Source organism: Podarcis vaucheri (assembly GCF_965113315.1).
Source record: "Podarcis vaucheri genome assembly, chromosome: 16".
In the NCBI taxonomy this organism is placed as follows: domain Eukaryota; kingdom Metazoa; phylum Chordata; class Lepidosauria; order Squamata; family Lacertidae; genus Podarcis; species Podarcis vaucheri.
This window is the reverse complement of record NC_138754.1, coordinates 15,842,847-16,120,765: the sequence shown is the minus strand read 5'-3', so window position 1 is coordinate 16,120,765 and position 277,919 is coordinate 15,842,847. Positions and strand designations below refer to the sequence as shown.

The 277,919-nt window shown below is 49.1% G+C and overlaps 9 protein-coding genes and 2 long non-coding RNA genes across 19 annotated transcripts; 3 read left to right on the top strand and 8 right to left on the bottom strand.

Annotated features, from left to right (window-relative positions):
* Positions 1–1,742: 1,742 nt before the first annotated feature.
* On the bottom strand, positions 1,743–19,067 carry LOC309521597 (inositol-trisphosphate 3-kinase A-like). The gene is made up of 8 exons (XM_082204293.1): positions 18,763–19,067; positions 14,933–15,440; positions 9,765–9,849; positions 8,630–8,843; positions 6,986–7,190; positions 6,310–6,411; positions 4,884–4,955; positions 1,743–2,644 (listed from the first exon to the last, which is right to left on the bottom strand). The coding sequence occupies exons 1-8, from the start codon at positions 19,050–19,052 to the stop codon at positions 2,399–2,401; spliced, it is 1,722 nt and encodes a 573-aa protein (XP_082060419.1). The 5' UTR covers positions 19,053–19,067; the 3' UTR covers positions 1,743–2,398.
* A 1,340-nt stretch (positions 19,068–20,407) lies between these two features.
* Positions 20,408–23,807, bottom strand: LOC309521605 (uncharacterized protein). The gene is made up of 2 exons (XM_082204305.1): positions 23,425–23,807; positions 20,408–21,497 (listed from the first exon to the last, which is right to left on the bottom strand). The coding sequence occupies exons 1-2, from the start codon at positions 23,707–23,709 to the stop codon at positions 20,424–20,426; spliced, it is 1,359 nt and encodes a 452-aa protein (XP_082060431.1). The 5' UTR covers positions 23,710–23,807; the 3' UTR covers positions 20,408–20,423.
* A 1,610-nt stretch (positions 23,808–25,417) lies between these two features.
* LOC309521507 (uncharacterized protein) lies at positions 25,418–28,611 on the bottom strand. Its single transcript, XM_082204063.1, has 2 exons — positions 28,286–28,611; positions 25,418–25,788 (listed from the first exon to the last, which is right to left on the bottom strand). Exons 1-2 carry the CDS (start codon positions 28,562–28,564, stop codon positions 25,441–25,443), a joined length of 627 nt encoding a protein of 208 aa, XP_082060189.1. The 5' UTR covers positions 28,565–28,611; the 3' UTR covers positions 25,418–25,440.
* A 22,462-nt stretch (positions 28,612–51,073) lies between these two features.
* On the bottom strand, positions 51,074–52,313 carry LOC309521638. Its single transcript, XR_014214745.1, has 2 exons — positions 52,094–52,313; positions 51,074–51,578 (listed from the first exon to the last, which is right to left on the bottom strand). It is a non-coding gene; the product is annotated as an uncharacterized lncRNA (long non-coding RNA).
* A 25-nt stretch (positions 52,314–52,338) lies between these two features.
* Positions 52,339–83,850, top strand: EHD1 (EH domain containing 1). Of its 2 annotated transcripts, none has more exons than XM_082204291.1 (6): positions 52,339–52,485; positions 54,839–55,256; positions 63,996–64,093; positions 78,825–79,237; positions 80,185–80,349; positions 81,925–83,850. In XM_082204291.1, the coding sequence occupies exons 1-6, from the start codon at positions 52,344–52,346 to the stop codon at positions 82,447–82,449; spliced, it is 1,761 nt and encodes a 586-aa protein (XP_082060417.1). In that variant the 5' UTR covers positions 52,339–52,343; the 3' UTR covers positions 82,450–83,850. The 2 variants fall into 2 exon arrangements, with proteins under 2 accessions (XP_082060417.1, XP_082060416.1); XM_082204290.1 differs by having other exon boundaries at positions 52,352–52,485; positions 54,836–55,256.
* Positions 83,851–93,527: 9,677 nt separating this feature from the next.
* CDC42BPG (CDC42 binding protein kinase gamma) lies at positions 93,528–150,163 on the top strand. Of its 3 annotated transcripts, none has more exons than XM_082204263.1 (37): positions 93,528–93,717; positions 112,785–112,876; positions 113,456–113,539; positions 113,721–113,816; positions 114,330–114,478; positions 116,504–116,597; positions 117,633–117,833; positions 119,570–119,818; positions 120,877–120,956; positions 121,283–121,389; positions 122,518–122,613; positions 123,286–123,407; positions 124,530–124,772; positions 125,862–125,972; positions 126,624–126,808; positions 127,851–127,941; positions 128,338–128,450; positions 129,994–130,102; positions 130,364–130,512; positions 131,566–131,654; positions 132,473–132,525; positions 133,394–133,495; positions 133,849–133,923; positions 134,500–134,605; positions 134,876–135,009; positions 135,529–135,668; positions 138,571–138,652; positions 140,680–140,896; positions 141,112–141,174; positions 142,456–143,043; positions 144,439–144,536; positions 145,428–145,512; positions 146,609–146,729; positions 147,838–147,955; positions 148,617–148,749; positions 148,890–148,975; positions 149,444–150,163. In XM_082204263.1, exons 1-37 carry the CDS (start codon positions 93,543–93,545, stop codon positions 149,501–149,503), a joined length of 4,896 nt encoding a protein of 1,631 aa, XP_082060389.1. In that variant the 5' UTR covers positions 93,528–93,542; the 3' UTR covers positions 149,504–150,163. The 3 variants fall into 3 exon arrangements, with proteins under 3 accessions (XP_082060389.1, XP_082060388.1, XP_082060387.1); XM_082204262.1 differs by having other exon boundaries at positions 133,391–133,495; positions 149,447–150,163; XM_082204261.1 differs by having other exon boundaries at positions 133,391–133,495.
* Positions 150,164–151,787: 1,624 nt separating this feature from the next.
* On the bottom strand, positions 151,788–170,523 carry SCYL1 (SCY1 like pseudokinase 1). Its single transcript, XM_082203878.1, has 17 exons — positions 169,335–170,523; positions 167,762–167,902; positions 166,085–166,207; positions 165,124–165,344; positions 163,927–164,017; positions 162,845–163,000; positions 161,696–161,854; positions 160,987–161,094; positions 158,312–158,425; positions 157,951–158,106; positions 156,597–156,785; positions 155,249–155,324; positions 154,929–155,114; positions 154,283–154,416; positions 153,367–153,645; positions 152,502–152,568; positions 151,788–152,395 (listed from the first exon to the last, which is right to left on the bottom strand). The coding sequence occupies exons 1-17, from the start codon at positions 169,452–169,454 to the stop codon at positions 152,271–152,273; spliced, it is 2,445 nt and encodes an 814-aa protein (XP_082060004.1). The 5' UTR covers positions 169,455–170,523; the 3' UTR covers positions 151,788–152,270.
* A 10,601-nt stretch (positions 170,524–181,124) lies between these two features.
* PRRC1 (proline rich coiled-coil 1) lies at positions 181,125–193,280 on the bottom strand. 3 transcript variants are annotated; one of them, XM_082204302.1, is made up of 9 exons: positions 193,003–193,280; positions 190,749–190,871; positions 188,927–189,331; positions 186,620–186,786; positions 185,582–185,684; positions 184,262–184,429; positions 183,771–183,870; positions 183,181–183,283; positions 181,125–182,696 (listed from the first exon to the last, which is right to left on the bottom strand). In XM_082204302.1, the coding sequence occupies exons 2-9, from the start codon at positions 190,849–190,851 to the stop codon at positions 182,487–182,489; spliced, it is 1,359 nt and encodes a 452-aa protein (XP_082060428.1). In that variant the 5' UTR covers positions 190,852–190,871; positions 193,003–193,280; the 3' UTR covers positions 181,125–182,486. The 3 variants fall into 3 exon arrangements, with proteins under 3 accessions (XP_082060428.1, XP_082060429.1, XP_082060430.1); XM_082204303.1 differs by lacking the exon at positions 193,003–193,280 and adding an exon at positions 192,561–192,715; XM_082204304.1 differs by lacking the exon at positions 193,003–193,280 and adding an exon at positions 192,353–192,459.
* Positions 193,281–197,390: 4,110 nt separating this feature from the next.
* On the bottom strand, positions 197,391–208,691 carry LOC309521296. The gene is made up of 2 exons (XR_014214610.1): positions 207,629–208,691; positions 197,391–206,431 (listed from the first exon to the last, which is right to left on the bottom strand). It is a non-coding gene; the product is annotated as an uncharacterized lncRNA (long non-coding RNA).
* Positions 208,692–218,552: 9,861 nt separating this feature from the next.
* On the bottom strand, positions 218,553–235,654 carry FRMD8 (FERM domain containing 8). Of its 2 annotated transcripts, none has more exons than XM_082204301.1 (11): positions 235,474–235,654; positions 234,667–234,748; positions 232,800–232,967; positions 229,848–229,949; positions 229,241–229,299; positions 228,306–228,472; positions 226,259–226,483; positions 225,692–225,815; positions 224,050–224,193; positions 222,363–222,567; positions 218,553–220,358 (listed from the first exon to the last, which is right to left on the bottom strand). In XM_082204301.1, the coding sequence occupies exons 2-11, from the start codon at positions 234,746–234,748 to the stop codon at positions 220,240–220,242; spliced, it is 1,395 nt and encodes a 464-aa protein (XP_082060427.1). In that variant the 5' UTR covers positions 235,474–235,654; the 3' UTR covers positions 218,553–220,239. The 2 variants fall into 2 exon arrangements, with proteins under 2 accessions (XP_082060427.1, XP_082060426.1); XM_082204300.1 differs by having other exon boundaries at positions 235,491–235,629.
* A 45-nt stretch (positions 235,655–235,699) lies between these two features.
* SLC25A45 (solute carrier family 25 member 45) lies at positions 235,700–247,997 on the top strand. Of its 3 annotated transcripts, XM_082204341.1 has the most exons (7): positions 235,700–235,766; positions 238,324–238,417; positions 239,213–239,256; positions 240,056–240,127; positions 242,421–242,606; positions 244,861–245,128; positions 246,584–247,997. In XM_082204341.1, the coding sequence occupies exons 2-7, from the start codon at positions 238,381–238,383 to the stop codon at positions 246,850–246,852; spliced, it is 876 nt and encodes a 291-aa protein (XP_082060467.1). In that variant the 5' UTR covers positions 235,700–235,766; positions 238,324–238,380; the 3' UTR covers positions 246,853–247,997. The 3 variants fall into 3 exon arrangements, with proteins under 3 accessions (XP_082060467.1, XP_082060468.1, XP_082060469.1); XM_082204342.1 differs by lacking the exon at positions 239,213–239,256 and having other exon boundaries at positions 235,706–235,766; XM_082204343.1 differs by lacking the exons at positions 235,700–235,766; positions 238,324–238,417; positions 239,213–239,256 and adding exons at positions 236,968–237,051; positions 237,689–237,774.
* Positions 247,998–277,919: the final 29,922 nt, after the last annotated feature.

Here is a 277,919-nt window from a genome sequence, read left to right as displayed (position 1 = left end):
CCCCAGTCTCTCTCCCCCCCCCCTCTTGCTTGGGGCAGCACTCTGCCTCAAATCACTGTTTGCCTGCTGCTGCTGGGCCCCACTCCCTGGGTGGCTATTCCCCCCACCCTCGCTCACCTTGTTAGAAAATGAAAACCATCTCCATAGCAACCAGTCTTGTTGAAGAGCTAGTGGGGGCGAGGGGAGGGAAAGATGATGGGTAGCAGTGAAGAATCGGGGGTGTTAAAATCTGCAGGGCTAAAAGGGGTTGGGATGGGCCCAGTTCCTCTGCCGAACTTGACATTGGCTTCAGAGGCCGGTGGGAGAGGAGGAGATGTCTCTAACGTAGAGGTCCGTTGGCATCAGTCCTGGGAACGGGGTACTGTTTGTGCCCAGTCTCCCTGGTAATGTTGCAAAACACTTCACAGAAGAATGAGGAAAGAGAAGGGGAAGTGGTGCTTGGCTTGAGGCCCCTTCGGCTCTCTTGCATAACCCATCCCAAGGGCTTTCAGTGGCCTGCCTCCAATGCCCCCACAGGGACTAGAATCTTGCTTCCCTTCATGGAAAGAAAAGTACAGAACAGTACCGTAGCGCTGCTCTGTTCTGCCTTGATCAGACCCCGCCTGGAGTCCTGTGTCCGGTTCTGGACACCACAGTTTTAAGGAGGACCAAGCTGGAAGGTGTGCAGAGGATGATCAGGGGCCTGGAAAACCAAGCCTTATGGGAATTGGGGGTGTTTAGTCTGGAGGAGACTCCGAGGGGATAGGATAGCCGTCTTCAAAAATCTGAAGGGTTGCCACACAGAAGGTGGTGCAAGCTTGTTTAGTGCTGCCCCAGAAGGCAGCACCCAGACGTACTGGATTCAAATGACAAGAAAGCAGATTCCAGCTAAACATTAGGATGAACTTTCTGGCTGTTTTGACTGCCTTGGGATGTGGTGGGCTCTCCTTCACTGGAGAATTTTGAACAGAGCTCCGGTGGCCATTTGTCAGGGATCCTGTAGCTGCGGTTCCTGCATTGCAGGGGGTTGAACTAGAAGACCCACAGAATCCCTTCCAACTCTACAATTCTGTGATTCTATGAATTCCACCTTGCCCCAGCCCCAGTCACTGGCAGGTTGGCAGGGAATGTCCAGGCAGTTCCCTAACCGCTCGCTTGTTTGCTTGCTTGCTTGCTTGCTTGCTTGCTTGCTTGCTTGCTTACAGGGGGCAGAGGCTGTGAGGCAGGCCTCTCCATCCTAGAGGTTTGACTGCAATAGAATTTGTTTCTTATGGGGGAAACAGAAGCTTTAGAGTAGCTGGCCGTGGGCTGAGGGCCGAGACTGAATAGGTTGCAGCCCAGAAGCACGCAAAGGGTTTTATTTTTTATTGAGGAGAATAAAAAGTCCAGACTCCTTCCCAGACTCCGCTGGATCCCAGACAGGCCCTACCTGCAGCTCCCACCCATTCTGGCTGAGTGCCAGTGTGCCCCCCCTCAGCCCCACACTGGGCTCAGGACCACTATGGGTTCATGTGGGTTTGGGGGGGGGGGAGAAACAACCCTGCAGGGCAGAATCTGCTCCTTCCTCCACAGAAACCCAGGCTCCGCTACCTGGGTGGCCCCTGACTGCCCAGGTGTGTGCGTCTCAATCTATGTACGCACAGAGAAAAAGATGTTTGCATGTTAAGAGATGCACCTGTGTGCCTGGGAAGGGATGCGCTGGGGTTCCTTCATCCCACCCTGCTCTCACCTGAGCTTTGTGATGTGCCACAAATGGGGCTACCTGGGTGGCCCTTGACTGCCCAGGTGTGTGCGTCTCAATCTATGTACGCACAGAGAAAAAGATGTTTGCATGTTAAGAGATGCACCTGTGTGCCTGGGAAGGGATGCGCTGGGGTTCCTTCATCCCACCCTGCTCTCACCTGAGCTTTGTGATGTGCCACAAATGGGGTGGGGGTGGTCTGAGCTCAAAGCTTCCCTTGACTGTAAGGTTACGGCACCAGCCACTGCCTCCCACCCACTCCAGCCTGGGATCAACTCCTGCCACTGTCCACTTTGGCTGTCTCTGCACCTCCCAGGTGTCCCTCCCAGCCGGAGCAAAGGGAATCGGAGGGAAGACTGGCCCATTCCTATGGCAGTGCCAACCTCGGGAGCATTGCTGCGTTCCTACACACTCCTTCGTTGATCTCTGGGTGTCCCAAGATGTTCCTGGTCTTCCTCCCTGGTCCCAGAAGGCTGTGGCTCCCCTCCCTACTATTTCTCAACAGTGGGAAGGATAGTCCTCCTTTGGGGCAGGCAACAAGTGCGGCAATGTTGCTGGATCCCACCGGGCCCCCGCTCTGCAGTGTGCTTGCCGTTAGTTAATACAGCCTGGGATCTCCCCTCCTTCGGTTGGGTGCCCATCCAGATTCGCCCAACGGAGGATGTCCTCCGGGCAAGCTCAAGGGTTGGCAGGGGGTGCCGGCGCTTGCCCCCGTTCTTCCGCCTTCTGCAGAGTGGCCTGCACGGTGTCAATGAGGTGCTGCAGACCAATCAGGTAGCCGTCCTCGTGGTTCCCAGGGGCCCAGGCCACGCTGTGCTGCAAGGGGAGGTTTTCCGGGGCGGGTAGTGTCTTGCCAAAGTCAATCATCCAGACACTGGCTTGGCCTTTCCGGTCATGGAGGAAGAGCAGGGAGCTCCCAATCACCTGAGAGGTGTAAAAAGTAGTGCTTTTTAGGAACCTCTGGCAGGCAGCTCAGAGGGACAGCAACCGAGCGAGGGTTTTGCCCCTCTGATCTGGCTGACCATTCTGAAAGTCCCAGGATGCCACCTTTAAATCCATTTTCTACAAGATTATCTTGGGCTCTGTTGCCTTCAGGCAGGGTGGGTTTCCTCTGGGCAAAGCACCTTTCCCTTCCCCTCTCAGCTAAGATGAGAGTCAAAAAGCAACAAATTCTGCCCTGTAACAGTCTCTCCTCCTAGAGTTGCAGATTAAAAATTATATACTGTGCATCACAAGATCTCATGCCAGTTCACAGAATAAACTACAAGATAAAAACAAGTAAATAATGCAAGATAAAAACACAAGGAAATAAAACAATTAACCACAAAACTATAGCTCCCTGCTAAAAAGCCTATTCTTCCCTGAAATCAATAGGGCTAAATTAAAATGCTTTAAAAATCAAACTAAATAAAAACAATGGTAAACCAAACAAGTCTGGCTTGAAATCAGCAATAGACTTGAGTACTAGAGTTGCTTCTTTCATAAGATCTTTGTTCAGGTTTTCATCTCAGCCCTTGTTGGTTTGTTGGAGGAGGGGAGGCTGCTCCTTTAGGGTTACCCCCCCCACACACACACACACTACTTCTGCAAACCCAACATCCCCTTGGTGTTTCGGTGGCCTGCCTTGGCCTGATTCCTGCCGGCACTCCCCACATGCGTTTGCGCTGGGAATGTGAGCCAAGAACTCCTCTCATTTTACAAGCCGCAGGGCAGCCCTGGAGGTGCTCAGACTCTTAAGATGTACCTTCCTGGATTGAACGCAACGGCTTTGGCAAGGTGACAGGAAAGGAGGGCGCCAAGGAAGCAGTCGTTCCCTCAGGCTCGGTTTTAGGAGCTGGAAATGTGAAATGCCTGTTCTTGGCAATTGCGGCTAAAGTCGGTTTAAGAGCTACATCTGTGGCAGGGTTGGGGTGCCAAAAGCACCTGAAAAGAGCTTGCTGGATCAGGCCATTTGGGACCCACCATCCTGTTCTCGTAGTGGCCACGCAGACGCACTGATGGGAAACCCACAAGCAGGATTTGAGATCAAGAGCAACTCTCCCCTCCCATGGTCTGCAGCAACTGCGATTCAGAAGCATAGCCTGTGAATTTGGCCAATCCCCTTTTAAAGCCATCACTCCCTCCTGTGGGAGTGAGTTCCATAGTTTAACGCTGTTCTGCGTAAAGAAGGACTTTCTTTGACCTGCCCAGAATCCCCTGACATTCAGCTTCACCTCCTATCCAGGCAGTCTAGTGTTATGTTGCGTGTCACCTTGTCTAATTCCTCTACTCCTCTTTTTAAAGCTGTTTAGGTTGGTGGCTTTCCGGACTCCGGACAAGCAGGGCCTTTTGCTCAGGGGTGATGGGAGTTGTAGTCCGGCTGCGTCTCAGAGGCCACCGGTTCCCCAATCCCACCCTAGAGAGTGCCGGCTGAGGAAGGGGGAAGCGAGAAGCCACAGGAAGGAGAGTGGCCACAGGTCCTGTCCATATCTTCACACTGAGCCGCAAAACACCTAGGTTTTGTCCTACAACTGGGGAGAGTCCCTCGCCTATGGGAGGGGGGATCCTTTTGTCATATTCTGCACCCCCCTTTCTTCTCCAGAGGCTTCCCCCTAGAAGGGTGAAGGGAGGATCCCATAGGCTTAGGATTTGTTGTTAGTATAAGAATAAATGGGAACAATAAAAATAACAATCTATTTTTGGTGTTTGTGAATTTATACCCTGCTTTTCTACATGAGCAGGCACACTCGGAATCAAAAGAGGACCAAAAAAAGAAAAAGAAGAAGAAGCCTAAAAATAAAGTATAACAAACTAGCCCAGTCACAGTTAAAGACAAACCCTCAGGTCCTAAGCCAACAACCGTTTGGAAGTGCAGGAGAGAGACACACTTGCAGGGCCTTTTTCTCCTCTGCCTCCCATTCCTGAGAACCAATGTTTAGAATGGTGGACTAGGACTTAGGGGAGACCAGGGTTCGAATCCCGCCTCAGTCACCACGAAGCTTTGGGCCAGTCCCTGCCTCTCAGCCTAACCTACCTCACAGGGTGGTTGTGGGGATTAAATGGGGGGCGGAAACCATGTATGCCATCATGAGCTCCCGGGAGATAAAGGTGGGATTTAAATAAATACAATGAACAAACAATTTATCCTGCCCACCTTAACCTCCCCCCTCCCTGAGAGCCTCACCTCGTGGGTCTTGAAAAAGGCAGACTCCTCCAGTGCCTGGCGCATGCTCTCCAAGCGGGCTGCGTATGTGCTCTGCAAGGCAAGAGGGAGCATTGAGGCTTTGGATGGGACCCCCCCCATCAAGGCCAAGCCCGCCCCCCAATACACCTGTGCCCCTTGCTAGGAGAGGCAGGTCATGGAAGCCTTGGCTAAACCAACAGGTGGCAGGTGGCATGGAATTCAAGGGCAGAAATAGAACAGGGACCTGTCTTAACTTTAAATGTGTTTCTGCTACATGGGCTGCTTTTTCAGTCCCAGGATAATATTTTCTCATGGGCAAACTTCTTTTTAAGAATATATATATTTTTATTCATACTTATCAAAAGATATGCAAAAGTTCATACCCAATAGTATCTTTTTATAATACACCATAAATATAGTACAGTCGTACCTTGGATCCCTAACACCCTGGAACTCAGATGTTTTGACTCCCAAACACCATAAAGTGATTGTTCCGGTTTGCGAATGTTCTTTTGGAACCTGAACACCTGACGGGGCTTTCGCAGCTTCTGATTGGCTGCAGGAGCTTCCTGCAGCCAATCAGAAGCTGTGATTTGGTTTTCGAACATTTTGGAAGTTGAACGGATTTCCGGAACGGATTCTGTTTGACTTCCAATGTACGACTGTATTCATTTGTTAGCATCCAACTATTCTATTTTCCATAAGCCAATATTTTTCCCATCTTCAAATCCAGATATTACAAGTTTATTTTCTCTTTCACATAAAAAGAGGTTTCCTCATTTAATTTTTATTGGTTTCAATTCATTATACAACACCAAACATTAAGACAACAGAGAAGACAGAGAAGTCTTAATGTTGTCTTAATAAAAAGAGGTTTCCAACGAATGTCAGTAATGATTTTTCTCTCATTGAATATGTTAACTTTGCCATCTCAGTTAAGTCCTTGTGGGCTGACTTCTGAGTGCCACACATGAACAGTAGGCGGGGCTGGGGGCAAAACATGGGAGGGGCAAGAGCTGTGATGCCTACCTTGGTATGGCAGGCTACATTCCCACCACACAGAAGCCAGAGGTTTCAAAACACGGGAGAGACCGGTCCCACACCCCCATCCCGCATGACTGGGCCACAGCTCTCCCAATGCGGAATCTCCATTCCTCTCACTGGAACTCAACTTTAGTGCTATTGAATTATTGGGGGGGGGGGTTGTTGTCGTGTAGTGCTAAACCTGGCAAGTTTATACTTCACTGCTTGAAAAGCACCTGAAGTATGCTGGTGGGCAACATTCCTGTGAATATCTGGCAAAGTTCTGTTTCAGGTTGAGAATGAGTAGTCCAGGTACAGAGGACGGGGTGGGGGGTAGGGGGGCGGGACCCAGTGGCTGAGATTTTGCCCCCTGCTCCCACTGTCTCCCCTCAACCAGTCTCACCAGAACGTCGAGGCGGGCCTTGGTGAACATCAGGAAAGTATCCACAATCTGCTCCTTGGTGCGAGTCTGCTTGAAATCCCTCCGCACAGCTCCCCCCTCGATCTGCGGAGACAGAGATTGGGGTGGGGGAGGTGTTCTCATATTAATAATAATAATAATAATAATAATAATAATAATAATAATTTGAATTCAGCCTGATCTTTAGTTTCCTTTTCTTTCCTTCCTCCCCTTCCCCTTTTATGAAGATTACCCGCTCTGAGACCCCACAGCTAATTCTCCCCCGGCCTCCTTGCTGGCCCAAAGTAGGACCAATTCAGCCAGCTAGCCCTGGTGATTATCTAATGCTTATTTCCCCTAAATTCATTTCTGCATTTTGAATTTTTTTGTTATTCATGTTTTTATAGTGTCTTTTATGCTGCTTTTACAATTAAGTGTTTTAAATTTGTTGTTAGCCGCACTGAGCCTGGTCTTTGAACCGGGGAGGGCGGGGTATACATAAAAATTATTATTATTATTATTATGACCAGCTGGATAGCTCAGCTAGTGTGAGGTGCTGATAATGCCAAGGTTGCAGGTTCAATCCCCGTATGGGACAGCTGCCTATTCCTGCATTTCTGGGCAGGAGTTACTGCCTCCCCGTATCTCTACCTCCTGCTCAGCTGTCGCCACCACTCACCGTGACGCCCTCGATGCGGAAGCCCAGGGAGGCGCTGGAGCTGATCCCCTCTCGCCACTGCATGTACCGCGGCTTGGTGACGCCGCCCTGGCTGTGCTCCTGGGCGGTGGGGGCCTGCGGGTCGACTTTCACCATCTTCTGGTACAGGTCATGCCGTGCCGCTGGCCGCTGCTGCGCCTCCGACAGCTCATCCTCCAGGTACGTCCTGGGCAGAAACAGGAGGTGTTCAAGGAAGGCAGTACTGCTTCCAAAAAAACAGTTGCTGGAAACCACCAGAGGGGAGAGGGTTCTCCTGCTGGGCTCCTGCTTGCGGGCTTCCCCGAATGAACATCTGGCCAGCCAGGAGGCTGGACTGGATCTTCTCATTTTCTTAAGGAGTGGTAGAACAGGACAAGGAGGGGGACTGGCTGCAATGTGGGGGGGGGGGTCAGGGTCAGGGGAAGTGTTTCGTTTGCAGAAGGCCCCAGGGGCAATCCCTGGTGGCATCTCTAGGTAGGGCAGAGAAAAGGCCTTTCCTGAAACCCTGGGGAACCACTGCTGCCAGTCAGTGCAGGCAATACTGAGCTAGATGGGCCCAAGGTTCTGACTCAGTACAAGGCAGATCCCTCTGGGATGTCCGGTTAGTGATTCACCCACACGCTAGCTCTGCAGTCTCCCACATCTGGCTGCTATTATAGGCAAGCCTGCATCACCAAAAAAAATCCCCACTTATACAACTGACAGATGCGAAACACAGACCACTGCTGGGGACCCTGCTACAGCCTCTGATTCTACCTTGCTGATACTGACCTGCATTGCAGGGGGTTGGACTAGATGGCCCTCAGGGTCCCTTAAACTCTATGATTCTATGAGCTTTACCCATTCCTGCCTTGCTAGCCTCTTTCCATCTAACTGACTCCAGCTACAAAAACGGAGGCTGGCAAAGAAGTCAGAAACCATCCTGGTTGCAAGGCCTTCAGGACCTGCTTCACAGGATGCCTCCAGGCTCTTGGGGTGGGGGGGTATTGCTTAGAGGGTTGTTGTTGTTTTTTTTTGTAAGGGTTGAGATTTAATTCTGGTGATGTTTAATTTTGCCATTATTATTATTATTATTATTATTATTATTATTATTATTATTTGCATCTTTCGATCTGATTGTGACTTGTATGGGGATTGTTTTAATTCTGCATCATACATTTCAATGTGTTTTTATTTACTGCTTCTGGCTGCTTTCACGCAGAACGTTTCGGAACCCAAACACCGAAAACTTGGAAGTAAATGCTTCCGTTTCCGAACACACCTCGGAAGTCAAATGCGTGTTTTTCAATTTTCTCAGTGGAATTTGCCGGCCGCCCTTTGCGCCTTGGTTTTCAAACATTTCGGAAGTCGAACGGTCTTTGGGAACAGATTACGTACCATTGTATCTGCATGCTAAAACTCTGCTCAAGGCGACTTACGACTGTGGAAAAGCGCCATGCAAACTGGTCTTTGGTGATGACCTTTGCTCAGTGGGGAAGACGGTCCTGGGATAAATCTTCTTCTCTATCCCAAGGCCACCTTCAGTGCCTGTGGGACGTCTGCCCTCCCCTCACCCCCTCCTGTCTCACCTGAGATGAAGGAGCCTCCTATGCCCACCCCCTTCCCCCAGAAAGGTGCTGCTCTCACCGGGTGCCCATCTTGCAGTCCATGATGCTTGGCATGTCGAGGCCACACAACAGGTCATCCATCTGGATGTAGCGTTCGCCCCCCACCTCCACCACCCCGTGGTAGGCGGGCACGAAGGGGTGCAGAACGTCAGCCATCAGCTCTGCCAGACAGGCGTCTTCCACGGAACTGAACTTCTTCAGAATCTGGCCTCCTTCGCTGGGCTTGAAATTCCCTGGGGGGGGGGGAGAACGAGGATGGTCAGAAGAAACGGAGGGAGGGGAAGGAAGCACAGTAAAAGACCTGCAGTGGCTGGATCGAGCCGAAGAGCACAAGGTGTGTGTGTGTGCGCGCACCATCCATTCCAGCATTATGGCCAGATACACCAACTGGAATCCAGGACCCGAGTGCAACAGCAACACTCCCCTGATTTGTGCTTTTCGGCAAATGGCAATCATAGACACATCTTCTGCAACCCTGGAGGGAGTCCACAATTGCCCCCCGGCTTGCAGAAGAGCAAAAGAAGTGGCCCATCTATTGCACACATCTATTACCATTTGCGCAGCACATCGTTAATCTATGGAACTCACTCCCACAGGAGGCAGCACTGTGACCGCCAGCCTAGATGGCTTTGAAAAAGGACTGGATGATTCATGGAGCAGAGGGGTATCTTCCTCCACAGGCGGAGACAGTAAATGCTTCTGAACACCAGTTGCTGGAAGCCACCGGAGGGGAGAGGGCTCTTGTGTTCGGGTCCTACTTGTGGGTTTCCCACAAGCATCTGGTTGGCCACAGTGAGAACAGGAGGCTGGACTAAAGATGGGCTCTTGGTTTCATCCAGCAGGGCTCTTCTTAGGTTCTTTACCTCCATGAATTTGCCCTGTCCTCTTTTAAACCCATCCAAGTTGGTGAAACTAAAACAAAGTACTTAAGTTTGCCCAAGAGCCCCACAGAAGCCCTGGCTTGTCCTGGGGAGGCAGAAATAAACTGCGGAGAAGGGAAAGGGCTGCCTGCTGCATCCTCGGATCCAGTGGCTTCTTCTAAGCTGCAGTGGGGGAGATCCCCCTGGCCCTAATTCATTTGCAACTGCTGCCTTGGCCACCTCCACTCCTGGACCCGGCTTGCAACACGCCCCCCCCCGGTCCTGTAGTGGTACCTTCGTGGCCGGCCAGCTGGACCCAAGAGCTGCGTCTCCGCAAGGACCAATGCACCATCGTGAAGAAAGTCTTCCAGGACTTGGTCTAGAAAATATACCAAGACAGGGACCGTTACGAGACGATGGGGGAACATAGGAAGTTGCACAGACCCAGGGTGTCAGGCGGGGGGGGGGGCTTTATATTTATTTACTTCTTAATTTACTTCATAAAATGTACGCACCTCTTGATTGTAGAGATCCGCAAAGCGGTTTACGAAAAAAAGATAAAACAGCAAAACGATCACCAAAATTAGCAAGAAGACATCAGAAAACTTAAATAACAATAGGTTAAAATTCACATTAGCTTTCTAAACATCTGGGTAGGTTTGCCTATACAAAAAAAAATTTAGAAGACACCGAAGAGAGTATAGTGAAGGCCCCTTCCTGATCTCCATCAGCAGGGAGTTCCAAAGTGTAGGTCCTGCCTCACTAGAAGATTGAATTCTTACCACTGCAGAACGGGTATTATGTGGCCCCTGTAACAGAGCCAGTTTTGCAGATCGAAGGAGTCGAGTGGGCACATACGGAGTCAGGCAGTCTTGTAGGTAAACTGATCCCAAGTTGCTAAGAGTTTTCTATTACTATTACTATTATTTATTAAATTTGTATACCACTGTTCATCTGAAGATCACAGGGCAGTTAACAATGTAAAAATACAAAATGAAAACACAAAATACAGTAAGGAAAACAAGAACAAAAAGCGAAGCTCAGTTGTTTAGAGCGTGGTGCTGATAATGACAAGGTTGCAGGTTCGATAGCCATAAGACAGAGGTTTTCAACTTTTTTGAGTCCACGCGGCTCCCTTAGCCAACTACATTCTTTTCTGCGGCACCCCTGTGGGGCTCAGGAGCCCAGTTATGTCACCCCTTGACTGCAGAGTGGGCAGCCTCTCACCCTTTTTCAAACACCCTCCCTTGTGTTTAGGGTTCCCTCAGCCTCCTCTCCTCTCCCCTCTCCTTGGGAGTCCTCCAGGCAGCTGCTGCTGCCACCCCTGGTCTCTGAACACCATTCGCCTGGGGAGCTTATAGCCAGGGCTGCAGACAAACAGCTGTGCAAGCCTTTGGGAGGCAGAGACGAGAGAGGGCATGAGAGGAGGGAGGGAAGGAAAGAGGGACAGAGGCCAGAGTTGCCCGTGGCACCCCTGGCCATCATTCAAGGCACCCCAGGGCTGCCTTGAACACTGGTTGAAAACCACTGCTGCATATTCTTGGGGTTGGAGTAGATGATCCTCAGGGCCCCTTCCAACTCTAATCCTGTGGTTCTATACCCCACAACACACAGCTCAGCTGGCAGAGCGCGAGACCCCTAGAAACACACTGAACATGGCCAGTTAGCAAATGAACAACCAGTGCGGCTCTCTGCCCTACCTGTGTTCCTACCTACCCAGAGATGTCAGGGGGCATTGAACCTGGGACCTTCTGCAGGCCAAGGTGCCCTGTCCACTGAGCTACAGTCTCTCCATGACGTAGGATCCTGCCTCACCCCGAGACACCAAGTCAGACCACTTGTTCCTTTAGCTCAGGACTGTTTCTACTGATAGGCAGAGCAACTGTCTGGGGTCTCAGGCAGGGACTGGCTCAGCCCTGCCTGCTAGCAGGGATTGGCCATAGGACTCTCCGTGTGCAAAGGTCCTTCCCCAACATTTGGGGGGTCTGTGCAGCCCACGTCCCCGCAGGTAGCAGCAGTTCAGAAGCCAGGGAGCCTCACATTTCCAGGCTTCGGAAAACGTCCAGGAATCATTTAATTACTTGTTGCATTTCTATCCCAGCTTCCCCCCCCTACGAGGAGCTCAAAGTGGTGTGCATTGTTCTCCCCCTCCCGGCATTCATCCCCGACAACAACCCTGCGAGGTATGTCACTGCTGAGAGGCAGTGACTGAGCCTCGTGGCCAAGCAGGGATTTCACCCCTCCCAGGCCTGAGTCCTTGTTTAATTCCCACAACAACCTGCAAAGTAGGTGTGGCTGGGAGGCAGAAACTGGACCAAGGTTAACTCAGCCTCAGCGAAGCCATGCCATTGGTGGGGGGGGGAGCCTCCATCACACTCCCCTGCCCCACCCCTCAGTTCATTCATCACCACCTGCACCCCCAGAAGCCAACAAGGCTGAACCCTGACGCTGGACCTGCTCAGGACTGGCCCTGAGACGCAGCTCAGGAAACAAGAGAGGCAGAGAAGAGGTTTTTTTCCTGGGACCCAGCAAAGACAAGCCGAGAGAGAGAAGAGGCCTGCCAAGCAGAGGAGGAGGTTTGTCAAGTCTCCCCTCCCCCTTTCTTCTCTCCAGTTCATTCATCAGCATTTCTAACCGCAGCCAGAGGAAACCCGTCTTGGAGGAAGCAGCCGGAGGACTCAGCGTTGAAAAGAGGAAGGGAAAGGCCTTTGTCGGGGGAGAGAGCAATTTGCTTAGCAACGGGGGAAATCTCAGCCGAGCTGCTGCTGCTGTGCAAGGAGAGAGGTGTGCTCCGACTTGCACGGGGCCGGTTGTGCAAGGAGGAAGGGCGCCTGAGCTCGTGGCACGTGCAAACAGCTCGCCTCGCACACCCAACTGCTCTGCACGGCAACCACCACAGAACCCTGCTGAGGCCTCTGCTGCTGTTGCACCAGAAGAGCTTTGTCGACCTGCACAAGAGCAAGCCAGCTGGGCTGGCAGCAGAACCACAACATCCTGCCCGGGGCTGTGAGTTTGTAGAGGACGGTCCTCTACCTTCAACTGGAGGCTCACCCCAGCACAGTCATGCTTTCCGGCCCCCTCCAGCCAGGCCTCCCAGCTTGCACATTTGCTGGGGGCATCCTCGGGTCAGCCTGACTCGGTGGCTCTGACGGGGATTTGACACCCGCCAGAGAGAGGCCCTGATCCTCCTTGCAGCAGAATCCCTGGAAATGCAAGATCTCTGGCCAGGGATCTCTAATGATCCAGGACCACAAAGCAAACGTTCTTTGGGGTCCTCTTGCAAGGGTGCTCCCTTCTTCACACGAACAGACTTAATAAATAAATATTACTCTTCATTCTGCTTATATTCTTCCTTCCTTCCTTCTTTCCTTCCTTCCTTCCTTCCTTCCTTCCTTCCTTCCTTCCTTCCTCCCAAGGTGGGATTCAAGGCGGCTTACAGCGTTTGAACACGTCAGTAATTAAAACACAGCAATAAAGACTAGTTAAAAGCAACCATCAAAATACCAGAAAACATTTAGAACCAGAAATTAAAAAGCAGTTTGTCCTGACAGCAGCCCAGTGATCAGTCAAGCCTGCAACTTAGTTTTCACAGGCCTGTCTGAATAAAATGGTTTTATTCTGCCAGTGGAAGGAAGACAAGGAGGGAGCCAGTCCAACCTCTTCTGAGAGGGAATCCCACAATTTGGGAGCAGCTGGAGAAAAGTCTCTGTCTGTCTCTCTTGGGTCACCACCAACTGATGTTGAAGGGACCAAGAGATGGTGCTCACTCAAGGCTCTCAGCACCTGGGCAGGTTTGTACAGGGAGATGTGACCCTTTAGGCTGCCTGGGCCCAAGCCATATATATAAACAATTTCATAATTCTAAAACTCTCCTTGATGCCACAGCCCTGTTAGCGGGGATAAGTGAGTGAAGTGAGTGAAGCACAGGGGACGGTGCTGCCCCAAATTTGGTACAAGAGTCGGGAAGGTAAAGAGGAGGAGCAGCAAAAGTCCCCTGGATGAGAACCAAGGTGGGGTGGTCTGAGGTGAAAGGTGCCAGGTGTGAAAGATGAGGCCCACATTGCCCATCCCTCCCCTGTGGGGGGAGGGGGTTGTAGGACAGAGGCTGTGAATGCAATCAGGGCGAAAGGCTCCAACCCTATGCTCTGCACCAGCAGAGAGGAAGTTCGCTATGGAACCGCTTTTTCAAGCTGACTGTAGCTCTGACTCATCTGTAGTCGTGCCTGGAAGTCCTGCGACATGCCTTTGTGCTTCATCCTTTTCGTGCCTCCTACACTGTTCCCCCCTCCCTCTTCATATCAGCAATATTATGGATGACGACAACCTTCCTGCATTTTATAGAGCAGCACTGCACTTTGCCTGACCACTATACTAAGATCTTGGGAGGTCACAGTGGGAAATGTTTCCTCATTTTGCAGCATGTGCAGTAGCAATGTGCCCGGGCAGTGATAGCTAGTGGGGAGGTCTGGCAATGAGTTCAGTCAGGTCAGGTTAAGAGAAGCGGCACTGGATGCATCAAGGCCATTGCACAACCCCCTGACCCCCGTCAGCCTTTGGATCTTGGGTGACCAGGCCAGTCAGCACCCACCCACCCTAGTCTGCTGTGCTGTTCTTAAATGCCAGGTTGTTCCTGAAAAGTTGGTTGTTATTATTATTAATATACTCATCTGAGTCTTTGTCCTCCTCCATTATGGCAGATACTTTCCCGCCTTTGGGAACCTTCATATTGCCTTTGGTCATGTCAGTATCTGAGGTCTCCTCTGAAGCCTCAGACAGAGCTCCATCTATTTCTTGCTGAAGATCTAACCTTGCAGGTTTGCTTTTTGGTTCCCCGTATTCCTTGGATCATCCCCTTGCTGAGGCTGTATAATACTTTTTGTTTAGATGTCAATAGGATCCACTCTGCTTCGTTTTTGTCCCGGGGCGACGGGAGACACAGAATTATGCCATTTACAGACCAAGTCTCCCATTTTTTAATTAAGTTTAGAATAAAGCAACCCAGTCAGGGTATAAATAGCAACATTATTATTATTATGGAATAGAATGTCCCAATTTTCATCAGAGAAATGTTGGAGGGTATGCATTAAGCTTTCCAGCTAACTACACAAATCCCAGTAATTATTATTATTATTAGCGACTTCTTCTTTTTTTACAAAAAATAACTTAAAGCAAAATACAATAAAAAATGGCATCTATTTAAACCAGCATAAAACTTAAGGTAAAATCTTACTTTGCCATGGGTTCAGTGGTACAGCCCCTGCTTTGAATGTAGAAGGCCCCAGGCTTAGGGCTGAGAAGGACATTTCCCTCTCAAGTTCTAGAGAGCCACAGCAAGCCAGCCCATTGACTGTTCTGAAATCGCTGGGCCTTGAGGCTGGGCTCTCTGCCTCCTTGGGGGGGGGGGCACGATTCCCCTCCCTCCCCTGCTGCCTTTACCCCAACTGCCCCCTCCCTCACCTCACCTTCCGCAGCACCCGCTTCTTCCCCAGGGGGCTCCTTTCCTCGGCATCGCTGAAGACGTCGTCCGACTCCTGGGAGGACCCTCCCAGCGAGGAGCAGGTCGATGAGCCCGAGACAGAGCGGTCAAAAGGGACGGGGGCTTCCTGGCTTCCAGGAAGGGGCTTCTGGCTGGGCCCCGCTCTGGCAACCTCACAGGGAGGCGTGGCTGGCGGCCCTTGCAGGCCATTGCTGCTGGGGGAGGCACCCAAGGGTGGCGATTGCGCCCTCCCTTGGGGGGGATCCCTTCCCCTGCCGCACACCGAGGCTTCTGATTCTGAGGGGAGCCCCAGAGGCGTATTGGGGGCCTCCCAGTGGTCTGGTTCAGCGGCAGCAGGTGGAGGAGGGATGCATTCCAGGCTGCGATAGCCTTCCATGAGGATGGCCAGGCCCCACTTGAGTTGGCTGGGGAAAGTTGCCTGCTGAGATGAGCTGGAAGTGACGCTACTCAGGCCTGGCTTCATCCACAGCTTTCTGCAAGGAAACAAAGAGTGTGTGTTACTGGAGCAGGGCAAGCTGGAAGGGCAAGAAAAGCAGCTTGCGTGACCATCCAAGTTCTGCTTTGGTCGCCTCGCCTCAAAACGGGTATCGCACAGTAGGAAGAGGTCCAGGAAAGGGCAACAGCATAATCGAGGCGGGGGTGTGTGTGTGTAGCGAGTTTCCTATGCAGTGTTGGGGACTTTTTCGTTCAGAGAAAAGGTGAGTAAGAGTTTGATGAAAGCTTATAAAAAAATTATGCATGGCATGGAGGAAGTGGACCATGGAGAAAAGCTTCTCCCCCATAACAAATCCTGGACATCCATTGAAGCTGAACATTGCAAGAGCTAGGATGGATAAAAGAAAGTCCTTCGCGCAGTGCAAAGTTGAACTATGGAAAATGTGGAAGAGAGGTCTTATCAATTCATGGAAGAGAGGTCTTATCAATGGCTACTAGTTCACTGGCTAGTGAGTTCACAGGCTCCTTCTCTAAGGGCAGCACGTGGGCATTCTGGCAAAGTCCTTTATTGGTGGACACTAGTAGTTTCCAGAGATTTGTGGGAGGGTTTTTTCGGGGGGGGGGGGAGGGATGTATTTCCTGGCAAGTACAGTCATACCTCGAGTTACAGACACTTCAGGTTGCGTTTTTTCGGGTTACGGACCCTGCAGTACCGGAATGGGTTACTTCCAGGTTTTGGGGGTCACGCATGCGCAGAAGTGCCAAATCACAACCCGCGTGTGCACAGACGCGCTACTGCAGGTTGCAAATGTGCATTCCGCACGGATCACGTTCGCAACCCAAGCGTCCACTGTATAGGATTGTTCCTCCCAGCAAAGCTTGAATTACAGGTGGAAAACTATTTAGCTCCTGCTTTTACTATGTCCCACACTTACTAAAATTTTGGGGGGAATGTGGACTATATAAACAAGACACTACAGAAAAAAATTATCAACATTTTCAGAGGTGAATATTCTTTTGAACTATATACCCATTGTATGGAAATTGACAAAGGGACAGCGAAAACAGGAACAGCCCTAATGGTGACCAAGAGACTGTTGTTGATGTACTGGAGGATGAGAGATACAATTCCCCTTAATTGTGGCAATATTGGCAACATATGAACAGAAAGCTTATAGACACAGACTTTCTTTGGATAAATCCAAATGATATTTGGAATGAGTTTACGCAGAATGTATTAGGTTATTGAAAACTATGTGTGTATTAGGACAATAAGATTATACACATCTGTATACTCATGTATGGAAATGTAGCTGAGTATTTTTTCCTCTTTTTCATTCTCATTCAGATTTTTTCTTTTCTTTTCTTTTTGTCCCTCTGTCTTCTTATAAATGAAATGCTTCTATTAAAATATTAATTTTTTAAAAAAACTTGGCTCCCTGGGCTGATATTTGCTGGGAAATTGGGAAGTGGGTTCAGGAAGTAATGCTCATGAGCTTCATTATGGGATATCGGTCTCACCGCACCCCATTTGAGCACCTTTTGGTTTTAAAAAAGCAACATGACTTGCACCATACCACCTTTGAAGATGGGGCTATAGCTGGGAAGTTGAGCCCAGGCTTAAAGGTAAAGGTAAAGGGACCCCTGACCATTAGGTCCAGTCGTGGCCGACTCTGGGGTTGCGGTGCTCATCTCGCTTTATTGGCCAAGGGAGCCGGCGTACAGCTTCCGGGTCATGTGGCCAGCATGACTAAGCCGCTTCTGGCGAACCAGAGCAGCGCACAGAAACGCTGTTTACCTTCCCATCAGAGCGGTACCTATTTATCTACTTGCACTTTGACGTGCTTTCGAATTGCTATGTTGGCAGGAGCAGGGACTGAGCAACGGGAGCTCACCCTGTCGCGGGGATTCGAACTGCCAGCCTTCCGATCGGCAAGTCCTAGGCTCTGTGGTTTAACCCACAGCGCCACCCGTGGCATACAAAACCGATGAGGATGCTAGTCCTCAGTGTTCTGAACAGGGTGCTGATTTAAACTCCTTGCCTGGTTCACATGCAGAAGGGTCCCAGGGTCCATGCCCAACAGCTTCTTCTAGGTAGGGCTGGGAAATTTTCCCTTCCTGAAACCCTGGAGAGCCACTGTCAGTCAGTGCAGACAACACTGGCCTAGATGTACCAAGGGTCTGGCTCAGTCCAAGGCAGCTTCCTCTGTCCTATAGAAATCAGCCCTTCATTCTGGACCATGAGGACCTCAGCCTTGGTTTCTTTTTAGGGAAAGGCCATTTGCTTAGTGGCCATCATCACACACGCATCACATGCAGAATTATCCCAAACTCAATCCCGGGCATAGGATCACAGAAAACTACTTTATACTGTACTAAGTCAGACCATTGTTCCACCTAGGCCAGTGCAGTTGACACTGACTGGCAGCTGCATTCCAGGGTTTCAGCTGGGAGCCCAATCTGGAGACTAAACCCTAAAATACAACAAATAAATACAAAGCTAGGTGGGGAAATGATACCTGATCTTTTTTTGGGGGGGGGGGAGCACAGCCCCCACTTCAGCCCCCTCCTACCGCCCCCATAATAGACTGCACAGAGCTAGATGGGCTGAGCTTTTGATTCAGTATAAAGCAGGCTTCCTGTGTTAACTACATGTCATAGCTGCAGGGTATGTGTGTGTGTGTGGGGGGGCAATATAGACCCCAAAGTGCCCTGCAGCTTTTTGACAGGGGTGGGGACGGGTTCCCTTCTTCTGATCTATCAGTCCCATTATCCATTCCCATTTCCATCAAATTTAAAGTAGGGGAAGGGTGATCAGGGGTCAAGCGCCTCCAGAAGCCACCCGCTCCCCCCCCCGCCCCCTTCTCCTTGGTCCCCCAAACTGGAAGTGCAGTTGTCGCTGGCAGCTACTGGATAGCGAGGCAAAGGCACTCTGCACAGCCTCAGAGGCGCTCTCTTCCTGCTCCAGACACACCTTGGACTTTAGCAATAGATTCTGGTCCCTGAAAGCCTACTCCCGACTCACCCGCCCGCCTATCAGCAAGGGAAATGATGTCACCTAAGGGAAGGGAGACCCCACCCAAGGCACGCTGCTACCCCCCACCCCACCCAAGCTCCATAAAACCTAGTGTAGCTCCCGGAGAACTGAGCGCCCCAAGTCCGGATCGCTAAACTGGGGCAGAGTTGCACCTTCTCCTTCCATAACTGGCAGGCTGGAGGGGGGGTGCTTTCTTTTTCTGCGTTGCCTTCCCCCCAATGGTGGCTTTGGGGGCTCAGTGAGTCTTCCTGGCTAAGCCGCAGCCTCTGCTCTCACCGCTAGACACCACTCCCCTCTTCCTTTGCCCGCTGCCCAGTTCTCACCTGGAGAGCGCGGGATGCGCTACGGGGCGCCCCTCGTAGCCCTTCCCATCCCGGCCCCGCCGCAGATCTGCCTGGCCGGACACGAAGAGGCGGGGAGATAAACGGGGCCGGGTTTGGGGAGCGGGGAGGGGGCGGAGGGATAGCTGACGAAGGCGCCCCCCAGGAGAAAAGCTTGTCTCGTGCTGCCCTCTGCCGGCCACTGGCGAGACTGCACCCCGTCGCGCAGAAGAAGGGGAAAGCGTCGCCTTGGGCATGTGCAGAGTGCCATAGCTTCGCGGCACAGCGGTCATTCTGAGCTGATTTGTTTTCGTTTTTAAAATTGACAGATAAACAAAAAGGTGCAAACATAACAAAGAGAGAGAGAAAACCCCCAAAGATTCAGAGATTTGAACTATCAAGTGTCACGAGCTTGGAAGGACACACGTCAAAAGATCCAGCGCAGCTCCAGAGGGATAATGAAGTGTTAGCTTATACAAACCTCCCTTTACAAATAATACAGTGGTACCTCGGGTTAAGTACTTAATTCGTTCCGGAGGTCCGTTTTTAACCTGAAACTGTTCTTAACCTGAAGCACCACTTTAGCTAATGGGGCCTCCTGCTGCTGCCGCGCCGCCAGAGCACAATTTCTGTTCTCATCCTGAAGCAAAGTTCTTAACCCGAGGTACTATTTCTGGGTTAGCGGAGTCTGTAACCTGAAGCGTATGTAACCCGAGGTAACACTGTAAAGACTTTTGAAAAATAAAAGCACTATCTACCTGCAGGTTCCATCATGATAGAGAATAAAGGTTCTATATGAGCTTAAATGAACCAGACATTGGCAAAAACTGGTGGCGCTGAGAAACCATTTCCCTTGGTATTTGTATAAGATATGAAATCATGTGTGAAAAAGGTAATTCGAGCTCTGCCCTTTAGATAACTTTTAGTTCATGGGACAATTTGCCTCCTGGGAAGAGTTGGTAGGAGCACTAGGCCTGCACTGTTTTGGATTCTGGCTCCTGACAGCCGGGTTAGCCTGAGAGCAACAGGCCTAAGGTTTTGGACTACAGTACAAGTTCCCTCCAATCCTAGCATCATACAGCTGTGCTGCCTGGGACTTGCTGGGAGTTGTGGTCCAAAACATCCGGAGGGCACCAGGCATGGGCATAGCAGTGGGACCGCTGCCCCCCACTAAATCAAGTAATAAATAAAAATACTCAACTAACTGACCAATTGCATCACAGATAGCGCAGTTCTACTTCCCCACCCCTCATAAAGCCTGTTCCTCCCCTAAAATAAATCCTGGCTACACCCACGGCACCAGGTTTGGGGGAAGTTCGGCCTGTTGGACTTAGAAGAGGGAGGCCTGCGTTCAAAACTCTGCTCAGTCGCAAAGCTCACTGGGTATACTTGGGGCACCCTCCCAGGGTTGCTTTGAGATTAACAGGGTGGTTCCTCCTATTCCTGCATTTCAGGGGGCTGGAATAGAGGACCCTTTGGGTCTCTTTCAACTCTGCAATTCTATGAGGGTCATGTAGGCCCTTCGGAGCTCCTGGGATGAAGAACTGCTTTAAAATCAAGGAATCTCCTGGGGATATATGCAGGAGGGTGGCCGTTTCTACCAATGACTCCTCCTGCCTCACAACAGACACACCGACCTGCCACCCTCTCTCTTTCTCTGCACTTTATTTGCGTCCTCTGCTTGCTTTTCTCTTGCGCCCCCGACCCCTGGTGGCTCCTCTGTCTTGGGGGACTTCACAGATGATGAGGTGCATCAAGGTCTCCTTGTCCTCAGCCTGGTCGAGGCCCAGCACCTCCTCAGCCTCCTCAGCTGGGGCACTCGGAGTATCGTTGGCCAAGGGGGTCTCCTCAGCCGCGGGGGTTGGCGTGGGGGTCCGGTGGAGGCGTAGGGCGCTCAGAAGCCTTTCCAGCTCCTGCTCCATGAAGTTCCACAGAGTGCCACCGCCTTGCTCTTCAGGCCTGGAGGACTGGCCTTCCTGCTGAGGTGGAATGGATGGGGTCCCAACCGTTTCATTTATGTTCAGCTGCGTTGGGGCCCTTTTTAGCTTGTTTATGTTATTCTGGGTTGGGGTCCTAGTCACCTCGTTCTGAGAGGGGGTCCAAATTGCTTCCTTCATGTTCATATGGGAGTGGACCCTTCTCAACTCGTTCATGTTCCTCTGGGAGGGGGTCCAAACTGCTTCATTTGCTTTCATCTGGGAGGAAGTCCACATAACCTTGTTCATGTTCATCTGGGATGGGGTCCAAATTGCCTCATGCGTGTTCATCTGGGAGGGGGCCCTGTTCACCTCGTTCATGTTCCTCTGGGAGGGGGTCCAAATTGCCTCGTTTGTGTTCATCTGGGAGGGGTTCCCAATCATTTCATCCACCTGGGATTGGGCCCTCATCCCCTCAGTCATGTTCATCTGGGCTGGAACCCTATTTGCCTCGTTCATCTGGAACAGGGTCCGTACCCCCTCATTTGTGTTCATCTGTGACAGGGTGCTAACTGCCTCGCTTGCGTTCATCTGGGATGGGGCCCGAACCCCCTGGTTTAAGTTCAGTTGGGACGGCGTCCGACTTCCTATGCTTGTGTCCAACTGGGACTTCGTCCGAACCTCCTCCTTTGAGACTTGTCGCTTCAGCCAAGGCTGGTCCTCCTCTTTTGTGTCTTGGCTCTTCAGCCCAGGCAGGGTCGCAAAGCTGACGGACCTTTCACGGTTCATCCCTGGGCTCAGTGTCAGTTTGTCTTGGTGGCCCTGTCCAAAGCAGAAAAGAGGTCACATTTCAGGGCCTTGCAAGGTCAGGCCCCTCTGGTTTCCATTCCTAGCCCCTGACTCCTATCTTGCCTGCAAATATGGCAAGATCAGTGCAGCCTTGATGGTAAAAGCCTCCCTCCTCAGGACCCCCTCTTCAACAAAAGTATTCCTAACTACCCATCCTTTCCCCACCTCCCTTGTTCATCCAAGACACAGGATTCTCTCTGCCTAACCGATCCCTCTGCCTGACCCAAATTCAAAATCAGAAATGGCAATATTGAGAAGATAGTAGGAGGACCTTTTAACCTACAAAGATACTCAACTATTTATTTTAAGGCAGCCATATTTGGACACTTTCAAAGGGAGGTGCCACCATATAATGGCCAAATTACAATTAAAACATTCTCTCCTGAATTGCCGCTATCTGCAGTTGCTTCATTTAATTTCCCTCTGACCTCAGGGCAACTTACAACCCCACCCAATCCTGATGCACAGGCCCAGCTCAGCCATGAGGCAGACTGCTGCCTCAGGCGGCACATACTGAGGGGCAAAAAATGGGCAGAGCTGTGTATGCCTGTTCTGAACCCACTAAGCAAGGCCACATCCACACCACACATTAAAAGCACCATGTTACCACTTTAAATAGTGGTAACAAATAATCAATGGGAACTGTAGTTTGTGAGGTGTGCTGAGAGTTGTTAGGAGGCCCCTGGTTCTCCTCACGGAGCTACAGTTCCCATAATGATTTTAACAACCATTCCCTCTTCACAGGGAACTCTGGGAATTGTAGCTGCTCTGAGAGGGGAATAGGGGTCTCCTAGCAACTCTCAGCACCTTTACAAACTACAGCTCCCAGAATGTTACGGGACTGTTTAAAGTGATAGCTCTTTATATGTCTGGTGTGAACGTGGTCATTGTCTCCTGCCCTCTGGTGCAGTGGAGGAATCGACGTTCGATGGCCAGCTTGGTCAGCTTTTGTTCCTGGAAGAAGGTGGTGGCAGCCATCTTGTCCTTGGCCTCAGGCGGCATCATTTATTGGGCTGGCCCTGTCTTTAGACACACCTGCCAATGGTCATTATACCATTTGTATCTGATCCAATGGGATATCGTAGAAGATGGTCAGAAAGGAACACCCAAAACTTTCAAGGCGGTGGAGCAATTCCCCTACCAGGAAAAGCTACAACATTTGGGTCTTTTGAATTTAGAGAAAAGGAGAGAAAGAGGGAGGAGGATGAGATGGCAGAGGTGTGTAAAAATATGCCTGGTGTAAGGTGATAAGGAGAAAGTTTTTATCCCGCCCTCATAATCCTTGAACTAAGGGCCACCCAGTGAAGCTGAATGTTGGAATATTCAGGACAGACGAAACAAAGTCCTTCTTCACACAGTGCATAGACTTTGGAACTCACTGCCACAAGATGCAGCGATGGCCACCTTCAAAGAGGATTGGGCAAGTTCATTGGGGAGAAGGCTGTGTGGAACCGCCACTGTCAGAGTCAGTATGAATAATACCAGATGCTGGGAACGGCAGGCGGGGAGAGTGCCCTTGCGTTTGGGTCCTGCTTTTGGGTTTGCACGGGGCATCTGGTTGGCCACTGTGAGAACAGGATGCTGGACCAGTTGGTCCCCCTTAGGCCTGATCCAGCTGGGAGGCTCAGCTTAGGTTGTTATGGAACTTCCTGGCACAGAGGCAGTCTATCTGAATTGCTAGGTTCCATGGGGAATTTGGCCACTGTGAGAACTGGGTGCTGGACTGCACAGGCCCCTCGCTTTGGCCTGAGCTACCTACGGGCTGTTCTTGTGTCCAGCAACCTCTGGAGGTCCGCAGAAGTGACCACCTGGCCTCCTGCAACAGAAGGGGCTCCCTTCCGCTTCCTTCTCGCACTGGCAACCTGCCTCCTTCCCGCCCCACCAGCTCCCCGAGGCTCACCATGGCTGCGGGCATCTCTTCACCTGCAGAGGGGATCTGTGGCAACTCCTGGCCTCCCCTTTGGCCCATGTTGTAGGTGACAATGAGGATGCACCAGGCCAGGCCGCAGCCGCTGCCCAGGAGGATGGTCAGGGCCACAAAGTAGCCCTGCCACTCGTAGGTGTCGGCTCGTGGCTTGCGGTAGCGGTGGTGGTGTCCGCAGGCGCTCTGGACGGCAGCGGCCCCTGCGATCATGAAGACCACGGCCAGGAAGGACCACGCCAGGGAGGAGCTTTTGACAGCCATGGCCAAGAGCTTGGGGAAGCCAGAAAGTGGGGCGGGCAGGGAGGCACCGGCTTTGCCTGGTGTTTCATGCAAGCCAGAGGCCCCTCTGGCCCAGCCACCCTCCTGCCCAGAGTCACACAGCTGACCTCCTTTGTGTCATCATCGCCATCGCTGCCTTGGGCTGGAGGAAAGCTGGACTCCTCTTGATTTGATATCTGTTATTGATCAATCTGCAGCAGATGTACCGCCCTGCTTGCTAACAAGGCAAGACCTTGTTGGTTATTCAATCTGCCAATAGATGGGGTCTCCAGTCCTTGCTGAGGTGATCTGAACAAGTCTCCGCATAAATCAGACCCAACAGCATCAGACCCTATTTTCCAGGGACAGTCCCAGATTTACAGAAGACGTTCCAGTTTCTGATTTGATCCCAGAATGTCCTGCTTTGCTTTAGTACATCTCTATTTTGATTGGATAACTGTTGGAGGGTATGGAGTTATATGACACCCCACCCCACCCCACCCCGAGCCACGGAGATAAGTAACTATGCAGCTTGTAGAAGACATCTGAAGTTATAGGGAAGTGCATAGGGAAGTTTTTTTTTAATGTGTAATGTTTTATTATGTTTTTATACATGTTGGAAGCCGCCCACAGTGGCTGGGGCAACCCAGTTTGATGAGTGGGGTATAAATATAAAATAATAATAATAATAATAATAATAATAATAATAATAATAATAATAATAGAATAGGACACCCCTATTTTCATTGGAGAAATGTTGGAGGATATGCAGGATTGTGACTAAGATCCAGGGGACTGGGTTCAAATGTCTCCTCTCTCCATGTTTTATTCCCAATACGGCAATGATAGGCTTAGCTCCTTTGGTGCAGAAGCCAATAATAAAGCTCCTTGGAGAAAATCACGGGATAGAAATGCAATAAATAAAATAAATAATAACATTTGAGTCCTCTTGGCTCCGCTTAGGCTCTGTAGCTAAGCATGACTGCCCATCTTTACTCAAGCTCTGACCTCATAGCACTTTCTCTTCAGCCACATGAAGTCCCACAGCACATCCATGTGCACCCCCGTACACCCATATGTTTCCATGTATATCCCCAAGTAACCCATACAAATATGTAGGGAAAAAAGGTAAAGGACCCCTGGACGGTTAAGGTGACTATGGGGCTGCAGTGCTCATCTCACTTTCAGGCCGAGGGAGCCAGCGTTTGTCCACAGACAGCTTTCTGGGTCATGTGGCCAGCAGGACCAAACAGCTTCTGGTGCAATGGGACACCATAATGGAACCAGAGTGCACAGAAACGCCATTTACCTTCCCCCCACAGCAGTACCTTTTTATCTACTTGCACTTTCAGACTGTTAGGTTGGCAGGAGCTGGGACAGAACAATGGGAGCTCACTCCTTCGTGGGGATTAGAACCGCCGACCTTCTGATCAGCAAGTCCAAGAGGCTCAGTGGTTTAGACCACAGCACAACCCGTATCCCCCATACAAATATGTATACTCACATGCACCCGTGTGCACTCATGTATACCCATGTACACACCCGTGTGCAGGCCATGCACTCATATGCACTCAGGTATACCAGTGTATACCCCCAGGCACTTCCACATAACCCATGTATACCAATATACACACATGTACATGCATGTGCACTCATGTATACTCATATACACCCATGTTCACCCATGTTCCAAGCCAGGCCAACTCAGCTCTCATGTATGTCTTTTTTATATAATTAATATGAAAGTTGCATCTTCCGCCTGCGTCCTCTCTGCTGCGGCCGCCCGGCCCCCTCGGTGTCTGAGATCTCGTAGACAGTGATGCGCAGCTTGTCTTGGCCCCGCTCCGTGTTCTGGGGGCACCTCTCCTCCACCACGATGTCTCCGAGGGCGTTCCGCCGGTTCCTCACCTCGGAGAGGAAGCCTTCCAGTTCTTGCTCCATGCAGGCCAGCTGCCGGGCGTAGGCTTGCTGGGCCTGGCTGCAGACCGGCTTGCGAGACGTGCCCCTGGTCCGGGTGCAAGCCAGCTCCTGAGATGCTGCGAGGTGGTTCTCTTCTCCTTCCCCACAAGCTGCCTGGCCGCCCTGTTTGGGGAAGAGAAGAGGCAACAGACCAGTCAGAACATACACTTGTCCCCAGGGGATTCTTTGATTGTGATTTCTGCATTGCAGGGGGGGGGTCAGGCTGGATGACCTTTGGCGGTCCCTTCCAACTCTACAGTTCTATCATTCTGAGGATAGGGTGGCTAAACACACAGGAGAAAGGTGGGCAGCCTGAAGCCAGCCATGGTGGCCAGCTGCCAACCTCAGCCCAGTTCACGCAGCCCTCGTTTTGGGGTGGGAGAGGGAAAATGGGGGGAAGTGGAAGAGAAGGAAAGGACCCCACTCACTTTTGACTGTGGCCCCACCCACCACAAGCATGCGGGCCCCTATAGAAGGCCCCTGAGAAATGTACCATCAATGGATAAAGGCTCCAAGCCTGGCTGAGAGGCAGATCTTGCCAGCCTTCCGTAAATCTCCAGGTACGAGGGATCCAGCAAACCCTCAGAAGGCTTTTGGCATAGTCTCTCCACCCCAGGATCCTGAGTAAGCCCAGCAAGTCCTGGGATAAGAGGGCAGATCCTCTTGTTATGGCTAAGAATAACTGGCCAAAGAGCAGGAATCTTGGGAGGAACAAGAGGGAAGTTCTTGCAAAAAAAGGAGGACGTGAACAGCGGGATCCCCCTACCCCAGGGTGGAATCTGTGCTGTTTAAATCGTTTATAAATGTTCCAAATTTTGGGATGTGCTTTTATTTAGGGTGCACCTTCGCTTATAAAAATGCCCGCTTTCAGAGAGGAAAAACAATGTGTACAAAAACCACATGTTTTTGAATGAATACAGGTGGGAGAGACATATTCTGCTAAGTATGATAAGGTTGGGGGAGATGAAATAACTTTTGGCACATTTAATACTCCATATACAACACTTAAAATCGGGCCCAAAAATCCACCCACAAATGGTGCATCTGCTACAACATGAGACAGTTGCATTTGCGCCGGCTGAAGTTACTTTACTGTCATCCACGGCAGCCCCATACAGAGAGCATTGCAATAGCCTATTCCAGAGATCACCAATGCATGAGCAGCAGAGGCTAGGGCTGCCTTCTAAAGTAGTCGATTCCCGCTGATTCCTGCCGGTGTGGTGTCACAGTTAGAGTGTCGTGCCAGGACTTGGGAGAATGGGGTTAAGATCCCCACTCAGCCATGGAACTCACTGGGTGTGACCTCGGGGGCCAGTCACTGCCTCTCAGCCTCACCTACCTCTCAGGGGTGTTGTGGGGATAAGATGGTGAGGAGGAGAAGTACGTTTGCCACCTTGAGCGCCTTGGAGGAAAGATGGAAGATGAATGGGGCAGATGGATGGGAAGGTTGGTGTCAAGGACTGGCTAGATGAGGAGTGATGGAAGCCAGCCAGAGCCGTCTTTTCCATAGGGCTTAGTGGTGCATTGCGCCAGGGCGCCGGCCTCTCAGGGGCACACCAGCAAGTGGGGGAGCTGCACGGCTTTGCCGGCAGCCTCCCCTTTCCCTGCAAGCCCGCCAGCGGCGCCCCGCCAACCATAAGGCTGGCAGGCATGCAGCTACCCTCCCAAGCCTCCTCTGGATGAGAGCGATCATCGCAGAGGCTTAGGATGGAAGCTGCGCCCCGCCAACCATATGGCTGGCGGGCACACAGCTTCCCTCCCAAGCCTCTGCAGGGATCGCTCTCCTCTCGAGGAGGCTCAGGAGGGGTGCAATTTCACTCCCAAGCCCTTGCAGGGGTAACTTGGGGGTGCTGGGCGGATTGCACCCCGGCGCTGCACCTGCTAAAGACGGCCCTGAAGCCACCTGACCAAGGTGGAAGGCCACCTTTCCTCCAGGGAGAAAATGTGAGTCCAGGCTCCTGGTGGTGGGAAACCAGCCGCACCTCAAAGGAGGGGAAAAGCTGGGATGTGCTAGATGCTGGGAGCTTGGAAGGTGGGGGGGGGGACAGGCAGGTGCCCCAGCCAACAGGAATCAGATTGTCATCTGCACCGCAGAAACACCCCAACAGATTTTCTGCTGGCAGCCTGCAAGCCCCACAAACTCCCAAATCTACTGTGTGTCACCAAGCAGAAACAGAGAGGGTCCTTTGAGTCTCGCCGTAGACGGAGGAAGAGGCCTGATACAGAAGGTTAGAGAGTGAAGCAGGGAGTTACAAGCCAGTCCGGAAAACTGCTAAGACAGGAGAAACCCATAGAAGTCTCTGTGTGTTCTCTGTTCTGCTTCCTTCATAAAGTAAGTTAACTGGTGTTTCCCAGTCTTTCTCTGTTGTGCAGACAACCTGTTCTCTCTGCCGGCTCCCTCTGGCAGTAGGCAGTGGCGTAGCGTGGGGGGTGCAGGGGGGGGCCAGCCGCACTGGGCGCAACATTTGGGGGTTAGGGTTAGGGGGTGCAAATCCACGGGTTAAGGGGCGCAAATCCACGGGTTAGGGGGCGCAAATTACTTGCCTTGCCCCGGGTGCTGACAACCCACGCTACGCCACTGACAGTAGGTACACAGGAAGACAGGTAGATGTTCCCTCACCTTCCAACGCAGGTCACAGTCCCCCTCTAGCCCCTGGCTGCACCGGTCCTTGCTGGCACATAGGCAATGGATTGCGTAAAAAACAAAAAGCCACGTGGCACAAACACTGCTGAGCAGAGCAATTGTGCCAAGCCAGCTGCCGCCAGTCTCCGAGCTGCTCTCTCGATATCGGACTTGTGCTTCGCAGGGACCCTCGGGACCAGCCCCCTTTGTCCCTCCCAGCAGCACCAGCGCCCAGACTAGGGTCAGGGGCAGCAGAAGCTCCCTCGGGGAAGCCATGGCGCTGATCAGGTGGCTTGTGACTCTGAGGCCAAGTGGAGGCGTTCTGGAATTTCCTTGCCCGCCACACAGCCCCCCATTGTGAGTTCACTAGTCCAGGGTTCTCCTGAACTCCCACTGTCTCCTAGGGTAGCCCGCCCACCCATGCAGAGCCACTGGAGGGCTCAGGCTGGCCGCTGGAGCAGAATCCGGGGGCCCTAAGGCCACCATTGCATGAGCTGGGAGCAGCTCCCCAGTGCCGAGGAGGAGAAGGCGTTCGGCGCATGTCCAGAAGCACTGTTTCTTAATAGAGCCATGTCACGGACTCGTTGGATGAAGAGGAATGGTGGGAGCAACCAGCTTGGGGAACCAGCAAGGGAAGGATATCCTGAGCCTGGGGAGTGGTGGTGTTAGGATATAGTTCCGTTCCACCTTAAAAGGAACAGGCATGACTGTTGTGTGTCACATGCCTGTTTACTTCCAGCACAGGCTTGCTGGGAATTTCCATTTGTATATTGCTTTTGCTATACTGCTATGTGCTTGGACACGAAGGGAAGCAGACATGTTTTTTCCTTTGTTCCTGAACTATGCTGAATAAATGCCTGTAAATAATGCTTACCACATGTCTCTGTCCGCCACTCCATCCTTACCATTGTGAGAAGTTACTCTGCTGATTAGAGCGTGCCAAGTCTCTAAAGGTATCTGAGGCTCGTGTCGCTGATTGAGGCTGTACCGGAGATTGTCCGGCTGCCAGCCAGTGGCTGGAGCCAGCTGGGGGCCTGCCAAATGCCCCCGTCTCCCTGGCAGTATCCCAACAATGAGTGGTCAGAGGGAGAAGACTGGGAAGAGGCAACAGGGCTTAATGAGCTGGGAGAGTCGGTGGCAGAGAGAAGTCCAGAATCAGAGGCAGAAGCTGAAGCTGAAGCAGGAGAGGGGGAGGGGGAGGCCAAGAGGCAGGTTAGGCTGGTGAAGAGTCACGGGTATCTCCCTCCTGCTGTGATAGAATCAGAAGAGGGCTGAAATGGGCAGAGCGGCGACAGGTTACATGCAGACACAGTCTCCAATTGCCTGGAAGAAAGCACTGCAGACAAGAGGACCTTCAGTCTTGCCCAGGCATAGGCAAACTTGGCCCTCCACATGTTTTGGGACTACAATTCCCATCATCCCTGACCACTGGTCCTGCTAGCTAGGGATCATGAGAGTTGTAGGCCAAAAACATCTGGCGGGCCGAGTTTGCCTATGCCTGGTCTTGGCAACTGATTAATGGGGCCAGACCTACCTGCTGTGCTCATTAGGCCTGACACTCAGCCAAGTCTGTGAAAATCGTGTTTTTGCTAATAAAGAGTTAACGCCAACATTGAACGGTGTGATTTACTGCTGGCTCGCTCTTTGGCAATGCACAAGGTGTCTTGATGTTATTTTAAAAATGCTTTGTGTCTCTTGCCCCTTTCTAAAATTTATTTATTGGTGTGTGTTTTTCTTTTTGTAAATCTCCTGAAGAAAAAAATAAAATAACATTGGGATTAAGGGGTTTTCTTGGGGCTTCTGTGCTGTGTCCCATTGGTGTAATGGTGGTGGCACATGCCTCTCTTTGCAGGTGGAAGACAAAAATGGGGGGGGGAGTTTGAGGAGGGTCAGTTGGAGGAGAGTGAGAAATGTCCCTATTTTCATTTGAGAAATGTTAGAGGGCATGGAACTCCCAGACTTTTAGTGGCTGCAGAATAGGCAAACATCCAACAGGTGTAGCTCTGCATGCCATTTCCCATCCATGTCAGGAAAATAAAAAGAGAGAGAGAGCGCTTCAGCTCCTGAATTTCTGCCTGCCAGGAGCTAAGGGACCAAGACTGCTGAGCCCTGCCAGGAAAAAACAGAGCAGAACTTGAAAATGCAGCCTTTGGCTGGGCTCAGGTCACGCCCAACTGCTTGCAGGAGATAAGAGAGGACAGGAGCCTCCCATTCCAGCAGTCAGCAAGGCAGGCACCCAACTGGGCCACCCAGAGCACCCAAGGGCCTGCGGGCAGAAGGCTGAGGTCAGAAGCCCATTCAAAGGCAGGGTCTGTGCTTGCAGGGGTTGGCTCTAAAAACGGAGGGAGGGGGCTGAGGATGGTCCTTCTGCCCCAGATGCTGAGCAAGGCCTGGCTGGGGCTGCCCTCTGCCCAGAGGCCCCCTGCACCCAGAAAAGTCCTCTGCAGCTCAGCTCATCTGCAAGGGACGTCCTGTTGTCACCCTAAGGTAGGTTGTGCTCCTTAGAGAAGGCTGGGAATGTGGCGCAAGAGGCTCAGGGGCGCTTGAAGGCCCCCTGTCCCCACCTGAGATTGGACAGCAGGGCCCCCAGGCCCATGGGGGGGGGGAGGAACGGGAGCCCCACAACGGACCTTCATGCCTGACAGAGAAATGGGACTTTCGGTCCTGGGTGACAGTAGGTGATCGTTGTGCGTGCATGCATGAGTTTGCATAGCCCCAAACAGAGGAGGAGGAATGCGGAAGTTCAGGAGCGTCTTTGACTTGGGGGGGATTACATTTGTGTTCTGAGTTAGCAAGTTCTCCACCAGCCCCTGAGTAGAAGGATGGGAGGAGATATTGGATCCAGTTCAAGTTCAAAGGTGAACTTGCCAGATTTGAACATTCCAGAATGGTCTTTTTTATTTTTATTTTTTTATTGAAGTAAATAAAACAAATCAATACAATAAAAACAAACAAACAAACAAACAAACAAATAAATAAATAAATAAAAGAAGCACAAGAAAGCAGCACAGAACATCTGGGAGAGACTGGATATTAGCTTGGCAAAGTATTTAGGACCCTTACAAAAGCCAGTTTTCATGTTGCCCCAAGGAGAGGTTGTTTGTTGCATACGAGACAAAATTTCAGGGTCCTCCAGGCCTTAGGCCACAAGTAATTTATGATATATTTTTTCCAGCTAATGCTAAACTCCACATATTTTCATAACCAGAGCAAAAGTCGCAAGTCCTGCAAGGTTCTTCATTTGGGGGCAATTGAAGTTTTGGCAGCTGCCCAAACGGCCCCTGAACTGAAATGCAGCCTCCCTTTGAATTTTGCACCTCTCTGAATTTTGCAATGCACTCCTCCAGCCACATAATGTATAGCAAGATGCATTTACTGGGATAAAGTGTGCGCATACGTGCCTGTATTAGTGAAAAGAGCAGGCACCACTGCATTATATTAGGGGAAACCGCTTACAAAAATGTGTACATTTGTCAAATGCAAAGATGGGTTTATCAGGAGAAAATTGCACTAAAATACCATACTTGCAAATTTTAATTGTGTGTGTGTTTTTAATGCAAATTGCTGCAGAAATGTGGAGAAATAAATTTAAGACTGGGGAAATGAACCAATATTGAGAGATGCATCCATCCCACTATAGCTGACCCCCCCTTTTTTGTAGTTATAGAGATTTCTCTTTCATCCCCCCACTTTGTAGCTTATTAGGAGTCAGGATGCTACATTGCCCTCTATGATGATGCTGACGATGGCACGGATCCTGTCAGCAGCAGGTTGGGCTGTGCCAGCCAACAGGGGCCAGCCTGATTCCCTTTTCCCACTCTCCAACAGGGCTGAACGTGAGCAAGGGACAGAGAGCCCTGCGGAAAGGGGAAACCGCCAGCTGGTGTTCCTCTGAGCATGTGCAGAGTGCACCCCCCTTGTTCCACTGGTTCATCCAGGGGGAACTGGAGCGTTCTAGGGGAAAGGGTTTCTCCAGGGGGAGCGTGAGAGTTTAGAGAGGGTGGGGCTGCAGTCTTTAAGCCTGACACTTCCTCTTAATAATACGAACCAGGAATTAACCCCTACCAACCTCTCAGTTCCACGGACGCAGGGGAGGGGGGCATTGACAGGAAAGTGGGAGGGAGCTCCTCCCTGCCTGCTTGGTTCTTGGGGTGGGGCTGGGGAGTGTCCTCTCCAGTGGGTCAGGGTGGAGGAGGCCAGCCCTGAGCTTTGCCAAGGCCCCTTCCTGTGCCCTGTACTTTGCATCCCCGAAGCAATCCTCAAATATTTGCAGCCGCGGTAATCATTAACTGGCCTGGGCATTATGAGCGCCCTGGGAGAGGGGTGGCTGAGCAGTTCTCACCCTGGGCATCCTCAGGGACAGACCTGGGGGCGCACGGTGGGGCTTGAGGACCGCTGAACACAACACAGGCCTGTCAGGTAAGGCCAATGGCCCACCTAGCACATCCCCCTTGTTCTCGCAGCGGCCAGCCAGATGATTATTTTGGGGAAACCTTCAAGCAGGATTCGAACTCAAGAGCCGTCTCCCCTCCCAAAGTTTCCAGCAACTGGGATTCAGAAGTATCGCTGCCTCCCACCGTAAAGACAAAGCCTAGCTGGTAGCTATCGATAGCCATCTTCACTGCTGGCAAAGGTGAGCTTATTTTTTTAGGCTGGGGGGTAACCATTCCTGCTCCATCCACCTGTGTCTCCCCCCCCGGCTCAGGTTATATTCCCCCCCCCGTGCCCGATGCTTTCCAAGGAGGGAGGGAGCTCTGCTTATTTTGGGGGTTCTCCCTTCCTGACCCCCCCTTAAGCAGTGGTGCAATTAGGTCATTTTAGATGGCAGACTTGATGGAATACAGATGTCTAGGGACCTCTGAGGCCTATTTAAATGTGCGTATTCCTTCACCTGCAGTCCCGTGGCTGCTGGGGTGGGGGCGAGCTTCTGATAACACCCCCTCAGGTCAGGTTGAAACCACTGCTGCCAGTCAGTGTAGACAATACTGAGCTAGCTAGACCAAGGCTCTGGCTCTCAGAATAAGGCAGCTTCCTGTGTCCCTTTTGGGGTGTGTGTGTGGCTTCTGCCCCAAAGTCTTGCACTGTCCCCAGGTGCCCTCTTGATTTGGAGGGTGCAGTTGGCATGTTTGTCCTGGACTCTGGGAGCAAGCGGGCATTGCCTGCTTTCAAAGCTATCCTTGGTTGGGGGGCGATGGAGGGGGTGGGGCATTCTCAATTTGCCAAAGGAGAGGCGTTCAGGGCCGGCCCTACCATTGAGCAGGAGGAGGAAGAGGAAAAGACAGCTGCTTCAGGGGGCAGGTGGTGGGCTCAGTGGGGTGTGCTGTGCAGCCGGCTCTGAGCCCCCTAAGCAAGCCTGCTGTCCCCAGGGGGAGTGGAGGACCCTCTCCTTTCCACTCAGCTTCCAGGCTGCTCAGATTCTGCACACTGAGAAGGGAGAGGCACCATTTTGTCCTGATGCTCGGGCAGCAAAAAGTCCTGTGCAGGCCTTGGGGCTCCTCCCGGCAGACTCTGCCCTCTTCCCCCTGCTTGCCTGGTGGCTGGCTCAGTGGTTTTGAGTTATTTTTTATGCCACCTTTTGCCCTCTAAGGCTTACAAGGTATTTCTCTCCACCAGCCCCATGTGAGATAGGCTAGCCTGAAAGAGAGGGGCCCTGATCCACCTAGTGAGCTTCGTGGCTGAGCCAAGGGGGCTTTGACCCTGGATGTCCCTGGACTTATTCACTAGACCACACTGGCTGGTGTGTGTGTGAGAGAGAGTTGTAGTGGTTAAGAAAAAAAGGTGGGGTAGAAATGCAACCAATCCATTAATTAAAACTCTGCACATGGTCAGAAGCACTCTCTTCTTGTAGCCAGGTTTTGGTGCAGGAGGAGGATGACCCAGATGCAGCCAAGGGACCATGAAGATGACCTCTGGTGTGGGAAATGAGCCCCATGGAGCTGTAGGCCCCAGCTGGGAGGACCTTGTGTATAAACTGCTTGGTGTTGGACTGGGTATTGTCAGCATGGCGTGATTTTTAGGGTTTTGATTCCCCCCCCCCAATGTTCCTCTAGATGAATGGTTTCTAAACTTTTTTGGGGCCCTCACCCCCTTAAACTCATCCCCAGTGCTATGCTAAAATTCAAAACAGTAACAATTGATTGTGTATTTATTCAAAATATGTTTTTGGTCTATTTTTATTTTAACTCCTCAAATGTTTTGCTCTCAGTTTTTCTTAGTGATCATTTTATTGTTTCATCTTTGAGGTGTTTCTCTCTTTACAATAAGGCGGTGTATAAATCATATGAACTAACTAAATAACTAAATAAAATCCAATTAAAGCTATGTAGTTTAATTAATTCAACATAATTGATGGACTCGATCTGGTGATACCAGCTTTTCATAATCTGAGAGTCATTTACACCTCCAGCTCCCCCCTGCTGCCCCCTTGCCTCTTAGCATCCCCCTAGGTAATCTCTCCAGCATATGGCACTGCTCAGCCCCTGGCCTAGATCCTGCCCTGCCCTGTCCACTATCTGGTCCTCAGGCTCTCAAAGAGCAGGAGACATGGGGGGAAAGGAAGGTCTTCTTCCTGGGCTCCTTTCTGCTAAATGCCTTCACAAGTCTAAAGGACTTGTAAGGTCCCAGGACACATGGCCAAAAGACAGCTCCATCACAGCCAGGGAAAGATGGAGGGGGGGGGGGACTGCATCCTTGCCAGCATCCACACACCTCCCTCCCCCCACAGAGTTGGAAGCATGTGAAAAATGTGGGGTAAGCTGCGGCACTGCCTCTAGAAGCCCTACTTCACATTCATCGTCACAGCAGAGGTCTTCCCCACCCCCCCGCACTGCTGCCATCCATCCCACTTAGGGCTTTTGCTGCCAAGGTAACCAGGTCTTGAATCACAGAATTGTAGAGCTGGACCATGGGGGTCATCTAAGTCCAGCCCTCTTCAAATGCAGGAATCTTTCACCCAACGTGGGGCTCAAACCCACAAGCTGGAGATTAAGAGTCTGATGGGCTCTTTCCGCGGCAGAGCTCCAATCGCCATCCAGTCCAAAGGCTGGTCCACCGGTCATATCAATGGTTCCCAAATTGGGCCGTAACACCCCCTGGGAGGGGGGGAAATGATGATGATGATAATAATAATAATAAAATTTATACCCAGCCCATCTGGCTGGGTTTCCCCAGCCACTCTGGGCAGCTCCCAACAGAATATTAAGAACACAATTACTGGGGGGGGGGCACTGTAAATGACTTTCAGACTTTGAAAAGCTGGTATCACTGGATCAAGTTGATCAGTTGGGTCAAATTAATTCAACTATAGAGCGTTAACTGGGTTTTTTTAATATTAATTGTGCAGTTAATTGTTTTGAATGCAATGGTGTTATTATCTTCCTTAGCGGGTTATGCAAACCGCTGTTCTGAATGATGCTTTTTAAAGGAGAGCGCAGGGGGCACTGGGAGTGAGTTCATGGGGCCAAGGCAGCCTGAAAAGGCTGATGGTGAAGTGGTCTTCTTCTTTGGCGAACAGTCATAGCAGAGTACGATTGTCTTCCATGAACACAGTGATTTTTAACAGTGAGTCCGTAAGTGACAGTGGAGGCCAAGGTGAGGTGGTAACTGCAGCTGGCCCAATGCCCCACCAAAAAGAAAATGAAAGCAAGGCCCCCACTTTGGCACCTGTGAGTTGGTAGGAAAGTTGCCTTGCTAGGGCAAGGCATGGCAACTTTATTTCTTTATTCATTTGCCTGAAAGCCTTCCCGCCCTGACTGATCATCAGCCCTAGCAGTTGGGCAAAGTTCCACAAAGCCCAGCAGATGAAGGCAGAGGCCTGGGCTGGAGCTCCTTGGCCACCTGCTCCTGGCGGGTCCAGAGTCCCTTCGCTCCAGCTCTTTATGGCACGGCTGTTAGCATTGTGTCCTGTGGGTGCCAAGTGAGCAGGGCAAAGTTCTCCTGGGTGCCAGGGAGCTGCCAAGAAAATGTGCCTGCCTCCCTGGGTTATGTGCCCAGTTTGCTCCTTGCCTCCTGAGATGGAGAAGCTGTGAATTTGGGGGCTGGCTTAGGGCAGGGATGGCTAACATCTGATAGTCCCTCAAAGGCAGCATTTTCCAGCACTGGAGTGAAGGGAGAGAGATCCTGTCATTTACTCTTAAAGAGAAGGCAGGTGATTTATCATAAGAACATAAGAGGTGGCAGCTGAGTCAAGCCAATGTCCCATCTGTATACCTGAAGGAGCGTCTCACCCCCATCGGTCAGGCTGGACACTGAGGTCCAGGTGCCAGGGCCTTCTGGCTGTTCCCTCACTGTAAGAAGTGAAGTTACAGGGAACCAGGCAGAGGGCCTTCTTGGTGGTGGTGCCTTCCCTGTGGAACGCCCTCCCATCAGATGTCAAGGAAATAAACAACTATCTGACTTTTAGAAGACATCTGAAGTCAACCCTGTATCGAGAAGTTTTATATTATGACTGATATTTAGTTGTGTTTTTATATTATGTCAGAAGCTGCCCAGAGTGGCTGGGACAACACAGTCAGACGGACGGGGTATAAATAAAATAATATACCAATACTAAAAAGGTAAAGGGACCCCCGACCATTAGGTCCAGTCGTGGCCGACTCTGGGGTTGCCGCGCTCATCTCGCTTTATTGGTCGAGGGAGCCGGCGTACATCTTCCAGGTCATGTGGCCACTGATACTGGTAATGCTGCTAATACTAATATTTTCAGCATCCTCTTCTCACAGTGCCTGTGGGAAAAGCCCAGAAGCAGAACCTGAGCACAATAGCCCCTCTCCCCACCCTCTGTAGTTTCCAGAAACTGGTTTTCAGAAGCACTGAAAACCAGTGTGGAGAGCCAGTGTGGTGTAGTGGTTAAGAGCGGTAGTCTCGTAATCTGGGGAACCGGGTTCGCGTCTCCGCTCCTCCACATGCAGCTGCTGGGTGACCTTGGGCCAGTCACACTTCTTTGAAGTCTCTCAGCCCCACTCACCTCACAGAGTGTTTGTTGTGGGGGAGGAAGGGAAAGGAGAATGTTAGCCGCTTTGAGACTCCTGAAGGGGAGTGAAAGGCGGGATATCAAATCCAAACTCTTCTTCTTCTGCTGCTGCTGCCTCCATCTGTGGAGGCAGAGCTGAGCCACCCATATTCATTTATTTTTTATTAAAGATTTTAATGGTTTACAAAAGTACATGCCTTGTCTCTTTTTCCAGGTTGTATAGTCTTTCTTACAAATCAGTTGCATGTGTTGTGAGACATTAGTGTTGAGTACAGTATAAGGTTGAGGAGGGGTGGTGAGGCTTATATTCTTTCGTATGGTGTACATGTGGGGTTTTGTGTCGGCGTCAACTGAGTAGGTTCTCTTTTTATTCGTTTATTACATTTCCTTGGTAGTAAGATGTATTAGGGGGCAGGGTGTGGTTGGTTGTCTGTGGTTGTCTGCAGTGAGGTTTGTTTGCATTTGTGAGGGAGGGGGGAGGCTTGTTGGGTCAGGTAAGCCAGATTGATTCGTATGCTGTCTGTGCGTTCTTGTCATTGTCTTGTTGGGCTGTGTATGTGATAAAGGGGAGCCATACTGGGGTGAAGGTGTCCTCTTCTATTTCTCCCCATGTCAGTTTCAGTTTATTGGTTAGCTTTTGCAGCCAGGCCGTTTCCCATACAATTTGATACCATTGGTCCATGTTTACTCCTGGCAGTGTCTAGCTATGAGGCTTCTGGCTGCTGAGAGTAGGTGGGTTATATTTTTATTTTTTTAAAATAAATATTTATTAAAGTTTTCACAATATTACAAAATGAAAAAGAAAAAGGGGAAAATACAAAATAAAAAGGAGTTAAAAACAATTCCAACTTTTTGTCACTTATTTTTCATTTACTTGTTTCCCATACCTCCTCATACCTCCCTTTTTTGTATTCCAGTTCAGTTTATTAGTTCAGCAATTCCTTTCCCTCATTATTTTATCCTGATCTTTAATCTAGATATATTGTAGCATTAAATTTTTACCTGTTAAAAATCCAAATTTTTTTTCATATTCTTTTATACCATTACAGCTAGAAACCACTTAACCTCAATCTGACATCATTCTAACATTCATTAATTTTGCAATATTTCTGTAAATAGTCTTTAAATTTCTTCCAATCTTTTTTCACCGTCTCTTCCCCCTGGTCTCGAATTCTAAGAGTAGGTGGGTTATAAGCTCTCTGTAATGTCACTATGATCTTGGAAGATGTTCAGTAGGGCCAATTCTGGGGTGAGTTCTAATACCTGTTTGCACATCTCTTGTAGGACTGCTGTCCAGAAGGGTTTGTATTTTAGGGCATTGCCACCATATGTGGCGGTACGTGCCTGCGGAGGTGCAGCCTCTCCATACATCTTGGTGAGGTTCCTGGGTGTATCAGCGCCAGTTTCCGTGGTGTTAAGTTCCACCTGTAGGTGAGTTTCAAAGTGAGTTCCCTTCTTTTGGCTGATATGAACTTAAAGGGAGGTTTAGACCACATTCTAGTCATTGGGCGGGGTTAATTTCGTAGCCTATGTCATGCTCCCATTGTTCTTTGATTCTGAGACACCCTTAATAGCTTTATCATTCTCTACAAATTTGTTCACTCCTTTTTAAAAAAGTAATCCAATCTGGTGGCTGCTGCCGCCTCCTGTGGATGGGAGTTCCATGGTTTAACTATGCGCTGCATGAATAACTTTCTTTTATCTGTCTTATATGTAAAAGATCTTCCTGTCTGCTCTTTAGACAAGATCTCTAAGGATCAGACAGCGTGCTTTAGCTCTGTGGGGACAAAGCTGTGAAGGGGGCGGGGGCACTCATTATGGCTTAATCCATTGGTTGTGCTTAGTTGGTGCTGAGATGGAAAGAAGTTCTTACCAGAGAAGAATGGCAGATCAAGTTGATGGATTACGCCAAAATGGCTAAAAAGACCAGAAGAATCAGAGATCAGGAAGACCAGAATTTTAATAGGGAATGGGGAAAATCTTAAAGACCATTGTAAATGGTTAAAATTGTGAGTAGGACTGGAATATCACTTGTAGTTTAATGGTAAATTTTCGACACAATGGAGAGGTAAAAGATTGTGGATTATCATAAAAGATGCAGGAGGAAATGATTAACAATAGGACCCACAAAGGGGAGGAGGGAAGTCCAAGAGATTTCTTGGAATCTTATTTTTATGTTGTATGTTGGATATGTGAGTATAAAATTTTAATCCAAAGAAGACGATGAAGGCGATGTGTTGAATGGACTAATGGGCTAATCCTGGTTCCTCCTTTCCTCCAACAGCTTGTCCGCTGCAGGTACACCCTGGCTCTGTGTTCACTCCTGGGAAAAGGCCAAAGACTTCCCCTCCAGCATGGAAAAGGCAGCTAGTGGAAGCGGCCTGCAGTGCCCCTCACTAGCTGAAAGGAGGTGTGGGGCTCCTGCCCAGACAGGGGAGGGGGTGCCTATCGGCTGTAACAGCAACTCCACGTGGAAGCCTCAAACCATTCCAGTGGGGGGGCTGTTATTTTGGATGGGCACCCAAAAAAGCATCTGGATGCCACTGAGAGACCAGGAGGACAAAGATCTTTTGACCCAGGCGCTTTGAGTATCATGTGCTCAGGGATGGACAGAGTGAGTAACAGGACATTTCGTGGAATTGTATGGCTGGAAAGGACTCTAGTGGTCATCTAGTCATAAGGAGGCGATTCCAGCTGAATGTTAGGAAGAACTTCCTGATGGGAAAGTCTGTTGGGCAGTGGAGTGAACTCCCTCCGAAGGTGGTGGACTCTCCTTAAATGGAGGATTTTAGACAGAGATTGGATAGCCCCAATCTGTCAGCGATTCCTTATCTAGGATTCCTGCATTGCAGGGAGTTGGACTAGATGAACCTTGGGGTTCCCTTCCAATCACAGCATTCTATGATTCTATGATTCTATGATTCTATGATTCTATGATTCTGTTCAGAACAGCAAGCCTTTGATATGGCTTTATTTTCTGCCTTGTGGGTCAGGGCAGTATCCTGACCCCACGCCGCAATGCAGCAGCCCAAGGGCCATTTTGATAGGCAATGCTTTTTAAATTTGACCACTTTAGAAATCCCATTTCCGTACAGGAGGTGGGTGGGTGCATTTATTTCCCTGGCCCCTCTGTTAAACTTCCTTGCTGTCTGTCCTTTGTGAGGCACATGAATTATGGGCAGCCGCCCTGCAAGCCTAGAGCACCGTTTGTTGGAGGAGATAAAGGGGTATTTTTGAGGGCTTGATAAGAAACTGCAAAGCCACGTGGGAGGGTGTTTCACTGAAGAAGTGGGGCTGGTGACATCCAGAAAAGACTTTGACACAAAATAATCCTGTAGATGTTGTTCCTGATTTGTTCCCACAAAATGTGCCTGGAAAGATGCTCATTGAGCATGCACGAAACTTTTGTGGGGTTATATGAGTACAGTGGTACCTCGGGTTACAGACGCTTCAGGTTACAGATGCTTCAGGTTACAGACTCCGCTAACCCAGAAATAGAACCTCGGGTTAAGAACTTTGCTTCAGGATGAGAACAGAAATCGTGCTCCGGTGGCACAGCAGCAGCAGGAGGCCCCATTATGCTAAAGTGGTGCTTCAGGTTAAAACAGTTTCAGGTTAAGAACGGATCTCCAGAGCGAATTAAGTTCTTAACGCGAGGTACCACTGTACTGTATTATCACACATTCCCACCCCATGCTGTTTCCCATCACAACCGCTAGATGGCAATGCTGTATAACAGCCATGTGCAATTTTGGGGCAAAGCAAATCTGGATCAATGCTCATTAACAGCTCAATAACAGCTCATCTGGAGGTCCCCTCAGAAAGGCAGGATGCTGTCAGACCAGGCCAGGCTGTTGCTCCTTCTGGCCCAGTATTGCTTACTCTGCAGGGAGCAGTTCTCCAGTGCCTCAGGCCCCTGCATCACCTGCTACCTCCACCTGGGCTCCTCCATCCTCTGTTCCCTCCATCACGGGAGCAGCTGGTCACTGAACCTGGGACCTTCTGCATGCCAAGCAGCTGCTCTGCCCACTGAGCTGTGGGTGCTGCCAGAGAACACTGGAAACTGCCTTTCATAGAACTGGGCAGCTGGGAGGGATCCCAGGGGTCATCTAGTCAAAGAAGTAGGAGGCCCAGGGTTCACTCTGATTGCTTAGAAATACACAATCGCTTTGAGGTCCTCTCCCCTAGCATGGAAGACGAAGAGCAGACTCCATTTGAGGATCTCTCCCTCATTACAGTCGATCAGGTATATGAAGACGAGCAGCAAAGTCAGTCCTCAGGGAATGTGCAGGCGACCTTGGAACGGACAGCTCACGGAAGAACCCCGACCAAACCCAAGAGGAGGCGTGTAGTGGTGATAGGGGATTCCCTACTGAGGGGAACAGAAGCAGTGATCTGTGGGCCTGACAAGATGTCTCGGGAAGTGTGCTGTCTCCCCGGGGCTAAGATCCAAGATGTAACTGAACGACTGCAAGGAATCATAAAACCCACTGACAAATACCCCTTCCTCTTGGTTCATGTGGGAACCAATGACACTGCAAGCAATAGCCTCCAGAAGATCAAAAGAGACTACGAGGCTCTCGGCAGGAAATTGAAGCAACTAAATGCACAAATTGTCATCTCATCTGTCCTCCCAGTTGAACGACGTGGCCCAGGGAGAGAGGGGAAAATAGTGGAAGTGAACAGCTGGCTTCGCAAATGGTGTAAACAGGAACGGTTTGGATTCTTAGATCACGGACTGCAGTTTCTTGAAGATGGACTTCTGGCAAGTGATGGGCTGCACCTCACAACGGTTGGGAGAAATGTTTTTGCCAAAAATCTCAGAAACCTCATCAGGAGGGCTTTAAACTGACTAATGTGGGGGAGGGAGACAGTGCTCCTGAAGGTAGGAGCCTATCAATTAATGAAGATGATCATCCAAATGTCATAGACCAAATGGAGAAAACAGCACACGGACCTAGTGGTGGGAGGAAAAAATCCTTAAATAAGAGACACGGGGGAATGATTAATGGACTTCAATGTCTGTACACTAATGCGCAAAGCATGGGAAAGAAACAAGATGAGCTTGAGCTCTTGGTACAACAAACTAAATATGACATAATAGGCATCACTGAAACCTGGTGGGATAAGTCCCACGATTGGAATGTAATAATGGGGGGATACAATCTATTTCAGAGAAACAGACCAGACAAGAAAGGAGGAGGAGTGGCGTTATATGTCAGGGATGTGTATACCTGTGAAGAGATCCAAGATTTAGATCCTCAAAGCCAAAGTGAGAGCATTTGGGTCAAAATTAAGGGAGAGAAGAATAACAGAGACCTCATTGTGGGAGTTTACTATAGATCCCCAAGCCAAACGGAGGACATAGATGATGCCTTCCTGGAACAGATGGCCAAGCATGCAAAAGGAAGGGAGATAGTAGTAATGGGGGACTTCAATTACCCGGATATTTGTTGGACGTCAAACTCAGCCAAGAGCATAAGGTCAAACAGATTCCTCACTGGCCTTGCAGACAACTTCATTGTCCAGAAAGTGGGAGAAGCAACAAGAGGAACAGCCATTTTAGATCTGGTCCTAACCAATGTTGATGACCTGGTTAGTGGGGTAGAAGTGGAAGGATCATTAGGCGCGAGTGATCATGCTCTTCTGAAGTTTACTATACAGCGGAAAGGAGCAGCCAAGCATACTAGGACTCAATTTCTTGACTTTAAGAAAGCCGACTTCATAAAACTTAGGGAAGTGCTGGGTGAGATCCCATGGACAACAATACTAAAAGGAAAGGGAGTTCATGATGGCTGGGAGTTTGTTAAGAGGGAGATACTAAAAGCACAACGTCAGGCAATACCAATGAGACGGAAACATGGAAGGTGCCTAAAGAAGCCAGGGTGGCTATCTAAAGAACTTTTAACTGAATTAAGATTAAAAAAGGATGTGTACAAAAAATGGAAAAGGGGGGAAACCACCAAAGAGGAATTCAAACAAATAGCCAGCACATGTAGACACAAAGTCAGAAAAGCTAAAGCACAGAATGAACTCAGGCTTGCTAGAGAGGTTAAAAGCAACAAAAAAGGCTTTTATGGGTATGTTCGTAGCAAAAGGAAGAACAAAGAAACTGTGGGGTCACTCAGAGGAGAAGATGGTGAAATGCAAACAGGGGACACAGAAAGGGCTGAACTACTCAATGCCTTCTTTGCCTCAGTCTTCTCCGATAAAGAAAACAATGCCCGACCTGAAGAATTTGGAGCAAATGATTCAGCAAAGGAAACACAGCCCAGAATAACTAAGGAGATAGTACAAGAATATTTGGCTAGTTTAGATGTATTCAAGTCTCCAGGGCCAGATGAACTGCATCCAAGAGTATTGAAAGAACTGGCAGATGTGATCTCAGAACCACTGGCAGTCATCTTTGAGAATTCCTGGAGAACAGGCGAAGTCCCGGCAGACTGGAGGAGGGCAAATGTTGTCCCTATTTTCAAAAAGGGGAAAAGAGAGGACCCAAATAATTACCGCCCAGTCAGTCTGACATCAATAGCAGGGAAGATTCTGGAGCAGATCATTAAGCAAACAGTCTGTGAGCACCTAGAAAGGAATGCTGTGATCACCAATAGTCAGCATGGATTTCTGAAAAATAAGTCATGTCAGACTAACCTGATCTCGTTTTTTGACAGAATTACAAGCCTGGTAGATGAAGGGAACGCAGTGGATGTAGCCTACCTTGATTTCAGCAAGGCATTTGACAAGGTGCCCCATGATATTCTTGTAAAGAAGCTGGTAAAATGCGGTCTTGACTATGCTACCACTCAGTGGATTTGTAACTGGCTGACTGACCGAACCCAAAGGGTGCTCATCAATGGTTCCTCTTCATCCTGGAGAAGAGTGACTAGTGGGGTGCCACAGGGTTCTGTCTTGGGCCCGGTCTTATTCAACATCTTTATCAACGACTTGGATGATGGACTCAAGGGCATCCTGATCAAATTTGCAGATGACACCAAACTGGGAGGGGTGGCTAACACCCCAGAGGACAGGATCACACTTCAAAACGACCTTGACAGATTAGAGAACTGGGCAAAAATAAACAAGATGAATTTTAACAGGGAGAAATGTAAAGTATTGCACTTGGGCAAAAAAAATGAGAGGCACAAATACAAGATGGGTGACACCTGGCTTGAGAGCAGTACATGTGAAAAGGATCTAGGAGTCTTGGTTGACCACAAACTTGACATGAGCCAACAGTGTGACGCGGCAGCTAAAAAAGCCAATGCAATTCTGGGCTGCATCAATAGGAGTATAGCATCTAGATCAAGGGAAGTAATAGTGCCACTGTATTCTGCTCTGGTCAGACCACACCTGGAGTACTGTGTCCAGTTCTGGGCACCACAATTCAAGAAGGACACTGACAAACTGGAACGTGTCCAGAGGAGGGCAACCAAAATGGTCAAAGGCCTGGAAACGATGCCTTATGAGGAACGGCTAAGGGAGCTGGGCATGTTTAGCCTGGAGAAGAGGAGGTTAAGGGGTGATATGATAGCCATGTTCAAATATATAAAAGGATGTCACATAGAGGAGGGAGAAAGGTTGTTTTCTGCTGCTCCAGAGAAGCGGACACGGAGCAATGGATCCAAACTACAAGAAAGAAGATTCCACCTAAACATTAGGAAGAACTTCCTGACAGTAAGAGCTGTTCGACAGTGGAATTTGCTGCCAAGGAGTGTGGTGGAGTCTCCTACTTTGGAGGTCTTTAAGCAGAGGCTTGACAACCATATGTCAGGAGTGCTCTGATGGTGTTTCCTGCTTGGCAGGGGGTTGGACTCGATGGCCCTTGTGGTCTCTTCCAACTCTATGATTCTATGATTCTATTCTATGATTCTAGTCCAACCCCCTGCAATGATCCATTGATCTCGGCCTTGTCGAAAATGACAGGAGCCAGCTCTCCAGGATTTTATGCTAAGGCCCGTCTGCCCATGAAAAGAGCATGGACAGGAGGTGGTTCCGGCCTTTGCAGGTGCGCCCAAGGTGGGCTTTGTGCCCCATTTCCCCTGATGGGTCAACCAGGAAGAAGTGGTGCTCGGACGATGCTTCCTGCTCCGCGGCAGAACCAGACCGAGGGCACACTACTATGACCTATGAATTGACAGCCAGTCCCCCTCCTGTCTCCTGGCTGTCAGTTTTGTAGGGCACAAGTATGTCCCTCTCCACGCCCTCCCTGCCAAGCGGCCCTTGGCCTGAGAAGGAAGGAAGGAAGAGAAGAAGAAGAAGAAGCAATTGTCAACAAGGGTGGAAGGGGGTAACTAGAAAACCAGAGCTAATGTGGCATGATGGCTAGAGCACAAAGGTTAGGCAAGTGCAATGGGATGGCGAGTTCAAATCCCCACTCAAACCAAGAAGTTCACTGGGTGACCTTGGAACACCTCTCTCTCAGCTGAACCTACCACCTCACAGGTATAGTTACAGGTAGGTAGCCATGTTGGTCTGCCATGGTCGAAACAAAATAAAAAAATTCCTTCCAGTAGCACCTTAGAGACCAACTAAGTTACTTATTGACATGCACACGAAAGCTCATACCAATAACTAACTTAGTTGGCCTCTAAGGTGCTACTGGAAGGATTTTTTTAATTTTGTTTCTACCTCACAGGGTTGTTGTGAGGATAAAATCTGGGTGGGTGGAAAGAGACTCATGCTTGCTGCCCTGAGCAGCTTGGAGGAAGGCACTGGCAAGATATAAATCTAGCAATTAAATAATAAATATGCAAAATTTCAACCCCCACCACCAGGCCTGTTTTCCTAGGTGAGAGTGAACTATATATTTTGCATTTTCCTCCTTTCGTTTTTGAAAATGGGCAGAGTCTCCTTTGGAAAAAGGCAAATTCTGAGGAGCAGGGAGTGACTGAGCCAGGCCCCTTGGGGAGGGTGCCCCACAACTGAGGTACCAGGAATACCCCTCCTCACAAGCCCAACTGCCAAACCTCAGAGGGCAGTGGGGCAGTGACTTTGGGGTCTGGCCTTGATCAATACATACCGGTGGGAACCTATGAGAGGAGAAGATTTAAAAGGTTAGGACCAGCACTTGGGATGGAGCTCAGAAATGGAGCAGCAACTACAGGTGAAATTAAATACCCTGTGCTGCATTGCTGGGGCTGTCAGATGTGTTTGGATCAATGGGAGGTTCTGAACAGACTTCCAGGGCAGCCCCAGGTAGAATGGATTGCAGCAGCCCATCCCGGAAGTTACCGAGGTGTGAATTTCTATGGCCGGCTCTGTACTTATTACAAAGCTGGTAAAAAGCACCCCGGGCTACCATTTCCCACCAAAGCATTGCGCCAGAGTCGCAGTCCTATTTCTGCATGGGGAGCGCAGGCCCCTCCAGAACAAGCTGAGCATTAGGGGCCCAATGGAGGGAGGTAAGTGTGGAGTAGGGAATATGGAAGTCTAGCTGAAAACGGTGTAAACAAGTTGTGATGGATGCAATAATGGAATACTGAATGGTATAGTTTTTGTAAAGGATTTATGATTTGAAAATGAACCATGGAAAGAGAAGAAGGGAAGTCATTGATATATTAAGGATGTTAAATGAGTATTTTAAACTGTAAAACAGAAAATTTAATAAAATATATATGAGAATATGGAAGTTTAACAAAGTTCTGATTTTTCCCATGTTGCATACTTCAGTGCTTTTTTTTAAAAAACAACAACAGCCAGATAATTTTTTCTACTTTTGCTTTGCTGGTGCCCTAAGCACATACTCCGTCTGCCCATTGGAGAATCCAGTGCTAAGGCTGAGCTCCAAACCCTGAATCAGAAGATTCCTCCCCAGCAGGCAGGTCTTCTGTCTTCTCTAGATTAAGTTACAGGCATGTAATCAGCTGCACGCAGTTGGGAATCTGGCTTGCACCGGAGCAACAGCTCCCTGCCGGCTGCTCTGCATCATCACCGAAGCGCCAAGAACATGCAGACGGCAGCTGGCCTGATCCTGGGTGGAGCTGGCCTCTGCGTGCCTCGCAGTTTGGCCCGGCTCCTCGAACCCCACCCATTGGCTCATGCAGACCCATGTTTGTGTGCAGAGCTAGTCTTGAATGCATCATGGTGACTTTCCAGAAGTCAGGAACAAGGGGAGTAGCGGTGGGGCAAGGAGATAGTTTTGGAGCCGGGTTTAATGCACTCTCCCTCCGTCGCCCCCCAACACTTTTGATCAGGGGCTTCCAAACTGTGGTCCCTGGAGTCTGGGAATTGCAGCTTTAGGCGGTTTTGTGTGTGTGTGTTTTGCTTTCCTTCCTTCAAAATTTGCTAAGCCGGTCCAGCTGGGTTTGCTTCCCTCCTGCCGCTCATTTTGCTGAGGGGCTGTCCAAAGGCCTGCCCCACTATCCTGCCCCGATGGCACAGCTGGGGAGATGGAGGCAGTCTGGGACTCTGTCTCCTTTCTCGCTTTGCAGAGAAGTGCGGGGATGAAAGCCCCCATCCCCTGTCCCCGTGCAGGGTTAAAAGCCACCCTGCCCCCATTGTTACAGCCTCATTGTGGCTGATGATTGAGCCCAAGTCAACAGGAAAAGTCCCCAGCCTCTGCTTCCTTCCCTGGCATGGAAACCGGCTTGTTTGGATGGAGGAACCATTGCTGAGAGAGACCCGGGGTGTGCCTGCCTCCTCCTTGGCAAGTGGCCCTCTCTGGCTCTGGAGCAGCTCTCTGGGGCAGGGTGGGGTCTGGGGCCTTCCCAAAGCAGTGGTGGGAATCACAATGACAGACTTCCCATAATGGGCATGTGGTTGGCTGGTGGGGTTGCAAGCATCCCAGACCTTGAGATTTCAGGACAAACCTGAGATCCTGGGGCGGCCCCTGGTGATGTCACAGAGGGAGGCCTGCAGTGATGTCATGGGGCACGCCCTGGAGATGGAGGTTAATTGGGAGAGAAGGGCAGGTTCCCCAGTGTGTTTGTGCTGCAATTTACAGCCAGCTCCTTGTTGGGCTGAAGCTTGCAAGCTGCATGCACAGTCTTCTTAATAATGGTTGTTGTTGTTGTTGTTGTTAACATTACTATTAAAGGCACTCTCGCCCACCTGGAGATCCACAAAACAAATGAAATACCGTGAAGATCCCTGAAACGAGAAGTAATCAACTAGAAATGTTTTTCCCCCTTAAACTTTTTGATTTTTATTATTTAGTTTATTGCTATACGATAATATTTCAAGTCGATTACTTCTCTTTTCAGGGATCTTCACGGTATTTCATTTGTTTTGTGTAATTTCTCGGTTCTGTGACTGTCTTTTTTCACCTGGAGATTCAAGCTTCCCCCCCCCCCCCGTGCCACCAGGAAGGGGCCAGGCAAACAGAGAGACTTCAGGCCTTTCAACCCTGTTGTCCACTGTGATCTATGTACTGCAGAGGTGGACTAGATGAGCCTTGGGGGTTCCCAACTCTACTATTCAAGGAGAGCGGGGTGCAGAACCTTCGGCCTGATCCCACTGGAAGGGCACTTCTGATCACGGGTCCCCCAACCCAGGGATTCCCAGGTGGGTGCACCTCTGGGTGTCTGGGCTAGAGCTGAGCTGCAGGCTGTTCTAGAGACCCACCCCAAGAGAGATGGCATCAGGCGGCCAAGGAGATGACAAAGCCTGTGGCCTAACTCAGCAGCACATGTGGGCCAGAGTGACACATTCTTTCCTCGCCTTTGCTCCATTGGTGGCTGTGCAATGGACATAAGAATGTCGTGATGTCAGGCCAGGCGCCTGGAGTTTCCACAGCCCAAGCGTGGGCCCCTGCTGAGAGAGCGATGGCTTCCTTTTCCTGATCGGAGGCCCTGTTTACTATAGCTTCCTAGCAGGATCAGGCCAGAGCTTCCCTTGCCCTGCCCTAAATCCTCACAGCCAGGCGTTCCTTGAGGACTGTTCTGTGAGGAAAAGCACCCACTCCGTGCTGGATTACGCAGTGGGCAGGCTAACCTCCTGCAGCAGAGCAAAATACAGAACGCGAGGAAATCAGATCCTGTTGTGTTTTGCGCATGACATGCGCATGCCTCTATTTTGATGTGTTTTGTGTCATTCCAAAAAATAAATAAATACAAATATTATACTGTTTGGTATTGTTTTCATTTTGAATTATACAGGAGATAAAGGTACCACAGTCTTTTTAGTGCTCTGGTGCTCTGAAAGGCTCTGTCCTTTTTATGGGGAGAGCGATAGGAAATACTCTCTGAGGAGCCTCCCCCCACCCCACCCCAAAGTGGTCAATGCTCCTCTGTGTCTCCCATCACCTGACCTTGGGCCGGAAAGAATCCCAGCCGCCCTCTGCTTCCAGAAAGGAGGCTTTGGATGCCGGCCCATCCGTTTCGGAGGCTCACATGAGTGCAGCCTCTGGGGCTGGGGAGGAAAACAGCCTCACAGGGGGGCCATTGTGCCCAGCTGATTGAGAAAGGCTCCTCTAAGGATGCTGGGGCAGGCGGGAAGAGAACTGCAGGCTTGCGCCAGGTCTCTTTCTCTCTGCCTCCTCTGCTCCCACACCTGCCTTGGTTTGACTCTGCCAGGCACTTGGGGCGTGGCAAGCCAGCCTCCCCTGGAGATGCAGCTCAGCACATCAGTGTGCAATAAAGCACTGCGGGGTGGGCATTGGGATGAAACCCCTCATGCGCACCAGAAGAGGCCTTTCTGCCCCGCAGGAAATGTGGGAAGCAGGGGAAGATGCACACACACACTCCGGCCAGGCCCTTACCTGACTGTTTTGGCTTCCAAGGGCCTCCTTTACGGAGGAGGCCTCATGCCTCAGTAGGTCATGCAGAAGCGGTGATGCGATAGCCACCTTCAAATATCTGGGCTGCCACATGGAAGATGGAGCAAGCTTGTTTTCTGCTTCTCCCGAGGGAATTACAAGATGGGAGATTCCGACTAAACATTAGGAAGAACTTTGTGGCGGTAGAATGGAAACCCTTGAAAGGTGGACTCTCTCCTTCCTTGGAGATTTAAGTAGAAGTTTGGATGGCCACCTGCCAGGGGTTTTTTAGCTGTGCTTCCTGCACTGCAGGGGGTTGGACTAGATGACCGTTGGGGTCCCAACTTTTCGATTCCGTGGAGGGATAATAGCCCTTCTCTTTTCCACGCCTTGTGGCTCCCTTTATTCCCTTCCCCCTCAACACGTAGCTCTAGAGTTCTGGTGTGCTCTCTACAACCTTCCCTCCCTCCGAACGGAGGACTTTTGCAGTGGAAAATATGAGGCCCACATCGCCTGTGAGGGAAAGGCTTTCCGAAGGATGCCTCGCTCCCTTATTTGGGAGGAAAAATCTTGTCCTTTCATTTTGAGGCTTTTTTCTCCCTTGGCTCAGATTTTGGGAGGAGATTTTTAAATTTTTTTAAAAGAACTGCCTTTAAACCTGACACAGCAGATTGGAATGATCGTATTCCATTTCGTGGCTGATGGAACGAGGGGGAATGAAAGGGAGGGGGAATGAAAGGGAGCCGGGGCAGTTTAGCAAATGTTGGGTGGGGTGGGGCGAAAGGAAAACCAATCAAAATCCTGGATGGGGAACGGAGAAGAGGAGATACTCCCACCCCACCCCCCAGGTGCCACGGAAGTTTTGCGACCCTAAACTGGGTGGGGTGAGATTTGCATTTTTTTCCAAGAGCTTGCAGATTATTCCCAAACTGAAGTTCAGGAAATAGCAGAAAATCTGTAACATTCTTTACTCACATATTTATATATTCCACAAACAGGCTCGTTGAAGACGCTGAGGTTTTGTATTGTCGTGCCACTACAGAAGACCCTTTCGGGCTGAAACACCCCCCCATTTTTACCCAATTTCCCATGAATTCATTATCCTTAGAATATCACAGTTGGCTGGCTTGTGACTGACATTTAATATCTATGTACTCCTCACCGCTAGGCACATTCTGTTTTGTTTGCTGTTACTTTTTGTTGATCCAGATCATGTGGCTTTGCAACTTTTGACTTTAAAAACGGCTCCTTTGGCTTCTAAACTTTCCTTGATCAAAACCACACTGAGCACCATTTGTCAGGATAGTGGAACACGAAGGAGAAGGAGATCTTCAGAAATCCTCGTTTCAACTATCACATTGCAATGCATTCAGCCTCTTTATACCCCAACCCCTGGAAAAAGGTTGCGAGGACTGCACTGGTGTTCAAACTTCAAATGGAGAATTATAAAGCAAACATAAACTCCCACCTTGATCTTTAACTCGGCTGATATATCTCGACAGGTTCATATCTATTCTGCTTGAGTTTTGGACTCCCATGTGAGGCCCTGTCCCAAATGTTTCTGCCAATTTTCATTAGGTGGTTCTATTTGCAACTCAGCTATTGCATGACACTTTATATCTCACCACCTGAAGGGGGGGGGGGTCAGGGCCAGCCCAGGACTCTTAGCTGCTAGAGGCAAAACAGGAAATGTGAAACACAAGAGCTGTGATCTCCGCATGCACACCCAAAAGCCATTCCGCTTTCTCACCCAACAGACAGATCGTGTTGCAGCGAAAGAGAAAGTTGAGTGGATAAGCAGAGCCAAAGGTCTCCCTTCACTTGGCTAACTAATATTGAGTGGGGTGGGGTGGGGGAATCACATAGTACTGTGATATGTCATGGTTTGGACCATGCCAAGAGCCTTGAGCTGGAACGCGGGTGAGCCCGATAAAGGCACGTTCAAGGTTTGGCCTCTCTCGGGATCAGGGCTCTTAAACAATTTACAGTGCTGGGACAAAGGCGCATGAATCATAGAATCACAGAAATGCAGAGCTTGGAAGGAGCCCAACCCCCTGCAATGCAGGAACTGCAGCTAAATGAGTGCATGCAGAGTTTCTACCTTTTCATAAATGACCACGACCTAGGGCTCACCCATGCTTACCTTTGCTTTGCACTTTCTAGGTATAGGTCTGGGCATTCCAGGTCTGGGCCTGAGCGCTTTTTGTTCGTTTCTCCAGGAAAACCCACATTTTGCAGCTGAATCAGAGCAGACGGGCTTTATATACGGATAGGAACCCCTTGAAATTGGCCCGGGGTCTTCCCCAGGAGAGGCAAGAGTCTAATTCTTAGGAATGAGAGGTTCCTCCCCAGCTGCGGACCATTCATTCCAGAACCTGCTGACATCACGGGCGATGCATGAGGCCAGTTCACAAAGAGGGATTCCGGCCAGCCAGAGCCACCGGGCTGTTAAACTGCCGAGGCCGAGGCGGGTTTGCCATGCAGAGGGAATGGAGCGGAGGCAGAAGGACGCTGACATGGACGAAGGGAGCTCAGGTGAGGCTATCACTCGCAAGCCAGAGATGCCCCACATCACCATCAAGGCATCTTTCCCTTTATTATTTCTTTACACATTCCAGACATACAGCTTGAGGCTGATCCCTTATATCTTTTTCTCTTTGCTCAATGGGCATGCGCAGCTTGGTACTACTGAGTCCCAGAACCTCAATTCTGATCAGGGACCCAGATAGCCCAGGGCCTATCCTTCCCAGGGCACCCCAACGTCCTGATTTAAGTCAGTGATTTGTTTTTTTTTTTGTTTTTTTTTTGCCTGCTCTATGGTTTTAGCTGCCTCTGCTTATCAGCTGCTGCATTTGACTGTTTTATAGCTGCTTATGGTGCAATTTGTTTATTTCATGCTTTGTTATCTGCCCTGGCACCTGTATAGATCAGGTATAGGCAACCTCGGCCCTCCAGATGTTTTGGGACTACAACTCCCATCATCCCTAGCTAACAGGACTATATATAACCATATATAAATATTATTTGTACAGTATATCCAACCTTTCCTCCCACGAGCTCAAAGTGGCGGACATGATTCTCCCGCTCTTCATTTAACCCTCACAACAACCCTGCGAGGTGGGTCAGGCTGAGAGGCAGCGACTGGCCCAAGGCCACTTAGTGAGTTTTGTGGCCAAGTGGGGTGCTGAGTCGCAGTCTGACACTCTAACCACTACAGCACATTGTCTCCCAGTGACTCTCAAGGGTCTCAAGCACAGGCATGCATTGCCAGCACTAGCTACATGAGCCTTTTGTTATCTGGAGACACCAGCAGGGTTTGAACCCGGGACCTTTTGCGTGCAAAGCAGATGCTACAATGGTCCTTCCCTCTATGTTAAAACTTGTTACAGCAAAGTAATGCTTTGGTCCTATGAGAACAACTGGGAGGGACAATTTCTTGCTCAGGGAAGCATATGATACAGGAAAGCAGAAAAGGACCTGGAGTTTATCAGATCTGTAGGCTGGGGCATGTTAAGTTTCAGTTTGCTATTTATTTACGGCAGATAAACCACGCACTGACAACCACACCCCCGTTTCTTACAGACCCAAAATATAATACTATTCACCCGACGGCAAAACACAGAAACAAAGCAATATTAAAATAGTAAGCATCCATTCCTTATTCAGGCTGCCAATGACGCTCTAAGAACTGGAAAGTAGGATTTAATTAGGCAATTTAATCTGGGTTTGGGTTTGCACTTTAGCTCACAAAGCAGAGGAACCAGTGATAAAAGCCACGGCTTTATGACCGACTGGAAAAAGCCATTCTGTTTATTGATGCACAGTGCTTGGTTCAGAAAACAACACTGGCCACTTGTTATGAAAATAAGATTACTAATTAAGCTTATCTACTGGGTGGCTAAAGTGCAGTTTCAAATCCGGGTTTAGATAACCAAGCTAAGAGTTGAAACCAGGAGCTGGGAACTAGGAATCAACTTCGGCCTTCTGCTTTGGCAGATAGGGGACCTCGTTTCCCACGTCCCCACATAATATAGGTAAAAGGCCTTTTCAGTGTTGGCTCCCTCTGAGGAATAACCCCCCCCCCCAGTGAGGTTTGCTGACATCTTTTCAGAGGCAGGTAAAGACTTACCTTCCCCCCTGGGCCTTTGATGGACTGAGCTGATTCTGTTTTATTTATCCTATACAAGGGGTATTGTATACTCTTTTATATGATTTTTTCCCCTCTCCCCTCCCTATGGTATAATGTATTAATGTGTATGTTTTTTTAATGCAAGTCGCTGTTAGAGAACACCTGGCTTAATAAGTTTACTTAATTAATTAATATGTGTGTAAAAGGAGGGGGAAACAATGGAGCTATTGAGTAGCCTGCAAAAAGGAAGTACGCTCTGCACATGCTCACGAGCACTCGTTTTATTTTTGAGGAGGCAATTCTTAATTGCTAAGGCTGAATTCAGAGGTGCCCGAGTGCTTCTGAGCATGTGCAAAGTTCCTCCTTCCACCCGCGTTACCTTGCTTTGGTGGTGGCTGAGATGGGCCCATCTTTCCCTTTCGTACCTCTACGCTCAAAAGTTAAAGAGGCGCGCCTCAACTTTTGCCTTCTGCGGCTCTCAGGGCTGCCGGGAAAGGAAAGAGGGCGGGGCAAGCACGTAGGCGAGCGGCCAATCAGGGGTGAGGAGGGGCGTGGCGCTGCCGCCGCTGCTTGATAAGGAGAGCCGCCGAGCGGCGCGTGGCGTCTGCGGTGCGTTGCGCTGCCGTCGGCTATTTTGCCTGCCGCATAAGGCGCTCTTGAACCCGGAGCCGGCCCCGCATATAACGCTCCCTCTTCATTCTTATTTTTTTTTTTAATTTTATTTTTCTCTTCCTTTTCCCCACCCTTCGCCCGCAGTAGGGTTGGGCTCAGCCATGTTCAGCTGGGTGAGCCGCGACGCGCGGCGGCGCAAGGAACCCGAGCTGTTCCGCACCGTCTCGGAGGGTCTGAAGCAACTGTACGCCGGCAAGCTGCTGCCGCTGGAGGAGCACTACCGCTTCCACGACTTCCACTCGCCGGCGCTGGAGCCCGCCGACTGGGAGAGCAAGCCCATGGTGCTGCTGGTGGGCCAGTACAGCACGGGCAAGACCACCTTCATCCGCCACCTGCTGGAGCAGGACTTCCCCGGCATGCGCATCGGGCCCGAGCCCACCACGGACTCCTTCATCGCCGTCATGGGCGGCGAAAGCGAGGGCGTCATCCCGGGCAACGCGCTGGTCGTCGACCCCCGGCGCCCTTTCCGCAAGCTCAACGCCTTCGGCAACGCCTTTCTCAACAGGTACGGGGATGCAGCAGGGGGGCGGGTCCCGGGTTCCCTCCAAGGGCAAGGGGCTTGAATCCCCAGTAGCATCTCCTGGTGTGGCTGAAGAAAGACCCGTTATCTGTAAACCTTGCAGAGCCGCCACGACGCTGATGCAAACGAGACAATAAGGCAGCTTCCTTTCTTTTAAACCGGCTCTTTATTCCGACCCATGAGGACTAGAATCTTTGTTTTTAGGAGCTCAGTAGTAGAATGCACCCTTTGAAAGCAGAAGGTCCACGGTTTAATCCTTGGCATCTGTAGGGTCAGCCTTTCAGACGCGGGAGAGCCACCGCCGGTCAGTGTAGCAAAGGGTGGGCTAGGTGGCAGCTGCTCCTGCTTTCCAGGAAACTCAAGGTAGACTCACTTTGTGTTTTTGCTAGACTCGAAGAGAGTGACTTCCCCGCTTGAGGTTGCCCTGTAGCTGAGCTGGCATATGAACCTGAGTATTTGCCAGTCATATGAATGTTGCTGATTATGGATGAACCTGCTATCTTGCTCCCCCCCCCAAAAAAAAAAAATACGTGGACCACCTAGATGAGAGCAAGATCCAAGAAGCAAGTTCAAATCTCCACTCAGACATGATATAACGCTCGCTAGGGGCAGGGCCAGGGACACGGGTGGCGCTTTGGGTTAAGCCACACAGCCTAGGACTCGCCGATCAGAAGGTCGGTGGCTCGAATCCCCGCGACGGGGTGAGCTCCCGTTGCTCAGTCCCTGCTCCTGCCAACATAGCAGTTCGAAAGCACGTCAAAGTGCAAGTAGATAAATAGGTACCACTCGGGCGGGAAGGTAAACGGCTTTTCCGTGCGCTGCTGTGGTTCGCCAGAAGCGGCTTAGTTATGCTGGTCACATGACCCGGAAGCTGTACGCCGGCTCCCTCGGCCAATAAAGCGAGATGAGCGCCGCAACCCCAGAGTTGGTCACGACTGGATCTAATGGTCAGGGGTCCCTTTACCTTTACCTAGGGGCACGGCCGGCCCTGAGGTTGGGTGGAGTGGAGTGACTGCCTTAGGCGGCTGATGTTACCTAGGTGGGCAGCATCCCTCCTCTTTTGGAGGACAGAGCTGTCTGGGTACGGCTCATTAACCTTCTGCCGCCTGGTGACATCGGGGTGGCATTACCCCATTGCCGGCACTGGAATCCAGTTGATCCCTGGAGATTGGGCTGGGAAACCTTGGGCAAGTCACCTGTTTTTCATCCTAATCAGCCCTGCAGGGTGGTTGTTAATTTGAGGTAATGTTTTACCTTGAACAACTTTGGGAAGAGGTGGGGTGCTGTACCATATCAAATGCAAGCGGGAAATTAAAATTTCCCTAAAGGAAGATGAGCAAGGAAACTTATTTTGTGGTGGGGGGAGTGTTGCAGTGCAGCCTCCTCCGAATAGGTCCACACCATACATTTAGAGCACACCAGGGAATCTTGGGAACTGTAGTTACCTCCTCACAACACACTTATAACAAACTACAGTTCCCAGGATTCTTTGGGGGGGGGGAAGTCACTTGTGTTAAATATGTCCTCTGGCTGTGCTTTCAATACATGGTGTGGATCTACTGTCAATAATCTTGCTCTGCCTTCTTTTCTCTCCCTGGCTCATGCCCAAGTAGTGGATGCGGATCCTGCTGCTCACTTTTTGGAGCTCTGCATCCTGCAGCTGATAAGATCCAAAAGTGCAACCCGCCCAGTTCCACTTTCTTTTCCAGCCTGACTTGGTGCCCTGGCTGTGCCCAGTCAGCCAGCCCTGCTGCCAGCCTGGGCTTTTAGGGCGCTGTCCCTTCCTTCCGCCCTCTCCCATCTGTCTTTGGCAGGCAGATTTAAAGAGCAGCAGAAATCCCCTCTTTGGCTCGCATGCCCAGCCAGTTCCCAGACTGGAGGGGGAAGAGTTATTGAGGCCTGGCAGTGTAGCTCAGGCCCCACCCCCCTCCCAGAGCAGAGGGGCTTTTCAAGCCTTTTCCAAAGGAACAAAACTACAAAAATCACCAAGTAAAAGCCTTTCATTTGATAGTTGTGTGTGCATTCAGTCTGTGGCAAAATTCAGGCACCCCAGGATCTGTTTTGTCAGGTGGGGGTTTAGGCCAGTACTTTTTCTCTCCCCCCACCACCCCGCCCCCAAGCTCCTGTCCTGCTGAGGCATCGCAGAGCTCTTAGAAGTGGGGCTGGCAAGGTTAAAGTTGTGGGCTGGCATTCTGGACCATCTTTTATTTATAGCACCTGTTGTTCTTGCTCACAAGGGATTTTCAGAAGTGAGGGCTGGTCCTTGCCATGGAATCCTGATTTGGGGGAGAAAACAAGGGAGGAAGGGGGTGGAGCCTGTAGCTGGCTGCAGCCCTGAAGAAGAGGACCCCCCTGTCCACGCTACAAAACTTTGTTGCAGATCCCACTAATTTGGTTTTTATTTTTATTCATTTAACTGGATTTGTATACAGCTTAATCATCAAAACCTCCAATCAATTTACGTAAAGTCTAAAATCTGGTAACAAGTACCGGTGAAGCCAGAAGTTAAAAACAAGCTGACCTAAACGTTTTCAAAATATCCATATACATAATTGGATGCAGTTACGTACAGTGGACCCTCGAGTTACGTACCGCTCTGGATACATAACTTTCAGGTTGCGAACGTGGCAAACCCGGAAGTGTATACTGCCAGGTTTTGCCACGCATGCATGCGCAGAAGTGCTCTGTACACCGTGCGCAGAAGCAGCGCCTCCAGTAACGGACTTTTCAGGTTAAGTACAGACCCCTGGAACGAATTTAATTCGTATCCGGAGGGTCTGCTGTATTAAAATGTGTGTCAAATGTACATGTCTGCATAGGTCTGCCTAAGCCAGGTTCTTAGCAGGCACCAAAAATACAGCAAAGATGCCTGACTAATGTCAGTGGATGGGGAGTTCTAAAATTTTGATGCTGTCGCCCTGAAGGATCAGATTCCTTGCCTCCATGGAACAAACGTGCATTTGTAAAAGTCCCAGTTCTGCATTCGAGGGGGTACATTTGTGGGGCAAGGTGATCTTTCAAGTAAGCTGGTCCCACGCTGTTGAGAGAGCCTTGTATACAAAGAATAACCCTTTGAGTTTAGTCCACTAACAAACCAGCAGCTAGTGCACACTTCTGAGCAGGTATGCTTACAGGGTCTGCTCCACTCATCAACCATGCTGCAGCATTCTGTACTAACCACAGTTTCTGGGTCAAGCACAAAGGAGGCCCCACATGAAGTGTATTGCAGCAGTCCAGTCCTAAAGTCACCGCTACTGTGGTCAAGCTTACCTGATCCAGGAATTACCTCCTGTGTTGCTGATAAATTCGTTTCGTTCTAAATTCTTTCCGCCATACAGCAGGGGTGGTGTTAACTTCTAGGTTTTTTTTGCCTCTGATACAACGCTCTTGTGGTGATGGACTTTTCATTCCCTGGACCTTGGCGTCAATCAGGAATTGCCCTGATTTCCAAGGGGAGTGGTCCTCCTGCAGCCCCGATCCCTCTAGTGTGCCCTGGAATTTTGCTCAGGAAGGGTGGGCTGGGAAGATCGAAGCAAGTGTTTGCAAAGTCTGACACTGCCCGTAACAAGAGTTTTGGCCAAGCGGTCTCTTTAAGGGCCCTTTTGAGCCCCGAAGCATCTGAGATCGAATTCCTCACCAGTCACGAGTTAATGCTGCCGAAAGTCTATTTCAGGAGAGCAGGGTCAACACAAAGAGGGATTGTTAGTTCCTGCTGGGTCTCCCTGCGACCTCCGGCAGACTTAGGGGCGGCTTGCAGATTCCCTTGCTAGCAAAACAGTCTGGGAGTTCAGAGGAGGAATTTGGGCCTCCTAGTTAATTTTACACCCTGACAGTGTTTACACTTTTGTTCCACTCCCGCCTGACCTCTGTAGTGTTTAGATTGGTAAGCCAGAAATCTCCCTGCGCAAGGTTGGTGCGCTTTGCAGACTCCGCATGTGGCTTTCAAGTGGAGGCAAGCTAGCTCTGAGCATAGGATGCTTTCTTGCCACAAGCCAAGATAGCTGGTCCATCTGGCTTGCTAGTGGCTGTGCTGCCTGGCGGTGGCGGGTTTGCTGAACAGGTGTCTCAACCCGCACCGTCCAGAAATGTGGGGATTGAACCTTGGACCTGAGCAAAGCTTGTGCCCTTCCAAAAACTGTATGTTTTGAAAAACTACATCCCTAATCTTCGTATGGGGCCAGCTCAGCATTTTGTATCCAGTCCTCCTTGCACCCTGAGAAGTTTGGTTATTCTGTTCAGGTGGCTGGCTGCCAGCTGGATTCTTTTGGGGAATTTTATCTACAGACGGCTTTGCCTGGCTTGCCCTACACGGAATCATGCCGTGGGGAGGACTGTTAAGGCCACATTCACCCCACACATTTAAAGCAGGATTTGCCCATCTTGGCTCTCCATCTGTTTTTGGACTACAGTTCCCACCATCCCTGGCCGCTGGTCCTGCTAGCTAGGGCTGATGGGAGTTGTAGTCCAACAACAGCTGGAGAGGCCCCAAGTTTGGGAGACCCTGGTTTAAAGCATTAGGAATGCCACTTTAAAAAGTCATGGGTTCCTCCCCAAAGAATTATGGGAGCTGCTGTTTGTTAAGGGTGTGGTACTTTTTAGGACACCGCCGATTCCCCTTGCAGAGTTACAGACCCCTGGGAAGATGGATTGGCTGTTAAGCCACTCAAGGAGGCGTCTCCTTACAACTCAGCACCCTGAACAAACTACAGTTCCCATGTTGCTTTGGAGGAAGAAGCCATGATTACTTAAAGTGGTATCGTGGTGCTTTAAATATATGGTTTACTCGTGGCTTAATACCTAACTCCTTTCTCCTTTCACCCTCTGCTGCGCCCAGTGATCTGAGAAGGCTTCTCAGTCAAATGCTGTAGGTGTAGGTTGAATCCACAGTCCTTCTGGAGGCTGGATCATGTTGGCCAAGCAGAGGGGGGCCCAGGACGGGAGGTGCCTTATCTCCAGAGGATCCTTACAAGATTATCTGAGGCAGCTTGCCAGGGTCCTTGACGACGGCTGACCTCCCCGTACCCTTGGCTTAGGACCTCTGTACAGGTGGAGCGCAGGCCGCGCGTTCAGGAGTTGGATTTGTGCACAGCCTTTTGTGGGTTAAGCCGGGGCTGCGCAAGGAGGGACTGATGCAGGGAGGAAGAGGTGGCCTTTGGTCTTTGTTGCCTTCCCTGCTGCTTGCGGGGAGAAGGCGGGAGCAAATTCCAAAGCAGCAGCAGCAGCCCTGCAAATCTGTCTCTGCAATATTCCAAAGCTCATCTTTTCTAGTTGCAGTGCTGAGCACCAATGAGGCAGAGGGTGCCTCTCGCTCCCCTGCTGGGCTGTGCAGGAAAGCATTCTGTGCGGGACTTGACATCTTTCCGCAGGGCCTGCAAGACAGAGCTGTTCCGCCTGGCCTTTGGTTTGGACTCAGTCTGACCCTTATGTTTCCCTCCCCTTATGGTTTCGATCTATGGGCTATTATTAAAATAAGGCTGTATTTTAACATGTATTTTAAATTGTCCCCCCCCCCATTATATTTTCGTTGTAATTTTACTGGTGCTAGCCGCCCTGAGCCCGGCTCTGGCCAGTCAGGGCGAGGTATAAATAAAAATTTATTATTATTATTATTATTCCCACAAGGGCCGGGGGATGGATCAGGCGAGGTCATGGGAGGATGTGTTGAGCATTTCGGGAGAGGGGAAGCGGCCCCATCTCTCTTGGCGAAGGACATGGGAAGCTGCTTTCTTCCGAGTCCAACTATCTCGGTGCTGCCCACACTGACTGGCAGCAATGCCAGGGTTTCAGGCAGGGAGCCTCTCCCAGCCCTCCCTGCAGATGCTGTTGGGAGGACTGAACCCAGGGCCTTCTGCATGCAAGAGCTATGGCCCCTGAGGGGTGCTTTGAGACAGAGGGCAGGGAATGCTCTGGTGGCAAAGTCAGCAGTGACTGAAAGTTCAGGCTACGTACTGGGATGTTCACCCTCTTCCTTCCTCGTAGAATTGTAGAGTCGGAAGAGGCCGTGTGTGTCATCTAGCCCAACCCTCTGCAGTGCAGGGATTTTTCGCCCAACATGGGTCTCGAACCCATGAACCTAATTTTTGACCTTCCTCTTCTGAGAACAGCATAGGCCTCGGTTCCCTGATGCGTTGCTCACTTAGTCTCTGTCCATGTCAAAGATGGCCTTGATGGGAGGAGAACTGTTGTGTATCAGGAGCTGGGATAGCCGGCTGAGACTCTGGCCTAATCCACACTGTACTTTTAAAGCAGTATCAAGTCACTTTAAACAGAAACAGTTTCCCTCAAAGTATCCTGAGAGCTGAAGTTTGTTCAGTGTCCCAAGAATTGGGAGCTACAATTCCCAGGGTGGTTTCCCTCTTTCCATGAAACTCTGGGAATTATAGCTCTTTGGGGAGAATTGGGTTCCCCTAGGAACCCTCCACACCCGTAACAAACGACAGCTCCCAGGAATCTTTGGGGGAAGAAGCCATTGGTTGTTTAAGGTGGTCTGATACCGCTTTAAATTTGGAGTGCAGATGGGACATTCTTTCCAGGTCTAAAGGTGCTGCGTTGGGTTTGGTCTCCAAGATACCCTGGAGACCAAATTGGTGGGGGTGGCAGCGGTGGTGTTCTGGACTTTATAACCAGCTCACAGGCCTGGTCTCTAGCTCAAGGGGAGGGGAGGAACCTGACCGCCTCCCCCTGATGTTGTTAGATTTCCTAGCACCCATTAGCCGCAGCAGCCATCATGAACAACATGTCTAGGAAGATGGTTTGCAGTTGCACAATATATTTTAGCTCGTCTTTGAGTTCCCCATCCCTGGGCGAAAGGAACTTGTCCACCTGAGCCCCGTCGATTACCGCAACTCCTACCCTGCCCAAATCTTCCTGTTGTGTCCTGTGGTCATGCCTTCCTCCTTGTGAAATTGAGAGGAAGCGTTTTTGAAAAGCAGAACGTCTAGCTCTTGACAATCTCAACACAATTCTGGGGTGCAAAACCTGTGTCTCACACAGGGTCCGGGAAGCTTGGGGAAGGGCCTTTGCAGCTCGCTGGGAGGGTGCCCGCTCTGCATGCAGGAAGGACCCAGGTTCAAATCCCACAAGCATCTCTCTGGTCATTGGTAAGAAGAGCGGAGAAGACTCTTCCTGAGAGCTGCTGTCAATGGTCCCAGTAGATGGTTTCAGGCCTGTATTCTTTGTTGACACCCCAGCACCCCCGCTGAAAGTTAAGGATCCAAGTGGATCCACTCTCGGTGGAACAGTAAGCATCCTCTCCTATGTATTTTTAAAAATATATAATGCCATCAGTATTTGCAAGTGTCTGGCTCATTTAAGATTACATAGAACCTTTATTCTCATTAATGAATGAAACTCATGGTGGGGGGAACACTTTTATTTTTAATGAATCTTTATTATGTGTAAAGGGAATATTTGTATGAGTTAATGCTTTATTGTCACCTTGGAGCTGTTTTGTATCTTTGGGCTTTTGTCCTTCCAGACTTTGACGCTTTAAAATCTCTTGATTCTTTGTTATGTTTGCAAAAAATCAATGAAATAAAATGAAAAGTTGTCTCAGTTGCCAGTAAGGAAATACACAAAGATGCAGCCACACGATTTATTGAATCAGAAATAAAACCTAACCAGAGGGGAAAGGTGTGTGGTTCATGATTTCAAAGGGTTTGATGGTCTAAATCAAAACAGTGCATAGGCGCCGACTCCATGGGGCTTGAGGGGGCTTGAGCCCCCTCAAAAAAATTTTTGGGGGGGCTCAGCCCCCCCAATAATCTCGGGCGCCGCCGCCGTCCCCCGCCTCCTCCCCACCTGCTCCCTCGCCAGCCAGCCAGCCGCGCGCCCTAGCCGGAGAGCCCCGGCCGTCCCCCGCGAGAACAGGGGAATCCCCGGGGGCGGGGGCTCCTGCCTCTAGCCCCAGGTTTCCCGCATATCAGCTGTTCCGGAGCTGATAAATAGGCAGCAGCACGCTCTCCCCTATTCGCTCACGAGGGGGCGGCGCCACTTTATTAGCATATTCATGAGCTTATTTGCATATTGATGAGCTTATTTGCATTTCACGAGCTTTCCCGGGCCCCCCCAATATTTTTTATAAGTCCGCGTCCCTGAAACAGTGGCAAGTTCATACTTAAAAGATTAAAACGTAACCTTGGGCTGTACTAAATCCAGACACCTAGACCTGTGGGACCTGACTTTCCTGAGCCACTGTGTTTGTGGATGAAACAAATGAGAAAAAATGGCAAAGCACTTTGGCCCTGGGACAATTTTAGCTCATGCGAGTCCCACCCCCTGCCCCCCAAGAAGGGCGATTTGCCAAGTCTTGAAATACCAATAATTGTCTAGATTATTGAGGTTAAAGGGCTTCCAAAACTTGGTGATTATGCCCTGGGCCACTGTCAGAAGGTTCAAGATCAGTTCCCTGTTGTGGTCTTGATCTGAATCTGCAAACAAGTTCAAGGGAGCCCGGCAAGTGGAGGGGGTGAATTGTTTCTCGAGTTATCTTCCACTCATTCTCGTGGCACCCTTCCCTTCTCTTTGTGGGTGGTGCCACACGAAGGTGGGTGCTGGAGGGTGGGAGGCCCCGCTTTGAAACGTGGCTCAACTCTATGAAGCGGTTAGCTCTGTTGCCCAAAAAGTGTGGCGAGGAGGACAGGCAGGGAGCCACGTCTGCCTCCCTATGCTTGCTTTTTCGGCTGAGACAAATGGCTTAACTCCCCTCTCCTTCCTCCCTCGTAGGTTCATGTGTGCCCAGCTGCCCAACCCGGTCCTGGACAGCATCAGCATAATTGACACCCCTGGAATCCTGTCTGGAGAGAAGCAGCGGATAAGCAGAGGTAACACTTGGGCTGAATCTAGACATATATTTTAAAAAACGCACACTGTGAAAATGCTTTATAAAAAAAGTTTTAAAAAATATATATTGAATTTCCCATTAGCTCACCATCGCCACCTAGGGCCACATTTGGTAATGCACTTAAAACACACTTTGAACGTTATATTTTTCAGCTGTATAGCCGAGTCCTTGGGGGCCGTGTGTGCAAGAACTTGATGTTTCTTTGCTGCGGTTTTTGCAGGGCTCTTCATATGTTTCTATGAGTGTGGTCCCATCTTCTTGGTCAGACAGACCTCATAGCAACAGCCCCACCATCTTACCTAAGTGAGCTTCAGAATATTAGCACCCGTCCAACCTGCTACAGGTGCTTGTTCAAGTCCCAAGACTTGTACGGAAGAGAGCTGAGCATTGCTGGTATACCGAGGGCACTTTGCACAAGAACCTTGGGCGAGCTCACTGAGCGGCTTCATGTAGGTGTTCCTGGGTGGCTGCTGTGGGACACCATGGTGCTAAGACTAGAACCAATTTGCTAAATAGGAGGAGCATGACCTACAGGGGCACAGTTTCCCAATTCCCAGCCCTGTCCAGAAGGATAGCCTCCTCAAAAGTATTGAAAGCAGCTACGCTCCCAGTGATGTTCCTCCATCAGTGTAACATGGGAGGTCCAGAGGGTATCAACATGAGAACAGGACCTTCCCAGTGATGGCTCCCTCCTCGTAGAATGCTCTCCTGGGGGAAGCTTGCCTGGCACCAACCTTACATAAAGGTAAAGGGACCCCTGACCATTAGGTCCAGTCGTGGCCGACTCTGGGGTTGCGGCGCTCATCTCGCTCTATAGGCCAAGGGAGCCGGCGTACAGCTTCCAGGTCATGTGGCCAGCATGACTAAGCCGCTTCTGGCAAACCAGAGTAGCGCACGGAAACGCAGTTTACCTTCCTGCTGGAGCGGTACCTATTTATCTACTTGCACTTTGACGTGCTTTCGAACTGCTAGGTTGGCAGGAGCTGGGACTGAGCAATGGGAGCTCACCCTGTTGCGGGGATTCGAAGTCCTAGGCTCTGTGGTTTAACCCACAGTGCCACCCGCATCCCCAACCTTACATAGCTTCGGGCAAAAACGTTTCTTTTCTGCCAGGCCCTTGGCTTCTAATTTGCTGCAGCCTCCTTGAGTGAGCGGGATGTTTTAATCCTGCCTTTAAAAAGTAGGATTGTCTTCTAGAGTTTTATAATGGTAACCGAATCTGGGTCAGAAAGCTCAATTTGATGTTGCTCTCGATGCCTGGAGCTATGTTGCCTCCTTTCCCAACCAAACTCCTTGCCCGGAAAGGAAGATCTGGGGCTGTCCCAATAAAACAAATGTTCAGGAACAGAGGATAGTTTTTTAAGAGGGGCTGCGTGACCACCTCCCCCATTGGGGGCGGTGGGTTTTCTAACCCTTGGTTGTAGGCGGTGGGTTTAAAATTAGGAGGGTTGCTTCGATGGGGTACATAATCTAGGAGGTTGAATGTACGCCCAGCGTGTTGTGGCTTCTTAAGTGAAATGTTCCGTCCTTGGGAGGGACAGAGAAGGGCCTCTCTCTTCCTCCCCCCTGCCTTTGGCCTATAGCCTGTATCTCCTGGCCAAGTTCAGGCCTCCTTGGAGGAAACTCCCCCCCCCCCAATTCCCCTCGCTGAAGTTTCCAGGCGTAGCTTCAAAATATGTGGCTGGCACGAGAAGGGTGTTCTAGGTGGTGTACATGCCGCGCCAGGAAGGAGCAGCATTCCTGATGCCTGGGGAGTGTCGCTGCCCCCCTCTCCTTGGGCCTGGGGCAAGCGGAGACGGCGTCTCGTGCTGCGCTGATAGCGAAACTCTGCTCCTGCCAAGCAGATGGACGGCGGCTAAAAATAGCTGCCTTCTTCCCAGGCTCCTGTCTTGGGGGCCATCTTCCCTCTGCCTGTCCTACTACGTCTTGAGACACACCCCAGTTTGGCTTCCATCATCTCCTGGCTGTGCTGCGGTCTCCTTTCCAGGTGGGGGGGGGCTATCACCTCTGCTGCCTTTGGGGTTGGGGGCAGAGAAGGGAACCAGGCCTTGCCCCAGAGGAGAGGTTATAGGGAGATGGAGGGGCCCTTTGCTGTCCTGCTGCCCGAATCGGACACAAGTGAAACATGTGTCTTATTGCAGGCCTGGAAATTTGACTTTTCTCCTTGCCCTGCTATCAGGAAGTGCTGCAGATGAGCGATAAGGCTCCACTTGACCCCAGCAAGCGAGAAACCAGGATGTGGTGGTCAATGAGCTTTGGTTTAGCAAATGAGCGCTCACACACATTATTATTTTTTAAAACTATCCTTTAATATATGGAATCTCGCAGTCACCGAGAAACTAGCTCGCAAACTTCATGTGCTCATGAAGAACCTATAAAACGCTTTTATAAAGGTTGGTGGACCTTTGTGTCTTACGCATCAACTAACAACTTACATAACCTGCAAAGAAATAATGGACTACCGGATTTAATATCTATTTAAATTGGTTGTATTAACTGTACTTACCTGTACTGTATGAATATCTCTTCAGTGGCTTCCCAACTTTTTTGGGGTGTGTGGGTGTGTTTCCTTCACTTTTTGTTGTTGTCTGCAAAAAGAAAAATTGTATAATGGTCTAACTCTTGGGAGGCTTAGTTTGCTCAGAATCAAGCAGTCTCAGCCAACTCCTGCCCTTGCGGAGGCAGACCTCTATGCGTGCCTTCTGTGCCCTTTGCCCTCTCTCACAGAGATATGTGGCCAAGCCAGTCTGAGCTCTGCTGGGAGCTGGATTCCCTTCTGGTGCTGGTCTGGCAGGGGCCTCCCAGAGGGTGCTCAGGAGCCGTTCTGCTGAGCGCCGGAGGGCAAAACAATTGTGTGTTGATCCCCTCCGTCACGTTCCACAGGCATAGGGAGACAAGGATATGGCAGTGGTTGGACTGTTGTGCTTCAGGGTATCTTGCGTCCTGATCTCTGCCACCAGCAAGGTGACCAAGTCCCCTGCAGCCCCTGCCTTGCAGAAAGAACGCTGCGGCACGAGGAAGACCAATGTGGCTCTAGGCATTGGCCAATGAGCTTAGAGATGCTTCAGTATTTGCTCTCCTCTCCTCTGCCCTCCTCATTCGTTTTTCCTTTTATAGCTTGTCTAATAGATGGAGAGCCGCCGGCAGGAAGAGGAACTGTTGTATGTTTTGCTGAACGTAAGCTTTTGTGCTTAGCAGCAGCCTTAAGATGAAGTATCTTACAGCCCTTCAGGTACGCAGGCAGAAAGCTGCAGAAAAAGCAGGCTGGCAAGCTCAGTTGGATAGAAGTGTTCAGGAAATGCTAGTGGCATTTCAGAAGCCAGGGAGACAGGATTGATTTTGTCAACCTCTGTCACTATTATACCTGCTGGAGCAAAAGACACCCCCCCCCCATTTATTGCACCTTGTTCCCCTCCCAGTGTCAGGGGGTGGGGATCCAGTTCCCTTTCCAGCACTGGATTTCCAAGACAGGATCATCTGTGAAGCTGACCGGCCTTTGTTGATGCTTTGGGAGTAAACGTGAATGAGTGTATAGGATTAGTTAAATTTATAGCCTTGGTGCTCTGGTTTGTTTTGTAATCTGTTTCAAGGTTCTGCCTGCTTTCCCGCTACCTTTGTTTCCTATTTAAGTTTCTTAATTTGACTCCTGAGCTGTGGGTGGTTGCCAGCCTCCAGGTTTCTGAATCCCCATGTGCCCAGACACCTGGCCTTCAAGCTACTGGGAGTTTGGGATTGGCATTGTAAGCAGACCAGCGCACTCTTCTGTGGGTCTGGGAGAGAGTGTGGACTTCCACTACACTCTGAGCAAACCAGAAAGGTGCAGTTTGGACTCAGGAGTCCTGGGTCATCGGCTCAGAAGCTTTTAAAAAAAGTAATTGCTTTAGCTCATCCTGGCTTCCCTCCCCTCTGGGGTTTCAGGAGTGAAAGGGTGGGTGGCATCGATGCCAGGCTGCTATGTCACAGTTGGGCATCCAAGAGGCTGGGAGAGGCTCTCTGGAGCACCTCTGCTTCATCAGACCTTCCAACTCTACAATTCCACTATTAATCTTATTTATTTTCATATATGCCCCTGTGTTCACTGCCAAGGTAATTTTTATATGCAGTGCTTTGCAGATTCTTAAAATAAGATACTAGTAAACTCGGAAAGCCCCGCATTCCTGGCTGTTTGCTTTGCAAAGTGTCTCTGGGCGTGTGGGGCAGTGGTGGAACTTCTCTTCTGCCCCCTGCCCCAAACACTCGCCCTCCTTCCACCTTCCTGCCTGGAACACGGGAAAGAATGGGGAACAGGGTGTCCGGCTATTGCCTCCCAGGCCACCGCCCCCCCCCCCCATTGCTTTTCCTCATTGCTGCAAGGGAGCCTTTTGCAAAACGGTGGGTGTGGCTGTCCGGTGATGTCAACGCTTTTCGCAGTGACTCACAGGAAGTTGGAATTCTTACTCCTATTGTTTTTCAGGAGGGCTGGGAGGGCCTCACTTTTTCCACACCTCATCCAGGCCAGGAAGTTTAGCCTGCGAGAGGTTTACCTGGAAATGTTTCAGGGAATCCGAAAGGTGGAAAAGCTTTTCTGGGATGGTGATTCAGAGAGTGTGTGTGTATTTAGAGGGGGGAAACCATTTGAGGTATCCCCTTACAAAACCTTCCTTCCTTCCTCCTTCTCCTCAAACGTTCCAAAGGGAGATCTGGAAAAGGGAAGCTCTCTTGCCCTGAGTCAGGGCATTGACTCACCTAACCCAGTGCTATCTGCAGAGACTGGCTGTGCTGGTTCTCTGGGGTTTCAGCGCCAGGCCTTCCCCCACGTGAGTTCAACTGGGGACCCTTTGTTCTACCCGTCTGCTCCGTTTGCCTCCCTCCCTGGCACTGGTGCTTTCTCTCGGCCTGGAATAGCTTAACTTCCCCAAATGACACTTCCATTCTAGGAAGCAAGATGTGCACATCAGCATGGGGAAAGTTCCCCCTTTTCAGATGAATTGGAAATCACAGGGGTTTCTTTATTTGCAAACAAAGGCGATTCTGCTGTGAGGGAAATTTGGCACATTCTGACCTCCCTCTTCCCCTTGCAGCATCTGAGAGCGATAAGTCTGCAGTGTCTGCTTCCCATCTCTCGCCAGCCTCCTTTGGCCGCCCTGAATTCTGCTCCTGGGCTGGCATGACCAACCATTTCTCTCTTGCAGCTGAGCTTTCGAATGCCAATACAGTGGTGCCTCAGGTTACAAATGCTTCAGGTTACAAACTCTGCTAACCTGGAAGAGTTACCTTGAGTTGAGAACTTTGCCCCAGGATGAGAACAGAAATCATGTGCCTGCTGCGTGGCGGCAACAAGAGGCCCCATTAGCGAAAGCACGCCTCTAGTTAAGAACAGTTTCAGGTTAAGAACGGACCTACAGAACGAATTAAGTTCGTAACTGGAGGTACCACTGTACAAGGAACATCTGCTGGGTCAGGCCAATGGCCTACCTGGTCCAGTATCCCACAGTTGCCAGCCAGATGCCTCTTTTGGGAAACTGGCAAGTAGGATCCGAGTGCGAGTTCAGCTCTCCCCTCCTGCGGTAATCAGAAGCAGTGCTGTCTCAGTGTCGGGTTGTGGGGAGAGGGGCAGAGCACAGCTGTAATGGCTAGTAGCCGAGGATAGTCCTCTCCTCCATGAATTTGTCCAGTCCTCTTCTGAAACTATCCAAGCTGGTGCCCGTCAGGGTCTCCTGTGGGAGTGAGTTCCATAGGTTAAATCTGCACTGCACGGAGAAGGACTTTCCTTTTATCAGTCCTAAACCTTGCGATGGCTCGAATTGCAATTGCCGTTTCTTCGTAAACCTCCGGTGGTGGCTGATGCAAGTTCATAGCCTGGCTTTTGGAGCGTGAGGAGAGTGCCTCTGAGCATGCATGAAGTGCACACCCCCTCATTGCCTGCAGTGTACAAGCCAGGGAACCTGAGCTGCAGGGTGGCTTGTTGTGGTAGGAATGTGAGCAGAAGGGTTTGTGAAAGCCTAGTTTGGTATGATATGTGCCACTCCGGGGCAGGGATAGAGGTGGGCGTGGGGAGAGGGAGGCAACATCCCTCTCTGCACTGGAGGGCACCCAGCCCTGGCTTGTGGGAAAGCCTTGGCCCTTGGTGACCTCCTGCCTGGCAGCCCAGTAACCTCGCCTGGAAGCTGCCCTTGGGAAAGTTCCTCTGCAGCTGGTGAGCCACAACTTCCCTTCTCAGTTACAATGAGTGTGTTCCTTCCACTGAATAGCTGATGTAATAAACAAAAACCTGCCCTTATTCCCTTATGGGGGACACAAGAGGCCTTATGGAGTCCTTTGTAGGTTCTCCATCGGTCGGAGAAAATAACAGAGGCCAACCAGAGAATATTGAGAAGCAAAGCAGCTTGTAAGCCTGATCTTTATTGAACTGTTGCAACAGGGTACTCCCCTCACACGCAGGAGAGGAGGAGAACCCAGAACCAAGGTGTGCCTGCCCTTATATAGACATTTTAAATTTCCTGCCCTGGAGCTCAAGACCACCCCTGCATACATCATACATACATCACAGAAGGGGTGTAACCCAAGACCACCCCCCACAAACATCATACCTACATCACAGAAAAGGTGGTCTACAACAGAAATTTGAATGTTGTTGTTTTTCCTGTCTGCCAGGTTATCTGATAATGCCTTATCTGATTGCCTTTCCTGGTAGTCTGGCCATTCCTTTGAGATGGTGATTACCCACTTCCTGAGACAATGGGAAGGTTCTCTCCCCCCCCCCCTCCTCGCAGAGAAAACATTTGGTCAGTTTGGGAGTCAAAATGGTTTCAGGGCAGTCTTCCTGTGCTGCTCCAGACATGTGGTCCCCATATCTTATGTACGTGCTAGATTGGTACATTTATGAACATTTATTATATATATAAAATACCTTAAATTTTTTATTTCACAAAAAAAAGGAAGAAATTCCCCAGCCTCACTTCATGCAGAAATCACCCGGCTGGTGCCTGATGTCTAATTCTCACTGCTGCTGCTCGAAGTTAGCCCTTCGAAGAGTGGACAGAGAAAAGGTTTTTTCCTCCCTCTCTCGTAACACGAGAAGTCGTGGGCACCCAGTCCTGGAAGATTCAGGAAAGGTGATAGCACTTCTTTGCATAGTGCCGAGTTAACCTGTGGAACTCCCTCCCACAGTGATGGCCGCCAACCTAGATGGCTTTAAAAAGGGGACTAGACAAATTCATGGGTCAGAGGGCCCTCTGGCTACTAGCCACAATGGCTCCGCTCGGCTTTCACCGTTGGAGGCAGTGACACTGGGCTTAGATGGGCCATTAGCCTGAAATCCACCAGGTTCTCCTGAAATTCTTGTGAGTTTCAGCCCCCCACTTCCAAGTGATGGTGGGATTTCTCCCTTTTCACTACCCTGATTATCATGAGTTAAAAGCCTCTGCTAGCAGCTATGGGACTCTGATCCGAAGCAACTGAACTGGAAAGGAATGCAGATGCCTTTCTGTGTGAATTGTCGTCTCTGCTGCACCAGGACCTCCATTATTCCAAGTTGTGGATGTGTATGGAGGCGGGGGCTGTCATCATCCTGTCTGCCCTGAGTTGGGGCCTCAAGCAAGAGCCATAGCTGAGTGGCAGGGCACCTGTTCTGCTTGCAGAAGGCTGGGAACCCTACCCGTCCCTGGAACAGTGGGAGAGCTGCCATCAGCCACCCCAGACTCTTAGGTACAATTGGAGCAGCAATGATTCTGAATTCCAGTTTCTGGAAACCACAAGAGGGGAGAGGGCCTTGTGCCAGGGTCCTGCTTGCAGATTTCCCACAAGCTGGCCACCACAAGGACAGAATGATAGACTAGACGGGCCACCAGCCTGATCCAGCAGTGTCGCCTTATGTTCTTACACTTTCCTTTAAGTGCCGTATTTTCTGCTCCATAAGACGCACCAGACCACAAGGCGCACCTAGTTTTTGGAGGAGGAAAACAAGGAAGAAAATATTCTGAATCTCAGAAGCCAGAACAGCAAGAGGGATCACTGCGCAGTGAAAGCAGCAATCCCTCTTGCTGTTCTGGCTTCTGGGATAGCTGCGCAGCCTGCATTCGCTCCATAAGACGCACACATGTTTCCCCTTACTTTTTAGGAGGGGAAAAGTGAGTCTTATAGAGCAAAAAATACGGTATGTCTTAGGGTTAGGAAGTAAAATGTGCAAGTACCCTTCTAGGTGACTTCTGTGAGATGAGGCAGCCTTGCTGCTCCGACCTTTCAGGATTTTTTAGCCAGTGAGCAACATTGGGGTTGTGGCTGACGAGTGAGTTGTTTGGACACCAGGCTATAGAATCTCTAGGGTCCCAAAGAACTGCTGTCTGTCCCCCCGACCCCATCAGTCGCTGTACTCTTTCTGTTTGTCTTGTTCTCCAGTCCTTGGAAAAGGCAAACTATGTAAATTCCAAGCAACCAGCATGCCTCTTTCCTGTGGTGAGTTTGTTTGAGATGAGGTACTTCCTAGAAGTCATTTTCTGCAAGCTCTACTCCAAAATAATTTTGAGTGGACATTAAAAAATTCCACCCCCCTTCCGGTCACTAATGCATAGCTGTCAACGTTCTCCTTTTTTTAAGGGTAATTCCCTTATTCTGAATAGGATTCCTTGCAAGAAAAGGGAAAAGTTGACAGCAATGCACTAATGTAAAATTTGAAAACTTCACAAAGAGGCTTAGCCATGTCTGCTATGTATGAGCGGAAGAGCAGGCACTCATTAAGAATTCACATCACTATTATTAACTTTATTACCCCCAGGCCCCAGGATGGGTTACAACAAATTAAAATTCATAATTATAAACGATTGAAGCAAATCCCACACAGGAATATGGTTAACTTACAGTGCAATTATGTACATGTCCACTCGGATATAACTTTCTTTAACTAAAAACAATAGTCAAGACATCATAACACAGTTAGAACCAGTGATTAAAGTACAGAATGCCCAGTGTCTTGTCTCGTCTGCACCTTAGTTCTACAATGCCCTTCTGAACAGGAAACTCTTAGCCAGTCCAACCTCCCGGGGGGGGGGGGAATCCCTCAATCTGGGAGCAGCTACAGAGAAGGCTCCACCAAATACCACCACCAGGCCTACTTCTTGTGTTGATGGGATCAAGAAGGGGTTCACCCAAGGATCTTGGCACCCAGGCAGGTTCATCCAGAACCGTCTGGGTGAAATTGGACTACAGCTCCCATCATCCCTGGCCATGTTGGCTGGGGCAACAGTATATGGAGGACCACAGATCTTCTCCACCCTATTCTGGGGCTCTCACTGCACCATCTAGGAGAGCTTCCTGTCTGATTTATGAGTTTTGGCTGATTCTCCAGCTACGACCGTTCCTGACCCCTGTAATCCACGCACTGGTAACCTCAAGGCCAGACTACTGCAACACGCTCTGTGGGGCTGCCCTTGGAAGCTCCAAACGGTGCGGAATGTGGTGGCCAGACTGCTGATGGGGGTATCTTTCTGACAACATGCAAAGCCCTTGTTAAAACATCTGCACTGGCTACCCATCTGCTGCTGAGCCAGGTTCAAGGTCCTTGTATTAATTTACGAAGCCTTGAGCAATTTAGGTCCAGAGTACCTAAGAGGTCACTGAGATCATCCACAGAAGCGTTGGTGGCTGGTTCCAGAGTTGGTGAGGCACATTTGACAACAAGAACAAGTAAACAAGCCTTTACTGTCACTGGCTCCAGTGTCGTTCCTCTTCATTCCACCTCCATGTGGAATGTCTGTGGAATGTGGAGTTGTGGAATGCTCTGCCACTAGAGATTCCGCAAGACGCCTTCAGTTTCCTGTATTAAACACCTGCTGAAAACTTTTCTTTTGTGTCAGGCTCATGCAGGCAATTAAGAATGAATGGATCTTTCCATAATCGTTAGCTGATTTTTGATTTTAACTTTGTTGGGTTTATCGTTTGGCCTTTATAGAGATGCAGTAATTGTTGTAAACCATTCTGGTACTTTTTTAAATGAGTATCGGTGTATAGATAAATAAAACAAATGTTTGGGAGCTTCGCACGGTCAGGAAGAGAGATCCAGCTTCTCTTGTTCAGGCTTCTTGTGTGAAGCTCTGTTAGCAAGAGTGAACAGGCTCTGCAAATGCAGCTGCTCATCTCTCCCTCCCAAAGTCTCCCCCCCCCCACTTCCTGTTTTCAACCCATTGTCTGTAAATTGGCTGACTTTGGCATGAGATGAGCAGATAAAAGATTGTCAGGGCAGGAGATCAAGCTGAGCACAGCAGGGCCACAAGCATCTAGCCAGAGCAAGGGGACAATTCCGGGCTTTGGGTTAAAACCCAGAGGCAGGTTCAGGCAAGCCAACAAGGGGAGGGGGGAATTCTTTAGATGTGCTCAGACTTGCAAGGGTGGACCTGAAGCAGGTCTTAGTCTCTTTTTTTCCCCAGTAGGTTGAAAATGGCTTCCGACCCATTTAACAGCAAAAAAGGCCTCTTGAACACCCCAAGGTTATCAAGGCATACCCTCCAACATTTCTCTGATGAAAATTTGTTGTTGTTTAGTCGTTTAGTCGTGTCCGACTCTTCGTGACCCCATGGACCAGAGCATGCCAGGCACTTCTGTCTTCCACTGCCTCCCGCAGTTTGGTCAAACTCATGCTGGTAGCTTCGAGAACACTGTCCAACCATCTCGTCCTCTGTCGTCTCCTTCTCCTTGTGCCCTCCATCTTTCCCAGCATCAGGGTCTTTTCCAGGGAGTCTTCTCTTCTCATGAGGTGGCCAAAGTATTGGAGCCTCAGCTTCAGGATCTGTCCTTCCAGTGGGACATCCTTTTCAATTATTATTATTATTATTATTATTATTATTATTATTATTATTATTATTATTATTGCCATTATTATTACCATTATTATTATTATTTATTAATGTTGCTGTTTATACCTCACCCATCTGACTGGGTTTGCTGCAGCCACTCTGGGCCGCTTCCAACATGAATAAAAACATAATAAAACATTAAACATTAAAAAAAGCTTCCCTATACAGGGCTGCCTTCAGATGGCTCGGGTCAGATAACTCCCTAACCTCCAACATGTCTCCGATGGGAATAGAGACATCCTAAGGAAAAGCGAGACATCTGGATCAAATCAGAAACTGTCATGGCTTCTGTAAATCTGGGACTGTCCCTGGGAAATAGGAATACTTGGAGGGTCTGTCAAGGCTATCGGTGGCTACTAACTACCATGCTGTGCCTCTGTGGTCAGAGGCAGTAAATGCTTCTGAATACTAGTTGCTGGAAAGCACAGGAGGGGAGAAGAGTCTTGTGCTCTTGAGTTCTGTTTGCCAGTTTCCCACTGAGGCATCTGTTTTGGCTGCTGTTAGAACAGGATTCTGGGCTTGATGGGCCGCCATTGGCCTGATCCGGCAGGGCTCGTCTGATGTCTGTTTGGGGGAACCTCTGGCCAGTGTCCTGGGCTGGCCGCGTTTGCATTTCTTGCAGTGTCTCAAATTTTGGGTCCCCAGCTGTTGTTGGACTACAACTCCCATCATCCCTGACCACTGGTCATACCTAGCTAAGGATGATGGGAGTTGTAGTCCAGCAACAGCTGGGGACCCAGGTTTGAGAAACACTGCAACGCTATGGATTGGCTGGTGACTGTCGAATCCCTTGAGGCGGGGAGCCCAACATCACCAGCCCATCTGTGAAGTTAGAGAAATGCAAACTCAGCCAGCCCACAATAGCCAGATTGTGCCTTTCTGAGCTTTGCTGTTCTTCAGCTGTAGAACGGGACTGCATGCTTCAGTGCTGACAAAACATTTCTCTTCCCTTTTTTAAAAAAAAGTTACTCTTGTGATTAGCCATGCAGAAGCCACTTCTTTCAACTGCTCCTTCTCTCAGCCTCAGACCTCCTCGTGTGTAAAGCAGGAGCGTTGACAGGTGGTTGTTTTTTTGATGGGGGTGTTCCTTCAGCTCCACTGGCCAGCTGAGATTTCTGTCTTAGAATGCAGTACGATTGCATCTTATGCAGAGGTTCCGTTCCAATGAAGGTTCGATGTACACATGAACATTGTGTGTACATTGTGAATCCCCCATACTCTATGAGAGCCAGCATGCTGAGCAGGCCTTGCCCCTCCAAGCAAGGCAGAGAGCTAAAAGTTGTTCCCCTAGCTCTTCTCCAAAATCTTCCTCCTATTTTAGTCTTAATGAGATAAGGGGAGGGGTGGCCAATTGTTGTGAAGGTTTTATATAGTTTGAAAACAATTCCCTTGAGGATAATACTGGTTTAAATGGTTAGTTGATGAGGTTGTCATAAGACTGTAGAGATGGAGGGAGCCAAAGGGTAATCTAGTCCAACCCCCTGCAACCAGTGTTAGAAACTCGGGTATATAAGCTGGGCGCCAAATGGCTCCTTAAACCAGGGTTACAGTCGCCAAAGTGGAATGCCTAGCTGCCATTTCGGGTGCAGATGGCTTGAAAGTTGCATCCAGGCACCTGGGCATCTTCATTTGGTCGCAAGTGGCCGATAGCCAGGTGCAAAATGCGCCTGGCGAATTTCAAACGCTGCCTGCAATGCCACGCATTGTCACGTTTTCCCTGCAGCAAACTTAATCACAGCTGCCCCTCTGGAAACAGTATATGCTTGCTGTCTCATGTGTAGTTTCAGGGATGCAGCTGAGACTGGGCTCCATCTTGTTTCCAGCTCTATACACAATCTGTGTGTTTTGAGTCCAAGTGCAGGGAAGTTGGGGGGCCCTGCTTGGAAATGTAAACGGGGGAAACCCCATTGAGCAGAAGTGCCTGTAAGCAGCATTGTGCTTCCTGTTAACCCCTCTGTGCTGGGAAACTGAACTGGCTGTCCCAGTGCACAGGCGGGGGTGTTGTATTGGCTCTGGGGATTCCTCCAAAATGGTAAGAATAGGCCTGGGGGCACAGGTGAAGAAGAGATGTCTACGGTCCTTTATTTTTTATTTTTTTTAAAGCACCATTTAGAAGCAACAGTCAATATTCAACAATCTCTTTTCACACACACACACACACACACACAGAGAGAGAGAGAGAGAGAGAGAGGGAGGGAGTCGTCCCACAAACCTCCCTGTGTCCTCAGAGCCCATAAGCCATGTTCCATCAATATTAAAGGTAAAGGTAAAGGTACCCCTGCCTGAACGGGCCAGTCTTGACAGACTCTGGGGTTTGTGCGCCCATCTCACATCTATTGGCCGGGGGCCAGCGCTGTCCGGGGACACTTCCGGGTCACGTGGCCAGCGTGACATCGCTGCTCTGGCGAGCCAGAGCCGCACACGGAACGCCGTTTACCTTCCCGCTGGTAAGCGGTACCTATTTATCTACTTGCCCCCGGGGGTGCTTTCGAACTGCTAGGTGGGCAGGCGCTGGGACCGAGCAGCGGGAGCGCACCCCGCCGCGGGGATTCGAACCGCCGACCTTTCGATCGGCAAGCCCTAGGCGTTGAGGCTTTAGCCCACAGCGCCACCCGCGTCCCAATCCATCAATATTACATATGTAATAAAACCAAGCCAGACTGATTGAAAAGTGGTGATGGTTTTTGTCTGCATGACTGTCTTGGATGCGGGTTGTCTGTTGGTCCATTGGTCTTAAGTCCCAGCGTTGTGAGGTCCAGATCTCAAAATAAGTCTGCATTTAGTGTCTTCCAATACCTTTCAATAGATAGCAAGCCACGCTGCTGCCTTTATATCTCCAGCCAGGAATTTATATTTTAGCTTGTAGCATTGAAGGTTAAAGGTGGGCCTGCCTTGCCTCTACTGCCTTGTCTCCACTTGGATCAGCTCGCTGAATTGTACACTGCTGCAGATCTCCTTTGGGATCCACCCAGGATGGCAACCCACCTTGCTTTTCAGCTGACCCTTTTTGAATTAACAGGCTGCTTTGGGGGGGGGGTTTAGTCCAAGAAAGCATACAGCTCACAAAAACCAAAATCCAATAGTACAAGCACCGTGTACATGTTTAAAAAACCGAGGCCAATTAAAATAAATAAAAAGGCTGTCCGTGCAAGAACAAGTCTCTGAAACGCAGCCTAGATTAAGGAAAAGGCAGGACAAAATAAATGAGGCTTTTGGAAACACAGCTTAAAATAAATTTGGACACCTAGGAGGGAAGGACAGGCTGGGTCTACATTGACTGACAACTGCGGCTCTCCAGGGGTCAGGCTGGGGGTGTTCGTACCTGGCAATGCTTGTGGGGATTGAACTGGAGGCCTTCTGCATGCAGGTCAGGTGTCCTCTGCCCATGAGCTCCAGGCCCTCCCCTTTCATGCTATAGATCAGTGCTTCCCAACTGGTGCTCTGTGGACCGCAGGGGGTCCACGTAACCCACCCATGGCACCATTGACATAACAAAAACTGCCATACAGATATCGAAAGGTTCGGAAGCAGAAGGTCCATAGCTTGGCTTTTGAAAAACAGGGGTCCGTAGTACTTAGCTAACTGGGAACCACTAGATTGACGTGAGCTTAATCTGCAAATATTTTCCAAGTCCGTTTTGCTGCCCTGCAGATGACTGCATGCAAGACTCAAAACACCCGGACATGTATTAGTCCTGGAAGACAACACTTTATACTTGGTAGTTGTTTCAATAAAATTTGCGTCACCAGTTAGCTCAGCTGGTGTTGATAATGCCAAGGTGTCGCAGTTTCAATCCCTATATGGGTGGCCTGCGTATTCCTGGTTGGGGGCCCTTCCGACTTTGTGATTCTATGCCGCCTTCCTCTCTCTCCCCGCCCCCCACAGGCTACGACTTTGCGGCAGTCCTGGAGTGGTTTGCGGAGCGGGTGGACCGCATCATCCTCCTCTTTGACGCCCACAAGCTAGACATCTCGGACGAGTTCTCCGAGGTGATCAAGGCCCTGAAGAACCACGAGGACAAGATCCGGGTGGTGCTGAACAAGGCGGACCAGATCGAGACGCAGCAGCTGATGCGGGTCTACGGCGCCCTCATGTGGTCGCTGGGCAAGATCATCAACACGCCCGAGGTGGTGCGGGTCTACATTGGCTCCTTCTGGTCCCACCCGCTCCTCATCCCAGACAACCGGAAGCTCTTCGAGGCAGAGGAGCAAGACCTCTTCAAGGACATCCAGTCCCTCCCGCGAAACGCCGCCTTAAGAAAGCTCAACGACCTCATCAAGCGGGCCAGGCTGGCCAAGGTGGGTGCCCGTCCCAGGTGTGTGTGTGGGAGGGGAGCTTTTTCCCTTCCTTCAAGGCCAGGGAGGTGTGTTCTGGCTGCCCAGTGATGGAGGAAGGGTGCCCATCCCAGGTGGCTCCCCAGATTGCAGGGGAGAAAGCTTTCAGTATGTTTCTTAGCACAATTAAAAGTCTCGGTGCTGACCTTTAAAACCCTAAACGGCCTCGGCCCTTTAGGGTGGCACCACCTCCCTTGTCCAGCCCAGACACTGAGGTCCACCTCCGAGGGCCTTCTGGCGGTTCCCTCACTGCAAGAAGTGAGGTTAAAGGGAACCAGGCAGAGGGCCTTCTCGGTAGTGGCGCCCGCCCTTTGGAACGCCCTCCTGTCAGATGTCAAGGAAATAAACAACTATCTGACTTTTAGGCAGCCCTGTATTGGGAAGTTTTTTAACATTTGATGATCTCAGGTGTTTTTATATTTTGTTAGAAGCTGCCCAGAGTGGCTGGAGCCACCCGGTCAGATGGGCAGCGTTTTATTTTAATTTATTCAAGGGCAGAGAGGGCCCATTGGTTCACCCTCATCCAATGTCTTGTTTACGTCAGTGGTCTTCAACTTCTTGAGAGCTGGGACTCCTCTGTAGCAGGATGGGAGCCATTTCCAAGGGCAAAAGTGGGGCCCTTGGTGCTGGAATGGCATGGGCAGGGCAGTCCTTCTGTTGAAGACCAGTTACCTAGCCCAGGTGTGGGGAGCCGGTCTCCCTCCAGATATTGCTGGACTCTAACTCCCATCAGCCTCAGGACACCCGACCCAAAAGCCAGGGGTGATGGGATTTGTTGTCCAGCAATATCTGGAGGGAGACAGGCTCCCCACACCAGGCCTAGTCTCGCCCATCATTTATTTATTTTTGCAGCCGCTTGTGTCACCTGCAGTTGCTGAGTTCTCAGCCTCTGCTCTCCACCCCCCTTGCAGGTCCATGCCTACATCATCAGCTCCTTGAAGAAGGAGATGCCCAACGTCTTCGGGAAGGAGAGCAAGAAGAAGGAGCTGGTGAGCAACCTGGGGGAGATCTACCTGAAGATCGAGAGGGAGCACCAGATCTCGCCAGGGGATTTCCCCAACCTCAGGAAAATGCAGGTATGGAGGGATGCTGACCTGTGTAATGCGTTTGGGGCAGGAGTGGGCGGGACTTGGGTTTGCCTGGAGAGCAAGGAGGTCCTGGAGTCTTGCCGCATGTTTGTGTGTGTTGCAAAAATCGCAATGTACGGGAAGCCAAACGATGCTTCTCTCAATTCCTGCAGCTCCTGTTAACTCTCTCCCCACCCCCACCCCGCGAATCACAAGAGCAGGCCCTGGAAAGAATCAATCGAGGAAAACCGTGAAGCCAGCCAATGCCTCTACATGGCTCCATCCTTGTTTCAGACATTGTGATACATCGCGGTGTTTAGCTGGTGATACATCACGATGCTGAAAATTGGCGGCTAGGCTCTCCTTATGATGCTAGTTGTGATTTTTGCCTGCCAGCTTAAGGACCACAGACCTCCTGCCTCTGAGCACCAGTTGCTATGGGGACGGCAAGTGGGGAGAGTGGTGCTGTTGCGCTCAGGCCCTTGGGACTGATCCTGCAGGTGGGCTCCTCTTCCCCCGCAGTCAAGAGGCGGAGATGCTTCTGAAGACCAGTCGCAGGAAACCACGGGAGGGGAGAGTGTTGCTCTTGCGCAGGTTTCCCATAAAGGTCAGCCACAGTAAGACCAGGAGGCTGGACTAGTGGGGACCCAGCAGCATCCAGTCTGCTTGTTAACATTCCCAGTGGAACCTCCAGATCCAGAGGCAGTCTTTCTGAACTCCCAGGTTCTTAGGGACGTTTGGCCACTATTGAGAACAGAATACTGGGCGGAAAAACTCTGGAAAAGTGATTTGCAGTTCCCAGCATGTTATTCTTTGAAGGAGAACTACTTCAAAATGATTTACAGATGGTATTTAACTCTGAGTAGGCTTGCAAAGATGTTTAAGACTGAATCAGATAAGTGCTGGAGATGCAAAGAGGTTGAGGGAACGTTCTTTCATATGTGTTGGACTTGTAAAAGGGTAAAAGAGTATTGGGAAATGATCCATAATGAATTGAACACAAATGTTTAAAAGTACTTTCCCCCCAAAACAGAGTCCTTTCTTTTGGGGATAATTCAGGCTGAAATTCCCAGGTGTCAAAAAAAGGTCATTTATGTATGCCACTACTGTGGCCTGTGTTTTGTCAGCCCAAAAATGGAAAATGAGGTCTCAACCAAAGAAGAGTGGCAGCTTAAGTTGACAGAATACACACAGCTCGCAGACTTAACATATAGAATAAGAGAACAAGAAGAACATACATTTAGAGATGACTGGAAAACATTTATTGAATATATGGGAAATAACTGTGTACAGCTGAAAACGCTGGCAGCATTAAGATAAATTCAACAGTGTAAATAAGTTATGATGGATGTAATAATGGAATGCTGAATGGTATAGTTTTTGTAAAATATGCAGGGATTTATGATACATAAAATGAACCATGGAAAGAGGAGAAGAGAAATCATTTATATTTTAAGGATGTAAAAAATGAGTACTTTAGATTGTAAAACAGAAAATTTAATAAAAATTATATACAAAAACAAGAACGGAATGCTGGATTTTACTTCATGCTCTTCACATGTGCCCACCTTGTTGTCCCCCCAGGAGCAGCTGCTTACGCAGGACTTCAGCAAGTTCCAGCCGCTGAAGTCGAAGCTGCTGGACGCGGTGGACGACATGCTGGCCAACGACATTGCGCGCCTGATGGTGATGGTGCGGCAGGAGGAGGCTCAGATGCCCACGCAGGTGGTGAAGGGCGGGGCCTTCGAGGGCACCATGAACGGGCCCTTCGGCCACGGCTACGGCGAGGGGGCAGGCGAGGGCATCGACGACCTAGAGTGGGTGGTGAGCAAGGACAAGCCCACGTACGACGAGATCTTCTACACCCTCTCGCCCGTCAACGGCAAGATCACGGGCGCCAGCGCCAAGAAGGAGATGGTCAAGTCCAAGCTGCCCAACACCGTCCTGGGCAAGATCTGGAAGCTGGCGGACGTGGACAAGGATGGGCTGCTGGACGACGAGGAGTTTGCCCTTGCCAACCACCTCATCAAGGTCAAGCTGGAGGGGCACGAGCTGCCCACCGAACTGCCCTCCCACCTGGTGCCGCCCTCCAAGCGCAGGCACGAATGATGCCCCCTCCCTGTCGAGCGGGAGGGGGCCCCCGCCTCTTGACTCTGCCCAGCCTTTGGGTGGGCCGCCTGCCATCACGAACTCGACTTTGAAGTCCCCCGCCCCACGAGAACAAAAGACGCCACCCCAAACCCACAGATGATTTCGTTTTTTAAAAAAATGTTTTAATACATCTGCTATCTTTGAGGCAGTCGTCTTGTGTGGTGCTGGGGAGGGATCTCCTGTCGGTAACCTCTTCTCTAGGCGAGAGCCCGCAGGAGTGGGTGCCAGGTGTGGTGCCAGTCCCAGCACCTGTCTGATGAGGGGCTCACCTGGGCCGAGGCCCACACCTTGGAGCTTTCCACTCCCACAGGTCGTTTTCCCAGTCGACGCTCGAGAGGGTGTCCATAATTTCCTCGCATCCAGTGGTGTTCGGGTCCTGGTTCAGGGCCTCTGGATCATTGCGGGGCCAGCCCCCACTTCTTGGGTGATGCCACCCAGCCTTGGCAACCTCCTCACTGCCCCCCCCACGCTATCACAGTCACTTTCTGAGAACATGCACCACCACCTGTTTTGACACCTCAGACGGACGCATCACTTCCTGCTTTGCCCAAGAGGTGATAGTTGTTTTTTTTGACATCACTTCCCCCTCCTCCCACCCACCCACCCACCCTGTGCCTTTACAAAGTGGTGCTCTAATGGGATTTAATGGGACCAGCTGCTCACATCCCGGTGGCAAAGGGTTGACGCTGCACCAAATGCATCTCCCCTTACCTTCCACCCCACCCTCTGCCATGCTATGCAGGCACTGGGCAAGAAATTGATAGGGAGGTGATGGGGGGTGGCATTGAGTGGAAAGGGGGGGCGGGCTCTCCATATTGCACTGATTTTCTGGCAGGGGTGGGCTCCACAGTGGGCGTGGAGGTCTCCTGGGATGAGCTAGACCCTGCGGTCTGTTTGGCTCAGAAAATCCAGGACTTGTGCATGGAAAAGGATTTGAAGATTTTAAGGTTGTACGTTGTGTCTGAAGAGAAGGGAGGCTTATGATGGTCTTTGTTACCCTCCAGGCCTGCCAAGGAAGGAAGGAAGGAAGGAGATATATAGTTGGGGGGGTTGGCATTACAGCCTCCCCCCCAACCCCAACCCCAACCCCAAAATGACTTCAACCTCTCTCTGTGTGTTTGGGTCGGAGGGATAAATGATTTCGCCCACCCTCTGCCAGAAGGTTGAAGGAAGATGGGCCAGTATCTTAACCCTGTAGATGGAACATGATTGGCTGAGTCTGCCCAGAGCTGCTTATTGGGATTAGATCCTGCTAAGACCTCGGAGGAGGGGGGTCAAAAGTGCAGCTCTGTGTCAGAAGCGGAGGGAGCTGTTGAATGTTCCACCTGCATCCCTTGCATTAAAGTTGATTTTTGGAGATCTGCAGCTGCCTGTTCATTCCCGCCCCCAAACACACACACTTTAGTATTTTAAAAGTTTAATAACCCTGTGCTGCTCCAGTGCCAACAAGACGGGCTGCCGTTGACTACACAGCAAAGCCAGAAACTTCAACCTGGATGAACCTGGAAAGGTGTATTGCTTTCAGTGGGGAAGATTACTGAACCCAGAACCCACCCCTGACCATTCAATGCAAGTCCTGCTTAGCCTGAGGCTCCACAGGACACAGCTCCCTAGAGTTGGCATCTTGTCTGTCTCGGGGGACAGTAGAGGAGTGTGCCTTTGGGGGTGAAGTCAAACCACTGGAAGGTTGCAGCTCCTGCTAGGGCTGTAGAGACCGATATGGGAGAGACATGTTTCATTGCAGCCGGGGCAGATGAAGGCGTCCGGTTTTGCTGCTGCAGATGCACCAGGGTGTTTCTTCTCTTCTGCGCTCCTCCCAGCGGTCATTCCTCCTCTGGTCATTGTGGATGCATGACCCGGATGTCCGTCTCCAGGCACTGCGGTTGTCTGCAAGGGATTCCCATGTGGTGGGGTTTATGTAGCCAGCCGTCCTGTCCCCCTATGCATCCATGCCAACAATTGAATTCTGAGGACAAGGAAGCTTGCATGTTAGGTATCAGGGTGTTGACAAGTGAAAATTATGTTTGTGCGTATTGCAAATGCAGAAAACTCCCGGCTCCGTTTCATTGAGGATTGTATGATATAAATAACAAGTCACCTGTCCGGTTTGTGGGTTTTTATCTCTGAAAAAGAGTGCTTTTTCAGTTAATGTGATGGTTTTCCCTGTTGTCATGGAAATGTTGAAAGATATTCGGAATTTTCACCCTGAAAGTGAAGGTGGCCAAGAGAAAGCAAATAGAGGAAAGGTTTTCCTCCCTCTCTCATAGCACTAAAATATATGGCCCATCCCATGAAGTGAAATGTTGGAAGATTCAGGGCAGATAAAAGAAATTCCTTCTTTATGCAGCAAAGCGTTAACCTGTGGAACTCCCTGCCACAGGAGGCAGGGATGGCCACCATCTTGGATAGCTTTAAAAGAGGATTGGACATGTTCCTGGAAAGGAAAGGGCTATTGATGGCTACTAGCCAGGATGGCTTCTGCTCTTGCCTCCATTGTTGGAGGCAGCAATACCATTTGCTGGAAACCGCAGGAGGGCAGAGGGCTCTTGTGCTCAGGTCCTGCTTGCAGGTTTCCCATAATAGGCATCTGGTTTGCAACTGTGAGAACAGGATTCTGGACTAGATGGGCCTGATCCTGCATGGTTCTGCCCATGTTCTTATTGCTAACTTGAGGTGACTCAAAAAGCTCAAGGCTAGGAATAGCCATTCATTAGCAGGTATTTTCCCCTTCCATCTTCAGCCAGAAGGAAGTGATTGGAAGTATCTGTTCCCAACAAACCACCAGTTGCTGTTCTAGCAAAATCAGGACAAACTGTAGATGGAATCATAGATTTTTTTTTTGGAAGGAATCCTGAGGATCATCTTCTATCCGCGCAACTCCCTGCAATGAAGGAATATGCAGCCGACCCGTACGGGGATCAAATAGGCAAACTTGGCATTATCAGCACCATGTTCTAACCAACCGAGCTATGTAGCTGATTAGTCAGTTTAAAATAGGATTGGCTTTGTGCCAGCCTGAACGGGAAACTGTGGTTTGGAGATGGGTCGTTTAGACAAGCCGTATTTTAAAATAGTTTGTCGTGGTTTGCACAAAACGATTCTCATTTGAAAACAATAGCGGGTACTTCTGCTCTTGTATAAAGTGGGAGATGAATTGATGTAGGCCCCCCCCCAAAAAAAAAACAGCTTAGGTGTTGCATCTAAGCACAGCCACTAAGTTAGATGTGGGGTGGAGGAGGGGGAGTTTTACACTGGTAGCTCTCAAAAGGAGGAGCAGGCCAGGGGGAATGGGGGGGGGGCTAGAAATGCAAAGGAAGAGATTATGGAGAAAGGGGTGTGTCCTTATTGGGGCTGGGGGGGGGAGCAAATTACCCTGTTAACTCACTGGAGACAGTGTGCTGGGAAAAGTGACGCTGGCTGCCCAGAGAGAGAGGGGGAGAGGGAAGTCTCTCTTGTGCCCTTAAAGGACTTTATGATTGGAAGCTGGTCTGATTCCCATCTGGTGCAGTCACCCTCAGGAATGCCGGTGTGCCGCTAGATGAGGCATTCCTTCCCATCCCCATTTAGAAAAGGGTTTCCTGCAGTCCAAGCATTCCAGCTTATCTTTGCCCTGGGTTCATGCCAACATTCTTGTTTACAACTGGTCCCAGGGGCCAAGAAACAGTCTGGAGCAAGTGAGGAGGGGGTGGGTAGGTGGGTGGAGACCCGCAAGGCCCAGTCCCTGGGCCTGCAGAGCAGCTGACTCTTGTCTGTAATGCCACAATAGCTTTGAAGGGGCTGGCTAGGCAGGTGGGGACCCTAGCAGCTGGAAGATTCCTCCTCCGTAAAGCCTTGATCCGTCCCTGCACCAGGATCACAGCTGAGCAGCGAGGGGGCACTTTCTTGGCTGGCAGTGTGTGTGTGGTGCCACCACCCAGCGGCGTAGCGTGAGTTGTCAGCACCCGGGGCAACGCAAGTAATTTGCGCCCCCTAACCCGGGGCAAGGCAAGTAATTTGCGCCCCCCCCTAACCCCTAACCTGTGAGTTGCCGCTGGCACTGCCGCCCAAACGACGCCGCTTGCCCGGAGGAGGAGGGGGGCAGAGAGGCGAGGAAAATGCAACGGCCCAGCAGCTGCAGCAGCACCGGCGGAGGCGGGGCTGTGAGGAGGGGCTGCCTGGCGCGTCCTCCGCGGCGAGCGCTGAGAGCCGCTGCCTGCCGGGCGCCTTCAGCCCGGACGCGCGCACAGCTCGTCGGTTCCGCGAGACATGTGGCTCCGCTACAGCCTGCGCCCGAGGCTCTTCGGCGACTCCGGAGGCAGCGAGCGCCCCCCCCAGATGTTGCGTCTGGTGCGGCCAGCCCCCCTGGCACCCCCCACGCTACGCCACTGCCACCACCCAGTCCTCACCAAAGCCAAGTGCTCTGTGACAGGCGATCAGGGGGCCAGAGGGGATTCCAGTTGCAGTCAGGTGTGGGTGCAGTTTTTCAGAGCTGTAGCTACAGGGGTACTAGCTATGTTTTTTGCCCTGGGTGAAACCTCCAGAGGGGTGCCATTGAGGCTCCCAGCCTGTGACTTTTGTGTACGCAAATGCGCGTGGGGATGAGTGCCAAACTGGGTCTTTGACCCAAGTGAAAATCAGCCTCGTTTCCCCCCTGCAGTTTTTTTGGACTTGAGAGTTTCAGGCATGCAATAATCTGTTCTGGTCACCACCATCTCTCCCCCGCCCTCTTCACTTTCTTCTTCACCCAAAAGTTTGAGCCAAACCTAGATGTTCAAATTATTTCCTCGAAGGAACCAGAGTTCTCTTCCTATTTCCAGTGAGTTCCTTTTTTAGGAAGTGCCAGAGCGCTCTTCCTGTTTTATCCCCACAACTCTGCAAAGTTGGGTAGACAGCCAGTGGCAACTTATCTCTCCCATTTGATCAACCTGAATCAGCGCAGGGTGTACATGCTGGCAAGACTGAATGTATTACTTTCAGCAATACTACAGGGGAGATTTCAGAAAATACCATTTGCGCAGAGACTATGACCCTGTGGACAGAGACAAATAGAATCAGTTGCGCACTGTGCTTTTTTTCTTTAAAAAATGTTTAGGGCTACTCTCATTTTGACTCGAGGAAATCACCATTTTATAGTTCAAATTGGGAAAAATAAATACAGTAAATGGACAAAAGTACAAAGATTCACACAAAAAATTAGGGGTATGCGCCCCCCTGCATCCCCCCAGAAAAAAGCACTTTGTTCTTTTGCCCCTGGTATCAAACAATTTGATCTAAGTTCATTAATCAGTTGGTTGTTAGCAGGGAGTAGCATTCAGATGAATGCAAGGTAGTCTTCCTTACGTTTACTCAGGATGGGGCTAAGATGGAGATAGTAGTCAGGTTTCTGCAACACACGGTGAAGATTCGTGAAGGTTTATGCTGAGTGGTTTTATTGTACCGGACCTTATTGGAGCCTTGTATATATGCCAATAAAGGTTTTGAGAATTTGAAATATGGCTGGGGTCAGATTGTGCCTGGCGCCTTCTGTGTGCCAAGCAGCTTCCCTGCCACTGAGCCACAGCCTCCCCTGTGAAGCCTGGGACCAGGCGAGAGGGGGCAGCAAGAATAGGGCTGGGGCTGAAGAGGAAGAAGCTAGTAGTGCTATGGGAGGGGCTTCTTTTGGCTGCTCTCCCCTCTTAAAATGCAAAAAGATTCCTTCCCAAGTTCCAAGGATAAGTCTGTTCCCTGCAGAGAGAATAATCCTGTGGACGCTTATCTCTTTTTCCCTAAAGGTCACATCATCTCACAGGCCATCTTGAGCATCTGGCAGTATTCTTGAGCCCATCATCTCCTGCCCTGTTTGGAGCAGAGTCCAAGGAAGGAAACTCACAAGAGTCCAAGTCCTGCTTCCTAGCAGTGTGTGTGTGTGTGAGAGAGATAGATAGATAGAGAGTCTTGCTTGCAGGAGCAGAGGTGGGGCACACTTGCAATCTGGGCATGCGCACCCATTTTTGTGGGTGCCTACAAAGGGGAAGCATGAGGCTGCTGCCCTCTGCTGGCTGAAGTCACTGTTTGCATGTCTAAACATAGAACCATAAAACTGCAGAGTTGGAATTGTAGAGTTGGAAAGGGAACCCCAGCGGTCATCTAGTCCAACCCCCTGGAAGGCAGGTATCGCAGCTCAGTGATTCCTATGTTTGTGATGCAGTTCCAGACTGGAGGGGTGTGACTTCATCCAAAGCAGGGTACTTGTGTTGAGACAAACTTCCTCAGTAAAGATAGGAGCGAGGGGTGATATGACTGGGTCTGGGTGCTTTGAAATTTAGCCACTCCCAGTCAGTAACCCCTGCTAGGTCAGGGATGCTGTCCGCATAGCCACATTGGGAATACTTTGTACAGGTCTGGTCTCTCAACCTCAGAAAGGATGTTGCAGAGTTGGAAAATGTTCAGAAAAGGGGAACTTAAAATGATCGGGGTGTGTGTGGAGCAAATCCCCTGTGAGGGAAGCTTGCAGCATTTCGGATTTTTTAGTTCAGATTCAGGAATCAGCAAACTTTTTCAGCAGGGGGCCGGTCCACTGTCCCTCAGACCTTGTGGGGGGCCGGACTATATTTTGGAAAAAAATGAACGAATTCCTATGCCCCACAAATAACCCAGAGATGTGCTTTAAATAAAAGCACACATTCTACTCATGTAAAAATATGCTGGTTCCCGGACCGTCCGCAGGCCGGATTTAGAAGGCGATTGGGCCGGATCCGGCCCCTGGTCCTTAGTTTGCCTACCCATGGTTTAGAGAAAATGCAAGAGGCAGCATGATAAAAGGTTATACTATCATGCATGACATAGAGAAAGTAGACAAGGGAAAAGCTTTTTCTACCTCCCTCCTAAGATGAAGCTGAATGCTGGAAGGTTTGGGACAGATGAAAGGAAGTCCTCCTTAACGCAGCACATGGTTAAACTCTGGAACTCCCTGCCGCAGGAGGCGGAGATGGCCGTCTACCTCGATGGCTTGAACAGAGGATGAAAGAAATTCATGGAGGAGAGGGCTATCGATGGCTACAAGCCGCAATGGTTGTGCTGTGCCTCCCCAGTTGGGGGCAGCAATGCTTCTGAATCCCACTCGCTGGAAACCATGAGAAGGGAGAGTGGCTCTTGTGCTCGGATTCTGCCTGCAGGTTTCCCACGATCATTTGCGTGGCCCCTGTGAGAACAGGATGCTGGACTAAGATGAGCCATTGGCCTGATCCAGCAGGCAGGCTCTTCTTATATCTGTATGCACAGCCTCAGGCTCTAAGGCAGGAGTCAGCAAACTTTTTCAGCTGGGGGCCAGTCCACTGTCCCTTGGACCTTGTGGGGGCCAGACTGTATTTTGAAGGGGGGGGAGAACAAATTCCTATGCCCCACAAATAACCCAGAGATGCATTTTAAATAAAAGGACATATTCTAATACAGTGTTTTTCAACCACTGTTCCGCGGCACAATAGTGTGCCGCGAGATGTTGCCTGGTGTGCCGTGGGAAAAATTAAAAAATGCGAAAGATTTTTTTTTTTTAAAGTCAAATTTTCGATTGGGGCGCCGTCCCCGGAGGGAGGCGGGCGAGTCGGGCGGCGAGAGGCGGGGCGGCAGCGGCGAGGAGAGGCCGCCCAGCGCGGGGCTCTCGCCGTCTGCCTGCCTGGCTGCCTGCGAGCTCGGCGGGCAGCGCCTCCGTCCGCAGCGCCCGCCTCGCGGCTCTCATTCCCTGCCCCTGCCAAAGCTCACCCAGCCAAGCCGCGCTCTCCTTCCTGCCTCGCTTTGCTGCCTCCTCCCCCCCCCACCCCCAAAGCTTGGAGGTTCCCTGGCGCTGGCCCGCAGGTTTGACCCCCTTCTCACACCTGTTCGCGCTCCTTGCACGGAATGGGGCGGATGGGGAGGAACGGGGCTCGCCGCTGCCTCCGCTCGCCCTCCCCCCCTCCACCGGCGGTCCCGCGATTCTTGGCTTTTTGGCGGTTGGCACAGAAGGAAGGCAAGGGGGAGGGGGAAAAAATGAAACTTACACTTTCGTGCGTCCCTCCCGGCGTGACGCTGCGTGCTGACGTCACGGGGCTGTAACGTGCCCCACATAGGCACACATGGTGGTGTGCCTCAAGATTTTTTTCATGAAACAAGTGTGCCTTTGCCCAAAAAAGGTTGGGAAACACTGTTCTAATAATAATAATAATAATAATAATAATAATAATAATAATAATAATAATAATAATATTTATATCCTGCCCTCCCCAGCCGAAGCTGGGCTCAGAGCAGCTAACAACAATAAAAGTAACACAGCATTCTAAAATCAATTCATTTTAAAATCAATTCAAAATCAAATTAATGGCAACCATTGGGCTAGTGTAAAAACATGCTGATTCCCAGACCGTCCGCGGGCCGGATTTAGAAGGCGATTGGGCCGGATCTGGCCTCCAGGCCTTAGTTTACCTACCCATGCTCTAAGGGCCTTTTGTGGCAAGTGGGTACAGAACCGGCTGGCGTTTGTTCTGCTCCCCAAGTGTGAGTATTAACTATTGTTGCTGTTTTTCCCAGCAGAGGGCAGTGCAGCTTCATGCAAGCTGGAAACTCCCCCCCCCCCATAGGACGTTTGGATTGGGCATGTAGACAGGCGCAGGGCAAGGGGGTCGGGTTGATGATTGCGCAGCTGGAAGAGGTTGGATTAGGTGAGCCCCGTGCAGGAGGCACAGCAGCGGCAGTGGTGCTAATGTATGGAACTTGCAGTCCCCCGGTGCTTTAATGTCTTTGGAAAAGGAATTAGATGGATCTAAGTGGGACGTGGGTGGCGCTGTGGGTTAAACCACAGAGCCTAGGACTTGCTGATCAGAAGGTCGGTGGTTCGAATCCCCGCAACGGGGTGAGCTCCCGTTGCTCAGTCCCTGCTCCTGCCAACCTAGCAGTTCGAAAGCACGTCAAAGTGCAAGTAGATAAATAGGTACCGCTCCAGCGCAGTGGCGTAGCGTGGGGGGTGCAGGGGGGGCCGGCTGCACCGGGCGCAACATCTGGGGGTTAGGGTTAGGGGGCACAAATCCACGGGTTAGGGGGCGCAAATTACTTGCCTTGCCCCGGGTGCTGACAACCCACGCTACGCCACTGCTCCAGCGGGAAGGTAAATGGCATTTCCGTGCGCTGCTCTGGTTCGCCAGAAGCGGCTTAGTCATGCTGGCCACATGACCTGGAAGCTGTCTGCGGACAAACACCGGCTCCCTCGGCCTATAGAGCGAGATGAGCACCGCAACCCCACGGTCTAAAGGGTCAGGGGGCCATTTACCTTTACCTTTAAGCAGGCATAAGCAGTCCATGGCTATTAGTCATGGTGGCTATATGCAACTCCAAGGCTTAGGGCGGCAAACCAGTGCCATCTGCTCTCAAAACGGGGGGGGGGGCCTCAGGTGACACCTAGATGCAATTTCTGAATGCCTAGTGCAGATGGCTGATCAGTCTCCATATGCTGCCTTATTGAGCTATGATTTGGAATGAGATAAGCAGGGCACCTGCTTTGCACGCAGGGAGGTCCCAGGTATATCCAGGTAAAAAGATCAGGTAACTGGTGATGGGGAGACCTTATCCAGAGGGAGACCCTGGAGAGTTGCTTCCAGGCAGAGTGAGCAATGCTGGTCCAGATTGTATTTGCAGCCCTGTGCAACAGGTGTTCTCAGGGCTGCTCTTTGCAAGGGGAGAGTTGGTGGCCAATGGGCATCCCTCCAGTGCAGGGCCGGTGCAACCATCTCTGCCTCAGGCAGCAAGATCCACAGGGACAGCAGAGCCCAATGTAGATTTTCATTCCCTCCTTGTTCCCCTTCCTCCCAGGTGGGGATGGAGGTGCCATTTTGTGCACCAAAGGGATGCGGGTGGCGCTGTGGTCTAAACCACTCTTGGACTTGCCGATGGGAAGGTCGGCGGTTCGAATCCACACGACGGGTGAGCTCCTGTTGCTCTGTCCCAGCTTCTGCCAACCTAGCAGTTCGAAAGCTCACCAGTGTGAGTAGATAAATAGGTACCACTCCGGCAGGAAGGTAAACAGCGTTTCTGTGTGCTCTGGCTTGTTGTTTCCGTTGCACCAGAAGCAGTTTAGTCATGCTGGCCACATGACCCAGAAAGCTGTGGACAAACACCGACTCCCTCAGCCTGAAGTGAGATAAGTGCTGCACCTCATAGTCACCATTGACCTGGACTTAATCATCCAGAGATCCTTTACCTTTCCTCTTTTTGCCATTTTATGATTCCCATTAGGTGCCAAAATGACAGTGGCCTGTGATGAACACCTCAGGTGATCTAACAGGAGGGCTGGACCTGACATTCTGTCCCTGCCACCATTACCCTTCCCTCTCAGTTTTAACCCTGTGGGGGGAAAAGCACAGAATCATAGGCTTGTAGAGCTGGGATCCCAAGGGTCATCTAGTCCAACCCCCTGCAATGCAGGAATGTTATTTGTTTACTATTCAAATCCTTTGCGACTGATTCAGTTGGAATTAGAGGAAGTATCACATCTTGCATCCCATCTCACCAGCTATGCATGCAGATGGTCCCAAGAGCTCAACCACAGGGATGGAACTGGGAGCAGAAGGTTCCTAATCTCAGGGTCGTGGGTTCGAGCCCCACGTTGGGCAAGAGATTCCTGCGTGGCAGGAGCTAGACTAAGATGCCCCTCGTGACCCTTACCAACTCTAGGATAGGAGCCTCGCTGCCCCGTGGCCCGGCATCCTGTCTTCACATTGAGCCCCGCGTGGCGTCTCCGCGTTGGGCTGCGAAAGAGCCCACACCTGCAAGCCCGGCGATGCGCTGCTGCCAGCCCGTGCCGGCAACATAGAGTAACCGCAGGGGCGCGTCTGGGGCATCGGCGCCCGGGAGGAGGGTGGCGCTGGTCCCTGCGGGCGCTCCCGCTCCGGCGGCGCCCTCGCCCTCCTCCTCCTCCCGCTCCCAGCTGGGCCAGGTGTCGGGTTGCGCCCATCCCACCAGCATCGGGGCGGGGCGCTCCTCTGGCTGCTCCAGCGTCGGCGGCGGCGGCATTGCTGGCCGGGCTCCCGCGGCGTCCTCGCCTGTCCCGCTCCAGCTCCGCGGCGGCGATCATGTGCAGCCCGGTGGAGCGGCGCCTGGCCGGGCTGCGGGAGGCGCTGCTGGGCGAAGGGGCGGCGGCCGAGCCGGGGCTGGAGGCGCTGCTGGACCTGCTGCTCTGCGTCCACCAGGAGTGCAGCGGCGCCCCCCTGCGGCGGGAGAAGAACGTGCAGCGCTTCCTGGACTGGGGTGAGTGGGCAGCGGCAGGACTCTGGGCCGGAGGGTTCCTGGGCGCGTGCAGAGCGCCTCTCCGGCGCGACGGGTGGCTTGCGGGGCCGGGGCCAGTCAGTTTCTCGGAGTTAAGACTTCTCCCAGGTGGAGAGCAAGGAGCTTGTTTAGCGTGGCGGAGAGGAAGGTCTGAGGCTGAGTTCTGAAGCATGTAAAGTAGTAACATAAAGTACCAGAAGAGGTGAAGGTGGGCCGCGGTTCATGAAGGCGGTCTAGTCCAACCCGCTTTTTGGCTGGCATGTGTCCAACAGGTGCCTCTGCTTGAAGATCTCCAGCCAGGGACAGCCCCACCACCGTCAACCCCTGGCAAGGCCATTGGCTCCCTTGGTGAACCCCTCTTGCTGTCAAGAAGTCTCTCCTAATGTTCAGCCAAAATCTGGTGCCTTGGATCTTAAAGACTATTAGATCAAGGTTTTCTGGGACAGCAGAGATTTAATACCTAGATGCATACCTAGTGTGCACATGGCTTCCCCTCTCTCAAAGGAATTCTGGGAACTGTAGTTTGCTGTGGTTCCATGGCACCTGTATCTCTGTGAGGGGGGGAGCCGCAGTTCCCAGGATTATCTGGGGGAAGGCATGTGTTTTAAGTGGGCCTTAAATGTATGTTGTGCATCTACCACACTGTCCAGTGCTTATCTGACACTCATTCGAGTATCTGAATTGCAGAGGTATCACAACCTGCGAACCCGCCCCAATTAAACACACCATATTTTGTTCAGCTTTACTACCTGGGGCTTGTTTTCTGTACCCCTGACCATCTTCGCTGCCTCCCTCTGGACCTGTTCCAATTTGTCTACATACTGCTGTAGAATGGGTACTTCTCTTTAAGCATGTGCAGAGTGCCTCCCTCCCACTGATTCAACCTGCGGGATTCGGAGAGTAAAAACACCCACAGAATTCTCTGCCAGGAGGGACTGAGAGCTACTGAAGGGACCACCCAAGCCCTCTTCTTTCACCCACTATAGACTAGGGGCCGTCAGCGGGGCTTCTCCCCAGATGTTTTGGATTTTTAACTCCCATCCGCTCCAGAATCCAGTATGGTCAATGGTCAGGGGTGATGGGAGTTGTAGCGTGCATCATTTGGAGAGGGTACCCAGCCTTTGCTGTTGACCGTCATGGCTGTGGGAATAAGGAAACTGGTTGCTTGGGGTGAGTGGTGGACGAACCGGGCTGATGCTTATCACAAGAATGGCAAAGCTTCCTTAGCTACGCAGAACTCATCAACGTGGGAAGCCAGTTTATACTGAATCAGACCATTGGCTCTAGCTAGCTCAGTGCAGTCTACACAGACTGGCAGCAGCTATCCATGACCGCTCCCAACCCTACCTGGAGATGCCAGGAATTGAATCTGGGAGATACCTTTGGGCTTGATTTTGGTGTCTGTGTATCTAGAATGGAACAGGTGAAGCCTCCTTTTGGCTAGTTTCCCCGCTAGGGTTGGCCTGTCCCACCTCCACAACAACCCACAAATTATCCTCCCTGCTTGGGACCACCCACAGTCATGCCCCACGGAGGCCATAGTAGGAAATGAATGGACCGGCTGTGCCCTTGCGTCACAGAGAGGGGAACTGAGTCACAGAGCAGTGTGGCGATGTCACACGCCTCAAGTGATGCGCTGAGAATGTAGCCAAGCCAGAAAGGGACCTTCCTATCTCTTGAGATGCCAGCCTTTGGTGGCTTCTCTATCACAGTCAGGGGCTTATTCCTGCATTTCAGAGGGTTCTGCTGGATGATCCTTCAGGTCCCTTCCAGCACCATGATTCTATGGCTTGGTAAAGGAGGGCAAAGACATGGCAGGGCAAATGCCAGCCATGCCACCTGTGAGCTTTGCATCCTGTCTCTTGCTTGTAAAAAGGACCTTGGTGACAGGTCCAGGGGTGGAAATTCAATCTCTCTGAAACAGCAGGACTCTGTGGTGGGTTTAGGGACATCAGGACCCTTTCATGCCAGGTTAGAATATTTGCTGCTGTGATTGACAGCCTTTCTCTGGGGCATCTGAGGCAAGGAAGGCTCTTTCCCACCTCCACTTTCTTTAACACATTCGCACACTCAGGATTTGCATTATTGCCCAGGTTGGGTGTGGAACCATCAATGTAATGGGCATTCTTTGCCATGCTGATGGGGGTTGTGGTCCAAAACATTTGAGGGCACCAGGTTGGTGAAGCCTGTGTGGTTTTGCTTGATCCTGGGAGATCCTCTTCTCTTCCTCCTCTCATCAACATCCGCGGTGTGTGTGTGTGTGTGTGTTATTCAGCAGTTTATTCCTAACTTCTGAGCATAAAAAGGATAAGCACACCTGTTTTCCGCCACTACCAAGAAGGTCCTCTGTAACTTCACTTCTCGCAGTGAGGGAACTGCCAGGAGGCCCTCGGAGCCAGGCCAAGTTGCTCAGACACAACTCTGGGGGTGTTTCTCTGCTCTATGATACAGCCCTCCTGGATACTTCTGACTTCTGTTTCATTCAGAATAGTGAGGGTGCCCCACTTTCCTGCTTCAACGCAGTCAGGGCAGCTTGGAACGATGGTGTTTGAAAACAAAAAATAAAAACCTGAAACATAGAATTTAACCTAACGGCAGCAAAGGAGGCCGATGCAACTGTCCGAGAAGCCACGAGTGTGGTGTTAAGTCGGCGCCTAAAGGCAGGGCTAGCCCAAGACATTTTGCCACCTGAGGCAAAGGGCAAGATGGTGCCCCTCCTTCCAGAAGCCAACCAGAACACCATTTTGCTTCAACAGTGGTGACGGGACAACCACCTCCACAGTCCCTGAAGGCAGCAGGCTAATTGCTAGCTGGTGGGTGAGCGCCTTGCTTTGCTTTCCATCGCTTTGCTGCTGCCACCTCCCACAACCTCACTTTGCCTAATAGTAGGGCTGGAGCTGCCTAAAGGATGACAAACTTGGCAAGGGAGAGGGATTTCTGACGAGAGAGTCCCATAAACCACGATGCCAACGGACAGACTGCCTTGTCCCACTTGCCACCCTGAGAGCCTCTAAAGGTGTGGCGGGGGGAGGAGCGGATTGGGGCCACCATTGATCTGAAGGCCCTGGGCAGGTTGATACGGGAGAAGACACCCCTTTAGGTAACTTGGTCCCTAAAGTTCTGCAGCTGAATCCACCCCTTTGAGTTGCACCCAACAACAGCCTGGAGGCCAGCTGAGATCTCCGAATGCCAGCTGCTTCTGCTGAGACTGGCAGGCCTTGGTTAACCGCACAGCTGTCTTGTAGCACCTGTTCCTATTGAGGTAAGAGCCAGGATGCAACAAGCAGATGGGCTCCTCTTCAGAGTGGAGCATTTACCCCTTCCTCAGCATCATTTGTTAAGGACACAGGAGGCTGCCTTAGACTGAATGAAACCCAGGCCCTCACACTGGGAAGTGGAACTATAAGCAGAGGTCAGAGAGGGCTTGCCCCACAACTGGCGATGTGAAGGCCTGGGGGGGGAGGGGGGTTGGGGGTGACAGTTCCTGCCCTCCCATGTTTATTGTTTTCCCCCTGAGCCTTCACATCTTTAAACCACACCACCAAATACTGCTTACACCAGTTTGTCCTGTTCTGACTGGCAGCAGTTCTCTTATGTTTTCCATAGAGAGAGAGGTTTTTCCAATTACAGTCATACCTCGGGTTGCGAACGTGAACCCGAAGTGCCGCATTTGTGTCAAAACCCCAAAGTAACCCATTCCAGTACTTCTGGGTTTGGTGCGGTCCACAACCCGAAAACGTGCAACCCGCAGTGTTCGTAACCCGAGGTATGACTGTATCCATTAACACTGGGTTTTAAAGTTGGAAAGAAACATACAGCCTGGAGACTTAGATGGGTCCTTTGTGCCTTGGACATAGGACGTTGGATTTTGGTTCCAGAAATGTGATATTTGCAGTGGCTGTGGACCAGAAACATTTCCCCAACCCTATCAGTGTGCATATGTGTTCAACCCCCCCCCCCAAAATAGCATTAGGCCCCATCCCCATCCCCTTTTCCCAACACCAATGCTGGCACAAAACAATCCCCTTTTGTGACGGTTACAAAAGAGCTGAATTGTATTGTATCAGGAAATATAATTCTATCACATATAAGGACTTAAGAAGAGCTTGGTGAATTCCCCCAAGGACCACCCAGATGCCCATATGGGAAACCCACAAGAAAGCTCTGAGCACAAGACTCCTCTCCCTTCCACTGTTTTCCCGCAAGCATAGCTGCCTTCAAAAGCGGAGGCAGAGCATGGCCATCGTGGCTGGGAGCCTTTGATAGCTGGCTTCTCCTCCACGAATCTGTCCAATCCTCTCTTAAGGCTATCCAAACTGGTGACTCTCACTGCCTCCTGCAGAAGTGAGTTCCGCAGTTCTCTAACGATGCATTTTCTCGCACAGTCTTCTGGCTGGGACCCATGCCGTCTGCTGTTTTGTGTTGCATGGTTTTTATTCACACATTTGTACACAGCCCTGGAATTTTGTGTTGAAGGGGCAGAAGACGAGAGAGAGCAGAAAATCCCAGGTATGACCCCCTCCCCAGGTGTGACACACACCCCAACAGCATCTCCAGGTAGGGCACGGAACAACTGCCTTTCTGAAATCCTGGAGAGAGAGAGAGAGCCTCTGCCAGTCTGTATAGCTGACACTGAGTTAGCTGGGCAAATAGTTTGGCTCTGCATAAGGCAGCTTCCTATAATCCCTAGATAACCTCCCCCACCTCCCCCACCCCCCGCTCCAAAATGGGTTAGTCCTGTTTTGAAGATAGTTCTTCGGGTCCATGGTCACATCTGAGTCTTAGTCAGCCCTGTGGGAGTCCCTCAGAGCAAGCAAGGCTGCTTATCTGGACCTTGCAATATTCAGAAATGCAGCTTGTAAATATCTGCATAACTTTGAAGTCTTCTATGAGCTGTTCGCCGGCCCGGCCCTATCGTTAGACAAAGTAAGGCATGTTCCCCTGTTCCCCAGAGGCATTCCTCTCTCAGAGGACAGTACTGGGTGGGAGTGCCCTCGTGGCCTGTCCTGGAGTGCCTAAAATTGCTGCTTGTCCTCCGGTGTGACAGAGGACAGGAACCCACTGCAGGCATGGAAGTAAGGTTCGTCTCCCAGTCCCGTCGCCTTATGTGTGTGGATTTAGTGGGGGCACCATCTTGCCTTCCTCCAGGCAGCAAAATCCCTCAGGACCGCTCTGGCAATTGCAAACCATAGGGAAAACTGATGGCGGCAGAGCGGTCTGGCTTCAGGCGGCCTCAGTCCTTACACGGGTGTCTGTTCTACCCTCTTTCTCACTCTGAAAGGGTGCAAAGGCTGTCCAGATTGTTATGTGCTGAACTCTGTAGAAGGGGGCAGTTCAAGACAAAGAGGCCCATTGGACTGTCTGCTCAGGGCCAGCCCAAGTTCTTTTGCTGCCTGACGAATGGCATAGTCTCCTCAATTGCACCTGGAATTGGGCTCAGGGCAGGCCATGTGGCATGCAAGCTCTATCCTGCAACACAGGGGTAATGGCTGGGGGTGGAGAGGATGCTCAGGCAGAAGGGCTGGGCGATGCTGATGCTGCCCTCAGTTGCCTCCTTCTGCCCAATGATAGTGCCGGCCCTTCCTCCAAACAGCTTGAAGCCATTCTCCACGAATGTATACCCATACCCTCCAACATTTTTGGCACCTAAATCCGGATGCTCTATTTTTGGTTTCAAGCTCTCACGAGAGCATGAAACTGAAGCCGCTCTTTTTTTTGTCCTGCAAGACCAACAAACGAGTGGCTTTCGTTCCAGTGCTCTGGCACAACCCTGCTGACTTGCACTAGAGTGAGTGTCTTTTGGTCCGGTGCTTCTGGACCAACAAATGGGAAATTCTGGAGTCCAAACAGAAGCCGGGATTGGCTTCTGTGATTCTGGGATTTCCCGCTTTAAATGGGACAGTTGAGGGGTATGCATCTCACCTGAGAAAGCGTGCTTCCCTCTTCTGCCTTTTTGCAACTAGCCAGTCCCAGAGAATTGTGGGAAGGTCTGCAGCCCATGGATGACAGAGCACCTGCCAGGTGTCAGATGGCTCTGGGTTCAATCCCTCCTTGAGGCCCTGGAGACCTGCTGTCAGTCAGAGCAGGCCAGAGTGGGCTAAATGGGACAGTAGTTTGGCTGGCTATGAGGCAGATGTTCTAAGCCTGCTAGTAATTATATGTGCATCAGTGTGGTGTTAGCGGTGAGAGTGTTAGACTAGGAGCTGGGTCCAGGAACACTGAGCAGTTTATAGCTCTTTAGGGTCTCTGTCACGACCAGGCAAGACTCCTCTTTGCAGATGCCATCAGAGATTGAACCCAAGGCTTTCTGCGAGCCAACAGCCACAATGACCCCTTCTCTCACTCATCTTCATTTCATTTCAGTTCACTTTTAATTTGTATACCGCCTTTCTATATTACTATACATGAGGCGATTGGTGCAAGGGCATAAGAAGAGAAGCTTTTTTAGGGGCTATCTTTGGCTGGGTACTCCCCCTAAAAAAAGGTCAACAAGTTCCAACACCTCTTTTTCTAGAAAAAAATACCCTGCATGATAAAACCATAACTTTAAAATAAACAACTTACACTGAATAAAGCAATAATCAAAAATCCATTAGCGTATAACAGTAAACGGTAAAATTAAATACCAGCAAACAATAAGTAAACAGTTTACACGTAACAAGTACAATAAAGAATGACTAAACTATAAGCAATGAAAATAACGGCAAGTCACAATGCATAAAACACCACAAAACCATGTAAATGGATCGAATTGAGAAACAAGGACACACAACTTATAAAATTGTTATTTTTTAAATATCCCTAAACTCCTCCCTTCGTTGTCAAGAGAGGAAGGAACCAGCAGGTTGACGATGTAAAATCTGAAGGCTGTTTTTCCAGCTTCCCCAACAAGTGCCGAAGCCAGTCTGTACCCCCCTTGACATTGTCACAACTCCCAACTTTGCCAATGGTCAGGGATGCTGATGATGGGGGTACTAGTTCGGCAGCATCTGGGGGGGGGCACAGGTTCCCCACAACTGTTATATTGAGGCTAATTCTGCAAGCAGTGGGGATGTGTAGGTCAAGGTGGTGGTAGTGGTGGTAGGGACACTGCCTTTTTCTCGGCGCCTTGTTCCTAACCTCAGTATGTTTTGGGACTGGAGAGGTTGCAGCATTTGGGACTTTTCAGCTTAGGAAACAGGCAAGTAACGGGTGACACAGCTGAAGTATACAGAATTGTGCGTGGCATGGAGAAAACAGACAGAAGTTTTTTCTCTCAGAACACTAGAGCTAGTGAGCATCCAATGTGGCTGAACATTCTTAGACCCAGGACAGATAAAAGACCTTTTTCAGGCCGTGCATGGAACTCACTCCCGCAAGAAACAGTGAAGGCCTCAAACCTAGATGGTTTTAAAAGAGAATTGGACAAATTCATGGAGGAGAGAGGGCTATTGATGGCGACTGGCCATGATGGCTCTGCTCTGCCTCCACAGATGCTTCTGAATACCAGTACAGTCATACCTCATGCTGCGAACGCTGCGGGTTACGCCCTTTCAGGTTGCGTCCTGCGGTGAACCGGAAGTACTGGAAAGGGTTACTTCCAGGTTTTGCTGCTCACGCATGCGCAGACGCGGTGAATTGTGACCTGTGCATGCGCTGTGTTCCTTTCAGGTTGTGAACGGGGCTCCGGAACGGATCCCATTCGCAACCAGAGGTACCACTGTAGCTGGAAACCACCGGAGGGGGAGGAGGGCTCTTGTCTTGCTTGTAGATTTCCCGGTTGACCCCTGTGAGAACAGGACTAAGAGAGCCATTTCCCTGATCCAGCAGGGCTCTTCTGTTCTCATTCTGAGAGCTTTTGGTGCAGGGGGCGGCCGGTGGCCTGCGAGCACTCCAAAAGGTCTGCAACAAGCCATTGTGGTCATCTTTAAAAGCCAGCTCTCCCTTGCCTTCCGGCATCCCCACTCCCCTCCGAAATGGGCTTTCGCTGCTGTCCAGTTGGCCGTGGAACTGCTCCGCAATGCTGCACCTGTTCAGAGGGGGAACTGGCAGCCTCAGGATGTTGACAAGGAGGGGAGCTTCCTTGCAGGCAGGCAGGAAGAGGGGAAAACTTCACGCTTGGGCTTTTTGGGTAGTAGGAGGGGAAATGAAATGTTCCGGTGGCAAGAAACGAAGCCTTGGGAACTGTCTCTCTCAGATAGCAGTAGAAACATGTGGACCTCCAGTGAAGCTGAATGTTGGAAGATTCAGGACAGGCCCAAGAAAGTGCTTTTCCACGCAGCACGTAGTTAAAACTATGGAACTCCTTCCCACTGGAGGCAGTGATGGCCACCAAGCTAGATGGCTTTAAAAGAGGATTGGACAAATTCGTGGAGGAGGGAGCAATCGATGGCTGCTCCATAGCTGGAGGCATCAATGCTTTTGAAGACCATTTGCTGGAGAACCCAGAGGAGGGAAGAGGGCTCTTGTGTTTGGTTCCTGCTTGTGAGTATCCCACAGGCATCTGGTTGGCCGCAGTGAGAACAGGATGCTGGACTAGACGGGCCATGGGCCTGATCCAGCAGGGGTCTTCTTAGGCTCTTCTGCCAAGCGGGAAGGCCAGAGAGGTGTTTCGGCACCGTGTTGAATTTGCCCCATTGGAATGAACTTAGCAGCTCTCATAGGAGAAGGTGGTTCCTGTGGCTTCCTGCCCATAGCATGATTTAACTCAAAGGCAAGGAATAAACCCAACCACCAATACCGCCACCACCACCTTGGTCTTCCCCTAGCTTAATAACCGGGGCCGCAGCCCCCACCCTGCACAGGGGCCTCCCTCCTCTTTGCCTGCAAGGATCCATCTCCTGCCAGGATAACCACTTGAGCGTTCCTTCTGAGCAAGATGTGATGTAACTCTCGCCACCCAACCCCTTTCCCCCTGTGGCTCCTTCTTAACCACGTGAATTGCACTCCGCAACCAGACAGAACCTGTTCTTCAAGTCTGGGTGCTGGGTGGGTGTGTCCTTGATCTTGCAGCGTAGATATTTTTAATCTGGGACCCAAAGTGTGCTCCCTCGGTGACAGTGGTGGCTGTTTGGCAAGGGATGTGCATCCATTCCTGAGGTGGATGGAAGGAGCAGAGGGGTTGCCTGAGGACTTGGTGCAGAAACCAAGGAAGCTGCCAGACCCTTGACCCTCCCAACTAGTTCAGTGTTGCCTACATTGACTGGTGGCGGCAGCAGCTCTCGGGGGGGGGGGTCTTGGCCCAACCCTCCTTGGAAACGCCAAAGACTGAGCCCTGGGCCCTTTTGCTTGCAAAGCATACACTCTGCTCCTTCCCCATAAAGTTGAGCAAGCTGTTAGTCCTCATGGAGTTTGAATAAAGGGCAGATTTTAACAAAATGCAGAAAGCCACCTTCTAGCAAGTCCAAGCACTGCTCCAGGTGCACAGGCTCTCTGGGGTTCTGCAGGGGTCTTCCCAGCCCTTTTGCATGCAGAGCTGGTGCTCCAACTCCTTCCTGGGGTCTGCAGAGACTTCCTGAAGTGACAGCCAGCCTCTTGGGGGGGGGGGGAAGCTGCTTGTGCACTGCATGGCTGGAACAAGCCAGTATCTATGCAACCTGGGCTGTCTATCCACAGAGCTGCCTGCCTGCCCCTCCCATGGGATCTCCTTGCTGCCCCACCAATACTCCCTGAGTGGGTGTAAAAATCAGTGGCATTTCCCCTCTCCACCTGATAGGGAGCTGCTGCTGCTGCTGCTGCTGCTGTCTGGACTGGCTCATGATAGAGGGTGACGCATCATCCGTGGGGGGGGGGGCAGGAGGAATACCAGAACTGTTTGTTGCTCCTGTCGTCAGGGCAACCTGGCCAGGTCTGGCAACCTGGTAGGTAGGTTTTGGATTCCAACCTGTCTGTCAGTCTTCAGGAGGGCTGTTTTTCTTATTTCAGACGGGAGGCTTTTTAAGGTAGCAGCAGCAGCAGCACACCTAGCCAAGGCCCCACAGAAGCCTCTCCCCCCCACCCCCCGCCTCCTTGTGCATGAAGGGTGCACATGCCTGAGGGTGGGTGTGCGCATGTTCACATTCTCTGCGCTGAAATAATCCACTGGGAAAGGGTGGTTCGCATGGCCTGGGTCAGCTGTTGGTCTCTTTGGCACAAGCTGGTCTGCTTCCACTATTTGTGGGTGCGAATGAAGAGGCATCAGCTACACACACACACACCCTGAATGCTTGCAGACATGCTCATCAACCTCTTCTGGCTCTTGAAATTCCACTAAGCACTCCCCTCCCTCCTCTGTGATAAGGCCTGAACCGTTTTTCTTTTTGGTGTTTTCTTGCACACTGGCTGGCAGCAACTCTCAAGGGTTTCAGGTGAGTTTCTTTCCCAGCCCACCTTGGAGCTGCCAGGTATTGAACCTTCTATCTGAGTTTTGCCACGAGTCCAACTCGCAAGCTGCCTTATACCAGGTCCTCAAGCTCCCCATCTTCATATCTGACTGGCTATGGCTCCCCCCCCCTCCTGCCCAGGGTGGTCTCAGGCAGAGAGAGGGCCTTTCCCCTCACCTGCTGCTACCTGCCCCTCTTTTTAAGGGATAGAACCTGGGACCAAATGCTCTGCTATCGAGCGATAGCCTTTCACCACTAAGCACGCTCCTGACAGGGTGAGATCCTGCATTTTCTGATAAATTTTATGGAAGGGGAGCCACCTTGTGGCAAGGCTCTCCCGGGATGTCCCAGCATCTGCTGTCCCCTTTCTTGGAGGGGGGGGGAGCAGGCAGCTAGGCCTGGGAGCAGGCAAATGGGGCAGTGACCCATGGGAAGGGGCTGCCTCTCCTCTCCTCTCTGGCGTGTGGGGTTCAGACCTGGCTCTTGTCCCCACCCTGCTCGCCTTGCGAGGAATGCGGTCCCGCTGGTTCCTCTGGGCGTGCCTAGGCCAGCGCCTGGTTTTCCACTGAGGAACTAAGACTGGAAACTCTTTGGGAGCAGAGGAACACCAGCGGAAGAATTTGCGAAGGAGGCCCTCTCCTCTGGGCCAAGAGAGGGCAGGCAGCAGCTGCTGCCGCTGCCACCATCGCCACACCTCCTCGCCTTGCGAAGGCACCAGCTCTCTACACCCCCTGCTCTCATTCAGAGGCTGTGGGTTCCTAAGGAGAGGTCTGCAGGATCAGGCCAGTGGCCCATCTAAGCTCAGCGGCCAACCAGAGCAAGTCATGCATCCTTTTATCATCTCGCCTCTGACTCACCTTTTCTCCAAACTAAAAAGTCCCAAACACTGTTTTTCATAGGGGACTTGCTTCTTCCACTACATCATTTCGGTTGCCCTTCCTTTAATCTTTACCCATACTGCAGGATCCTTTTTGCGGCAAAGTGGCTGAAACTGTACACTGCATGCCCTTGCCCACATGATTCTCTGAGAGGTCAGCTGACATCCACAGAGATAGAATCAAAGGCTCATCTGGACTAGGTTTTCCCCAACTTGGGTTTCCAGCTGTTTCTTGACTACAACTCCCATCATCCCCAGCTGGCAGGCCAAGTAGTCAGGAATGATGGGAATTGTAGTCCAAAAACAGCTGGAGACCTAAGTTGGGGAAACCCTGATCTAGCTCAAACCCCTGTGTTGTCATTTTCCAGTTGGTGGGTAGAATCATTTCAACCCAACATTGGTGCTGTGTTTCCTGAAACAAATGAAACAGGAATTCCTCTCCAGCTACTTTCACAACTGCAATTCAGTTCTACACAGCCCCATCTCTTCTGATAATAAATGTATGTTCTGGAAGAAGCCAGCTTTCCTCCACCAGATCATGTGACAGGGCTAATAAAGGCGATCAGCAGAAGGACCAGAATGACTGGATGCGCCAGGTGCCACTGGAGGCAAAATTCATTAGAGGGAAGAAGCTCGTTAGTGAAGTTGTGCCAAATTGCAAGCAGAGAACGAGAAGGATCTCGAGGTGTTTTAAGTACATTTACTGTGATTTATCTGCAGTCTTCTCAACGGGCCACCCTGTAACAAAATTCTCCAGGCTGCTCGCGAGAACGGGATTAAATTAAAACAGGCTGAATTGAAACGAGGGTATGATTTTTAATGCATTTTAAACATATCGTGCCAGTTTAGATTCACCAAGGACAGAGAACCTCAGCCCCCTGAAAATCACACAAACACACAATTCCCATTCCCCAGGGAAAACGCTGACTGCCGGACCTTGTCCAAACTTACGGAATCTTAGAATTGTAGAGTTGGAAGGGCACCCAAAGGCCATCCAGTCCAACCCTCTGCAATGCATCACAACTAAAGACTTTACAGTGGTGCCCCGCAAGACGAATGCCTCACGAGACGAAAAACGAAAGGTTTTTTTGTTTTCGAGTTGCTTCGCAAGACGAATTTCCCTATGGGCTTGCTTCGCAAAACGAAGCTTGCCCCGCAAGCTCTGGGGACAGCGGGAAGTGCAGTGCGTCTTCCCCACTGTCCCCGGACCTCTTTTGAAGCAAGGGGCGGCGGGGAGAAGATCGCTTCTCCCCGTTGCCAGCCCCGCAAGCTCCGGGGACAGAGGGGAAGGCGCAGTGCCTTCCCCTCTCTCCCCGGACCCCTTTTGAACCAAGGGGTGGCAAGGGGGAGAAGCGATCTTCTCCTCTCCGCCCCTTGCTTCAAAAGAGGGGACAGAGCGGCGCTTCCCCTCTGTCCCCAGACGGTCTCCATAGGAACGCATTGATTGATTTTCAATGCATTCCTATGGGAAACCATGCTTCGCAAGACGAAAAACTCGCAAGAAGAAAAAACTTGCGGAACGAATTAATTTTGTCTTGCGAGGCACCACTGTATTATTATTATTATTATTATTATTTATTTATTTATTTCTATCTCGCCCTCCCCAGCCGAAGCCGGGCTCAGAGCAGCCAACAACAACAAAAGCAACACAATTCACATAAAAGCTTAAGAGCTGAACATCAGCCCTGCTGGATCAGACCAAAGGGCTCCCATCTAGCCTAGTATCCTGTGCACGCAGACATGCCCCCATGGGACCTCCCCACTGGAGATTCCCAGTGGGATGCATAATTCAGATGCATCCTGAGTTAATTGGAGCTGGGCTTCCACCTTCCTCTGTGCATGCCTCTCCGAAAAGGAGAGCTAGTGGTTAGGGCTGAGGAACCAGACAACCCTCATCAGCCATGCTGGCTGCTCCAACTGCATCTGGAAAGCTACAGGCCTGGATGGGAGCCAGGACTCCTGGGTCTCTCTTCCACAGGGTGCAGCCAGGGAGCCAGGCTCAGCAAATCCAGAAATTCTGCATGCAAGCAGCATCTTTGGGTATGGTGCTTGCCCAGTGGGCATTTTCCTGTCAAGGATTGGGGAGAGCTGCCTGCTTGTGTTTGAGACACTTGTGCCCAAGCTTGCTGCTGCCCGCCTCTCTTCCCTGTCCCTACAGCATAGGAGTGGGCCTTGGGAGTGCAGAGTTTCCAATTATTGTAGAATTGGAAAAGATTCACCTGGTGCGCAGGCTAAGACCCTACCTGCCCGCGGACTGTCTCGCCAGAGTGGTGCATGCTCTGGTTATCTCCTGCTTGGACTACTGCAACGCGCTCTACGTGGGGCTATCTTTGAAGGTGACCCGGAAACTGCAATTAATCCAGAATGTGGCAGCTAGACTGGTGGCTGGAAGCGGCCGCCGGGACCACATAACACCGGTTCTGAGAGATCTGCATTAGCTCCCAGTATGTTTCCGAGCACAATTCAAAGTGTTGGTGCTGACCTTTAAAGCCCTAAACGGCCTCGGTCCAGTATACCTGAAGGAGTGTCTCCCCCCCCCATTGTTCAGCCCGAACACTGAGATCCAGCACCAAGGGCCTTCTGGCGGTTCGGTCATTGCGAGAAGTGAGGTTACAGGGAACCAGACAGAGGGCCTTCTCGGTAGTGGCACCCACCCTGTGGAACACCCTCCCTTCAGATGTGAAGGAAATAAGCAGCTATCCTATCTTTAAAAGACATCTGAAGGCAGCCCTGTTCAGGGAACTTTTTAATATTTAATGCTGTACTGTTTTTAACACTTGATTGGGAGCCGCCCAGAGTGGCTGGGGAAACTCAGCCAGATGGGCGGGGTATAAATAATATATTATTATTATTATTATTATTATTATTGTTGTTGTTGTTGTTGTTGTTGTTGTTGTTGTTTTATTATTATTTTATTTTATTATTATTATTATTATTATTATTATTATTATTATTCAGGAAAGGGCAACCAAAATGATAACAGGCTTGGAGTGGCTCCTCTATGAGGAAAGGTTGCAGCGTTTTGGTTTAGAGAAAAGGCGAGTAAGAGGTGAGATGGTAGAAATTTAGAAAATGATGCATGGCATGGAGAAAATGAACGAAGAAAACTTTTCCTCCCTTTCTCCTAACACTAGAAGTCGTGGACGTCCAGTGAAGCCAAATATTTGAAGATTCAGGACTGGTAAAAGGAAGTACCGTACTTCTTCTTGCAGTGGGGCTGCCTTTGAAGCTGACCCAGAAACTCCAGCGGGTGCAGAATGCCGCGGCGAGGCTCCTTACGGGGTCCTTGCCGCGGGATCACGTTCATCCAGTGCTTTACCAACTGCACTGGCTCCCGAAGGAGTACAGGGTCAGGTTTAAGGTGCTGGTTTTGACCTTTAAAGCCCTATGCGGCCTAGGACCCACGTACCTACGGGACTGCCTCTCCTGGTATGCCCCACGGAGGACCTTAAGGTCCACAAATGACAACATTTTGGAGGTCCCAGGTCGCACGGTGGTTAGATTGGTCTCAGCTAGGGCCAGGGCCTTTTCAGTACTGGCCCCGACTTGGTGGAACGCTCTGTCACAAGAGACTAGGGCCCTGAGGGACATGACATCTTTCCGCAGGGCCTGCAAGACAGAGCTGTTCCCCCTGGCCTTTGGTTTGGACTCAGTCTGACCCTTATGTTTCTCCCCCCTTATGGTCTTGATCTATCGGCTACTTTTAAAATGAGGCTGCATTTTAAATTGCTTTTTAACCTGTATTTTAAATTGGGGTCCCCCCATTATGTTTTTACTGTGATTTTATTGGTGTTAGCCACCCTGAGCCTGGCTCTGGCCAGGGAGGGTGGAATATAAATAAATTATTATTATTATTATTATTATTATTATTATTATTATTATTATTAAACTACAGAACTCGCTGCCACTGGAGGCAGTGCTGGCCACCAACCTGGGTGGCTTTAAAAAAGGATGGGGCAAAATCCCTGCAGGAGGAAAAGGCTATCACTGACTTCTAGCCACAATGGCTAGGCTCTGTCTCTTCTGAAGACCAGTTACTAAAAACTACAGGAGAGGAGAGGGCTGTTGTGCTTGAATCCTGCTTGCAAGTTTCCCACTGGGGCATCTATGGTAGTTGGCCCCTGTGAGAACAGGAGCCTGGTCTGGATGGGCCACTGGCCTGACCTAGCAGCCTCTCCTTAGGTTTTCTTCTCACCCAGCAAAACCCTGCAAATGTTGTTGCTTTTGAGAGACAGAGAGAAAGAGATCCCTTAATGAAATTGGCAGCGCCTGTCACTTTCCACCTGTTCCAAGCCTGAGGCAGATTGTACAGCTTGATTAACTTTATGTACGGGAAAAGGAGTGTGCTGGGCTTATTTTGGCCAGCAAACTTGCCTGCTTTCGGGACCGAGGGTTAGTTTCCCACATTGCCAAATGACGGCTGAAAAACAGTGCCTCTGAGGTTGAGCAGAGTGCAGTCCCGCCATTAAGATCACCCCAACTTTCCCCTATACCTCTGGAATAAGGGGCCAAAGGTCCAATGTTCACCTAGCCCTAGCACATCTCCTGTTTTCTACAAGTTAGGCGCTGGAGGGAAGGGGAGGTTTTTCTGTTAATCATGCACCTCAAGGCTTGGGCAATTCATCAGCTCTTAAGTAGCCTCCTGCTTAATGTCCTCCTGCCAAGAGACCTGGTCGCCTGGGGGGCGAGGTGGGCCTGTGGCTCGCTAGATGTTGCTGGACTCCCAGTTCCTATCAAGGCAATTGTCAAGGGAGATGGGAGTTCAACAATATCTGGAAATTCAGAGGCTCCTCACCCCTGCTGTACATAAGAACATCAGAAGAGACCACTGGATCAGGCCACAGGGGGCCAATCTAGTCCAGCCTCCTGTTCTCACAGCGGCCAAACAGGTGCCCAGGATGGGAAACCCACAAGCAGGATTTGTGTCCTGTAGGCGACAGAAGTTTCTATGGTGCCTGCTGTGCACCTCTGACGGAAGCAGTATACTGGGGAAGGTGGTTTAGTGTGTTCCAGTGTGACTTCTCCTTCCCAGAATGGTTGGGTGTGCAAATTCGGCACCGAGACCAGTTGGTTGTTGCAATGCGCAGGAGCTTTAGAGCCTTCCATGAATCGGCTTGTTCTGGATAGGGGAAAGAGAGAGTCTCCAAACCTAACCCCTGGACCCCCGCTTTTGCTGTCTTCGCTCTGCAGCAATACTTGTTCTGCTTAAAGGGAGAACTGCTTCCCCACTCTGTCCCAAAGCTGAGGCTCCAGATCTGGGCCTGACCCTGGCATTTCATGCTTGGAGCGCAGGAGGCTGGCGGTGCTCCAGCCCTGCTCCGGCGCGCCTTCTCCCAGCTAGTCGCTCTGCCTCCTTCCTTCTCAGAGATGCCTCGGCGGCCCATGCAGGAAGAGACAGGTGCCACCGCGTGCGTAAGGCTGCCAAGGGTGGCATGATGGGGCATGCAGGCATAGGGCCCCACCCTGGGCACCAAAAGGGGCAGGTGAGCAAGTTGGATCACAGCGGCTTTTCACGCCACAGGCAGAGCTTAGCAGCCTCTCTCGGAGTGTTCCTAACAGGGAAAGAGTGTGACGAGCAGGGCTTCAGCTTTGGTAGGAGTGATACCTAGTGGTTAGAGCAGGCATGGCCAAACTTGGCCCTCCAGCTGTTTTGGGACTACAACTCCCATCCTCCCTAGCTAACAGACCCAGCTGTCAGGGATGATGGGAATTGTAGTCCCAAAACAGCTGGCGGGCCAAGTTTGGCCATGCCTGGGTTAGGCAAGGAGGTGTGCGAATCAGCATGCTGGGATTGTGGCCTGCTTTAAAGGCTCTAAAGGGGGTGATGGAAAATGGATCTCGGCTGCCTCCTGTTCCTTGCGCAGCAAAAGACGGAAATCTAGCTTCTGGTTCATACCTTCCCACCAAGAGGGTTCTTGTGATCAGATCTTGCTTGCGGGTTTCTCATTGGGACATCTGATTGGCCACTATGAGAACATGATCCTGGACTAGAAACCGGGATGGCTTCTGTAAATTCGGGAATGTCCCTGGAAAATAGGGACCCTTGAAGGGACTGTTAATGGGATGGGATGAGAAATGTGTGCACCTTTCAGTGCTTGTTGGACTCAAGCTCCCATCATCCCTGACCATTGCCAGGGGATGATGGGAGTTGGAGTCTAATGACATCACGGGCTTCCTGCTGCTGCTGTGAGTTGGCCACACTATCCTGGCCAGCTCTGCCAGGCAATCTCAGAAACGATCCATTCCGCATTTTGCTGCTGTTAATCAGGAACCCACTTGCCCCCCCCCCATGTACTTCAGGGATGGGTCACCTGCGTTCTCCCAGGTCTTTATGAACTCCCATCAGCCTCAGACAGCAGGGCCAGTGGTCAGGAATTATGAGATCTGTAGTCCAATAACATACCCTCCCCCCCAAAACCCTCCACCCCTTAGTTGCGCAACTGCAAAGACTCAGGAAATTGTTCCGTTGTTGTTTTTTGTAATTAAATTACATTGTTTTGCACCAAGCTTAGCTGTATTATAATCCGCTTTGTCAAGGCTGTTTGCTTTGAGAATATAACTAAATAAATAGCGTCCACACACGGATCAAGACACCTGTCTCTTGTTTCTCAACTGTAAAATACACAAAATATTTTCTGCATGCTTAATTCTTTGATGGATGGTGTCATCCGAAAAGTCACTTCAGAGTCGGTTGGCTTCCTTTGACTTGTGTTTAGAGATCTCTGGCATGGCTTCGTTGGAACTGCAGCTTGTGATCACAACAGTGGGGCTACATGCCAGGGTTGTTATAAACCTCCCCCTGCCATGCTCTTGTGCAGTTTTGGAGCTGCTGGATAAAAAAAATGAAGTTATATACGGTACATCACGAAGAACCCTAGCCGGGAGGGCAAGGACCACCTTATTACCATTGCTACTACTCTGGGAGCTGTTTCTGGCTGAAGAGACAAAAATGACTAAATAGACAAAAATAAAAATAGGAATAAAAGCTTTTGCTGGCGTCACTTTGGGTTGCACATAAACCAGACTGGTGCCTGCAGCTTAGGATAAGCTTTGCAAGAGGGTGGCTGTACGAACTGGAGGTTTAGAATTAACAACTAGAGCGAGTCATCTCCTGTTTCCTGAATTCAACAGCTTTGCTGAATTTTGGCTGAGCGTGAAAGCTCTGCAGCTTTGTAAGGGGAAACAAAATTTCAGAATTTGCAAAGCATTTCACTTTCGAATTGCTCATATATCACTGACCTGTCCCAGCTACAGTATTGCAGTGACTGTGCGGAGGAAGAGATTTGGGTCTGAGAAACCAAGCGCAGGTGCTCAGAGGCTATAGGATGAGCAGGAAATGTGTGTGGATGTTGTGTTTTAAAAAACGAAAGGCTCTGTGACAGTGACAGTTTAGGGTCCCATAAAATGTATACACCACTTGATTATTTTTTAAAAAAACCTCGAAGTGGTTTACAAAAGAGATAAAACAATGAAATTGTCAATAAGAAAAATGAACAACAAGAATATAAGACTTTCAAAAAGCTAAAATAACATTAGACTAAAAGCGGAATCGGCTAAACAGCTGGGTGGGCTTGTCCAAATGAAGATATTTTTAGAAGATGCTGAAAAGAGTACTGGAGGGAGGGAGTTCCGAAGTTTAGGTACTGCCACACTAACAGACTGAGTCCTTATAAATGTGGAACAGGCAGGTATTATGTGGAACAGTGCTAGTGTGCATGAGGGCCGGTTTTTGAGAGAGTCTTCATGTACTCATCTTTTTCTTCTTTAATTACGGCCAATGGATACCCCAGTAAAACCAGGGGGGCCCTTCCTGTCTCTTATTCTTCTTCCAGCCTCCCCTTTCGCCACCAAGGCCAAGCAGCTGCGCTTGCGAAGGGATGACTTTGAGATCCTGAAGGTGATCGGACGAGGGGCTTTTGGCGAGGTGAGTGCCAGTGGCGGGCGCTGTCTTTGAGGGGGACATAAAAACACCCGCCCTGCGAGGATGGGCATTTGGACCAGGGCTGCCCTCACTCCCTGCTACAGAATTTTAAAGGATGAGACCATACCCTCCCCTTCCCTGTCTGAAGCTTTTGCTGGAATAAATTTGATCCAGGACAATTCTTTGCAAGTTTACGCAGGTGTAAGTCCCATGGGCATATTCCTTATGGGCAAATGCCTGGGATAGTGGCCCTTCATTCTTTTAAGTTCAGAAAGGGCAGGTTCTGAATTGATCTGCAAAGGAATGCATCCTTTTTCCAAAATCCCAGGCGTTATGAGACCCTCAGCCCCACCCCACAGGGTCTGGGGGAGGCAGAGGTATATTTCTGAGCCTAGAGGTCCAATCTAATCTTACTGGCTATCGCCCAGCCACACTGGCAAAGATGGGCCAGAGGTTTTTGCACCAGTGTACTCTATCATGGACAATTGGCTGTGCTTTAATGATGACCCAAAGTCTGCCACCAGAGTAGGCTGGGGAGAAAATGGGTGACGGTCTAAGTGTTGTTGTCCCCCTCTGCACCAGGTGGCGGTTGTGAGAATGAAACAGACAGAGGAGGTTTATGCCATGAAGATTCTACACAAATGGGAAATGTTGAAGAGAGCAGAGGTATGTGCCCCCGTCATGTGCCAGGCCCTGTCTGAGAAGCAGAAGACGTTTCTTTCAAGGCTGATGAGTACAGAGCCTTTGGGGGGGGCATTTAGCACAAGAGTGGGGAGCCAGAAACGAAAAATAAAATGAATTCCCTTTAGATCTTAGCTCCTTTCTCTCTGCCTTTTCCTCCCTGCAGACGGCTTGCTTCCGGGAGGAGAGAGATGTGCTGGTCCGCGGGGACAGGCAATGGATCACCACCTTGCACTTTGCCTTCCAGGACGATCACTACCTGGTGAGCCTCATTGCACAATGCAGTGCTGGGGGAGAAATGGGAGGTGGGAGAGACTTTTCTATCGGAAGGCATCATGCCATCTTCCTCACCTTGGTGACCTCAAGGTGTTTTGGGTTGCAAGGGTCATTGCCCCTGATTATTGGCCCTGGCTGGCTGGGGCTTCCCAAAACACCTGGAGGGGACACCAGGTTGGCTAACACTGCTCTCGGGTCTTAGAATTATAGCAGAGGGTACCCCCAAAGGTCATCCAGCCCAGTCCCCTGCAATGCAAGAATCACAACTAAACTGAAGAGTTCCTGGCAGGTGGCCATCCAACCTTTGTTTCGTCTTGGGCAGAGAGGAGATTTCCCCCAGCCCCTCCTCTCTGGTAAACTGGAGATGGCGGAGATTTGAACCCAGGACCTTCCTCGTTTGAAGGCAACAGAGAGTCAGTGGATGTGTGAGCCCTGCTGAGTCCTACCCCCCAGCCCACTGTTCTTTCGTTCTTCTGTAATTCACTCCTCCTTTCTGCAGTACCTAGTGATGGATTACTACGCAGGAGGGGACCTCCTCACCCTCCTCAGCAAGTTTGAGGACCGCCTGCCTGAGGACATGGCTTGCTTCTACCTGGCTGAGATGGTCCTGGCTATCCACTCCCTCCACCAGCTCCAATACGTTCACAGGTAAGTTCGTCTGCCTGGCTCTGGAACTGGCAGGGAAACGCCCTCCTGCCTCAGCTTCCTCACTCCCAAAATGGGGAAGAGTGGCATCTGGTTTCCCTACTAACCCCAAGTGGAAGCAGAAGATATTGGCATGCAGGCAGAGTTTCCTCTTCTCTCCCTTTTATCTGTTTCCAGATTAAGATCTTTAGAGGCCCTAAACACTTAAAATATTTTGGTGGCCCCATATATATCTAATTCAAAATACAGTGGTACCCCGCAAGACGAACGCCTCACGAGACGAAAAACTCGCAAAACGAAAGGTTTTTTCGTTTTCGAGTTGCCTCGCAAGACGAATTTCCCTATGGGCTTGCTTCGCAAAACGAAGCTTGCCCCGGGGGACAGCGGGTCTTCTCTTTTGAAGCAAGGGGCGGCGGGGAGAAGCGATCTTCTCCCTGCAGCCCCAGGTCCGGGGACAGTGGGAACCGCTTCCCGCTGCCCCCGGACCTCTTTTGAAGCAAGGGGCTGCGGGGAGATCGCTTCTCCCCACCGCCCCTTGCTTCAAAAGAGGTCCGGGGACAGCGGGAAGCGCTTCCCGCTGCCCCCCGGACCTCTTTTGAAGCAAGGGGCTGCGGGGAGATCGCTTCTCCCGGTGCTCCGAAGCCGGGTGGGGGGGCGGGAACACCTGCCCCAGCCACCCCGCTTTGGAACGCTGCTCCGAAGCGGGGTGGGGGGCGGGAACACCTGCCCCAGCCGCCGGGCTCCGGAGCGCTGCTGCGAAGCCGGGCGGGGGGGCGGGAACACCTGCCCCAGCCGCCGGGCTCCGGAGCGCTGCTGCGAAGCCGGGCGGGGGGTGGGTGGGAACACCTGCCCCAGCCGCCGGGCTCCGGAGCGCTGCTGCGAAGCCGGGCGGGGGGGCGGGAACACCTGCCCCAGCCACCCCGCTTCGGAACGCTGCTCCGAAGCAGGGTGGGGGGGCGGGAACACCTGCCCCAGCCGCCGGGCTTCAGAGCGCTGCTGCGAAGCCGGGCGGGGGGGGGGCGGGAACACCTGCCCCAGCCACCCCGCTTCGGAACGCTGCTCCGAAGTGGGGTGGGGGGGCGGGAACACCTGCCCCAGCCGCCGGGCTTCGTAGCGCTGCTGCGAAGCCGGGCGGGGGGGGGCGGGAACACCTTCTGAAGGCGGGCGGGGGGCGAAAGTCTTTGTCCCCCCTGCCTGTCTTCCCAGGTGCTTTTAAATCGCCCCGGACAGCGGAGAAGTCCTCCACTGTCCCGGGGCGATTTTAAAATGCCGCCCGCCAGCATTTTAAGATCGCCCGGACAGCGGAGAAGTCCTCCGCTGTCCCGGGGTTTTTTAAAATGCTGGGGGTGGGAAGAAAAGCCCTTGCCCCCCCCCCAGCCTGGTCTGAAGGCGGTTTCCCTAGGAACGCATTAATTGATTTTCAATGCATTCCTATGGGAAACCGTGCATCGCAAGACGAAGAGACTTGCGGAACGAATTAATTTCGTCTTGCGAGGCACCACTGTATGAACAATCATAAAATTTTATTTTTTGAAATGAAATAAAACCTGCAGTAAGGTGGATACTTTTGTATACTTTCACTTTACTTATATTTGAGATTTTTTTTCTCCTTTTTCTAATTGCAAAATCTTTGATCAGATCCTCAGACTACTCTTACGTCACACATCTTCTTGTATGGTTAGTTGAGATAAGGCATCCAGTCTTCCTTGTTGCAGTTGTTTTGTTGGGACTTTTAACTGAGAAAACGAACACCTAGCTGAGCTATTTGTGACTATCAACGTTAAAAATCCTGCAATGGGAAATTTCTTCCCTCGATGCCCTAAGCACGTGCTTATTTTGCTTAATGGTTAATCCAGCCGTGGCTTTCATCCCAGCCTGCCAGACTCTCCTTCCTCTGGAAGACAGAAGTGGGACTCTTGGGGTCCCTCTGGCCCACAGACCCTCAATGAGTCCCAGTTTCAGGCCCCGTCCCTTCTGGCCACTGACCCCCGGGACTCTTGCTCACCACTGTGGCTCCCCCCTCTGCAGGGACATCAAGCCGGACAACATCCTCATTGACACCAACGGGCACATTCGTCTGGCCGACTTTGGCTCCTGCCTGCGCCTGCATTCAGATGGCATGGTGAGTGTCGGGGAGGGGGGCCTGAGAATCACTAGGGCTGCCTCTGGCCCTGACCCTCCTGCTTGGGTGCAGCCTGTGATGAATGGTCCTTGGGGTGTGGTGACCCTCAAACCCCCAATCTAGAGGAGGTTGATTTACGATATGATACAATACGATAATCTTTATTGTCATTGTCCCATGCAAAACAACGTAATTGAAAAAATCTACATCAGACATTCAAAAACCAACAAGCCTGCTATCCCAGCTATCCCAGCCTGGTTAACCCCCTAAAAACTCTGATACCCCATAATTAAATACAATATACTCCCACAGAGACTACCTTACACTGCATTTAAAACCAAAATCACATTTGGATAAAAACTGTTTCTCAGGCGGCTAGTCCTAGTCCTAGTCTTTATAACCCTGTACCTCCCAGAAGGCAGAAGCTGAAAGAGTTTTATTTATATCCCAGCTTTTTCTCCAAGGAGCTCAAGGTGGGGCACACCCTTCTCCTCATTTAATCTCCACAACAACATCCCTGTGAGGGACTGAGGTCAAGGTCACGCCCAGTGGGCTTCATGGCTGAGTGAGGGGATTCGAACCTTGGTCTCTCCCAGGTCCTAGTCCAGGGGGCAGCAAACTTTTTCAGCAGGGGGCCAGTCCACTGTCCCTCAGACCTTGTGGGGGGCCGGACTATATTTTTTTTTTGGGGGGGAAATGAACGAATTCCTATGCCCCACAAATAACCGAGAGATGCGTTTTAAATAAAAGCACACATTCTACTCATGTAAAAACACCAGGCAGGCCCCACAAATAACCCAGAGGTGCATTTTAAATAAAAGGACACCTTCTACTCATGTAAAAACACGCTGATTCCTGGACCGTCTGCGGGCTGGATTTAGAAGGTGATTGGGCCGGATCCAGCCCCTGAGCCTTAGTTTGCCTACCCATGTCCTAGTCCGACCTTCCAACCACTACATCGCACTGCCCATCGGGGAACGATGCAGCTGAGCTGGAGTCCAGATTCTCTCCCTTCTCTGCCCCCTCAACCCCCAGGTGGAGTCTCCTGTGGCTGTGGGGACCCCTGATTACATCTCCCCAGAGATCCTGCAGGCCATGGAGGACACTAAAGGGAAATACGGCCCCGAGTGTGACTGGTGGTCCCTGGGGGTCTGCATGTACGAGCTGCTTTTCGGGGAGACCCCGTTCTATGCCGAGTCCTTGGTCGAGACCTACGGCAAGATCATGAACCACGAGGTGAGTGGGGCAGAGCAAGGTCAGGATGGGGGTAGGGGAGGCAGCTGTGGGGCAGCAGAGCAAACGGGAGAATTTGTGGTGGGCCTGTTTTCCTAATGCCTTCTGTGGGTAATCTTTGGATACGGCTGGGGAGGGGGAGGAGGGCTGCCGAGGTGAAATGCCACTTTGGTTCAGGGGCACCATCAGGTGGGGGGGGGTGGAGAGACTATAGGGCAGAGACCTTGGGCTTTACTTAGCAGAATTGGCTGGACAGACCCAAACCACAGGCAGGTGGGTTTATGAGGTTTAGAAGGAAGCAAATTTATTTATTTATTTACTTACCTACTTACCTACCTACCACCTTTACCCCTCACCCACCGTGAAGCTCAAAAGTGTGGTGCATGTGGTTCTCCTCCTCCTCATTTAACCCCCACAACAACCCTGCGAGGTAGATTAGGCTGAGAGGCAGTGGCTGAGTTCAAGCTCATCCCCCAGTGAGCTTCATGGTGGCAAGAGTAGGAATTTGGGCTCTGGTGTCTCTCCCAGGTCTTAGTCTGACCCTCTAAACCAGCCTTTCTCAACTTGTGAGTCCACAGATGTTGTTGAACTACAACTCCCATCACCCCTAGCTAGCAAAGCCAGAGCTCAGGGATGATGGGAGTTGTAGTCCAACAACATCTGGGGACCCACAGGTTGAGAACCACTGCTTGAACACTCAGCCACATGGTCTCTCTGTTTTATTTTTATTTCCTCTGAGGAGCTCAAGGCGGTATACTTAGTTCTCCTCTATCCCATTTAATCCCCACAACAACAACAACAACAACAACAGCCTTATAAGGTAGGTTAGGGTTGAGAGGCAGTGACTGGCCCCAAGGGCACACCTAGTGAGCCTCATGGCTGAGTGGGGATTCAAACCAGGGCCTAGGCCAACACTCAAACCGCTACACCACATGTTATTGCTCTCTCAAGACTGGGGGGGGGGGGTGCAAGACCAAAAGATCTGGCATGGAAAATGACTCCCTTACCCCCTGTTTCTCTCCTCTGGCTCAATCTTTGCTTATGCTCCTGAGGGAGCATAGGTATTCCTCTCCTTTTATTAAGTTTGTACACTGTCCTTCCTCCCAAAGGAGTGTGGTGAAGTCAACATCAAAATGTTAAAAGGATACAATTCAGAATACAGTGGTACCTCAGGTTAAGAACTTAATTCGTTCCAGAGGTCCGTTCTTAACCTGAAACTGTTCTTAACCTGAAGCACCACTTTAGCTAATGGGGCCTCCCACTGCCCCGCCGCTGCACGATTTCTGTTCTCATCCTGAAGCAAAGTTCTTAACCCAAGGTACTATTTCTGGGTTAGCGGCGTCTGTAACCTGAAGTGTCTGTAACCTGAAGCGTATGTAACCCAAGGTACCACTGTAAAACAAAACTCTTAATCTCAGGGTTATGGGTTCGAGGCCCATGTTGGACAAAAGATTCCTGCATTATAGGGGGTAGGACTAGATGACCCTCATGCCCCCTTCCAACTCTATGATTCTCTGAAAAACCTATTTCAAACATTCAAAAACACTGGATAAAGACATAAGAAGAGCCCTGGAGGATCAGGACAGTGGCCTACCTAGTTCAGTATGCAGATTTATTTTAAGTTCCCATCAATCTCTACCTCAGGGCTTTTTGATATGCCCTCCTTGCCCCCACAAGCGTGGAGGATGCCTGTTACCTGCTGCGCCCCCTGATTCCCCCTTGGCATCTCTCACACTCAGGACCACCTGCAGTTTCCGACGGACATCACCGACGTCTCGGAGAGTGCCAAGGACCTCATCCGAGGGCTGCTGTGCCGGCAGGAGCTGCGCCTGGGCCAGAAAGGCATTGAGGATTTCAAGCGCCACCCCTTCTTCAAAGGCATCGACTGGGACAACATCCGCAAAAGTCCCCCGCCCTACTTGCCCGAGGTGGCCAGCCCGGCCGACACATCCAACTTCGACGTCGATGATGACATGATCAAGGAGTCGGTATGGGAGGAGCTTGTCTCACTTTCAGGGCTGTTCTAATACAGTGGTACCTCGGCTTAAGAACTTAATTCATTCCGGAGGTCCGTTCTTAACCTGAAACCGTTCTTAACCTGAGTTACCACTTTAGCTAATGGGGCCTCCCGCTGCCGCCACGCGATTTCTCTTCCCATCCTGAAGCAAAGTTCTTAACCCGAGGTACTATTTTTGGGTTAGTGGAGTCTGTAACCTGAAGCGTCTGTAACCTGAAGCGTCTGTAACTCGAGGTACCACTGTATAGATGTTATACGTGGGGCTGCCTCTGAAGGCAGTTTGGAAACTTCAGCTGGGTCAGAGTTCAACAGCCAGGTTGCTCACCCAGGGTAAGACTGTCTGAGCATATAACACCAATCCTGGCCCAACTGCACTGGTCACCTGTTAATTTCTGGGCCCAATTCAACATTGCTGGTTTTTCCTATAAAGTCCTCTGTGGTTTAGGACCCCAATACCTCAAGGACCACCTCTCCACATAGAAACAGACCCAGACCCTGCAATCGTCATCTGAGGCCCTTCTTCATGTGCCCCCTCCACCAGAGGTCCAGAGGGTGGCGACATGAGAACAGGGTCTTTTCAGTGGTGGCTTCTTATTTGTGGAATGCTCTCCCAGGGAGGCTCATCTGACGCCATCATTGCATATCTTTAGGTGCCAGGCATTCCTCTTCAAGCAGGACTTTGGCTGTCAATGGTCTATAACCTTTTAAAGTGTGTTGGTTTTAATATTTTCCCTGCGCTTGTTGTTTTGTTTTTGGGAAAACGCCTGTGGCGAGAGGAGGCATCTAAATAATAATAATAATAATAATAATAATAATAATAATAATAATAATGGCAATGTGCAAGGGGTGGGGTGACTGCTAATCATTTCACAGCCATAACAGTGCCACCCATTCCCAAGAGGGGAGGTGCAGCACATTCAGGAAAATTCCAAGGTTTGCAGAAGTATTGCTACTGTTGGTGTGTGTGTGTGTGCCCCTTGAAGTTCCTTCTAACCCTGCGATTCTATCAATTTTTCCCTTCCTTCCTAGGAGACACTTCCGCCTGTATCCCACGCTGCCTTCTCTGGCCACCACCTGCCTTTTGTGGGATTTACCTTCACTTCTGGGAGGTATGTGGAGTCTCCATTTTATTCTCACACACTTCAGTATATGCGGTGGGATTTGGGGCTGCGGGTGGTGGGTGGGATCTGACAGAGAAAGTGGCTTGAGCTTCCCCTTTGTATCTGAGAGAGGATTTGAACCCTGGATTTGAGCACCCCCAGCTCAGCCTTCTAACTGCTGCTCCTCAATCTCAGCTTTGGCAAATGTGAAGCCTTGCCAATTTGTTTCACTCACCCTCGTTGGTTGTTTGCCCGAGGCTTGCTATGTTCATGCAAATGTATGCAAAACAGACAAGGGCCCTGGCCCTGCAACCTCCTCTCGTTATCCCCTGCAGCCTCCTCTCTGAGCGGCACCCGGCCTCCCCCTCCAGCACTGCCCGCCTAGAGAAGAGAATCCGTCACCTGGAACGGGAGAAAATGGAGCTGGCCCGGAAACTGCAAGGTATTTATTTGCCATATGCCACATCTGTCTGTCTGTCTGTCTGTCTGTCTGTCTGTCTGTCTGTCTGTCACATTTCTAGGAGTTGTAGTTTGGTAAGGGTGCTGAGAGTCGGTAGGAGACTGCTCATTCCCCTCCCAGAACCACAATTCCCAGAGGGGTTTAACAACCAATCCCTCACCCCAGGGAACTCTGGGAATTGTAGCTCTGTGAGGGGAATGGCAAGGTTTCCTCACAACTCCCAGCACCCTAAAAAACCACAGCTCCTAGACTTCTTTGGGGATGGGGGAACCATGGTTGTTTAAAGTGGTGCTCATGTGCCTTAAGCATACTGTGCAGTTGGGGGTCTAAATTTCAAGTCTAGTTTGGCCCTGAATAATGCCTTCAAAATAACCGTCAACTGACTCAGGAAGGACCTGTCTCTCACTGACAGTGAACCACAATGGCTCTAAAAGCCAAGATGGAGATCTGGACTACAACTCCCATTGTGCTTGGCCATTAGCCATGCCGGCTGGGGTTGTTGGGAGCTGGAGTCCTGCCACATCTGGAGGGCAGAGGTCCCCCATTCCTGCTCTGTGGGGCTCAGAGGCTTGGGGGCAGGCAGTGGGGAGGGACCTATCCTGCTCACGGGCTTCCCTTTGCTGAAACAATTTTGAAATTTTGGATGCAGAAAGGGGAGGTTTGGGGGGGTCCGAGAAGTGAGGTTTATGAAAAAAAAGGATATGAAATTATACATGTTTGTTTGTCTTTTTATTTGTTTGTATTGTGTATAAAAAATTGTAAAACCAATAAAATTTATATATATATATATATATATATATATATATATATATATATATATATATGCTTTCGTAGATTTTCACGGGTACAGGAATGCAGGTTTTGGTGTCTTCGGGTGTCTTCCCGTGTAAGAGTCGGGGTGTCTGTGCGACGTTTCGACGAGGTCTCACTCGTCATCTTCAGGCTGGTGCTTTCGGCTTCTTGTTACTGGAACAGATGTGAAGGCTTCTTGTTCCAGTATATAAAAAAATATCCTGCTCACGGGCTTCCCTTCGGAGCATCTGGATGCTGGGCTAGGCAGACCGTGGAGCTTATATTGTGTTTTTTCGCCCTTATGTCACCCCTGTGCAGATTCTCTGGCAAAATCCCCTTCCAAGACTCTGGCCAAGGACTCTGAGTTCAGGAGCCTCCAGAACGAGATGGCGGCTTTGCAGAAGCAGTTGGCAGGTACCTGGGCGCTGGTGGGGCTTCGGGAGAGGCAAGGCCTTCTCCTCCTATTCCTCCCTGAGCTCTTAAGGGCGCAGGGGGCAGCCTGCCCTGTCTTTATGCAGAGGGAAATGACCCTTTCAGGTGCAGAATTATTATTTTTACTACTACTACTACTACTACTACTACTATTAATAATTGTAGCCTGGTTTAGGGAAGTCTTTAATATTTAATGCTGTATTGTTTTTAACACTTGATTAGAAGCTGCCCAGAGTGGCTGAGGAAACTCAGCCAGATGGGTAGGGTATAAATAAATTATTATTATTATTATTATTATTATTATTATTATTATTATTATACCCCACCCATCCAACTGGGTTGCCGCAGCCACTCTGGGCAGCTTCCAACATGATAAAAACACAACAAAACGTCAAACAATAAAAACTTCCCAATACAGGGCTGCCTTCAGATGTCTTCGGGAAGACATTTGCCCCATTTGGTAGGATCGCAGAATTGTAGCGTTGGATGGGAACCCGGGGGTCATCTAGTCCAACCCCCTGCAATGCAAGAACCACAGCCAATGGATCCTTGGCGCTGTGGAGGAGACAGGCTCAGAAGGTCACTGGTGCCGGCAGCTGGAAGGGAAGGGGGATCTCTAGATTGCATCTGGGGCTCATGTACCTTCCCTTCCAGAGAATCGGTTGGAGAGCGACAAGGTTCAAAGGCAGCAGCTTGACCGGGTGGAATCGAGACAGGTGAAGACCCTGGAGGAACGTGTGAGGATTCTGGAGGAGGAGAAGAATGAAGCACTACAGGTACCGTATACCACCTCGGTCCACTGTGGGGGATTTGGACCATCCCATCATAGCGTTGTGGTAGTTTTTGGCCAAGGAAAAGCATTGTCTGTTCTGCCAAAGAGAGCCCAGGAGCTCCTAGCCTTCAGATTCTGCAAGGGGGGGGGGCTCTAATAAGGACCTCAATGGGGTGTGGAGCCAAAATGAAGGACAAGGGGAAACTATCAGCATCCTCCGGGGAGCCCCAATGTTTGTTGAGGAGAACCAAACATGTGAAAAAACACTAGGGACACCCAGGAGAACTCAAAAACGATTGAGCGTTCTTGATGGGATGTTAGAAGGATGGAAAATGGAGTGGGGAGTGGGGAGTCAAAAGGAAGGAATGGGTGGCCGGTCGGCCTGTTGAACAGGAACCATTCACCTTAGCGGGCAAGGGTATTCTGCAATGTTTTGTTGCAGGTTTCACTTCTTACAAAACGCCCCTCCATCCTGACTCTTCACCTGGAGAGATGCAATTTACATTGTTCCCATTTTCGCAGCTGGCAAATCAAGGCTGATTTGCATGTTCACTAAAACGGGGTCATTTTAATAGGGTTTCATGGCAAACGCTTTAGCTATGGGAGGAGAATGAGGGGATTCCACATCATAAGCAATAGTTGCTTGGGGGGCAGGAATCTTAAAAATGAGGACTAGAAACAGTCCTCCTTTTTTGCTTTACACTAAAGCGTGTTCATTTTCGAGCTTCTGAACATTTTGAAGAATCTGGCTGATTATGTTCCAGGAAGCTAGAGCCCCAGATGCAGCCCCCTTCTGCAGGGAAGGCTCCCTCTCTTGGAGGCTTGAGCATGTGGGTCCAACTTCTACAGCGCCTTTATTTTGTTTTTATTTATATATTTCCTTTATATAACCCACCTTTTCTGCAAGGATCTCAGGCTGGTGCCCATGATTCTTTCCCTCCTCATTTAATCCTCACGACACCCCTGTGAAATAGTAGGTCAGGCTGAGAGGCAATGACTGGCCACCAAGGACACCCCCAGTGAGCTTCATGATGGCTGGGTGGAGATTCGAACCCTGGTCACTCCCAGGTCCTGGTCCAACACTCTAACCACTACACCACCGCTGTCTCTTTTTTTTGGGGGGCAGGATCTGGCCAAGGCCCAGGAGCAGCTCCAAGCTCAGGCCTGGGAGCTGCAGGAAGAACAGCTGCAGCACAAGGAGACCTCTGAGGAGCTGCAGAGTGCTGAGGCCAAGTGCGGGGAACTGCGAGCCCAGCTGCTGAGACACTCCCGGCAGCTGCGGGAGCGGCAGGAGGAGACAGAGGCAGCCTCGCGGAGGGTGGAGGGGCTGCGCAAGGAGCTGGCTCGCTCGGAGAGCGGGCGCAAAGAGGTACCCCCACATTTTATTTCGTCGTTCGTTCCTTGCGTTTATATTCCTCCTTTCCTCCCCAAGGAGCACCAGGTAGCGTACGCAATTCTCCCCCTCCTCGAATAATCTCCACCACAACCCTGCGAGGTAGATTAGGCCGATGGGAGTTGTAGTCCAAAATACCTGGGAGAAGACCATTTGTGATTCTTAGATCCTGCATTTATTTTTATTTGGGGGCCTGATTCAGCAGCTAGGCTCTTCTTACGGATAGCTCAGTTTGGTTAGAGCGTGGTGCTTGCAGCGCCAAGGTTGCAAGTTCGATCCCTGTAAGGGAAAGCTGTATATTCCTGCATTGCTGGGGATTGGACTAGATGGGTCTCTCCCAACTCAATGATGATGATAATAATAGTAATAGTAATAGTAATAGTAATAATAATAATAATAATAATAATAATAATAATAATAATAATAGTGATAAAACATTAGACATTAAAAACTTCCCGGAACAAGGCTGCCTTCAGATGTCTTCTAAAAGTCAGATACAGTGGTACCTCAGGTTAAGTACTTAATTCGTTCCGGAGGTCCATTCTTAACCTGAAACTGTTCTTAACCTGAAGCACCACTTTAGCTAATGGGGCCTCCTGCTGCCACCGCGCCACCGGAGCACGATTTCTGTTCTCATCCTGAAGCAAAGTTCTTAACCTGAAGCACTATTTCTGGGTTAGCAGAGTCTGTAACCTGAAGTGTATGTAACCTGAAGCGTATGTAACCTGAGGTACCACTGTAGTTGTTTATTTCCTTGACATCTGATGGGAGGGTGTTCCACAGGGCGGGCGCCACTACCGAGAAAGCCCTTTGCCTGGTTCCCTGTAACCTCACTATGATTCTTTAGGGCCATTTCCATAGATGCTAGATGTTCTTAGGACATATATCGCACGGATGCATGAAGGAAACTCTCAAGGAAGCCACTTCCTGGGCCTCTGTAGCCTCAGAAGCTGCTTGGGGATGGGGAGTAGGGCAGTAAAGACCCCAGAAATCTGAGCCCCCAGACCTTCTTCCCCCACCACAGTCAGGTGGCATCTACAATCAAGTGCTTCTTCCCTTTTGTAGCTGGAGGCTCGGATTGAGGGTCTCATGAACGAAGTCTCCAAGCAGCGGAAGGGGAGAGAGAGGGCCGAGCAGCAGCTGAGGAGGCTGAAGGAGGAGCAGGAGGAGCTGAGGGTAAATACAGCTTGGCAAAGTGGGGGAAGTGGGGAGGGAGGTGCCCCACTGTAAAGAGGGTCATCATGCCAGGGGGGCATGGCAAAAGGCGGAGGGATGGGTCTGTTCCTGGCTTGTGCCAGTTTTGCAGGTAGGGGCAGTAGAGGCCCAGTATTGCCAACACTGACTGGCAGCAGCAGCAGCAGCTCTGCAGGGTTTTGGGCAGAGGACATTCCCAGCCCTCTCTGCAAACGCCAGAGGTGGTTGAACCTGAGACCTTCTGCATGCAACAAGCAATCCCATCCCTTCTGATGGCCCTTTCCACTCTTTATTCCATCTCATTTTCACTCTGTCCTCTCTTGTTTCCAATGCACTGCAAATTCCCACCCACCTCCAAATCACCTAAATTCAAGCTTTGGGAATATGCATTTCAACCTAAAGGGTGCATTTTTGAACACGTTCTATGCAACAACAACAAAAAAAAAAGTGCATTGGCATATGTGTTTTGGTACTTTTTTTTGAGCCAAGAACTGTGCTGCAAAATTTGGAGAAGTGCAAAAAAAACCCCAGATATAAAAAAACCCCTGCATATCTTTGCATTCCTCTGGGGAAAGAGGTCCAGGTAGGTTTGCATCTGCCCTCCTCTCCGAACGACTTTGCTGCCCCCTGCAGGTGAAACAGAACGCGTCCTTCTTCCTGGCCTCTGGCTCCAGGCGATCAGGAAGTGTTTCCTATACCACAAAGGAGGAGGTGAAAGGCCTGCGGGAGGCGCTGCAGACCAGGGAAAGGCAGCAGGAGGCCTTCCGAGCTGAGATTGCCCAACTCCAGGAGCAGCTGGAGAAAGCCAAGGCTGAACGGTGAGGAGAGGCAGGGATCCGCTTGGAAGTGGGGTGGCGAAAGGAAAATGGAGTGCAGTGGGTTGGTCAGAACAAAGGAATAGGAAAACTAGAATGGCATCTATTTTGTTAGGCCACAGGCTACAGCAGAATAAAACAGCAAAACATAACCCAGTATAAACTTACAGAAGGCTGCAGAAATCACACTTGAAATCAGAACATTCCTGCATTGCAGGGGGTTGGAGTAGATGGCCTTTGGGGACACCTTTCAACTCTGTGATTCTCTGAACATTAATAATAATACTACTAATGATAATAATATTTTTTTATTTATGCCCCACCCTTCCCAGTTCAAAAAACCGAGCTCAGGGCAGCTAACAACAAATTTAAAACACTTAATTGATACAACAAAAAACAGCATAAAACACAATATAAAATGTGATGCATAAAAGATATACATGCATTCTGTGTCCCTGAAATAAACAAAGCTTTGCTTTAAAAACTAATAAACATTACTAAGAGGAAGAGAATATAAAAATCTGACAGGTGGCATCAGTAGATTTTGTCAGGATGCAGTCGTACTCTTGTGCCTTTATACCACAATGCCATCTTCACCGGCCAAAGAAACATGATCCTGGCATTTCCATTCTCTGCAAATGGCGTAGGGGGGACAGGTGATCCAGTGGTAAATGGGAACTATGGGCTGGATCCAGACTAAGTTCTCTTTGCATTTAGTTCCCATGGGAACTAGTGGGGCAGCTTAAGTCAGCCTTCCCGAACCTGGTTCTCTCCAGATATTTTGAACTACTGCTTCCATTAGCCCCATCTGAATGATGGGAGTAGTAGTCCAAAACAGCCTGGCTGGCTGGGGTGGATGGGAGTTGTAGTCCAAACATGCAGGGGGAGCGCTGGGCTAGGGAAATCTGGATCCAACCCAAAGAGACCACATTCTTAGGTTCACTCCCCAGCTCTCAGTTTGGAAAAGTTGACTCCCCATCTCTTCTCCTTCTCTCTCTCTCTCTCTCTCTCTCTCTCTCTCTCTCTGATTGCCTTTCCTTCCTAGTTGGGGAAATCTGGATCCAAAGGACTGGCGCAAAGAACCACACAGTTTGCTGCCCAGGGAAGGTGTCAGTGCCCTGCATTTTGGAGACCAGGTATGCATACATTTACCTGTGACTCTTGGCTTTGTGGCCAGGGATGCAGCCTCTAGATTGTGGCTTCTGCAGGCGGCTTCTCCAGAGCCACACACTTCTCAGGTGCGATCCCAAAAAGTCAGGAAGTCCCCAGTCATCGCTTAAAATAATGCTGAAAGCATGAAGTCCTCCAAGTCCTTGATTCTGTGCTTTTAAATACTTGTCACCTGGATATGAGATCTCCAAGATCCTCAAACACAACAGTCATATAAGCCTCTTTCTTTATCTCTCTCTTTTTTACTGCAAAGTTCTCTGCAGGCTTATTCCTGCAGAAGTCACTCAACCCCACCTGGCAGAGGGAAGAGGGAAGCTTGTCTTCTTCACATCTGTCTTTGCTTTTTTCCTTTCCTGCAACAGGTGGATTCACTCGGCGCCGATAGCCCCCAACAGGATCAAGAACAGTGCTCTTCAGAGACCCACAAGTTAGCCTTTGCCAACTGGGAGATGCAGATCACGGACATCTTGCGGTGGTGAGTTACCAGCTGTGCACCTTCTCTGTGTAAGGCCTGTCACACGGAGCAGTGATGAAGAAGACAGGGGTGCACCTGAGCATAAGCAGAGTGGGTCCCCCTCCCATAGTCTCTGGTGATTCACCACAGCCTGCTCCCAGATTCAATGGGGAAGGCATAGCTTTCAGGCTTGAGCTGCAACACCTTTGTTTTGGCAAATTTAACCACTGCTTGTCCTCCGCAGTAGAGGCAGGGCATAACCTGTAGCCCAGGCATAGCCAAACTCGACCCTCCAGATGTTTTGGGACCACTGGTCCTGTTAGCTAGGGATGATGGGAGTTGTAGTTCCAGATGTAGTTCCAAAACATCTGGAGGGCCAAGTTGGCCTATGCCTGCAGTAGCCACTGATAGCCATGCCCTCCATGAAGTGGTCTAACCCTCTTTTAAAGCCACCTAGTTTGCTGGCCATCACTGTGTCTTGTGGGAGGGAGTTCCATAGTTTAACTCTGTGCTGCATGAAGAAGGGCTTTTTTCAGTGTTATAAAAAAAAGACTGAATAAGATAAGTGCTGGAGATGCAAAGAAGTGAAGGGAACATTGTTTCATGTGTGGTGGACCTGTATAGCGGTAAAAGAGTATTGGGAAATGATCCATAATAAATTGAAAAAAATGTTTTAAAGTACTTTCCCAAAAAAATCAGAGTCCTTTCTGTTGGGGATAATTCAGACTGAAATTCCCAGGTGTCAAAAAAGGTTATTTATGTATGCTACTACAGTGGTGCCTCGCAAGACGAAATTAATCCATTCCGCGAGTCTCTTCGTCTTGCGGTTTTTTCGTCTTGCGAAGTACGGCTATTAGCGGCTTAGCGGCTATTAACGGCTTAGCGGCTATTAACGGCCTAGCGGCTTAGCGGCTATTAACGGCTTAGCGGCTTTAAGAAAAAGGAAACAAACTCGCAAGAACTCGCAAGACGTTTCGTCTTGCGAAGCAAGCCCATAGGGAAATTCATCTTGCGGAACGACTCAAAAAACGGAAAACTCTTTCGTCTTGCGCGTTTTTCGTCTTGCGAGGCATTCGTCTTTGCGAGGTACCACTGTACTGCAGCCCGTGTTTTGTTAGCCCCAAAATGGAAAACAAGCGAGGTCCCAACCAAAGAAGAGTGGCAGCTTAAATTGGTAGAATACACACAGCTTGTAGACTTAACATATAGAATAAGAGAACAGGAAGAACATACGTTTAGAGAAGATTGGAAAACATTTATTTGAATATATGGGAAATAATTGGGTACAGCTGAAAACGCTGGCAGCATTAAGATAAATTCAACAGTGTAAATAAGCTTTGATGGGTGCAATAACGAAATACTGAATGGTATAGTTTTTGTAAAATATGCAGGGATTTATGATATGTAAAATGAACCATGCAAAGAGAAGGGAAGTCATTTCTAAAGGATGTAAAAATGAGTATTTTAAATTGGAAAACAGAAAATTCAATAAGAATTATATACAAAAAAGAAGGGCCTTTTTCATCTGTCTTGAACTCTGTGTGCCTCTTTGCCTGCATCTCAGGGTGAGTGATGAGAAGGAGTCGAGGGGCTACCTCCAGGCCATGGCGACCCACATGATGGAGGAAGTGGAAGCACTGAAGCAGACGGGAGCACAGAGCCCCAAAACTCCGGTAAGAGAGCCTGTCTCAGAGCCGTGGATGCCTTGAGAAACTGGGGAGGGGGGCTCTTTCCCCCTCTGCCTGTCTCCCCCTTTGCAACCCACATTCTGGTTGCCCCAGTGAGAAGAAGTCCTTGCCCCCAGAGGCTCAGGATGCCCAGAGGCTCAGGATGGGGGCCTCTTCCCCCTTCCCCCTCTTCACACCCCACATTCCAAGAGCTCCGACAGTCCCAGGATCTCTGCTGACATTTCCCCCTGCTGCCTCCTGCTCCAGGACACCCTCTGGAAGGCGCGGCGGCTGCAGAAAGTGGAGGCGTCTGCCAAGTTGGAGCTGCAGTCGGCCCTGGAGGCCGAGATCCGGGCCAAGGGAGGTGTCCAGGAGGAGCTGGATAAGCTGAAGGTCTCGCACTTGGCGGTTGAACGGTGAGCAGGCGGCAGTGGTGGTGGCGGCAGGTGGTGCACAGGCAAGAGTAGGGTTGGATCCTGCACCGTAAGGTTTCAGGGCCCAAAGCTGTGTCAGGGACTGGCAGAATGGGAGGCACCAGCTGGGAAACCCCCAAGGGAACCCCCGGAGGAGGAAGAGTCGGAGCCAGGGGATTGGTGGTGGGACACCAAGGAGAGATCAGAGGGAGAAGATTGGGAGCAGGGGCTGGATGCCAAAGGGGCAACAGGCTTTAGTGAGCAGGAAGAGCAGCTCAGACTCCGAAGCTGAAGCAGAGGATAGGGGAGTCAAGAGGCTGCTCAAGAATCTGGGGACTCTCCCTCTCCTACTGCAGCAGGCTCCCCCCACCCTCCTCTCTGAAAACTCGCAGAGCAGAACAGAGGTCAGAGGTTGCAGACGCAGTTTGAGACTGCTTGGGAAACATCTGGGAGAGGAGGAGCCTTAGGAAAGGTGGAAGGCAGGGACATTCAGTCCTGGTGACTGCTCCGTAGGGGCAAGAACTACCGGGAAAAATTGCTGGATTGAATGTCGTTTCCTTGAATAGAGAGTTAACTTCAGTGACAGCCTTGCGTCTTTTGAAATGGCCCATGTCTGACTCCAGCCCTGATGACTTGAGAACTGGGCATCTGATGATGTCCCCAGAAAGTGTCTGTGCATTAATTTTCAGAGATGGAGGTTAACTGGGAGAGGAGGAGCTGCAGTGGAAGAGGGCAGACTCCCTCCCCAAGAGTCTGTGCAATAATTTGCAGAGACGGGGGTTAATTGGGATTAACCTTTGACGCGAAGAGAGAGGCCTAGGGAAGCTAGAAATTCTGCACCCCATGTTTTTACAAAGGCAAGATAGAGTTTTGGGGCACTTTGCAAATCCTCCCCCTACCAGCTGGCAAAGAAAAAGCCCTTGATGGGTCCATGGCACAACCCCGTCTCCTCTAAATGTTATACCTGGAGTGAAGGGAAGCCCCTCTTACCGGAGGCTGAATTTCCTTATATGCCATAAAGTCATATTTATCTTTTCCTCTATCTGTGTCCCAAAGCCAGTTGCAGGAGGCAGAGAAGCAGAACCGGGCTCTGCGCCTGGAGCTGGAGAAAGCCAAGGGAGAGCTGAAAGGACGGTCCCAGGAAGGTGAGCTTCAGGCTGGGTTGTGGATGGCCACAGCCCCACCACAGCCCCCACAATGGCATATCCCAACAGTGGGGCAAGAGGTGGGCCTTTGCAGAATGTAGGGGGCCGGTCTCTCCGTTGCTCAGGCCCGAGGGTGCTGTAGTCGTAAGGATGCTGGACTAAAACCTGGGAGAGACCTGGGTTCAAATCCCCCTGCTCAACCACAAATCTCCCTGGGCGAGCTCACTCACTGCCTCTTAGCGTAACCTACCTCACAGGGTTGTTGTTTGGGGGATTAAATGAGGTCTAGGCCTCCAAGAGCTTCTAAAGAAGGGGGAAGTTTTCAGAAGGAGGGGACAGGGCAGTGAGCACGCCATGTTTGCATTCAGTCCGTAGGGTTAGGTGTCTTGTGTTGTACTGTTAAATACCCACAAACCCTGGGGGATTCTTGGCATTCAGAGGTCCCAGGGTCAATCCCCAACATCTCCAGGTAGATCTGGGAGATGCTGCTGCCACTTTGTGCAGACAACACTGGGCTAGATGGAGCCATGTTTCTGTTCAAACCAGGCCTTTATTCAGATCCATGAGAGCTGGGACCTTGCTTCCCTTTTAGTGGAACACCCTTGCTTGGAGGGGGGTAGAGAATCTTCCTTGCCTGCAAGAGGCCGCAGGTTCAGTCTCCACCATCTCCTAGCCTGAGACCCTGGAGAGCCTCTGCTGCCAGTCAGTGTAGACAGTATTGAGCTAGATGGACTCAGGTTCCTGTGCCAGCCAGTGACAACTGTGGTTAAGAACAGGGCCCATTCCCAGAGTGTGTCCTTTCTCTTCTCTCCTGACAGGCATCAAACACCAAGGACCTCTGATTCCGTTCCTCTCCTTCCGAAGTGCCAGCGTAAGTCTTTTTGTGAAACAAATATAGTCTTCTGTATAAAAGGTGACTCTCAGTTTATGCAGGGGATAAACGTTCTGGGGATCGCTCATAAAGCCCAAGCCACAGATTCTCAGTGGAAGGGTTTCATTAAATAATATGTTTGAATGTTGAATGTCTACGTCTAGAGACAATGGATAAAGCAAACACCATTAGATACACTGCTGGCTAAGTGTTTAATGGTTTTTGCATTTGTGGTTTTAAAAAAACCAATAAATGGCAGGTGGGATTGCCAAAGTCTTTTTTCTCCAGACACCCGCTCCCTTTCCACCCCCTTTTTATTTTTAAAAAATGCACACAAGTTTAATACACATAAGTTGTGAGCTATACTTGTATCTGATGTCAGTTGGAGAAACCAAGAGGCAGGATCTCTGGGCTCAGAAGAGAAGTGGAATTCGAATTGTACTCCTTCATAAGAAGGCAGGAAGAGCCTGCCTGCTGGATCAGTCCAAGAGGTCTGTATCCTGCAGCATCCTGTTCTCACAGTGGCCAGCCAGATATACATAGATGCCTGTGGGAAACCCGCAAGCAGGATTCAAGCACAAGAGCAACTCTCCCCACTTGTGATTCCCAGCAATTGGCCATGACAAAGTTTTTGCTGCCTCTGACCGTGGTGGCAAAGTATAGCCGTTGTGCTTAGTAGCCATGGATGGTCTTACATTCCATAAAGAGGAGCTGGTTTTCCACTGTGAGAACAAGATGGAACGTTGGCCGGGCCCAGCAGAGCTGCTCTTATGTCCTTAGGGCTTCTGGGGAGGTTTGTGTGTTAGCAAAAATCTGAATTGTGTCCAGTTAAACGCTCTGCTACCTGTGTTACCCTCTTTGCCAGAAGGATGCTATCGTTTTTGGGGGTGCCCCAGATTCCCAGGAGGCTCGGAAGGCCACCGAAGAGGTCCAGCTGCACCCCGAAGGGCGGAGGAGCCTGCGGTCCAGCGTGAGTAGCCCTTTTGGCCATCCCAAAACAGGCCAGCTCTGGAGTGGCGAGGCTGCGATTTTCCTCTTGGGTGGCTTTAAGAAATGATTAGACAAATTCATGAAGGAGTCGGTGGCCATCCCTGACTCCTGCGGGAGTAAGTTTCACAGTTTAACGATGTGCTTCGTGAAGAAGGACTGTATTTTGTCTGTCCTGAATCTTCCACTTGGCTATGCACAGGTTTGAGTGTTACGCATTGTGCTGACAGTGGTGAGGAGATGGGTGTTGGGAGGTTTGAATTAGCCAGGAGACCTTCAAAGACATAGGCATGATGATCTCTCCCTACTGTTTCCTCTTCTCCCCTCTCTCCAAAGGTGCCACATTCAATGTCTTCCACCCAATCCATTGCGGGTTCTTCAGAGAGCAGTAACAGTTCTGGATCCTTGAAGGTAGTGACAAGCACTTGGCCTAAATATATTTCCCTCCCTTGTTTCTGGACTGAACCCCGCTTCTGAGGGGGCTGCCCTTTTTCCTCCCCAGGCCTTTCCAAACTGAGCTCTGGATGGTGTAGCAGGAGGGTGCTTAGTGGGGAGGGAAAGGCCTTTTGTTCGTTAAGTTGAATAGCTTTAATACAGTGGTACCTCCGGTTGCGAACAGGATCCATTCTGGGGGTCCGGCCACATCCCGAGGAATTCGCAACTGGAGGACCGCTTCTGTGCATGGCGTGGTTTAGTGTTTCTGCGCATGTGTGCGGCGCATAGAGACCCAGAAAAATACTTCTGGGTTTGCCGCTTTAACAACCCGAAGTTTACGTTGCCCAAGGGTAACGTAAGCTGAGGGTCCACTGTAGGCTGATCTATCTTTGGAATAAAAACCCAAAAGAAACCTGTTTGCTCTGGTCCCTGCACTTTTAAGGAGGGGATGTGTATGTGTGTCTATGTACTTTTAAAAAGATTGAAAGTTGCCTGGAGCTAAATAACATGTCTAATCCTTCCTGCGCCCCCTTCTCTGCTCCATTTCCCCAGCCCAAATCGCACAGCTTCAAAACCCACAGCTTTTCCACACCCACCAAGTGTATGCGTTGCACATCCCTCCTGGTGGGGCTGGTCCGGCAGGGCTTGACTTGCGAAGGTGAGTGGCATCTTGTTAGGTGGAGTGAGAAGGGGGTCCAGGTCAGGGGAGGTCCCCAGGTTCGGTCTCTAGGTAGGGATGTGAAACACCCCTTCCCTGCCTGAAGAGTTGTGACCCAGCCTGGGTGCTGTAGAATAGGAGAGGGTTCAAGGTGGGGCGTAGGGTCCTGTTGATTCATTTTTTCTTTAATTCATAAAATTCATACATCATTGCAGTGGCTCAGTGGGGCCTGTTGGCTGCCTACTTACGCTTCCTCCTCCATTTTCCCAGCCTGTAACTTCGTCTGCCACGTATCCTGTGCTGGAGGGGCCTCCATCTGCCCCCTACCCCCTGAACAGCTCCAGAAAACCTTGGGGGTCAACCCAACAAGTGGAACAGGGACGGCATTTGAGGGGTTCCTGTCGGTAAGAGGTTGAGTCTCCCCCGAGTCTGAGAGAGCATGAAGCAGTCCATGTGGACAGGGTGGCTGTCTCCAGTTCAGGGATCTGATTGGGCACATTCTGCCAAATACACACCAAGAGCCCAACGTTGACTGCAATGTTGAAAAGTGGGAGAAAATGGAAGTGGATGCTGGAAAATGGAGACACTGCAGGAGCCCAGCCTCCTTGAGGATGAAAATTGCTCCCCTTCTGACCATCAAATTGATCATTGGATGAGTGGGAAGGGGGAATAACCTTCCTCAACTGATTTGCTAGGAAGAGGGAAGGGCTGGGTGCCTGGGGGTGGGTCCTGCGAGATAGTGGGATGACTGGACCAGGCTTTTGGCCACACACCCTTCTGGCATGCTGCCCCCAGTGATTTGGCCAATGGTGGTCAAAAAAGATTTGCCACCCTTGGTATAGGCGATGCTGGAAGGGGAATGGGACAGACTCCTTGCAGCTGAAATAATGTTCTCTGATTGTACCACCTTCGCTCCCCAAAAGGTGCCCAAGCCTTCCGGGGTAAAGAAAGGCTGGCAGAGGGCTTTCGCCATCGTCAGCGATTTCAAGATCTTCCTGTTTGATGTGCCAGAGGGGAAGGCAGCACAATGCGACGTGAGCATCATGCACGTTACAGACATGAGGTAAGCAGGTACACCTTGCGCAGGAAGTGGTGCTGTGGGCGGCCGTGGGGTGGAGGTCTGACAGAGCCTTAGTATTTTCCGGGAATCCTAAATGAAGAAGGAAACCACCCATTATCTCTAGGGGTGCCCAAGGAAAGATCAAACAGTTCCATTCCCCCCTTCTTTTTGTTTGTTTTGATTCCACTGGTTTTCAGTGGGATACGCAGCCGGGGTTGTGCCGAGAATTCCATGCTTTCCACCCAAATGCCCTCTGCTTCGTTTGGCAGAACTGCCACTGCTACAGGTGCCACATAAAAAGACCCCTTCCCCATTTGTAAGAACTTGAATCTTTTGGTGGGGCAGCACCTGCACTTTGGAACTCCCTGCTGATTGACGTTAGAGAGGCATCCTCGCTGTGCTCTTTTCAGCGCCTTCTAAAAACAGTGCTGTTTAGACAAGATGTTTAGAAAGTGGGTGCAAGATTTAACTTTTTGAAAGTCTGAAATTATTGCTGTTAACTTTTCTTACCGAGAATATTATTGCTCTGTCTGTGTTGTAAACTGCTTCAAGGCTTTTCTTAAAAACAGTGTATATACATTTAATGAAATAAAAAAAATAAAATAAATACAGGCATTCCTCTAATCCCTGAAGAGAATTAGACATGCCAAATGTCATAACCAAGGATGCCAGGTGATATTGGGGGTGTGGTGGGGAGACACACCTTAGCTGGTGCCAGCACACCATGCAAATTTTAGGAGAATTCAACCCAGGAATTGCCATTTTCAGAGGCAGGCCTAGGTAGTCCTTAATTCTCCCTTGTCACCTGGGTGAGGGAAATAGCCCAAAATGAAAGAGAGAGCAATGGGGATTCCTCCTCCATCGCCAAAATTATCTCATCCACTAGGATGGGGTGGGACGAGGAGAGCCGTGGCCCCCCAGAGGTTGTTGCACTCCCATCTTACCTGACTGTTGGCCATGTTGGTTGTGGCTGATGGGAATTGTAGTCCAAGAACATCTGGAGGGCCCTGGGTTCCCCATGGCTGCCCTGAGGTAGCTTGCTGTGGTAGTGGTCCTGCAGATAACACAAGGCTCCCGGACTTCCGGGTTAGCGCCATCGCCGAATGGCGGACTCCCTCCGAGCTCCGGAGGGAGTCAGCCCGGCAGGGGCTGGGTCCTACCGCGCCGGCGACGCGGGGACCCTTAGAAACCACGGGAACGGATCCCGTGGACATGGTGACTCGGCTGGCACCGTTATCGCTCTCCCGGCTCGTGAAGGAGCCTTTTTAAAGGCTACGGATCGGGCGCCGGGGAGTAGCGTGGTGCTTTGAGTCCTCCGCTTCCCCTGCCGGGCGCAGCCGCATGCCATTCGGCGGAGAGCGCTGGCTTCTTCCAAAGGAAATTCGGACAATTGATCAACAACCCGTGAGTAATTGGGCAACCGGGTTTAAAAGGAGGAAAAAAGAAAATTTTTTCCGGATTTGGCACGAGCGGGAGGGGATCCAAAAAAGGAAGTCAGTCCCCTCCCTGATTGTAAACATGCTAAAACAAGGACTGAGAAACCAAGATCGATTCAGAAGCTTATTGATGATAAAAATTACCAACTCCACGATGTGAATTATAAGAACTGTGCTGGAGGAGAGGAGTCGAGGGTGAGGAGGAAAAAAGCAACCCCCCCCCTGGGAACCGGGGCGATTCGGACAGCCTGGCGAAGAGAGATGGAGATTTTGACAGCTGTCAAAGGAGCTGTCAAAACTGGAAAATATAAAGAGGACTTTGCTACAAGTTCTTTGCTGGTTAATTTTGTTACAATTTGATACAAATATGGATATAAACTGTCGGGGAAAAGAAACAACAAATTGACTTTTGGATTAGAGGATACAAAGTTATTGTAATCCCTCTAGAGGGGATTCGGGACATTACAAGTGTCGTATGTGGAAAACTACTCTGGGATGTGCAAAGGTCTTATCTCCTGGGAAAGCTGCAGAACTGAAATATTATTTTGTCTACAGAGGTGACTATAAAACAATAGAATTTTCTATTGAAGCAAGAAAGGAACTGGACGTAAGTCTGTGTCCCTGAAAAACAAACCTCTGTAGAGACATTAAATTTTGGAACAAGAATGTTTTGACAGCTGAACAAGACAGAAACCTGAGAAACCAAGAAATAAAAGAGTAGATGACTGAATACGACACGGAAAGAATAATGGGAGGAGCAACAAAAGATTAAAGAAAATTAAAGGCCTCTATTAGATTGGATTTTTGAAGTTAAACATCATTAAAACAACCAAATTCGAAGAAACCAGCATGATGGACTGAGATAAATTTGGCTGTGGACTTAAGATCTCCAGGCCGACAACATACAGACAAATGGACATGGGGAATCAAAACCGGGGAAGGGAGGGGGAACCTTAGAATCCAAAGGCTTTGTAACCAACTTTTTGAATTTCTTTATATTTTCTATCTTATATTCTTTATAACTTTGATATTTTACGTTTCTGTTTTTTCTTTTTTCTTAGAAAGGGGGAACTCGTGGAAGGAATGAGAGCGGATCTTGGGGGAAAATTTTGTTCTATTATAAGACGAGGAGTGATGTTAAGATGGTGTAAATTTAAATTGGTTTATGAGTAAAATATATTAGGTTTAATTGGGGATGAGAACTTGTGGAACCAACTTAGATAAAGGGGAATACAATCGGGAGGGGAAGGAGGAAGTCCCAGAAAGAAGGTTATGAAAAGAAGGCTCTAAATTAGTTTCTCTTTTTCTTTCTTTCCTTTATCTTTCTTATTTTCTTATTCTGTTATTATTGGAAATTTTAATAAATATGATTATAAAAAAAAAAAACAGATAACACAAGGCTCCCCTTCAGCCTCCACTCAGGGGAGAGAGGGATGTCTCTAAGGCTCCTGTTTTTCTTTTGGCAACAGGGATGAACAGTTCTCCGTGGCTCCAGTCCTGGCAGCAGACGTCATCCATGCCAGCAGCAAAGACGTGCCCTGCATATTCCGGGTAAGGAAGAAGAGAGGAATGGAGAGAGGAGCCCCCATTTCTCAGAAGACATTTTTCAGATAAAATTTCTGAGGTGTCTCTTTTCCCCTAGAAAAAAAGGCCATTCTCTTCTGAATATTCTCCAACAAAAGTTTTTTGTGGCAGTTTCCATTCCTCTCTGCCAATCTCCTCACCCCAGCCACCTTTCACACAACCTTTACTAACCTGGCGCCCTCTAGATGTGCTGTACTACAACTCCCATCAACCCCAGACACCACAGTGAGTTGTGCTCATTAGGGACAATCAGAGTTGTAGTCCAAATTATCTGGAAGGCAGCAGGCTGGTGAGATTCCCTTTAGAATAACATGAGATCCGGGGCCTTGGGGAGGATACAGAATGGCGGCCGGACTGCCATACGATGGCTACTCCTGACCCTCACAGCAGCAGCAGCAGCAAGAAACAAACAAAATCTTAGGGGGGGGGGGGGAGAGGTTGTGCTACAACGCACAGGGAGCCCACCCCTAAGAAACCCCAAGAGAATTTTTCTGTCCCCTGAATAAATTTGGTGAAATGATCTCCCCAGTTTACCTGACCACAAAGAGGGTGGGTGATATTATGCACGACCACAATCTGAGGGGTGAGAGACTTTCGCGGTTCCAGGGCTTGGTTTCCTTGAAATGAGGGTCAGCGAAGATGGTGGTGTCTACATCTCTACAACTTGAGCATAGGATGGAGGGGCTCACGGTGTCAACACCCCAAGAGATCTTGCTTCTCCCTCAGTCGCAGCTTTGGATCCAGCACAGAGCAAGCAGGTCTCTGTGTCTCCAGCTTCCAGCCTGCTTTTCCAGCTCGGCTCACATTCACCGCACTGGCTGTTGTTCTCCTCCCTAGCAGCTAGATGGGTTGGGTGGGTGGAGGAGACCCAGGCACAGGCTTGGAGGGCACCATCACTTGGCTGCATCTCTTGCAACCTGCTCATTCTTTTGGGATGCTGATGAGGACACTTAAGTGGCCAGCTAAGGCCACTGTCTTATCAAAAATCACAGAATTGTAGAGTTGGAAGGGACCCCTGAGAGTCATCTAGTCCAACCCCCGGCAATGCAGGAATCTCAGCTAAAGCATCCACAACAGGTGACCTCCCAACCTCTGCTTAAAAACCTCCAAGGAAGCAGAGTCCACAACCTTGTGAGGGAAACTGTTCCACTGTCGAACAGCTCTTGCTGTCAGAAAGTTTTTCCCAGATTTTTAGCTGGAATCTCCTTTCTTGCTGATGCCTGACTTGTTCAGCAACCGCCTCCATTTCCTACTAACCCTCCCTGGGGACCACAAGAATCGAAAGGGACACAGGCCATCATCCAGACTGACCCCCCCCAACAAAAAAAAAAACCCGCAGCGCTATAAAACAGAATAAGTAAAAATCTCTTTTTTATTTTTTATCAATTTTTTATTGATTTTAACAGATATAACATATAAAACATACAAAAGAAACGACATTACAATACTAAAAGAAAAAATAAATAAAAACACATATTCCTTCTGAAGTTCTTTTTAAATTCCATTATTAACTGACTTCCTCGAATCCCCCCTAACTGAATTTCATTGTATCACCTCGTAACTGTTCTCCAAAATCATCTTTCTACTACTATTTACTCCTTCAATTTACTATCTTCATCTCTTTTCTTATTGACTTAAATCCATATTACTATACAACATTCTTATTCTAATCCTAGGCCTATTTGATACTTTCAAGTAGCTTCTAATTATCTTATATTACAATATTTAGCTAGACAGAATAAGTAAAAATCTCAATACAACTAGCAACATGATGCAGAGCAGGGGAGGAAGAGATCTGGGTCCTAGCAGGGAGCTGGGGACCCTGAAAGCCATGTAGTCAAGGCAAGGATTCCTCCATCTGGGTACCCCTGAGGCCAGCTCCCCTTTGCTTCGCCTCCTCCTCTTCCTGGCAACCTTTGGATGACCTGGAGTTTCCTCTGGGCTCGGATTGCCCCTCAGGGGCCAGAACGACTTACCTGTGCCTCCATCCTCAGGTGACGGCCTCTCAGCTGAGCTCCCCGCACACAACCAGCTCGATGCTGTTCCTGGCTGACAGCGAAGGGGAGATGAGGAAGTGGGTGGAGGTTCTGGCGGAGCTTCACCGCATCCTGCGGGAGAACCATCACCACGACCGCACCGTCTACATCCTCAAGGAGGCCTACGACAACACCCTGCCCTTCATCCCCCATGCCCTGTCGGCAGCCATCATAGGTACGCAGGGAAGAGAGCAGGCCTGCTTTCGGAGGGAGGGAGAGGGTGCTGGAGGCAAAGCACCCTAAACTTCAGCCGTTGGGGCTGAGCAAGGCTTGGGCAGGGCCCTCAGCTCTCCTATCGATGAGATGCCTGATCTGCCTGAGGGCAGAATTTTTGAATCTCTAACCGAGAGAAGGAAGTGTGTTTCTAATGTCATCTGTCCCCTTTTGCAGACAGAGAGCGGATTGCTTTGGGTACAGAAGACGGCCTGTTTTTGATTCACCTCCGGACAAATGGTTTAGTATTGCTTCGAATTACATAGTGCTGTAATATTTTGGGTGCCTGGGGACTCTAAAGCAGGCTTCATCAACCTCGGCCCTCCAGATGTTTCAAGACTACAATTCCCATCATCCCTGACCACTGGTCCTGCTAGCTAGGGATCATGGGAGTTGTAGGCCAAAAACATCTGGAGGGCCGAGGTTGAGGAAGCCTGCTCTAAAGGTTTTAAACTCCTCTGGAAACTGTAGCACTGTGAGGGGAATAGGGGTCTCTCAGCACTCTGAAACAAACCACAGTTCCCAGGATCCTTTGGGGGGGACTGTTTAACCTATTAAGATCGATATCCCTCTTGCCTAGTCTACAACTGCACCAAACTGCTCCTTCCCTCATCCAGTTAATTTTTTGCTTGCTGATGGCTCCTGATCTGATTTCTCTCTGATACAAACCTTGTGTCATCACTCCACCTCTATACTTTACTCAGTCACAGTTTCAGTTTTCTATTCTCCTTTTACCGATCTATATATCTTATCGGCTTTCCCCACCTTATTTTTTTAAAAAAAACCAATACAGTATGGTCGCGTCTTATGTGCATTTAACTTGCGCAATTTCAACCACATGCAGTCAAAGGCAGGCTGGTTGAAATCGCACGACTTAAACACAAGCAAATTTAATGGGGAGCAAGAATCTCTCCAGGTCTGGGATGCTCCCGCGGGATGGCAGGAACTTGGACAGCCCCACAAGATCTTGCAAGAGCATCCAAGGACCTCCCAGGCCAGTGCACAGAGACGGCCTTGTTTCCTAAGCAAGGCAGAGAGCTCAAAAGCTTTTTGCACTGAGGAAACCTGGCGCAAAAATAGGATTTATGTTCACTGCCTTGCTTAGGAAACAAGGCCCACTCTGGGAGCCATTTCTGGGAGCCCTGGGATGCTCATGTGGTGGTACTGTTCCAAAGACTTGAGTATAATAATAATAATAATAATAATAATAATAATTTATTATTTCTTCCCCAGCCATTCTGGGCGGCTTCCAACAAAACATCAAAATACTGTAATGCATCAAACATTAAAAGATTCCCTTTTAATGTGTTTTTGCATCTGTGCAAAACCCTTGGATTCAAACCCCCATGTAAGATGTAAACATATTTAGGGGAGGAGGCATTACTGTTCACTTCTGGCCTGTGTCCACCCCCGGTCACCTGCCATTTCCTCCCCTCCCTCTGCAAATTCACAGTTCCTGTCCTTAGCTGGTAACGGAGTTGTGCCTCTTCTTTCCCTGCCCCAAATTCCCCCCCACTCCAGATGTGCTTCAGGTTGGGGACTGCCGCCGGGTGCAGCTGCTCCTGGTCTCTCCCAAGGCCCAGCTGCTCTCCGTCCTCTGCGGCAAGAACCACAGCCTCCGCATCTTCTCCTGGGCGGAGCTGGAGACCCCGGAGGCCATGGGGACCAAAGTGGTGGAGGCCAAGGGCTGCCAGGCGGTGGCTGTGGGGCTCGTCTGCCGCGGGACCACCCCAGTCCTCTGCGTGGCCTGCAAGCGGCAGGTCCTCTGCTTCCAGCTGACAGCCACGCGGCCCCCCCACCGGCGCATCAAGGAGATCCAGGCACCCGGCTACGTTCAGTGCTTGGACATCCTGGGCGACCGGCTGTGCGTTGGGTGCCCCTCCAGCTTCTCCCTCTACCCTCTGCTCAATGAGGGACCCCCCGTGAGCCTGCCCCACCCCGAGGACCGCCGGGCAGCCGCCGTGACCCACATGGAAGCGCTGAAGGCCGTGGAGGTCAGCCTGAGCGAGCTGATCCTCTGCTTCAGTGGCTTTGGCCTCTACGTGGATGGGCAGGGGCGCAGGAGCCGCCCCCAGGAGCTGATGTGGCCCGCGCCTCCCCTCAATTGCTGTAAGTGCCCCTTTTGGTTGGGGTTGGGGGGTCTAGATTATTTAAATATACTCGTGGTTTATACTCATGTTCCTCACTCTGCAGCCAAAAAGAGGCAAGAGGCTTTTGTTCTAAAAGGACACGACACACAAGGAAAAGGGACAGGGAGGGTAGAGGAGGGGAAACCAAACCCAGGCACCAATAAAAACAGTTGTTCTTCTAATGACCAGCTGGCACAGCTCAGGTCAGAGAGGCCTGGTGGAGCTGGGCATTTGGCAAAGCTGATGGATTGAGTCTGCTGCTTCCCAGTCTTTCCCACTGAGGCAGCCTAAGGAATGGCTGCCCCCAGGTGGCAGCGGAGGGAGGAGGCCTGGTGGTTGGCAGAGAGACAGACTCTCAGGGCTTACCCACCCTTACTTTTTTGCCCCACTCTTTCCAGGCACTGGTCTGCTCTTAAAAGCCCCATGCCTATAAACACACGAGCAGGATTTGAACTATGAACAACCGAAGGGATTGAAAATTACAATAGCTTTGTTAAGGTTTAAGAGATAGAAGACGGGGTGTAGCAGAGGCAGAGAAACAGAAACACCATGGAAAAGGGGGTGGGAAGTTGGGGGGACATAATAAAAACTTTAGGAAAAAAGCTCTCTGTCTGAGCTTTCACTGTGAAAAACTACACTTTTAGTGCTTAATCGGAGCAAATGTCAATTTGGGTTTCCTGCAGACTACAGTTTGCTCTGATTGAGCTTTAAAGAGCGGGGTTTTGCAAGAAAAGCTCTGGAGCGAAAAAGAAGGGTGCTCAGATATGGAGCTTTAAGGCGTGTGCCTGGAGAGAGCGAAGGGCAGATAAGAAAGAGCAGAGGACAGATAAGTGTGGACAAATCCTTAGTGAAGAAGCCAGGCCATTGGTCCATCTATCCCAGTGCAGTCCACTCAGACTAGCCGGCGTTTCCCATCCCCTGCCACTGACCTGATCCTTGGAAGTGGCGATGCCACTGGGGGTTTCTGGCAGGTAAAGTGGGTGCTCCATCACTCAGTCAATGTCCCACCCACTAATAAAGAGTGTACCAGTGGTGTTGGGTTTTGGAGTTTTTTGTTTCTGTCTTATAATAGATACAAGATTATAATCTCTAGCTGTGGCGTGCAGCCTGTGTTTTCTTGGGGGGAGGAAATCAGTGGAAATGTTAATGTTTTTAAAATTAAATAAAGAGTGCATCAACCCAGGCAAGACTTGAACCCAAATCCAGAGACAGGTACTTGTATTTGCCAGGCTGAATGATGCAGCCAGAGGGTTGTGGGTCCATACGTGTCTGCCCCACCCCAAGCACCCACTGGACTGCAGCACTGGGTGAATGAGGGGAGATGTGCACCCCAGCCCGACAATCTGGTCTTCATGTCCTTGTTTCCCCCTCCCAGGTTACAATGCTCCGTACCTGTCAGTATTCAGTGAGAACGCAGTTGATGTGTTTGACGTCAGGAAAGCTGAGTGGATTCAGACGGTGTCTCTGAAAAAGGTTTGTGGGGGTTTCTTCTGGGAGGTTTTTTGGTCTTAATCCCTCACCCGTAGGGTTTACCCTCCCCACTCCCCAAATCGCTTGACTTCATTTAACTGTTTATCACATCCTTACAGCCAATCTCAGGGGCTGAGATTGGTGGAGGGGGTCCTTCACCCTCAGAGGTTTGGCGTCTCAGCAGCCTGGGACAGGGCCTTCTCTGTGGCAGCCCCTAAACTGGGGGACTCCCTCCGCACTCCCTCCCTCCATACCTTCATTATACAGCTTTTGGCAATGCTGAAGACGCACCTTTCCTCCCGGCTTTTGACACTTGAGATACATATTTTTAGGACTCATATCTGTGATTTTACATTGTTTTGAACTGTTTTTAATATTGGGTTTTAATTACTGTAACCTGCCCTGGGTCCTTGGGGTGCAAGGCGGGTGATGATGATGACGATGATAAACTAATGTTTTGTTCGCAAGTGTTTTTAATTGATTGATGGTCTTTGGATCAATTGACCTGGCCAGTCAAACGACTTAACAGTGTGACCCAATGCATGTCTACTCCGAAGTAAGATGCACTGAGATCCATGGGCCTTACTCCCAGGGTTGCAGCTGTCCTCTTACCTATTTTGCATATGCGTGCTAAAAACAGGATTGCTTTGGTCAGGAATAACTGATGAGCTACAGGGTCCTCTGGTGGGTGGGTGTGCTGGTATGGGTCAAGGGCTTCATCTCGGGGGGGGGGGGAGGCTGTCAGCATCATCCTAAGCTTTGCAGAATTGCCTTCTCATTTTGCAGGGAAGGGGGTTCTGCCCCAGGGAAGGTTGGCAAGTACCCCATCTGGAACAAAACCTTTTCTCTGGAAATTTCATATTTCAGAAAAGTGTCCCTTTCTCTGGTTCCCAGGTACGAGCACTGAATCCTGAGGGCTCCCTTTGCACTTTTGGCAGCGAGAAAGTCCACCTGACGTACCTCAGAAACAAGGCAGCTGGTAAGTGGGGGGAGGGGAGCAAGGGGATAGGTGAGGGACACACACACACACACACACACACACACACACACACACACACACACACCCCAAGGTGGCCCAGGGCTCATGTTGCTTCCAGGCAACTTTTCAGTCCTGATGTGTTAGCAGGGAAGTTATATGACATTGTCCGAAAACAATTATCACCTCACACTTTCCAGGGCATCCCACTTTGTGGGGTGGGAGAACTGAAAATAATACCAATATATCTCACATCTGGCAACCAATGCACCCCTTTGGTTGCAGATAGTACATGGGTAGACAAGTCTAAAAAGCCTGGGACACAAATTTTCACAGCCCTCTAGCAGCTATGGTGGCACATTTACCAGAAGTAATGCATTTAGCGTTAACTCTGTAAGTGTGTAATGGGACCACAGAGCCTAGGACTTGCCAATCAGAAGGTTGGTGGTTCGAATCCCCGTGACGGGGTGAGCTCCCATTGCTTGGTCCCTGCTCCTGCCAACCTAGCAGTTCGAAAGCACGTCAAAGTGCAAGTAGATAAATAGGTACCACTCTGGCGGGAAGGTAAACGGAGTTTCCGTGCACTGCTCTGGTTCGCCAGAAGCAGCTTAGTCATGCTGGCCACATGACCCGGAAGCTGTACACCGGCTCCCTCGGCCAATAAAGCAAGATAAGCACCGCAACCCCAGAGTCGGTCATGACCGGACCTAAGGTTCAGGGGTCCCTTTACCTTTACCTTACCTGGAAGTGTGTACTCAATTCTGACCAAACTGAGCCTCATAGCATAAAATGTACATCAGTATGACACCACCACCACCTCAAGTATGATAGAGCCATAGAATTGTAGAGTTGGAAGGGACCCCAAGAGGCATCTAGTCCAGCCCCCTGCAATGCAGGAATCTCAACTAAAGCATCCATGGCAGATGGCCATTCAGCCTCTGCTTAGAAACCTCCAAGGAAGGAGAGTCCACCACCTCTCATGGGAGTCTGTTCCCCTGTCAAACAGCTCTTACTCTCAGAAAGTTCATCCTGATGCTTCGTCGGAATCTCCTTTCTTGTAACTTTGAAGCCACTGATTTCTCCTCCCTACTGCCTCCAGATCAGGATGAGTTTGAAATCCCCCAGCCGACGGACAACAGCCGGCGGCACCTCGTGAGGACCAGGCACAAGCGCCGCTTCTCCTTCCGGATCTCTGAGGAAGAGCGGCAACACCAGAGGAGGTGAGGCGCATGGTGGCCGTCTTGTCGGTGGGGTCTCTGTCACTGCTGCTATTGCGTTCGGGGCTCAGAGGACATGCAGACATTTTCAGAAGCTGGCTGCAAGGGGTTCTCTCCTCCAGGGCGGAGACGCTTGGAAGGACGCGTGTGTGTGAGGTTGGTGGGGTTGTTTCAGGGACCTTGGCATGTGGCAAGTGGGGATGTGCGGCCTGTACATGAGAACAAAGTGGAAGACTCCCAACGAAAGATCCAACAGTCCACGCTCTTGGGCTCTTTCTCATCTGTTAAAAGGGTTTTGTTTTATGCCAGGCTTTAAAATGCTTGTCTTATTGTCTCACAAAGCTGCTTTATGCTTAATTATCGCAGTGTTTTTGGCATGTGGGTTTTGGCATGTGCTTCTTTTAAAAACATTGCTGTGTTGTGGAATGAGCGTAAGAGATCAGAAGAGCCCGTCTAGTCCAGCATCCTGTTCCAACCAAGTGGGAAACCCACAAGCAGGATCCGAACCCAAGAGCAGCTCTCCTTTCCTGTGTTTTTCCAGCAGTTGGAATTCAGAAATATTACCGCCTCCAACTGTGGAGGCAGAGGATAGCCATGGAGGCTAGTATATTATGCACCACTTAATTGTAAAAAAAACCCAACAACATCAAAGCCATTTACAAAAGAGATAAGGCAATGAATTAGCAGTAAGAAAAATGAGCAATCATAATTTAAGACATTTGAAGAGTTAAAACAACCATTTTATTTTTTTATATAGCCTTTATCCTCCCCCATGAATCTGGCCAGTCCAAGTTGGTGGACATTGCTGCCTCCTGTGGGAGTGAGTTCCATAGTTGTAACTATGCAGTGCATGAAGAAGAACTGGGTTAGGAATCCGCCTTATGCCGTGTCAGGCCATTTGTGCATCTAGCCCAGTACTGTTGACACTGACTGGCAGCAGTTTTCCAGGATTTAAGGCAGGAGTCTTTCCCAGCCCTGCCTGAAGGTGCTGCAGGAGATTGAACTGTGGCCCTTTCCCTGAGTAGAGTTGCTTCTGCCCCTGGATGGTTTGGGTTGCCCTTTTCCAGCCCTACAACCCTCCCCCTCCTGCTAGCCTTCTCGTCTCTTGCAGGGAGATGATGCGCGACCCAACCCTCCGCTCCAAGCTCATCTCCGGCCCCAGCAACTTCAACCACCTGGTCCACGTCGGGCCGGGCGAGAAGCACCACCAGCTGCAGGACCTGCACGTGGTGAGTTGTGTGGCGGCGGACTCAGAAGACGCTTCCTTGCTGCAGGGGTTGTCCGAGGAGAAAAGGGCAGCCTCTGGTTTTAAGGGCATAAGGAGGGAGGGCCTGCTGGATCAGGCCTATGGCTCATCTAAAACCAGCATCCAGTTCTCATTGAAGCCAACCAGTGGGAAACAGGATTCCAAACACAACAGCAACTTTTCCCTCCTGTGGCTTCTATTGAGAAGCATCGCTGCCTCCAACTGTGGCAGCAGAGCAGCGCCTTTGTGGCTAGTAGCTGTCAATAGCCCTCCAAGAATTTGTCCCATCCTCTTTTAAAGCCATCCAAGATGGTGGCCCTCCCTGCCTCCGGCGGGAGCAAATTCCAGTTTAACTCTGCGCTTTCTTTTCTCTTGTCCCAATTCTTCCAACATTCAGTTTCATGAGATGCCTATGAGTTTTAGCATTATGAGAGAGGGAGAAATATTTCTCCTCTATCTGCTTTCTCCATGCCAGGTGTAGTTTTATGAACTTCTGTCATTCTTCAGCACTGAGATCTGGTCCTTCTCCATTGAAAACGACAGGTCCCAGCATCCTTGGGTCCTCCAACCCATTTGCGCTTATTCGCCCCCCACCCCCACCCCTTCTCCCTCAAGTATGATCCTTTCACGGCCTTTGTTTCCAGGCCCAGGAAGAGAAGAGGCGAGAGGCTCAAGTCCGGATGCGCTGCAGCAGCCTCTCCGAGACCCGGCGTCCCTCAGCTGCAGGCGGCACTAGCAGGACCCCGGGAGCCGCTGGTCCTTCCTTCTCCTCCTCCTGTAAGAGGGGCCATGGCAAAGGGGAGGCGGGGACCTCATCCAGGGCCACAGGGGCCCAGTGGCACCCAAGCAAGTGGGTTTTTTGGGGGGGTGCAGCTGCCGATTCCTCAGCTGAGCTGCCCACCCTCTTGTCCCCGCAGTAAAGCACAAGTCTGGCAGCTCCATGTCTGATGACTCCTCCGCTGCTGCTCCGAGCTTTGGCGTGGGCAGTGCCACGCTGGCAGAGGTAAGGCATCCCTGTGCAAAAGGGAGGAAACTGGGGCCTGGATTCCTGTTCTGCCCTTTTGCATTCCCCTCTCCCATCCCTATTCTGCACCAATCCTTGCCTCTTTTCTCCCAAGAACCATAGAGCCCTGTTTAGTGAAGTTTTTAATATTTAATGCTGTACTGTTTTTAACACTTGATTGGGAGCCGCCTGGAGTGGCTGGGGAAACTCAGCCAGATGGGTGGGGTATAAATAAATAAATAAATAAATAAATAAATAAATAAATAAATAAATAAATAATTGTTGTTGGAAGGGACACAAAGGCTCATTTAGTTCACCCTGCTGCAGCACAGGAATCAAATGTTCAGTGGGTAAAGTCCCCCCCCTACACAGGCCCTTGCTAATAGGATGCCCACCCTATAAACGCAGGGCTTTCGCACTCCGCTGTTTCACACCCACACCCCACCCATGTGCCTTCTCCTCTTCTAGCAGATCTTGGATAAAACGCAGAGCCTCCCTCCGTGCCCAGGAAGCACCAGTTCCACATGATGGGAGGCATCACTGCCCGGCTGCAGACCTGCCTTGGACGGCTCTGGCTCCCTTGACTCTGGCCACCAAAATGTGCCTCCCTGTCTGGACTCGAAGGGCAAAGCACCGCCTGGCAGATGCCCAGAGGCAGCGGGAGACTGCCAGCCCTTGTGAAGCGGCCTGGATCGCAGCACTTCAACCTTCGAAGGTGGACCGGGGCTGGAATGGGGGCCAGCCAACCTCCATGAGGATGCAGCAAGAACTTCTCCCACCCCACATCTCAGGGAACACGGCCGGCCACGCCCAGCTGCCTCAGCACCTCTGCTCCTGCCCCCAACTGCCCCACCAGCTCTCTCTTCTCCACATGCACCTGAACCCCCCTCCCCCCCACTGCAAAAGCAGCAACGGGACCAGAACCGCCTCCCTCCAGCCTTGATGGAAACATTTTTAAAAGAGTCCCTAAAGTTTACTTTTTACAAAATCTACGCTACTTTCAGCCATATTCTAAGTAAAGCCTGAGACCATCGTGCCAGCAGCAGGGTGGTGGTGGTGGCAAGACAAACGGGTGCCCTTTGAGGGCCAACCTGCCAGATGTGCAGCCTGGTAGGGAGCAGAGGGACCCTCTCAGGGAATGGCAAAATCTCAGCCAGAAAGAAAATGCATTAAAGAGTTAAAAAGACAGTGCCGCTGGCAGGTTTTCTCAGGGGTGGGGTGTCACTGGATAAAGGGGGAGAGGGGATAAAAGGTTTGATGCCACGTTGCTCCTCCATCAGTCTGGTTGGCATGAAGCGTGTATGAACAAGCACAGAGGCGGATGGCTTTTTCACCTTCACTGGAGCTGCTATGGTGCGCTAATCAAATTAAAGCCATGGTTCGGCTTAGCACAACATGCAAACCTCAGCTGGTGGTTTGTTTCACTCCCAACCGTAAGCTGGAACCAAGGTATGTTCCTTGCTTGCAGCTCGTTGGTAGCAAGGCCAGCTCCAGCACAACCAGCTCTGCAGGGACTCTGAAGTCAAACCAGGGCTCTCCTCTGATTAGCAGGGGGGCAATGGCAGAAGAACATGAGGAGCAGCAAAATGGGTGCTGTCTCTCCTACGCTCCCCACTTGTTGGCGCTTGCCGAATACTTGCAGAAGTATTGTGGCTTGGCTTAGCAGTCCATCTGGGCCAGCATCTTGTTCTCACCGTGGCCAACCAGATGCCCGTGGGAAACAGGATTCAAACACAACAGCCCCCTCCCCTCCTGTGGTTTCCAGCAACTGCTCTTCAGAAGTATTTCTGCCTCTGACTGTGGAGGCAGGGCAGAACAGGCTTAGGAGCCATCAAAAGTCCTCTCCTGTCTAATCCTCTTTTTTCAGCCATCCACGTTTGCCATCCCTGCCTCCTGTGGAGAGGCACAGTTCCAGAGTTTAACTATACGCTGTGTGCAGGACCACTTTCTTTCGTCTGTCCTGAATCTTCCAGCTTCACTGGATGGGCACAATTTTCTAGCATTACGAGACGGGCAGGGACATATTTATCTGTGCCATACATAATTTTATAAACTTCTATCGCAAAAGTCCCCAGTGCTGCAAACCTTTCTTCACAGGTGAGTTGCTCCATCCCCTTGGATCATCCCCCTTATGGGTGCACCAGATGTGTGTGTGTATCCCTTACTATTTCTGTATCCTGGGGAGCAGAAAGGCACACTCTGCCTGTGTCCCCTCCAGCCATTGTTTGGATTCCCATGAACCCTGATGACTGGCTGAGCTGGCTGGGGAAGAGGGGAGTTGCATGCCCCATCTCTGGGGGAGCCCAGGCACCCCACCCCTACCCTTAAGCTGCAAAAGTAGGGGTGATAAGAGTCTGCTGGATCAGGCCAGCATCCTGTTTCCCACCAGATACCTGTGGGAAACCCACAAGAAGGATTTAAGCAAAAGAGCCCTCCTGTTTTTCCAGCAACAGGTATTCAGAAGCAGCACAGTGGTACTTCGTGTTACAGACGCTTCAGGTTATAGACTGCTAACCCAGAAATAGTACAGCGGGTTAAGAACTTTGCTTCAGGATGAGAACAGAAATTGTGCTCTGGTGGCGCAGCAGCAGCAGGAGGCCCGATTAGCTAAAGTGGTGCTTCAGGTTAAGAACAGTTTCAGGTTAAGAACGGTCCTCCAGAACGAATTAAGTTCTTAACCCGAGGTACCACTGTACTGCGACATTCAGTACAGCCATCATGGCTAATAGCAGACGCAGGCAGGCCTCTGCTGTCCCGCAGGTGCAGCCTCAGCCTGCCGGCATAGCTTCCAAAGCTGGCTGGCATGGAAGGCTTTTTTACATTATCGGTAAAGAGTTAATTTATTTGTCGGCTTCTGCATAAACCAATGAAACAGGCAAGAATCACATTTCACACACACATACAAACATACATCCCGTGCTGGAACACCAGCCGCTGTACAGAATAGCTACTCTATGGAGACAGAGAGAGAGAGAGACTGTCTCCCCCCACTGGGTAACTTCTCCCCGCCCCCAGGTGAGGGCATTTGGAATTCAAGGTGTCTCCGTCACTGGAGGGGGAAGACTCAGTGAACTGGAAACGCTTCTTGGCAAGCGATGATGGAGGTAGCAAACTCCCCCCCCCCAAAAAAAACCCCACCAGGCTCTGCATCTTCTCCCTCTCCCCCTGCCCAGAAAAAAAACAACCTAGGGGAAGGAAGAGATTTGGAGACATGCCAGAAACAGCCCTTCTTCTGCCCTCCCCCACCGGCAGCCTGCTACCCCCCCTAATAAAAAAGTAAAAGGGACGGGGTGTGTCAGTCCAGCTTCCTGGCCCCCAGCTTCATGGGTCCCTTGGCCGCCTTCCGCTCTGCTCGCCGGGCCTCCATCTCCTGCTTCCTCTCCTCTCGCTTTTTCCTTGCTAGTTCAGCCTTGCTGGGCCCTGAAAAAGCACAAAGAGAGCCCCCCCTGAGTCTGGGTCACAGGCTGGCCTCTCCATCAGCTCCAGGGAAGCTACAAGGGAAGGGGGGCAGGAAGGGATGACTTGCCTTGCTCTGACTCCAGCGCCTCCCAATTGTCTTGGAGGTCCCAGTCGCCCAGCGCCTCCACGTTCCTCTAGACAGAGGAGAAAGAGTCAAGGGGAATATAGAGATAGAGACCCTGGAAGGGGCAGCTCCTTCCCCACCCGTTAAGATATTTAGACAGTTACCAGCCAGACTAAAGCCCCATCTGCACAATACCTTTGAAGCAGTCTCTTACCGCTCTGAATTCTAGGAGTTGCAGTTTGTTAAAGGTGATGAAGGTTGTTAGGATGCCTGCTATCCACCTCACAGAACTACAATTCCCAGAGTTCCCTGGGAAGAGGGGCTGATGACTAAACCACTCTGGGAATTGTAACTCGACAGCAGTGGCCCTCCAGGGTCTCCGGTAGGAATCTTTTCCCCAGGCCCTACCTGATGGTATTGGGGACTGGGCAAGAGGTTTTCTGCGTGCTACTGCATGTCCTCTTAGCCCTGAGCTCCAGCCCTTCCCCTGAAGAGAGGAAGATCATAGAGCTGTAAACTGGAAGGGACCCCAAGGGCCTCTAGCCCCACACCCTGCAATGTGGGAATTGCAGCTAAATAATCCTTGACCGCCGGCTGCCCAACCTCTGCTTAAATGCCTCTGGTGTCCAGAGGTGCCTGCCACCTAGTCTGGCGAGGCACGATGCATGTTTTGAACTTTTCTAAATAGATTAAATGTTGCAACCCACTCCAGGGCCTTGAGGGGATGGGCAGCTCTCTAGGGAACCCAATTTCCTTCTGCACACAAAGCACTATCCCTGTGCCTGAGTGAAGTCCCTTCCCCAAAAGTTGTGACTTGGAGCCTGGACTAGTAAAAGCAAGCTCTTGAGGTAGGAAGCTGGTCTCTTACCTGCCTGTCCACTGCCGGCTTCTCCGCAAGAGAGGAAAACGGGTCTGGCTTGTCTGCGCTGCCAAGGCTCTCCCAGTTGTAATCGCTGGCCAGTTTGGTCCCATCTGGCGGGGCCGTGGCAGACCTCTGGCCCAGGCCGGGGGCCAAGTCCCCCTCGCAGGCGCCGCCCCAACCCCCATCTGCAGTGGGGCGCTGTGTCTTTTTTTGGCTCCAGGAAGGCTCCAGGTCCCAGGCAGAGGCACTCCAGTCAGTCTCTGCCTTCCCGGCGGTGGAGGTGGTCTGGGAATAAGGCGACAAGGACAAACCCCTGCTGTTAAAATGGAATAGGAGTTTTTCTTTAAAACGGGGAGGTTTCTAGTCCACATGACCGCCGAGACAGGAATGGTGTTTCCATGGCAAGCTTAGAAGCCAGAAAGCACCCAAACCCAGAGATTTGGGAGTGGGCTATACCACACCCCAGGGTTGTCTTCTTCCCACACCAAATATCTCCTCCTATGCAATGGCCCAAAGGCCATGCCTGCTGGGCTCCAGCTGCCCCTCCAACCTGTGGAAAGCAGAAAGGGCCCCACTGCAGGTGTACCACCCTCCCTCCAGTCTTCTTGGCTGCCCAGGTTGGTTCCCGTCATGGAATCATAGAATTGTGGAGCAGGAAGGGATCCTAAGGGTCATCTAGTCCAACCCCCTGCAATGCAGGAATCACACCTGGGCTGGCTTGCCTCTTTGGAGAAGAAAATAAAAGGGAGGCTCCCTCAACTGAGCCCCGGAGCCCGTGCAAGGCTGAAGAGCCCAGCAGCACTGTTGCCATGGCAAATGAGCTCTGCAGAGACAGGTAGGAATATTCGCCCATGCCACCACCTGATAGCCCTGGTGTGTGTGACCCCGGCCCCCGCCTGCCTCCACTTTCTCTCCCTCTTACCTCCAGACTGCCCCAATCCTCATCATCCCATCGGTCTGCTGCACTTTCCTCCTCCTCTGTCGCATCCTCCTCCAGGTCCCAATGGCTGGATGATGCAGGGGCTGCCCCTTCTGGGATAGAGGGCTGGCCTGCTCCTTAAAAAAAGAAGTAGCCAAGCATCTGTATCTGGCTAGCGGAAGAAGGCACTGGGCTAGCAGAATTGCTGTGGCAAATAAAGACCCACAGAACGGGCCTCGTTTGTTCGTTTGCATTTCTACCCCACCTTTTTCTCCAAAGGGCTCTAGGTGGCGAACAGGGTTCTCCCCTCTTCCTCATTTAATATCCACAACAGCCCTGTGAGGTAGGCCAACACTGACTGAGCTAAGGTCGCCTAGTGAGCTTCATGATGTCTGGGTGGGGATTTGATCCCTGGTCTGTCCCTAGCCCCAGTCCTCATTTAATTCCCTCAACAACAACCCCATGAGGTAGGCTAGGCTGAGAGGCAGCCACTTTTCCGAGGTCACACCCAGTGAGTGGGGATTTGAACTCTGGTCTCTCCCAAGTCCTAGTCCAAGACTCTAACCACTACACCCCACAGCCTCTGCTGCCCCGAGACAAGACACCTTCTGTGCCGATACCCCCATTAACTTTCCCTGCCTCCACTGACCTGATTTGGGGGGCTCTGGTGTGCTGGCAGGGGCTCCCTCAGGCGCCTGCTCGGCCACGGGCACCCCCCCGGCATTGGTCCGGATCAGCTTCGACGTGAGAGACGAGACCCCCGTCACGGCCCAGCCAGCCCAGCTGGCAGCTGCACTCGCCCCTGGGCCAGCCGAGGCAGCCTGGACGTCCTTCTCTGCAGGGAGGGTGCAAAATGGTCAATTCAGTGCTGTCTGCTTCAACATGAGGGGAGAGGCAAATGCTGCTCCTTCTCCTCCCCACACACTTGTCCCCATTCCACCCACCCCGCCATCACAGAGGGCGGCTCACCAAGCTCAGAGAGCTGAGACGGGTCTTCAGAAACGGTTTCCAGTTTGGTGATGAAGCTCCGCATCGCCTTGAAGGCCTGAGAGAGAGAAAGGGGTCACCTGTAAAACACTCACCTGGATGCGAAGACGTCAGGCTCAAGTGCACCGTGCAACACACAGCAAATGCTAACAGCATAAGGACATTGGAGCCTGCTGGATGAGGCCAGGCTTTAACATTATAAGAACGGTATTAGATATATTGTTCTAAAACATCACAGGGCATACTGGCAAATTAAAAACATTCCTTACCTTTACAAAGCAGTTTCCCTATTGCTGGTTCCTGGTTGCTTTGCAGCGCCCTCTGGCGCCCCATTTTAATAATGCATTATTAACATTACAGTGCTACCTTGGTTCTCCAGCGGCTTAGTTGATGAACAAATCGGCTCCCAAACGCCACAAACCCGGAAGTAAGTGTTCCGGTTTGCAAACGTTTTTCAGAAACCGAACGTCCAACGCGGCTTCCACTTGAGTGCAGGAAGCTCCTGCAGCCAACTGGAAGCCACACCTTGGTTTTCGAACCGTTTTGGGAGTCAAACGGAGTTCTGGAACGGATTAAGTTCGAGAACCAAGGTTCCACTGTACAAGAACAACAGAATGTGTCCATCACGTTATGAAAATCATTCCTTCACCCTTCCTTCACGTTACGAACCATGAGTATAGATCCACCCCTTTTCTCACAGTGGCCGACCAGGTGCCCATGGAAAACCTGCCAAGAGGACCTGAGCCCCATAAGGAAAGCTTGCAGGATCAGGCCAATGGGCCACCTACTCCAAGCAGCCTGTTCTTGCAGTAGAGAAAAGCCTTCATAGCTGGTAGCTACTGGCAGACTTCTCCTCCATGAAGCCCATTCATAAATTCATAATATAAGCAACTGAGTAATTCTACTGTCAGATTAAAATAGCATTTTAACCATAATGCACAAAATATTATTATTAAGCACAATATAAAGTATATGCAAATCTGCTTCACTATAAAATAAAACATATCCCTGAATTGCAGGCAGAAGTCTTGAACCAGGCAAGCAAAAATCATACAGAATTCCCATCTAGCCCAACCTCCTGCAATGCAAAGTCGCTGGTGGACAAATTCTGGAGGTGCTGGGGGGAGGGGGGAGAGTTGTGCATGGAAAGTCATAGTTTGGTGGCAAATTGTGGTGGTGGGCAGAGACACCTGGGAAAGCAAAATCAGTGGGGTGGTTTTTTAGGGCTACAGAAAAGACCGTGGACCTCAAAGGGAGGCACAAGGATACCCAGTGCCTCCCCCAAAAGGGGTTTCACTCAGCACCCCTCCTCCCTGGTCCCGCAGCTCACCTGGTCCCGGACGGTTTTCTCTGGGTCCACCGTCAGCGTACAGAGGACGGGCAAGATTTTGAAGGCACAGTCTTTCATAGAGTAGAAGTTGTGGGTGGCTGCAAAGCCCAGGACCCCAGCAGCGCGAGAGGGGGCAAAGGGGTCCTTGGTGGCCCGACTGAAGGCCGAGATCAGGACGCTCTGCCTCGTCTGCAAATAAAAGGGTCATAGAATCACAGAACTGTAGTCGGAAGGGACCACAGGGGTCATCTAGTCCAACCCTCTGCGACGCAGGAATTACAACACAGCACAACCCGTCCATCTTCTTCCATCTCCCCTGGAAGACACCAGGGTTCAAATCCCCACTTGGCCATGAAGCTCACTGGGTGACCTTTGGGGCCAGTCCCTGCCTCCCAGCCTAACCTACCTGACAGGGTGATTGTTTGGGGGGATTAAATGAGAACTGGGACCTGGGAGACCATGGTTCAAATCCCCACTTGGCCATGAGGCTTACTGAGTGACATTGGGCCAGTCCCTGCCTCCCAGCCTAACCTACCTTGCAGGGTTGTCGTTTGGGGGATTACCGTATTTTTTGCTCTATAAGACGCACCAGACCATAAGACGCACCTAGTTTTTGGAGGAGGAAAACAAGAAAAAAAATATTCTGAATCCCAGAAGCCAGAACAGCAAGAGGGATTGTTGCTTTTGCTGCACAGTGATCCCTCTTGCTGTTCTGGCTTCTAGATTAGCCACGCAAAGCCTCTTCAGGGCAGGAGGAACATTCCTCCCGCTGCCCTGAGGAGGTTTCGTGTGGCTATCCCAGAAGCCAGAAGAGCAAGAGGGATCACTGTGCAGCGAAAGCAACAATCGCTCTTGCTGTTCTGGCTTCTGGGATAGCTGCGCAGCCAGCATTCGCTCCATAAGATGCACACAGATTTCCCCTTACTTTTTAGGAGGGAAAAAATGTGTATTATAGAGCAAAAAATACAATAAATGGTGGGGAACCAAATGCGTCACCTTGGGAGGAAAGGTGGGCTATAAATGCAATAAACGAATACAGTGGTACCTCAGGTTACATACGCTTCAGGTTACATACACTTCAGGTTACACACTCCGCTAACCCAGAAATAGTGCTTCAGGTTAAGAACTTTGCTTCAGGATAAGAACAGAAATCGGGCTCTGGCGGCGTGGCAGCGGCAGGAGGCCCCATTAGCTAAAGTGGTGCTTCAGGTTAAGAACAGTTTCAGGTTAAGAACAGACCTCTGGAACAAATTAAGTACTTAACCTGAGGTATCACTGTAATGAAATAGGCATCTCTCCCCACACCTGCTGCTCCAGAAAGCCCTCCCCACACCCACGAGGCATCTCCACTCACACTTGCGCTGAGGTAGGGCCCGATCTTGCCGAGGCACACGGTGGTGTTGCAACGGATGGGGCCCTGTTCGTCCCGGGCCTGTAGGCGGGCAAAGTGCTTCATGAGCTCCACGTTGAGGTTGTTCTCATTCAGCTTGGGAGCCAGCAGCAGCATAGACTGCCAGCGGGGAGAGAGGAAAGGGAGAGGTCAAGGGTCAGCCATGTCCTGGCTCGTAGCCATCAATGGCCCTCTCTTCCAAGATAGGTACGTCTGATCCTCTTTTAAAGCCCTCTAAGTCGGGGGCCATCATTGCCTCCTGCGGAAGCGGGTTAAACTAAAGAGCCTCTCGCATCCTGGCTCTCAACATCCCACGGCCCCTCACCTTCACCGTCTGCTCACGAATGGCCGGGTTGGTGTCCAGGAAGCCGTGGACCACGTGGGGGAAGATCTGGGTGTTGACCGTGGGCTCATTCAGGTACTGGATGAAGTGCTCCATCTGGCAGATTAGAGGGGCACATGCAGAGAGAGTGGGGGGAAGCACAGTCAGAAAAGGACTTGCTGGGTGAAAGAGGCCTGCTTCTCAGGACCCAGACCACCACCCACAATGCCCTTCCTCACATGCTTTCAAACCCAGGTCGTCCCTGCTGAAGATTCAGATCCAGGACTCGGAACTCATAAGGAAGGGGGAAAGGGATCCTAACAGGGGGCATTGGGGGGGGTTAATTAAAGATTTTCTTGGTTTACAAAAGTATGTGCAATGTCTCTCTCTTTTTTTTATTCAAGTAACATTTTTTACAGATCAGTTTCATTTGTTGAGACATTAGGAAGAAAATGGGGAAAGAGATGGAGGGGGGAAGGTGAGTGGGGGTGGGGTCGGGTGGCGATGTTTCTGGTGGGGTCGGGTGGCGATGTGTGAGGGGGGGTGTTTTAGATCAGGTTAGCCATATTGATTTGTATGTTGTTGTTGGATTTTTGTCATTGTCTTGCAGGGCTGTGTATGTGATAAAGGGGAGCCATACTGGGGTGAAGGTGTCTTCTCCTATTTGTCCCTGTGTCAGTTTCAGTTTATTGGTTAATTTTTCTAGTAAGGCTGTTTCCCATACTATTTGGTACCGTTGGGCCATGCTTACTCCTGACAGGTCTCTCCAGTGTCTGGTTATGATGTTTCTGGCTAACATGGGGCATTTTATCATACTGAGAGCTGGGAAGCAGAGCTCCCTCCATCGGCTCTGCTGTGACAGGCCAGCCCCATTAGGCCTCTACTCCCCTCCCCTGTCACCGGAGGAAACCATTCCACTAGACAGCCTCAGTGGGAGAGGTGGGAAGAAGCCTCACTTCATCAGCTTTGCTGGGAACCATCTCCTGCCCCTGAAATGGGCCAACTGGTCATTGTGGGAACAACCATTCAGAAATTGGTGTCTGAGTTTTGATTCTGATTTTCCTCTGCTCTCCATGTCGTAGTTTTTAAAGATTGTAAGCCTGTGGGTAGGGACTTGTCTTGTTTCGATTGTTTGTGAGCTGCTGTAGGAGCCTTTTGGGCTGAAGAGCAGGGTATAAAAATGCCCTAAATAAATATTATGTAATGCATCGGCCCCCCTTCATGGATCACTGCCTTGCCGTGGCGAAGGGGCTTGAAGAACTCAGAGAAGCTATGAACTATGCCAAGCAGGGCACCCAAGATGAACAGGTCATAGTGGAGAGTTTTGACCAAATGTGATCCACCTGGAGTAGGAACCGGCAAGCCACTCCAGTATCCCTGCCAAGAAAACTCCATGGACAAAGACAACAGGCATATAAAAGTTATGACGCTGGAAGATGAGCCCCTCAGGTCGGAAGGTGTCCAACATGCTACTGGGGAAGAGCGGAGGACAAGTACAAGTAGATCCAGAGCTGATGAAGCGGCTGGGCCAAAGCCGAAAGGACGCTCAGTTGCGGATATGCATGGAAGCGAAAGGAAAGTCCAATGCTGTAAAGAAAAATATTGTATAGGAACCTGGAATGTAAGAACCATGAACCTGGGTAAGTTGGATGTGGTCAAAAACAGATCGTGAAGCTGAGGCTCCAATACTTTGGCCACCTCATGAGAAGAGAAGACTCCCTGGAAAAGACCCTGATGTTGGGAAAGATGGAGGGCACAAGGAGAAGGGGACGACAGAGAATGAGATGGTTGGATGGTGTTCTTGAAGCTACCAGCATGAGTCTGATCAAACTGCGGGAGGCAGTGGAGGACAGAAGTGCCTGGCGTGCTCTGGTCCATGGGGTCACGAAGAGTCGGACACGACTAAACGACTAAACAACAACAACAACAATGCATCGGCCAACATTCCGGTGGGAGATTGAGGAAGACTAGTCTAATCCAACCCTCTACTCCATGATTCAGCCATCCTGCGCTATCCTGGCCCCCCTCCAGATGTTGCTGGACTACAACTCCCATCAGTGTGCTGGCTGAGGATGATGGGAGTTGTAGTCCAGCCACATCTGGCGGACGCCCGGATGGTGAATGCTGTCTTAGCCTGCAATGCTATACACCAGGAGTTCCCCATTAGCTAATTACTGAGGATCCATTATTTTTCAAAAGCCAAGCCATGGACCCCCTACTTTTGAAATTTTTTATACTATGGTAGTTACCCCTGCAAAGCAATATTTTGAACAAAATGTGCGGTAGCCTCTAATAAGCAAAGGGTTTTAGTTATACTAAAAAGCAACAGACCATAAATTACCATGCAAAAATGACAAAAAATTAGTTGGGGGAGAGGCGAGGGATGGGGCTGCAAAGCCCCTGAGTGAGTTCTGAGGACCCTCAGGGGTCCCCAGACCCCTAACTGGGAACCACTGTTATACACACTTACCTGGGAAAACATCCCACTGAACTCAGCAGGACTTTCATTCAGGTAGACCTGGCTAGGAGTGCATCGTTACGCTCTGAGCTCAGGAGTCTGGGTGATGACAAGCTCATATGCTTTTTTCTAATGGGATTAACACCCCTCCTAAGCTGGGTGCAACACCTCCCCCCACCCCCCCATGGCAGTCTGTTGTGCACCCCCCAGGCCCTTATACCTGTTGCAACAGCCGGATCCTCATTGCCCGGTCTGGAGAGGAGAACATCTTCACAATGACGGGAATGATTTTTTGCTGGTATTCCTGGGCGTTCAAGAATTTCCCCACCTGCAGTGACAAAACAAAACAAAAACCAAAAATCCATATACTATTAGGTAACATGGACACCTAAAACAAACATGTATTGTTCTGTGCCTCAGTTCTAACTGGCAGATCAGTTGGGGTTGGACTAGATGCCCTTTGGTGGCCCCTTCCAACCCCATAAATCTAGGATTCTATGATCAGTCAGCTAAGGCTGCAATTCCATACTCATTCCGGAATAAGCCCCACCAAACTCAATGGGACTTACTTGTGGGTTTGTGTTACAGCAATTAGCACCCCCGGTGCTTAAAAGGCAGACCTGATGTGGCTGTTAATTATGAAAATGCAATTTATAGCCCTGTTATTATTATGAGTGTTATAATTCATATTTGTTATAATTACCTTCTACAACATTAAACTGGGAGTGATGGGAGTTGTAGTCTGAAACTCAGGTGAGCAGAGGCCTAGCAGGTGTTCTGCTACTGAGCCACACTCCCTTCTCCCTTCCTTGCCTCCTCAGATGCTACAGCTATTCCCTGTTTCACTGAGGGAGTCTGTGTTAAGACAGGGGACGCTTCCTCTGGGCTCACACAGAGTGCGCCTGTCCCCGGTCCAGGGGGCCGCTCACCTTGAAGAGTGGAATGAGGATGACAGCCCCAGCGCTGCCAAACTCAAACGCCGTCAGCAGTTGCGGGAGGACCTTGTGGCGGCAGAAATCCTCAGGGAAGGAGTCCAGGTTCACGCTGAGCTCCTGGAAGAACTTCTGCCGTTCCGCGGGCTCCTTAATCTGGGGAGAGGATAAAAGAAGTCACCAGCTCACAGCCACGACCTGGCTGAGGCCTGGGCGTCCCCTTGTTTGCATGAGACTAATGGGGCTGTTGCTCCCCCTCTGGAAACAGGAGGCCAGCTCAGCTCTTTTGGCAGCGCTGACTGGCAGCAGTTACCCAGGGCAGGTCAAGGCTTTGCAAGCTGCTGTCCTCGGATTCCTGTTTTTAACTGCGCTCCATCACTAATAAATAATAATAATAATAATAATAATAATAATAATAATAATAATAATATCTTTATTGTCATTGCCCCCTTCGGGGACAAGGAAATTACTTGACTGCTCCATAAAAACACTAATTAAACAGTTACAGATAGGTAGCCGTGTTGGTCTGTCATAGTCAAAATAAAAAAATTCCTTCCAGTGGCACCTTAAAGACCAACTAAGTTAGTTCTTGGTATGAGCTTTCGTGTGCATGCAGAGTGTATCTGAAGAAGTGTGCATGCACACGAAAGCTCATACCAAGAACTAACTTAGTTGGTCTTTAAGGTGCCACTGGAAGGAATTTTTTTTATTTTGACTAATTAAACAATACAGTATAATACAGCAAGGGAGATTAGATGACTTTCAAAGTCCGGGCTTCCCATTCAGGGCCGAGATCGCTCTGGAGAAGAAGCTGTTCTTAAGACGGCTCGTTCTTGTCTTCATCGTCCTGTATCTCCGTCCCTACGGCAGGAGCTCGAAGAGACAGTGACCAGGATGCGATGGATCTTTTACTATGTCCAGTGCCTTCCTATGGCACCTTGTGGCATAAATCTGCTCTAAGGTGGAGAGTGGGCAGCCAACAATGCTCTCTGCTGCCTTAACAACCCTGCACAACCCCATCCTGTCCTGGGTAGTACAGCTTCCGTACCACACACATAAGCTGTGGCTCAGACGTAACAGAAGATCAAAGGACACCCGCACTTTGCCCCTGCAGGGCAAAAAGCCAGGATTCGCCCTCCCACTCACCTGGATCTCCTCCAGGAAGAGGTTGGTCTCCACAAAGCTGTTGTCCATGAAGCCCCCCGGCCCCTGGCAGTTCTGCAGGAACTTGGCCGGGTTGGGCCGCAGCTTGGGGTTAGCACCCACCAGCTCGCAATAATGGGGGACCAAAGACTTGGGGATCTGGAAGACAAGGGGGGAGAGGCAGCAAGGGAGAAGAGTCATGACGTCCGTGAAAGGCAAGAGAAGCAGGAGCTGGGAGAGAGCGGGGCAGTCCTGGCCTTCTGCACACTCCCCCCTTGCAACCTTCCTACTATGGTCCTACAGCCAGTTAGGAAGATAAGACCTGTCAAATGTGGCCGCTCACAGCCTTAGGAACTCCCTTGCTAGAGAAGCCAGACTGGCTCCCTAATTGTTGCCCCGTTAGAATTCTTGTCCTAACAAGCTGGCTGATTTTAAAGGAAAGGGCTGGTATTGTGATGTTTTTATTGCAATTATCTGAGATAGATAGATAGATAGATAGATAGATAGATAGATAGATGATAGATAGATAGATAGATGGATAGATAGCTATAGATGATAATTAGATAGATAGATTAGATAGATAGATAGATGATAGATAGATAGATAGATAGATGATAGATAGAGAGAGATAGATGCTAGATAGATAGATATAGATAGATAGATGATAGATAGATAGATGATAGATATAGATGAGATTAGATAGATGATAGATAGATAAATAGATAGATGATAGAGATAGACAGATATAGTTAGATAGATGATAGTTTAGATAGACAGACAGACAGATAGATAGATAGATAGATAGATAGATAGATAGATAGATGACAGAGATAGACAGATAGATAGATAGATGATAGATAGATATAGATTTAATTTTATCAATGCTTAATTGCTTTTTAAAGATTGGTGTTTTTTTTCTAGCAACATCGGGAGAGCCACGGGTCCCCCATTGCTCCTCTAAAGCCTAAGGTCTTCAGGAGCCTGAGATTGTTCCACCAGCTCCAGCAGCCGTCCAGTGGCACGTGATTCCACCCTGCTAACCTACAAGGCTGCTGTTTTTTTCCAGGACAGAGAGGGACACACACCTTGCCAAGAGACCGGAGGGAAGATGGCCGAGGCAGGGGGCCATTGAAGACCTCCCAGATGAGGCAGCCAAGGCGCCACATGTCAGCTGACCTGTCACAACACAGAAAGGGGTGGTTGAGCGTGTTTGATTAAAGCCTCCCCCCCAAAAGAAAAAACTGGAGCTCTGACTGACAAATAGGTACATGAGCACCCATGCACTTCTGCCTTATTTTGGCCACTGCTAATCCCTTTCCAAGTAGCCCACCACACTTTGCCATCTGAAAACAGAAATTCTGTATTTTTTTAAAGTCTGACTGACGCCCATAACTTATTGACAGTCCAAGGAGAAACAAATATTCCTAACTTGCCTTGATTCCAGTGAGGCAGCTGCCTTGATATGCTATGGCAAGCTCAGGAGAGTCCTGAGGAACCTGAGAGCCAGAGTGGTTAGAGTATCTGGCTAGGACCTGGAAGAGACCTGGGTTCAAATCCCCCACTCTGTACTAAAAGCTCACTGGGTGTGACTTTGGGCCAGTCACAACCTCACAGGGTTGTCGTGGGGATTAGAGGAGGAGCAGGAGAACCAAATATGCCACCCAGAGCTCCTTGGAGAAAAATTTGGAATAGAAATCCAATAAAATAATCTTTATTCAGCTTCCATCTTGATTTGCTTGCTCAAAACTTGCAGGGTGTTTTGGCTCCAAGGGCTTACAGGCAGTCCATATTTTGCGGGAGGGAACTCAAGCACATACCAAAACTTTAGGTTTGAACAGTTAAGGTCTTGACTGAGCCACAACCCTGACTGAAAGCTGTCTTCTTAAGAGACAGGGATCCCTTGCTTTCATTTTTTTATTTCATGCATATCCCGCTCAAGCTTCTCAGGGTCACCCAGAGGCTCATGGCATGAGGGGACTGATAAATTTAACAAGCAAATTTAACAAGGCACTTCCTTTCTTCCCTCATTTTATTCTCACAACAAGCCTGCCAGGGAGATCACGCCAAGAGACAGCGAGTGCTACAAGGTCACCCGGAGAGATTCAGGGCTGAGCAGTGGGATTCGAACCTGGATCTCCCCAGTCCAACATTCTAACCACCACACCTTACCGGCAGAGGTGAACGGAAACCTCACTGCTTGCATTTTAGAGGCTGGACCAAACTAGAATGGGGTTGGCTGCTTTTTAAAAGAAAGGGTGGGGAGGGAAGCCAAGCAAGCTCACCATTTTTCTCCAACGCTCTTGCTGCTGTCTGCTAACTCAGGAGGGTCGTACTTCTCCAGCTCGGGGACCCCTTTCCTCGGCACGGCAGCATCCCCCTGAGCTGAGCACATGTAGTCCAAACCGCCCAGCTTCCACTCGCCAGCACGGTCCACAAAGATGGCCGCCGGACAGACGTGGTTGTGGATGAGGTGGCAGTCATTGACCAAGAAGCTGAGGGCTTTCTAGGAAGGCCGTCGGCCCCAGGAAGGAAGCAGGTGGTTAGCAGGACAGAGCTCTCCACCCTGGTCCCCATCAACTTCCCCACAAAGCTTTGTTTTTATTATACTCTTCAAAAGCATCAGCCTTCACCAATCCGGTGGCCTCCATGAGAACGTAAGGAGAGCCTGACGCATCAGGCCAAGAGGCCAGCATCCTGTTTTCAGAGTGCCTGTGGAGAACCTGCAAGCAGGATTCGACCACAAGAGCTCTCTCCCCTCCTGCGATTTTCCGCAATTGGTATTTAGAAGCGTTGCTGCCTCTGATCGTGGAGGACACAGCCATCATGGCTGGCAGCCATTGATAGTCATCCCCTCCATGATTTTGTCCAATCTTCCTTTTCAAGCCACTCAAGCCGGTGGCCATTCCTGCCTCCTGCGGAAGTGAGTTCCATAGTGCTGTGGGAAGAAGGACTTTCTCTTATCCATCCCAAATCCTCCAACATCCAGTTTCATGGGATGCCCACATGGCCTAGAGTGGCCATCAAGGCTTCTGGAGGAAGTGAATTCCAGATGTTTTTGGACTACCCCTCCCATCAACCCCAGTCTGCATGGGTGATGGTAAGGGGCATGGGAGTTGTAGTCCAGCAACATGGGGAGGGCCACAGTCCCGCTCCACTCAAAGCAGCAGGTGTTTTCCCCGTATGCAGGGTCCTGGGCCCAGGGACAGCAAGCAGTCCTCTCCCAAGACACCCCACACATCTCACCACAATCTGATGGAGGCCCCACGAGATCTCCAGCTCGCTCAGCTCTCGCCCTTCGCCTCTGGACTCCAGGTAGGCCGGAAGCGGCATCACTGGCTCCGTCACCACGTGCAAGCATTTTTCCGTCTGCCAAAACAAAGACACGTCACCATGTTAGGAGTAACGTCTACCTTAAGAACCCAGAAAGCTGCCTCATTGCACATCTGACTCTGGTTGCTCCAGCTCAATACAATCCACAAGCAGCAGCTTCTCACAGGACCACTGAACCACAGCCCCCTCCCTTTCACGCTCCTCACTAGGACCCTCACTTTCTTTTGCCAGAACTGAGTCACAGAATCACAGCACTGTAGAGTTGGAAGGGAACCCCCAAGGTTCATCTAGTCCAATGCCCTGAAACGCAGGAATCCCAACTAAAGAATCCCAGGCAAGGTGGCCACCCAACCTCCAATGAAGGAGAGTCCGCCACCTTCTGAGGTTCCACCATCTAAGAGGGAAAGAAACCCAGTGGCTGGAGTGAATATGTGTTTTCCACCCATAGGGCATCTCCTAATTCTTTCTCCAGCTTTTAAAAGAAATCTACAAACAGCCTGGGCTTCCTTTATTTCTGCTTTTTATACCTACAAAAAAGCCTCTGTGTGTTTTGCATAAAGATGCAGACAGATCTGGGTAAGATGAGTGGGCTATAAATAATAAAATTATTGTTGTTGCTGTTATTGTTATATTACAATTTTTATTTTATTTGTGATTTTCAGTTAAAAACATTTCAAGAGTTTTACAGTCATTTTAACATTTCAAAACTTACTTACTTCTCTTTGTGTGGTTCCTTACATTTCTATTTATCATTTCCTGCCTATTCTAAATTAACTTAACTTATTCTTTTATCCATCTACTTTAACTATTTACTCTAATGAAACTGCAGGCTGTTGCAATAATCCTGCCAACGTCCTTATCTGTTTACAATGTATTTGTACATATTCTATAAACCATTTCCATTCTTTTATAAATAAATAAAAAGTTTGTTCTCTTGATGTCTTATTTTCCCCGGTAAGTTTTGCCATTTCTGCATAGCACATGAGGTTTTGTATCCAATCTTCTTTGATTCTATTCTATTCTATTCTATTCTATTCTATTCTATTCTATTCTATTCTATTGCCCGAAACCTCCACAGTACATTCCTACCTCCTCGGCCACATTCCATCTTAATTAGGGCAGCTAAATGCAAACCCTGTAGCTCCAACCTGTTTCCCACCTCCTCCGCAAACTGATGGACTACGACTCCCATCAGTCCCAGCAAGAAAGCTAGGAAGGTTTGAATTGAGGGCCCAGTGTCATCTGCAGGGCTCTCACAGGCTCCCGAACCCCGAACCAGCCTGATGAAGAGTTCTGGAGGACCTGAAACCTTGGAGGTCAGGTCTGCCGCCTCCTCAGCAGGCCTACTCCACGTAACCTTGACAGCAGCCTCTTGGAGAATAGGAGGTGCTGCTGGTCTGCCCCCAGCCTTGTTCCCCAGATGTTCGTTCCCCCCTTGTTCCTGATGGAGACCTTCCCTGATCAGTCACTCCTTCCCTGGCTGACGGGATGCCGTTTTGGGCCTCACCTCAGGTGCCAAAATGTCTTAGGCCTGCCTTGCACTCCACAAACAAAAAAAAAACCCTTTAGCAACTCCCCTCAATATACTACCTCTAACCCGTCAATGTAGGACAGGATATTGGGGTGCCGTAGGGTTTTGAGGTGTTTGAAGGCCGCCTTGGCAATCTGAGTCTGTTCTTCGTTGCCGGGTTTCACATCGTACACAAACAGAGACACTGGTTCCCCCGTGGCCTGTCAGAAAGAAAGAAAGAAAAGGACGTTGAGCTCTCTTTGCAGCTGCTGAGGAGCAAGGAGACCTTTTGCTTTTTGAAGTGGAACAGGGGTTCCCACCACTTCCCAGGCTTCAAAGCCAGGGTGCAAAGTACCAAAGCTTGACCCTATGATTGTAAGCACCCAAGGCACTAAGCCCCCAAAGTGGCCTCCTGAGAGCAGAACCGTAGAATTTCAGAGGTGGAAGAGACCCAAACGGTCAATGGGTCCATGCAGGAATCATAGCTAAATACAGTAAATATTGTGATACAGGAACTTGCCCCGCGTTCTTCAATAGAAAAAACACAAATTAAATAGCCATTTCACAACACCCAAAGTCACTTGCCTGAGGCAGACACCTCACACTCTAAGGCTGGACCTGGAGCGGCAGGATCGGACCAGCAATGGTGACGGCAGCTCCCTCTGGGGTGGAGCAGCTCCCAAGTTGGCGGAGGAGAACAATTCCCTGAATGCGGGGAGGGCGCAGACTGCCTTGGACTGGGTCAAAACATCTAGCCCAGTCTTCCCCATCAGCAGCTCCCTGACATTCCTAACTGGAGGCTCAACCTCTGACCCTTCTGCGTGCCATAGCACCTTAAAGGTAAAGGGACCCCTGACCATTAGGTCCATCGTGACCGACTCTGGGGTTGTGGCGCTCATCTCGCTTTATTAGCCAAGGGAGCAGGCGTACAGCTTCCGGGTCACATGGCCAGCATGACTAAGCCGCTTCTGGCGAACCAGAGCAGCGCACGGAAACGCCGTTTACCTTCCCGCCCGAGTGGTACCTATTTCTCTACTTGCACTTTGACATGCTTTCGAACTGCTAGGTTGGCAGGAGCTGGGACTGAGCAACAGGAGCTCACCCCGTCATGGGGATTCGATCGGCAAGTTTTAGGCTCTGTGGTTTAACTCACAGCGCCACCCGCGTCCTTAGGGTGCTGCTATATCTTAGCTTGACAACAACCCTGTGAGGTAGGTTGAGCTGAAGTAAAGAGACAGAGACTGGCTTGGAGTTACTAAGTGAAATTCTTGGCCTCCTATGCACTGTGGCCCTCCCCACAGAAGACCTCCGCGTGGGGCTGAAGAGATCACTTTTCCCGCTCACAAAAAGTGGGAGAAGGGTGCTTCTCCCATCTCCCTCCTCCATTTCAGCAGCACAGATGCGGCCTCCCGTCTTTTTAAGGGCACCCCAACATTGCATCTCCCACCCTGCATGCACTGGAGAACTGGGGAAGACTTGTCACCCGCACCCTCAATCCAGATCAGGCTCTGCCCGGGGCAATGGGGTCGGCAACTCCAATGAAGTGGGGAGGGGAGAAAAACCCTTTCCCATCTCTCTGTCTCTCCCGGTTGGACTCCGGCCTGCGCCCCCTCCTCCCCGCGCGTGCGCACAGAGAAAGGCGAGCGGGCAGACCTTCCTCCTGCCGCGGTGCAGCAGCCAGGATCCCCCCGGCAAGGGCAGCGGCGGCGCCTCCGGAGGCGAGACGACCTCGAAGGGGAAGTCCCGGATCGGGTCCCGGGAGAAGAACCACATGGCGGCTCCCCGGCTGGAGGTCGGGGACGGGGACCCCGGTGGGCGGCGGCAGCGGCAGCAGCGGAGGCGGCTCCGCGGACGTCACCAGCCCCGCCAGCTAGGCAGGCGCTGTTTTCCTCGGCCGGCCGGGAGGCTGGCTTAGCCCCGGATCCTCTTCGCAGCCCCGGAAGTGCTTGGAGAGAGGGCGCGCCCGAGCATGCACAGAGCGCCGGCGGAGGAGGAGGAGGAGAGGGGCCCCGAGACGCGAGGGCTTCTCGCGGCGCTGCACTCACACGTGCAAGGATGGGGAGAGGGAGGCGCACCGCTGGCCAAAAAGCGGCGGCCCGTACTGCGGCGGGAAAGGGGAACGCGCTGCATTCACACGAGATGCGCCAACACCCAGATCTTGGACGCGCTTACCCGAGGGCCCTGGAAGCATAGAACTTTGGAGTCGGAAGGGACTCCAAGAGTCATCTAGTAGTCCACCCACTGCAACCTCCCATTGAATTCATTGGAAATTACCACCCATATACAGTACCCCATTCCTTGGGATATAATTTTTTTAGTTGGGGAGAGAATCCGCTCGATTGGGGAGGAGGGTCATTTCCTATCAACCCCAAATCCCTGTTTCAAACACTGATTGCTGACCGTCCACCTACTCCAACTTTGAAAGCGCGCTCCACACATGCTCAGAAGCAGCGTCACCCGGAGTGATGGCTTCATGCATCCAACACGTTGCGCTTCCTATGACTCTCCGCTCAGATGTTTCCCCTGCAGGTGGAGAAGAAAGAGAAGGGGCTCCCAGACCCCTGACATCTCTCCTCCCCACCCCTTGGATGCAGTAAGGAGCCTCCAGCTTCAGGGGCAACAAACCCCAAAATACAGACATTTTGCTGCCCAGGGTGGACAAGATGCCCTCCAATTTTCCATATCCACAAAACAACTGGGTTGGTAGTTGAAACTGACTTCAGTGTTGCCCAAGGGGGAGTGTCCTCTATGCACCTCAGGGCCACAGGTTAGTTATGGGGGTGCAGGACAGGTCGCGTGGCACCCACAACTCTGCCCTTCCAACAGCAGCAGGTAGCTAAAGAAGTGGAGGAGGTCAGGATAAAGGGGGTGTGGGAGCTGCTGCTGCCCGCTCACTTTGTCTAAGGATATGGGTGGGGTATAAATAATAAATTATTATTATTAGCCAGAATATCAGCTGCTGGAGGGGGAAGAAAGCAAGAAGTTCAAGACCTCCCAAGTCTCTTTCTTGCTTTGAGGAGATGTGAGCAGCCCAATGCAAAGGGTAGAACATAGAAAGAGCCTCATCTAGTCCAGCATCTGCTTCTTATTTCAGCTATTTTGTTATTAATGGTTTCTCTATTTTCCTTATTACAGGAATCAGACAGTGATGGGTCAAAAAAATAAAAGAAAATGATAATACAAATTTATAAACAAGCCAGACCATACTTTAAGCTGAAGGCACTTCATTATTCTTATATACAATAAAACCATGCAAAATACCGTAGAATGAAAAATTTCCATTAATGCAGTTTGTCACACTATATGATACCAACAAAATGCATTATTGTGCTTGTCCTGAATCTACTTTATAAGGAATTTTTTAATTCCTTTCCCCCCAATCATGTTATGATCATGTTATAAGCATTACTGTTTTGTTATGTTTTAAACTGGAAAGTTTTATATGTTTGCATTTATTGTATAGTATTTGAATTAGGTACTATACAGTAATATTCTCAAGTAAAGCTGTGACATCATGATAGGTCAACAGGTCATTAAGGCTGCATACACCTGGCCGGCTTAAAATGCATAGAATCCCAGAACTGCAGCGATGGAAGGAGTTATCTATCTAGAGTTATCTAGCCCAACCCCTCCTGCCATGCTGGAATGGCAGGTAAATCACAGCTAGGTCCTTTTTCAATTTGGATTGAAGCTAGTTTGTGGGGGAACACATTGAAATGCAATGTTTAATTTAAAACTACATGATAAATACAGGATAGATGTGGATTGTGGCTAAAGTCGGGCATATACACGTCTCAAACCAGCAGTGGGTATTGTGCTTGGTGCAGTCAGTGTAAACAGAAATGTGTGTAAAGCTAAAGGCACCCCTGACCATTAGGTCCAGTCATGGCCAACTCTGGGGTTGCGGTGCTCATCTTGCTTTATTGGCCAAGGGAGCCGGCGTACAGCTTCTGGGTCATGTGGCCAGCATGACTAAGCCGCTTCTGGCGAACCAGGGCAGCACACCGAAACGCCATTTACCTTCCCGCCGGAGTGGTACCTGTTTATCTACTTGCACTTTTGACATGCTTTTGAACTGCTAGGTTGGCAGGAGCAGGGACCAAGCAACAGGAGCTCACCCTGTCATGGGGATTCGAACCGCTGACCTTCTGATCGGCAAGCCCTAGGCTCTGTGGTTTAACCCACAGCGCCACCCATGTCCCTTATATGCGTCGGGCATATACACCACTTCTCAAACCAGCAGTGGGAATTGTGCTTGGTGCAGTCAGTGTAAACAGAAATTAAGCGTAGGAGGCTTAATTCTGGAGCTGAGCCTTTTCTGCAGTTCTCTCATTGGCCACCAGGAGGCCATAAAGACACCACAGAATTTCTGCCTCTGTCTTCCGGGATGTTTTTACCTTTCCCCAAACACGGTAGATCAATTGCAGCAAAACAGGATGTGACTTGGAAGGTGTGACTTGGAAGAGGGTTGGCCTTAGGCAGGATGAAAAGGCACTGCCCTTACCAGCTCCAGGCCGCCTGCTGCCACGTCATTTCAGCCCTGGAGGCCGGTGGCCGAATGCAGCAGGATCCCCCCAGCTCCACATCACCACCCAACATCCTGCTGCTGGTGAATTTTAGCCGCCTCCTTTTCGGAATGCTTTGAGCTCCACCCAGCTGCCTACAAAGCGCCAGGACAAAGAAAATAAAGTCCTTGTGCTCGCAGTGCATGGTTAAACTATGGAACTCGCTGCCACAGGAAGCAGTGATGGTCAGAAACTTGGGACAGCTTTAAAAGACTGAACAAATTAATGGAGGAGAAAGTTGTTGTTCATGTAAATATATTACCTACCCTTCACACTTAACTAGGGTGGAAGGCTCACAGAATATGCAGTACTGTATAGTAACTTTTGAGCAAACACCCCCTAGGCTTCCCCTGTGTGTGCTTTGCGGGTGGGGGTGGGGGTCGTCACTTTAACAACACGGTAACCAAGAAGTGCCCTTGATTCTCAGGAATTTTGGAAGAAATCGCTCATTTCCCCACCCAAACCTTGCAGAAAAGTCGCGTTGAAAACAAAACACACACCCACATTGGTTGAGGAACTATATTTTGTGCTATTGTGACCACTAGGTGGCGGAAGGAGCAGGCGCACTTGAGTGAGTGAGGCTGTCCCTGGGTATAATTACTGGCCTCCGCCGGAGGTCTAGGACAGTTGCCGGGAGCGTCAAGGAGAGATGATGGGTTAGGATTAGCGCAGTTTAAGTAGTTTATAAACAGGAAAAGATATTTAGGTATTCTTAAGCAGTATCAGGAGAGGCAGTTGTTTTAAATAAAAAAAAGAAACAAGCAACTGAATATTAATAAAAGAGGTAGGAACAGATAATTGTTTTAAAGATTATGGGCTTTTCAAAAGTCTCCAAAGAAAACAGATAAACAAAACTGCAAACTAAAACGCATTAGGACAGGAAATAATTTTGATTAAAAAGAAAATGGAAAGCAAACAGAAGTCAGAAGAAGAACTAAACCTTTAAAAAACAGGGGAAACGGTTAATTGTTGGCAGATTATGGGCTTTTAAAAGTCTCAAAAGAAAAGGCAGGTAAACAAAACTTAACTGAAAACTAAGAAAAATATAAAGATGAAGATTTTAAAAGAAAATCAAGAAAAAGAAAATATTTGAGGATAGAAATAAAAGAAGATAGACGGGGGAGCTATATTTACATTTCAAACTAATTGAGGACTAGTTTTGAATGTAAAAGTAGATGGCTCTGAAGGACTAAAATAAGCATCTGATACACCAGCCTTAAAATGGGTTGGCATCTGGCACCTAATTCTGAAGTTAGGAAGAGTCGTTCCAGCAGCCAGTGCAAATTGGTGAAGCTAGAAAAGATACCGAAAGCATTGAGAAAAAAAGCAAGAAAACTCCTGAGGGAAGAGCCTTACTTAGCTTTAGATCAAGAATGAAGGAGCAAATATGCGGTGAAGACGGTGAACTTCTCGGTAGTTGGTAACCTAATGGGAAGGCTCTGTAATCTTAGTTTTCCTTGTCAAGGGCTGTTTTGTGGGGTGCGGGGAGCAGGGGTGTTGGTGTTGTAGGTTTCTCTCTTTGCAGGCATAATTGCGCCCGTTGTCTGTTGCCGAGAAGCTATTGCTGAGAAGCTAACAGGCAGTCTGCACGTGCTGCTTTGTTTCCATCCCACCGGTTCCTGAGGTTAGCGTTTTTTCCATCCAGCCCCGAGAATGGTTAGCTAGCATCTGCAACCCTCCCCAGAATGAGCGAGTCGAGAACCTGGTGGACAGACAGAACACTGCAGGTAGCAGCAGCAAAAGCACCCACAGAAAAAGGGGTGAGAGAAACCTGCCTGTTGGACTCCTGTTGCGGGCCTCCCGTCGAGGGAGGAGGGTAGGCACCCAAATCTTGTTTAGTTTTTGTCCCTTCAGGTGTGTTTGTGAATGTAGATCTAGAGGATTCCCAATGTTCCAGTCTTGATAATTAACTTAAAGCAAAAAAAGGAAGGAAGCCTGTTGAGAATGATTCCAGTGTGGGGGGAAAACAGGAGCCTTTTTGAGGAACATCCTGCTGATGGCAGCGCTTAGAAAAAGAGGTGGCCACCTCTTGGCACCTGGGAAGGAGCAGCAGCCACTGGAGAGGAGCTTTTGCTTAGAGCAATGTACAGTCGAGGATCCTGCCGGGGTCAAATTGCATGTTTTCTCTTTGGAAAGTGCTAAGTATACAACCTTCTTGACAATCAATCATGCTAGCCTTGATGGGGGGAGTGGGGAATGCACTGGGGAGAGGGATAAACACCCGCTTCATTCTAGCCTCTTTGCAGGTACTGTAGCGTCCCCAGGTGGCTTGGTTTAGAACTGTAGTCCTGCAGTATTGTGGCAAGGTCACCACCCCAGAGGCTGGAGCTCTCTTTGCCTAGGAAGAAAGGACAGTGCTTAAAGTTGGCGTTTGTGCTGGAGCCCTGGTCGTTCAGCCACTCCTTTCGGAAGAGCTGGGAACTTGAAAGCTAAGTTTTCCTTAGGGGGCTAAAAAGCAGAGAATTCTCCAGCGTCAGTGTATCATGTGGAAGGGGCTGTCTGGTTGGACGGGGGCGGGGCGGGTTTTAGGGAGGGCATGGGGGGTGATAACTTGTTCTCGGATTCTTTTCCCAGGATAATCGTAACGTTAGGCCTGGAAAAAAAATATTATTAAGCTTCTAGACTGGCAAGTACTTCTTGAAATATTCAGAAAAGACTTTCCTTCCAAGTAACGGCCAATACTCATGGAAAGGTCTCTGTGAATCCCTTGGGTCCAAAATGAACAGAGCTGCTTCTCTTGCATTCCCTCTAAAGGGCAGGAGAAGAAAACAACTTGCAGATATGGAGGGTCTTTGCGGGGGAGACCTGCTTAGCTAAGAGTTGGCAGGGGTGGGGTTGAACTCTTCATGCCTTTAGTGGTTTGTGGTTTTCTTTTGGCATTTTTTGCAGGTGCTTAATATGTCTTAATGCCACTGTAGAGGCTTCAGGGAGAAAGAAGGAGCTTAATGATCCTGGTGTGGGATTCCTTCTGATGGTAGCTTGTATAATTTTTCCAAGTAAGATTCTGCTTTTGATTGCTTTGCTTTGTGTATGAGTTCCAAGTCTAGGAATTATTTGCATTGATGAACATTCTTGCGTAATGAATTCTGTAACATACTGAAAACAATTCAACGTTAACAATGACAAGACTTAAACAGCTCATGTAAGCAGATTAATGATTAAGTCATACCATTAAAACGGAAAAAAAGATTGTCTAATGCTCATAGTTCGATATGTGTCTTTGTCTTCTACGGGCAGTGGGGGGGCTTGGTAGGGAAACATTTCTTGTCTAGCCCTTTTTCAGATCCGTCTTCAGAATACTAGCCTCAAAGAGCCTGAGAAATGCAAGGCCTCATAAGCAGAGGGAGCAGCTTCTTGGTGGAGGATAAGTAAAGGCAGAACCATCCTATGCTATTACTCCTTTGATTGATGGAAAAAGTCCCAGATGTTAAACAAGTGAAAGTCCAGTGCCAACCAAGGGGGGAAAACCCACAAGGTCATAAGCAATGAAGCAGGCAGATTTGAAGTGTGTGGATTGAGTGTGAAATGCCATGATGATATTCTGTGAAATTCCCAAAATCAATGCAATGAGGAGGAGGAGGAGTTGGCATTAAAGCAGTGAGAGAGATCCCATTTCTTCAGTGTGGGAGCAAAATTGAAAAAGAATCTTCAGGGGAGCGGCAAATAAGCTTCCTACCAAAGTGTGATGCCCATTATTTGATACGCAATATTGCTAAATCTTAATGGAATTGGAAGAGAGAATAATGCGATGTTGAAATATTCCTAAATCTAAATGGAAACGAAGAGAGAATAATGCAAAGCCACGCTAGTGTTGGATCAAACGTGTGTTGGAGAGGAGAGGAGGCGCCTTGTGCTGTTGTCCTTCTTTACCTCAGACAGGTGCTCAGCAGTCCTAAGGAGAGGAAATGTGCTTCGTTCCATCGGGGAGCTGTATAAGCGAGCAGGCATCTGTTACAGATAAGTTTTACCTATTCTGCCAGAATTGCATGTCAGAAAGGTGGGTGGCTTCATCTTTCCAAGTTGTGGTAGGTGCCGGAGTCATTTGGATCAGCCCTACTGGCTGCTTGCTAACCACGCTTCTTGCTGGGTTGCCTATGGCCCCCAGTTGCCCTCAAAGGGGGAGCTACAGCTCTACTAATCTGATGATCATGCTTTCTGTTATTTCCTGGGTGTCTGGGCCTCGCCTTGCCCACTTGATAGGAGCAGACCACTATAGGTGGTGCATCCCTGCCCTTTAGAGGGTGTATTCAATGCCAGTCCAATCACAGAAGCATGCAGCAGAGAGCAAAGTAATGGTAGCATTCAAAGCACTTGTGCAAGACCTCCTAGAGGTGGCACATTAATACACTTGCAATAAAATGACCAAAGTACTCCAAGAATAGGAAGTTGTCATCTTTGTTCTTAAATAAACCATGCTGCTGTTGATGTTGCTGTTGTTTGTGAATCGCTCTCGGGTTGTTTGGTGGGGGTAGGGGGGCATTCTTGTTGTTCTTTCAGACTCTTTCTCCGTGAACACCCCCGTCTTTATTGGACAAGCACAGAAATTGAACGGAAGACTGGTTCTCTAAATCAGGCAGGAAATCTTTGCAGCCTATTTTTCCTCCTTTCCCCATTCCACTGAGGCAGATGGTAGATCCAGGCACTTGGCATACAGAGATCTTTAACTAAGGAATGTGATCTGACCAAGGGAGGAGTTCTAAAATGCTTAAAACTAGACCAGTGGGGGAAAACACTTAGCGGTTTGGGGTAAGTAAATGCCTAAGTTCACATCTTGCAGCTGAAGAAGCTGTGTTCTTCCCAGAACTTGAGCCTTGGCAAATTTACCAGGCAAAAATCCAGACACAGGAGGAGGACAGAATTAGTACAAGTGTGTACGTCTGTGTACTTTAAACCAAAGATTAACACTTGTTGGTCTTGCCTAGCATTGCCTATGTAGAAACTTGCATGCCCCTTTGATATGCTTGCCATCCATCTCCTGTAGTGCTAGCGCTGTCATCTCTTTCCAGTTAACAACATGCAGGGCTCGGCTGAGGGGGGGGTGATATGGGGGCAACTGTTTCAGTGTCTTGTTTCAGAGGCTTCATCTCATAATGCCTAGACCCTAACGCACCATTTGTGAAGCTGCTCAGGATGATGACTCTCTCCTGTTGCCACATTCTCTGTGCGCATGTGAAGGCCTTTGCAGTGAGTTGACTGACGCTTGTACACTTAACAGCTGTTCTGACTTGATCACCTTGGGGGTGGCGGGAGGGGCTCACATTGTCCCAGCTCTTCTTTTTTGCAGACTTCACAGAGAGAAGCGTGTCTGAAGCAGATCTGTTCAGTTGGCAAGTAATAAATGATGGCAGTGTGCTTGATCTGCTTGCGTAGAGAATATGAATCTGCCTCCTTTCCCTTGTGTGGAGTAGTGATTGTTGAAGGAGAAATAAATCGCTGAGTGACAAAATGCCTGTGGTTTGAAAGGAGCTCTTGAATCCGATGTCCAGTAAAAACCCTGCCGTGGAAACGCTCGTTGTATGACTGAGAGACACGTGCATTTTGACTGTGCTGCTTTAGGTAACCTGCTGTTTTGTTCTTCTTTGGCTGCTGGGGAGGGGGCAAGGGTACTGAAGCCTTTAAGTCTCTTCCAGATGCATCTTCACATCTCACAGACACCAGAAATAAAACCCTTCCAACCCAACAAACCATCAAGAAGCGAACATCACATTCCACCAGTTAGTGGTCGTATTTTCTGTGCAATGCTTTTGTGTGGGTCTCTCCTTTTTCAGTTTCCTCACAGTTTTGAGCAACAGCACACAACACCCCAATAAAGCCAGCTCTCCTCGAGGAGCCACAGAAGTCATGGCAGTAAGAAACAGTTGTGGTCAAAGCACTTTTGTATGGGGTGAGTGGGAGGGGGCTGGTGACAAACCAGTGTCTCTAGATTGCTTTTCACAGACCAGTAGAAGGAACTGCCAGACACAAGAATTCACACTTCAATGGACAAAAGAACAGGTGAACCACATTTTCTCTCTTTTCACAGCAGGAATCATGAAGCCAGAATGTTAAGAGACTGGGAAGTTTTTAATGCATCTTCCCGTTCTGCCTCTAGGTTCAGCTTCATGCTGAAACCCCAATCACAATGGGAGTAAATACTGTATGTAAATTCCATCCTTAACGGATGCTTGAAGCAATGGTGGGTTGAGACCCGATAAGCTTTAACAGCCGAAAGGGATCCCCACTGGAAGAGGAGCTTCATGCTCCGAAGCCTCTCCAGACACCTTGTAATGCATAGTTGGAGTGGAGGCAGAACTAATGGCAAAGAATTGAAGAACCTCCTGAGAAGACTGGCTTGCCCAGTGTCATTGGCAGGATGGGGCCCTTTGTGATAACTCTGCAATGGGCTGGCAGAATTGCCACCAGACTATAAGGTGTCTGTGGCCATGGTGGTGCTAACACGGAATCATGGCCATCTTTGAGTTTTTTAAGTCAGTGACTTGACAAGTGCTTTAAGAGGTTTTGTGGGGGGTGGGATTATGCCGCAACCCGCTTTTCTGCTAAGAATCTTCCAGGAACAGCTATTGCGCACATAACTCAGCCAACACAAAGCATTGACTCCATACTAAAGCTTGGATCCTCTCCAGTACTTCTGTTCTCAAGGTAATCCCTTAAAATACCAATTTCAAAACCAGAGCTAGCAATCGGCTTGTTTGGCCAGTAACTTCTCACTCCAAAGCTAACATCGCAGTTGAAGGAAGGTAACTACTGAAACCCTTGACGTTATCCGAGAGCAAAATACTGATGATATGACAGGCACAGACTCTGAACAAGTAAACCTCTTAATGCTGTATGATAAAAGCAGTAACCAGCGGTTGTACGTGTTGTGATCGTGGGACATAATGGGTGGGTGCCATGTGCTTGGCTAGGCAGCAGATTTCCAGTTGTGATCCACAGAGTGGCATTGGGGAGGGTGTTGCAACTCTTGTGCTAAGACTCTTTCAGGTCGCAATAAGGGAGTAGTCAGAAGCGGAAGCTTTATGAAGCAGATTCCTTCAAATCTCCAAATCTCTCTTAAGGTTTTTCTTTTCCTGAGAGAACAATCTTGTGTTTTCTCAGGTTTTGCTTTTCACCTTGCTGCATTACAAAAAAAAAAAAAGCAAAAGACACTGGTGGTCGGCACTCCTGGTTTCCAGGATGGGGTTCAAGTCCCTGCGGTGTCCTTGCTTGCTTCCAATGCAACTCCTATATGTTTCACCTCTTCTGTCCTTTCTGTGCTTTAGCAAAGATTATAGGATGTGATTTTGCTGATAGATTTCCTATAAGGACATTGCATATGATTTAAACACAGTAAGAATTATATTAGGCAATTGCTCCCATTTCATTAACTCACTTATTTGTGTGTGTGGTGCTGGCAAAATTGTCATGCTCACTTCTGTTTTTGATAATAGGTAGGGATTCTTCCTCTCTTTAGATCAAGGTGTATAAGTATGGTAGGATATGCTGCCTGCTTGAGTTGTGATTTTGCGGTCTGAAACATTTATGTATAATAAACCAAGCTTTCTTTCTTAACCGTGTCTCAAGAGTCTCCACCCCCATCATTCTGCCCAGACGCAGAGGTCCAGCACCGAGAGCCTTCTGGAGGTTCCCACCCTGCGGGAAGCAAACCTACAGGGAGCCAGGCAAAGGTCCTTCTCAGTAGTGGCACCTGCCCTGTGGAACACCCTCCCATCAGATGTCAAGGAAATAAACAACTATCTGACTTTTAGAAGACATCTGAAGGCAGTCCTGTTTAGGGAAGCTTTTAATATTTGATGAATTATTGTATTGTATTGTATGCTCCTTGGGAGAAAGGCGATGGCAAACCTAGACAACATCTTTAAAAGCAGAGACATCACCTTGCCAACAAAGGTCCGTATAGTAAAAGCCATGGTTTTCCCAGTAGTGATGTATGGAAGTGAGAGCTGGACCATAAAGAAGGCTGATCGCCGAAGAATCGATGCTTTTGAATTATGGTGAGAGTCCCATGGACTGCAAGAAGATCAAACCTCTCCATTCTGAAGGAAATTAGCCCTGAGCGCTCACTGGAAGGACAGATCGTGAAGCTGAGGCTCCAATACTTTGGCCACCTCATGAGAAGAGAAGACTCCCTGGAAAAGACCCTGATGTTGGGAAAGATGGAGGGCACAAGGAGAAGGGGACGACAGAGAATGAGATGGTTGGATGGTGTTCTTGAAGCTACCAGCATGAGTTTGATCAAACTGCGGGAGGCAGTGGAGGACAGAAGTGCCTGGCGTGCTCTGGTCCATGGGGTCACGAAGAGTCGGACACGACTAAACGACTAAACAACAACAACAACAACAACTATTTTGCTGGAAGCCACCCAGAGTGGCGGGGTATAAATAATAAATTGTTGTTGTTGTTAATTTGTTCATCTCTAAACACTACTGACTTGCCTGCCTGGCATTTAAAAGGTCTTTAGGATCGCCAGCCCAGAATAAGATAAAGTATCGGGTGTCAGTTTTATTTAGGCAAGAATAGGGGCAAACACATTCATGAACTTACACATATTACAACCCCAGCAAAAGACCCCAAACCCTCTGTTGGTGTGTGCAAATGTATGAATACACGTTGGACACATATGTGGGTTTAGACACATACTGTTACAGTTCCATTTCAAGTCCAGAGAAGAGCCATCCAATGGTGTTATTTTCCTTTATTGAGCTTTTATTAATGCCCTTGAATTTTCTGATGTATGGGAAGCCAGGCTATAAAGTCTATAAACATTAAAAATGTGGAGACGATCAAGATAATGATGGATAGGAAAGAGAAAACAAATTCAAGTGCCAGCTTGGCCAATGGACAGAGATAATATAAACCTAAATAAAAATCTCAGACTTGATTGAACATGAAACATTTAATGCTTTTATACATCCCTCATAAGATTTTCCAAGAGGGTACATAAGGAATGGAATTTTTGGTGCTTGTGAAGAAAAAGATGTACTCATTCTCTCTCTAGTTGAGTTTTCCCTGTTGCATTGATAACACAAAATAAATATAGCAAGATTTTCTCTCCCTATATACCCACTAACTCACCAAAAACACTTTGTTCTGTCAGAATCAAACTATGGCCATACTCATGCTTTTGGAAAGGTCCAGTGATGAATGAAGTATTAAAACCTTTTGAAGAAGAATAATTAAAATCCTACAGGAGCAACATCTAATTCTGATTTTACATGGCAAGCCAAAATATATTAACTGGAAAAACTACAGATTTTTCACTGGATAAAAATATAATAAACTAGCTAACTAGTCTATATAAAAGTGTCTTTTGAAAGCATCTACAAAAGATAAAGACTAAGTAGAAATTGAGAAACTTTTATTTTAAGGCAGAAAGAGTGTTTTTTTAAAAAAAAGTTATCAAAATACTCTGTGCAGTTTATAAATATGCACAATTTTGAGCATACAATCTGGGGCAGCATTTGCGATGGAGGTAAACAGATTGCTCAGTAATGGCCCATAGCTTAAGATGCATTGTAAAAGTTAACCGATAGCAGCCTTGTACCTATTTATGCAGCAAAAGGCACTTAGCTAGGTGATTTCTAATATTTTTCTTTGCTGTGAAATATAACCAAGAAAATAGGTTTCATTTGTCTGCTTCTTGACCCCCTGGTGTTAAGAAGGATGACTGCAAAGAGGAACTTTACAGCTTCCTCTTTGAAACCCTAACCAAATCTGACCACACCTGCAACACATATGCCCGTGACTCTGGCCTTGGATTCCAAACCTATCCTAGGTGCTGTGAATGACTAACATGCCTCTTAAATAAAGTCCAAAATGCCTGTCAAACACCCATTTGGTTCAAGGGTGGGGGACATGTTGGAGAGGGGTCTCCAGTTGTTTCTGGACTGCAACTCCCATCATCCCTGACTACTGGCCATGCTGTCTGCCGGGGCTGATGGGAGTTTGGAGTCCAACAGCATCAGGATTCCCATCTCTGATTTAGTGTTTGAAATGAAATACATTTTAATGCTTTCTGACCTTGCTCTATAAATATGCCTACTGGTTCTGGGAGCCATTTTATTATGTGACTAAGAATGCCTCGTTTCCATTATCGAAAGAGTACCACTTTTAAAACAAAATTACATTTTATATGTAGATTACAAAACTGAGGGGCGTCAACAGAGGGCTATGGAACAGATGCAACCATTTCTTTTCAACACCAGTTTTTAAGGAATGCGTCGCGTTCAGAGTCTGTTTCCTCTCAAATGCTCCTGGGTGGTAAACGCTGCTTGTACATCCCTGCAATAGCTTTGGCTGTGCTGTAGATCATCTGTCGACGGGACATGCCGGTGAATGCAGAGTGCCAATCCGTTCTGTTGACGTGCAGTAATTGCTTCTCTATCACTTCCCCCACTGTCACCAACAAACCTGACCATCTTAGGTTATAATCCTGAGGAGTTAGACTTTGAGCCTGTGAAATAATTTAAATCGGGAGTGAGTACAGGAGAAAAGGAGAAGCACCCAGGCAAGTTCAATCTCCTCCAGAGCTATATCGCCATAGTTCAAAGTTCATTCAAAAACATAAATAATGCTGCTGGCATTTGACTTAACAAGTGTAACAGTCAAAGTTCTATAGCAGCTAGAAGTTCTATAGAATTTAAAGTGCTGCTAGTGAAATTTGTTATGAAAAGAACCTCTGGTTTAACAGGCTAAGGGACAACAGGAACACTTTATTTTCTCCTTTTCAGGAACAAATTAGCCAAACTTTAAGATAGAAAAAGGGACACGACAAGGCTGCCCAATTTCCCCACTGCTTTTTATATCAGTCCTGGAGGTTTTGTTAAATATGATTAGAAGGGACCAGTTGGTTAAAGGTATACAAGTCGGAGCTAGACAGTACAAATTATACCTGCTGCGTTGGAAAAGGATTCAGCCCCTTAGAGATTAAAACTTACCTGTTGTACATATTCCAAAGGCACTGGCGTTGCTTGTGTAAATGTTTCGAGGTGAATGCCATGGACGGGATCTTCGACAATTAGGCAGCCAATATCAAACCACCTGTTACAGTGACAAAAAGTTTATTATCAAATCATATTAAATACGAATTCCGCGTATTAACTGTCTAGAGAGCTTAGTAGTTTTGAAAGGCAAGCAGCCAAGGCACCTCCACTAACACTTTCCCTTTGGAAACAATTTTTAGTTTTCCCAGCCAAAAGCTAACAAGGAAGAACTAGCTTTTGTTCCAGAATTTATAGTCACGTTCCAAACTCTAAGGAAGTTAATTACAAAATGTCAGAGGTCTGTTCCGGCAGGGTTTTGCTTGCTAAACATTGCAGGATCTGGCCACGCTTGAAAGTGAATTATTTAATTATGGGTTATGCAAACTATGCCCAGTTTTAAGCACTAGGGACAAGAGGGTGAATTATACCAAGCAACTGCAACAGGCAGACAACTCTTATTCCAGCTCCTGTTTAGAGTATCAACAAGTCCTGTGGATATGATACTAATTGACTTTTATCTTGAGTAACATGTTAAATGGCCTTACTTGTCAGGAAGCAATTCCGCAATGAAATTTTCCACAGACACGGCAGGCTGCTTCTCATGAATGACTCCTGTCCTGCGCAAGCTGTCAATCCTTTCTTGAGCTCCCTAAAGGACAAGGAAAAGAAGCAGTCAATACAGCTCTCATTCAGTACTTACTGCTTGCGATGAACCTTAGCCAAAAGCAAAATCAAAGATCTGAAGTAAACCAACTGCAAATATTCAAGTTTACAGAAGGGAAATGGGACGCTCAACTGCAATCTCAGTGTGTCTTTGGTTCCTTAGTGACCAAGTCCTTATTTTGTGCTTTTATAAAAATGGGTTATGCTTTGTTTCATTTTTGTAGATTATAAAATGTGTGTGTGTGAAAAAGAAAACATTGCCAAAGAGTTATTAGGTGCTACATTGTTGTGTATGAAACAAGTGAAGGCACATTTTAAATGATTTTTTAAAATATCACAAAAGTGATACAAATCTCCAGGAAACGACGGCGACTCGCCTTCAATCCAGCTGCGTAGCCAACTGGCTGTGGCGCAATGTTGGACTGCCCAGATTCTCCTGTAACTGTGGCCATTCCAAACACTTCCTGAAAAGCTTCTCTTACAGCAGCAACCTTGACTTCTTTAGTAGAAGTGACAACAATGTCCAGTTCTCCCCCAGATTCTATAACAAAAAAACATTAAAACATAATCCTATACAGGCAGATACATTCAGACCATGGGGTGGGGTAGGAGAGAACTTGTGTTTGCCAGTCAGGATCCCTCCCTTTTCTTGGCAAAGCAATTATCTGGAGATGGACCAGGGTGCATATTTATTGTCATCTTTCACACACGTGTCTCAAGGCAACGCACTATATATATTTAAAATGGCACAGAAAACAGCAGACGGCAGCAACTAGCTTAAAAAAAACTATACAATGCAGACACTCATAGCAGACACACACACACACACCAGTCTAGGTGTTGACCGAACAAAAATGTCTTCAATTCTTTTCTGGAAGGTGCAGATAGCAGGCACATATCAGGACAGCTGCAGCCATACTAAAAGCCCTGCATCACGCTCTGCTATGGTTTAGTGAGATGTGAATAAGTGGCTTCCATATGGGGTTACCCACTCCCCCACCTCCTGCATGGCCAAGAGTCTGGAAGCTTCCACAATGCTGTTTGTCAGGTCATCTAGACCAATTGTTAATCCTCATTATGGTTACCTTCAAACAAACCAACTTCAAACCATGGCTTCAGGAAGCCAACTTGTTTAAACTAACCATAGTTAAGACGATGACTGTTCTAGGTCTGAATGACATGCCAAGCTGTAGTTAACTGAAAGTGGAAGCAAAATATTCCCCTCCACTTCTTCTCCCAACCATGTGTGAGAAAGAGGGGTGAGTGGGGGAGCACATAAGGCTGGGAGGAGGCCAGCTAGACTCTTTCACTTCTCACAAAACCAAATGCAGCCATTGGCTGCTACAACCACTTGTCCCGCAACTAGATACCCAATACTATCAAATTAGCGGCCGTTGTAACTTCCTTTATGAGTTCACTGTTCGAAACACACCGGGAGCAGCATCAGTGAAGATTGTATTGCTATGAAGATGCACTTGGCAAATCTGCAAAATGCCTCCACTGGCTGTGTGGCCTGATGTTTGCAGGAGGAGCTAAGATTGTGATCCATCAATTAGAAACAGAAAGAGACAATGTCTCATCAACCAACAACCCCAAAAGAGAGGCTTTGCTGCAGCCTGGGTTTGTGAGGGCCCTGAGTAGGATGAGTTGCATGCTGCCCCCCCCCCCAGGCCCACAGGCTTTCTCCACTTACTGATATAGGGAGCCATGCCAGGATCCAGAGTTGTGATCATTGTCTCCATTGAGTGCTTGGTTTTATCCAGCACGGACTTCACCACAGGATTCCCTGCCACACCCTGCAGGGAAAAGGCACAACTCATTCAGCTCATTTTGCTCTCAAGGCTATGCCTGATTCAGCCATTTGCTTCTTGCAGATGTTGTATTTCAGACCCTCCAAAGTGTCCCTAATTTCCAGGGACAGTCCCAGATTTACAGAAGCTGTCCCAGTTTCTGATTTGATCCAGAAATGTCCTACTTTCCCTTAGGACATCCCTGCTTTCATCAGAGAAATGTTAAGAGGGGACATCTCTATTTTCATCAGAGAAATGTTGGAGGGCGTGTCATTTTTTACTTTGAGGGTGGCTCTGGGATTGCTATTGAGGTGAAGAGCGGCTTGTCAATATCTTATACATGTAAATATATTACGCCAGCTCAGGGAATGCAAAACACAAGCAGAGAGAGTGAGGGCACGCATACTGGCCCCACTCTCAATATCTCTCTGTGCCCCAACACCATGTGCTCAAACTCAGAACAGTCTAAAAACTACAGTGGTACCTTGGTTTGCATACGTCTTGGTTTGCATACGTTTTGATTACAAACACGTCAAACCCGGAAGTATGTGTCCCGGTTTGCAAGCTTTTTTTGGATTACAACTCTTTTTTTTTTTTTTAATGACAATTTTTTGGGGGAAGCCCTGTTGGCGAAAGCGCGTCTTGGGTTACAACCTGTTTTGGTTTACAAACAGACCTCCAGAACGGATTATGGTTGTAAACCAAGGTACCATTCTGTTCTCATGGCTACAACCCCAGCCTAATATATATATATATTTAACTCCCCCCCTCCCCTCCTGCTCTGTGTAGCATCTTGCCTGATAAAAGGATCTGGAGAACTCAAAAACCTGCCTCAGTTCTGTAATATCTGCTTGGTCACAAAGAAATTATTGTCTGACTGTGTGGTTTGGAGGCTTTTCTTATGGACCAGCAGCACAGCTACCTTTGCTTTTCAGCCTTACTTTGATAAAGCCCCAGAGTCCTCCTCCAGCAGATGCGTCACTCTGCACGACAGCTCCCCGGGGGTCTTCGTGTTCCTCTGGGAAAGTAATTGAAGAGCCTGCTCCAAAGCCAGGTGCTAGTGGGGGTGGCCCACAGGGCTGCTGTGATGCCGGGCCGGTGAAGACACCTGAAAACCAACAGCAAGGAAATGTTTTGCATAACCCACTATCAATCAATCAATCAATCAATCAATCAATCAGTTTATTACAGTCATAGACCAGCAGTCAGAGAATAGAATATTAAGTGGATAAAAAACAAAATTGATAATTAAAACAGATAAAAACTAAAAAATAAATAAAAAAAATTCAGTTAAAACAACTGTAAGAGCGTAAAAGCTAAAAGACTCGCAGCTAAAACAACTGTAAGAGGCTGCAGAGTAGAAGCCTCTAAAATAGAGGACACTCACAGTATTAGAAACTGATGTGCAAATATGGTTAAAACAGACAATTAAAACAATGTACAACAATAAATTTAGACACACTGGGCAACAATAAACTATCCCAGGGAGTTGACTCAGAGTCACCCATGCAACCAGGTTTGGGGATTTTCATGCCGGACTATTTTGAGTTGGGCGATGGTCTGCGTCTACAGATTTGCACACAGAATCTGGCGACCATCCAGGTCTTCTTCTGGTCTTTGCCTAACAGCAAAAGGTCAATTTTTTTCTTTTGCGGGAGGTTGGCGAGCCTCACCAGTAGGGGATCAATGAACTTACTGCGTGCCTCTTCGTAAAAGGGACATTTAAAGAACAAGAATTCTGGGCTTCCTATCTCTCCCAATGGACATTATTTCATTATTGCTTTGCATAACCCACTATGGTTCACAACTGTAGTAACCTGCCTTTTATTCAACAATTAAAACAATACTGCACATCTTCAGTTTTCTAGGAAAAAAACAGTTTAAAGACACAATTTGAGTTTGGAGGTAACTGTATAATGGAAGAGACTGCCACATTCTGACCACGTAAAACTAGTGGCGCTTTCAACCCTCATACAGGCCTGTCTCCAACCTCCATCGTGGCAAGCAAGAGGCATTACCACAGTTCAATAACACCTTCCTTTTTATTATAATATTTATTAAGTTTTCCAATTTAATAATCCAATAAAAACCACATTAGAACATTCCAAATTACAATACAATAAAAAAGCCAAATATAAATGTCGAATTTTATATCTTTGGGTGACTTCCCATGCTGTGAATTTCAGGAAATGCTGATAATCTAATATCACATTGCTTTTCTTAATTAATCAACAAGCCATTACGATGTTATCAATAGCACCTTCCAGCCTGGCTAAAGTACCTGAGGAGAACTGGTGTGAGAGGAGGGAGGGGGAAATGTGGGCTGGGGAACATCCTAAGGGCTGTATATATCCCACAGCCTAGAAGTCAACCTCACACTTGCAATACAGTGTTTGTGGGTTTAAAAAGTGGCTGAAAACAGCTTGGGACCAGGTTAGATCTGTAAGACCAGGTAAGACACTGGTCTTACAGATGGGGCCATTCTGACCATACCGTGACCTACGTAGCTCCATCTGATGTGCGTGTGGAGAGGGAGTGTTCTCTGTTGTGGAGCCTGTAATGTGGAACACTCTCCCCAATGAGAACAGGTGAGCAACAACTGTTGGGTGTTTTCACAGTCAACTGAAGACACAGGCTTGCTTTGACCCTTACTACTGGTCTCTGGAGGCGGGAGGTAGTGGAAGACAGAAGTGCCTGGTCCATGGGGTCACGAAGAGTCGGACACGACTAAACGACTAAACAACAACTAGTTTCTGGTGTTTTATTGTGTTTTAAATATTCTGTTGGGAGCTGCCCAGAGTGGCTGGGGAAACTCAGCCAGATGGGAAGGGTATTAATAATAATAATAATAATAATAATAATAATAATAATAATAATAATATATAAATCAGTGATGATTTTACTGATGTTATTGACAATTGTTTTTCTTGGACATTGTTATGTTTTATCACTATGTGAATCGCTTTGGTTTTCTATAATTGAAAAGCAGTGTAAAGAACATTTAATAAGTAGCATTTAAAAATAAAAGGGAGGAGGGAAGGCAAACCACATGAGCATGGCCTACATAGATATGCATTTCCTGGTCAAGGTCCATGCAAGGTGGGGCAAGGATGCAGGAGCCAGTCCCAAGCCATTTGGAACCAGCCAGCATTTCCTGGGAGAGAATCAGTACTGGTTTCCTTGGTAAAACAACAAGCAATATAGATAAACTCTTGTTTTAAAAAGCCAAGTGAAAATGCTATGATTACCGGTAACTGAAGGTGCAGAAAACGAGGGCATCAGGGGCGTCTGTGGTGCTCGTCCCGCATGGCCTTTGGTGATGTCGTGTGTCGATGCCATAGAAAACCCTGATATGGGAGGACCAGTGGGAGGGGCAGAAAGCACAGGGCCAGGAGTTGAACTCAGGGGTGGAGGGGATGAGAACTGGGGACGGGGGCTGCTGAAAGGGGACGAGGCGACTGGTGGTGTCACCATGGGTGGCCTCGAGGTCCCAAGGGAGGCACCCGCTGAAAGGGCCATGGGAGGCGCGAAAGGCAAAGGCACCGGGGATGTCGTCATGGATGGAAGAGAGGAGCCTGCAGATGGCAAAGGCGAGGAAAATGGTGCTTGGGAAGGAGGAAAAGAGGAGGGGGGAGGGAGGGAAGGAGTTAAGGCTGAGGGTGAGAGAGAGGAAAAGGAGAAGGCAAGTTTTAGTAGAGGGGCTTTTTTAAACTTTTAGAATGATACAAACAAAAGATCTGCAACAGAATAATAGAACTAAAACATATTATATTCGTAGCAGATTAGCAAATAACTTATATAGCCCAACAGCTAAGAAGTCAAAGATTAACCATGTGACACAATGCATAGCCAGCTCTTCCTGTGAAAGCAAAGGTTTATTACTGAGCTGCAAATATCAAGCATTTTCAACCAACGAAGTTATAATTTAGAGATCAAACAGCATATGTTTTAAAATGCATTTGAAGCAGGTCATTGGATTGAAATGTTAACATGAATTTAAATGACACTTTAAGCTCAAATGAAAACCCTCCCCAATTAATTAGTGTGGCTGGCAGCAAGCAAAGGCTCCAGACCCTTGAAGTTAGCACAGCTCCTCTTTTCCTTCTAAAAGGTCTTTTCTAAGCTTGGTCCACTTTTTGAACTAAACTACCACTCTGACTTTGATCTGCCAAGACATGGCACGTAAGATAGCACTTGGCTGAGAGCAGCATCTCATGCGTGCACTTTCCAAATTGCGGGTGTATCTTGAATTCTGCTTTCTGGCCATGGGTGGATGCGTACCAGTGCTTCCATTCCTGTCAATGGTGTATGCTGGGTTCATATGCACATGTGGGCATGCATGTTGGTTCAGACATACACCTCATAACGCAAGGTGCTTTGATGTCCCAAGATTGGCCCATAAACCGGCTATTCCCCCCGTATCCTAAAATGAATGTCTGATACCCCTGCACAATTTCATAAGCAAATATAATTCTTAGCATCTGCTCAAACTCTTTGTGTCAGCTAAGGAGCTGTTGGGAGGGGCAAATAATAAAGTATAAAGCTGTCTGCCACCTACACGTGTATTTATATAGTCACAGCTTTCTTGACTTATTGTTGTATTCCTCCCTGGGACCAGCTAGTGAAAGGTGAGTTAGAAATACTAAAAATAAGCAACAAATTAAATACTTTAAAAATAGTGTGGAAAAGTTTGTTGGGCTGGGTCCAGATTTCTCCTGAGCAGAGTTCCCCTCATGGGATGCTCGGATGCTCACCTGGAAGTGGGAGGACAGATTACTTCTGCCAATCTCTTCTTCCCTTGCAGCCCCCTAAAATGCTGCTCTGAATGTTTGCAAGACACTCCAGAAAAGACTGAAAGGTAGGACTGCAAAAGAGGCTAGCAAAAAAACCCTCCACCCCCACGTCCAGCAGGACCCTCCACTGGATCCAAGTCCCTTCCAGAAGAGAAGGAGCCCTTCGCCAAACAGAAGCAACTGCAACCTTTCCTTTTACTGACTCAGAACTACTAAATTTAAAAGGAAAAACCCCCATGTGAACAAACAAGACTAGTCACTGATGATACACTTATACCTAATGAGACTGGGGCAGTGGTGGTGGGTGCAGGCCCTGCCCCCGCTGTGCTCAGAGGGGGCGTTCCAGGTGGAGTCGTCTCTATCCCACTCTCTTCCATCATTTTCCTTCAGCAACACAGAGCTGGAAAGAAAGAGAAAATGGGTTGAAATGAAACAAACAGCTGCTGCACAGTGGCGTAGCGTGGGGGGTGCAGGGGGTGCCGGCCGCACCGGGCGCAATATCTGGGGGGGCGCGCTCGCACTCACAGCTCTCTGCCCCTACCTGGCTCACTCACTCTCTCTCACTGCAGTGCTGGCTGTGCGAATCCGATCCGAGCCGCTGGGTCGCCGCCCACTGTGGAGGGGGTGGGTGCCAGGCGTGCGGTGCAGAGAGAGAGCGAGGGACTATCTGGGGGAGGGACAGTGCAGCGGCCGCCCAGCACAGCGCTGAGCGCGGGAGAGAACCACACCAGACCAGACCAGGCAGCAGCAAGAAGAAGCTGGCACCGGCGGCAGGTTAGGGGTTAGGGGGCGCAAATTACTTGCCTTGCCCCGGGTTAGGGGGCGCAAATTACTTGCCTTGCCCCAGGTTCTGACAACCCACGCTACGCCGCTGCTGCTGCATCGTGTACATCTAGTACTGGCTGCTTAAAACTGCCAATTTACAGGACCAGCAGTAGGCCAAACCTCTGTCAGTACTTAAAATATGTCAGTACTCAAAGTCTGACTCAGAGGTGTCTGAACTTCCAGTGTGTTCAGACACACAGAAGAACAACAGCTGGTGCAATTTTTCCAACCTGGTGCCTGATAATTAGGATTTAAAGTGTTGGTGCATGGACAACAATAAAAGTTATAATACACATAGTCGAGCAGCTTCTCAGCAAAATTCTGAAGGGGTTATTCTGAAGATAAGTTTGTGTGACCCTTGAGCCAAGGAGATAAGTAATTATACAACCTTTAGAAGACACCTGAAGGCAGTCTCGTATAAGAATGTTGTTTAATGTTTTATTGTGTTTTTATGTATGTTGGAAGCTGCCCAGAGTGACTGGGGCAACCCAGTCAGAGGGGTAGACCATTAATAATAATAATAATAATAATAATTATTATTATTATTATTATTTAAAGGTGAAGGTAAAGGGACCCCTGACCATTAGGTCCAGTCATGACCAACTCTGGGGTTGTGGCGCTCATCTTGCTTTACTGGCCGTGGGAGCCAGCGTACAGCTTCCCGGTCATGTGACCAGCATGACTAAGCCGCTTGTGGCGAACCAGAGCAGCGCACGGAAACGCTGTTTACCTACCCGCCAGAGCGGTACCTATTTATCTACTTATACTTTGACGTGTTTTCGAACTGCTAGGTTGGCAGGAGCAAGGAGCGAGCAACAGGAGCTCACCCCGTCGTGGGGATTCGAACCGCCAACCTTCTGATCGGCAAGTCCTAGGCTCTGTGCCACCCGCGTCCCAATTATTATTATTTAGGATGTCCCTATTTTCATCAGAGAAATGTTGGAGGGTATAGGGTATGGTGTCTGGGGGAAGAAGAGAGGAATATTTAGTCCAGGCATCTTTCATCAGCCTAGCCTACCTCACAGAGCTGTTGTGATAACCTGGGGCAAAATTCACCTTCTGTTAGCCTAATTTACCTCACAGGGCTGTTGTGAGGATGGAATTGGGAGGATGGGGTGCCCACCCCGAGCACCCAACCACCCATTTGGGTCAGGTATGAATTCTAGGCCTTCTACTGTCTAACAACCAACCACCACTGCTGGCGGGGGGGGGGGGAGGGTGAGCCAGCAAAGAAGTGAGAAGCAATCTCCCCCACCCTTCCCACCTTGGCTCCCTTTGTACAAGCGCGGGGAAGTGGAGGCTCCAGACGTTGAGACTACAACTCCCATCATCCTCATCGTCCGTGACAACTGTCCAAGCTGGAGCCGATGGGAGTTGCAATTCAACAGCAGGGCCCGTCTGTCCCCCACCCCACCACCCTTGGTCCTTTGTATACTGCTGAAGGAGGCGGGGGGAGGGTTTAAAGGCCGCGTTTAAAGAACTACACTTCCCGCCATGCACCGGGGGCCGCTTGCCTTGCGCACGCGCGCACCGGCATCTGTTCTGCCACGTCTTTGCTCACTAACTGAGAAGCTCTTCTTCTCCGTTCTACGACCCTCCTTCTCCTCCCTCGTCCCGTCGCCCTTGCTCGCGTGGCCGTTACAGGCAACGGCCGCAGCAATCGTATCACTAATAGTAGTAGTAATAAAAACAAAAACAAAACCCACCTAAGAGTAAAAGCACCTCAGTCCCTCACGCGTACGCTTCCGCCCGCCAGCCCTTTTTTCCTCGCCTCACTGAAGCGGTGGCGGGTAGGGAGGAAAGGGGTCGCCGCCGCGGCCTCCCACAGCCCGCCCGAGGGGGAAGCTCTTCTTCGCTCTCCCGGCTCCGGGGACTCAAAATGGCGGGAGGCGGGACCGGGGAGGCGGCGGCTTCAGCAGCAGCCGCAACAGCAACCACCTCCCCACTCCTCCTCCTCTTCCTCCTGGGGACCTGCCACGTTCGCTGCGGCAGCGGGGAGGAGCAGCCGCGGGGCGGGAAAGGCTCGCGCCGCCTCCGCTTCTCTCCGCCACGGCGAACCTCGCTGGAGGCTTGGTTGCCTTCAGCGCACCTGCTGGTTTCACGGGTTTTTTTTTAATTAGTTGGTATTATTACTACTACTATTATTATTATTATTATTATGAGCCAGTTTTCCAAATTCAGTTATCTCCTTTAATAGTTCTAATATACCAAATCTATAGGTTTTTTCAGGGTTAAGACAAAAGCTTTTGTTTTATAATTTCGTTTGCCCACTTTTCTTCCCCTATTTTTGTCATTTAGCGGTTTAGGGGGGAATGTCATGGGACAGAGACCCAAACTTTGTACCCTGCTCAGTTATGAGAAATATTAAAATCATTGCTTTTGAGTTTGCGGAAGGGGGGGGGAGCCTTATAGTAAGATAGTTTTTAATTACTGGCCTAGCCAGTCTTGCTTAAGGGTAAAGGGACCCCTGACCATTAGGTCCAGTCGTGGCCGACTCTGGGGTTGCAGCGCTTATCTCGCTTTATTGGCCAAGAGAGCCGTACAGCTTCCAGGTCATGTGGCCAGCATGACTAAACGAGAGCAGCGCACGGAAACTCCGTTTACCTTCCTGCCGGAGCAGTACCTATTTATCTACTTGCACTTTGATGTGCTTTCAAACTGCTAGGTGGGCAGGAGCTGGGACCGAGCAACGTGAGCTCACCCTGTCGCAGGGATTCGAACCGCCTACCTTCTGATCGGCAAGCCCTAGGCTCTGTGGTTTAACCCACAGCACCACCCGTGTCCCTAGCCAGTCATGCTTAGGGTTGCCCTATTTCAAAAAGTAAAATATTCCTAGTGTGCACAAATTTGGGAAGCCTAACCCAAAAATAGTGCTTTTAAGCTTTTGGAGCTGTTTCCCCTGTTTTTTCCCATCGTGTTGCCATACATCTGGGTTTTCCCCAGACTTTTGATTTCCGCCTGGACACTGTTTCCAACTGCCGATTGCTGCCTATGTCCTGGAAATTCCAGACGTATGGCAACCCTAGACTTGCCTGCAGAATACAGAAGGGTGTTTCTGGCAGATGGCATAAAATCCAGTTTAAAAAGAACACGACACTAAAATGTGGACTAGAATAAATAGCACTGTATGCAGTTAACCTGAGACTAAGGCCCATTTAACTCAGTGAACTTGTTTTTAGTTGGTGTGTGTAGGATAGCACTATTAAAATCCTTCAAAAGGCCGGCAAAGAGGCTTTAGTGCTGCCTTCTAAATGGGCTTTGAAGCCCCATTTGTTTTGAGTTTGTTTTACTCAACTACAGTGTAATAAAGCTTCCTCCAGATCTTTTGGACTACAGCTTGCATCAACATAGCATGCTGGTTGGGGCAGGAGAAAATTGTAGTCCAAATATCTGAAGCGCACTAGGTTGGAAAAGGCTAGTATATTCATTCACAAGCTTCACCCAAAAAGTACTAGGAATTGTAGTTTCTTAAGGGTGCTGGGAAATGTAGCTCTGTGAGCAGCAAATGAAAGCTCCTAGGACACTTTGAAGGAAGTTGTGTGCTTTAAATGTACAGTGTGCACACAGCCGCTGTGGTAAGTTCCACCGACTGAGTTCAGTGGGGCTTAACCCCTGGTAACTGAGTAATGGGATCACACTGCATTTTTTTATTTACGATATTTAATTTATGCTGTTCAGTAATGCAAGTTCTGTTGCCATTTTACAATAAGTGTTTAAAAAACAAGCATTTGCATTGTTCTGCATTATTGAGAGCATAAACATGAAATCTAAAAAAATCCAAGAATAAAATGAGCAACAGGAGATAACAGCAAGACCCATGGCAACACCAAAACAGTTTCCAGAGCTGCAAGACTCCCCCAAAATCGAAATACAGTGGTACCTTGGTTCTTGAACGTAATCTCTGTTCCGGAAGACTTCGAGTTCCGAAATGTTTGAAAACCGAGGCGCAAAGGGCTGTCAGCAAATTTAAATGAGAAAATGGAAAAACACGCAGCGGAAGCCATTCGACTTTTGAGGCGCATTCGAAAATGGAAGCATTTACTTCCGGGTTTTCAGCGTTCGGGTTCCAAAACATTCATCGACGGAGACGTTCAGAAACCAAGGTACCGCTGTATTTTATGTAAATCTGGGGGAGAGGGAGCCAAAAATTCTGCAAGAGAGGCACCAGCAGAGCCTTCTCTGGAGATCTGTGTTTAACTTCTTAAAACTACCTCACAGGGTTGTTGGGATTAAATGAGGGGGAGAGCCATATAAGCCACATAGAGCTCCATAGAGAAAGTGGGATATAAATTCAATAAAATAATCACAGTCATGTTAGATTGAAGACCTTGAAGCTGCTCGAGTAAATAAATAAAAAAGACTGACCCCTCTGGACAGCATGGGGGGGGGCAGGAATTGGGGCATGAAGGAAGGACAGGCCAGCACGCAAGTGGGCAGACAGGTAGCTGGCTGTTCATGCAAGCATTCCCAGCATAATCTTGCTTATTCGCATGTGCTCTCTTGGATGCTGCTGACTTGCCTGCGCTGTTCTACTGAGTGTTGTAGCTGTGGGGACTGGCCCAAATATGGTCAGTGGATGGGTTGGCTGGTTGCCAGCAGGACTGCAGATACTGACTCCTTACTCAGATGCTAAGCATGCATGCAGACAGCTGGTATCTAATAACCGAAGCAGGATCCCAGAATGTTGGAAGCAATTGATGCCAGTTAATTGGTTTAGTTTTATTACTCACTTGCTTCATGGGGTCCAAATGACTTATTTTTCAAAAAACCAAAAAGTTAGGCACCAGGTGAAAATGTTTCTCTTCCACCAGGCCTTGGGCTGATCAACATTCTATGGCCTTCTAAATATGGCTTTGAGAACAGGGTTATTGGTTTGTTTTGCTTCCATTTTTGTTTTAGTATGCATTTTGTGTTTTCCTGTTATATTTTTATGTTGTGAACCACCCAGTGATCTTCAGATGAATGGCAGTTAACAAATTAAAAAAAGAAAAAATCAAAAGAAAAAAATGTATTACTATAAAAACCACACACAAAAACCCACAGAATGTGCTTGCACTGCCTGAATATTTTTCAGATGTCCTAAATGTTTCCCACCTCAGAAAAAGACATTTATTCTATTTTTGTAGGTTATGACTAAAATGTTGTGATGTTCTTTGGTGGTTATATGGTTATGTTGACCTAAGCATTAATAAACACATTTAAAATACAAAAGATTTATGGGATAGATTTAACTTGGTTTAGGACTACTCACAAGCAATAGATAGGGCATGGTTGGCAAACAGCCTATAAAAGGTGTGGGTAGGGGCCAACAGTTGCCCCACCCTCCTCACATCTGGTGGGCCTAAATCAGTGCTTCCTAATCTTTTCCCTCACAGACTGCTTGAAAATTGCTGGGGGTCTTGGCCAACCATGTAAATACAGTATTTGCTCGCCTGTTGCAGTTGTGGTGTGCCAGATCTGCATGGTTTTAAACTATTTCCATTGTCTCTTTTATTTCTTCTAAATCTTATTTTATTGCATTACTGTTCAAATGCCATAGAAGCCAAACTCTTACTACAGCAAAATGAAATAAAAGCTATTTTAAAATTAATGCATTTACAGTGATGGATGTGCTCTCCCCTCCCTCCCCCTCATCTTCAATCTCACAACTTCAAACATGCCACAGAGCACCTGAATGAGCTAGAGTTCAGGAACCCATGGCCTAAAAGGGTTTATGCTACTTAGCCTCCTTCCCATTTTCTGTACTTATTAAGAGTTGATTATGGGTTTGATCTCAAGACTTTTTGGTCTGGCTGTTGGACTCTTCCCAGCAAAGGAAGGTAGGGAGGTTTGGGATGGTGATGTGCAATTAGCATTTTTGTTGGTAACGTGTGAATACTCTATCCCACTCCAAAACATGAAATCTAAACAGTACAATTTCTAGAGGGAACCATGCTGGCCAAGGCTCTTCTAAATCATGGGGATATGGAGCTGGAACTATTCAGAGTCCCAAACAGAACATAGGACTGAACAGAACACATGAATCAATTAATTAAAAGGAAAATTTGTTGTATAACACTAGGTGATGCATTTCATCACAAAAATGACAAGACGATTTTAAGAATTTATTCCAATTTTATTTCAAAGCGGTAACACATTATGTCACAGGCACGTACACACAAGGCACATTTCAAATGTGTGGTGAAAACTAAAGGACAGCCTGAAGCAGATACTTGGACACCAACCCCCAATTTCCATCTGGCCCACTGTAACCAAAGCAACCAAAGACACTAAATTTTCCTCCCACACCAAACAATGCAAAGACATTAACAGGTCTGCATAGCACAGTTGGTTAGAGCATAGTACTAATAATGATAAGGTTGAAAGTTTGATCCCTGTATGGGACAGCTGCATATTCCTGCATGGGGGGTGCGAGTTGGACTAGATGATCCTCAGGGTCGCTTCCAACTCTAGCATTCATTTTGTCTGCTGTAAGGCCACTCATCTTATTTGTCATTTGCAGCTGGAACACCCATGCTGGCCTGTTAGGATAAATGAGTTAGCAGTTACTCTGGAAGCCTATGTTCATGGCTATTCCTCAATAACCTTATGCCACCTTATCCTCTCTGCAAGCTAAATATCCCCAACTCCCATAAGGTTTGGTTTCAAGATCATCTTGGTCACCCTTCTGGGCACATGTTCCAGCTTGCCAATATTGATCTTAAACTGTGGTATCCAGAACTGGACACAAGACTCCAGGTAGGGTCTGACTAAGGTAGAATAGAATCCCTTGATCTAGACACTACGTTTGTTGGTGCAGTCAAGAACTGCATTAGCTTTTTGTAGCTACATCACACTGTTGAATCATGTTAAGCATGTGGTCTATTAAGACACAGATCCTTTTCATGTGTACTCCCTGTCAAGCCAGTTGTATCCCATACTGTATTCCAGCCTAATTATAGAACCCTAAAATTTTGTAATTACTGAAATTATTTCAGTTGAAATTGTTTATGTTAAGTTTTGGTCCTGTTGCTCAATCTGTTATGAATCAGGATTCAATTTTCTCTTATCTTCTGAGATATTAGCTACCCTACTTTGGTGTCATATTCAAATTTGATAGGCATCCCCTATATTGCTTCATCCAAGTCATTTATAAAGATGTTGAACATCAGCCCACAAAAGAACCCTGCAGACCCTACTTGTCATTTTCTTCCAGGATAGCAAGGAACCATTTGGTGAGCACACTTTGGGTATGCTCAGTCAACCCAGCTACAAAACCACCTAACAGTAACATTTTCTAGCCCACGTTACCAGTTTCTCTGCAAGAATATTGTGGGGGGACTAGTAAACTATTATTCAGGCACTGTTAGAACCAGTGTTTTTTTCTGGGGGTACTCAAGGGTATACTGTACTGGCACCTCCTTTTTCTAGAGAAGTACCGTTTAAAACTGTGGCATATAACAACTTCATGGCGAGTACCGACACTTTTTCTTAAAGAAAAGCACAGGTTAGAACTGCATACCAATCTCTGCATAAATTTCCCATTTAAGGAAACTTTGCCACTCCCCCTACCAGATGCTCCCAGTAGCATCTGGAATTCAAATAGACCAGATGCATGTGGAATCTTCTTAAACAGAATCAGTCTTCATCTTACCAGTGGATGGAAAGTTAGGTTGAGTACGGTCCACATGATACAGCCTACCAAGACATTAGGGAATTAGGGAAGCAGCTTCACAGCAAAAGCCAAGCTGCATCAGTTGTTAGGTTTCAAATCCTAGTTATCACTGATCAAACCTCAGTAAAATCATACAACATTTAGGCTTTAAAGGATGGAATGCAATTAAGGCAGTGAAGGAAAAGAAAGAGATGAAGCATATAAGAGTTGCATTGGAAGCAAGCAAGGACACCGCAGGGACTTGAACCCCATCCTGGAAACCAGGAGTGCCGACCACCAGTGTCTTTTGCTTTTTTTTTTTTTTGTAATGCAGCAAGGTGAAAAGCAAAACCTGAGAAAACACAAGATTGTTCTCTCAGGAAAAGAAAAACCTTAAGAGAGATTTGGAGATTTGAAGGAATCTGCTTCATAAAGCTTCCGCTTCTGACTACTCCCTTATTGCGACCTGAAAGAGTCTTAGCACAAGAGTTGCAACACCCTCCCCAATGCCACTCTGTGGATCACAACTGGAAATCTGCTGCCTAGCCAAGCACATGGTACCCACCCATTATGTCCCACGATCACAACACGTACAACCGCTGGTTACTGCTTTTATCATACAGCATTTAGATGTTTACTTGTTCAGAGTCTGTGCCTGTCATATCATCAGTATTTTGCTCTCGGATAACGTCAAGGGTTTCAGTAGTTACCTTCCTTCAACTGCGATGTTAGTTTGGAGTGAGAAGTTACTGGCCAAACAAGCCGATTGCTAGCTCTGGTTTTGAAATTGGTATTTTAAGGGATTACCTTGAGAACAGAAGTACTGGAGAGGATCCAAGCTTTAGTATGGAGTCAATGCTTTGTGTTGGCTGAGTTATGTGCGCAATAGCTGTTCCTGGAAGATTCTTAGCAGAAAAGCGGGTTGCGGCATAATCCCACCCCCCACAAAACCTCTTAAAGCACTTGTCAAGTCACTGACTTAAAAAACTCAAAGATGGCCATGATTCAGTGTTAGCACCACCATGGCCACAGACACCTTCTAGTCTGGTGGCAATTCTGCCAGCCCATTGCAGAGTTATCACAAAGGGCCCCATCCTGCCAATGACACTGGGCAAGCCAGTTTTTTCTCAGGAGGTTCTTCAATTCTTTGCCATTAGTTCTGCCTCCACTCCAACTATGCATTACAAGGTGTCTGGAGAGGCTTCGGAGCATGAAGCTCCTCTTTCAGTGGGGATCCCTTTCGGCTGTTAAAGCTTATCGGGTCTCAACCCACCATTGCCTCAAGCATCCGTTAAGGATGGAATTTACATACATTATTTACTCCCATTGTGATTAGGGTTTCAGCATAAAGCTGAACCTAGAGGCAGAACGGGAAGATGCATTAAAAACTTCCCAGTCTCTTAACATTCTGGCTTCATGATTCCTGCTGTGAAAAGAGAGAAAATGTGGTTCACCTGTTCTTTTGTCCATTGAAGTGTGAATTCTTGTGTCTGGCAGTTCCTTCTACTGGTCTGTGAAAAGCAATCTAGAGACACTGGTTTGTCACCAGCCCCCTCCCACTCACCCCATACAAAAGTGCTTTGACCACAACTGTTTCTTACTGCCATGACTTCTGTGGCTCCTCGAGGAGAGCTGGCTTTATTGGGGTGTTGTGTGCTGTTGCTCAAAACTGTGAGGAAACTGAAAAAGGAGAGACCCACACAAAAGCATTGCACAGAAAATACGACCACTAACTGGTGAAATGTGATGTTCGCTTCTTGATGGTTTGTTGGGTTTTATTTCTGGTGTCTGTGAGATGTGAAGACGCATCTGGAAGAGACTTAAAGGCTTCAGTACCCTCGCCCCCTCCCCCAGCAGCCAAAGAAGAACAAAACAGCAGGTTACCTAAAGCAGCACAGTCAAAATGCATGTGTCTCTCAGTCATACAACGAGCGTTTACACGGCAGGGTTTTTACTGGACATCGGATTCAAGAGCTCCTTTCAAACCACAGGCATTTTGTCACTCAGCGATTTATTTCTCCTTCAACAATCACTACTCCACACAAGGGAAAGGAGGCAGATTCATATTCTCTACGCAAGCAGATCAAGCACACTGCCATCATTTATTACTTGCCAACTGAACAGATCTGCTTCAGACACGCTTCTCTCTGTGAAGTCTGCAAAAAAGAAGAGCTGGGACAATGTGAGCCCCTCCCGCCACCCCCAAGGTGATCAAGTCAGAACAGCTGTTAAGTGTACGAGCGTCAGTCAACTCACTGCAAAGGCCTTCACATGCGCACAGAGAATGTGGCAACAGGAGAGAGTCATCATCCTGAGCAGCTTCACAAATGGTGCGTTAGGGTCTAGGCATTATGAGATGAAGCCTCTGAAACAAGACACTGAAACAGTTGCCCCCATATCACCCCCCTCAGCCCAGCCCTGCATGTTGTTAACTGGAAAGAGATGACAGCGCTAGCACTACAGGAGATGGATGGCAAGCATATCAAAGGGGCATGCAAGTTTCTACATAGGCAATGCTAGGCAAGACCAACAAGTGTTAATCTTTGGTTTAAAGTACACAGACGTACACACTTGTACTAATTCTGTCCTCCTCCTGTGTCTGGATTTTTGCCTGGTAAAATTGCCAAGGCTCAAGTTCTGGGAAGAACACAGCTTCTTCAGCTGCAAGATGTGAACTTAGGCATTTACTTACCCCAAACCGCTAAGTGTTTTCCCCCACTGGTCTACTTTTAAGCATTTTAGAACTCCTCCCTTGGTCAGATCACATTCCTTAGTTACAAGACCTCTGTATGCCAAGTGCCTGGATCTACCATCTGCCTCAGTGGAATGGGGAAAGGAGGAAAAATAGGCTGCAAAGATTTCCTGCCTGATTTAGAGAACCAGTCTTCCGTTCAATTTCTGTGCTTGTCCAATAAAGACGGGGGTGTTCACGGAGAAAGAGTCTGAAAGAACAACAAGAATGCCCCCCTACCCCCACCAAACAACCCGAGAGCGATTCACAAACAACAGCAACATCAACAGCAGCATGGTTTATTTTAGAACAAAGACGACAACTTCCTATTCTTGGAGTACTTTGGTCATTTTATTGCAAGTGTATTAATGTGCCACCTCTAGGAGGTCTTGCACAAGTGCTTTGAATGCTACCATTACTTTGCTCTCTGCTGCATGCTTCTGTGATTGGACTGGCATTGAATACACCCTCTAAAGGGCAGGGATGCACCACCTATAGTGGTCTGCTCCTATCAAGTGGGCAAGGCGAGGCCCAGACACCCAGGAAATAACAGAAAGCATGATCATCAGATTAGTAGAGCTGTAGCTCCCCCTTTGAGGGCAACTGGGGGCCATAGGCAACCCAGCAAGAAGCGTGGTTAGCAAGCAGCCAGTAGGGCTGATCCAAATGACTCCGGCACCTACCACAACTTGGAAAGATGAAGCCACCCACCTTTCTGACATGCAATTCTGGCAGAATAGGTAAAACTTATCTGTAACAGATGCCTGCTCGCTTATACAGCTCCCCGATGGAACGAAGCACATTTCCTCTCCTTAGGAGTGCTGAGCACCTGTCTGAGGTAAAGAAGGACAACAGCACAAGGCGCCTCCTCTCCTCTCCAACACACGTTTGATCCAACACTAGCGTGGCTTTGCATTATTCTCTCTTCGTTTCCATTTAGATTTAGGAATATTTCAACATCGCATTATTCTCTCTTCCAATTCCATTAAGATTTAGCAATATTGCGTATCAAATAATGGGCATCACACTTTGGTAGGAAGCTTATTTGCCGCTCCCCTGAAGATTCTTTTTCAATTTTGCTCCCACACTGAAGAAATGGGATCTCTCTCACTGCTTTAATGCCAACTCCTCCTCCTCCTCATTGCATTGATTTTGGGAATTTCACAGAATATCATCATGGCATTTCACACTCAATCCACACACTTCAAATCTGCCTGCTTCCTTGCTTATGACCTTGTGGGTTTTCCCCCCTTGGTTGGCACTGGACTTTCACTTGTTTAACATCTGGGACTTTTTCCATCAATCAAAGGAGTAATAGCATAGGATGGTTCTGCCTTTACTTATCCTCCACCAAGAAGCTGCTCCCTCTGCTTATGAGGCCTTGCATTTCTCAGGCTCCTTGAGGCTAGTATTCTGAAGACGGATCTGAAAAAGGGCTAGACAAGAAATGTTTCCCTACCAAGCCCCCCCACTGCCCGTAGAAGACAAAGACACATATCGAACTATGAGCATTAGACAATCTTTTTTCCGTTTTAATGGTATGACTTAATCATTAATCTGCTTACATGAGCTGTTTAAGTCTTGTCATTGTTAACGTTGAATTGTTTTCAGTATGTTACAGAATTCATTACGCAAGAATGTTCATCAATGCAAATAATTCCTAGACTTGGAACTCATACACAAGACAAAGCAATCAAAAGCAGAATCTTACTTGGAAAAATTATACAAGCTACCATCAGAAGGAATCCCACACCAGGATCATTAAGCTCCTCCTTTCTCCCTGAAGCCTCTACAGTGGCATTAAGACATATTAAGCACCTGCAAAAAATGCCAAAAGAAAACCACAAACCACTAAAGGCATGAAGAGTTCAACCCCACCCCTGCCAACTCTTAGCTAAGCAGGTCTCCCCCGCAAAGACCCTCCGTATCTGCAAGTTGTTTTCTTCTCCTGCCCTTTAGAGGGAATGCAAGAGAAGCAGCTCTGTTCATTTTGGACCCAAGGGATTCACAGAGACCTTTCCATGAGTATTGGCCGTTACTTGGAAGGAAAGTCTTTTCTGAATATTTCAAGAAGTACTTGCCGGTCTAGAAGCTTAATAATCTTTTTTTTTTCCAGGCCTAACGTTACGATTATCCTGGGAAAAGAATCCGAGAACAAGTTATCATCCCCCATGCCCTCCCTAAAACCCGCCCCGCCCCCGTCCAACCAGACAGCCCCTTCCACATGAAACACTGACGCTGAAGAATTCTCTGCTTTTTAGCCCCCTAAGGAAAACTTAGCTTTCAAGTTCCCAGCTCTTCCGAAAGGAGTGGCTGAACGACCAGGGCTGCAGCACAAACGCCAACTTTAAGCACTGTCCTTTCTTCCTAGGCAAAGAGAGCTCCAGCCTCTGGGGTGGTGACCTTGCCACAATACTGCAGGACTACAGTTCTAAACCAAGCCACCTGGGGACGCTACAGTACCTGCAAAGAGGCTAGAATGAAGCGGGTGTTTATCCCTCTCCCCAGTGCATTCCCCACTCCCCCCATCAAGGCTAGCATGATTGATTGTCAAGAAGGTTGTATACTTAGCACTTTCCAAAGAGAAAACATGCAATTTGACCCCGGCAGGATCCTCGACTGGACATTGCTCTAAGCAAAAGCTCCTCTCCAGTGGCTGCTGCTCCTTCCCAGGTGCCAAGAGGTGGCCACCTCTTTTTCTAAGCGCTGCCATCAGCAGGATGTTCCTCAAAAAGGCTCCTGTTTTTTCCCCACACTGGAATCATTCTCAACAGGCTTCCTTCCTTTTTTTGCTTTAAGTTAATTATCAATACTGGAACATTGGGAATCCTCTAGATCTACATTCACAAACACACCTGAAGGGACAAAAACTAAACAAGATTTGGGTGCCTACCCTCCTCCCTCGACGGGAGGCCCGCAACAGGAGTCCAACAGGCAGGTTTCTCTCACCCCTTTTTCTGTGGGTGCTTTTGCTGCTGCTACCTGCAGTGTTCTGTCTGTCCACCAGGTTCTCGACTCGCTCATTCTGGGGAGGGTTGCAGATGCTAGCTAACCATTCTCAGGGCTGGATGGAAAAAACGCTAACCTCAGGAACCGGTGGGACGGAAACGAAGCACGTGCAGACTGCCTGTTAGCTTCTCAGCAATAGCTTCTCGGCAACAGACAACGGGCGCAATTATGCCTGCAAAGAGAGAAACCTACAACACCAACACCCCTGCTCCCCGCACCCCACAAAACAGCCCTTGACAAGGAAAACTAAGATTACAGAGCCTTCCCATTAGGTTACCAACTACCGAGAAGTTCACCGTCTTCACCGCATATTTGCTCCTTCATTCTTGATCTAAAGCTAAGTAAGGCTCTTCCCTCAGGAGTTTTCTTGCTTTTTTTCTCAATGCTTTCGGTATCTTTTCTAGCTTCACCAATTTGCACTGGCTGCTGGAATGACTCTTCCTAACTTCAGAATTAGGTGCCAGATGCCAACCCATTTTAAGGCTGGTGTACCAGATACTTATTTTAGTCCTTCGACACCTTATATTTTAAGGAAATCCTTCCCACTGCATCCCTTTGAAAAAGAACATCTTTCACAAAGTCCTTGAGGAGAAGCCGCCACAAAATGGCTGCAAACAATTACAAATCTCTGTCCTTTTCATCTCCTCCTTCCTCTTTGCTATCCTTTTCAGACACAGTTCTTACAGATTTTGCTCCTTTTCCTTCCCTCCCTTTTCTCTCTTCCTGGATCCTCTTCTAAGTTGCCTTCTACCCTTCTATCTTCTATGGCTCCTTCCTCTCTTCCAAGTCTTCCCAGTCTTGGTTTTTCTACCTTCAGCAACAAAAGCTTAACCCTTTCTTTAGATGGAAAGGCCTCTCTAGTTGCCTTTTAAAACAAAAGCCTGCCATCTTCTCTTCATTTTGCACTCTGCTTGAAGCAGACTTCAGAGCCATCTACTTTTACATTCAAAACTAGTCCTCATTTAGTTTGAAATGTAAATATAGCTCCCCCCTCTATCTTCTTTTATTTCTATCTTCAAATATTTTCTTTTTCTTGATTTTCTTTAAAATCTTCATCTTTATATTTTTCTTAGTTTTCAGTTAAGTTTTGTTTACCTGCCTTTTCTTTTGGGACTTTTAAAAGCCCATAATCTGCCAACAATTAACAATTTCCCTTATTTTTTAGAGGTTTAGTTCCTTCTTCAGTCTTCTCTTTGCTTTCCATTCTCTTTTTAATTAAATTATTGCCTGTCCTAATGATTTTTAGGATCAGATGCCTTATTAACTCCAATCTTTTTAATAAAAAATATAAACTATAGTTAATATTTTAGTAGCATAAAATTCTCATTTTACTATGAAAAATATTAGTTATAGTTTAAAAAGCAACTCATCTATGTTATTATTTTCCTTTTTAAACCCATTTTCTCTTCTCCCAATCACCAGAATAAGTCCTATCTGCCTGGCGCTCCCTACACCTCTGACAAGAGAGGGGCGGAGACCTGTATTTATAGCCAGGGACAGTCTCACTCACTTGTGTTGGCTGCTCCTTCCGCTGGCCAACAGTCATAATAAGCACAAAACATAGTTCCTGGCACCATTAAACAGAATGGATATAATGTGCTCCTTTTAAATGTGTGTTCTCTGAAAAGCTGTGGTGTTAAATTAGCATTTCCTTGCAAAATTAATACTTTACAGAAATAATTAATTACACTTCTTACTGCTCCTTTCTTCATCCTTTTGTTAAGGTGGCCTTCCTGTCAGTGCCAGCTCAACCCAGGTGATTCTGTAAATTAAGAAACTAGGGTTGCCCAAGTTGGTCTGTTACCATGTATGTACCGTAATTGTATACTGGAGTGAGAAGCAGTCCCATTGCCTTTCTGCATTCATCCCTAACCTAGCTACAAAATGTCAAACTGACTTCCTCTCTGCAACAAGTTTGCAAGACTATATTAACCTTTTTGAATTAGTTTTCACAACCTAGCTTTGCTGGGTTTTGTCTATCTAGCCTTTGTTTCAAGAGCACAAGCCAGGCTGCATGGCCACATCCATGTTTCAAGACCCAAAACAACCCTGTGGAGCTGGGCCAAGAGGCAGTGTCGGTTTTGTGGAGTGGTGATTTGAACCCAGGTCTCCCTGAGAGACCTGGTGATCACAACCACTGCATCACTAAAGTGCCTAACACAAAGATGTAATGAGATTTTTAAAATGTATATAATAAATGAGTATTAGAGATACAGGAACAACAGGAAAGGCAGGATGCCCACATATACAGGCCTCCACCACCAGAGAATTTTCCATTGTATGCACAACATATGGAGGGCAGACTTTAAAAGTCTCCTCCTCTTGGCATTTGACGCCTCATGAATCCTAAGTGTGTTTACTCAGCAGTAAGTGCAACTGCCTTCTATGGGGCAGAGGCCCATGGCAAATAAGGACAATGGAAGAGCCTGTTGGATTGGGCTAAGGGCCGATCTGAACATAAATGTGCCTAAAATGGAGAGGCTTTGTTGTGCAGTGGTTAGAGTGTCAGGGAGACCTGGTTCAAATCTGCATTTGGCCATGAGGAAGTCCATAATGTCAAGTTTTAATCTACCTCACAGGGTTGCTGTGAGGAAAATGGAGAGGGGGAGAAGCATTTTTCTCTTTTTAATGTAAATTTAAAAGTCAGCGTGGTGTGGTTATAGAGTGTCATCAGCCAAGTCCTGGGAGACCAGGGTTCATATACATGCTTTGGCCATGAAGCTCTGTGTGTGTGTGTGATCCTTGGCGCCAGTCACTCTCAGCCTCACCTACCTCACAGGGTTGTTGTGAGGACAAAATAGGCTTGGAGGTGAGATTATAAAAGTCAAAACAAAGACATAGAAAGGGAAGAACCGCATACACCTTGCTTTGCTCCTAATAAACGTGCTTAATGCGTGTGGCCACACCAACAGGTTTTATCTCTCAGCTGCTGTTACAGATTTATAGAATGATTTTAAACCTCAGTTCACTAAGAGGAGGGTGTAAAAGGTGGGCTGAGGGCATCAAACCAGGGAAGAGCCGACATGGTTGTTTCGGCTCCATATTGCTGTAATGAGGATTCAGTATCAGTGTCGACGAGGAGCAAGAAAACAAACGAAAAATAACGACGAGCAACGTTATCACGCCCTCAAAATGGCCGCCGTGTTGACATTCAGCTTCGCTGAGGCGAATTCAGAGGGGTGGGGGTGGGGCCGGGACACACGCAGCGCGGAGTGATACCAAACGTGAGGCAACGAGGCGGTGGAAAAACACCGTCCGGCTGTGTCGCAGCAACCTCCGCTCTTACTGTCGATGGGAGGGGGAGTTTAGCAGGCCGGCTCGATCTGGTTCAAACCGGTTTCAGGCGGTCTACGTGACGTCTGCTGTGTGCCGCAGTGACTCACTGCGCGTGTGCGAGGCTGAGGCGCCCTTCTTCCCCCTCCCCCTCCCGTCTTCTCCCTTTTTTGGTTTTCCAAACTTGCAAAAGTGACACTGAGATTGGGGAATTTGTTTGTTAAGGAAAGAAAGGGATTATCATTCAGTCAGGAACACTAGTTAGTGGGGTGCATTTCTTATTCGTTTATATCCCACTTCCTCAGCTTTATCCTTTCTCTGTCTAAACTACCTCAGGGTAGTTTTGAACCTGACATCTCCCTCTGGTCCTACAAAATCCCACATCAACGGGAAAATATTCCATCACCCATCCTGTGCAATATACACATTGACTACCTCAATGAGAAGAACAGAGGCAATGTGAAATAGTGGTTAGAGCGTTGGGCTAGGCTGGGTTCAAAATCTGCACTCAGCTATGAAACTCTGTAGGTGACCAGTCACCTTTCGATCTACAACAACCATGAGAGGTAGTTTTAAGTAAAAAACAGATGATGGGGATACCACACCTAGCTGGCATATTGAACTCCTTAGACAAAAGGTAGTAACCACATTAATATCCAGGTACATGCAATATGCAGTCACCAAAACAAGTTTTAAGATCAACACCCAAACACATAAGGAAGAGGGCAGAACTAGCAATATAAGGCACTGTTGTTAAACTGAGTGGAGATTTGAATCTGGGCCTCTCCTGTTTCAACACACTAACCATTGCCCTATACTGCCTCTTGAGTAAGAAGGATCAAATAAAACATGAGAGCTGCCTTCCACCAGGTCAAGGTATAGTCCATCTAGCTCTGTGCTCCTCTTGACTGGTATCAGTTCTCCAGGGTTTTAGGCAGAGCTGATCCTTTTAACTGGAAAGGGCCAGGGATTGAGCCTGGACCCTCTGCCTGCAAAGTGGGCTCTGAGGCCTAACTCTGAGGCTTTTTGTATAAAATACTCAATACTTTTTTTACTTGCCTTCATGGAAGGGTTTTCCGTTTTTACTGTAGGCTTGTTGGATCATTTTTACTGCATTGCAGCAGCAAATGAAACAAAAGGGCTGTGTCATCTGCCACCTTAGTAGTTTTTTTTAAATCTTTAGGCTGGAAGTTCTCTGCTAGGTTTAAAAACCAAAACAACTAATATGGTGTGTTCTGGTTTGTTTGTTTTTAACAACTTCTATTATTTTATAAGGAAAGAAACTACAGTTGTGCCTTCTGATACCAAACACATGATTCAGTGCCTGTCAGTTTGGAAACAAAAGAGGCCGACACAAAAATGGACAATGGTTTCTGCATACTCAGCGAAGTTCCTTAATAACTCAGGAGAGTAGTGGTTTGTAATTTTGAATAAAAATAAAATGAATGTGTGTGAGGGGGTACTCTCAACATGACCCAAAGACTCGTGAACTTGGGCCCAGCCTTTGCTTCTGGTAAGGACAGAAAATATTGAAACACTTGGATGTGCCTCAACTTGTCTTCACGAAGGGCCCCACTGTTGTCCTTCCTGATTCAAGTTGTGCCTTATGCCAGTTTCATACCCCAATTGAGCTATAACAATAACACATCTCAAAAGTAACATGTGGGATCTTTAGCTTGAGTCTTTTGAATACAGAGCTGGAGGGACCTGGATTTCGTGCTGCAACTCTTCCTAAGACCCGGGATTTCTAACCTAACAACAATTGCCCTTTGCTATGGATACTTCTGTAACTGAGTAAACTTTACACAGTTACCTATGCTATCAATTGGAGCAAGTATATTAAAAAGGAACAATTATACTGTATTAAAAAGGAACAATATTTTCCTGAATCAAATATTTGGAAATGAGACTAATAAAAAAAATTAAAAATTAAAAATTTAAAAATGTTAATAAACCTAAACTTAGTTAAGTAACCTTTTATTGATTTATTTCATGGATTTATGAAATTCCTGCCTGAAACCTGGAGAGCCTTTGCCAGTCAGGGTAGACAGTACTGCTTTAGATGGACCAATGGTCTGACTCAGGACAAGGCAACTTTATTTGTTTCTATGTTTCCAAAATGGTGGCAACTGCAAATGCTTGTAGCAACATTTTTTGTGGAGGGCGGGGAGCATTGTTTCAGGCTGCTCTAACTGAAAACCAAAACCTGACAAGAGTGTTGTTGTTGTTGTTTCTGTTCTCTGAGCCAGAATGGGGGTGTTGGTTTTACAAGGCCCAAGCTGAATGGCTGCCTGCCTTCAACAGAGCAGTTGCATCAAGTTATGCAACCTTATTTGGAGCTTCTCTTGGCCCCATCCTGCTTCTTCCTTATTGCAGTCAGCACAAAGCTCCCTTTGGAAGGGCATGGAGAATGACACGGCCTCCCCACCTCCACCACTTTCTTCCTCCAGAGCTCAGTGGAATTTTCCCAGAGCAGAGCTGGGAGGGGGGCGGATGCCACTCTTTTGTTCTCTTTTCGTGTTTTTTCCCCCTGACTCACTCCTCTTTGGATTGGATGTGCATGTTGCCATGCCAACCAGCTGCTGCCAGGATTGGCCAGCACTCTGTTGCAAGGCCAATAAATGTACTTTCCTCCCCTCATTTTATTCTTGGCGATAGTGTGTCATGGTGCTGGCTGCCAGGGGGATCTGCGCATAGCAGGAAGTTATGCAACTTCTTGCCTTTTTTTCACTTCTAGAAAGGCCTCTTCATGCAGAGTTTCCAGGTGGGGAGCCGAGCTCATCTCTTTCACCAAAGGAGCTTTGTGACGCCTTTATGATGGCACATTGGTTGTCTGCGAAAGCTGATGCCGCAAGCAGTTTGCTTGTCCTGAATATGCCACATGCTAGCTTTTATAAACATACATGGGTATTGCTTCAATCCAGGGATGCCACATCTTTGCAAATGGGAGGGGAAATGTTGTGGGCACACACACCACAAACACACACATGCTTGCAGCACAGCCACACAAACATGCACTCATTGTCCTGTCCTCTGACCAACAACAAGACTTGAAAAAAAGATTTTCTCTTATCACAGCTTTGACACCGCTGCAAATTGCCCTTTCACTGCAATCATATTGCAGCACTGGAACTCCACCCCACCTCCACAAAAATTGCCTCCTGCACTGCAAGTAAGTCTGGCCATCTTTCAAGGCTAATTTCATCAAGGCTCCAGGACCCTTTGAGTATCAGATAAGACCTTTGTAATCCCATGTGCACCCATGAGCTCCAGAATAGCCCTCTCCCTTCTGGCTGTATGTGTTGCAAAGGGACTGGAGGCATGTTCAGAATTCTTTGTGGCGTGGCAAACCACCATCCTGGTTGTGGGCAATGACAGCCTTGGAAAAGAGAGAAAACCAGCAGCAAGAACCCACTCTCTAGCCCCTCAGCTTAATCTCCCACTAACAAATGCAAAAAATAAAAAAGTAAAAATAAAAATTAGAAGAGATTGATAGCAAACGGGCTGAGGATAAATAACCAAGGACAACATAAAGGAAGAAAAATAAAATAAAACCCTTTTCTACCACGCAGACTATGGAGGCAGGGCTCAAAATGCAGGCATACTTTTCAGTAATGCTGCCTGCACAGGCTGTTTGCAAAGGGACTAAGGAGGGTGACATCTAGTGGTTGGATTGCATTGCTGTTTCAAGAAGGCAGCAGCCCAAGGCTGAGGGACTCTGGTTGTCAACAGGCGTGACAAAGAGGTCAATGCAAGAGGTGGAAAAAAAGGACACTTCTCAATCTCATGCCAAAGGAGGAAGAGGAAGGCACTTCCAGCAGCGAAGTGCTTGAAAGATGAGTCACTGTGCCTAAAATGGTTCCTTCTCTTCCTCAGGAGGTAAACTTGCTCTTGTGGCTGTGAGTCAGATGCCTGCCCAGGGACAGGAAGAGAGCCTGTTTTGTTAGATGACACAGGCAATCCAAGTTTACCAACAGATCTTTACTTTGAGGAGGAAGAATATTCATATTTTCAATCTTGCAGGTAGTCATGTTTAAGGCAGTGGTGGCCAGCCTTTTGGGGATTCAAGGCCACACTCCCTTTGGAGAAAGAGGCAGAGGGTGATGATGGGTGGGGGGTAAAGCAAAAAGCGAGTGAGACACCCCTTTTCTCTCTCGTGCGGCCCTTCATTCATCACCCCTTCATCCAGCACCCTTTCATATTATCTCTCTCATGCAGACATGCCCATTCACACAAACACCCATCCTCTCTCCTCTTCAGCTACTATTGATTTATTTCCTCTTTTCCTCTCTGGGCCAAATCAAAGCAAGCAGCTGGTCACATGAGGTGCTCCAGGCTGCAGGTTGCCCGTCTGTGGTTGAAGGGGTATTTTTGTTCAATTCATTACATTTATAACCCCACCTTCCCTCCATAACGCTGAAAGTGGCATACATAGTGCTCTCCCCTCACAAAAACCTTGTGAAGTAGATTAGAGTCAGAGACTATGCCTGAGACAAGGTCACCCAGGGAACTTCATGGCTGAGGAGGGATTTGAACCCTAGTCACATGGGTCCTAGTCCAGCACTCTTAACCACTACACCACACTGACCACCTCCAGAGTAGCTGTGAGCCTTGTAATCTCAGCATCAATTTATGCAACAATTATTATCACTATTAATTCCACCTTAATCCTGATCTTGCTCCCAGGGAGTTCAAGGCAGTGTACATAGTTCTATGAGCAGAGCTACAATTCCCAGAGTTCCCTGGGAAAGAGATTGAATGTTAAAACACTCTGGAGATTGTAGATCTGTGAGCAAATTAGGGACCTCCTAACAACTCTCAGCGACGGGGTGAGCTCCCGTTGCTCTGTCCCAGCTCCAGCCAACCTAGCAGTTCAAAAGCACGTCAAAGTGCAAGTAGATAAATAGGTACCACTCCAGCAGGAAGGTAAACGGTGTTTCCGTGCGCTGCTCTGGTTTGCCAGAAGCGCCTTAGTCATGCTGGCCACATGACCCAGAAGATGTACGCCAGCTCCCTCAGCCAGTAAAGTGAGATGAGCACCTCAACCCCAGAGTCAGTTCCGACTGGACCTAATGGTCAGGGGTCCCTTTACCTTTAACAACTCTCAGCACCCTGAACAAACTGCACTACCCAGGATTATTTGGGGGGGGGAAGCATGCTTTTTAAAAAGTGGTATGACACTGCTTTAAACATATAGTGTGGACTAGCTTGGCCCATCAAGCCCTACCCTGTTGGCACACCCCATAGTGGGGATATTTTTATCCCAATTTCTGGATTACAAATTGCTTTTCTATATATGCTTCTAGAATAGTGGCTTTTACTGTTAAGTTTTATGGAAAGTGATTCATACAAGAAATTAAGAGTAGAGAAAAAGCTCAGAGTAAGTATTGGGAGCAAGAGCCACTGCTGAGTTTTTCTTTCATTAAAATAAAACTAAATGGCCATAAAACTAAATGTGTCTATCTTCATATAAATTAGCCAATGCTTATTTGAGCCATGGGCCTGTGCTTGCAGGAAATGCCTCCTGGGGCGGGTATGAGGGAGAGGAACAGCTTGGGATCTGACATCTGCTTCCTCTCCCCATAAGCCAGGAGGACACATGTGGAGAGGTGAGACTCTGGGCCATCATTAGCAGAGAGGCAGAGTGTCCAAATGAGGCACTTCCCACTGAGACATCCTTGTGAGAGTGTCGTCAGGGAGGTAATGGAGGGCTGTCCGCTCTTGTCATCCTGATGATTCAGCACAGCAGTGTCTGCAGGAAGACAGAAGCAGAGCATCATCCCTCCCCACGCAAAGACTATTTGCTGCAGCCAAATGAGCTAATAGCAGCCAACGACACCAACCTCAGAAGACAAGCAGGAAGAAAACCAGGTTGTGAGGAGATGCAAAGTTTACAAAATAAAACACAATGCAACTTGCGATTTGGCTCTTTCCTCTTGTGTGCTTGTTTTAGCTAGCTAGACAGGAATATAACCAAAACAAAACATGTATGTATGTAACAGTGTATTTAACAGACAAAAGCAGGTGTTTGCATTTTGCCAATTCAAGCATTTCAGTGTCTTTAATGAGATGTAGATTTGGAGGATATCTTTAGAAAAGCAAATCTCTGTATAAGTTCCAATGCGTTTGGGTGGCTTTCTCATCCATTCTTCACGGCACATAAAGGAAATGAATAGATGCCAAAAACATATAAAAAGATGGTGGATTATTGTTTCTGGCCACTTTTACTTGGCAGGTTAGTTTTTCAACTAAGCCACTTCAACATACCAGGAGTTGACTGACAATCTTGTGGCTGTTCACCAGTGCCTGGAATTTTCCATTCGTGTTGCCACTAACAATAACAAAACCAATTACCGGTATTTATGACACATCTGGCTATTCACTCCTCAATAATGCTAATGAAAGGGATTACTCAATTGTTATATTACATATTTTTCCTATTTCCTTGAAAGGTGTTCTTGTTTCTTAAACGTATGAAAGCATTGGCTTATGGAGGAAGAAAAGGGGCAGGCAGTTTTCCAACCAAAGGGGCTTAACTCTTTGCACCACCAACTCCTCCATGCAAACTGGCAACCTCCTCTTACAAACTTGAGCAGAGGAGACTAGTACCAGGAGCATGCACAGTGTACCTGCCTCACCAGTGAAGAACCTCTGTATTTGATAAGGTGCTATTTAATAAGGTGTTCTCTGGCCAGTGAAACATGTTTGTGAGTGTGGGCAGCTGCCGACTGAGTCCCTAATTCCTAGAATGGCAGGAATCGAAACCAAGAGGGATGTTCCTACATTCTTCCCTTTCACCCACTTTCTCTTCCCCCTGAAGGGCTCCTGTGCTTTTAATAGGAGGAAGTTGCACGGGTGCAGCCTTCGACATTCCTTAATCCCCATGCTAGGAAAAGCTTCACCTGCTGACTTTATGGCTGTCACACAGCTGCCAAGAGCAATGATAGATGATGACGTGGTAAATGAGAAATAGTTTCTGCAATGCTAAGAGCTCCCATTGCAGATCAACAGAAGTCTGACAGTAATTTGTAGAAGGGCCCAGTAAGATGTGGAAGGGAATATTTCGGTATTTTTTCCACACAAACGGTGTATATTGTACACCCTGAACCTTCGTAAGGGCAGAGCTTTTACACAATTGGCACAATTCTCTCCCACGGCATTTGGGTGATGTCAGACATAGCATGAAACAATTTGCTATTTTAATAGCTTGCAAGTAGCTCCTGGTCCAGTCATTTTATTATTATCAGAAGCAGAGTTATTGCAAGACCTTTGAAGGTTGACCTTTCAGACACAAGTAGTACTTTTGCCAAGGGGAAAGGCTGTGGCTCAGTGGGAGAGCATTGGCTTTGCATGCAGAAGGCCTCAAGTTCAATCCCTGGCATCTGCCGGTAGGACTGGAAGAGAACCCTGTCTGAAATTCTGGAGAGCTGCTGCCAGTCAGTGTAGGTAATACTTAGCTAGATGAACCAATGGTCTAACTTCTTGTGATCGTATTGGTGAAAACCACAGCACTGCCCACTCACTCCCAATCCATGGCTTATGCGAAATGATTATGCCAACTCTTCTTTTCTCACCCGCCTCCTGGGCCATTTCCTTCTCTATAGCTCAATGAATCTCAGACACCCAAATAGAACAAGAAGATTCTGAGACATACAGGGATGTCACAAGTGCATTTATGATTCATGAAGCAGACCATGTGCTAAATATACCCCACACAGTTTATTTATGTCTTGAAAGCATTTATTAGCCAGCTGTCAGCAAAAGATTTCAAGGGTTAACAAAGTAACTTACAGCATAAAAATAGAATGTGAAAACCAACAAGCAAGAATATGGTGAATTAAAGAGTCAGGCTAGAAACATGTCTGGGCGGATAGGAAGGTGCTTCTTTGGGGTGGGGCAAAGCTGGGGTGCCACCACAGGAAATGCCTATTTATTAAGCATACTTCTGCTTAAGAGGATATTTGGAGAAGGGACTCTATAGAACATCTAAAAAGACACAGGCAGGCTGATATTGGGAATAGGGCCCCCCTCAGGTATTTGGGTCCCAAGCCTTTCAAAGTTAGCACCAGCATTTTAAGTTGTTTTTGGAAAGCTATCCAAGCCTGCAGGAGTCGTTAAATATAGCAGCAACCCGTTTGAGACCAGAGCTCTGTTTTCTTCAGTTGGGGAGACTCTTACTTGCCACTGCAGCAACTGCCCTTGATTTATTGACAGTGATCTATGGGGTTACATCTTAGCAGTCTGAAAAATATATTTTATGTTTGATGACACAGTGCTAAATAAAATCCCCACACTGCTTTAAGAAGTAGCTCCCATAACCATCCAGATTATAACCAACATTCAAAAATACCTTGACCACCACTATGTTTGATTCACTTTAAAAAGTCCCCTAAAATCAGGAATGAAAAAAACTTATTCAGTCAATGTTCCACTTTTGATTTTATCGTAGAAATAAATCAAGGTTGATAAAGATGTTCTTTTTAAAAAGAAGACAGAATATTTATATACAGTATAAATAACAAGATTAGATAACAAGTAGATTTTTGCTGTGGAAAAGATTTTCACTTGGAATGGTTAATGCCATAAAATATACTCTATGGTGCAGGTGCCACCATTTATTGGCTGATCAGGGCAGTGTACTAGGCTCCTCCCTTTCATCCTCACAACAATCCTGTGAGGTAGCTTGGGGGGGCAGAGAGAGAGAGAGAGACTGGTCCAGCATCACCGAAAGAGCTACAATTGTTGGGGTGTGAGTTTGAGCTCATAGCAACTCTGTGAGGTAGGCTAGGCCGAGAGTGTTTGGGCCAAAGTTCTCATAAGAATGTAAGCACATGAGAAAAGCCTGCTGGACCAGACCAATGGCCCACCTAGTCCATCATCCTCTTTTCAGAGTGGCCAGCCAGATGCCTCTTCTGGGAAACCCGCAAGCAGAATTCCAGTGCAAGATCCCTCCCCCCTCCTGCAGTTTCCAGCGGCTGGTATTCGGAAGCATCACTGCCACCAACCGTGGAGGTAGAGCTGCAGAGCTCCAGGGCTGAGTGGAGATTTGAGCCTGTTCCTCCCTCTAAAATCGCTGCGTTGCTCATTTCTCCAGAATGTGTCCTGTGCACACTGTGGCCTTTACGAGAATTCTTGCCGAACATAATGCAGTTGTCATTTGTCCGTCACATCTCCTCTGCTAACCAACACACACACACAGACACACCCCTGCCTCTGCGCAAGGTCGACATCTAAGCTCTGCATTGCAACCACAGCGGGGTGTGGCAAGGGGGCTGAGCAAAGGCCAGCCTGAGATTTTCCATTGCCTCTTCCCAAGCAGCCGACCAGCAGGGCAAACAACACCTAAAGCCAGTAATTAACTTATGCGCTGACTAGGAATGATTTCAAAGGTGCTGAAGTGTATCTAATAATAACAAAAACAGATTTCTTAGACGGAGTGAACTAAACAGAGCTCTTTCCCCCTAATTTTATACTCCCCCATCATTTTATACCTATAATCATATTACCTTAGGGGTCATCTCTAGTCCAACTCCCTGCAATGCAGGAATCTCAACTAACACATCCATGACTATCCAACCTACTTGCAATGTCTTTTCTTATGATTATTGGAAACAAGTCCAATACTTGTGACCAATAAAATATGTTTAACATAATAATTGTAGTTAATAATAATAATGCTGCTGCTAAGGATATCAGTGGTTAGGATGGCAGACTAGGAGCTGGGAGAGACTAAGGTTCAAATCCTCACTCAGCTATGAAGCTCACTTGGGCCAGTCTAACCCAAGTCACAGGGTTATAGTTGCGGGAATTAAATGAGGAGGGAGAGCAATGTGTGCCACCTTGCGCTTCTTGGGAGAGGAACGTGGGAGATAACTGTAAGAGTAAGAAACTGTGGTGGAGCAGAAGAGGGGAAAGTCTTCATTCGAATCCTTTCACCCTCATCAGGGATGCCTGTGCTCAAATGCACACACACAAGACAGCCACTTGCTCCTCGCCCCCTGTTCAGTTGCCCCCCACTTCCTCTGGCCTCAGCATTAGGAAAACTGTTACGAAAATGAAATACAAGGAGATTCCTAGGCTTAAAGTAGGCCTGGCACTAAATGCTTAAATATAAACCTTTGCTCAAATGCCAGGCAGACGACGTGAGCCCCATGTAGGGCAAGAGAGGAGAAGGCAAGAAAAACGTGGGAACCCTGAGAATAGCCTGGGCTGGAGAGTTATTTTAGAGGGCGTACTTCTAGGAAGAACATGGAGGGTAGGAATGTGCAGCTGTTGGGAATGCGGAGCAGTGGCGGCCCCTGGTGGGGTTGGAACATGAGCAGTAAATTATACAAATGGCATTCCTGGCCAAGCGTTTGGAAGCATGCTGAGCACGCCCAGTAGGAGCAACTGAAGCCTCGTTTCTGCCCTCTCTTGGAGTAGTTTCCCTCCCCTCCCCACCCCAGCCCATAGAGAGAAAAAGGTCAGAGCATCTTTTATTGTGATATGTTTGATGCAAGCACTGCAACGCTGCAGTTTTAGCAGGAACAGAGGATGTTCAGCCTATCCCCGATACTTTGGACATGCTCAGAATAAAAAAAAGTGATGTTTTAAAACAATACAGCGCATACTCAGATCCACCATCTTTATTGCAACAAACAAATGATCCTTTATACAAAGTTAGTGAGTTAACACACACTGAAAATAAAGATTAGTGTAAAACACGTTGCATAGTATTTCTTTGGAAGCTAAAAAAAAGGCACTTTCCCCAAACTTTGCTTGCAAGATGAGGTTTCTCCTACCGTGCATTCTGTGGCTAGGCCAATGCCCAGGTCCCTACGAGCAAGTTACAAACAGCAGTGGTGGCCTTAGAGGCACAGCATGGAGAGAGATGCTGGCAGAGGGGGGAGCAATCACAGCTGCAAAGACATCCCTCACGGATGCTCTGCAGGCTTAGGGAGAAGGAAAATGGTGAGGAGATCTGTGCAACACCAGCTCCCATCAGCACTGACCACTGGCTCAACATCTGCAGGGCCACAAGTTTCCCAGTCCCTGAACTGGCAAAGCTAGGGCTTTTCTAGATGTAATGACATCCACCCTCTGCCACAAAAAAGTTCTTTGGGTTCAAAGTTGCTTGCAGCAGTTCAATATAGTTTTTTTCTCCCAAGTGCAGAAGTGAATGTACAACCTCAAACAGGGTACGTATGTTTAAAGTTAATAGATGCACTAAACACCACTCATTTCTTGCCCAATTCTGGGAGGCTTCCAGACGTGTCGATGGGGTATGTGTACACACATCACAATCCAGCTGTGCCCTATCTGAAAATGCAATAGTGCCTTTCTAAACACCCAAATATAAAATGGAAATATGGCACATTTCTCCCCTAGAGTTCACATCTCTCAGAGCACACCTTTGTTTTGAATATTCCCAGCCTGCTAAGGTAAAATGCTTAATAACATTCCCTGTTACAATTCTGGAGTGAAATTAAATTTTCTGCAAAAGGCAAAAAGAAATAAAATGTGTGGAGCCCTCGTGTTGCATAAATCCTTCCTTGCAGCAGTACCAACATATGGCTATGTTCAGGCTACTTCAAGGAAATTGGAACCTATTTTTTGGGAGTGGGGCATTTACGATGAATGAAGAAGTTGTTCAGATGTGCAGACAAAAACCCCCTTCAGAATGCCAACATTGGGGGCTGTAGCTGGGTGTGGGGAGGTGTAGCTAGTACAGAGCTCACTCACCAGAGCTGCATCTCAGGCAGACAAACTCTTCTGCAAATAAACATGCTCTGACTTGAATCTGAAACGGTGTCTCCCAGCCCTGCTTCCTTCAAATGTTTCCCCCCTATAGCTCCCCAGTCACCAGGCTCTCTGTAAGGAACAGGAGAAATGTAGCGGGGCTTGAAGTAAATGAATGAAACAAGTATCTTGTCTGCAAAAAAGAGTGTTTCTGAAGATGCAACTGCTGGAATAAGAGGCAGGTCAAGGCAAGCAGATATCTGATGCAAGATTAGAGCTCAGCTTTCCCTCTGACAGTGGTCCCCAATGTTCTTCCTCCTTGCCCTGAACCTCATATGCGCAGCAGAACCAAATTTGGAGAAAAAGCAGAGCAGGAGGCAGGACTCAGCTGCCTGGATCCTCTGCTGCACACTGAGAACAAACTCAGAAATGGGGAGAAAAGTTACTTGAGATGTATTGTGGGTGTGGGATTTTGGAGGGGGGAGAGTTTGGCTTCAATCCCAGAAGGTGGTTAGAATGCCGACAGCTCAGCTGCCCCCCAAGTCGATTGGTCCCAATAATGCTACCCGCTGAAGGCAGTCAGCCCTGCTCCAGATTCTCTGCCCCCCGGACAGCCAAGTAGGAGGTGGGGGCGTTGGACAACTGGCGGCCAAAGAATGAGGTAGTCCGGCGGGGTTTCACCCTCTTGATTTCTTTCCCTGGGGAGAGAAGCAGAAACTGTTCAACAACAGCAAGGCAGTCCAGTCCAGGTCCAGCAGTGCAGAGATAACAATGGTTCCTACCCCAAGAGGAACCTTGCCGGGGGGGGGGGGGATTGTTAAAAATATATATGTCCCTCTAGTCCAGCATCACGTTTTCCTCAAGCAGAGCAGTGAGGCGACAACCCTCTTCAGTGTTCCTTATCCCAAGGACTCAGCAATCTGAGGTAGACTGTCCCTATGCTTGGAGGCTCTGTTTCTCTGGTACGGCCAACAGTCATCAAATCAGGGGTTTAATCTGACAATTGGATAGATCAGGGGTGGGGAACTGGTACATCTAGCCCAGCACCCTGACCCTGGGAAGCCCAAGAAGCAGGACATGAGTCCAACAGGCCCCCCCCTCCTGCTCTTTGCAATTCCAAGCCACTGGCACCTAGGGGTGGGGTGGGGGCTTCTGGTCCTGGAGGCTGTCTACAGCTCTATAAATTTGCCTCATCCCCGTTTAAAGCCATCCAAGTTGGTGGGCCGTCGCTGCTTCTTGTGGGAGTGAGTTCCATAGTTTAACAATGCATTTTGGTTTTTATTTTATTTATTTCCATGCCATATTGCGTTACAAACTATGAACTTTGTGTAGAAGTGCTGGGTCCAGGCAAAGTCTCCTACCCCTCCCTTACTTTTCACAGTACTCTACTAGAATGAGAAAGAAGGAGAAAAACCCTCTCTAGTCACCTCTTCCATATCATGCATGGTTTTAAACACCTCTTATCATGTTCCCACCTGACTTTTTTTTCTAAGCTAAAGGGCCCCAAGCGCTGTCCACCTGAGCCCCTGTGGTGTAGTGCCTAGTGTGTCAAACTAGGACCTGGGAGTCCAGAGCTCAAATCTCCACTTGGCCATACAGCTTACAGGGTGTCCCTGCCTCTCTCAGTTTAGCCTACCTTGTGGTGGGGATTAGATGAGGAGGGGAGAACCCTCTGTGCCACCTTGAGCTTCTTGCAGAATAAGGTGGGCTATAAAAGCTATAAATGGGAAAGATTGAGGGCACAAGGAGAAGGGGACGACAGAGGACGAGATGGCTGGACACTGTTCTCGAAGCTACGAACATAAGTTTGACCAAACTGTGGGAGGCCATGAAAGATAGGAGTGCCTGGCGTGCCCTGGTCCAGGGGGTCACGAAGAGTTGGACACAACTAAATGACAACAATAAATGCAACAAAAGAAAATTGCAAGGGCAGCTGCTCCAGCTGTTCAATCAATTTTGTCACCCCTTTCCCTCTCAGCACTTTGTGACGAGGCAACTGGAACTCCACACAGAGCTCCAAAAGGGACACAACAGAGGCTTGTGTGTAAGCATTGTGATATTCGCCAGTTTCGTTTTTTTGATCCTTTTCATAACGCTGTTGTTGGGCTCCAACTCCCAGCACCCCCAGTCAGTGGGGCAATTGGTGAGGGATGCTGGAAGCTGTGGTTCTGCAACGTCTGCCCCCTGAGATATATTTGTCAGACACCTGGGGAGGGGTTTTTTGGGGGAGTCAAAAGACGGCATCAAAATAATGTGGTACAGTTGTACCTTGGAAGTCAAATGGAATCCATTCCAGAAGTCTGTTCGACTTCCAAAACCAAATTATGGCTTCTGATTGGCTGCCAGGAGCTCCTGCAGCCAATCAGAAGCCGTGGAAGCCCCGTCGGACATTTGTGTTCCAAAAGAACATTTGCAAACAGGAACAATCACTTCCAGGTTTGCAGCGTTCGGGAGCCAAAATGTCTGAGTTCCAGGGCGTTTGACAACCAAGGTACATCTGTACCTGGAAGGCCACAGGCTCTCTCTGCAGCTGTTTCCCACAGTGGTCAACCGCAATCTACCTCTGGGAAGCCAAAAGACCTCACCAAAAATTACTTAACATCCCCCCACCCCTAGCACAGGCTGCATTGTCTCCCACCCTCTCCACCACACAACCTTCCGCATCTGGCACCCACCCCAGCTCCTCGCTTTTGCCAACTTACCATCCTCAACATAGTCTATGGTCGAAAGATGCTGGATCCGGCTGCAGAGGACGCTGTTCTGCCGCTGGAGCTTGGGGTGCCGCCTGTCAGTTGGGGGGCTCTGGGATGCAGAGGAGGAGGATGCAGCGCTGGGGTCCAGAGTTCCCCCCTCGGCAGCCGTGTTCAGCTCAATGCAATACTCTATCAGGCCACTCATAAGTTCAGCCTGGAGGGAAGGAAGGAGCAGCAGCAGCTAACTGCAGCGGTTAAGAGTGCTGGGCTAGGGCCTGGGAGACCTGAGTTCAAATCCCCACTTGGTCATTATTGTTAGCATTGAATTATATAGTGCCATCAACATGCATGGCTCTGCGCACAATTAAAACAGGAAGTCCTACCCGCAAAGCTCACATGAAGCACACTGGATGACCTTAGGCCAGTCACTATTTGAAGTTAGTAAAGTAAAGGTACCCTTGCCCGTACGGGCCAGTCTTGACAGACTCTAGGGTTGTGCGCTCATCTCACTCTAGAGGCCGGGAGCCAGCGCTGTCCGAAGACACTTCTGGGTCACGTGGCCAGCGTGACGAAGCTGCTCTGGCGAGCCGGCACCAGCGCAGCACACGGAAACGCCGTTTACCTTCCCGCTATAAAGCGGTACCTGTTTATCTACTTGCACTTAGGTGGGCAGGAGCTGGGACCGAAAGACGGGAGCTCACCCCGCCGCGGGGATTCGAACCACCGACCATACGATTGGCAAGTCCTAGGCACTGAGGTTTTACCCATAGCGCCACCCGCGTCCTTTGAAGTTAGTAATATTACATAATTATTTATATTTCCTCTTGGCTTTATCTTCCTCGCAGGGTTGTTGTGAGGAGGACAAGGTGGGGGCTATGCCACCTTGAACTCCTTGGAGGAAAGGCAGAAAAAAAAGTAAAAAAGGTAAAGGTAAAGGGACCCCTGACAATTAGGTCCAGTTGTGACTGATTCTGGGGTTGCGGCGTTCATCTCGCTTTATTGGCCGAGGGAGCCGGCGTACAGCTTCCGGGTGGTCAGCATGACTAAGCCGCTTCTGGCAAACCAGAGCAGCACACGGAAACGCTGTTTACCTTCCTGCTGGAATGGTACCTATTTATCTACTTGCACTTTGATGTGCTTTTGAACTGCTAGGTTGGCAGGAGCAGGGACTGAGCAACGGGAGCTCACGGGGATTCGAACCGCTGACCTTCTGATAGGCAAGTCCTAGGCTCTGTGGCACCCAATACATTTAAAAACACAGCTACTTTTCTTATGACAGTCTTGGGGCACCTTATATTCTTACAAGCTGGGCCCCAAGACGAGGCATCTCTTAGCCTGGAAGAGATGGGCTGAGTTCTCCATGCAAAGTGAGAATTGTTTCTGCGGCCAGACATTTTGTGGAGGATCATTGCTGGACAGCCAGCACGTCATTTATTTTGTTTCGTTGTGTTAAAAGCTAAGAATATTTTTAAAAGTGTTGCTCTTCCAAATATGGGTTTGGTGCTTGCCAGTTATTCATGCACGCATGAGCACAGCAATGCTTCTGAATACCAGCTGCTGGGAAGCACAGGAGGGGAGATGGGTCTTGTGTTCGAATCCCGCTTGCAGGTTTCCCAGAAAAGGCATCTGATTGGCCACTGTGAGAAGAGGATGTGAGCCACTGGCCTGGTCCTGCAGACCCTTCTTAGGTTCTTACCTGCTTGGAGTAGACCTTCAGGAGTTTGTTGACGGGCGTGCCCTCGTTCTCCCCATCAAACTCCAGCCAAAGGATGTGCTCTTCCTCGTTGGGGAAAGTGTGGTCCCAGGACAGCTCCTGGAAGGCCAGGCCAAGCAAGATGTGCTGCCGGGAAACAGGGGGTGGGTGAACAGAAAAGACGGATAGTGTGCAAGGGGTGCAAGAATGTGTGTATGTGTCCCTGTGGAACACCCTCCCTTCAGATGTCAAATAGATAAAGAATTACACAACTTTTAGAAGACATCTGAAGGCAGCCCTGTATTGGGAGGTTTTTTTAATGCTTGATGTTTTCATTATCTTTTTAGATATGCTGTAAGGCGCCCAGAGTGCTTGGGGAAACCCAGCCAGATGGGTGGGGTATAAAAAATAAAATTAGCATTAATTAGTATTATTATTGGCTCATACGCTGCCCCAAGACTGGGCACCTGGACTCTTTCAGAACTGGAAAAAGACCCCCACCACACATCGCTTATTGAAAAGGTTATCTCTTTAAACTGAAAGTATCTAAAGTATTTTATTCCTTATACAAATATTGAGGCACCACACATCTGCTCAGTGATACCAGCACATACAAACATCTGGCTCCTTTAAGATTAAGCAGAACCTTTTATTTGAATGATGATGGAACTCACAGGACGGAGAATACTTAAAAAACAAAGAACCCAAGTCTTCTGTTTCTTGTAAAGGAGCTTTTGTATGAGTTAATACTATATGATTCTGTAATGAATATAGGGGTTGCTCGTGCGTAAGTTGCCGTCACTCCTGGCTATGTTGCCTTGTTAAACCTTTTCTGTCTGGACAGCCCTTCACTTCGTGGCTGCCTCGGTCACTAGCAGAATCCGTCAGTGGGCGTTTCTTAAACCTTTTCCAGCATAAAAGCTGTTTGACCCCAAGTCTCCTCCTACTCTCCCTGCGCGGAAGTCTTCTGCGCAGGGAGGGTGTGGGTAGTGGAGGACCCGTGCTCTCCCCGCTGGTCTCCGGCGAGGAGTCTTGGAGCCCCCTCGCCGATTCCCCCATCTGCCCCCCTTTATCCCTGGTGTTACGCTGATTTCCTTCCCCAGCTGATGAGCTGTCTCTCTCCCTGCTGGGCCCTTCTCCAGCATCGCTTGAGAGCCTCGCCTCCGCCTCTGGCTCCGATGTCAGTTCCCTGACAGATTCCTTTGGGAGGGAAGTGTTGGACCTTTGTGCCTTTGACCTTCCAGGCTGTGATGCTTCATGGTTTAGATCTCCAAATTGTTGCTTTATTTCTTTTCATTTGCCCTCCCCCTTTTTTTGGTTAATAAATAAATAAATAAGAAAGGGAAGGGAAGGGCCCCAAGACACCACTTCTTCCTCTGCCGACAAGTCCCTCACCCCTTCTCCATATTGCAAATTCTGCAAAACAGCCCAGTCCACGAGGCCAGAAGGGGCTCTGGAGCCTGGAGAGCTGCAGAGGGCTTAGTCCAGGTCCTGAGAGAAAGAGCGCAGGCCCCAGTGGGAGGAGGGCTCGCTCACCCCTAGAATCATAGAACTGTAAAGTTCACAGAATCGTAGAGATGGAAGAGACCCCCCTCAAGGGTCGTCTTGCCTAACCCGCTGCAAAGCAGGAATCTTTTGAGTTTACCTTCTCCTTGCTGTCGATGATGGAGACGCCCTCCAGGCTGATGGCAACCACTACCGCCTTGCGCCCTCCCCGATGCAGCAGGCCCTGGGCGGGCTTGTCAATTTCCCCATAGAAAAAGGCACACCTGGAAGGGAGGGAAAGAAACACAAGGAGAGAATTGCAAGTGGGAAATCTCAAGTGCAGACAGGACGGCGTATGTGATAAGGTCCTGCTTGCTCTAGAACTTCCCACTGGGACATCTGGGTTAGCCACTGTGGGAATGGGATGCTAGACTAGACAGGCCTCCCTTGACATGATCCAGCAGCTAGGCTCTTCTTATGCCCTTGTGGAACCTCCAGGTCCAAAGGCAGTCTATCTGGATTCATTGGTTCTTAGGGGTATTTGGCTTCCGCAAGAACAGGATGCTGTTCAGAAGGCAGAGAGCGCGCAGACAGCCCATGAACATGGCAGCCAGCAAGGCCAGGGCACCCTGACAGAAACCACCCTGTGATGTGCCATGCTGGCATCCAGGTTGCCCATTCTGCATCCCCACTCCCATCCCCACAACCACCAAGCCACCGGACTTACCCATAATGAGGCAGTTCGTGGCACTTCTGCAGGTAGGAGTGGTAAAGCTTGCGCAGGGCAGCCCGGTCCTCGCAGGCCTCCTCCTCTTCGGGCAACTCCCGGAAAGCTCGCAGAAGGCCCTGTTCGTCGGCAGGCGAGTGGGCACTGCCTCGCTTCCACAGGGCCGAGAGGAGTCTGTGGCCTCTTCGGCAAAGGTGGGAAGGCAGGAAAGAGTCCAGCCTCTCTCTGAGAGGGGAGGAAAAAGCTCATTCAGCACAGGGTAAGGTTACAGCTCCCTCTGCCCCCCACAATGCTCTGTGGGGTGCAGGTTACAGCCCTACAGGGTTTTCCTCATGAGGGGCCACTCTAAACCAGTGTTTCTATAAACTCATTCCTAGTGCCCCCCACCCCATATAACAATTAATTTTGGCTGGCTTGCCCAAGCCACTCTAGGCTGATTCCAACACATATAAAAACATAACAAAACATCCAGCATTAAAACCCTTTTTTGATACAGGGCTGCCTATAAAAAGCATTGTTCACAATAGCAGTTTGCATGACCCACTAAGGAAGTTGTAGTCCACGGGGAACGGAGGGCACTTCACCAGCTAACCCTGTTCTTGGCTGCCAGGTCAACAAGGATGGTCCACATAGCTTCGCTATGAAATTACAAGCAAGTAGCTACTTCAAAAGGTGCTGGAGAAAGTCGCATTTTCTTCAGACATACATGCTAAGATTTTTGGTCATGTTAGGCGACAGACAAAAAGAGGTTCCTGCCTCCCAAAGGATTTGTGTTTGAATCAGCCAACGGGGGACGCAATTCATTAGGCAATGAAAATGTCCCTTAAATGATGGGCCGGAGGCAAAAATTCTTGAGACACGTTTCTTTTGAATTAACAGCCTGTTCTGATCAAGAAATCACCGGCTTCTTAATTAGATTTTTACCCTTTTGGGACCTACAGAACAGAGTGAAAAAACTGGAAAGGATCAGAGCAAGTCAGCAGAGGGGACTTCTAAGCAGACAACAGATCTTTTTAGACAAGTATAATTAGAGATTTTAATTAAAAATGGATTAAATTTTTAATTATGATTATTTTGTTCTCAATTGCACCTTGCGTAATGAAGATTATATAGTGGAATAGTTTCACCTGGAAGTTGTCAAGGCCACTAGGGCTAGCTCACTAAAATTGACGACCGACCTCTTCTTCTCAGAAAAGTGTGACTGCATACACAACATACATTTAAGCCACATGACTCCCCCCAAAGAATCCTGGGAATTGTAGTTTGTCAAGCATGCTGAGAACTGAAGTTCTGAGGAGGGCGAACTACAGTTCCCATTCTTCTCCTCTTTTGGGGGGGAGGGGGGAATGTGCATTAAATGTGCTTTCAACATATGGTGTGCATGCAGTCTTTCGCATGCTATTGCATCCTTCACTGGCCCCCTATCACCTACTCCCAGCCCCCCGGCTTTATCGCCCTCCACTTGGGGACAGGGTGTGAGCTATCTTCCTTCAACTTGCATTTGGTTCCATCTAACTCTAGGATTCCATTGCTGTGGTTGGAAAGTCTCCCCACACCTTTCCTCTTCCCTCCACACCAGCTCACTGGTGTTTGCCACCTCCTCCCTTTTCTTGCCAAAACATTTTTATTGATTCTCCAAATTCTACCAGCCACAAATTAAAACACATTTAATACTCCCCCCCAAAAAAAAAATTGTTTTCCAATTCTTGATGTGCCCAAAGTTTCCTCTAGTTGCTGCTGTGTTTTTTCTAGTTAACATTCCATTCCGTACAATTAATCTTCTATTACAATAGTTTTTTATTGTTGTTTTAAAACTTATTATCCTTAACCATCAGCTTTCCACTTGTCAATTCACACACATACAACATTTTAGCATTTGCAAATATTACCACCTCCTTTTATATCTGGGCCATTTTTGATGCCTCAAGAGCCTTCGGAGACCCTCTTATTTGCCTTCCCCAGCCCCACCTTGCACAGGCACCCAATCCCCCCCCCATTAAGGGCTGAGCACCCCACAGATCTCAGCCCCACAGCTGTGTCCACTTACTTCAAGAAACTGGCTGTGTGCTGCTCCGGATCGTAGCGCCCCAAGTTCACCCGGCAAACCAAGGCTCCCAGCACCTCGCAGTCCGCCAGGTCACAAGGGTACCGCCCTTCCAGGATGTTGTACTTGGCTTCTTCGTACAAGAGCCGCAGGACATCTTCATCCTGGATCTTGGGACAAGGAGACAAGAAATGAGGATGGGCACACAGACAGCAAGCAGGTTCAAAAGCCAAACAGGGGAAGGGGCAGAGAATGTAAGAAGAGGCTGCTGGATCAGGCCCATCTGGGCCAACATCCTGTTCTCACAGTGGCCAAGCAAATGCCTCAAAGGGGAAATCCTCAAGGAGGACTCGAGAACATGGAGCAACACTCTCCCCTCCTGGGGTTTCTAGCAACTGGTATTCAGTGCTGAGGATTCCATTCCACCTTTTTGCTGCAGACATGGGATTGTTGCGTGTCGCGTGTCTGTTTACATTCCAGCACAGACTGCTGACGTAAGCGGAACTTCCGCTCTGTGTAGCTGTTGTTTGTTCTCTCTCTCCGAGAAGATGGCAAGGAAAGACAACATGTTTCTTTGTCCTGATTTTTGTTTAATAAATGCATAGTTTAGTATGTATCTACAGCCTCAAGCCTCTTCTGTTGCGTAGTATACACTGCTGAGCAAAGTGTGCTCAAGTCTGCAAGCTGATGTATGTCAGAGCAGAGGTCGATGAATCTTCGCAGTGGCAAGGCTGAGAGGGAGACGTTCCAGCTGGGGCTGAGCCAGCTGGCCTTTCAACCCCTAGATGCTAAGATTCAGAAGCATTGCTGCTTCCAATTGTAAAGGCCATAACAGAGTCAACAGACCTCTCCTTTGTGAATCTGTCGTACTGTGCAATGGCACTACCTAGAGAGTAAAGAAAACTATGCAATTAGAGGATACCATTGGGAGAACTCACCTGGGCCTCCTTCCTCTTTGGGAAAAAGATGTTCCTTCGGAATTGCAGTGACGGCTCATCTGATGAGGAGAAAGAGAACCTAAGAACTGTCCTGCGGGATGAAGCCAGTGGCAGCAGCAGCAGCAACTCTCCCCCTCCCATGGTTTCCAGAAACCTGGGATTCAAAAGCACTGCTGCCTCCAGCCGTAGAAGGCAGAGCATAATCCTGCCCTCCACGAATTTGTCTAATTAAAAGAAGCAGGGGACCAGTTGCAGCTCAAGAACGCGGCTATATGGGGCACGTCAAAAGCAAAACAGCCTCTCCTGCAGGCCCAGAAAGCTGAGAGTTGTGAGAACCCTGCAGTGCAGGCTGCTTCCAGGGGAAGCCATACCTGCCCATGGCATTGCCAGGCAGGCAGCCACAGAAGGGACTCCATCCCACATCCCCAACAGCCTCCAGAACTACTGTGCGGATTGGTGCCGGCTTGCCCACTAGGCGTCCCTCCCCATCTCGAAAGGGAGGCTGCAACCAGCAGGCCCCCAAACTCTCTGCCCAGTTGCAGCAGAAGGGTAGGAGAAGGCCAGCAGTTTGGGGGGCCGGAGGAGGGAACTTTGCTCACATCCACACCTTCGAAGATCTCATCCTTGGAGCAGCTGGTGAAGCGGAAGAGGAGGTCTTGCCACTGGCGGCAGACCTTGTAGGGCTGGTGTTTGGGCTTCAGCTGCAGTTCTGCCAAGATGAGAGAGAGAGAGAGAAAAAAAAAGATGACAGAGAGTGACGGCATTCAGCAGGCTCCCCAGAGACTGACCCCTCCAGCCAAAGGGAAGGCTAAAGGCTAAAGCATTAATTTCCAAAGCCCTGAACAACTTTTGTTCAGGATGCATCAGAGACCACTTGGACCCTTCCATCTCAGATCACTTAAGATCATTTGCAAGCGCAGCACTGGATCGCTCCCAGAGCTGGCAAAGCTCACTTGATAACAAGAGGAAAGACAGTGTCATCAGCCCATTCCATTACCCACATTTGGAGAAAGTGTTTCATGCGCTTCCTATTTTGTCTCAGTGTGTTGGGCCCAATTCTATGGAACTCCCTGCCACTAGAAATCAAGCAGGCACCATCCCTGCTAAGTTTAAGACACCTGGCTAAAACAACTGAACATTCCAGTAAGCCTTTTGCACTGTATATGCTGCTCATATGTTTTCATCTCTGTTGCTTAAGCTGAGTTCTAAATTTTGTATATTGTGTGTTTTTATTTTGTAAACTATTTTGAGGCACTGATGCAGTTAGCTGTGACTCCTACACTGCAGAAACTCAGCTATACAGTGGTACCCCGCAAGACGAACGCCTCGCAAGACGGAAAACCCGCTAGACGAAAGGATTTTCCGTTTCGGAGGCGCTTCACAAAACGAATTTCCCTATGGGCTTGCTTCGCAAGACGACAGCCCATAGGGAAATCTCAGGGACAGCGGGGAAGCGCAGCGCGTCTTCCCCACTGTCCTCGGACCTCCTCCCACCACCGGCTTCGGAACGAAGCTCCGATGCCGGGCGTCGGGGGGGGGGAACGCCTCCTCCCGCCGCGCTGCATCGGAACGAAGCTCCGATGCCGGGCGGGGGAGGGGGAAAGCCTCCTCCCGCCGTGCGGCATCGGAACGAAGCTCCGATGCCGGGCGGCGGCGGGGGGGGGGACGCCTCCTCCCGCCGCGCGGCATCGGAACGAAGCTCCGATGCCGGGCGGGGGAGGGGGAACGCCTCCTCCCGCCGCGCGGCATCGGAACAAAGCTCCGATGCCGGGCGGGGGAGGGGGAACGCCTCCTCCCGCCGCGCGGCATCGGAACGAAGCTCCGACGCCGGGCGGGGGAGGGGGAACGCCTCCTCCCGCCGCGCGGCATCGGAACGAAGCTCCGACGCCGGGCGGGGGAGGGGGAACGCCTCCTCCCGCCGCGCGGCATCGGAACGAAGCTCCGATGCCGGGCGGCGGGGGGGGGAACGCCTCCTCCCGCCGCGCGGCATCGGAACGAAGCTCCGATGCCGGGTGGGGGAGGGGAAAAGCCTCCTCCCGCCGCGCGGCATCGGAACGAAGCTCCGATGCCGGGGGGGGGGGACACCTTCTCCCGCCACCCGGCATCGGATGGCTTTCCTGAAGAGTTGGGGTGGGAGGAGGGTTTTCCTTCCCACCGCCAACATTCAGAATGCTGTTCTGAATGTTGGCGGTGGGGAGGAAAAACCCTCCTCCCACGCAAGCCCCGGGAACAGAGGGAAAGCGCTGCGCACCTTCCCCTCTGTTCCCGTACCTGTCCTGAAGGCTTGCGGTGTGGAGAAAAGCCCTTCTCCGCACCGCCAGCCTGGCAAGCGGTTTCCCCAGGAACGCATTAATTGATTTTCAATGCATTCCTATGGGAAACCGTGCTTCGCAAGACGAAAAACTCGCAAGAAGAAAAAACTTGCGGAACGAATTAATTTCGTCTTGCGAGGCACCACTGTATAACCCAATCACCAAATGGTTACCACAATGGAATGTTCAGATGCCATTTCCCCCTTGGTGGAGCTTATGATGATGATTTTCTTTTCATTTCTATTTTAAACAATGAATCTCAAAGCAGTCGCAACACATTAAAACATAAAACAATCCAAAATAAAACAAATGCAAGCACCAAGGAAAATATTTTAGATCCTTCTCCAAGTGACATTTTGCTTTCCCAGTCGCCAACCTGGCATCTAGAGAGCTCCATTTGGTCACAATTGGACCCGCACCTGTTGCAAGAATGAGCCTGGTGCCTGGCTAATTTCAAAAACTGGGGGTTGGACTGGATGACCCTTTGGGGTCCCTTCCAACTCTGCAATTCTATGATTCTAGGAACAGGAGGGCTATTTTTTTTTTAGAAAAATAATCAAACATGAGAAGAGCCCTTCTGCAGCTAGATCAGGCCGGAGGGGGCCCATCTAGTCCAGCGTCCTGTTCTCACAGTGGACAACCGGATGCCCCAACAGGGAGCCCCAAAGCAGGACCTGGAATTTGATTTGTATGGTGCTAATTACGCTAGCAACACATTTTACACAGCAATGCATTTGAAACAAGGGAAAGGGTGTGTGGGTTTTTGGAGGGAAGTTCCAAAGAAAAATATCCATCAAGGGTTGCCACATCGCTGAAGTTAGGTCAGCAAGTTTATGACCTAAGTCCAGATGTGGGCTTAGGCGGAGAGAACGGCAGATTGCTCAAAGCAACCTCAGGGGCTCCTGCCACAAGCAACTTTCAAACCTGGGACTTGCTTGACTCACACCTTAGTCATCCACTCAGGTTGCTGCATGAGCTCTCAAAAGCAGATTTGCGGCTTACATCCCACAATCAGTTTGTGAAGTGCCAGGAATCAGCAGATCACCCATGGGAAAGGCACTCTGCACATGCTCAGGTGCACCTTCTTCTGGGGTTAAGGAACATGAGAAGGTGGGTGCGAGAGGAAGGCACTTTGCACATGCTCAGGCACCCCTCACCGCTAGCTGGCATAACAACAGATTCTCCAGGGGTGCTAGGAGCAGCGACAGAGTTAAGGGCTCATTTAGAAAGGAGCCGCGGAGCCTTACCAAGAAATGGGGAGACCAGCCACAGAGAAAATAGCTCCAGGGCCCCCTCAGGCAACCTCAGGCTTTCCAAGATAATCCGATGGAGCTCGTGGGCCGTGATTGACGGCAGGTTGTCCACTGTTAGCCGGACCACCGTGTCATCGATCAGGTACACCAGGACGTCCAGGTCTGGGACAAGAGGAGGAGGAGGATTGGGACATGAACACATTTCTTGCAACTGAGAAGAGGTCACAGGAGATCCAGATTCCCGCTAAACTCCCACCCCGTTTTGTGTGCAAATGACGCAGGAGCCCCCAAAACCAACAATCTCCTTCAATATTCAGATGAAGAAACCAGACGCAGTCAGGCATCTAAACCAGACTGCTTTACCACACTTGGTCGCTTTGATTTGTCACATAATACCTGCTCTGTATTTGTTAAAAGATATTTTAGTGTGGCAGCACCTGAACTTTGGAACTCCCTGCCGAATGACATCATTGTATTCTTTTCGGCACCTGCCGAGAACATTTTAAGTAAATGAGGAGAGCCTGCTGGATCAGGCCAAAGGGAGCCCATGTAGTACAGCATCCGCTTCTTACAACGGCAAACCAGGTGCCCTAATGGGAAACCGGCAAGCAGGACTTGAACGCAAAAGCCCCCCTCCCCTCCTGTGGTTTTAGGCAACTGCTTTACAGAAGCATTACTGTCTCCATTTTTATTTTTTTTAGGCAAACCTACCCAGGTATGTAGAAGCTTGATGTGTAATGTTTTTAGCTTATTGCCAATTTTAATTATTATTTGAATGTTTCAAATAGCTGTCTTTTAAAATGTCAGGTAATGCTAAATAATAAAAAATAATAAACAATACTGGCAAGTACTTGCCAATCATTTTTAATGATTTCCATGCAATTTTACACACATTGTAACTACCAAGCAAAACTAAATTATATTACTTTAACCAAAATATCTTTTGAATTCCCAAGTCAAAGTGTTGGTGCTGACCTTTAAAGCCCTAAACAGCCTCGGTCCAGTATACAGTGGTACCTTGCAAGATGAATGCCTCGCAAGACAAAAAACGCGCAAGACGGAAGAGTTTTCCGTTTTTTGAGTCGTTCCGCAAGACGAATTTCCCTATGGGCTTGCTTCGCAAGACGAAACATCTTGCGAGTTCTTGCGAGTTTGTTTCCTTTTTCTTAAAGACGCTAAGCCGCTAATAGCCATGCTTCGCAAGACGAAAAAACCGCAAGACGAAGAGACTCGCAGAACGGATTAATTTCGTCTTGCGAGGCACCACTGTACCTGAAGGAGCGTCTCCACCCCCATCGTTTAGCCCGGACACTGAGGTCCAGCTCCAAGGGCCTTCTGGCGGTTCCCTCACTGCGAGAAGCCAAGTTACAGGGAACCACGCAGAGGGACTTCTTGGTAGTGGCACCTGCCCTGTGGAACGCTCTCCCACCAGATGTCAAAGAGAGAAACAACTACCAGACTTTTAGAAGACACCTGAAGGCATTTAATGTTTAATAGGGTATTGTATTTTAATCTGTTGGAAGCCGCCCAGAGTGGCTGGGGAAACCCAGCCAGATGGGCGGGGTATAAATAATAAATTATTATTATTATAAGTCATGTTACAACTTTTTAGGTCACCTCATTTTGGGAATTTGAAAGCTGAAGAATTCGACATGCCCTACTTTCCACCACCCACGGAACAATGTGGCCTGTCAAGCCAAAGGCAGGACCTTGAAGATCTTGAGGGTTTATCCCAGAACCACGAACCCCAACCCTGCTCAGGCCTGTTCCCTTCCAGCATCTGGTGTATGAGGGTCGAGAACCCCCCTGCGATGCCCCCCTTTCCAGGCCCTTTCTTCTGCCCCTCCCCCTTCTCACTCACTTCGGGGTCCTGCGGAAGAGATGCTGCTCCGCTGGGAGTGGTCCTCTGTGCTTTGGGGTACACCGAGCCGGTCCCCCTCCATCTGCAGAGACAAAGCAGGTGCACATATGAAATGTGAGGAATTGGGTGCGGGTTCAAATCCCAGCTGCAGGATATACTTGAGGAGAGGAAGTTGATTTGTAGTGGGTTGAAGGTGCCATACACCATGTCTGGTAAACCAAGCAGCAAGTTTGCAGTTGCGATGCTACACTGACTGGCTTCCAGGGTTTCAGGCTGGGGACATTTCCAGCTCCACCTACTCACCTGTGCCTTATACTGGTCCATCTAGCTCAAAGCTGTTTGCACTGACAGGCAGCAGCGGCTCTCCAGCGTTTTTCAGGCTGGAATTGGCGCAGTTAAAAAGACACCCCCATCCCCGACTGTGGATGCAGCGCAGGTTTTGATGTCCTGCGGCCCTGCTACCTGTGTAAGGAGGAGGTCAGAAGGCTGCACAAGGGCATTGCGCCCTTTCCCTTTGTTTCACCACGCCACCCCATCCCGACCAACTTTCTCCCGTCTCCAGCAAGTGAGATTGCACTCCTCTCGGGGCAGGGTCCTAGGAAATTCTCCGCCCTGCTCCGCTGGACCCAGAGGGCGGAGGGGCGTGGCTAGGCGCTGCGCTACCCAGGTGAGCCGGGGAGGGGGTGCTGGAGCCTTGCCCAGGTGGGTGGGGGCCAAGTGAGATGGGGAGGGGGCGCACTCAGAGCAGAGGGGGGAGAGAAAGTCCCTAGGGGACGGCAGCCGGGGCGGGGGGAGCGCGCTGCCTACCTGCCCCCCAGTCTCACCTGTGTCCTCCTTTTCCTTCCTGCTTTCGTTGCAAGGAGGAAAGTTCTGCAGTTCTAACAGGGGACCCACCCCCGTTGCGTCTGGCGTCACTCCTTCCGAGCTCGCCTATTGGCTGCTCCTGCCAGCCCAGGAATTTCACCGGGCGGGGAGGAGGAGAGGGAAACTGCGCACGCGCAAGAGCGCGCGGCGGGGTTTCCCCACCCCCAATTGTGGGGACGTCACGGCGGGAGGCTGGCTCGGGTGATTTGTGACGCGCTTGTAATCGGGGGATTACGGTAGGTAACTGGGGAACGGGCAGCCGTTTGAGCGCCGCGTGGAGAGAAGAGCTTTCCAAGACGGGGCTCCAGCTGCAGCAGCATTTGCCCTCTCTTTAAGAGTCTCTGCCCATCGAGCTCAAATAATTTTTCCGTTCCTTGGCCTCCACACCCCCCGCCCGTTTATCATTGACCGTGTGAAGCGAGGAACACTTCCGATTTTGCGCGTGTGTGTATCCCCTGTTCCAGATATTCCATAAGGCTCTCCCTTAGAATGGAGCACGTGGGCAATCAGGATTCGAACCCTATCCCCTCCTGTGATTTCCAGCAGAGCATAGCCTCTCCGTGAATTTGTCCAGTCCTCTTTTAAAGCCATCTAAGTTGGTGGCCATCACTGTCTCATGCGGGAGCGAGTTCCACACTTCAACTATGTGCTGCATAAATAAGTCATTTCTTTTATCTATCCTGATCCTTCCAACATTCAGCTTCGTTGGATTCCCATGAATTCCAGTGTTATGAGAGAGGAGGCAAAACTTCTCTGTACAGTATCCACTTTCCGCAGCCCATGCATGATATAATAAACTTCTGTCTCTTTACTCGCCTTGTCTCTGAACTAAAAATGCCCAGACGCTGCAACCTTTCTTCACAGGGGGTTATTCCATCCCCTTGATCACTTTGGTTTCCCTTTCCTGGACCTTTTGCAATTCTACAATATCCTTTTTGAGGTGAGATGACTCAAAATTTGGGTCACACCAGAGATTTGTATAATCACATCTTTATGTCTGCAGTTTTATTTTCCGTTCCTATCCTCATGATTGGATTGAACTGACCTTCAAATCACACTGAGTGCACAATTAATTTTTATTTTTCCTTAAAAAAAAAAGTATTTCAATTCAACTTCTCTTGGCTACCGGCAAAACTTTCAGACGTTTTTACTGCCTGTAAAATTAACACAGCGTAGCCTTTTCTCAAAAGCTCAATTTACTGAATGTAAGTCAAGCGCGCCAGATCAGATCTTTCGTCAATCTCGGGGCAAAGGTGTGTTCCTAGTTACGATGGTGCTTGGAAGATTGGAAGCATCCAGCGAAAAGAGTGGCAAACTTAGCGAGTCGGATCCGATCCCGGTCTAAAGGTTAACAGCAGTGAATATTTAATCCTGGGAAGGAAGAGAAGCCACAAGGAGACAAGGGATTCTTTCTTTGCTGGGGTGGGGGGCGGGTTTTCAGCCTCTGCAAGGGGGATCCGGCCTTTGGAGCTGAGAGCAGCAACTGCGGGGGCGGGGCGGGGACAGGATCCCAGCGCCTAGGTGAGTCAAAGGACAGAAGTGGTAGACGGAAAAGAATCACGATTCCTGGAGAATGCAGGAGGGGGGGGGCGGCTCTTGTACTGCTTGCAGGTTTCCCCACAAGCATTTATTTGGCCACTGTGGGAACAGGATCATTGGCCCTGATCCAGCAGACTCTTCTTATGTCCTCGAGCTAAGAGCTAATGAGAAACCTACTGAGTAACACGCAAGAGTTAATAAGGCAACTGGTTTATTCATCAAGATTCTTACTCTTACACTTCAGTTTTTATCCCATCCTTCCTCCATAGAGATTCCCCTCCCCAAAAATGATTTAAAAAATAATAATGCAGCAATCCTGTAAGGCAGTTAGGCTGCAAGACAGCAGTTTCCAGCAACTGGTATTTGGAAGTACAGTGGTACCTTGGGTTAAGTACTTAATTCGTTCCGGAGGTCCGTTCTTAACCTGAAACTGTTCTTAACCTGAAGCACCACGTTAGCTAATGGGGCCTCCTGCTGCTGCCGCGCCGCCAGAGCACGATTTCTGTTCTCATCCTGAAGCAAAGTTCTTAACCTGAGGTACTATTTCTGGGTTAGCGAAGTCTGTAACCTGAAGCGTCTGTAACCCGAGGTACCACTGTATTTCTGCCTTCAACTGCAGAGGCAGAGCATAGCCATGGTGGCTAGGAGCCCTCTCCTCCTCCATGAATTTGTCCCATCCTCTTTTGAAGTGGCCATCTTGTGGGAGTGAGTTCCACAGATTAACTACGCTCTATGTGAAGGAAGGCTCTATTTTATCTGTCCCTGCCTGAACCTCCCAGCATTCATTGGATGCCCACAACCTCCAGTGTTATGAGAAAAGGAGAAAACCTTTTCTCTGCCCCCTTTTCTACATGCTGTGAATCATTTTACAAATCGTGCCATCTCCTGCTTGCCTTTTCCCCAAACAAGAGAGTCCCAAATGCCGCAGCCTTATTTCGTAGGGGAATGGCTCCATCCCCTTGATGGTTTGGGCTGCCATTTTCTGTTCTCCCCCCACTCCCAGCTCTACAATATCCTTCTTAGTGTGGGGTGACCGAAAGAGTGTGAAGAGGTTGTCCTCCCCACTTCTGTTGCTGCTGTGGGGCTGTTGCAGGAGCCATGCCTCTGGCTCCCAGCACAGCACCCTGGTCAGTTCAGCCCAGATTGCATGGTTAATGGTCCATCTCAAGTGGGTGGGTGGGAGAACGTGTGTCCCTGTGGTGTGCATTTGGTTAAAGATTAAGACAACTCAACCAGTGCATTCCCTTTGACCAGATTTTGGCCCCCACCCCATCCCTCTGCGATGCACCCAGACTTCCAGAAGCTTTTCCGATGTCCGGTGCAGAATTTGCTGCAGGATGGATTTCTGGTAAGATCCGAACTCCTTCTTCCCTTTACACACACACACAAAACACACATTGAGGTGGGGGGCTTTGTTGTAGGGACACATCCCTATTTCAGCATGGAAGACCGTATGATCCAGTGGGGTGGTATGTGTGTGTGTGTAGAAGAATAGAATCATAGTTATAGGGTTGAAAGAGTTCTCATCTAGTCTAACCTGCTGCAATGTCGGAATATGTGGGTGGCCCATATGGGGATCGAACCCGCGACCTTGGCGTTATCAGCGCCACACTTTAACCGACGGAGCTGTTGCAGAAGTGGCTGGAATGTCAGACGAAAGACCCAAGATTGGCAGCATCGATCCAACCCCACAATGCTCCCCGGCTGGCCTTGATCCAGTCCCCCTCTGAGCCTGAGCCGCCTCACAGGGTTGCTAGGAGGGGGAACTCCCCCCCCCCATATACATACGCTGCCCTAAACTCACTTAGAAAAAGAGTGGGGTAAAAATGCAATGACTAAGTGAAAGAAAATAGGATCGGGTTGGGAGAGGACAAGAGAAGTTGTCTTTTGCTGCTCCCAGCTTCTCACAACTTGGCCCTTGTTTCCTCACCGCAACCCTTTGAAGCAAGCCGTTTTTCATTTCTGGTTTGCAGACAAGGGAAATGAAACCGAGAGTGACTTAGCTTTCCATGGCTGCTCACAGACTTTTTTTCAGAAGCAACACGTCAACCCTGCCCCTCTCTCTCCCCAAGCCAGCCTAGCGCCTTTTCACCCTAACAGCGACCCCACTAATTCCCCCTTTTTAATTTTTATTTTGCTACAGGGGCAGCAGGGCTGGTTCTGGGGCACCCAATCGACACAGTGAAGGTGATTTCTTTGGGGGGAGGGGGCTGGAAATGCTTAAGGCAGGGGTGGGGTGGGGAGGACTTCCAGCTTTGAGGGAGGCCTGAAGGAGACGGGTCTCAGATGGGGGGGGGGGAGAAAGAGATGGTAGCCAGAAGTGTTGGGGAGGTGCATGCCCAAAGAGGTCGGCTGCTTTTGAGGCTCTGTGCTAGCTGCAACTGTTGCATAGCATGCAACGGGCACTGAATCCACACGGGGCTCTGGACAGAGCAGCATGCTGGGTTGTGGCAGAGAACCTCATCGCCAACAAAGTTCTTTTCTCCCCAGAGGGATTGATGGCCAGTGGAGTTTTGTGAGGAAGCAGAAACTGGCGTGTTCACTGGGGTTGTGAGACCCTGGCTTAGTTGTCGAGTTCACGTGTCACATGGACAAGGTCCCAGACTCAGCCTCTCCAGTTACCAGTGGATAGGAAAGAGCCTTCCAGGGCTGCCTTATACTGAGCCAGACCATTGGTTAATCTAGTTCAGTATTGGCTACTTTATGGGCTACTTTTAAAATGAGGCTGCTTTTTAAAATTGCATTTTAACCTGTATTTTAAATTGGTTCCCCCCACCCATTATTTTTTACTGTAATTTTACTGATGTTAGCCACCCTGAGCCCGGCTCTGGCTGGGGAGGGCGAGGTATAAATAAAATTTATTATTATTATTATTGCCTGCACTGACAGGCAGCAGTGGCTGCCTAGGGTTTCAGGTAGTGGACATTCCCAGAGACTCTGGGGCTGCTAATTTGGCCCTGAGTCGGGGGCTTTTCTTCTGTTCCAGGTGCGGTTGCAGACACAGGCCAGATACCAGAACGTTTTGGACTGTGTGGTCAGGACGTACCGTGAGGAAACGGTGAGCCTCTTTCTGTTGTGTGTGCAGTGCAGACTTCACCTCTGAGCTTTCGCCTCCTTTTAAAACCCAGCCTAATCTTAAACCGCTAGATTTAGACCAAGGTCTTTTGTAACAGCATAATTTTAGAATGCAAATTTAACCCCCAAAAATCACTTATTACGAAGAAGGAAATATGATCTGCCCAGTTCTGTGGAACTCTCTGCCACTAGAGATTTAGCAGGCACCTTCCATGCCAACTTTTAAATGTGTGCTGAAAACATTTCTATTCCTCCAGTCCTATCCAGGCAATTAAGAACACATTATTCTACAATGATTATTTGATGTATCTTTTTAACTTTTTAATGCTTTTTTCTTGCATGGTTTTATGTTTGTATTGTTGTAAACTGCTTTGATATATTTTTATGACACAGAGGCATATGACTATTTTTATAGACAAGTACATATAAATATTTTGCTTTTTAATATTAATATTTAATATTTTCCCCAAATGCCCAATTTTTCCACTTGGAAATAATCTCCACCCCCCCCCCCAGGAATAAATTCCTAAGCTGGTCTATTTCTTTGCCATTATAGTGTTGCCTCTTGACTCTACAGCCCCATTCCTGATCCTTGCCTATCTAATTTCTTGGGAGAAATCATCACAGGGGCCTGCCCCACAGATCGCCTGGGAGGGGTGACTTTGCCAGAAGAGAGGGTGGGAGGCAAGGCATCACCGGAAGAGAAAGACAAGAGAGGACACAGGCTTTTACAAAATTTGCAGCTGCTAATTGATATGTATAGATGCAGATTGAGAAATAATTGCTATAATTTTGAATACAAGTGCAGCATATCTCACCATAATGGAGGGGAATCTGCTGCCACCAGGAGACCTCCGTGCCTGGAAACTTTGCCCTTGAAACTGATTTGGACTGGACGACCTTTGCATTAGAAGAAAAGGAAAGTAGGGCATATGTGATTGTACTCAGCTAAATTCCAAAACTAGCAGACCCATGGAAATCACTGCACCTGTGTTAGTGCTGCCCATTCATTTATGTAGGTCTGGTCTTATATGTGACTAACATTAGGTGCAACTTCTAGGTACCCAAAACATTGCTACTCCCCATGAATTGCAGGCAGCGGCTGAGGAAGGGGTGTTGTGTTCCCAGGTGTCACCACTGAGGGTGGTGACAAAATGCTGGGCAGCACTCATCACGGAGCCTGCAGTGCGTCCGAGCCACGCATCTCTCCCAGGAGACACGCGGTGGCTTGGGCGCGTGCAGGCTCCGCATTGCCCAAACGGTCTGCCTGCTGCCTCACCCCCAGCTGTAGGGCGGCTGAGTGGGAGGAGGAAGGCAAACTCCAGAGGCCCTGTGGGTTCGTCCCGCTCCTGGGTGTGCTGCCCCAGGTGCCCAAGCGGCTTCCTCCGCCACTGGTTGCAGGCTCCCTTTAGGGTGTTCATACCCTACAAAATGTCCCTGATGAAAATAGGGATGTCCTACCATACCATCCAATGTTTCTCTTATGAAAAATGGGGCGTCCAACTCCTAAGGAGAAGCAGGACATTCCGGTATGAAATCAGAAGCTGCGAGGGCTTCTGTAAATCCGAGACTGTCACTGGAAAATAGGGACACCTGGAGGGTCTGGGTGTTGGAGATTTGGAGGACAACCTGACAGTGTATCCTGACTCACTTTGACCAAAGGCTCAAGCTGGGACTGACTGCTGATCTCCTCCTCCTCCAGTGAGAGCCCCTCCAACCAGGGCTAGTTGGATCCCAGTTGCCATAAGCTACTCAGCCCTTGCTGATAAGTTCACCCAAAAGGGGAGAGGTTTGATTGGGGAGTGGGGAGTCAGAAGGAACCACTGTGCAGGGCTTTTTACCCCCTGCTCTCTGGCTCTCTGGGGACGCGGGTGGCGCTGTGGGTTAAACCACAGAGCCTAGGGCTTGCCGATCAGAAGGTCGGCGGTTCGAATCCCCGCGGCCAGAAGCGGCTTAGTCATGCTGGCCACATGACCTGGAAGCTGTACGCCGGCTCCCTCAGCCAATAAAGCGAGATGAGTGCCGCAACTCCAGAGTCGGTAACGACTGGACCTAATGGTCAGGGGTCCCTTTACCTTTTTTTACTCTGGCTAAATCCCCAGTTTATTTATCTGTAGCCCACCTTTTTCTCTTCAAGGTGGCATACATGGTCCCCCGCAGCCAGCCTCTGGAGCCACCCCCAGCTCATAGAAGCATAGGGCTGTTGGGTTGGAAGGGACCCTAAGCATCATCTAGACCCCCCCCGCAGGGCTCACCTGCCCGCTTCTCCCTTGCAGATCCTTGGCTTCTTCAAAGGCATGAGCTTCCCGCTGCTCAGCGTGGCCATGGTGAACTCTGTTGCGTTTGGGGCCTACAGCAACTTCCTGCTCTACCTGTGCGGCACCCACCACCGCGATCGCAGCGCCAACCCCCCCAGCTACACCCATGTCTACGCGGCTGGATGCTTCTCAGGACTGGTGCAGGTAAGGAGCAGGTAGCCCCACCTGACTTGAGCGTATGAGCGTGGTTTTGGGATCTGCATGACTTCATGCCCAAGTCCCAATCAAGGAAAGTCATAGCACCGCTCTGTTCTGCCTTGGTCAGACCCCACCTGGAGCCCTGTGTCCAGTTCTGGGCACCACAGTTTTAAGAAGGATATTGGCAAGCTGGAAGGTGTGCAGCAAAAATCATCCAGGGTCTGCAAACCAAGCCTTATGAGGAACGGTGGAGGGAGTTGAAGATCTTTAGCCTGGAGAAGAGGAGATTGAGAAGAGATATTTTTTCTATCTTGAAATATCACACAGAAGGTGGGTTCAAATTGCAAGAAATATCAGGGAGAGCTTTCAGATAGCAAGAGCCGTTCGAGAGTGGAATGGACTCCATCGGAAGGTGGTATAGATGCAAATTGGGAAATAATTGCTATAATTTTGAATACAAGTGCAACATATCTCACCATAATGGGGTGGGGGGCAGATCTGCTGCCACCAGGAGACCTCTGTGCCTGGAAACTTTGCCCTTGAAACTGATTTGGACTGGAAAACCTTTGCATTTGAAGGAAAGGAAAGTAGGGCATATCAGCTAAATTCTACTACTAGTAGACCCATGGAAATCACTGGACCTGTGTTAGTGATGCCCATTCATTTAAGTGGGTCTACTCTTGAGTGCTACTAACATTAGGACTCTCCTTTATTGGAAGTTTTTAAACAGAGGTTGGATGGTCTTCTGTCAGCTATTCTTTAGCTGGGATTCCTGCATTTCAGGGGGCTGGACTAAATGCCCCCTTAGGGTTCCAGCTCTACAGGCCTATGATTCTAAAACATCCTCCTTCCATGTTTTTCCCTGTTCAGCCGCACAATTTCCCCATTACGATGCTGTTCAGTTGGTTATGAGCTGTATCAATTGCTCAAGCCATTTCCTTCTCTGGAGGCTGCCCCTCCTCTCTAGGAATTAATCTTTTTTTATTTTTATTTTTCATTCTAATTTTACACATTTTATTTGATGCATGTATCAAGCCATATGAAAGCTGAAGCATATGGTCCACATAAAAGCCACCTTTCCGTAAGATAAAATACGTCGTGCGATAGGCAGAATATTAACCTCCTTGTGGGAATTTACTCTTCAAATTGGTCATAACCCAAGACAAAGAGTTCTTTCTCAAAACGACTACTGGGCTCCATGTCTAACTGACATGCTCAGGTGCATTTAAAGTTTTAGAGAAGGTCATAAATATAAGAGATAAAATAGCACCCCATAATTTCCCCAGACATTGCTGAGGTATCTGCTTACAGGTCCAGTGACAAGCATAAACTGGATCCATCTGGCAATCTGGGGCTACAAAACCATATCGGAGACTAAATCTGGAACAGAATTAAAAAGACAAGGGTTCTTGGGGTTTGGAGAACTGTTTCCCAAAATGCTTGAGCTCTGTATCACATCTGCCACCAACTCTCTTCCATTTTTGGCACAGGATCAGCAGTTACTATTTCTGACTTCATAGATCTTATCTAATTTCAGAGGTGTTAAAGAGGCCACTGCAGTGCTGTTTTTATACAATTCTCTTTAAGCACTTCCAAATCCAAAAGAGAAAGGACAAACTTCTGGAGAAACTTGTCTTTGTAGATCCTCGATAATATTTTGCACCTTGCAGTGTCACACAACTATGTGTATTAAGATTTATACCCACATGCCATTTTTGTCAGTTGGTTAATTTTGCTTCCTTTTCTCATTATACATATTTAATTTTAATAGCAATCAAAGAATTTTAACAACACATTCATATAACAATAGGATCTTAGAATGGTAGAGTTGGAAGGGACTCCAAGGGCCATCTAGTCCAAACCCCTGCAATGCAGGAATCTCAACGTGTTGTCCCCCATCCAATTTGAAGTCATACCGGACCCTGCTTAGCTTTGCAAACGTACTAGCAGTTGTATTGCTGCACCATGATAATGAGCCTTTCATAGTTTCCCGTAGGATGTATGGATGGGGGTGGAAGTGTGTGCCTTGGACCAGCCTTGGACTAAATTTTGTGGAAAGTGCCCCCCCTTCCTGTTCCACTGCAGCCCATTTCCTTTCTCCCCCCCTGTTCATTCATTCATAATTTTATTTCTTTGCCACCTTTCCGTAGCTCAAGCCATGCCCAAATGTAAAAAATACACATAAATGCAAACATAACAAAAGTAGTGATAGACAGTAAATAAACTGTTCTCTCCCCCTCCATTCCCTGTGTTGACGCAGGCTGTGGTCCTGGCCCCCGTGGATCTAGTCAAAGTTCGGCTGCAGAACCAGACCCACCCATACGGACGCAGAGACCGGCCGGGGGCCCCCCAGCCACAGTACAGGGGTCCAGTGCACTGCGCTGCCAGCTTACTTCGGGAGGAAGGCCCCCGTGGCCTGTTCCGTGGGGTTACGGCGCTGGTGCTTCGCGACACCCCCACCATGGGCATGTACTTCCTGATTTACGCAGTGTTCTGCAGGGCGTTGACTGCAGACGCACAGGAGCCAGGTGAGATACAAAGAGCGCTGGGGGGACCCGGTGGGTGAGCCACCTCTGCACATCCCCTAAGGCTCTCAGGGAACCTGTTCCTCTGGAATATCGGAGAAAGCTGGAGCCGGAGGGGAACAAGGAGTGTTTGTGAGTGTGTTTTAGTCTGGCGAAAAGGCAAGTAAAAGGCGCCATGACTGTTGGGATGTGTCCAAGGGAACGGGGGCAATTCGCAGGCCCCCAGCTGGCTCTAGCCCACCGGCCGGCAGCCGGGTGAACTCCGGTCCTTTGGAACAGCATCAAACAGCGACTCACAGCTTCAGAAGCCTTCAGAAACTTGAGCACGCCTTAACCAGCAGAGTGAATAACATGCAACAGAAGTGGCGGACAGAGGCATATGTAAAGCATATTTACAAGCAGTTTATTCAGCATAGTTCAGGACAAAGAAAACATGTCTGCTCTCTTTCATGTCCAAGAGCAGGAAGCTTAAGGCGAAAGCTATACACAAATGGAAGTTCCCAGCAAACTGTGCTGGAACGTAAACAGACATGTGGCATACAACAATCATGTCTGTTCCTTTTAAGGTGGAATGGAACCTCAATGATAGAAAATTATAAAAATATGTATGGCATGGAGAAAGCTGGGAGAGAAAACTTTTCCTCCCTCTCTCATAACAACTGGGAACATCCAGCAAAGCTGAATGTTGGACAGTTCAGGACGGGATGAAAGGGACAACGTTTTCACGCAGCGCATAATTGAACTACGGAACTCCCTGCCACAGGAGGCAGTGATGGCTACCAACTTCGGTGGCTTCATAGGAGGATTAGAAAGAAATCATGGAGGAAGGGGAGGCTATCGATGGCTACTAGCTGGGATGGCTATACTCTGCTGCCACAGTCAGAGGCAGAAATGCTTCTGAATACCAGTTGCTGGAAGCCTCAGGGAGGGAGGGAGGGAGAGGGCTCTTGTGTTCGGGTCCTGCTTGGGGCATTCCCATTGGGGCATCTGGCTGGCTGCTTTGAGACCAGGACGCTGGACTACATGGACCCAGCAGCCAGGCTTTTCCTATGTTCTTATGGAACCTCCAGGTTCACAGGCAGTTGATCTAGATTCCTAGATTATTATTATAGATTCCTTGATTCTCAGGGGTATTTGGCCCACTGTGGACTAGAGGGGCTAGCAGGTTTGTCTTATGTGTGTGAGGACTGTGAGCTCAGTTCAGCTCCAGGGCTCCACACAAACTGCTGGGCTCTCCAGTCCCTTAATTTCAAGTCCGCATCTTGACCGCCTGGCTACACGCAGTGAATCTCGGGATTTTCGTACAAAACAAAATAGTTCCTTCCGGCCTGACATCTGCTGCCCTCCCTGTTTTAGGGGGCATTATCCCTCCCTCCTGCTTCCTCCTCCACAAGAGAGGCCCCCAACCCATGCTGTGCTCTTTGCCTGCCTCCCCCCACCCCACCCCACCCCTTGCAGGCTCTGCCACAGTTCTGCTTGCCGGTGGCTGCGCTGGGACGGTTTCCTGGGCTTTGGCGACCCCGATGGATGTGGTGAAGGCTCGTTTGCAAATGGACGGGGTGAAGCAAGTGGCGTATCGAGGCATCCTGGACTGCATCCTCACCAGTGCCCGGCAGGAGGGCCCGCGGGTGTTCCTAAAAGGGCTGGCCCTGAACAGCCTCCGCGCTTTCCCAGTCAACGCCATCACCTTCCTGAGCTACGAGACTCTCCTGAAGGTTCTCGGCTGAACCCCCGTTGCATCCTCAGGAGGGGCTGGTGTTGCCCCCCTTCCTCATCTTATTCAGGGCTTTCGCACCAGCATCTTGCAGCCCAGAGACTCGGGGCAGGCTGGGTGGGCCCTGGTCCCAAAGAAAGCTCAAAGACATTGACCACCTCCGGGCAAACCATACAGCAGTTTAGACTCCTGGGCACATCTGGCACATTTTATCAAGTGCTGTGGGCACCGCTGCCTCTGCTCACTGCTATTCCCCCTCCTGTGGAAAAACAGAGAGAGAGGAAGTGGGTGCACTCGGAGTCATAGAATGGTAGAGTTGGAAGGGACCCCCGAGGGGCATCTAGTCCACCCTCCCTGCAATGCACGAATCGCAGCTAAAGAAGGCCATCCAACCTCTGTTTAAAAAACCTCCAGCGAAGGAGAGTCCACCACCTTCTGAGGGAGTCTTTCCCCTTTTTGGGCGGCTCTTCCAGTCAGAAAGTTCTTCCCGATGTTTAGATGGAATCTCCTTTCTTGTCGTTTTGAATCCATTGGTTCGGACCCTACCCTCTGGAGCGGCATAAAACAGTCTTGCCCCGTCATGATACAGCCCTTTAGATAGTTGGATATGGTTCTCATACCATCTCCCAGTCTCCTCCTGGCTTAGCCTCCTCAACTCCCTCAACATAGGAGCCTGTAGCACCACTCTTGAACCTTGAAAAGCACGTAGAGCTGAAAGGGGAAGTGGGAAGGAGAGCCACTCTTTCCCACTTCCTCCTTCAACTCTATGTACATTTCAGGGAGAAAAACACACGAGGGTGGGGGCTCAGTCTCAACCTTGCCAACCCACTGCCCCCTCAAATCTGTAGCACTAGGTTATTAATGGGCGGTCTACCTACCTGGATTTTTTTTAAAAGATCACAGCAGTCATGTAGCCAGCAGCCTTATCCAGTATGGTATAGAGGTTCAGACTTGGGACTTGGGAGACAAGGGTTCAAATCCCCACTCGGCCACAAAGCTCACTGGGTGGTGACCTGGGGCCAGTCACTGCCCCTCTGCCTAACCTACCTCACAGGGTGGTGGTTGTTGAGGAAGAGGAGAACCATGTATGCCACCTTGAGCTCCTTGGAGAAACTGGCAGGATATAAATGCAATGAAATAAACAAATAAAATATCCCAGAGTGGCCCGTTCTGCCTTGCTAAAACACAGGAATTCCTTCATCACCGGAAAAGAGGACACAGCTTTGCCATGACATTTGGATAGATGTAAATGAACGAATAACCTCTCTAAATTACGATGGAAAGACAACCCATCTCACCAATAGTGGGCAACAAGACTTGGGGGTCAGGTAGCCTGGGGTTGCCTCTGTTTGGTCTGTTTATATTGACTGGTAGTGGCTCTGTAGGATTTTGGACAGCATTTCATAGGAAACCACAGGATGGGTAAGGGTTTGGGCTGACGTCATGTGTGCCCCTCTTCCCAAACCTGCATGCGGAGTGGGAAAGAGGGTCTGGATGCAGCTAGTGATTATCGGCCACCGCCGGCTTCCTATTGAAACTGGGAGGGAGCTCAGTGGGAGCGGAAGGACAATGAGGGCGACTGGACTGAGGGCAAAGGTCCAATGCCATAAATTCAAACACACTGCACCTCCTCAAATCATTCTTAAATCCCACCAGGCACCTTGTTGCTGCATCACCAGAGGTATTTGAAAGCTTAGGAAATGCTGAGCAGAGCAAAAAGCCTGTGGAAAAGAAGCCAATTTTCTTTACAGGGGAAAAAAAAGTTTTTTAGGCTACATTCAGATGGGCAGCTACAGCTACAAATAATTTCTCTTCTGCTGTCAGCTGCAAGTTGAATTGCAATTGATTTCCCACACTATTGGGGTCTACTCTATACTTTTTCTTGGGATACATCCTTGCCATGTTCTTCCATCCTTACTGGTGGACATGATAAGGAAGCATGTTGGCTCAGAGGCAGAGCATCTCTGCCTTGCATACAGAAGCCTCCAGGTTCAAACCCTGCTGGCATCTTCAGATAGGGCCGAGAGACACTCTCTGAAATCCCAGAAAGCAGCTGCCAGTCAGTGCAGACAGTACTGAGCTAGATGGACCAAGCTAGATGGACTCTGTCTCAGGCAGCTTAGCAGCTGTGGGCTAGGAAGAAGACAATCCAGTTTACCTGAGCAGCAGCCGTTAAAAACAAAAAACCTTAGCAACCCTTTTCAGAAAATTCAGTTATTTAATTAGCAGTAATGCACTTGTTTTAAGTTTGATTGCCCAATTACCACTCCTGAAATGATGTGGGGAGAGGGGGAAAGTGTGAACATTTGCTTTTGTACTGAAAGTGTAGATCAGAAGCATTTAATGAGGCAGTGAAAATCCACAGTGTTAAAATGGCGGTGACTGGAAAGGCAGCAGGGCTGTGTTTTTGCAAAATAACTTTTAAGTAGTGTTACAGTGCTATAACACTCGTTTAGGAATTATTTTGCTACTTGAAAACAACAACACATCTCCGAAAATTGTTTCTTAGTACAAATTAAAAGATTGTGGTTTTTTAATGGGCATGATAAAATTGGCTCCCAACAACTAGGTGTGCTGACCTGACCCGCCCACCCCCTGTCCATCAGAAACAGTATTTCTGTCGTGTCAAGATTCAACCTAAAACTGTTAGCCAGCCATACTCCAACCACCTCCAGAAATTCACACAGGACATTCACTGCCTTCACCAGTTCTGATTTAAATGAGAGGTAGAGCTGGGTATCATCTGCAAACTGGTGAGCACCTGTGTTAACAGCTGTGTGTATCCAGAAATCTCTTTGCTAACCTTGTAGGATCAGTTGCCATCTCCACCAAACTGATCAATGAGTTTGAAAAACTCTGGTTCTCAGAACTGAGATGCTTAGCAACTGGTTTCTGCTCTCCTTTGGTCAAATTTTTAGGTGTGTGGTTTCTAAAACATGCTTAGGTCAGTTGTAGTTTTAGCTATGTATTGGATACAACTTTTTGGACATAGCTTGCATGGTGAAATGCTGCAGCAGGAGGCTTGCTGACAGCAAATTTGGTTTTTAAGGGTAATTAAAGGTTTTCGTAACATAGATTGACATATGACAAGCTGCTTTTAATACTCAGAATGTTATTAAAATGTGACACCAGAGGGCTCTGCAAAGCAGCCAGCAACCAGCAGTAGGGAGACAGCCGTTTTGACAGAAAAAAACAGGGGTAAGAAGTGCTTAAAAAAAAATACAAGTACTGTATGTCCTGTGATGTTTTAGAACAATATATCTAATATTGTTCTAATACAGGGGTCAGCAAACTTACCACGCCTCGGGCTGGTGTCTCCAGCGCCGATTGTGTGGTGGGCCGGAGGAGCGCGTGCCCATGTTATTTCCGGCGCACTTCTGGGTCGGAGGAGCACCGGAAATAGCTTGTGTGCATGTGCATGGCCCTCCTCTGACCCGGATGTGCACCAGAAATAACGCGCATGCGCAAATAACACTTGCGCATGTGCACAAGCTATTTCCGGTGCTCCTCTGACCCGGACGTGGGCAGCCGCACAGCACAGCGCTGGTAAGAGCGGGTGGCAGCAGCGGGCGGCGGGGGTCGCCACGGGTCGGATAAACGAGTCCCTCAGGCCTTATCCGGCCTGCGGTCCTTAGTTTGGGGACCCCTGTGCTAATAGCATTAAACAGGTCAGTGTAGGAACTTCTGGGTCAGCACCATCGGTGAATGGCGGAGTTCCTCCGATTGGAGGAACGGGCTCCGTGGAAATTGGGTCTTCCCGCCGCGGCGAAGGTGGGGACCCGCTAGAAATCCCAGGTGGAGGAAGCCTGGGAACATGGGGTTCGGCAGGGACCAGGAGCGCCCCACGCACCGGGAACCCCATTTTGGGGCTCCGGAGTGAAGTGGGGTGAGCGGCACGGTGCTGCGAACTGATTGCTATTTTTACGGAGTGAAGCCGCACAGCCATTGCCGGAGAGCGCTGACTTTTTCCTGTGGACAATTGGATTTAAAACAAGTATCCGTGAGTAGAAACGGAAAATTGGATCAAGAAATATCTTAATTTGGCACCGAAGCGGGAAGGTTCAAAACAGGAAGTCCGCCTTCCGCTTTCTGTATATAGACTAAAGCAAAAACTTTGTAAGCTAAAGCCTGGAAAGCCGTTAAAAAAGTCTAAATTTCCTTCATCTATAATTACTGAAACCCCCTTGGAAGTAGGAGAAAAGGAGGGAGAACTTTGTTTAACCCCTGCAGGAGAGGGAGTGAAGAAGGATAAGTTTCCACCGTCTCTAACCTGGAAACGGGGTGTCAGAGACAGAAATAGTTGGAGAGGTTCATTGACTGTGAATGGAATACTTTGACAGATAGCTAAAGAAGAGAAATAAACTGATTCCAATGTTGCCTTTTGCATTCTAAAGAAACAAAATATCTGAAAAATGAAAGTAATTTTCCTTTGTTGGACTTGCCTTAAAAAAAATGGATACAAATAGAAATTGTCTCCCCTAGAGGGAGCTTGTTAAATTGTTGCTGCAGTCTACATGAGGACTCAACAGCTGTGAGATTAAGATCGTGGGACTAGTCTTTTCAGACCTTGACTAAAGATGAGCTGGGAGGAAGACTGGGTGCTTGCTTTATGCAAGACAAATGCCTTGCTGGAACAGATGCACGAGAAGATGGATTTGTTGAATGAGAAAATGGACTTGATGACTGTTGTGGTTAACAACTCTGGACAAACAGGGAACATTGATACAGAAACCATTCAGGGACCAACTCATGAACCTGTACTGACTGGGCAAGTGCAGAAAATAATGGAGGAGGATGCGGTTGCACCTCAAATAATACAAATGGAGAAACCCGAGGTCCTACAGGAGCATAAGCCGCTGCCATTGAAGATAGAAGTTGGATGGGGCCAGGGGGAGTCTGGAGCCGAGGAGGTTCCTAATTTTGGAGAGATCTTGAAATATGTTTTTAAATACTTTTTGGATTACACTGATGACTGTGGGGAGTGGGACTGTGGGGAATGGGTGGGTTTGATGAAGGTAGATGGAGACAATTTTGGGTTGGAACCCCCCAGAGACCTACTCCTCAATGAGAACGGAAAAAAATTAAGAAAGAGACCAACAAATGACAAGGAAAAGGGCAAGTATAAACAAGAAGAAGAAGATCTGCAGAAGGGACATGGAAGAGACTTAAGGGCCTCGGACATTAGACTTCCAGGTTGATGGACTAGATGGAATGGACAGTAAGGACTGACACGACCCGAGACCAGGAAGAAGAGACGTTGGATGAAGACTGGAAGAAAATCTATAAAGAAAATTTTTATTTGGGGAATTAGCCTAAAATAAATGAATATTAGGGAAAATGTTGGAATGAAACTATATGACTCTAGCAGAAATGATATCAGGAGCTATGTATATTTGAGCATTAAGATTCAAGCTTTAAGGTATTTTAGGGTAAGATAAGGTTAAATAAATCAAGGTAATTTAAATAACAGAATATGGGGAAAGATGGGAAGGATTTGTTGAGTTAACTATTAGGTTAAAATGTTAAGATAAATTATTTAACAAAAATTGAGAAAGATGGAAATAATTTGCTGAAATAACTAATTAAACTAGAATACAAAAAGGGAGGTGTGAGGAGGTCAATGAAACAAGCAAATGGAAGTTAAAGATATGTAATTTGGGATTTGTGTTTTTTATTCTTTTTTGTTTTTTGTTGCATTGCTGTATTGGTTTTTATGTTTTGTGTTTTTTTCTTCTTCTTTATGTATTGTAGTGTCCCCCCCTCTTTTTTCTATTATTCTGAAACTATTAATAAATATTATTATTTCTTAAAAAAATAAACAGGTCAGTGTAGATCCAACCGTGGAGTGTCTTGCTAAAGGTAACAATCGATCGCTTTCTTCGACTGCCCGGTGAAAGTTAGGAGATGCTGGGTGGAAGTCTACCACAAATGGAACATGCCTGTCCTTTGTTTATCGATGCCTTGATGACGGAGGTTTTATCTAGGTAGGGTGGAAGCCCAGTGGATGTTGCAATCGATGCGATGCGCTGGATGTCCTCTGTGAGGTGTTCTTTAAGTGCAGAGATTTTTCTTTGGCATTTTTCTTTGTTGTTCCAAGTATGATTGATTCTGAGAGCCAAGCTGTAGGACGCTCGTATTTAAGGTCCCAATTACAGTCTCCAAGGTAATCCCCCACACAGGCTGAGATCTTAAGAGATGGGCTGCTTGGAAATCCCAGGGTGCCTTCGGTGTGCGACAATCAGTGAAAGCAGACAAGACTCACATCAATTCAGCTGCTGGAAGCAAAACACCCCAGTTGCGCTCAGGTGAGGAGTGCATGGAAACAGGGGTGCAATTATAGGGGACACCTGCTGGAACAGGTACGCATGTGACAAACTGCCCCCCCTCCAAATGTGCTTCCACATCAAGGGGGACTGTTAATGGATACAGCGGGTTATTTTTACTTCATGGACTCCCTGTAGTCAAAGGAAATGCAGACTAAATGTAAACCAAGTACATATGAGTCGCCTCACCGTGAATGTTGTAGGGTTGGAAAAGGTTCAGAAAAAGGGCACCCAAAATGATCAAGGGAGATGGAGCAATTCTCTTACGTGGTTGCAGCGTTTGGAACTTCATCGTGTAGAGAAAAGGCAAGTAAACGATGAGTTAATAGAAGTTTTATAACATTATGCATGGCAGGGAAAGGTTTTTCTCATAATGCTAGAACTCGTGAGCATTCAATGAAGCTTAATGCTGGAAGATTCAGGACAGGTATGTGTTTCTTCACACAGCACATAGTTAACCTCTGGAACTCACCCCCACAGGAAGCGGCAACGGCCACCAACTTGGATTGCTTCAAAAGAGGATTGGACAAATTCATGGCCACTACTAGGCATGATGGCTCTGTTCTGCCTCTACAGTGGGAGGCAGCAATGCTTCTGAACAACCAGTTTCTGGAACCCGCAGGACGGGAAAGGGTTATTGGGCTTGAATCCTGCTACCCAGCCTATGCCAAAGTTTTGTACTATTTCACGCCACAAATCTCTCTTGCCCCCTCCCAAGGCAAAGAGTGAAAGTAGCATTAATTCTGGTGTTTGAGCAATAGTTTGCTCAGTTATGATTTTAATCTCCTGTGTCAGGTGTTTTTTCCCCCTTCACTTTTGAAAGTTGGGAACCCTGTGACCTCATTCACTTTGGTCTTATGGCATCGCTGTGCCGCACGTCTTGGGTCTTAGGCACAAGAATGCAGAGGCACAGATGCCTTCACACTGTGGGCATGAAGACTCAAAAAGAGGTTCTGCTTTCATTTCCACTCCTACAGGAGGGTTGCTGCTGATTCCCTCGGGCACTATTTAGTACTGAAGGAAAGCTTCCCTGCAAGAGAGCAAGGAGTGTGTGTGTGTGTGCGCGCGCGCGTTTGGGGTGCCTTTCATTTCCTCGGCTCTTACACACAGGCATTTGCCAATCTCTCAAGATTTCTGCAAGGAGGGTGTCTGGGTGAGAAATTAGTTTTTCTGTTTACACAGGCCCTTGGCGGTGCCCTGGAAAGCACAACGGACAGACATTCAAAATGAAATGAGAAAGCATCTCTGTGCTAAACACGTTTTTGTTTTTTAAAATGTCCTTAAACCAGATTAACCTTTACTCCTATTGATGCGGATCCAAGGCCAGACTTTGAAAAGAAGGAAATAATTTCACCTTCGCCTCTCTGCCTGTGCCTACCTGCTTACAACAGAGAAGGATTACCAGAGCCCAGGAGATCCAATTTTGAACAGCACCTCCCCACTACACAAACCTCCCAACAAATTTCTTCTTTGCTAGGAGGCACCAATCATTTGGAGGGCAAAAGAAAAACACCCAGGAACCACCCAAAAACCTCCCTGGTGTGCAATTTGCCTTTAGTCTGCCCCTCACCTAGTTTCTCAGGCTGGGAGCAAACTTACACCGCAATTCTCTACTCAGCAGTAAACTCACTGGTACTTGTAGGAGGTGAACCAGTTAACACTCTGGGTTCTTTCCTACTCTACAATCCTACGATTTTAAGTGTGCATAAGATTGCAGCCTTAAAATGTTTTTTGTTTTTTTTTAAGGCTGCAGGTGGTTTGAGGTGTTTGTGTGGCTGCTCTTGTGAAGTGTACCATATTGACCTGAATATAAGCCTCACTTTCCCCCCAAATTCCGACCATGAAAAGTTAAAGTGCTGCTTATATTCGTGACCTTACAGTGTGCAGCCACTGTTATGTGGGGCAACCAGTGCCAGGAGCGTGGCACAGTGGCACGTGTGGCTCCCCCTCGCCCAGTATGCAGCCAGGAGCAGCGAGGAATGGAGCGGCTTATATTTCGGTATTTCCCCCTCCTCCAATTTTAAAGGTGCAGCTTATATTCAGGCCAATACGGTATTACCCCAGCACTGTGCAGAGTACTGCGCAGCATTAATTTCACAAAAAGTATATACTGTAGACAGAACCTCAGGGTAGTTCGCAAAAAATAAAACAGATGTAAAAATTGTCAGTAAAAGCCAGATTTTAAAAGGGGTGAGGAACAAACCCAATAATTAAAATGTACAATAAAGTAAAACTACATGTTGACTCCTAGATGTAGTGTTTTAAGCAGATATCAAAATGAGTACAGTGGAGACACCTGTCTGATGTCCATAGGCTTGGAGTTCCAAAGTGTAGGCGCTGCCACACTAAAATATTGTTTTCTTGAAGGTGTTGAATGAATGTTAGGTGGTCAAGTCGGCACATATGGAGTAAGGTCATCCCACAAGTAAACTGGTCCCAAGCTGTTTGGGGCTTTGTATACTAATACAGTGGTATCTCGGGTTACATACGCTTCAGGTTACATATGCTTCAGGTTACAGACTCCGCTAACCCAGAAATAGTGCTTCGGGTTAAGAACTTTGCTTCAGGATGAGAACAGAAATTGTGCTCTGGCGGCGCGGCAGCAGCAGTAGGCCCCATTAGCTAAAGTGGTGGTGCTTCAGGTTAAGAACAGTTTCAGGTTAAGTACGGACCTCTGGAACGAATTAAGTACTTAACCCGAGGTACCACTGTAGTAACATTTTGAACTGTGCCCAGTAACAGATCAGCAACTGGGCTGACACTAAAGATCACCTAGTTCAAGCCCCCAACAATGTGGGAAACCCACCACCGTCAGCCCAACCTTGGCTTATAAATGGAGGAGGGCCCACTCATTCCATGGTTCAAACTGCTCAGACCACCAGGAAGCACTTACTATATGTTTCACCCCAATCCCTTTTTTTCATAATTTGGACCCCTTGGTAGCATCTGGAGCAGCAGGAAACAAATTTGCTCCATGATCTCTCTGTAACAGCTGTGCAAATCTTTTTCGGATCAGAACATTTTGGAGAGAATCCCACAGTTTAGCTGTATGCTGGGTGAACAAGGACTGGTTTTGTTTCAAATCTTCCAAGATTCGATCAATGTCTCTTTGACTGAGGGAGAAAACACCCCCTTTTCCACTTTCTCCGTACCAGGCAGAACCACCTCTTGCCTTTACTCTAAACTATGAAGCAAAGAACTGAAGAAGAGACCTGCTGGATCCGTCCAAGTCCTGCCTCCTGTTTTTGCAGTGGCCACCCAGAAGCTGATGAGAAGTCCACAAACAGAACCTGAGAGTGCTCTCTCCCCAATTAAAAATCCCAGCAAAAGGCATTCAAAAACATCCTTTCTCCAACACTGCATACAGAACACAGCCACCCTGACCAGCAGCCAGTGATAGCTTTCTCCTCCACGAATTTGTCTAAACCAAGGGTCAGCAACCTTTTTCAGCCGTGGGCCGGTCCACCGTCCCTCAGACCATGTGGGGGGCCGGACTATATTTTGGGGGGGGAAATGAACGAGTTCCTATGCCCCACAAATAACCAAGAGGTGCATTTTAAATAAAAGCACACATTCCACTCATGTAAAAACACGCTGATTCCCGGACAGTGCAGGGCGGTAGCTCAGTGGCAGAGTGTCTGCTTTTGCGTGCAGAAGGTCCCAGGTTCAATGGCATCTCCAGGTAGGTCTGGGGATCTCCTGAAGAGCTGCTGCCAGCCCATAATACAATAGTGAGCCAGGTGGACTCTTAGTATAAGGCAGCTTCCTGCATCAACACTCAGCTTCACTGGGCAGCTTGTCCGGATGTGCTTCTTGCAGCTCTGACGACGCCGTGGACCCCAAACTGCTTGCTGGGCATGTCTTGCTTTGGATGGAAGAGGCAAAACGCTTTGGGATTTAGAGGCTCCGGTGAAGCACACTGTGGGGTGTTGTGCCTGCATCACCAGAAGCGCTCCTTCCCCATCAGATGGCGATAGAGGACTGCAGCTGGAACTGTTTATGGGCTAAACCCCGGCCTTGCAGGGGCTGCTGGGAGTTGTAGTCCAACAACCTCTGAGCGGAACCAGGTTGGCGAAGCCTGCTCTAGGGTCTCTGCCTTTCTCCACATCTGCCACCAGGAGGTGCTTTCAGGTGCTCTGCTGCTGAGCACTGGCCCCTCCTCCCCAGCGGTGTTAGAAGCTGCCTTAGTTCAGGCCAGTCTCATTGTTCTCCCTAAGCTCAGTACTGTCTACTCTGACTGGCAGCAGCACCTCTCCAGGGTCTCAGGCCGACTCCTTATCCATCACCTGCTCCCTGTTCTAGAGATGCTGCCTGGGAGTGAATTGTGGCGTGTTGAATTTTTCAACTTTCAAATTCCAAAAAGGAGGGCTGCTAAAAAGCTGTAACATGACTTGGGAATCCAAAATATATTTTGATTAAATTGATATACAGTGGGACCTCTAGTTACAAACTTAATTCGTTCCGGAGGTCCATTCGGTAATTCAGTTTTGTTTGGTAGGTAAGATGTTGGTAAAACATGGAAATAATTAAACATGATTGCCAAGTACTTGCAGTTATGTTATAGATTATATATTATTTTATTATTTAGCATTGACCAACATTGTCAGAAGTTAAAACTAAAATTATTTGGTTTTCCGTATAAGCAGTTTTATGTGCTTATTCATCAAACGTAGACTTACCAAGCTAAACATTGTCCAGTCACAAAAATAATGGCAGGTTTGAATTCCTCACATCCAAAAGCATATTTTTAAGACTCCTCACTGAAGAAATTTTCAAAAATTAAGTTTCACCCCCCTAAACTGACATGCAAAGTGAGTGCTTGACCCCTCAGCCACCACAAACCTGTGTCTTCATTCCCACATTATTCCCACTTCTGGCAAATGCAGAAGACCCACCTCTTTATCCTGGGTGCTGACACTTGAGGTGTATATATTTTTTAGGACTCAACTTCTTTTTGTAAGTTGCTTGAAACTCTTTTTTGTGTTTTAATACTGATGATGTGCTTTAACTATAAGGACCTTGGGCTGAAGGGTGGATAATAAATTGTAATCATCATCATCTTGGGAGGGACTTCTGAGCCAGCCCCCCACCCCCTAAGGCTCCCAGGCTTCCACAATTCTATGCTTTTACAAAGAAACAAGACCTGCCTGTGAAATATTATTTCATTTCCATTTCACCCAGCCCATCATTTCAAGGTGGATCTAAAAGGCTTCAGGCAGTGGTGCGGTGAGGGAATCAGAGCTATAGAGTTGGAAGGGGTCCGAGGGTCATCTAGCCCAACCCCTGAAGTTCTGGCTCTAGACTTGATGGTCTTACTCTCTGGGTGCAGGGTGGGTGGAGCTCTTTAGAGAGTGACCTGTGTATTGCTTCAGTGACCTTAAAACGTGGCGAAACCAGCCCTGTGCTGCCCTTGCTGCGTTTGGGGAGGCCTCCTGCTCATTCTTCTGATCCCCAACCTTTGCCTGAAAGTCCTGCCTTGATGGTACCTCTGGCTTCAGAGGATGCTCTCTTCCAAGTCCAGAATTTGCTGGTAAGAATTGGCAGGTAAGGTGATAATCTTTGTAGCAGGAACCCCCACCCCACCCCAATCATTCAGTTTGTACAAACTTCACACACTCACACTCACACACTACATATGCCACACTTCTGTTATAAATTCATAGAAAAATCAACCATACATCAGATTTGCACTGTTCCATTTTTGTTTTACTCCATATGACAAGGACTATCAAAGGGGGGTGGCTTGGTTCTGGTCAGCCATAATCCCTTCACCATCCCAGCACATCCACAGGAGCCCTGCCCAGTTGCTATGCCAACCCTGATGGTCCTAGACAGAAGACCATCAAGATCACAAAGAACTTGCTTATGGGAGTGGATTCAGCATGGACTGAAACAAAGGACAATGATCAGATCTTCCCTCTGGGGGCAGGAAACTGCCAACTCCCCTTTGTCTCCTGGAAGTGACTTGTGGACAGGGGGAAAGGAGGAACCAGCCAGGTGACAGGACACTCAGGTTACCACCACAACTCCTCCCTCAACCCCTCCTTTCTGTAATGTATGCATGATGTTTCTGGGGGTGGGCTTGACCTAGAGGATGGGAATTTCAAAAGTTTTTATAAGGTCTTGCACACCATCTTTCTGGGTCTTTCCTCTCTCCTGCAAGTGAGGGGAACACCCTGTTGCAACAGTTCAATAAAGGCCAAGCCTACAGGCTGCTGTTTTGCTCCAAGTTATCCTGGTTGGTGTCTTTGTTTTTGTCCAAGGGAGCCCTCGGATTTTTCCGGTAACATCTTAGACTTTTTGTCCACTTCAAGGCTTCTCCCCACAGCTGCTTCTGACATGCCCTCCAACATTTCTCTGATGAAAATAGGGACATCCTATTCAACAACAACAACTTTACTATTTATACCCCACCAATCTGACTGGGGTGCCCCAGCCAGTCTGAGCAGCTTCCAACATATATAAAAACATAATAAAACATATACAAGGCTGCTTTCAGATGGCTCAGTGGTCGGATAACTCCACACCCTCTAGCATTTGTCTGATAAAAATAGGGGCATCCTATTTTTCTGGGATCAAATGAGAAACCAGGACAGCTTCTGTAAATCCAGGACTGTCCGTGGAAAATAGGGGCGCTTGGAGGGTCTGTTCTGAGAGGCTAAGCCGCTGCCTGACAGTCCTTCAACCCACAAGGCAAGATTATGCAGTGGGTTCAGAGTGCCCTTTATGGAGAGCCCAGGAAGTTCTTCTGAGCTGAAATCTCCCCTATTCAAGGAGAGAGGGGGGCTGGGGGGCTTTGCAAGATGAGGGCCGTCTCGGGAGACCAGGAGAGAAAGATGCAGTCAAAGCCTCAGTGGCTCCAGGATCCAAGTCAGGGCCTTAACTACTTCCACTTCCGTTCTGACTGAAGGTAAAAATGCTTCCAAGTCCCTTCAAGAGAGAAAGTGGGTCAAATGCTGGAGTGCTGCAGTGAGAGAGAAGCCGTTTGGTTCAGTTGAATTCCCCACAACTCTCTCTTGGCTGCGCAAGAAGGAAAACCCGAGAGGCAGCCCCCTCCCCTCACCAACGCCCTCCCAATGGAACCATAGAATTGGGGAGTTGCAAGGGACCCCGATACGCGTTTTGACGCTGCTTTGATTCAATCGCTTTTGAACCATAACATTTTAATGTGTTTTTTAGCTGTTTTATCTTCTATTGTATTTTTATTTTTCTGAGCCACCTCGAGCCCCAGTTCTGCGGGTGGAAATAAATAAACAAACAATACATAAATAAAAATGCCTCATCTGGCTGCAGTCGGGTTCTCCTGGTGGGCTTCTTGTCTAGTCTGGCCCAAGGCATTTTGCCGCCTGAGGTGGAACAGCAAATGCCCCCAGAAGGTCCCAGGCTCAATCTCTGGCAGCATCTCCAGGCAGGCCTGGGAAAGGCCCCTGAGCCTGAAATCCCAGAGAGCTGCTGCCAGTCAGTGTAGACAATACTGAGCTAGGAGAAGCAATGGCTTGACTTGGTATAAGGCAGCCCCATGTGTCCTTAAGCGAGAGACAGAGAAAGCCCAGGGCAGGTCCAGTTGTTTAGCACCTGCGGCAGAAAATCCCTCAGCTTGCCCTCACTAACAACCTGTTGTCCATTAAAGATGTGCAGAACCAGCTGCCTAAGGCGGTTTCCCCACTCGGTCCAATGGTAGGGCTGGCTCTGATCGATTGGCAGTGCCTCTGCAGCGGAGAGAAGGGTCATTTCCCATTGCCTGCAACTATCCAATCCTTTTAAAGTGGTGATGCCCTCCAGGATGGCGCTTGAGGCCTTCTGCACTCGAAGCATGTGTCCTGCCTCAGAGCTGGGCCCCCTCCCTTTGAGACACAGGTCGTTTGGCAGTGACCCAACGCAGAGCTTCCACAAACTGTTGCCACACTGAAAAATCAGCCACTGCTGCAGCTGCGCATCTGAATAGATCTTGAAGTAGCGAAGCAAATGTATGCTTTTTGCCCAACTGCCATGACAGGTACAGGCTGGCAGCTCCAGAGAAAGGCCTTGGATGGGCATGGCTGTGGCATCTCCATGGCGGTGGATTACGAACAGCCCCTCTGCCATGCCTGCCTTCCTCCCCCCACCCCAACTGCATGACGGAGGCTGCCGAGTGCCTGTCAACCATTTAATTATAAACCTCCCCTCGGATCTGTTGCATGAGGGTGTTGTTTAAACACTGTTGACAGCTTGGCAGATCTTTTACTTCTGAAGCTCAAGAGGGGGAAGGGAGGGAGTGGGGAAGCAGGCATCAAAGGGGAATCTCGAAAATGCCTTGAGACACATTATTGCTCCCCCAGCCAAGAGGATCCCTCTGCAATGGAAACAGAAGAAGATCAAATGGTTCCCTTCCTTCAGATTCAAGCCCCATTCATGCTGAAGGGGAAACTGAGGCACAAGGAAGAAGAAGATGGCGTTTGAGGCGGAGTGGGGGGGGCACACCCAACACAACATGCCACCAGTTAATTTTCTACCAGGTCTCTGAACTCTCCTTTGCAAACAAGCCCCCCACCTCCCACAGATGCCTCTCCCCCCCCCTTGAAGAATCACATTCAATCACTACATGGCAAGAGAAGCAAACAGACATCGCTGCCTGGAGAATTGTTATTTGCAAAGGAGTGGGGTGGGGTGCACTCAGACGCTCTGACAGCTCACGAAAGCTGAGTCTCCAGAAGACACGGCCTACTTGAAAAGCTTCCTGCTCAGTCCTGAGGTCTAGAAACTTACTTGGTTTGGTTTTTAGTGAAAGCTGAGGGCCTTTGGAGTCTGTAAAGGTAAAGGGACCCCTGACCATTAGGTCCAGTCGTGACTGACTGGGGTTGCGGCGCTCATCTTGCTTTATTGGCCGAGGGAGCCGGCGTACAGCTTCTGGGTCGTGTGGCCAGCATGACTAAGCCGCTTCAGTGCACGGAAACGCCGTTTACCTTCCCGCCGGAGCAGGGACCGAGCAATGGAAGCTCACCCCGTAGCGGGGATTTGAACCACCATAAAAAAAGCCACCCTGGAGACAGCCTACTTCCTCAACCATCATCCAGCTGTTTTGGACCGCAACTCCCAACAGCCCTGGCCAGCTGTAGTCCAAAACATCTGGAGAGCACTGGGTTGGGGGGAGAGTGGGGACCATGGGGTTGGACTAGATGACACTCAGGGTCCCTTCCAACTCTACAGTTCTATGATTCCTGACCCTCCAAGGGTCCCTATTTTCCAGGGACATCCCTGATTTAGAGAAGCCGTCCCGATTTCTGATTTGATCCTGAAATGTCCCACTTTTCCTTAGGCAAGGAGTTATCTGACCCTCAAGCTGTCTGAAGGCAGTTCATAGGGAAGTTTAAACAAAAAAGTTTAATGGTTTATTACGTTTTTTATATATGTTGGAAGCTGCCTAGAGTGACTGGGGCAACCCGGTAAGATGTGTGGGGTATAAATAAAGAAAGAAAATAATCATTACAGAATGGGATGTCCCTATTTTCATCAGAGAAATGTTGGAGGGTATGTGATTCTATGATTCTGTCTTGGGACAGATGGGCGTTTGGTCTGACTCATTTGTAGCACAAAAATGTCATTTCCCTCAGTCCAGAATTATTCCTGCTCTTCCTCAACAGGCCACTTTCCATCTGGATTGATTACAGATCCTGCCACCCACAAGGGTGATCTCACATGATTTCATGCCAAGATCTTGCCCTGAAAAAACTGCTTCTCCCCTTGAAAAAAGAGCTTTTTCGGGGACACAATCTTGCTCGGTGCCCCAAAAACACACATCTTCGGGCGCTGTGCGAACACAGCCCTGAAAAAGTGCATTTTTGGGGCCCCATGATCTTGTGCAGGTCATGTGACTCGTGCAGGAGCACAGCGAGAAGTTGCTTATCCCGGCTTGGTGACACAAGATGTTGGAGGGCATGAGATGGGCCACTGGCTTGTTCTTAGTCCAACCCAGCTCTCCAACCATGATGCCACGTTGGCACTCTGCTGGGCACCGAGTCTTTCTGTGGGCACTCATTCTTGCAAGCTGCGTGCTACCCGGTCCTACCTTCCTTTGTCTCTCACCACCACACCTCAGATCCCGCTCAGCATTGATCCTCAGCCAGGCGCCTCACGAGTCCTGGTGCCCGGCCTTGGCCCCTGCTGCTCAATCGCAGAATGGCACCTCCTCACGCTCCAAGCGCCTTCATCCCAGAGCCGTCCCCTCTGCCAAGGAGCAGCCGCCAAGACCAGGGAGCTGCATTTCACACTCTGTATTAGGCCAAGTGCTCGTTCAGCCGCATCATTCCACAGGCCTGGCGCAGACGAAGGCATGGACGCCATTTGCCACTCATCCCAGTGCACCAGGGGCCTTGTGGAGCCTTGGCCGTGGAGCTGAGCACCATCCTTTGCCAAGCTCAGGGTCATGTCAGCCGGTGGGAGAGTAAGCGGGAGTCTTGGGGCTCAAGCCCAAGGGTTAGTGCGTTGGACTATGACCTGGGAGAGCAGGGTTTGAATCGCCACTCAGCCATGAGGCTGGGCCAGTCACTGCCTCTCAGCCTAGGCTACCTTGCAGGGTTCTTGTTGTGGCTATTAAATGAGCAGGGGGAAAGCTATGTATGCCACCTGGAGGGTCCTTGGAGAAAAAGGTGGGCTTTAAATGTAAGGCGCTGTGGGTTAAACCACAGAGCCTAGGATTTGCCGATCAGAAGGTCGGCTGTTCGAATCCCCGCTATGGGGTGAACTCCCGTTGCTCAGTCCCTGCTCCTGCCAACCTAGCAGTTCGAAAGCATGTCAAAGTGCAAGTAGATAAATAGGTACCACTCCGGTGGGAAGGTAAATGGTGTTTCCTTGCGCTGCTCTGGTTCGCCAGAAGCGGCTTAGTCATGCTGGCCACATGACCCAGAAGCTGTATGCCGGCTCCCTCGGCCAGTAAAGCAAGATGAGCACCGCAACCCCAGAGTCGGCCATGACTGGACCTAATGGTCAGGGGTCCCTTTACCTTTATTATCTGGCTGAAGGCTGAGGGGTGGGTGACAGATGGCAGACCCCAGCTCCAGCTATGTCCCAGCCCTGCCCTCTCAGGTAGAGACAGTGGCAGCTCTAACTCTGGCCTCTTCCTCCAGGGCTGAGGCTGGCACCCAACCTTCGTGGGCCGCTGCCAGGGCCCCACTGCCTCAGCAGGCCACCTCCGGGCCCTCCTGTGAAGCGATGTTTTTATTTTCATGGTGCTTGGCCACTGCTTTCATTTCCCCCAATGCCTCAGGTGACGCTGCAGAATGAAGTTTTAAATGGCAAGGAAACCTGACTGCTCAGGTCACAAAATAATCTCTGCAGTGAATGAGGGAAACTACGAAGGGGCACTTTGCCCTGGCAACCCTTCCCGCCCCAGGGAAAAAATATCATTTCATTTGATAAAATTAATATACCACTTGATTGTAGACCTTGAAGAGGTTTGCAAAAAGAAAATGAAATCGGCAGCTTCACTTGCCCCCCACCCCACTGCGTAGAGCCCTGCGCCTTCTCGATATTTTAATCTTCACAACAACCCTGTGAGGCAGATCACCATGGGCTTTATGCCCTAGTGGGGATTAGAACTCAGGTCTTCCCTAGGCCAGCCCAGACTCCTATCCCAATGTGGTGTAGTGGTTAAGAGCAGTGGACTTGTAATCTGGTGAACCGGATTCGCTTCCCTGCTCCTCCACATGCAGCTGCTGGGTGACCTTGGGCCAGTCACACTTCTCTGAAGTCTCTCAGCCTCACTCACCTCACAAAGTGTTTGTTGTCGGAGAGGAAGGGAAAGAAGATTGTTAGCCGCTTTGAGACTCCTTCGGGTAGTGATAAAGTGGGATATCAAATCCCAACTCTTCTTCTTCTTCTTCCCCACAAAAGTGTGTCTGGCACCTTCACTATACAGCAAATGCTGAAGCTGTCCTTCTTTACCCCGGCCTTTGACCCCTGAGATGTATGTTTTCAGGACCCACTTCATTCCTGGGGCTGCAGTTGGTTTAAACTGTGTTTAATTTGGAATTTCATATAGTTGTAAGCTGCCTTGGGACCTCCTGGTGAAGGGCAGGCAATAAATTTAACAATAATAAATAATGCTCCAACCGCTTAACCGTACTGCCTCACATTGGTTGGTGGTGCCACAGTCTAGCCTCCATTCAGCTTCATGCTGGAGACAGATCTGAACACCCCCTCACTATGAGTTGATTTGCATGCTAATGGCTTCCTGGTTGTCTGCTTTTAATTCCCCCCTCACCTCAGAATATTTTTGGGTGGGCTGATGACTGCATTTTCAAGGACCAACCCCCCCCCCCAGCCAGTCCGATAGATTTCTCTAAATGCTGCTGTTTGGTCTCAGATTACCCTCCCCAGCACTGCCCCCCCCCTTGCTGCAGTTTTCCCCGTCTCCATGAATACCTAATGCTGGTGGAATTCTATGCAAAGCACCAGAATAAATAGAAAATTAATTTACATAATAAATCCTGCTCCCTTTTTTATTTTATTTTAGTCTCTTCTTTTGGCCTACTCCTGACTGGGAGCCCCCCCCCCCCCGGAAGACGGATGCATGTTTATTTTGTTTGGGGAGGAGGCAAATGGGGATGCTTTTTTATTTTTGTTTTGCTGAGACATGCAGAAGATCCCCCCCCACCCCAAAAAAATTGCACTGCAGAAAGGAAGCACACATACCATGGCAATGTGCAGAAGGGAAGCAGCCCAGACAACTGGGTTAAAATTGGCTTCCTGAGATCACAGCTGGGGCTGCACAGACATCTCTTACCTGAGGGCAGAAGGGAGGGGGCAGGAGGAGAGAGAGGGAAGAGGCCAAGCCTGGCTCTGAGGACTCCCCCCCTGCCCCCCCACCCCAGAAGGATGCTCACCTGACCCTTTTAGGTCTCATGGGAGCCTGTCTTTTTTATCTGGATATTTTCCTCTGCGTGTCTGTAAAAGCAGCTCTCTCTGTGTGTGATTTTCAGCAGAAAAAATACTACAGAATCATAGAAGTGTAGCATTGGAACAGACCCCCCAAGGGTCATCTAGCCCAACCCCCCTGCACTGCAAGAATCACAACTAAAGAATCCCTGACAGATGGTCGTCCAACCTCTGTTTAAGGAGAGTCCTCCACCTTCCCTAAGGGGGAGAATTAAAAAGCCCCTCTTTCTCTTCAAACTGCAGCTACCATGGCTACATTTTTTAACCTAAGCCCCTAGGAAGCTGCCTTATGCCGAGTGAGACTTTTGGTCTCAGCATAAGGCAGTGAAGACAACTCAGTGTTGTCTACACTGACTGGCAGCAGCTCTTCAAGTCAGGGTTTGGGGATTGAATCTGGGACCTTCTGGACACTGTAGCCCTCCTGTTAAAAACAAGAACAGTTCTCTCTGAAAAAGGATCCTGGAACACATTAGCCCTCACCCTGGCCTCAGAATTTGCATTTAGTGTGCTTCTGAGTCGCAGGTGTGCTTTTGAGCATGTGAAGAGTGTTCCCCCTCTAACCTCCCCACTCAGAAAGCGAGGTTTCAATGCAGGCTTGAGTGGCCCTGCCATTTCCGCATAGAAGGCACCCAGGAGATTTGCCACACCCCCCCCCCCCGCACCAGTGCCAGGGGAGAGTGTGAGGAAGAAGGAACCCAGGAGTCCGGGCTCCCTCTCCTCCCCCTCCGAGGTCTCAGCCAAGCTGGAGGCAGAATCCCTGGAAATCAGGCAGGATTTACAACTGGCCCCATCAGATGTCAGGAAGATGATGGCATGTTGACAGCTTCCGTCACCATCTTGCCTGATTGACAGCAGATGGCAGCTTCTCAGTCAGCTGTATTTACACATGGAGGTCGCTTTGTGCAACTCGAACATCTGGGCTCCCGACTGCCCCAGCCCCCAGTGCTTTGCAGGTCATTAAGGCACAGAGATGTTTGAGGCCTGTGTGTTGCCCACTCCCTGATGCAACGGGGACAGCTGCTGGTCCCCAATGGCTGATCTGGGGGTCCTGAACAAGGTTTCCAAGGAAAGGCAGGATGTTCGCCACCTGTCAGGGATGCTCTTAAACAGTAGCATGTCTGTGTGGGGTAGATTTATTATTAAGTATTATTATTAAACCCCCTTTCCCCTTCCACCTCTGAGCTCCTATGATTTTACTCCTGTGCAGCAGCTCCAAAGGGTCAGGGGGAAATGCAACTCACCCCCTTAACAGCTACTTCCAGCCCGCCGCCAGACTGCTGGGTGCGAACCCTGTTTCTCCCCCATTCAGAGGTGTGACGTTTTATTAATGTGCCTTGCTGCAGATGGAAGCGCAGCATTTAGCACCTCCTGCTGGCAGTGCAAGGAAATAATAATGATGATGATGATGATGTCATCACCATGTTAATTGTATTTCTATGCCACCTTTCCCTCCAAGGAGCTCCAGGTGGCATACATGGTTCTCTTTCTCCCCATTTAATCCCCACAACAACCCTGTGAGGCAGGACAGGTTCAAGGTCACCCAGTTTCATGGCCAAGTGAGGGATTTGAACCCATCTCCCAGGTCCCAGGCTGGCACTCTAACCAAACTACACTACCACTGGCTTTCACAATGTGCCTTAAAACTTGAGCAGTCTCGCTCCCCCAGGCAAGGGGGATATTTTTTTTGTGTCTCATTAATTGCATGAGGGTTGCTTGCAATGGAAATGGGTGGAGGGCAATCACACCTTTCTGCCCCAATTTTAAAGGCCCCCTCATTGGCCTAGCAAAATCCTACCCCCTTATGGCCTCTTTGTTATAAAAAGGCTTTTGAGCCCAGCACAACCCTTCTCCTGTGACATAGAGACAGAGGGGCTCTCAGACCACCAATTCGTCCAGCTCAGTTATCAGACTCTTAGGTTTCAGACAACACCTTCCTTAGAGATGCTGAACCTGTGAATGCAAAGCACTTGCTCCGCCTAGGAACTACAGTCCCTTCTCTCATTCACAAAGAGGTGCTCTTTGCACATGGTCAGAGGCCCTCCATTGCCATGCCACATCTATGGCTGGAAAAGGCGATGTGGGCCCCGGGGTTGGGTAACTGATTTCTCCCTGCACACTCCTTTCCTCTTCTGATATTTCTTCCCACCACCACCAACTTGCCGATCTCTCTCTCTCTAAGCACAAGCCGCCAGGCCCAGAAACCTCTCCTGGGGAAATTAGAATTCCAGGCTGCCAGAGCCCTTGTTAATTCTGGTGTTGCACTTGGATCCAGACAGCTGGTTCCAGGAGAGCTTATTCTTCAGCCGGCCCTGAATTGCCTGCGTGCCGTTATCTGAAGCGCCTTCTGGGGCTTCTGCATGCACCGGCGTCGTTGCTCTCTTCCCACAGGAGCCCCCAAGAGCTAAAAAAAACCCAAACAAACTTGGGGGAGAAACCTGGAGCGGAAGGAGCCCAATGCCCCACCCAAAAGAACTTGCTTGGGGTGGACTCCTCTGTTCTGGTGCAGCCAGGCAGGAGACATGCCCCAATGCTGTGGGTCAGCTCCATCTTAAATCTGCCCAGGTGAGAAGGAAGAGGCCATTTTGCATGGAAAGGCAGCAGCGCTGTGGCAGAGCACAGGATTTGCACTCAGAAGGTGTAAGGATCTGTCTCTGGTCTGGGAAAGATCCTACAACTGTTCTCTTTTGAGAACTGTTAAGACTGGGATAACATTTAGGGGGAGGGCTCAGCTCAGCAGTAGAGTCCAGGCCAACAGTCCTGGTTTCAATCCCCAACAGCATCTCCACACAGGGCTGAAAGAGGCTCAGGCGCTGTTTCCAACTTTGTTGGCTCTCACATACCCTCCAACAGTTCTCCAATGAAAATAGGGATGGTCCACTCCTTAATGATAATTTGACTATTTCTACCCCACACATCTTACTGGGTTGCCCCAGCCACTCTGGGCAGCTCCCAACATATATGAAAACATAATAAAACTTTAAAAAAACCCTTCCCTATACAGGATTGCCTTCTGACAGCTTGGGGGTTGAATAACTGCATATCCTCCAACATTTCTCCAGTGAAAATAGGGACATCCTAAGGAAAAGTGGGACATTCCAGGATCAAATCAGAAACCGGGATGGCTTCTCTAAATCAGGGATGTCCCTGGAAAATAGGGACACTTGGAGGGTCTGCTCTCACCATTACAGCACCCCCATTTAGGGCTAGGAAAGAGCCAATACTGATCCAGGTGGATTGACAGGTCTGATCTGATAGCCAATGCTGGATTACCAAACAGGCAGAGTAGGCACTGTCCTATGGGCCCCATGCCTTTGAGGGACCCCGTGATCACGGATCAAAATAATATTAATTTGATCTTGAAAGAAAATTACATAAACATATTAGGAGATAATTTGAGAGGACCTGCTTCCAAGATTTTGACAGCCTAGGGGCCTCCACAGGGTTTAATCCGGCACTGCTGATAGCTTCCAGGACTCCACCTCATTCTGAGCTTGAGAAGCTCCCTGCTAGAAGATCAGGTGCAGCAGCAGGAGTCCAACTGCATGAGAGTTTCTGTCTCCTGCCCATACCAGCTGGATGCCCCAGGTGAGCAGCGGGGCCATGGAGACACCCCCATCCCTGGCCTCCAGTGCAGTTCTTCCAGAGGCTGGCACCCAGGAGTCACCAGCTTCTGGGCTCCTGGCTGGGAAAGGGCCTCCAGAGAGAGGAAGAAGAGGCCTTTGCGTTCCTTTGCTGGAGCTGACTTGGGGGTCCGGGGGGGGGGGGATGCAGAGGCCTGGGCAATAGAGACACCACCACCAGGTGCATAATCACTTCATTACATTGTCAGATGTTTGCAGCTACTCACGTCTCTCTTCTTAGGGAAAAAATTAATGCATTTCAAAACAATCAAATTACTCCCATTAGGAAATTAAAAAGGGGGGAGTGGGGGAGAGGAAGGCAGGAGTGTTTTAAAGGTAAAGGAAGAGAACGTAATCAAACGAGGCTCAGCAAAGACGGAGCTTAGAGAAGTTTTCCCTCCACAAGTGAGCGACTTCCAAGCTGCCTTTATCCCCTGCGTCTCTTTGATGTGGGAATTAATGACCATTGTTTCTGCGGTGTGCGGATGTATGCTTGCTCTCTCTCTCTCTTTCTCTGTGTGCACACTGCTGCCTGAGCATTGCATCCTGTTAACTGGAAATGTTTTAACCCTTTCTGGTGGAAAAAAATAGTCACGGTGGGAGACCCAGTCTTTTTGGAGTGTTCCATCCTGCAAAGATGCCAAAACCAAGAAGCACTTCAGAGCTAAGCCCTGGGATTGTTTCCACCGTCAGATGTCGGCTCCGGGATTTATGGTGCAATTGCAGTACCTCTGAGCATCATCATCATGGCCAAGGCTACCCAGTGAGTCCCACAGCTGGGTGGGGAATTGAGCCATCTCAGCCTCACAACTCCTGGCACTTAGTCTGTTTCTATGGCACTCCAAGAACCAAGGTTGAAGAGTGGCTCATAAATGTTTATTGAATAAATAAAATGAACCATTAAGTCGAATCCACCCTAAGGTTTGGGCCCCCCTCCCCATGGACCCATTTCTGAAGGCAACATATTTTTCCACTGACAAGGTCTTTTCCTGGAGGGTCTCCTTGTGGCCTCGTTCCACTGGTGGGTCCTTCGTTGACACCTGAAACATATCTGTGGCGTAAGCTGCCTTGCTGGTGCCTCTTCTTCTTACCCATTCAGTAAGCATCTCCCCAGCAATGCAGCCTTGAGCCTTGCTTTTTTGCTTGCAGAAGAGTCCTGTGTTAGTCAAAAGCTTGCTTCTCTCCTTTCAAGTGACCAGACGCCAAAGAAAAACAAGGCTGAATGCCAGCAAGTGCTGTTTCCCCCACCTCTGGCAGGACAAGTTGCAGCGCTTGCTTTTCCTTGCACTTGTGCAACATCTGGGCAGGTGGAGGCTGCTTGTGTCTTGTTCTGCGGGGTCAGCACAGCTCCTGCAAGGGCCTGGCAATCTTGGGCACAACCTGTTGCTGTTACTGTATTTCTACACAGAAGCACAACTGCACCCGGTGATCCAGTTGAGCTGCCCAGCCGTTGCTCTTTCAGGAGGAGCCATTAGCTCTCCGCAATGTTGGGAATATCGAGCGTCTCCTGCGTCTTCCTCCTGGCAGATGCTCTACACAACATCAGGTGTGTTGTAGCTGCTGGGGAGGGGAGCCATTTGAAGCTCAAGACAGCTGCACACGGCCCCCCTCGCTCTGGTGGTGTGTGGATCCAGAGGGAAACAACAGGAGCATTTTCTGTGAGGATGGGGCCAGAGGCAGAGAGCACTCCCTCATGCTCCCCTCTGGCATAATACTGGAGCTTCTTCCAGAGGGGAGGCTTTGAGCACTAAGACATCCTGGTTCTCCCACTGGAAGCTCCAAGCAGAATTGTGGATGCCTTTCCAGGCTGCAAGGGGAGGGGGGTGGGGCGGCTTTTCCTGCATGTTCATCCTGCTCTCTTCCATCCACACCAGTCCAAGATGAAAGGAAGTATTTTAACAAGTGGGATAAATCACGTTGCTGAAATGGGGATGTTGGAAAGGTTTCCCCACCAATTGAAATTTTCAAAATGGCATTATAGCATTGTAGCACGGCACCAATCTTTTGTTTAAGCAGCAGTATTTTTTTAAAAAAAAAGCATAGCTGGAAAAGAGTTTTATCATTAATTAAAAGATTATTTTTAAAAAACAATAATAAAAAACAACGTTGCCCACTATAACGTTAAAGTGATTCTGCACTGAGGCCGCATTAGGTTTAGCTGCTCGATAGTAGGGATGGGCGAGGAAGTCAATTCAGTTTAAGCTGAATTGATCAAATATGCACTTTCCAAAGCTATACGAGAACCAGAGAAAGAGTCAACCTTTGACATTCACACTTAACCAAATTCTGCGATGAAGTTTCTCCAAGTAATTGTTACAAAAATGCCTATATCAGGTAAAAAGTGTGCATACGAATGAATATATTGGTGAAAATTGCATACAAAAAAACCATTGGTAGACTCTCCTTCATTGGAGGTTTCTAAACAGAGGTTGGATGACCACCTGTCAAGGATTCTGTAGCTGTGATTATTGCATTGCAGGGAGGGTTGGACTAGATGACCCTTGGAGGTCCCTTCCAACTCTACACTTGTATGATTCTATGATTGTAGTAGGAGAAAGTGCTTGCAAACATGTGTCTATTACTCACTGTATTAATTAGGATAAATTTGCTCTAAAACGCTAAAGAATTTCAAAAAGAAATTCCTCAAATGGCTACAGAAATGTGGAGAACTGAATTTAAGACTGGAAAACTGAAACACCGAGGGAAGCAAAATTGCCGGGTCTTCCCACCCTGACTCGCTAGTTCACTGCTCATCTCAAAGGCTCCCCCCCCCCTTTTGAAAGGACACAGAACAGTCATGCAAAGGCCTTCAGACCCTGTGGAAAACCCATATTTCTGAAAGAAAAAAGCAGGCAGCCTTTCTGCAGTAAGAATAAAAGATGTTCTAGACACCCTGGGGAAACACTGGAAGGGTACAGGTGGATGACAAAGCTGCAAGAGCACCGCCCCCCGGGTAAAATATGAGTGAATGAGGCCTGGTGGTTCCACCCTGAACGTCTTTTGTGAAGGCAAGGCAGAGGAAACGAAGTTAAACATGGAGCAAAATGAAAGGAAATTAAGCACAGTGCCAAAGTGCAAGGCTGCTTGGGGGGTGTGCCTTTAGGCTGGATCAGGCCCCCCTCCTCCCTTACTGCGGTCTAATCGGCCTCAAGGCCAAAATTTGGAATCAACTGTCTCCCATTAAAATCCACGGGCTCACTTGACTGCCCCTTGTGCCGTGTGTTTCAATGGGCGCAGGGGTCTTTGGGAGGCACCCCTCCCTCCTTGCCCATCACTCTCCCGCTTTGTCTTCAGCAATGGCTTATGCTCTGCCTCCACAGTTAGAGGCAGCAGTGCTGGAAACCACAGGAAGGGAGAGGGCTGCTCTCGTGCTCAAATCCTGCTTGAATATTGCTTCAGCAGGACGCTGGACTAGAGGGGCTGTTGCCTTCATCCAGCAGGCTCTTCTGATCATCCTTTGAATCACCCCCCCTCCCCAATTTCAGAAAGCGGCAGGGATTATGAGGTCTGCTGCCAACTAAAGATGGCCTTCAGCATCAGTGGCCACAGGTGGGCCTGAGAATGGCAGTCCAACCATTGACCCTTTCCTTACATCTCCTTGCCTTGCTGAGGAACCTTGCAGAGAAGTCCATGGAGGGGGGCAACCTGTAGGGTAAACCTAGATCAGGCACCCCCTACCTGCGGCCCTCCAGATGTTTTGGCCTACAACTCCCATGATCCCTAGCTAACAGGACCAGTGGTCAGGGATGATGGGAATTGTAGTCCAAAACATCTGGAGGGCCGAAGGTTGGGGATGCCTGACCTAGATGTTCTGGCAAGTGAGGATGGGGTGATTGGCAGCTGGAGGGAGGGGGAAGCGTCTCTTTGACTCGCTCTTGTTCAACACAACAACCCCCAAACTGCCCCCCCCGTCTTCCTTTAGAGGCTCGTCCTATTTTAAGGCACCCTTTCTTTGAAGACGAAATGCAGGTAAGGCAGCGAGAATGAGCAGCACCTGACAGCCAGCTGACTGAGCAGATGCGCAGAGCCCACCTTAGAGTGAGATGTCTTGGATTGCTATTTATAGCCCCGCAGTTATTTATACATTTGCATCTATGCATATAAATGAGCAGATATACATTTTTCAATTGCAGCTCTGTGCTCCCTTTGTCCTCCTTTTTTTGGGCGGGGGAGGGAGGAAGGAGCCTTCTTGAATAAGCCCCCCACCCCCCCCCAGCTCTGACACTGGAAGGGAGCTGGCTGGCGGAGAGGGTGGGGCAACGGAGGGGGAGCTTCCCTCCCATTCTCCATTTCCTGATAAAAAGGGGCCTTCCCACTGCTCGCCTTTCTAGCCTAACTCACAGGCCTGTGTGTAATGGGGACCATGACATGGTGACAGCTGAAGAATACACTTCCATCAGCAAATCACAAAGCCCCTGGTTTGAATCTTGCCTCTCCCATGAACTCACAAGATGGCCTTTAGGCAAGGCACTAGCCTCTCGGCCTCAGTCACCCCATCTGCAATTGGGGGATAATATTCCTGACCTTCAGTGATGTATGGAAGTGAGAGCTGGACCATAAAGAAGGCTGATCACCGAAGAATTGATGCTTTTGAATTATGGTGTCGGAGACTCTTGAGAGTCCCAAGCACTGCAAGAAGATCAAACCTATCCATTCTGAAGGAAATCAGCCCCGAGTGCTCACTGGAAGGGCAGATCCTGAAGCTGAGGCTTCACCTCATATGAGGCTCACCTCATGAAAAGAGAAGACTCCCTGGAAAAGACCCTGATGTTGGGAAAGATGGAGGGCACAAGGAGAAGGGGACGACAGAGGACGAGATGGTTGGACAGTGTTCTAGAAGCTACCAGCATGAGTTTGACCAAACTGCGGGAGGCAGTGGAGGACAGGAGTGCCTGGCGTGCTCTGGTCCATGGGGTCACGAAGAGTCGGACATGACTAAATAACTAAACAACAACAATTCCTGACTTTCCCCTCAGAGCTGTTTATTATTACTATTTATTACATTTGTACTCCACCCTTCTTCCTCGAAAGAGCTCATGGCAGTATACATAGTTCTCCTCCTCTCCGTATTATCCTCACAACAACCCTGAGAGGCAGGTGAGGCTGAGAGTGAGTGACTGGCTCAAGGTCACCCAGTGAGAGCTTCTCTGCCAACAGGGTCCTGATCCAAATTGCTACACTTTTCCTTTTTGTAAAAAACACACACCAAAAACCCACCCACACGGTTGCTAATAGTTCATTTGATCTCCAGGCCACCTTTGGCCAGTAGGGACCCTGTCACTCAAACAACCCTCTCCCTCTTATTCTGCAGCTGCCCTTTAAAATGAAGGAATGGGCTATCCATCAGTTGCCCTGCAGGGACTACTCCTTGTGGATGCTCCCTGTCTGAATGATGGCAAGCGGCCTGGGCTGGGGTCTACTCTAGCTTCCAGCATCATCTGGGATCTCAACTTTGCCCAGGGAAGAAGAGGTTTGGGGGGGGGCTCCTTGGATGCAGGAGGTGCTCATCTGGTCCCCCCCCCTCCAGTTGCCATCTGGATGGAAGCCGTTCTGATCAGAAACCTGGAAAGGACTGAGGCTGACATCAGATATTTGCGGTTCAAAATAATTCAGGCTGAAAGGCTCAGGAGGAGCTGCTCCAGTTTGATTTAATCAGAACGACAGCAGGAAGGAGCACAGCCGCAGCAGAGGCCTCTGGCTCCAAGCATCTCTCTCTTTCTCTCTCCTTCCATTTTGATCCCACCCTTCCTCTCGCAGAGATGCATGCAGGGTTCTCCCCATACCTATTTTATCCTCGCAATAACCCCGCAAAGACACCAGTGCCCTCTCTCTGTGTGTATGGCGAACAGGGCTAGAAAAATCCAAGCCACCTCTTTGTACAATTCAGGGCCAATGCCAGATTTGAGATGGCCAAGTGCCTTGGGGGCAGTGCCCTCTGGTGCCCCCTCCTCCCTCAGGGGGTTTCCTCCCTCCTCTGTCACAATTGAGGGCCTGGGGCATGTAGGCTAATTGCTGCCACCTGGGGCAATTGTCAGTTTGCCACATGGAAGTGCCATCCCCCAAATGCAACCCCATAGCCATTTACCCCCCTGCACTCTATAGGACAGGGGTCGGCAAACTTTTTCAGCAGGGGGCCGGTCCACTGTCCCTCAGACCTTGTGGGGGGCCAGACTATATTTTTTGGGGGGGAATGAACCAATTCCTATGTCCCACAATAACCCAGAAATGCATTCTAAATAAAAGCACACATTCTACTCATGTAAAAGCACGCTGATTCCCAAACTGTCCGCAGGCTGGATTGAGAAGGCGATTGGGCCGGATCTGGCCCCTGGGCCTTAGTTTGCCTACCCATGCTATAGGACTTCCTTCTAGGGATGGGCAGATCTGTCAGTCTTGGCCAATGTTAATTTATTATTTTTCTAATCTGAAATTCAGTTATCCATATTTCCACGTCAGTTTGCGATAAATAAAAAAAAGTAATCGTGAACATTCACCAGAATTTTAGTGTGAATTTATCCCAATATACATTATTTTGCCTGCAATTCTGCCAAATAATACACATAATTATTATTTTGCAAAGCATATGTTCCCTAAAATATTTTCCTTGATATAATGCATTTTTGTATGGGATTTTCACTAATGTATGCATTTCTTTGCAGGCTTTACACACCCTTTTGCGCAAGACTTGGCTGAAGAACTGCATGGCAAATTGGAGAAGAGCACATTTTGAGGGAGGGCTGCTGCGCTTCACTTTACATATGGCTTCAGAAAGTGCAGATTGGGTAGATTCAACTTTCAGTGCCGACTGAATCAAATTCTTCCCCCTTCCTTCAGTTACTTCTGAGTACACACCTGCATCAGGTTGCCATGTGAGGCAGTATTTTCCAGGAAGCCCTCCATGAAGGAGGGGTAGGAACGCGGAGCCTGGCAGGGCATTGATGGGCGCTGCCACCCAGTTGACCTCCTCTTTCCACCCACCATCCTCTCCTTATCTTTTCCCCGACAGGAAACAGGAAATAGATATTGGCTAGAACAACACAATCTCAACAGGTGCTGATGGCCATTTTCTTAAAGAGGCATAGTGATGACTGGTGGATTGAGCTTTAATACCAACACATCTCCTTCAGCAGACTCTCATATCAGTTCCATATTCTCATCAATGTTTTATGTCTTATTTTTTTTTAAAAAACAAGGCTTTTAATAACCTCTCTGTGCAACAGAGCTAAAAAAGAAAAGGAAGTAATTAAGGACAAATGTAAACAATGGAAAAACAAACCCAACTGTGGTCTTTCCTGGTGGGTGCCATTTTAGCAACTGCCTTTGTTTCCCCTGATCTTTAATAAAAAACACTTTTAATATCGCAGAGGTAATTGTGCAAGAGGGACGCGGGTGGCGCTGTGGTCTAAACCACTGAACCTTGGGCTTGTTGATCAAAAGGTCAGAGGTTCAAATCCCCGCGACGGGGTAAGCCCCTGTTGCTCGGTCCCAGCTCCTGCCAACCTAGCAGTTCAAAAGCATGCCAAAAAAGTGCAAGTAGATTAATAGTAGATTTACGGGAAGGTAAATGGCGTTTCTGTGCGCTGCTCTGGTGTCAGTGTCCCATTGTGCCAGAAGTGGCTTAGTCATGCTGGCCACATGACCTGGAAAAACTGTCTGCAGAGCAGACAAAGGCCAGCTCCCTTGGCCTGTAAAACGAGATGAGACCTGCAACCCCAGAGTCATTTGCAATTAGACTTAACTGTCAGGGGTCCCTTTACCTTTTAATTGCGCAAGAGCGCTTAGATTGGATGTGCGCTTTAGTGCAAAGTTAAAAGTTTTTAGGCTTCAGTCCTAAGGTGTGGGAGTCCCAAAGGCAGCTGAATTGCCTCATCCAAAGCCTTATTGGGCTCCATCATTTTTTTGATGGCGTAGATCATGGAGCATTGTGGGAGCCACATGGACACACCAAGCACCCCATTCCAAGTGTGGAAAGCCCATTGGAATTCTACACATGGCTTTCAACAGGAGAGCAATGACATCTGGATAATGCTATGCATTTAGAAAGACTCATTAGACCCATAAATCGAGAGAGAGATGGGTGTGGTGTCCCAAAGATGCTCGTCTGGCTCTTCTGGAGTAAAGAGCTTGTGTGGAAACCCCTGGCATTTATTCTGCCCCTTCAGTAGTCAAATACAACCAAGTTCTGGAACAGATGGGGACACTGCATGCAAACAACACCTTCAAAA

Bases quoted from the DNA above. Each gene is read 5' to 3' on its own strand.
- LOC309521597 (XM_082204293.1), bottom strand. From the start codon at position 19,052: ATGACCGCTGTGCCGCGAAGCTATGGCACTCTGCACATGCCCAAGGCG. The intron at 15,441-18,762 runs GTGAGAACTGGG...GTTTCCTTGCAG, and splicing joins GCGCATCCCGCGCTCTCCAG to AAAGCTGTGGATGAAGCCAG. The intron at 4,956-6,309 runs GTGAGACTGGTT...CTTGCCTTGCAG, and splicing joins AGGCCCGCCTCGACGTTCTG to AGCACATACGCAGCCCGCTT.
- LOC309521507 (XM_082204063.1), bottom strand. From the start codon at position 28,564: ATGGCTTCCCCGAGGGAGCTTCTGCTGCCCCTGACCCTAGTCTGGGCG. The intron at 25,789-28,285 runs GTGAGGGAACAT...TTCCCCAAACAG, and splicing joins ACTGTGACCTGCGTTGGAAG to GGCGGCCAGGCAGCTTGTGG.
- CDC42BPG (XM_082204261.1), top strand. From the start codon at position 93,543: ATGTGCAGCCCGGTGGAGCGGCGCCTGGCCGGGCTGCGGGAGGCGCTG. The intron at 138,653-140,679 runs GTAAGGAAGAAG...CTCCATCCTCAG, and splicing joins ACGTGCCCTGCATATTCCGG to GTGACGGCCTCTCAGCTGAG. The intron at 148,976-149,443 runs GTAAGGCATCCC...CTCCTCTTCTAG, and splicing joins GCAGTGCCACGCTGGCAGAG to CAGATCTTGGATAAAACGCA.
- SLC25A45 (XM_082204341.1), top strand. From the start codon at position 238,381: ATGTCCGGTGCAGAATTTGCTGCAGGATGGATTTCTG. The intron at 240,128-242,420 runs GTGAGCCTCTTT...TCTCCCTTGCAG, and splicing joins GGACGTACCGTGAGGAAACG to ATCCTTGGCTTCTTCAAAGG. The intron at 245,129-246,583 runs GTGAGATACAAA...CACCCCTTGCAG, and splicing joins TGCAGACGCACAGGAGCCAG to GCTCTGCCACAGTTCTGCTT.
- SCYL1 (XM_082203878.1), bottom strand. From the start codon at position 169,454: ATGTGGTTCTTCTCCCGGGACCCGATCCGGGACTTCCCCTTCGAGGTC. The intron at 161,095-161,695 runs GTGAGCGGCCCC...TTGTCACTGCAG, and splicing joins TCCTCATTCCACTCTTCAAG to GTGGGGAAATTCTTGAACGC. The intron at 158,107-158,311 runs GTGAGGGGCCGT...CCCCGCTGGCAG, and splicing joins TTCGTGAGCAGACGGTGAAG to TCTATGCTGCTGCTGGCTCC.
- LOC309521605 (XM_082204305.1), bottom strand. From the start codon at position 23,709: ATGGCTGTCAAAAGCTCCTCCCTGGCGTGGTCCTTCCTGGCCGTGGTC. The intron at 21,498-23,424 runs GTGAGCCTCGGG...TGCTTTGGACAG, and splicing joins AAGAGATGCCCGCAGCCATG to GGCCACCAAGACAAACTGAC.
- EHD1 (XM_082204291.1), top strand. From the start codon at position 52,344: ATGCATGAGGCCAGTTCACAAAGAGGGATTCCGGCCAGCCAGAGCCAC. The intron at 55,257-63,995 runs GTACGGGGATGC...CCTCCCTCGTAG, and splicing joins GGCAACGCCTTTCTCAACAG to GTTCATGTGTGCCCAGCTGC. The intron at 80,350-81,924 runs GTATGGAGGGAT...TTGTCCCCCCAG, and splicing joins CCAACCTCAGGAAAATGCAG to GAGCAGCTGCTTACGCAGGA.
- FRMD8 (XM_082204301.1), bottom strand. From the start codon at position 234,748: ATGGAGGGGGACCGGCTCGGTGTACCCCAAAGCACAGAGGACCACTCC. The intron at 229,950-232,799 runs GTAAGGCTCCGC...TCATCTTGGCAG, and splicing joins GCTGGTCTCCCCATTTCTTG to AACTGCAGCTGAAGCCCAAA. The intron at 224,194-225,691 runs GTAAACTCAAAA...GTTTCCCGGCAG, and splicing joins TCATCGACAGCAAGGAGAAG to CACATCTTGCTTGGCCTGGC.
- PRRC1 (XM_082204302.1), bottom strand. From the start codon at position 190,851: ATGATGGAAGAGAGTGGGATAGAGACGACTCCACCTGGAACGCCCCCT. The intron at 185,685-186,619 runs GTAAGGCTGAAA...TTTTCCCTGCAG, and splicing joins GACTCTGGGGCTTTATCAAA to GGTGTGGCAGGGAATCCTGT. The intron at 184,430-185,581 runs GTAAGTGGAGAA...TTTTTGTTATAG, and splicing joins TGGCATGGCTCCCTATATCA to AATCTGGGGGAGAACTGGAC.